Below are 288,358 nucleotides of genomic sequence, written 5' to 3'. Positions count from 1 at the left end.
ATGCTGGTCACTGTGCATTGGTGGGGGACATGCTGGTCACTGTGCATTGGTGGGGGACATGCTGGTCACTGTGCATTGGTGGGGGACATGCTGGACACTGTGCATTGATGGGGGACATGCTGGACACTGTGCATTGATGGGGGACATGCTGGACACTGTGCATTGATGGGGGACATGCTGGACACTGTGCATTGATGGGGGACATGCTGGACACTGTGCATTGATGGGGGACATGCTGGACACTGTGCATTGATGGGGGACATGCTGGACACTGTGCATTGATGGGGACATGCTGGACACTGTGCATTGAATGGGGACATGCTGGTCACTGTGCATTGATGGGCGACATGCTGGACACTGTGCATTGATGGGCGACATGCTGGACACTGTGCATTAATGGGGGACATGCTGGTCACTGTGCATTGGTGGGGGACATGCTGGTCACTGTGCATTGGTGGGGGACATGCTGGACACTGTGCATTGATGGGGGACATGCTGGTCACTGTGAATTGAATGGGGACATGCTGGACACTGTGCATTGATGGGGGACATGCTGGACACTGTGCATTGATGGGGGACATGCTGGACACTGTGCATTGATGGGGGACATGCTGGACACTGTGCATTGGTGGGGGACATGCTGGACACTGTGCATTGATGGGGGACATGCTGGTCACTGTGCATTGGTGGGGGACATGCTGGTCACTGTGCATTGGTGGGGGACATGCTGGACACTGTGCATTGATGGGGGACATGCTGGACACTGTGCATTGATGGGGGACATGCTGGACACTGTGCATTGATGGGGGACATGCTGGTCACTGTGCATTGGTGGGGGACATGCTGGTCACTGTGCATTGGTGGGGGACATGCTGGACACTGTGCATTGATGGGGGACATGCTGGTCAGGTCACTGTGCATTGATGGGGGACATGCTGGTCAGGTCACTGTGCATTGATGGGGGACATGCTGGTCACTGTGCATTGATGGGGGACATGCTGGTCAGGTCACGGTGCATTGAATGGGGACATGCTGGTCAGGTCACTGTGCATTGATGGGGGACATGCTGGACACTGTGCATTGATGGGGGACATGCTGGACACTGTGCATTGATGGGGGACGACATGATGGACACTGTGCATTGATGGGGGACATGCTGGACACTGTGCATTGATGGGGGACATGCTGGACACTGTGCATTGATGGGGACATGCTGGACACTGTGCATTGAATGGGGACATGCTGGTCACTGTGCATTGATGGGCGACATGCTGGACACTGTGCATTGATGGGCGACATGCTGGACACTGTGCATTAATGGGGGACATGCTGGACACTGTGCATTGATGGGGACATGCTGGACACTGTGCATTGAATGGGGACATGCTGGTCACTGTGCATTGATGGGCGACATGCTGGACACTGTGCATTGATGGGCGACATGCTGGACACTGTGCATTAATGGGGGACATGCTGGTCACTGTGCATTGGTGGGGGACATGCTGGTCACTGTGCATTGGTGGGGGACATGCTGGACACTGTGCATTGATGGGGGGCATGCTGGTCACTGTGAATTGAATGGGGACATGCTGGACACTGTGCATTGATGGGGGACATGCTGGACACTGTGCATTGATGGGGGACATGCTGGACACTGTGCATTGATGGGGGACATGCTGGACACTGTGCATTGATGGGGGACATGCTGGACACTGTGCATTGATGGGGGACATGCTGGACACTGTGCATTGATGGGAACATGCTGGACACTGTGCATTGAATGGGGACATGTTGGTCACTGTGCATTGATGGGCGACATGCTGGACACTGTGCATTGATGGGGGACATGCTGGACACTGTGCATTAATGGGGGACATGCTGGTCACTGTGCATTGGTGGGGGACATGCTGGTCACTGTGCATTGGTGGGGGACATGCTGGACACTGTGCATTGATGGGGGACATGCTGGTCACTGTGAATTGAATGGGGACATGCTGGACACTGTGCATTGATGGGGGACATGCTGGACACTGTGCATTGATGGGGGACATGCTGGACACTGTGCATTGATGGGGGACATGCTGGACACTGTGCATTGGTGGGGGACATGCTGGACACTGTGCATTGATGGGGGACATGCTGGTCACTGTGCATTGGTGGGGGACATGCTGGTCACTGTGCATTGGTGGGGGACATGCTGGACACTGTGCATTGATGGGGGACATGCTGGACACTGTGCATTGATGGGGGACATGCTGGACACTGTGCATTGGTGGGGGACATGCTGGTCACTGTGCATTGGTGGGGGACATGCTGGACACTGTGCATTGATGGGGGACATGCTGGACACTGTGCATTGATGGGGGACATGCTGGACACTGTGCATTGATGGGGGACATGCTGGTCACTGTGCATTGGTGGGGGACATGCTGGACACTGTGCATTGATGGGGACATGCTGGACACTGGGCATTGAATGGGGACATGCTGGTCACTGTGCATTGATGGGCGACATGCTGGTCACTGTGCATTGAATGGGGACATGCTGGACACTGTGCATTGATGGGGGACATGCTGGACACTGTGCATTGATGGGGGACATGCTGGACACTGTGCATTGATGGGGGACATGCTGGACACTGTGCATTGGTGGGGGACATGCTGGACACTGTGCATTGATGGGCGACATGCTGGACACTGTGCATTAATGGGGGACATGCTGGTCACTGTGCATTGGTGGGGGACATGCTGGTCACTGTGCATTGGTGGGGGACATGCTGGACACTGTGCATTGATGGGGGGCATGCTGGTCACTGTGAATTGAATGGGGACATGCTGGACACTGTGCATTGATGGGGGACATGCTGGACACTGTGCATTGATGGGGGACATGCTGGACACTGTGCATTGATGGGGGACATGCTGGACACTGTGCATTGATGGGGGACATGCTGGACACTGTGCATTGATGGGAACATGCTGGACACTGTGCATTGAATGGGGACATGTTGGTCACTGTGCATTGATGGGCGACATGCTGGACACTGTGCATTGATGGGCGACATGCTGGACACTGTGCATTAATGGGGGACATGCTGGTCACTGTGCATTGGTGGGGGACATGCTGGTCACTGTGCATTGGTGGGGGACATGTTGGACACTGTGCATTGATGGGGGACATGCTGGTCACTGTGAATTGAATGGGGACATGCTGGACACTGTGCATTGATGGGGGACATGCTGGACACTGTGCATTGATGGGGGACATGCTGGACACTGTGCATTGATGGGGGACATGCTGGACACTGTGCATTGGTGGGGGACATGCTGGACACTGTGCATTGATGGGGGACATGCTGGTCACTGTGCATTGGTGGGGGACATGCTGGTCACTGTGCATTGGTGGGGGACATGCTGGACACTGTGCATTGATGGGGGACATGCTGGACACTGTGCATTGATGGGGGACATGCTGGACACTGTGCATTGGTGGGGGACATGCTGGTCACTGTGCATTGGTGGGGGACATGCTGGACACTGTGCATTGATGGGGGACATGCTGGACACTGTGCATTGATGGGGGACATGCTGGACACTGTGCATTGATGGGGGACATGCTGGTCACTGTGCATTGGTGGGGGACATGCTGGACACTTTGCATTGATGGGGACATGCTGGACACTGTGCATTGAATGGGGACATGCTGGTCACTGTGCATTGATGGGCGACATGCTGGTCACTGTGCATTGAATGGGGACATGCTGGACACTGTGCATTGATGGGGGACATGCTGGACACTGTGCATTGATGGGGGACATGCTGGACACTGTGCATTGATGGGGGACATGCTGGACACTGTGCATTGGTGGGGGACATGCTGGACACTGTGCATTGATGGGGGACATGCTGGTCACTGTGCATTGGTGGGGGACATGCTGGTCACTGTGCATTGGTGGGGGACATGCTGGACACTGTGCATTGATGGGGGACATGCTGGACACTGTGCATTGATGGGGGACATGCTGGACACTGTGCATTGATGGGGGACATGCTGGTCACTGTGCATTGGTGGGGGACATGCTGGACACTGTGCATTGATGGGGAAATGCTGGACACTGTGCATTGAATGGGGACATGTTGGTCACTGTGCATTGATGGGCGACATGCTGGACACTGTGCATTGATGGGCGACATGCTGGACACTGTGCATTAATGGGGGACATGCTGGTCACTGTGCATTGGTGGGGGACATGCTGGTCACTGTGCATTGGTGGGGGACATGTTGGACACTGTGCATTGATGGGGGACATGCTGGTCACTGTGAATTGAATGGGGACATGCTGGACACTGTGCATTGATGGGGGACATGCTGGACACTGTGCATTGATGGGGGACATGCTGGACACTGTGCATTGGTGGGGGACATGCTGGACACTGTGCATTGGTGGGGGACATGCTGGACACTGTGCATTGATGGGGGACATGCTGGTCACTGTGCATTGGTGGGGGACATGCTGGTCACTGTGCATTGGTGGGGGACATGCTGGACACTGTGCATTGATGGGGGACATGCTGGACACTGTGCATTGATGGGGGACATGCTGGACACTGTGCATTGGTGGGGGACATGCTGGTCACTGTGCATTGGTGGGGGACATGCTGGACACTGTGCATTGATGGGGGACATGCTGGACACTGTGCATTGATGGGGGACATGCTGGACACTGTGCATTGATGGGGGACATGCTGGTCACTGTGCATTGGTGGGGGACATGCTGGACACTGTGCATTGATGGGGACATGCTGGACACTGTGCATTGAATGGGGACATGCTGGTCACTGTGCATTGATGGGCGACATGCTGGTCACTGTGCATTGAATGGGGACATGCTGGACACTGTGCATTGATGGGGGACATGCTGGACACTGTGCATTGATGGGGGACATGCTGGACACTGTGCATTGATGGGGGACATGCTGGACACTGTGCATTGGTGGGGGACATGCTGGACACTGTGCATTGATGGGGGACATGCTGGTCACTGTGCATTGGTGGGGGACATGCTGGTCACTGTGCATTGGTGGGGGACATGCTGGACACTGTGCATTGATGGGGGACATGCTGGACACTGTGCATTGATGGGGGACATGCTGGACACTGTGCATTGATGGGGGACATGCTGGTCACTGTGCATTGGTGGGGGACATGCTGGACACTGTGCATTGATGGGGAAATGCTGGACACTGTGCATTGAATGGGGACATGTTGGTCACTGTGCATTGATGGGCGACATGCTGGTAACTGTGCATTGAATGGGGACATGCTGGACACTGTGTATTGATGGGGGACATGCTGGACACTGTGCATTGATGGGGGACATGCTGGTCAGGTCACTGTGCATTGATGGGGGACACGCTGGACACTGTGCATTGAATGGGGACATGCTGGTCACTGTGCATTGAATGGGGACATGCTGGACACTGTGCATTGATGGGGGACATGCTGGACACTGTGCATTGATGGGGGACATGCTGGACACTGTGCATTGGTGGGGGACAAGCTGGTCACTGTGCATTGGTGGGGGACACGCTGGACACTGTGCATTGAATGGGGACATGCTGGTCACTGTGCATTGAATGGGGACATGCTGGACACTGTGCATTGATGGGGGACATGCTGGACACTGTGCATTGATGGGGGACATGCTGGACACTGTGCATTGAATGGGGACATGCTGGTCACTGTGCATTGAATGGGGACATGCTGGACACTGTGCATTGATGGGGGACATGCTGGTCACTGTGCATTGGTGGGGGACATGCTGGTCACTGTGCATTGGTGGGGGACATGCTGGTCACCTGTGCATTGGTGGGGGACATGCTGGACACTGTGCATTGATGGGGGACATGCTGGACACTGTGCATTGATGGGGGACATGCTGGACACTGTGCATTGATGGGGGACATGCTGGACACTGTGCATTGATGGGGGACATGCTGGACACTGTGCATTGATGGGGGACACGCTGGACACTGTGCATTGAATGGGGACATGCTGGTCACTGTGCATTGAATGGGGACATGCTGGACACTGTGCATTGATGGGGGACATGCTGGTCACTGTGCATTGGTGGGGGACATGCTGGTCACTGTGCATTGGTGGGGGACATGCTGGTCACTGTGCATTGGTGGGGGACATGCTGGACACTGTGCATTGATGGGGGACATGCTGGACACTGTGCATTGATGGGGGACATGCTGGACACTGTGCATTGATGGGGGACATGCTGGACACTGTGCATTGATGGGGGACATGCTGGACACTGTGCATTGATGGGGGACATGCTGGACACTGTGCATTGATGGGGGACATGCTGGACACTGTGCATTGATGGGGACATGCTGGACACTGTGCATTGAATGGGGACATGCTGGTCACTGTGCATTGATGGGCGACATGCTGGACACTGTGCATTGATGGGCGACATGCTGGACACTGTGCATTAATGGGGGACATGCTGGTCACTGTGCATTGGTGGGGGACATGCTGGTCACTGTGCATTGGTGGGGGACATGCTGGACACTGTGCATTGATGGGGGACATGCTGGTCACTGTGAATTAAATGGGGACATGCTGGACACTGTGCATTGATGGGGGACATGCTGGTCACTGTGAATTAAATGGGGACATGCTGGACACTGTGCATTGATGGGGGACATGCTGGACACTGTGCATTGATGGGGGACATGCTGGACACTGTGCATTGATGGGGGACATGCTGGACACTGTGCATTGGTGGGGGACATGCTGGACACTGTGCATTGATGGGGGACATGCTGGTCACTGTGCATTGGTGGGGGACATGCTGGTCACTGTGCATTGGTGGGGGACATGCTGGACACTGTGCATTGATGGGGGACATGCTGGACACTGTGCATTGATGGGGGACATGCTGGACACTGTGCATTGATGGGGGACATGCTGGTCACTGTGCATTGGTGGGGGACATGCTGGTCACTGTGCATTGGTGGGGGACATGCTGGACACTGTGCATTGATGGGGGACATGCTGGTCAGGTCACTGTGCATTGATGGGGGACATGCTGGTCAGGTCACTGTGCATTGATGGGGGACATGCTGGTCACTGTGCATTGATGGGGGACATGCTGGACACTGTGCATTGATGGGGGACATGCTGGACACTGTGCATTGATGGGGGACATGCTGGACACTGTGCATTGATGGGGGACATGCTGGACACTGTGCATTGATGGGGGACACGCTGGACACTGTGCATTGAATGGGGACATGCTGGTCACTGTGCATTGAATGGGGACATGCTGGACACTGTGCATTGATGGGGGACATGCTGGTCACTGTGCATTGGTGGGGGACATGCTGGTCACTGTGCATTGGTGGGGGACATGCTGGTCACTGTGCATTGGTGGGGGACATGCTGGACACTGTGCATTGATGGGGGACATGCTGGACACTGTGCATTGATGGGGGACATGCTGGACACTGTGCATTGATGGGGGACATGCTGGACACTGTGCATTGATGGGGGACATGCTGGACACTGTGCATTGATGGGGGACATGCTGGACACTGTGCATTGATGGGGACATGCTGGACACTGTGCATTGAATGGGGACATGCTGGTCACTGTGCATTGATGGGCGACATGCTGGACACTGTGCATTGATGGGCGACATGCTGGACACTGTGCATTAATGGGGGACATGCTGGTCACTGTGCATTGGTGGGGGACATGCTGGTCACTGTGCATTGGTGGGGGACATGCTGGACACTGTGCATTGATGGGGGACATGCTGGTCACTGTGAATTGAATGGGGACATGCTGGACACTGTGCATTGATGGGGGACATGCTGGACACTGTGCATTGATGGGGGACATGCTGGACACTTTGCATTGATGGGGGACATGCTGGACACTGTGCATTGGTGGGGGACATGCTGGACACTGTGCATTGATGGGGGACATGCTGGTCACTGTGCATTGGTGGGGGACATGCTGGTCACTATGCATTGGTGGGGGACATGCTGGACACTGTGCATTGATGGGGGACATGCTGGACACTGTGCATTGATGGGGGACATGCTGGACACTGTGCATTGATGGGGGACATGCTGGTCACTGTGCATTGGTGGGGGACATGCTGGTCACTGTGCATTGGTGGGGGACATGCTGGACACTGTGCATTGATGGGGGACATGCTGGTCAGGTCACTGTGCATTGATGGGGGACATGCTGGTCAGGTCACTGTGCATTGATGGGGGACATGCTGGTCACTGTGCATTGATGGGGGACATGCTGGTCAGGTCACGGTGCATTGAATGGGGACATGCTGGTCAGGTCACTGTGCATTGAATGGGGACATTCTGGACACTGTGCATTGATGGGGGACATGCTGGACACTGTGCATTGATGGGGGACATGCTGGACACTGTGCATTGGTGGGGGACATGCTGGACACTGTGCATTGATGGGGGACATGCTGGTCACTGTGCATTGGTGGGGGACATGCTGGTCACTGTGCATTGGTGGGGGACATGCTGGACACTGTGCATTGATGGGGGACATGCTGGACACTGTGCATTGATGGGGGACATGCTGGACACTGTGCATTGATGGGGGACATGCTGGTCACTGTGCATTGGTGGGGGACATGCTGGTCACTGTGCATTGGTGGGGGACATGCTGGACACTGTGCATTGATGGGGGACATGCTGGTCAGGTCACTGTGCATTGATGGGGGACATGCTGGTCAGGTCACTGTGCATTGATGGGGGACATGCTGGTCACTGTGCATTGATGGGGGACATGCTGGTCAGGTCACGGTGCATTGAATGGGGACATGCTGGTCAGGTCACTGTGCATTGAATGGGGACATTCTGGACACTGTGCATTGATGGGGGACATGCTGGACACTGTGCATTGATGGGGGACATGCTGGTCACTGTGCATTGGTGGGGGACATGCTGGTCACTGTGCATTGGTGGGGGACATGCTGGACACTGTGCATTGATGGGGGACATGCTGGTCAGGTCACTGTGCATTGATGGGGGACATGCTGGTCAGGTCACTGTGCATTGATGGGGGACATGCTGGTCACTGTGCATTGATGGGGGACATGCTGGACACTGTGCATTGATGGGGGACATGCTGGACACTGTGCATTGATGGGGGACATGCTGGACACTGTGCATTGATGGGGGACATGCTGGACACTGTGCATTGATGGGGGACACGCTGGACACTGTGCATTGAATGGGGACATGCTGGTCACTGTGCATTGAATGGGGACATGCTGGACACTGTGCATTGATGGGGGACATGCTGGTCACTGTGCATTGGTGGGGGACATGCTGGTCACTGTGCATTGGTGGGGGACATGCTGGACACTGTGCATTGATGGGGGACATGCTGGACACTGTGCATTGATGGGGGACATGCTGGACACTGTGCATTGATGGGGGACATGCTGGACACTGTGCATTGATGGGGGACATGCTGGACACTGTGCATTGATGGGGGACATGCTGGACACTGTGCATTGATGGGGGACATGCTGGACACTGTGCATTGATGGGGACATGCTGGACACTGTGCATTGAATGGGGACATGCTGGTCACTGTGCATTGATGGGCGACATGCTGGACACTGTGCATTGATGGGCGACATGCTGGACACTGTGCATTAATGGGGGACATGCTGGTCACTGTGCATTGGTGGGGGACATGCTGGTCACTGTGCATTGGTGGGGGACATGCTGGACACTGTGCATTGATGGGGGACATGCTGGTCACTGTGAATTGAATGGGGACATGCTGGACACTGTGCATTGATGGGGGACATGCTGGACACTGTGCATTGATGGGGGACATGCTGGACACTTTGCATTGATGGGGGACATGCTGGACACTGTGCATTGGTGGGGGACATGCTGGACACTGTGCATTGATGGGGGACATGCTGGTCACTGTGCATTGGTGGGGGACATGCTGGTCACTGTGCATTGGTGGGGGACATGCTGGACACTGTGCATTGATGGGGGACATGCTGGACACTGTGCATTGATGGGGGACATGCTGGACACTGTGCATTGATGGGGGACATGCTGGTCACTGTGCATTGGTGGGGGACATGCTGGTCACTGTGCATTGGTGGGGGACATGCTGGACACTGTGCATTGATGGGGGACATGCTGGTCAGGTCACTGTGCATTGATGGGGGACATGCTGGTCAGGTCACTGTGCATTGATGGGGGACATGCTGGTCACTGTGCATTGATGGGCGACATGCTGGTCACTGTGCATTGAATGGGGACATGCTGGACACTGTGCATTGATGGGGGACATGCTGGACACTGTGCATTGATGGGGGACATGCTGGACACTGTGCATTGATGGGGGACATGCTGGACACTGTGCATTGGTGGGGGACATGCTGGACACTGTGCATTGATGGGGGACATGCTGGTCACTGTGCATTGGTGGGGGACATGCTGGTCACTGTGCATTGGTGGGGGACATGCTGGACACTGTGCATTGATGGGGGACATGCTGGACACTGTGCATTGATGGGGGACATGCTGGACACTGTGCATTGATGGGGGACATGCTGGTCACTGTGCATTGGTGGGGGACATGCTGGACACTGTGCATTGATGGGGAAATGCTGGACACTGTGCATTGAATGGGGACATGTTGGTCACTGTGCATTGATGGGCGACATGCTGGTAACTGTGCATTGAATGGGGACATGCTGGACACTGTGTATTGATGGGGGACATGCTGGACACTGTGCATTGATGGGGGACATGCTGGTCAGGTCACTGTGCATTGATGGGGGACACGCTGGACACTGTGCATTGAATGGGGACATGCTGGTCACTGTGCATTGAATGGGGACATGCTGGACACTGTGCATTGATGGGGGACATGCTGGACACTGTGCATTGATGGGGGACATGCTGGACACTGTGCATTGGTGGGGGACAAGCTGGTCACTGTGCATTGGTGGGGGACACGCTGGACACTGTGCATTGAATGGGGACATGCTGGTCACTGTGCATTGAATGGGGACATGCTGGACACTGTGCATTGATGGGGGACATGCTGGACACTGTGCATTGATGGGGGACATGCTGGACACTGTGCATTGAATGGGGACATGCTGGTCACTGTGCATTGAATGGGGACATGCTGGACACTGTGCATTGATGGGGGACATGCTGGTCACTGTGCATTGGTGGGGGACATGCTGGTCACTGTGCATTGGTGGGGGACATGCTGGTCACCTGTGCATTGGTGGGGGACATGCTGGACACTGTGCATTGATGGGGGACATGCTGGACACTGTGCATTGATGGGGGACATGCTGGACACTGTGCATTGATGGGGGACATGCTGGACACTGTGCATTGATGGGGGACATGCTGGACACTGTGCATTGATGGGGGACACGCTGGACACTGTGCATTGAATGGGGACATGCTGGTCACTGTGCATTGAATGGGGACATGCTGGACACTGTGCATTGATGGGGGACATGCTGGTCACTGTGCATTGGTGGGGGACATGCTGGTCACTGTGCATTGGTGGGGGACATGCTGGACACTGTGCATTGATGGGGGACATGCTGGACACTGTGCATTGATGGGGGACATGCTGGACACTGTGCATTGATGGGGGACATGCTGGACACTGTGCATTGATGGGGGACATGCTGGACACTGTGCATTGATGGGGACATGCTGGACACTGTGCATTGAATGGGGACATGCTGGTCACTGTGCATTGATGGGCGACATGCTGGACACTGTGCATTGATGGGCGACATGCTGGACACTGTGCATTAATGGGGGACATGCTGGTCACTGTGCATTGGTGGGGGACATGCTGGTCACTGTGCATTGGTGGGGGACATGCTGGACACTGTGCATTGATGGGGGACATGCTGGTCACTGTGAATTAAATGGGGACATGCTGGACACTGTGCATTGATGGGGGACATGCTGGTCACTGTGAATTAAATGGGGACATGCTGGACACTGTGCATTGATGGGGGACATGCTGGACACTGTGCATTGATGGGGGACATGCTGGACACTGTGCATTGATGGGGGACATGCTGGACACTGTGCATTGGTGGGGGACATGCTGGACACTGTGCATTGATGGGGGACATGCTGGTCACTGTGCATTGAATGGGGACATGCTGGACACTGTGCATTGATGGGGGACATGCTGGTCACTGTGCATTGGTGGGGGACATGCTGGTCACTGTGCATTGGTGGGGGACATGCTGGTCACTGTGCATTGGTGGGGGACATGCTGGACACTGTGCATTGATGGGGGACATGCTGGACACTGTGCATTGATGGGGGACATGCTGGACACTGTGCATTGGTGGGGGACATGCTGGACACTGTGCATTGATGGGGGACATGCTGGTCACTGTGCATTGGTGGGGGACATGCTGGTCACTGTGCATTGGTGGGGGACATGCTGGACACTGTGCATTGATGGGGGACATGCTGGACACTGTGCATTGATGGGGGACATGCTGGACACTGTGCATTGATGGGGGACATGCTGGTCACTGTGCATTGGTGGGGGACATGCTGGTCACTGTGCATTGGGGGGGACATGCTGGACACTGTGCATTGATGGGGGACATGCTGGTCAGGTCACTGTGCATTGATGGGGGACATGCTGGTCAGGTCACTGTGCATTGATGGGGGACATGCTGGTCAGGTCACGGTGCATTGAATGGGGACATGCTGGTCAGGTCACTGTGCATTGAATGGGGACATTCTGGACACTGTGCATTGATGGGGGACATGCTGGACACTGTGCATTGATGGGGGACATGCTGATCACTGTGCATTGGTGGGGGACATGCTGGTCACTGTGCATTGGTGGGGGACATGCTGGACACTGTGCATTGATGGGGGACATGCTGGACACTGTGCATTGATGGGGGACATGCTGGACACTGTGCATTGATGGGGGACATGATGGACACTGTGCATTGATGGGGGACATGCTGGACACTGTGCATTGATGGGGGACATGCTGGACACTGTGCATTGATGGGGACATGCTGGACACTGTGCATTGAATGGGGACATGCTGGTCACTGTGCATTGATGGGCGACATGCTGGACACTGTGCATTGATGGGCGACATGCTGGACACTGTGCATTAATGGGGGACATGCTGGTCACTGTGCATTGGTGGGGGACATGCTGGTCACTGTGCATTGGTGGGGGACATGCTGGACACTGTGCATTGATGGGGGACATGCTGGTCACTGTGAATTGAATGGGGACATGCTGGACAGTGTGCATTGATGGGGGACATGCTGGACACTGTGCATTGATGGGGGACATGCTGGACACTGTGCATTGATGGGGGACATGCTGGACACTGTGCATTAATGGGGGACATGCTGGACACTGTGCATTGATGGGGGACATGCTGGACACTGTGCATTGATGGGGGACATGCTGGACACTGTGCATTGATGGGAACATGCTGGACACCGTGCATTGAATGGGGACATGCTGGTCACTGTGCATTGATGGGCGACATGCTGGACACTGTGCATTGATGGGCGACATGCTGGACACTGTGCATTAATGGGGGACATGCTGGTCACTGTGCATTGGTGGGGGACATGCTGGTCACTGTGCATTGGTGGGGGACATGCTGGACACTGTGCATTGATGGGGGACATGCTGGTCACTGTGAATTGAATGGGGACATGCTGGACACTGTGCATTGATGGGGGACATGCTGGACACTGTGCATTGATGGGGGACATGCTGGACACTGTGCATTGATGGGGGACATGCTGGACACTGTGCATTGGTGGGAGACATGCTGGACACTGTGCATTGATGGGGGACATGCTGGTCACTGTGCATTGGTGGGGGACATGCTGGTCACTGTGCATTGGTGGGGGACATGCTGGACACTGTGCATTGATGGGGGGACATGCTGGACACTGTGCATTGATGGGGGACATGCTGGACACTGTGCATTGGTGGGGGACATGCTGGTCACTGTGCATTGGTGGGGGACATGCTGGACACTGTGCATTGATGGGGGACATGCTGGACACTGTGCATTGATGGGGGACATGCTGGACACTGTGCATTGATGGGGGACATGCTGGTCACTGTGCATTGGTGGGGGACATGCTGGACACTGTGCATTGATGGGGACATGCTGGACACTGTGCATTGAATGGGGACATGCTGGTCACTGTGCATTGATGGGCGACATGCTGGTCACTGTGCATTGAATGGGGACATGCTGGACACTGTGCATTGATGGGGGACATGCTGGACACTGTGCATTGATGGGGGACATGCTGGACACTGTGCATTGATGGGGGACATGCTGGACACTGTGCATTGGTGGGGGACATGCTGGACACTGTGCATTGATGGGGGACATGCTGGTCACTGTGCATCGGTGGGGGACATGCTGGTCACTGTGCATTGGTGGGGGACATGCTGGACACTGTGCATTGATGGGGGACATGCTGGACACTGTGCATTGATGGGGGACATGCTGGACACTGTGCATTGATGGGGGACATGCTGGTCACTGTGCATTGGTGGGGGACATGCTGGACACTGTGCATTGATGGGGAAATGCTGGACACTGTGCATTGAATGGGGACATGTTGGTCACTGTGCATTGATGGGCGACATGCTGGTAACTGTGCATTGAATGGGGACATGCTGGACACTGTGTATTGATGGGGGACATGCTGGACACTGTGCATTGATGGGGGACATGCTGGTCAGGTCACTGTGCATTGATGGGGGACACGCTGGACACTGTGCATTGAATGGGGACATGCTGGTCACTGTGCATTGAATGGGGACATGCTGGACACTGTGCATTGATGGGGGACATGCTGGACACTGTGCATTGATGGGGGACATGCTGGACACTGTGCATTGATGGGGGACATGCTGGACACTGTGCATTGATGGGGGACATGCTGGTCACTGTGCATTGAATGGGGACATGCTGGACACTGTGCATTGATGGGGGACATGCTGGACACTGTGCATTGATGGGGGACATGCTGGACACTGTGCATTGATGGGGGACATGCTGGACACTGTGCATTGATGGGGGACACGCTGGACACTGTGCATTGATGGGGGACATGCTGGACACTGTGCATTGATGGGGACATGCTGGACACTGTGCATTGAATGGGGACATGCTGGTCACTGTGCATTGATGGGCGACATGCTGGACACTGTGCATTGATGGGCGACATGCTGGACACTGTGCATTAATGGGGGACATGCTGGTCACTGTGCATTGGTGGGGGACATGCTGGTCACTGTGCATTGGTGGGGGACATGCTGGACACTGTTCATTGATGGGGGACATGCTGGTCACTGTGAATTGAATGGGGACATGCTGGACACTGTGCATTGATGGGGGACATGCTGGACACTGTGCATTGATGGGGGACATGCTGGACACTTTGCATTGATGGGGGACATGCTGGTCACTGTGCATTGGTGGGGGACATGCTGGTCACTGTGCATTGGTGGGGGACATGCTGGACACTGTGCATTGATGGGGGACATGCTGGACACTGTGCATTGGTGGGGGACATGCTGGACACTGTGCATTGATGGGGGACATGCTGGACACTGTGCATTGATGGGGGACATGCTGGACACTGTGCATTGATGGGGGACATGCTGGACACTGTGCATTGATGGGGGACATGCTGGACACTGTGCATTGATGGGGGACACGCTGGACACTGTGCATTGAATGGGGACATGCTGGTCACTGTGCATTGAATGGGGACATGCTGGACACTGTGCATTGATGGGGGACATGCTGGTCACTGTGCATTGGTGGGGGACATGCTGGTCACTGTGCATTGGTGGGGGACATGCTGGACACTGTGCATTGATGGGGGACATGCTGGACACTGTGCATTGATGGGGGACATGCTGGACACTGTGCATTGATGGGGGACATGCTGGACACTGTGCATTGATGGGGGACATGCTGGACACTGTGCATTGATGGGGGACATGCTGGACACTGTGCATTGATGGGGGACATGCTGGACACTGTGCATTGATGGGGACATGCTGGACACTGTGCATTGAATGGGGACATGCTGGTCACTGTGCATTGATGGGCGACATGCTGGACACTGTGCATTGATGGGCGACATGCTGGACACTGTGCATTAATGGGGGACATGCTGGTCACTGTGCATTGGTGGGGGACATGCTGGTCACTGTGCATTGGTGGGGGACATGCTGGACACTGTGCATTGATGGGGGACATGCTGGTCACTGTGAATTGAATGGGGACATGCTGGACACTGTGCATTGATGGGGGACATGCTGGACACTGTGCATTGATGGGGGACATGCTGGACACTTTGCATTGATGGGGGACATGCTGGACACTGTGCATTGGTGGGGGACATGCTGGACACTGTGCATTGATGGGGGACATGCTGGTCACTGTGCATTGGTGGGGGACATGCTGGTCACTGTGCATTGGTGGGGGACATGCTGGACACTGTGCATTGATGGGGGACATGCTGGACACTGTGCATTGATGGGGGACATGCTGGACACTGTGCATTGATGGGGGACATGCTGGTCACTGTGCATTGGTGGGGGACATGCTGGTCACTGTGCATTGGTGGGGGACATGCTGGACACTGTGCATTGATGGGGGACATGCTGGTCAGGTCACTGTGCATTGATGGGGGACATGCTGGTCAGGTCACTGTGCATTGATGGGGGACATGCTGGTCACTGTGCATTGATGGGGGACATGCTGGTCAGGTCACGGTGCATTGAATGGGGACATGCTGGTCAGGTCACTGTGCATTGAATGGGGACATTCTGGACACTGTGCATTGATGGGGGACATGCTGGACACTGTGCATTGATGGGGGACATGCTGGACACTGTGCATTGGTGGGGGACATGCTGGACACTGTGCATTGATGGGGGACATGCTGGTCACTGTGCATTGGTGGGGGACATGCTGGTCACTGTGCATTGGTGGGGGACATGCTGGACACTGTGCATTGATGGGGGACATGCTGGACACTGTGCATTGATGGGGGACATGCTGGACACTGTGCATTGATGGGGGACATGCTGGTCACTGTGCATTGGTGGGGGACATGCTGGTCACTGTGCATTGGTGGGGGACATGCTGGACACTGTGCATTGATGGGGGACATGCTGGTCAGGTCACTGTGCATTGATGGGGGACATGCTGGTCAGGTCACTGTGCATTGATGGGGGACATGCTGGTCACTGTGCATTGATGGGGGACATGCTGGTCAGGTCACGGTGCATTGAATGGGGACATGCTGGTCAGGTCACTGTGCATTGAATGGGGACATTCTGGACACTGTGCATTGATGGGGGACATGCTGGACACTGTGCATTGATGGGGGACATGCTGGTCACTGTGCATTGGTGGGGGACATGCTGGTCACTGTGCATTGGTGGGGGACATGCTGGACACTGTGCATTGATGGGGGACATGCTGGACACTGTGCATTGATGGGGGACATGCTGGACACTGTGCATTGATGGGGGACATGATGGACACTGTGCATTGATGGGGGACATGCTGGACACTGTGCATTGATGGGGGACATGCTGGACACTGTGCATTGATGGGGACATGCTGGACACTGTGCATTGAATGGGGACATGCTGGTCACTGTGCATTGATGGGCGACATGCTGGACACTGTGCATTGATGGGCGACATGCTGGACACTGTGCATTAATGGGGGACATGCTGGTCACTGTGCATTGGTGGGGGACATGCTGGTCACTGTGCATTGGTGGGGGACATGCTGGACACTGTGCATTGATGGGGGACATGCTGGTCACTGTGAATTGAATGGGGACATGCTGGACAGTGTGCATTGATGGGGGACATGCTGGACACTGTGCATTGATGGGGGACATGCTGGACACTGTGCATTGATGGGGGACATGCTGGACACTGTGCATTGATGGGGGACATGCTGGACACTGTGCATTGATGGGGGACATGCTGGACACTGTGCATTGATGGGGGACATGCTGGACACTGTGCATTGATGGGAACATGCTGGACACTGTGCATTGAATGGGGACATGCTGGTCACTGTGCATTGATGGGCGACATGCTGGACACTGTGCATTGATGGGCGACATGCTGGACACTGTGCATTAATGGGGGACATGCTGGTCACTGTGCATTGGTGGGGGACATGCTGGTCACTGTGCATTGGTGGGGGACATGCTGGACACTGTGCATTGATGGGGGACATGCTGGTCACTGTGAATTGAATGGGGACATGCTGGACACTGTGCATTGATGGGGGACATGCTGGACACTGTGCATTGATGGGGGACATGCTGGACACTGTGCATTGATGGGGGACATGCTGGACACTGTGCATTGGTGGGAGACATGCTGGACACTGTGCATTGATGGGGGACATGCTGGTCACTGTGCATTGGTGGGGGACATGCTGGTCACTGTGCATTGGTGGGGGACATGCTGGACACTGTGCATTGATGGGGGGACATGCTGGACACTGTGCATTGATGGGGGACATGCTGGACACTGTGCATTGGTGGGGGACATGCTGGTCACTGTGCATTGGTGGGGGACATGCTGGACACTGTGCATTGATGGGGGACATGCTGGACACTGTGCATTGATGGGGGACATGCTGGACACTGTGCATTGATGGGGGACATGCTGGTCACTGTGCATTGGTGGGGGACATGCTGGACACTGTGCATTGATGGGGACATGCTGGACACTGTGCATTGAATGGGGACATGCTGGTCACTGTGCATTGATGGGCGACATGCTGGTCACTGTGCATTGAATGGGGACATGCTGGACACTGTGCATTGATGGGGGACATGCTGGACACTGTGCATTGATGGGGGACATGCTGGACACTGTGCATTGATGGGGGACATGCTGGACACTGTGCATTGGTGGGGGACATGCTGGACACTGTGCATTGATGGGGGACATGCTGGTCACTGTGCATCGGTGGGGGACATGCTGGTCACTGTGCATTGGTGGGGGACATGCTGGACACTGTGCATTGATGGGGGACATGCTGGACACTGTGCATTGATGGGGGACATGCTGGACACTGTGCATTGATGGGGGACATGCTGGTCACTGTGCATTGGTGGGGGACATGCTGGACACTGTGCATTGATGGGGAAATGCTGGACACTGTGCATTGAATGGGGACATGTTGGTCACTGTGCATTGATGGGCGACATGCTGGTAACTGTGCATTGAATGGGGACATGCTGGACACTGTGTATTGATGGGGGACATGCTGGACACTGTGCATTGATGGGGGACATGCTGGTCAGGTCACTGTGCATTGATGGGGGACACGCTGGACACTGTGCATTGAATGGGGACATGCTGGTCACTGTGCATTGAATGGGGACATGCTGGACACTGTGCATTGATGGGGGACATGCTGGACACTGTGCATTGATGGGGGACATGCTGGACACTGTGCATTGATGGGGGACATGCTGGACACTGTGCATTGATGGGGGACATGCTGGTCACTGTGCATTGAATGGGGACATGCTGGACACTGTGCATTGATGGGGGACATGCTGGACACTGTGCATTCATGGGGGACATGCTGGACACTGTGCATTGATGGGGGACATGCTGGACACTGTGCATTGATGGGGGACATGCTGGACACTGTACATTGAATGGGTACATGCGGGACACTGTGCATTGATGGAGGACATGCTGGACACTGTGCATTGAATGGGGACATGCTGGACACTGTGCATTGGTGGGGGACATGCTGGTCACTGTGCATTGATGGGGGACATGCTGGACACTGTGCATTGATGGGGGACATGCTGGACACTGTGCATTGATGGGGGACATGCTGGACACTGTGCATTGAATGGGGACATGCTGGACACTGTGCATTGATGGGGGACATGCTGGACACTGTGCATTGATGGGGGACATGCTGGACACTGTGCATTGGTGGGGGACATGCTGGACACTGTGCATTGAATGGGGACATGCTGGACACTGTGCATTGATGGGGGACATGCTGGACACTGTGCATTGAATGGGGACATGCTGGACACTGTGCATTGGTGGGGGACATGCTGGACACTGTGCATTGATGGGGGACATGCTGGACACTGTGCATTGAATGGGGACATGCTGGACACTGTGCATTGGTGGGGGACATGCTGGACACTGTGAATTTATGGGGGACATGCTGGACACTGTGCATTGATGGGGGACATGCTGGTCACTGTGCATTGATGGGGGACATGCTGGTCTTGAACCAACCTAATGATTGTTTGTTAAGTCACGCAATTTTTTACAGCGTTTTTTGCCGCAAAGCAATGCCTATTACATTTTTCTGTTTGCGCCCCCCCAAAAATTTTGAGCACCAGCCGCCACTGGTAATTCGTATGTGTCCTGGATTAAAGGGGTGAGGTAGTAACTCTACCCCACCTAGACCTGGCAATTTACTATTGTAATGCTCTGGTTTTGTCTATGTATGATTTTTGTAATGCACTGGTCTTGGTTTGTGAATTATTTATATTGCACTTGTTTATAAATTATTGCACTTTTGTTCCTTGTGTCTAAAGATTGTGTAGGGTGTCTGGAGGCGGGATGTGGGTGTGTCTGGAGGTGGGGCAAGGGTGTAACTGGAGGTGGGACATGGGTGGGGCCTGGAAGGGGGCCCTTGATTTATTTTGCCCGGGGGCCCTGAGGGTTCCCAGTCCGCCCCTGGCGGGCTCCATTTTACAAAGGGGCCACGTCACTGTCAGGAGCCCATAGCACCGATCTTACAGATTCCTAGCGCACCTGTGGAAGGACACGGCCCCTCTCTTCCCTTTCCCTTGCCGGTTGGTGCAATTGGGTGCCGCTCAGCATATCACCATATATGGGCCTATATTTTTGGTAGAATATAAAAAAATTTGGGGCCCCACTTTTAGGTTTGCCCAGGGCCACACTTTGTCTAAAACCGGCCCTGCCTAGGAATAATACTTCTTCTTTATGGAATAGGCATTTCTTAATTTCACGTATAGATTGTGTGTGAGTAGTCTGGATAACACAAGTCTTACATGTTTTATATGTTCAGACAAGGATCGTGAATAGATAAGTATATCGTCCAGATATACCACCACACAGACATCAAGTAAGTCTCTAAAGATATCGTTTATGAATCATTGGAAGGCTGCGGGAGCGTTACATAGCCCGAATGGCATTACAAGATATTCGAATAATCCGTATCTGGTTCTGAATGCTGTCTTCCACTCATCTCCATCACGGATTCGGATTAGATTGTATGCCCCTTTCAGGTCCAATTTTGAGAAGTAGGTAGCTCCACGCACTTGTTCAATGAGTTCAGGGATGAGCGGTAAAGGATAGCGATCCTTTACTGTGATGGCGTTCAATTGCCTATAGTCGATAATAGGCCTAAGACTTGAGTCCTTATTGCGGACAAAGAAAAGTCCTGCAGCTGTGGAAGAAGTAGAGGGTCTAATAAACCCTTTTGCCAAATTCTCATCCAAGTATTCCTTGAGATGAGAAAGTTCATCCTGGGAAAGAGGATAAACATGACCAAAAGGCAATTTGCTATTTGGGAGTAGATCGATAGTGCAATCGTAATCCCTATGGGGAGGCAATATTTGAGCGTTTTTCTCAAGAAAAACTTCGGACAGATCCTTCCTGATAGCATAGTGGTGCAATCTCATCTGACACCACAGACAGGATCTTTCCATAAGACGGGAGGTTACACGTAGTCTCGCAATAATAAGAAAGGAAGGTTAAGGTCCGTTTCTTCCAATCTATGGTTGGTTGATGTGTGTGTAACCAGGGAAGTCCCAAAACAATGGGAAAGTGGGGTGAAGATAATAGATCGAAGGTGGTGGTCTCCGTATGAGACTCGTTAGTGGTGACGAGAAGTGCTTGTGTCTGATTAGTGATTGGGCCAGAAGCTAACGGGATACCGTTAATAAGACTAATAGAGACAGGCTTAGGTTTTGAAATAATAGGTACTTTATTTAAAGTAGCAAAACGTATATCGATATAAATTCCGCAAGATCCTGTGTCGATCATGGCTTTAGTGGTAATCCTAGTCTGGTCCCACTGCAATGTCAAACGAACAAAAAGATAAGGGTTAGTAATTGAAGTTGTTAATCCCCCCAGGAGGACATGTGAACACTCACCCTCTTTTTTGCGGGCAAGGGGACAGACGCTTATCATATGATCCGGGGATGCGCAGTACATGCAGAGATTACTGGATCGTCTCCTGGCTCGTTCAGTAGTTGATAAAGGTGGGCGTATGGTTCCTACCTCCATAGGAGTAGGGTCAACAGCGGCAATCCGAGAAGGACTGGACAATGGTATTCCCATTTTTTCAGCCTTTCTTTCTCGCAGCCGCCTGTCTATGTTGATACTGAGTTGTATCAAGGCATCCAGAGTGCCAGGTAAATCCGCTCGGGCGAGCTCGTCTTTAACGGCTTCTAATAGGCCAAGTCTGAATTGAGTTCGCAGAGATGTGTCATTCCACCCTGAATCAAGGGTCCATCTTTTGAACTCTGCTACAAAGTCTTCTACAGGTCTCCTACCTTGTTTCAAGGACCTCAATTGAATATCAGCAGTACTCTGCCTATTGGGGTCATCATATAAACTAGCGAGTTCCGCTAGGAATAAAGCATAGGAGTTGAGATGCTGATCATCTTTCTCAAAGAGAGAGTCTGCCCAGGCCCGTGGATCACCCGTCAGATATGAAATAATAGTACAGACTTTAATATGATCAGTAGGGTAAGTACGAGGTTTTAGCAAAAAAAGTAACTGACATGCGTTTTTGAATTCACTAAATTTTTTGCGATCACCTGTAAACACTAAGGGAGGATTTATTTTGGGTTCAGGGGGCTGAGCAGTGGCAAGTTGTGATAGACGGGTTACCTGCTGCTTCAGAGCCTGATTGTCTTCTTTTAATTCAGTAAGAGCATGTATTAATGCATTTACTTGTTGTTTTAATTGTGTCACTTGAGTGGGTATTTCTGCTGAATCCATTTTATGGTTCTTTCAATCTGTAACGCTCCTGCGTTTTTGTAACAAGATGGATTTGCAGCTGCAGAAATCTCCACTCAGTAGTCATGTAGAGATGTGTTGAAATACCAATTCCAACTCCCAAGACTCATCACTGTGGCCTGCCTGATTCAGCATACAAATATGTATATAACAGTATAGTGGTGATGTGCTGAAGGGACAGGTATGAACAGTGATAGTAGATGGCAAGCACTCCAGAGAAATGTTCAGGAATGATGCAGCCTTACGGCATCAATTCCGTCTCGGCCTATGAGAGGGCCTTAACCACTTAAGCCCCGGAAGATTTTACCCCCATTCCGACCAGGGGGTATTTTGCGATTCGGCACTGCGTGACTTTAACGGAGAATTGCGCGGTCGTGCGACGCTGTACCTAAACGAATTTGGCGTCCTTTTTTTCCCACAAACAGAGCTTTCTTTTGGCGGTATTTGATCACCTGTGCGATTTTTTGATCACGCGCTATAAACAAAAAAAGAGCGTCCATTTTGCAAAAATAGCAATATTTTTCCCTTTTTTTTATATGAAATTCCCCCCAAAAAAAATGTAAAAATCAAAATTTTTTAAAATTTTCGGCCAATTTGTTTTATGCTACCTATGTTTGGTAAAAAAAATCGCAAAAAGCGTATTTTGATTGGTTTGCGCAAAAGTTATTGCGTTTACTAAGGGAAAGATTTTTGTCATTTTTGTTGTTTTTTTTTTTAACGCGTAATGGCGGCGATCTGCGATTTTTTTTGCGGTACTGCGACATTGCGGCGGACAGATCGGACCCTTGACTGACATTTTTGACACTTTTGGGGTTACCAGTGACATTTCTACAGTAATCAGTGCTATACATATGCACTGTTACTGTAAAAATACACTGGTAGTGAAGGGGTTAACTTTATTTGAGAGGGAGGGGCTGTGTGTGTCCCTAGGGGCGTGATTCTAACTGTGATTGGCTGGGGCTTCAGCTGTATGCAGAGTGATTAACGGATCTACAAGTAGATCCAGATGATCAGCTCTCATACAGCGAGGAGAATGACAGGCAGCTTGTTTACACAAGCTGCCTGACTTTCTCCCTCTCCCCCGCCGATCGCAGAGTGGCCGGCGGACATCGGGTCCGCCGGTCACACGCGCGGGGGGGGTCCGTGACCACTCGGGAGCGGGAGCGCGCCTCCGGGGGCGCGCGCTCACTCCCTAGACCCTCACAAGCTAGTGACGTAGCCCTACGTCACTTTGCCTGTGAGGGGCTGACCGCCGACGTAGATAGTCGTGCGGCGGTCGGCAAGTGGTTAAAGATGAACTTGCCAGAGTGGGTACGCCTGATTCCCTTGATGACCTTATTAGTCTTACTATCCAGCTTGACCGCAGGCTCAGGGAGCGGAGAGTGGAAAGAGCTGGAAGTTCCAGACCTACCTGGATGTTGCCTCAAGTGCCGTCACCTCCGGCTTTTCGTCCACCTGTCTCTTTCTCCACAACCTCCAGTGTGGAGCCCATGCAACTCGGACTTTTACGCTTTCCACTAACCACTGAGGAGAGATTGCGAAGACGCCAGAACAACCTATGCCTCTATTGTGGGAAAGCCGGACATTACCTTCAGACCTGCCCGGTGCGGCCTAGTAAGTCTCAGTTTGCTTTTCCTTCTTACCTTGCAAACAGTTCCAGGAGGGATCTGTCCACTCACATTACTCTACCTCTCTCGCTACAGATTCTCGGAAAGACCATCCAAGTCCTAGTCATTATTGACTCCGGAGCTTGCAGCTGCTTCATGGACATTGACTTTGCTCAGCGTCATCAAATCCCTCTGCAAGCAAAAACCCGCCAGCTGTAACGCTCCTGCGTTTTTGTAACAAGATGGATTTGCAGCTGCAGAAATCTCCACTCAGTAGTCATGTAGAGATTTGTTGAAATACCAATTCCAACTCCCAAGACTCATCACTGTGGCCTGCCTGATTCAGCATACAAATATACACACTCAATAAGATGTTCCTGGAGTGATAGCTGTATATAGCAGTATAGTGGTGATGTGCTGAAGGGACAGGTATGAACAGTGATAGTAGATGGCAAGCACTCGAGAGAAATGTTCAGGAGAGTATAGATGGTAACAGGTAGGATGCAGATAGGTTAGCAATCATGTATGGTAGTAGGTGGTAGGATAGCAGATGACATACAGGAGAGACTAACCCAGTGCAAATATTGATGTTAGTAGGCTCAAGAGCTAGCAATCTAAATAACAGTGCAGATGATAGGTTTAGTATTGCATAGAGAGTGACAGTCTTTAGTGAGCAATAGATATAGTGTGAGTAGGTTTTATGGAGGTTTCCCCTGCGGGGTACTTATCACTAGAGAGTAGGTTAGTAGCGGGGTCCGGTAATGAGGAGTGATCCGGTAGCGAGATACAGGGATCAGGAGCGAGGTTCCAGTCTGTTCAAGGCAAAGGAAAGCAACTGGAGGTTCCGACAGCGAGACACACTAGCAAGCATGTGGACAGCCAAGCAGGTTGAACGAACGATGTGAGTGAGACCGCCGGCGGTTGAAATAGCCGCTCTGCGGCGCTCAGCAGTGACCTCATCGCTCTTAAAGGTATATGCGTACCACCTAAAGGGAAAGGTGGGACGCATTGAAAAGAAAGTAGTAAATAAGGGTACTAGAGGTAGCAGAATCTTACACCAGCTATCTATCCATCTAGCTGACGGATCCCATCTCAAGTCCGGACCTATAACCCAAGAAACCTGCCCATTACTGGCTATCTCCAATAAAGGCCACCGAGAATACTTGTGCTTGGATATTATCCCATCTCCTCTGTTCCCTATCATTCTCGGTATTCCATGGCTACAAGCACACAATCCTCAGATAAACTGGAAGTCAGGAGAAGTGGCATTCCCATCCACCTATTGTCAGCAAAACTGCTTCCAGCCCAGTCCTGGGAAACCTGCATCACTTCTGGGCCTACAACTTGATCCCTCTGCATCCCAACTTGTGCCCGCAGCTTACCATGAGTTCTTGGAAGTCTTTGATATCCTGCCACCTCACCGGCCGTATGACTGCCCAATTGAACTTTTACCAGGTGCTGAGATACCATTTGGGCGTATTTTCCCCCTCTCTGAACTGGAACTTGAGGCATTACGCCTTAACATTGACGAAAACCTGAAAAAAGGCTTCATCCGGCCCTCTACGTCTCCTGCAGGGGCTGGTATTTTCTTCGTTGAAAAGAAGGATCATTCTCTACGCCCCTGTGTTGATTATCGGGAGTTGAACAAGGTTACTGTCAAAAACAGATATCCTCTGCCCTTGGTTCCTGAACTATTCCAACGTTTCAGGGCAGCCACGGTATTCACAAAACTTGACCTACGAGGAGCATACAATCTAGTACGGATCCGCGAGGGCGACGAGTGGAAGACCGCCTTTCGCACAAGATTTGGACACTTCGAGTATCTTGTCATGCCCTTTGGATTGTGCAATGCTCCAGCCACTTTTCAGCATTTTGTAAACAACATTTTCAGAGACTTTCTTGATCTATTTATGATTGTCTACCTTGATGACATTCTTATCTTTTCAGATTCCATTCAAGTACACCGTGAACATGTCAAGAAGGTTCTCGGCCACCTAAAAGACCATGGATTATACGCGAAGGCCGAGAAATGCGAGTTCGAAAAGGAATCAATCCAATTCTTGGGACTCGTCATTTCCACTTCTGGGATCTCCATGGACCCCCAAAAGGTCAAATCGATCCTCGAATGGCCCACTCCCACAGACAGGAAGAGCACACAGAGATTCATTGGATTCACTAATTTCTACCGCAAGTTTATCAAGAACTTCTCCGCTATTATCCTTCCGGTCACCCAGCTAACAAGGCAAGGTACCCGTTTCCAATGGACACCGGAAGCACAAGCTGCGTTTGACCAGTTAAAGGTCCTATTTACTACTGCACCTATCTTACAACACCCAAATCCCACATTACCCTATGTTCTTGAGGTGGATGCTTCAGAAAATGCTGTTGGTGCGATCCTGTCACAGCGTTCAGGTACGAAATCTCTTCTTCACCCTGTTGCCTTCTTTTCCAGGAAGCTCAGCCCAGCAGAAAGGAACTACGATGTTGGAGACCGGGAACTACTGGCCATCAAGGTAGCCTTGGAAGAATGGCGCTACCTGTTAGAAGGAGCATCTCACCCTATCCTGATCTTTACCGATCACAAAAATCTAGAATACCTCCGAACAGCTAAGAGACTGAAACCACGTCAAGCAAGGTGGGCACTGTTTTTTTCTCGTTTTATCTTCCATATCACCTACAGGCCAGGCTCCAAGAATGGCAAACCTGATGCGCTATCCCGCATGTACCCAGAGGACGAAGAGTGTAGTCAAGTAGACACAATCCTGCCGGCCCAAAGTTTTCTACTGTTGCAAACAGATCTGTTAACACAGATCCTCAGACCGGGAGACAAGGTATCACGTACCTGGTGCTAGAGGCCAATGGAGAGAGAGGGCTTCCCTTGCGGCTAAGTTCCAGACCCCCCTGAGGATGAGAACAGGAGAGGTCAGGCCCAAAGTAGCACGGGTCGCCTGCTGGATTGTGTGCAGGATGATCCAGAGTACAGCTGGAGTGCTGGAGTGGAATCAGCAGACAGGTGGCGCCCGTGAGGTGTTTGCAGGACTTGGATAATGCTGAGACTGGAACGTGGTCGGGTGGATAGCCAAAGTGCTGATAGCGCTGCTGGGTCCTAGAGCCCTTCTTCTGGTGTTTGTGCCCTGACAGTGCCCCCCCCCTGACGGGCAGCCTCCGGATGCCTATTTGAGAAATTTTCTCTGGGTATTTGTCCTTAAACTCTTGGAGGAGTCTGGGGGCATGTACATTGGCTTCGGGTTCCCATGAGCTTTCTTCGGGTGGATACCCTTTCCATTTAATTAAGAATTGGGTTTGTCTCCCTCTCTTCCTGCAGTCCAGGATTGCTTCCACCTCGAATTCTGTGTCCTCACCAATCGTCACTGGCGGTGGAGGTGGCTCCACTCTCCCCGGAAATGGATCTGGAACAGTTGGTTTAAGCAAGGAGGTGTGAAAAACCGGATGGATCCTATATGAGTTAGGCAAAGATAGTTCGTAAGCCACTGGGTTAATTTCTGAAAAGGCCCAATATACCTTGGCCCTAGCTTCCGTGAAGGGCAGGCCAATTTCAGGTTGGCAGTAGACAGCCACACTTTGTCCCCAACCTTGAAGGAAGGATTTCCCCTCCGTTTCCGATCAAAGTGTTTTTTGTAATCCACTTGGGCTTTCTGTATGGACTCCCGGAGGACCTGATAATTGTTTTGAATGAAAACAAGTCTGTCCTGCAAGGTGGGTACAGAAGTTTCAGGCATAATTTCAGGCAGGGCAGCAGGGTGGAATCCATAATTAGCCCAGAATGGGGACTGATTTGTAGCTGAATGGACAGAGTTATTATAGGCAAATTCCGCCAGCGGAAGCAGGGATGCCCAGTCATCTTGGGAAAAAGCTGAAAAGCAGCGGAGGTATTGCTCGAGGGTTTGGTTAGTACGCTCCGTTTGCCCATTACTTTGGGGATCGTAGGCAGATGATAAGCAGAGTTCCACTTCCAAGGCTTTACAAAGGGCTCTCCAAAACCTAGAGGTGAATTGCACCCCCCGATCCGAAACAATGTTCTTTGGTAGTCCATGAAGTCTTATGATCTCCTTGATAAACATGTGAGCGGTTTCCGCTGCAGAGGGAGTACCAATCATTGGTATGAAGTGGGCCATTTTTGATAATCGGTCTACCACAACAAGGATGGTCGTGAATCTTTCAGAGGGAGGAAGATCAACAATAAAATCCATAGAAATCATTTCCCAGGGGCGATTAGGGATAGGCAAGGGTCTTAATAACCCCCAGGCTTTGACTTTGTCACTTTTGCTACGTAAACATATGGTGCATGACTTGACGTAGGATCTACAGTCCCGACTGAGGTTAGGCCACCAAAAGGACCGCTGAATGAGCTCGTTAGTTTTACGGGCCCCAAAGTGCCCTGCAAGTCGGTGGTCGTGGAATGCCCTGAGAACCAGAGACCTAGCTTCTTGAGGTACAAAGATTTTGTCCTGGTGCCAAAGTAATCCACCCTGCCTCCTTAACGAGTCATGTTCGGATTCGGGGCACGATACAGAAGCTTGCTCAATGGATGCCTTAAGGTTAGGTTGAATCAGCAAAAAATTTTGGGCAGATAAGATAGTGCTTGGAGGAGCACATTCAGCAGATTCGGGGAACATCCTGGACAGGGCATCGGCTTTCCCATTTTTGGAACCTGGGCGGTATGTCAAGTGGAAATTAAATCTCGAAAAGAATAAGGCCCACCTGGCTTGTAGAGGTCTTAGGCGTTTTGCAGATCTTAAATATTCCAAATTTTTGTGATCTGTGAAGATCATAATTGTATGGTTAGCGCCCTCCAGGAGGTACCTCCATTCTTCGAGAGCGACTTTAATTGCCAGGAGTTCTCTGTCACCCACGTCATAGTTTATTTCGGCCTGATTCAGCTTCCTGGAGCAATAGGCTACTGGGTGGAGCAGGGCCTTTGGGCCCTGACGCTGCGAGAGCACGGCTCCCGTAGCTACTTCGGATGCGTCCACCTCAAGGACAAAGGGAAGAGCTGGGTCAGGGTGTTGCAACACTGGAGCAGAGGTGAAGAGAGCCTTCAGTTTTTCGAAAGCCGCTTGAGAATCTTGGTTCCAGGAGAAGCGTGAGTGCAGGCGAGTGAGCTGGGTGATCGGGGCAATAATAGTTGAGAAATTCCGAATAAATTTCCTATAAAAATTAGCGAAGCCCACAAACCTCTGGACCCCTTTCTTGTCAGAAGGTGCAGGCCACTCCAAGATTGCTGATACCTTCTGAGGATCCATGGAAATCCCTTTCGTGGAGATTATGAGTCCTAAGAACTGGATAGATTGTTTCTCGAACTCACACTTTTCTGCTTTAGCATATAAGCCATGGGTTCTTAAGGTCTTTAACACTTTTCTGACGTGCTCTCGATGGAGTTCAAGTGAGGCTGAGAAAATTAGTATGTCGTCCAGATAGACGATTAAGAACAGGTCAAGGTATTCTCTGAAAATATCATTCACAAAATGTTGGAATGTGGCAGGGGCATTACATAGCCCGAAGGGCATCACAAGGTACTCAAAGTGACCAAAGCGCGTTCGGAAGGCAGTCTTCCACTCATCACCTTCCCTAATACGAACCAGGTTATAGGCCCCCCGCAAGTCCAACTTCGTGAAAACCTGGGCTGTTCGGAATCTTTGGAATAACTCAGGGACGAGAGGGAGTGGGTATCTGTTCTTGATAGTAATTTTATTAAGGTCCCTATAGTCAATGCATGGTCTGAGAGAACGATCCTTCTTCTCGACGAAGAAAATGCCAGCTCCAGCAGGTGACGATGAAGGGCGGATGAATCCTTTGGCAAGGTTTTCATCTATATATTGTCGGAGGGCCTCCAGCTCCACTTTGGATAACGGAAAGATGCGCCCAAAGGGGACTTCTGCTCCAGGTAGCAACTCAATTGGGCAGTCGTAGGACCGATGTGGGGGCAAGGCATCGGCACCTTTTTTGTCAAACACATCAAGGAAGTCAAGGTAGGCTGAAGGAACAGCATGACAGGGATCCGGTGTAGGTTGAACGGAGAGACACACTGAAGAGTTGACAGGCGTGGGGACGCCACAGTGTTGCTGACAATAGGAAGATGAGAAGATGATTTCTCCCTTGGGCCAGTCAATTTGCGGGTTGTGGGCCCGTAGCCAGGGTATCCCTAGGATGGCTGGGAAAATAGGAGACCTGATGACATCAAAGCGGAGGAATTCCCGATGGCCTGCTTCTGTTGTGGCAGGGACAGGGATAGTCTCCTGAGTGACTGGTCCAGAGCTAGGAGCAGTGCCATCTGCTAAATGTACCTCAAGTCTTTGTTACTTCAGTTTCAGGGGTATGCGCAAGTTCTTGGCTAGGTTGATATCCAGGAAGCAACTACAGGCTCCAGAGTCAATGATCGCCTGCAGCTTTACTTCCTTTCCATCCACCTGCAGAGAGATGGGGAGAATTAAATGAGTGGATATAGTCCCAGACAACTGAAGGTAAGAGGGGCGTGGAAGGCTGGACTTCCTTGGACGAACAGGACAACTGCGAAGGAAGTGGCCCGAAGTCCCACAGTAGAGACACAAGTTATCCTGTCGTCTGCGTGCTCTCTCTTTAGGGGTTAAAGCAGGGCGGAGTAGGCCAGTTTGCATGGGTTCCCCATCGGACATATTCATGGACTGGGGAATAGAGGCTGGGAGTGTTGGTCCTGGGACCTTTGGCATTATCCATGTGGGTCGAAGGGTCTGAGTGCGTTCGGACCTTCGCTCCCGCAGCCATCGGTCTAGTTGGATAGAGACTTGGATGAGACTTTCTAGTGAGGCGGGAGCCTCAATCCTAGCCAACTCGTCCTTGAGAGACTCAGATAAGCCTTGCCGGAACTGGTATTTTAGGGCGGCATCATTCCACCCAGTATCAGCTGACCACTTGCGAAATTTCACAATGTAATACTCCACAGGTCGTCTGCCTTGTACAAGAGCATGAAGGGCCGACTCTGCGGTGGCCGTCCGTTGTGGATCATCATATAAGGTAGCCATAGCTTCAAAGAAGGTGAAAACTGAATCCAGGACTGAGTTCTTTTGCTCAATGAGATTATGAGCCCAGGACTGTGGCTCATCAGATAAGAGTGAAATGATGAAACCCACCTTGACAGTCTCAAGAGAAAAAGTCCTTGGTTGCAGGGCAAAGTAAAGGTCACAAGCATTTTTGAAAGCTCTGAATTTCCGTCGGTCACCTGAAAAGCGATCGGGAGTGGGAACTCTGGGCTCCGGAGGGGGTAAACCCATAGCAGGTGCGGCTGTAGCAGAACAACTGAGAGGGTGAAGGCGTCCTTCCAGCTGAAAGTAGCCATCTTGTAAGCTCTGGACTGCTTGTGTAAGAACTGTAATCTGCTGACATAGGGCCTCTAATGCGGAAGCACCTCTCTCGGCCTCAGACATCTTGGCTGGTTGATACTATCACGTACCTGGTGCTAGAGGCCAATGGAGAGAGAGGGCTTCCCTTGTGGCTAAGTTCCAGACCCCCCTGAGGATGAGAACAGGAGAGGTCAGGCCCAAAGTAGCACGGGTCGCCTGCTGGATTGTGTGCAGGAGGATCCAGAGTACAGCTGGAGTGCTGGAGTGGAATCAGCAGACAGGTGGCGCCCGTGAGGTGTTTGCAGGACTTGGATAATGCTGAGACTGGAACGTGGTCGGGTGGATAGCCAAGATCAGGAGCCAGGTGGATATCAGAGCAAGCGTGGTCAGGTGGATAGCCGAGATCAGGAGCCAGGTGGATATCAGAGCAAGCGTGGTCAGGTGGATAGCCGAGGTCAAACACAGGAAGCAATCAGGAGACAGGTCAAGGACAAGCCGGGTTGGTAACAGGAGACAGGAACTGGAATATCACAGGGATAACACACTGGAGGAGCTGAAGATCAACCAGCAACTAAAATCACTGGCAGGTTTCCTTAAATAGGCCCAGGTAAATTGCTTGTAGTGCTGCTGGGTCCTAAAGTCCTTCTCCTGCCAAAGTGCTGATAGCGCTGCTGGGTCCTAGAGCCCTTCTTCTGGTGTTTGTGCCCTGACACAAGGTTTGGTTATCCACCATTAATTTGAAACTGTCATGTCCATCTAAAAAATTGGGACCTAGATATATCGGTTCATTCTCTATTAAGAGACAGATCAATCCTGCTGCCTACGAACTTTCAATCCCGGAAACATACAAAATTCACCCTGTCTTCCATGTATCCTTACTGAAGCCTACCAGACCCAATCCGTGAGTCGGATCCACCCCCGCCTGAAATTATTGATGGCAACGAAGAATACGGGGTTGAAGCAATATTGGACTGTAGGAAAAGAGGAGGTACTGTCCAGTACCTGATTAAATGGAAGGGCTATGGCCCGGAAGAAAATTCATGGGAACCAGAAGCCAACCTCCATGCTACGGATCTAATACAAACCTTTTTTCAGTTTCATCCTGAGAAGATGTTGCAGATGGGCATCCGGAGGCCGCCCATTGGGGGGGGCAATGTAAAAGACACTCAGTGCGCATGCCCAGGCACACGGGAAGGAATGTGCGAATGCGCATGCGCCAATGCGCGAACGTGCGTACGCAACGTGCGCACGCAATTGGCGCCAAACGGCCTATTTATACCAAGCGGTGACAGGAGCACATTGCTCAGTGGTCTTTCAGCTTGTGTTCCTGTTTACCTGTGCCCTGACCTGCTCCTGGATTTCCCGTTATACCGACCCGGCTTGCCTTTGACTCTTCTTGGATTCCTGCCTGCCTACCTGTGACCTCAGCTTGTGTTTGACCCTGCCTTTGCCTTATGCCTTTGTACCTTGCTGCCAGACTGTGTACCGACTTCAACTTGTATCCTGACTCCGCTTCTGTCTCACGTTCCTGTACCCGTGCTGTCCGGCTGTTGACAACTCCTTGGCTTGTGTTCCGACTTCGCTCCTGCCTTCTCATCCAGCATCACCGAGTTCCAGTTCCAGGTGTTCATCCGGTGATCCACGGCCATCAGTCTTCTGCCAAGACATCACCTGCTATACCGGCCCTCGTGCCACTCTGTGTCCTACACCGCCTGTCATCTCTATCAGGGGTGTTGGACAGGAGGTGCAAGAGAAGCCCCCTCTACAGCTTGGTCTCCACCAGGTATGTGATACAGGCCGTTGTACTACATAGTTGAAGGTAAATTTAAAGAAAATTGTATAATGTATGGCCAGCCTAAATCATCAAAATTAAAATAAATGCTTGAAATACTGTATATCACTCTGTATGTAACGCATCTATATAATATATGAGTTTCACTTTTTGAATTGAATTACTAAAATAAATTAACTTTTTGATAAATAAATCTTTATTAGATGCACCTGCATTTGAGCCCTTATATTACCACCAGTCTGAACTATTGACACAAAGCAATATGGCTTCATGGTGTCCTCATTTTGGTAATACTGCTAGAAAATTGTTGTATATGTTGTCAGTAATTCAGCTGTATTTTAGCTGCCATTTTGTTTGTGAGGCCAAAAGTTTAAAGCATATGGCTTAGAATAATTACAGCTACAATGTGCTAAAACAGGTGAAGCCAAAAATATGCTGGGGAAGGGGTTGTTTTCACATGACCAGGGTGTATAAGTCCCCAGTTACGCTTTTGTAAGTCATTATATAAAGGAGTAGTGTAGGGTTTTGAAAAAATCAAACATTCTTACTCACTTCTATGGCTGCATCAGTGTGATGCTGCAGCTGTCCCCGGCTTGCCCAATTACCTAGGACTGAGCGATCACATGAACGCTGTTCGCTCAATTTTTGGTCCACTCTGAAAAGAGAGTAGTGACTGTCAGTAACTGTTCTCTGTTCTGCCCCTACGGTGCTCACTGAAGCGCCAGGAGCAAGAACGGCTGGCTCAGGCTCTCAGCAGAGCACTGAGAGGCTGAGTAAGCTGCCAATCAGTATCGTTGCGATCCTTCCTGAGCCTGGAGCAGCTCTGCAATGTCAGCTGACAGCGGGCTTTAGCCTATTGTTGGCTGATTCTGGGTCACAGGAGTGCAAAAAGTAAGTGCACTCCTGTTACTCAGAAGAGAAGTGTGGACTAAAAAGCTTTGGTCATGCTTCTTTTTTAGAATATGGTCAGTTTAGTTTTAGGAACTTTTCACAGGCAAGACATCCTAAATAATGCCTGTTATAGGAAATGTAGTGTAAATATTAAAGTGATAGGCTGGAACAGTTAATTGATTGTATTGCACACTCCGACAGCTCCTAGCCAAAAAGACCTGGGAAAATCTCTCAGGAACACAGCAGGGTGCAAAGTTAGTGTGGAGTAAAGAAGAATCCTGAGAACTGAGCTCTGAATGGATGATGCCAGCCTCTTGCGAGCTTCAAATTTTCTTCCCTTTACTTGGGCCAGTCAGCTTTATAAAGGAGAGGAGCCCTGGAAATGTGTCACGGCCCGCCCCTTCCCACTGTCAGTGATACTGCATAGTATCAGTGAGGGCTGTGAGATGCCACTGAACCTCTATCTTGCAGTGGGTCCCTGCCTGTGCCCTGCAGCCATCGCCGGTTCATCCAGACTGCTGATAGCTGTTCCTGCATGCAACTTCCACTACTTGAGCTGTTCACAGGATACTTCCATGTAAGTGTACTATTGAATAAAGTCTTGTTTTTTTCACTCCACACTAACCTGGTTCCCTGATTTGGCACGCATAATGCAAACAATCAGTGTAGGGACAGGTTCCCCATCTGTTAGGGAAAGTGTGCAGGGGAAGGGAAAGGTTCCGCAGCAGTAGGGACAGTGTAGGGACCACATCTACCTTTGCCTTAGGAAGCCTCCCCTTTCAAGTGTGTACCTACCAGGCTGCATTGCCATGCTGTCAACATTGCCCAAGACTACAGACTGCTGTTACTGTTCCTAAGGCTGTGCCTACCCTCCAGACCTTGTTGTAATTGGTTGGAACTCACTACAATATACTGCTCTCGTCTAGCTCTGTGTGTTTACTGCCTGCCACACCACGCTGCAGCTTACTCACATACTAGAAACAAACAAAGATAAAATTCCCAGTTCAATTTGCCAACCAGTCTGCTTACCAACCAAATTGGCCTGTCTAACAGTTTGCGTCAATACAGGGGTTTAGTTAGCACACATTTGCAAACGCATGTGAAAGCTGCAGGGCCACGTCAAGGCTCCCTGTTACCTGCAGTCCTAACTCTAATGAATTTTAAAGAGTCTCCACAGTGGGAGCACATGCAAGCTAATGGATAGATAGGGGGCAGGTGAGCCTGGAGGTGGCCCATCCCTCCTGAAAGGTAATTGGGGGCATAATGAAAGCCCAGCTGATAGTATTACAGCAAAGGCACCCAGTATGTCCACTCACCAGTACACATATACAACAAAGAAAATGGCCTCTGCCCCCACCTATAACTGGCCTTCATAGCAAAGAACACATGGAAGGGCAACGCACATGAAACAAACAAAGATAAAATTCCCAGTTCAACTTGCCAACCAGTCTGCTTACCAACCAAATTGGCCTGTCTAACAGTTTGCGTCAATACAGGGGTTTAGTTAGCACACATTTGCAAACGCATGTGAAAGCTGCAGGGTCACGTCAAGGCTCCCTGTTACCTGCAGTCCTAACTCTAATGAATTTTAAAGAGTCTCCACAGTGGGAGCACATGCAAGCTAATGGATAGATAGGGGGCAGGTGAGCCTGGAGGTGGCCCATCCCTCCTGAAAGGTAATTGGGGGCATAATGGAAGCCCAGCTGATAGTATTACAGCAAAGGCACCCAGTATGTCCACTCACCAGTACACATATACAACAAAGAAAATGGCCTCTGCCCCCACCTATAACTGGCCTTCATAGCAAAGAACACATGGAAGGGCAACGCACATGAAACAAACAAAGATAAAATTCCCAGTTCAATTTGCCAACCAGTCTGCTTACCAACCAAATTGGCCTGTCTAACAGTTTGCGTCAATACAGGGGTTTAGTTAGCACACATTTGCAAACGCATGTGAAAGCTGCAGGGCCACGTCAAGGCTCCCTGTTACCTGCAGTCCTAACTCTAATGAATTTTAAAGAGTCTCCACAGTGGGAGCACATGCAAGCTAATGGATAGATAGGGGGCAGGTGAGCCTGGAGGTGGCCCATCCCTCCTGAAAGGTAATTGGGGGCATAATGGAAGCCCAGCTGATAGTATTACAGCAAAGGCACCCAGTATGTCCACTCACCAGTACACATATACAACAAAGAAAATGGCCTCTGCCCCCACCTATAACTGGCCTTCATAGCAAAGAACACATGGAAGGGCAACGCACATGAAACAAACAAAGATAAAATTCCCAGTTCAATTTGCCAACCAGTCTGCTTACCAACCAAATTGGCCTGTCTAACAGTTTGCGTCAATACAGGGGTTTCGTTAGCACACATTTGCAAACGCATGTGAAAGCTGCAGGGCCACATCAAGGCTCCCTGTTACCTGCAGTCCTAACTCTAATGAATTTTAAAGAGTCTCCACAGTGGGAGCACATGCAAGCTAATGGATAGATATACTCACATACTAATCTAATGAGTTTTCACTGAAGTTAACTTCTGCCGTTGCATTCTTTTATTATATGTTCAGTCTAAATTGCCAAGGAAAATGACAAGTTTACTTCAGGGGTTCTCCAGCAGCCATTTTACTTGACTCATACTTGACTACCAAGACATCTTTGTATAAGCAGGTGTAGTTAGCTAGCCTGCCACTAGCTGGCTCTGTCCTAGAAAAGGGTGTGGTTACAGAGAATGGTGTAGTCAGGTGCAATGTCCCTTTAAGCTAAAACTTCCTGTAATGATGTAATAGGTGAGTCAGTGCCCATATATAAGCCAAGTTGTGATAAGCAATAGTGCAGCTGAAGCATGATAGTCAGAGACCCCACCATTCGGCAGTTGTAGTCAGCAAGTGGAGGCCCGGGACAGGGCTGAAGGGCAGGGAGAAATACTGTAGACCTGCACCCAGAAGCGCCGGCTGTAGAGGTGGAGGCTAGTGAAGGTTGCAAAAGACATTTTAGGCCAGGTCAAGCCTTCCATGGAGTGAGGCTTTTTCCCTGAAGTACCTGAGAGAATTGTAGCTAGAGGTGTCTGCAGTGATCCTAAATCAGAGGGACTGTCTGCAAGGAACAGTGAGTGGACATAGGCAGCCTAAGGTGAACCAAAACCTCTGAGTACTAATGACCCCAGGTAGAAAGAGACTGAACTAGAGAAGATGGCTTGTTATATGTGCTCCTGGATGCTTTCACATGTGTTTGCTGCAAATTGTCTATTATATGTGATTAATAATGTACTATCAGGTGACCCTAGATAGTGTTAATGTGATGTGACTGTATTTGCTATCTTTCAATTACTGTCATTAAAGAGTATGAATCCTACTTCTCTGTGGACATTCATTCCTTTAGAATATAAAGGTTTATGGCCGAGAATGTCATGAGGAGGCCTCTGACATGGTGTAGGTGGGTTGTTTTTCTGGAAGCTTTTCACAAGCTCCCTTCCAAAGGAGCATCTATGCAATATACTCCTTACTTTAAGACCTGATAAATTACCATACATGGTAAAGCAAGAGAGGGAGACTACACTGTTTCTTTCAGAGACCACCCAAAAAGACACACTTTCCACTATATATACAGTATCTTACAAAAGTGAGTACACCCCTGACATTTTTCTAAATATTTTAATATATATTTTCATGTGAAAACATTGTAGAAATTACACCTTGCTACAATGTAAAGTAGTGAATGTACAGCTTGTATAACTGTAAATTTGCGGTCCCCTCAAAATAACTCAACACACAACCATTAATGTCTAAACAGCTAGCAACAATAGTGATTACACCCTTAAGTCAAAATGTCCAAGTTGGGCCCAAAGTGTCAATATTTTGTGTGGCCACCATTATTTTCCAGCACTCCCTTAACCCTCTTGGGCATGAGTTCACCAGAGCTTCACAGGTTGTCACTGGAGTCTTCTTTCACTCCTCCATGACGACATCATTGAGCTGGTGGATATTAGAAACCCTGCACTCCTCCACCTTCCGTTTGAGGATGCCCCACAGATGCTCAGTAGGGTTTAGGTCTGGAGACATGCTTGGTCAGTCCATCACCTTTACCCTCAGCTTCTTTAGCAAGGCAGTGGTCATCTTGGAGGTGTGTTTGGGGTCGTTATCATGTTGGAATACTGCCCTGTGGCCCAGTCTCTGAAGGGAGGGGATCATGCTCTGCTTCAGTATGTCACAGTACATGTTGGCATTCATGGTTCCCGCAATGAACTGTAGTTCCCCAGTGCCAGCAGCACTCATGCAGCCCCGGACCATGACACTCCCACCACCATGCTTTACTGTAGGCAAGACACACTAGTCTTTGTACTCCTCACCTGGTTGTCACCACACACGCTTGACACCATCTAAACCAAATAAGTTTATCTTGGTCTCATTGGACCACAGGAAATGGTTCTAGTAATCTATGTCCTTAGTCTGCTTGTCTTCAGCAAACATATTTGTGGGTTTTCCTGTGCATCATCTTTAGAAGAGGCTTCCTTCTGGGATGACAGCCATGAAGACCAATCTGATGCAGTGTGCAGCGCATGGTCTAAGCACTGAAAGGCTGATGCCCCATCCCTTCAATCTCTGCCGCAATCCTGGCAGCACTTATATGTCTATTTCCCAAAGACATTCTCTGGATATGATGCTGAGCACGTGCACTCAAGTTCTTTGGTCCACCATGGTGAGGCCTGTTCTGAGTGTCCCGTGAACCTGTCCTGCTAAACCGCTGTATGGCTTGGCCACTGTGTTGCAGCTCAGTTTCAACGTCTTGGCAATCTTCTTATAGCCTAGGCCATCTTTATGTAGAGCAACAATTCTTTTTTTCAGATCCTCAGAGAGTTCTTTGCCATTAGGTGCCATGTTGAACTTCCAGTGACCTGTATAAGAGAGTGAGAGCGATAACACCAAATTTAACACACCTGCTCCCCATTCACGCCTGAGGCCTTGTAACACTAACGAGTCATATGACACCGGGGAGGGGAAATGGCTAATTGGGCACAATTAGGACATTTTCACTTAGAGGTGTACTCACTTTTGTTGCCAGCGGTTTCAACATAAATGGCTGTGTGTTGAGTTATTTTGAGAAGACAGCAAATTTAGTTATACAAGCTGTACACTAACTACTTTACATTGTAGCAAAGTGTCATTTCTTCAGTGTTGTCACATGAAAATATATAACATTTTTACAAAAGTGTGAGGGGTGTATTCCCTTTTGTGAGATACTGTAAACTCCTACAATCCTCCCAAAACTGCTCCTTACCCTCTTACACAAAAATGTGGGCTAAAGATCTTAGGATTGGAGTACGTTGTTCTTATTCACTCACACATCCTGTATCTCCTGCTATGCACAGGAGAAGAATTATAAAACACTGATTGTACAGAGATCCGGTCTCTCTTCATCGTCTTTTCCCTTTGGAGTTGGCATGCTGTAGGTTATGTGGCCATGTCTAGGTTACTTACCTTCCCATTTGATGTGATTGTCATGGGCTGCTCTATTTGCAGTATTCAACCGGCTCTATGATGGGGCTTTGTCTCCATCCCCTGAAATTGCCCTGCTTTCTATTTTGCTGGGTTCAGTGAAATTGCAAAAGCAAAGTTTGCTGCAACATTTTCTTTCCACAGCTGGACAGGTTATACCTGCTCATTGTCCTTCCTGTTCACTACAACTACTCTTTCGCAATGGGTTTCAACGGTCAATAATATCACGGCTATGGAAATGATTTTAGCCTTTGATTACGATTCTTTCGGTAAATTTAAAATGCTTTGGTATATTTCAATCAATTTTTCCTCATCTGATGCTTTGAGATCCTTGATCTTTGTTTTTGTTTCCCCCACCTGTTCACCTCAGCCATGATCATATGGGGTTAAGTGATGGACATAAGGACACCTATGGTTGGCTATTTATTTTTATATACTCTCCTAGAGTTACATTTGCCAGCTTGTCCAGTCTTTTGGCACTCTTTTTGCTTTCTTTTCTTTTTCTTGCGCTTTCCCCTCTATATTTGATTCTCTACCTTCCCCTTAGGGCCTACGGGCCCGCTCTTCTTCTCACTCCTATTACTACGGTATTTATTCCTATTAGACAACAGGTTGGAGAAGGCCTTTTTGTTTTCCTATGACCACATACTTTGTACTAGTATTAGATTTAGCTTGTTATGCCATCTCTTCATTTATATTCGAGTGGCGTAGCCTTATTTTTTTGTGACACTTTATGATATTTTGTTTATATTATTACATTGATTTGTGCCCTCCAACACCTTTTCTGATCAAATTTTGATGTTGATACCTGTTACATATTTACCTCTAAAGTAGGCGAGGGCACTGGACTAAATTTCTGGGAACATGAAAACAGCATTACACATCTGGAATCAATGTATTACTGCATTCATCCCTTAAGGTGTGCTCTTCATTTCTCATTATGTACCTTCCTAAAGCTATAGAATTGCCTCATGGAGCAGAAGTATTATTTATTGGTGGTGTGTAAAGCATGTTTTCTTGTAGTTATGAAGATGTTCATGAGAAGATTGGGTACAACTACATGTAAATCAGATGCTGTCAGTGCTGCTAAGATATTGGCTGAAAACATACAACTTGACCATTTTATTTTCTATGCAGTATATTTTCCACTACTTGAATGCTTTATAATCTCTGGGCTCCATAGGAAACCCAATAATTGTGCAGAAAAATCACAAGGGCCTAATGTTTATTGGCACTGTATATGTTTTTTTTTTTTTTTACTTTCAATAAATATATGAAAACCTCCCTTTGCTGGTACTTGTATAGAGAAGTGGGAATAACCTCCTTACATTTGCAATCATAAGGTCTACAATGCTGCTGGGAAGTATCATGCTGAAAGCGCTCAGCGGCTCTATTCTGATTCTGCCAAAGCTGGAAACTGCTCTTTAATGGCACTGAAGTAGCTGATTGCTGGCTTTCTGGACAACCCTACCACTAACTATTTTTGTCCACCACAAAGGTGTTATATATACTTTTAAAACCAACTATCTACATTACAATTAACGGTGTGTTACATTTTGTTAAATGTGCTTTCCATCTGCTTATTTCTTGCCTATATTGCACAGGACACTCTAGTATTGCGTTGAGAATAAATAATGACTGCTCCTACTGGGATAAATACATTTAATCTTGTAAAATTGTTGATGTTATTTTCTCTGATTGATTCCTAGGTAACTAATTCAGTAATTTTTTGTGGAAGAACATTGAATTCTTACCGCCAATGCAAATAGAAGGTTTAGAGCTGCATTGTTTTTCTTCCACTACCTCCTAAACTGCAGCTTTTAGTATAGCAATATCACAATAGTAGTGTACTGTATGTATGTATGTATGTAGTGCAAAAGTCACCATAAAGGAAGACACAAAACACAAAGAATATAAAAACGTATAAAACTGTTGAAGTCTGTACTGTATTGTGTTTATTGTGTACTGTATTGTTTAATCATCTGTGCTGCTTCTGGAGCGTGTTATCGCCATTATCTCATCTGCATGTGTGTACATTGTGGTCATTAATGATGCTGTATACATATAATTTGTATTTTTAATACATTTCTAAATACTTTTGAAATGCAGATAGCTTGTAGGCATGATTATGGCTTTTAAATATTATCTCAGAACAAAGCTAAATCCCATTCCTATTCAACAGCTTTAAAAAGTTATTTATTACTCATGTATTTTGGTTGTCTGCATCCCTCACTGGTGGTGATGGAGCACTGCATTCTGCGCTTGTGTCAACCAGTCACCTCTTTACAACATCACTGCAGTCCTCTAGAGGCTGAGAGAATTAGGGTGCTGGACAGCCAATAGGAAGTGTCCACAGCACCCAGACAAGGATGTGGACAAAAAAAAAAAGAGAACCCCCTTCTCCCGTGCAAAGCTGAGGATAGAAAATACAGGATCTAGCTCATCATGTGACCAGGTGACTAAAGGTGTCTTTTAACCCAGTATTTCTTTGGTAAGTAACATTGCAATAAGTTTGGTGGGTTGGGAATGTATTGCCCAGTTCAGCTTTAAAGCAAACCTGTACTAAGGAAGTATAAAAGGTGGCACTACAGACCACCCTTTTCTAAAAGTATCTCCCTGTATGCCATACTGATACAATAGATTCTGAATATTCATCGTTAATATGGTGTAATCTGATATAAACTTATAAACTGTGAATCTGTTCCCCCCCCCCTTTTTTTTTGGTTCAATAGGTTTTTATTGAAGTTTTGTAGATACATAAATCCAATACAGGATAATAAAGAAAGTATAAAAAGAACATACAAATGCCAATTTCTTTTTTTTGGAGAAATAAATCAGTCATTAAAGAAATAAGACAGTTGCTCACCCCTTGGAGAAAAATAAAATTTGTGTCGTTTTAGGGACACAGGAGGTCTTTGGATTATACTGTCACATACAAGAGAATTGGATACTGGCAAACAAAAAGACTTTCTTTGGTACAGTGCAAAGTTTGGATCAATGCTGGATGAAGTCAAATCTCCTATTGCAAGAGTCACTGGCCCTCATACTGTAGTTCCATTGGTAAAACAAGAGCCCCCCCCTCCAGCTGTCTGTTCAATATAATTTTCTTGTCTCTTGAGCAGGGTGGTGCAGAACGTCCCCACACAATCAAAAGATCTGAGGGGTGTGTTGTAGATGTGCTGGACAGGTGTTCAGATCTCTCTCTTTATTCTATCCAAAACTAAGAAAAAAAAAAAGTTGTACCTTTAGTTACACTAACTGCTTTAAGCCCGGCCAATGTATATAAAGGACCAGGTGGATACTCTCTAGTTTCCGTATGTCCTGACCGATAGCGGTACCAGGCTAAGGTGAGCGGCCCTGGTACCATGTTTTTGTTGTGACCAATCACACAGATCCCAATTACAGTAGTAAACAAGGCTGTCATTCATCATGCCTTGCTTACTACTGGTCACAGCAGTCACATGGTACCAGGGACAATCACAGCAGTCCTGTACCAAGTCATAGCTGTAACTAAATACAGCATCACAGTAGTAAACAAAGGTTTTTGAATTTTTGGAAAAATTAGAGTGCCCTTGTGTTTAGCACAACTTCTCCATTCTCCTCACACAGTTTGGAATTTGCCAGACCTCGCTATCATCACAGAGAGGGCAGAGGTTCCAGTCACACCCGAGAGAACCAAGAAGAAAAATATATTTAAAATATATTTTTTAAAAAAAAAAATTTTTTCCCCCAAATATATTGGAAATATATTTGAAATGCTACAATTTTGGCCATATTCAATATATTTCTAAATTTTTTTCCCTAAATATATTGGAAATATATTTGAAATTCTACAATTTTGGCCATATTCAATATATTTCTAAAAATGTTTCCCTAAATATATTGGAAATATATTTTTCTTTCATATGGGTCCCAAGGTGTAAGAGATTTTAACTGCACAGGACAACATGACTCAAGGCTGTAGGCATGCTACAAGCAGAGCCTGATGGGTTAGTAGAAAGTGTGCTGAGGGTACCAAGTAAAGTGGGACTGCTCCACCCGCCCCATTCCCCTCCCCCACATTTAGATTTATAAATTATAAAAGGTTACAGCCACAGTATGGTTAGGTAATGTATTAGCTTGGGGAAGAATTAACACCACAACTACTCACAAACCCAGATAGCTGCTAGCAAGTGAGTGTCTGCAACCAGATAGTCAGATGGTAAGAGGTGACCAAACTCACTAAAGGAGATTGAAGTGCCACGTGGCTCTTTTAAGCAGCAGCAGAAGAGAGATAGTTCCTCGACCCTACATAGCAGGAAAGAGAGCACTCAACCTATAGAAATTATGTCAACACTCTGTTCCACAGCATTAACTCCTAGGATAAAGCTGTGAGGAAGTGGGGAAAAAATAAAGCGCAACGACCAATAAGACCGACTTACTCGCTGAGTCGTCAGAGACAGGGCAAGTGCAAATGCTATACTAGCAGCTCTGGACCTGGAAAACACTTTGTAGCTAACTTAACTAGAAGGCAGTTGGAAAGTGCCCCACAAAAGGTCACTTTCAGGCTTACCATGCAACAGTGGTGTCCGAATACAGTATAGTGCGAAAGCCAGGCTGAGGATGACCATATTGGATAACTGCAATGGGGGGGGGGGGGGGATTCTGACAGTAAGGTAGAAAAGATGTGAAGAAAGAGAAACATGTTTTAGAAGAATTACAGGTTAGTCTTAAAAACAGCAGGGCTGGATAAAAGATGTCCATACTCATAGGACATCAGCAAAAAAACTGAATCATCCTGGTAGAAGGAGGTTATAGCTTGGGCTGGCCTACAATCCTTTTTGTTTGCCAGTGTCCAACCCTCTGATAGGCTGCAGTAGAGGCTGAAGGAAAGAAATCCTAATTGTCTTGCTGACCTTTTTGCTTGAATTCTGTCACAGATTACGGACACTGATTGGTCTAGCAAATCTGATACATCTTTTCATTACTATTGTCAGACAGGTTTGGCGCCTGTGGGTGTATCATGTGTGATGTCAATGGCATAGTTTAAAAGCACAAAGTAATGACAAAAAGAATGCTATGTCTGAACATCACAGTTCCGACAGCCACTGCTTTTTAAATCTGGTCCTATGCTGTCTAAATTGTGATGTTCAGGCATGTAATTCTCTGGTTGTAATTGTGCATTTAAACTATGCAACTGACATCACATATGACAGGCCCACTGGTGCCAAACCTGTCTCTAATAATAATAACAACGAAGAGCTGTATCAAGATTTGTTAGGCCAAATCACTGTTGGTACCATTTCCATGACAGAAAAACTTCAAGCAATAGAGCCTGCAAAAAAATGAAAACACTGCACATTTAAAAAGCACATTGAGGGGTTTTATCGATATGCTAGTACTCCACCAGTTTTGGGAATCTAATGTTGGCAGAGCGCTACTGAATAAATAGGAGAGAACAACCCCAAAAAAAGAAGGGCGGAAAGCCTGGTCATATAATCTGTCACAGTCATATGCCCACAGATCTCAGTGTTAAGCAGAAAGAACTCCGAGGGATTGCGGCCCACACTTTTATGGATGGGCCATAAATTGGAGGCCACAGTGTACATAGCACTATGGAGCATATCAAAGGCCAGACAGCAATATACACCCTCCATTATAAATAGGTTAAATAAGTCCCATAGTGTTGTTGAGGACCAGTGCATTAAAAGAAAAGTGTGGGTTTAAAAAAAAAAAAAAAAAAAAATCTTCCATTTTTACCTAGGTGGATGGTGCATCAATCTGATGATGCATCTGTCCCCTGTCGCTTTTACACTAAGAACTGAGTGATCAAAGACTGCTGATCGCTCAATTTTCTGGGTTAATGGAGCACTGGAGCCTGGTGACTGACTGTCTCTGCTCACTGGAGTGCTGAGCTATGGAGGGGGCGGGAACGGCTGGCTCAGGCTTTCAGTGGTGTGCTGAAAGGCTAAGCTAGCTACCAGCATCTGGGTAGATTCCAACATTAAAGTCAGAATCCCTCCCAAGTCTGAACTGGCTGATGAGTCACAGGAGTGTAGAATGAAGTGCACTCCTGTGACCTACAGGATAAGTAGGGCCAAAAAAGCTTAGGCCCTACTTTTCCTTTATTGGCTTAATATCTGATCTGTAATCTGCAAGTAGCCGGGTTGACCATTTTAGAAAATTGATGGATTTTACCAGCAGGAATACTAGCTTCTTCCATACAACACCAATCTAAGTCAAATGTGTTTACTTTATTAAACAATTATACGATATGACGTTTTGAGTAACAAGTTTGAAAAGGAGAAATAAAACAATGCAAATTATTTTCACAATGCAAACATAGGTGTTTGTAAAGGTTTGTCACTTCAGTTTTTTCTAATGGTATTGGCATAAATTTATGTTTAACCAAAAGTACTCCATACCTTTTACAAAAGCAGTCATAATAAGACATACTTTAGTTATCTCTTTACAGCCTCAACAGAAGCAGAATCTGATTTGACAAGTTCTTCTGTGTCCTAATTTAAATCTGTGTACTTACCTTTTTTTAATCTGCACCAGTCTGGTCACCTTGTCTTGCAACTCTGACTCCCTGGGTAAAGGAGAACTACACAACTACTGGAAATTCAGCAGCCTCTCCCTTACAGCGTAAGGAGCCAACGCTGCAGGATCACGTGACTGAAGCAGATTAAAAATAGGTAAGTACACAGATCTTATTTTACAGGGTCAGCAGGATAGGTAGGAGGAGAGACCATTTTGAAGAATAGATATAGTAGGCTTTTCTTCCACTCAAATAAAAAAAATGCCAACTTTATACCTTACCATTTTAATTGATCCTATACCACCCAAACCCACTCGCGCCAACCACTACATCCCCTAAAAGGGTAAGGCATAAAAAAGTGTATAGTCAACCAACTATTAGCAGCGCAATTCCTCAATAAATAGACAAGGTGCTTAGGAACGAATGTAATAGCATGTCCTCCTGGCAGACCAATTATATCGAATCGCTGACTGAAAATGCCAGTAAGTTCGTTGACTCGTTCCTCATTCCTCATGTGATAAGTTTGCCCTCCTATATACGGGATACCACTGACCTTCTGAAACATCTTGAGGAGATTCAAGTCCCTCCGGATGCCCTGCTCATTGCCATTGATATCGAGGCACTATACTCGAGTATCCCGCACGAGCAGGGCATCCGGATGGCTGAATCTTTCCTCAAAGAACAGGACCGCAACACCTGGCCTCTTATGGAATTTGTCCTAAAATTATTGCGATTTATCCTCACCCGCAATTATTTTACCTTTCTCGAACAAATTTACTTACAAACTCAGGGGGTTGCGATGGGCACTTGCTGCGCACCATCCTACGCCAACCTTTATCTTGGCGGTTGGGAGCGCTTGGTTTTTTCCAGTGAGAGCATGGAAAGATGGTCACCATATATCCTTATATGGTATAGATTTATCGATGATTTATTTGTTATCTGGACAGGCAGTGAGGATGAGCTCCAGGAATTTTTGTTAGCTCTCAATGATAACAACTTAAACTTGAGATTTACATACACAATTAGCTCATCCGAAATTTCATTCCTGGACCTCAGCATCTCCATACAGCCCGATGGCCATGTTTCCACTGACCTCTTTCGAAAGCCAAGCGCTGGCAATACCATCTTGTGCGCAGCGAGTGCCCATCCCACCCCCCTGATAAAGAGCATTCCATATGCCCAGTATTTAAGGCTTCGGAGAAATTGTTCTTCCGATGAAGCCTTTCATATTCGGGCCAACCAGTTGCAAAAGCGTCTGATTGCTAGGGGCTACTCTAGAAGCCTCCTCAGAAAAGCCTTTAACCGGGCTCAAGCACGCTCTAGCTCCGAATTACTATATACACACACTATCAAAAGAGATCAACAGAACGTTAGGTTCATTACGAGGTTCTCGGCGCATGAAGGGACACTTCGTAATGTGCTCCTCAAACATTGGCCTATTTTGACACAGGACTATACCCTCAATAAGTATTTGGGACCCAAGCCAAACTTGGTTTTCAGGAGGGCTGTCTCACTTAGGGACAGCCTTACAAAAAGCCACTATACCATTAAGGCTCCCCATTGTCACACCAAAAAGGGCACATACCCCTGTGGTTCGTGCAATAGATGTCCCTGGATCCACACTGGCAAGGGCATTCGTTTACCCAACGGCCGTTGGCTAAAATCCAAACAATACGCTGATTGTAATACACAAGGATTGGTTTACCTGATGACCTGCCAGTGTGGCTCGTATTACATCGGTAAAACAATACGCACATTGGGGCAAAGGATAGAGGACCACGTATACTATTCTGAGGGAGGCACATATCAGCCGACACATAAACCTCCATCACAAGTTTGATAATTCAGTCGTATCCTTTTTCGTCCTGGAGGTCGTTCCCCCAGACCCCCGGGGCGGGAATTGGGACAGACGCATACTCCAAAAGGAGTCCTATTGGATCGAAGCATTAGATGCTACCAGACCCCCAGGAATCAACGAAATGGTGACTTACAAACCCTTTTTGGGATAATTTAATCATCTATAGTTTATAACCAAATACTCGGTGTATACCACTGAGTGTTCTTCTTTTTGATCCTGTCACCATATATTTCAGTTGAGGTCCCGTAATTAATTCTTTTGTACGTGACCGATGGCCTTTATGGTCCAATTTTATGGACCCACTACTTCAGACGCACATATGCAGCCTTGTCAAAATATAAAAAAATATATAACTGATGGTTGCTTCTCGGACACGTCCTATTCTGCCAATGACCGTGCTGGTTCCCACATTGTGCAGAAAGATGGGATAGCAGGCCACTTTTATGCCTTGCGTTCCTATTGGTCTAGTCAGGAGAGGTGAAAGCCAAGTCTAATTACTTTGTTTGTTTCACTTTTGTTCCACTTTTTCTAATTCATTCATTTCTTTTGTGTATTCCCATGAATGCTAACTAACAGTTGTTTATTCTATACCAGTGACATTAATTTTCCATGCTTTAACTATGTTACCTGTGTGTCTTTTACACACAGGTGACTACTTAAATATTGCTAATATTTTTCTGACAACCATAGATGGACAATCTTTGTCCACATGGCTGTCAGTACGTATTTTGTATGTAAACACTAAAAAGGGTGCTTTGTATAATCTATGTATTGTTCATTGCTTGACTACCTGTATGATTGTTGGAATATTGACATAAATGTGTCTTTAAAACTGTTTCCCAGCCATTGCACATGCGCAATCCCATGCTATCTTCCTTTCCCCCTGCGGGGGTCGCCATGACCCAGCACCTCCAACGGATGTGTGGTCTCTGGGCCGGCCGAGATAGTGGGACTTGATTCCCATTCATATCCGGTCTGGTGGCTGTGCACTGCCGCTATCGCGGCTGTTTGGTGCACAGCACGGCGCATGCGCCGTCACCCGGACTACGCCGTTAGGGACCTGACTCGGCGTGCTGACGTCACTTCCGCCCGGAGGTGTGTCACCGCACCGAGTTGAGGGTTGGCTTAAAAACAGCACATCGGCATCATCATTTCAGATGCCGTTGTCCATGCAAACAGACGACCTAGAGGTAAGGAGTGTTGAGTTACTATGCGTGACTCTAACACGGACTTCATTCACAAATCCGTCCTTAATTTTGTTCCTCTGTATATCCATCTAGACCGTACGCTGCCGGTGACGCCAGGGAGACATCTCCCCCCCCTCCCTTTTTCCTCTCCCCTCCTCTCCTCTCCCCCCCCCCCATCTCCTTTCCCTCTCCCTGTTGGCTGAGAAAGTTACCCCAGTATTGCACTGTTGTAATCAGAATTAAGACTCCCGGCACCCCTACAACAGCGTCTCAGGTTATAAGTGTCTATTCAGTCCGGCCTGACAGATGATATACTGTCTAAGGCTTGGTAAGTCTAATTTTTATATTGCTCAAACCCTACCTCTAACCACAAAGGTCTGCCTGTTATTCATGAGCACTAATCTAGAACCTCTTGGTTTCTACAGAGGGTGATATAATCTACACTACTCTGTTGAGCGTCTTAGACAACTATATCCATTATTGTCTACATACAGGTACTTACGCCTATAGTAAGAAGGTCTTCCTTTCTTTTCTTTTTATATTTTTTTAAACACACTTTTCTTTTACAAACTTCTGCATGCCAATATCCCCTCCACATCCGTTGGTGAGGCGTTCACTGGGTGGTGGCCCGCATCTGCATGGGGTTGGATAGACATGGGACCCTGGTGTGCATGTGCATGTAGTGGCTCTGAGACGCATCAATCAATTTATATGTTGTATTCTAATATATATCTTCTATTACACAGGATCTTAAAGGCAAAAACAACATTATTTTGTATCAAACCCCTGAAGAAGCGGACCCATTTGTCCGCGAAACATGTTGGGTAGATGCCAGGTGCTCATCTGACCACCGGTTATTGTTTCATGTGTCTATATCTACTGCCTGTTCCTTTACTTGTATGTCAACATTGGATACAATAATGCTTTTACATTCCTATTGTATGTACCATTGTATGTCTTCTGCGCTTTTAACCTTGCTAAAATAAATAAACATGTATTTTTTATAAACAAGTTATATACTTTCTAGACTTACAGTACCGTCAAAATCCCATCAGCCCTCTTTTCTCATTTTTTCTAGCTATTCATATACCTCGCATTTCTCCCCTCCTTTTTCTCCCTATCCTTTTTCCCCTATTTCTTTCCCCTTTTTTTTTCTTTTGTTTCTTTTCTTCTTTTCCTTATCCCACTCTTTCTTTCCTTTCTTTTCTTTGTTCTTCTATTTTTTCCCCCCCTTTTTTCCCCTTTTTTCTCTCCCCTTTTTCTATATCCACTGGATTCTTTGCCTTGAATTTTTCCCTTTTCCTCTATTTTGAGAATTTAGTCTCAGTGCCAAGGATCCCTCACCCAGATCCTACACAGACTATCTTTTCTGGTTATGAATGTGATAAAAAAAAAAAAATATATATATATGAAAATCTGATATATATATATATATATATATATATATATATAATACCATAGAAGAAGTGCTCAGGTGCAATAAATAACTAGATCAGTGATAAATAACAATAGTGAATATCATTCCAAGCATATATAATGTCCAAAATAAAGTGCAAAGCAATAGTCCAAATGTGTTGAAAGTGTACCAACAAACACTGTTTGCTTGAATTACAAAACAGCATAAAATCTTCTCAAAAGTGCAATGTTCTTTTAACCAGGTTCAGTAGTGATGGTGACACCCTCTGTGTGCTAGGAAAATCAGGGAGAATTCAAACTCACCAGATGTTGTTGATCTTATTTACCTTATGGCAAAAAAGATCAAATAACGCTTAGGAGATCCCAGTGATCTCTGGTCCACCAGCCCAAACTTGCAGGTATTGGCAACCACCATACCCCCAACCACCTTCACCACCACTGCAAGGGTATGGTGGAGGGGGGGCAAGAGATACAGAGGGTGCATCAATAAAAAGAAAATGAGAGTACTAGGACAGGGAATCTTTAATTTAAATGGGGTCACATTTTCAGATGATGAGCTTAGGGTTTTAGATCAGTATCTGAAATATGCCCCGATAGACATTTTAACGAATTTAGCGTGTTTATGGATCTGCAGAAATGTGTACACAAATTAAATATCAAGAAATATTTTGCAGAGAAGGCTGTACCTAACAAGGAGGAGGAGGATTCAGAATATCAACATAGTGGTTTGAGGAACAAGTCAGTTTTTAAGTTAACCCTAAGTGGCATTAAGTAAATTCCTGGAAACATTTAAATCCATGGTGGCACAGGACATAAAAAACATTAAACATTGATGTAGTAGATCTAAGAAAGATATATGGACGAGCAAACAGCAATTAGAACAAAGGGAAGATGTGGTAATACGCCCAGCGGACAAAGCAGACAAAGAAGCTTATTTGAAAGAACTCAATAGGTTGGTGAACGACACATCCACATACGAGAGATTAAAGCAAAATCCCACAGTAAAATATAGAAATACATGTAAAACTTTACTGAAAAAAAGCACATAAACGAGGGATATTAAATAAAAAAGAATTTAGATATCTTATTCCAAAACTACCCATTATATATCAGATCCCCAAAATACATAAAAACCAGTCCTCCCCACCTGGCAGACCCATCATTAGTGGAATTAATTCGATCTTTTCTAGGATGGGTGAGTATGTGGACAACTACTTACAACCATTGGTCCAATCTTATCCAGCTTACTTACGAGATAGTAAGCAACTTCTCAACATACTAGAGGGGATAAAACTGGAAGGCAATGTCATCATGGCCACTAGAGATGTAGAATCTCTCTACACGAATATTGAGCAGGAAGATGCACTCTAAATGGACCCTTAAAGAAAAATCCACACTGAGAGGGGAACAACAGTCCCTTATATGCGACATGCTAGAGCTAGCAATGGGTAGTAACTATTTCTGGCATGATGGGATGTATTTCTGTCAACACAAGGGAGTAGCAATGGGAGTGAAGTACGCTCCCAGTGTGGCAAATATTTTTCTAAGTAAGTTGGAGCATGAAGAGATATTCGGAAGAACTATTGATGACTTGCTATTATACAAAAGATACATTGATGATGTATTCATTTTGTGGAAAGGAACTGAGGAGAATTTATTTTTTTTTTTTTTAGAAGATATTAACATCAACAAATATAAAATAGTTTTTTCAGAGACTCATGATCAAAATTCAGTAAACTTTTTAGATTTGACTATACATAAAAAAAAAAAAAAATCAATTATACACAAAAACCTTCAAACCTACTGACCGCGATAGGTATATTCCCCACACATAGTTGCCACCATCCTAGGTGGATAAAGGGAATCTCCATAAGCCAATTTATGAGGATCCCGCGCAATTGTAAAGATGAGGAATTCAACCTTCAGGCGGATGTGCTTTTAAATAGATTTAAAGATAGGGGGTACAAGGAAACTATGCTAGTGGATGAGAAACAGGCAATTGTCAACCTTGATGGAACTGTTTTGTTGAAAGATAGGGCGAGGGATGAGACAAACCAAATCATGGCCTTTTACCACAGAAACTACAAAGAATTGGAGCACGTAATTAATAGACATTGGCCTATCCCGTTACGGGATAAAACACTGGAAAAAATCCTACCCCCAAAACCTCACTTTGTGTACCGCAGGGCCCCAAACTTGAGGGATAGGTTGCCACATAACGTCCCTGACCCGCCAAGAGCACTGGGAACTTTTCTTGACCCTCATGGATTTTACACACGTGGCAGGTGTAAATCTCCTTGAACGGTTAAGGATAGAGTTAGAAAAAAATTAAAATTTAAATGTAATTCTTCCTTAAAGGGGTATCCCATAAAGAAGCTCATAACATGTCTAAAGTACACATGTCACTTATGTGCTCTCCTGTCTGTGTGCTCTACAGTACGTAGGCCACACTACCTGCAAGTTGACAGTGAGGGTTGGAGAACATCTCAACAATATAAAAAAGGGGTTCAGAGAGCACAGTGTTTCCAACCATTTTAGAATAAAGCACAATAGAAATCCAAGCCTCCTGGACTTTTTGTGGGATAGATAAAATAGACCAACATTGGAGAGGTAAGATGAGGGTGGCGGTCTGACAAAACGAGACTTGCTGGATATACGAATTAGGTACACTCCAACCTTAGGGTATGAACATACATTAAAATGTTAACTGCTTTATATCCAATTACTGATAATATGCCATTGTAACGGATAGATTTCTCTGTACATATCCTTATAATCTAAAGGGCACATGGCACCTTACTCATCAATCTGAAAATTAAATTTCATCCTGTCAGGGTGATGTAGTCATCTACTTATAGATATATTTATTTTTTAATGAAGTAGATTGGGAACCCCTTTGTTTGGGCTCATTTATTTCTACTTTTATACCATTTTTAATTAAGTTTTATCTGATGGTATGGTACCATGAAATGACATTTTCAGGATTTTTTATAGGTATGTTATTAATGTATTTTTAGTAGCCCACAATATGTTTATATATGGTTTGTATATGTGTTAATGAGGGATTCAGATTTCTTTTAGCAAATAGATATGAAGTTTTTCATCATGTCGATTTGTTCTGTCGGGCTTATAATAATGAATTTTTATTTGAGGTAAACTTTACTGTGGATCTATCTGTGTAACTTTTAGCATTCCAGTAGGGTTGAGGATTTTTTAGATGGATTTGTATCCCTTTGCACTGTATATGCAGGGGGAGACATTCTATGATATTTCTGAGCATCCTATAGTGTAGTACATGGAATATACATGGGGTTGCGCTGTAGGATATTACCGAGAGGTCTATCCGATTTAGGTTTGCTTGTAATATCGAGGGGGGGAGTGTTAAGAGGGCAGGCGCTTTACTGGGAATATATTTGCATGCGTGAGACAGCGTGTCTTCAGCTTCCTATGACGACACGCGTCAAGTTGACACGCACGCTGCCTCACTCTGAGTATAGCCTGGAACGCACGCCGCTGTTGTCCTGTCATCTACATCTAGGATCATCCTCCAAAAAGGGGCTGGTGGACCAGAGAGCGTTATTTGATCTTTTTTTGCCATAAGGTAAATAAGATCAACAACATCTGGTGAGTTTGATTTCTCCTTGATTTTCCTGAGACATGGAGGGTCTCACCATCACTACTGAACCTGGTTAAAAGCACATTGCACTTTTAAGATTTTATGCCGTTTTGGAATTCAAGAAAATAGTGTTTGTTGGTGCACTTTCAACATATTTGGACTATTGTTTTGCACTTTATTTTGGACATATATGCTTGGAATGATATTCACTATTGTTATTTATCACAAATATAGTTATTTATTGTACCTGAGCACTTCTTCCATGGTATGGTATATATTTTTTTTATTACATTAGTTCCTAAGCACCTTGTCTATTTATTGAGGAATTGCACTAGTGGCTATTTACCCTTTATGGCCATCTTCTTGGGCCCCAGTGAGCTGTGCAGATGCAGGTTCTCTGTAAGGCCCTTAGCGGAGAAGCAACCTCTTTACAAGGTAGAATAGGATGCAAAAGGTGAAGGAAGTCACAGGCTGATCTGTGGTCTGTAGTAAAAGATAGAAGAGGGATGGGAGAGAGCAGGTGGGAGGTTGGCAAAGAAAAAAAAAAAAAAGTTTAAAATGTAAAGTTACCCTTTAACCTCTTTATGGGGAAACAGAAACTGAAAGGGCTGAATGGTATAATCACACAAGATTCAACCATATGTATGGAAATGATTTATTTACCTGACTTATAAAGTATATCTGGCATTTTTATTTACTGCTGCCTTCACTCCTTTAATATAGGGTCATGGGATTCTGTAACATTTGCAATATTTTTAAAGTGGCCAGACCCAAACACATTTCACACCCTAAATTCCTATGTATATCTGCACAGATACTCCCAAGGTTCTCCCTTCCCCCACATTCACTGCACAGATGTGCCACACATTCAACTGACACCTTCATTTACACTCACCCATTACAGCACTGACCGTTAGCAAGGAGCAGGGGTGTTAGGTGGGAAAAGGACCAGGGGCTTCAGCTCGAAGGTAAATTTGATAACCCCTCCCACATTTTAAAGTAAGTCCAGCCCAAGCTCCACCCAATGCCCCGCCCTCAACCCTGCCCAATGTTCCAGTGCTGTCCGACGGGCCTCAGTGACAGCACACTAAATCTGGGCTGAGGGCTCCCTTGAGCCGACTGTGGAGTATGTCCTGCTGTGGCCTGTTGCTGTGCTGTCCCGCGGGCAGCGAACTGCAGCATAGCAGATGTAAAGGGGAGGAGAGGGCTTTAAAACAGACCCAGGGGCGGGAGCTGGATGGAGGCCACACTAAAGCCTGTGTAACCGGCCCCCCTCCCCCCCCAATAAATTTATTTATTTGGTTTGTGCCATTCTCATTCTGGGATCTGCCTGGTGAGTGAGCGGTGATGTGTGCAGGGCCAGATTGGAAAAAAAAAAAAAAGCAGCCCTGGAAATAATTTCATACTCTGCACTATGTATGCAGCGCACCCCTGAACTCTGCACTATGTACAAAAAACACCCCCCCAAATTCTACCACAATTTGAAGCAGTTTGAAGTGTGTGTGTGTGTGGGGGGGGGGGATGTTCGTGGTGGAGTTCCTGTACCTGTTTTCTGAGAAAAATAGCCCTGCGTGTATATATATATATATATATATATATATATATATATATATATATATATATATATATATATATATATATAAGCAAATTCCGGTGAAAGGTGGAGCAGACCCCAGGAACTCTGGTGACCAGAGACCACAATCTGCAGAAAGAATACACTAAGGTAAAGGGGAGGGTTACTGATATAAGGGGGGAAACCTTTCAGTGCCCGCTTACATTATTGTATTCACTCCCTCCTCAGACTGGCTTGGCAGCGCTGTCACTGACCTCCTCTCAGGTGCACTGTGCAGGGCTCAGTCAGACGGCTCCAGCTTGGTGGCTCTGGTTTTATCCTATAGTCTCCTCTCTGCAGTCCACATACATCTGACTTCGCCCATGACCCCCCATCCCGGCGGCACTCCCACTCTTGACTCCTCTCCAGACTCCCCCTCAGAGACTGCAGACATAATACAAGAGCAGGGCTTGACAAATTTGCCTGAAATCTAGGAGCCAGCTAAAAAAGTTAGGAGCCAGTTTTTTTGTTTGTTTTTTTTTTAAACTAACAACCAAGCTTTATTTAATAAAACGGATACTAAATTTACACATAAATAGGACTAGAACCCCACTCTCCTCTATAGCGCAATTGGATGGAAACAGACTGTCGGTCTCTTTCCATCCGATGCCATCTGATCCGATCCACGGGATGGATAGAAAATAGAACCACCATCCGTCTGTTTTTGGCGGGCAGGGTCAGATGGCGGCAGATTACTGCTCCATAGAGGAGACTGAACGGTCCGATCAGGTCTGCCTGAAAAACTGACAGGCGGACCTGATCAGACAGCCCGTGTGAAAGGGGCCTTCGGCTGTGGCACGGCGATGAGGAAAAAAAAGAATTGAAAGAAAAAAAAAAAAAAGAAAAAAAAACATTTTTTTATTTTTTTTTTAATTAAAAAAAAAAAAGAAAAAATTATTATTTATTTTTTTTACATTAAAAAAATAAATTAATAATAATAACCACACTCCCTGTCCACTTACCTTTAAGCAAAGGTAACTGGACAGAGAGATGAAGCCTTAAAAAAATTCCCTCTCTTCTCCTCTTTGGCATTGAGAACATGCATTACTCCCGGCCACCACAAGAGGGCGCCAGTTCCCATAGCTTCTCATCTCACAGAAGAAGGCCGAAAAGCCGGGGACTAAATTTTTGGACGCCGCGGAAGTCCGTGAACTCGAAGAGGAGGTGGGGGGTGCAAAAGGGACAGGACACATCCTGCAGGGCACCCCAGGCGCCAGGTCGCTAATTCTAGTCGCAAATGCGACCTGGCGCCCGGGATTTGTCGAGGCCTGTACAAGAGGATCAGTGCAGCCTCACCAGTGCCCATCAAATGCAGCCTACCAATAACCATCAAATCCAGCCTACCAATGACCTTCAATGCAACCTTCCAGTGCCCATCAATGCAGCCTACAAATGCCCACCAATGTAGCCTCATCAGTGTCCATCAAATGCAGCCTCATCAGTGCCCATCAATGCAGTCTCACCAGTACCCATCAAATACAGCCTACCAGTACCCATCAAATGTAGCCTCATAGTGCCCACCAAATAATGCAGCCTATCAGCGCATACCAATGCAGCCTACAAATGCCCATCAATGCAGCCTACCAGTGCCCACCACCAATGCAGCCTACCAGTGCCCACCACCAATGCAGGCTACCAGTGCCTGCATGGATCACACACAGATCGGCGATCTCCCACTGTATCATAGTCGGAGCTTGGATTTGAATATCCCGGCGGCCACTGTAACAAAGCCCCGCCTCCTAGACAGGCTCCAATGATACACGTCACACTCATTCAACAGGATCAGTGTTCCATCCATCACAGGAGCTGGTCTAGTGGGCGGGACTTTGGTACAGAGGCCGCCGAACATTTCAGACCTAAGCCCTGTGACACAGTGGGAGAATCCCGCTGTGTGTGTGATGTAAAACAAGGAAAGGAGGAGGGAGGGGAGGACTCTGGCACTTGAGCTTTGGCGCCTGAGCATCTAGGCTGCAGCCACAGCTCAAAGCGGTCAGAGATTCTGGCCAACCCCAGGCCTTGGGAATCAGGGCAAATAATTCTCAATGAGCAATACAAGACCCAGGGCTTTTTGGGGGCCCACTCGTGGCTATAGCCTGGGTCAGCCTTCCACTCCCGATGCCACTGGCAAGGAGGCTGAGTTGAAGACTGGCATACCTGGCATGACTAAAAATTCATTAAAACAATCTAAATAGTCTTCTTGTGTAAGAGGCATGTTCTATAACTGAGAATATGCCTGCAAATGCAGCACAAAGGTCATTTGTGTGACCAGAATGGGTTTTTGCTGAAGGTGAAAAACCTTTTTCAACAAACAAAATATAACCCAGATGGAGCCTGGTAAACAGCTATATTTTTCCAGAACACATTTATTGACTAAAGAAACAATGACATTTTATGTGCTTTTTCTTGCGACGCGTGTATAAAAAGAAGTGGCCTGCATTGCTCACAGTAACCAATCCAATTCAGCCAATTTTTAGTACAAGTTAAAAAAAAAAGATCAAAAGAAAAGCTCTTGCTTGCTCCCTTAGTTCTCTAATACTATGACAACCTATTCCATTTAGCTGGCTTCCTCTGTCTGAATGATTACCCCAGAATGAGACATGTCCACTACTGAAGGCATCCATTCTCTCAAAGTCTCCAAATCTGGTAAAGAAAGGACTGGTTGGCAAAGTTCATAAGCTACTGGGGAATAGTAATATAGAGTAACGGCAAATCCCTTGATCTCCTTGGAGAATTGTACTCTGTTTTTCTTCCCATTTTGAACTAAATGTCTAAACATATCTAATGTTAATCCTTTGAAGTACTTTGACAGGAGTTGTACAGGATCATTTCCCTGTATGTTGCTTCGCTGCTGCATAATCAGCTTCTTCAGGTTGATTATGTTGTTCCTCTGCCTTAAAACTTGTTTCTGCAATGTGTTCTTCTTCCTCCTTAAATTAACCAAAACAGGATCCACTTTTGGAGTTTGGACATCCGCCTTATAAGAAATAACAGAATAGGAGTGCTCACCAGCCGTGCCCACCTCTGAAACAGGTGTGCTACATGGTGGCTTATTAGGCAAGACTGAGGTAGATGGGCTATTCTCTATTGGTTTTGGAGGGTTCTTCACTGGTTCTTTTTTTATACAGACCCCATCAATAATGGAAGGCACAGCATCCAAGCGCAGATAAGGAAATGAGGCCCCGGGTCGCAACATGTAATCATTTTCTGTGAAGTGGTCGCTACATAGTCTGCTGTAGATCGATGGCTTCCACTTGTCACGGCGAAGGACTGCAAGCCATTTCGCAAGATACTCAGGATTTTTCATTGGAAATCTAAATAAGATGAGAATTTATTATAGTGTTAGTACCTGGATAAAAAAAAAAATTTGTGAAAAAGAAAATTATTTTTTTCCCGTTTACTTATTCCCTTATGCTATAGAGAGGATTTACCATGAATCAATACAACAATTTTAAGCCTACAGTTTTCTTTTGTCTGCATTGCGCCACCTGTGGGTTTCCTTAACAACCACAATCTGTTTCAGCCCCTGAAGCATGAAACTTTCAGAAATGCAGAGCATAAAACACTCAGAACATATTCAAATGTTAACTGTCATTTATTCCCTCTACCTGCTCTCTTTGTTAAGCACACAGTGTAGGTACGGACACTGTCAGCCTAATTACCAATTTCAAATCGTGTCTGGTGAAGGAAATGTATTAAAAAAGTACAGAAAAAACAAAATAGCAACCTACAGTTTTAGTGACTATTTCTTTTACATTTGTCTGGTCTGATAGACAATTAAGCTAGACAAAGTTGAGAAATTTTAAAAAGGAGAAGTACAGCCAAGGCTCGTTTGGTAGTAGCACTCCTGTGAATCACAGGAGTGCAGTCTGTTCTGTACTCCTGTGACCTGTTTCAGCAGACAGTGGGCTGAAGTCTGTCGGCTCATGTCACAGAGCAGGTCCAGGCTAGGGAAAGATTACGACAATATGGTCGGGATCCACCACAACCCTGAACACGCACCTGGCTCAGCTTCTCGGCAAGCTGCTGAGAGGCTGAGCCAGCCACTCCCGCCCCCTCATTAGCTCAGCGCTCCGGTGAAGCCTCAAACCTCCTCTTCTGGGATCCTCCCACTGGTGCTCTAGGCCCCTCCTATTCTGTGTGTGCCACTATAGGAAACCACATCGTATGGTGCCACACAAGCTGGGGTGTGAACATCCATTGACACACACAGTGCGGCTCTGCCCCACCACTGCTCGTTCCTTACTGGATTTGACTGACAGAAGCACTTGCCATTGTTAAGACCTACCACCAAACAACAACCCAAAATACATTTTCCTACTTATTGACATGAATGATGCCCATGACATACACAATGATTCCAAAAATGTGTGCATTATTTGTTGAATTTACCTATACTAGGGCCCAAAAACAATGTGTATTGCCTTTTTTTTCCAATTTATATCACACTGATACTGATGCTAAATATAAAACCTGTTTTTATCAAACCTAAAACACACTGACTCTAACACTAATCTAGATCAAGTGCTGATCTAACTATTTTATCTTCATTTCTCTGGATAACAAGCAATCATTGTGTTTGGATATTACAGTGATCAGCTGATTGGGAGCCAGTCCTCCCAGCTCCCCACTGTTAGGCAGGCCATAGATGATGCACTTTTTTTCAGCAGGTTAAATGAAAAAAAATTAACGGATGCCTCTACTGTTTTACTCTTGTGTTGCTATTACATTGTGTGCTGCTACTTTAATGGATTGTCATCAAAAGACCTTACAGTGATGAACTACCTTCACCATGTCGCAATCTAAAGGCACACAGGCGGACAGGGTTGGTTAAAAGTTGGCCACAGTTTTACTGGCCGCCCACCTAAGTTCTAACATTACAGCCAAACAGTATAACTGTATACATGCCCCAGCCATAATACTTTCCTTTACAGAAATTTTAACCTGACTTGCAGATTTTGACAGCTTTCACTGCCTCCTGAATACCAGCCACTGCTATACCGACCTCTGAAAAGCGATCCACCACTGCTGGAGGGGGGGAAATCCCTTTATCGGAATCTGAGCCAGTATGGTCACGTGATTGAGAAAGAGCGGCTCCCCGGTGTCAGGGAGAGCTTGACAATGAGTCTGAATTTTAGGAGCTGTGACATCACCCGCCAGCTTACATTGCCTGTCGGTTGTTCTCATCCCCTACCGCGCAGCAGTCATGCACTGACACAGGGGAATCAGGGCTTCTGTATAATGTGATTGGACTGTAGCAGATTAAAAAAATATATTTCCAATGATCTTAAGACCATGCAGCATAGGTAGGAGGAGGGGGACCAACATTTTGAACAACATTTGTACTTTTTACTTCCACTTAATGAAAATAATAAATTATGTATAACATAAAGCTAAGTTACTATCTGAGTTGCTTAAAAACAAAAACGATTGATTGGAAAACATTCATACACATTTGAAGTAAAGCTCATGTAAATATGTCAAGGGGGAGTTGAGATAACACAGTCCTTACTTGGTAAACACCGGCTTTTATTAAAGTTTAAAAAAAAAAAAAGTAATACAAGGTAAATAGTATGTGTATCAGAAACATTCAGGATTAATGTGCAGTGTCTCCAAAGAAAATCCTGCAGAGTCAATGTGGATTACAATGATTTGCTCATTTCTATTTGCCAGTTGCCGTAGATTTGTCAAATGAGAGGTCGCCATCTCCTGGCTGAATGCAGGTACAATACAATTGAAGGAGAAAAACAATATATTGGAAAATAATATAAATAGAACATAGAACTAAAGGTAATACTTTTTCCCCATTTTAGATAGAATCAGTCCCCCTGTCAGTTTTTTTTTTTTAACCATCTGTGTCCCATTGGGGAGATTTCCCTTCATTTCCTGTCCCATAGCCAAAATAGGAAGTGATAGGAAATTCCTCCAGTGTGAGGGGATCCCTGGGTGCCACCAGGGTCCACAGAAATAGGGTCCTTATTGGAAGATTTACCCTCTATTTTTGTTCTGGTATCCACCCAAACTTTGAGATTACCTTTCACTTTCAATGATAATGGGACAAATAGAGGTTGATTCTCCCTAACAGGAATGCAGACAGTAATAAAAATCGTCAGGCGTTCTAATCTCTCTCCACTCTATCTAATTTGGCATTAGTTACACTTTAAGGCAAACTGGTTATTGCAGACAGCTAAAGGCGGATTACACACCACTGGCTATGGTACTTAGTTTTGCAACCCTGTGACCAGTATTTAGCTGACAGCAGGCTAAAGTTTGTGTGGCTGACGTCACTCCAGTTCAGAGTCTGGATGGATCACGACTTTAATGTCAGGATCTACCCAGATACCTAACACACAGCTGGTTTAGCCTATCAGCACGCTGCTTAAAAGATCCGAGCCAGCTACTCCCATCCCCTCCACAGCCTGGCGCTCCAGTGAGCACTGGAGGGGCAGAACAGAGAGTGTTGACAGTCGCTGGCTCTCTGCTCACTGAAGACCGAGAACTGAACGATCGACAGTGTTTGATCACTCAGTTGTCAGTCTTAGGAGGAGGCGGGGGATCGATACTGCATCTACCTAGGTAAAAAATTGGATTTTTGACTTACCGTAAAATCCATTTCTCTGATGTTCATTTGACGGACACAGCCCCTCAGCTTCATGACTATATGTGTTATACTGCCCCCTACAAGCATAGGACACTAGCAGACAAAAACTTGACCATGTCTATAGGGCAGTCCCAGGAGGTATACTCCCACTCTCTGTTATAGGTATTCAGTTTTGTTGTCAGAAGAAAAAAAACCAACTCCATAGAGGGGCGGGTGCTGTGTCCGTCAATGAACATCAGAGAAATGGATTTTATGATAAGTCAAAAATCCCATTTTCTCTTTCGTTCATTGACGGACACAGCTCCTCATCTTCATAACTATATGGAACATCCCAAAGCAGTGTCAAACATGAGGGGTGGGAACAGTAAGAAAAAAACCTCGCCAAGGCTAAACATAGCCAACCAGGAAACATGGAGCTCAACTATCAACAACTGGAGCTCACCTGAAAAAAATATAAAAAAAACCCTCAAAGAGGGCAAGCCCTCTAAACAGCAGCCTGCAAAACCTTGTGGCCGAAGGAAGCATCTGCTGATCCACACATCCACCTTACAAAACGTAAAAGAACCCTTCTTTAAATTCTTTAAATCTATTAATAGCAAAAAAGCGAGGTCAGAGCACGTTGCACACATAATTAGCAATGATGGGAGGACGGTTACAGAGGACACAGAGAAGGCAACTGTGTTAAATGCTTTCTTCTCCTCAGTCTTTTTACACAGGAAAAGGAGGGATATACTGAAAATTACTGTATGGTTAGCAGCACATCACAGGACTTGCCGCTATGGCTAACAGAGGGTGAAATCATGGAAAGGCTTGATAACATTAACACAAATAAATCACCAGGACTGGATGGCGTGCAGCCAAGAGTACTCAAAGAACTCAGTAAGGTTATATCTAGATCACTGTTCCTGATCTTTGCAGATAGTATTTTGACAGGAACTGTACCAGGAGACTGGAGGAAAGCCAACGTGATACCAGTATTCAAAAAAGGGCAGAGGCATATCCCAGGTAATTATAGGCCGGTCAATCGTATGTAAATTACTGGAAGGGATAACAAGGGACTATATTCAAGAATTTGCTAAAGTCAACAGTATCATCAGTAGTAATCAGCACAGATTTACAAAAGGAAGCTCTTGTCAAACCAATGTTAACATTCTATGAGGAGGAGAGCCGTGAGCTAGATAGGGGGAGACCTGTGGATGTGGTGTATCTGGATTTTGCTAAGGCATTTGATAAAGTTCCCCACAAACGCTTAATCTACAAACTAAGGTCTGTCCCCCAAGGCTCAGTCCTGGGACCAATTTTGTTCAATTTATTCATAAATAGCATTGAGGACGGGATCAGTAGCTCAATCTCAGTTTTTGCGCATGACACAAAAATAAGCAGGGCAATAACTTCACATCAAGATCTAGAAATCTTACAGAATGATCTGAACAAAATAACAGAGTAGGCAACTACATGGCAAATGAGATTTAATGTGGAGAAATGTAAGGTATTGCACTTAGGGACTAAAAACAAAACACAAAATATGCTTTAGGAGGACAGAAAGGGCAAGAAGAGTGTAGAACTCTCTTCCACAAAAGGTGGTAACTGCGGTGGTAACTGCGGGGAGTATGCCGATGTACATCTCAAAGATCACAACATTCAGGGGTATGGGAAATGAATACGTCCACACACACCTACACAGGCTGAACTGGATGGGCTATTGTCTATTCCATCTCAACCACTATGTAAAAGTTTGTGAACGTGTGCACAGACGACCAGGTGGCCGCCTTTCAAACCTGCAGCACTGACGCCTAATGACGGAAGGCCAAGGAGACACTAAGCGCTCGAGTAGAGTGTGCCTTAACTGGGAAAGGAGGAACCTGACCCTTAATGGAATAAGCCTGAACCACAGTCTGTCTGATCCATCTGGAAATGGTCTCAGCAGAAGCAGCCAGCCCTTTGCGAGGTCCATCTGTGAGGACAAATAGTGAGCCTGACTTTCTAAAAAACTCCGTAGCTGCCAGGTACACCCTTATTAGCCGAACAACAACCAGGTAATGCAAAGCAATTTCCTTAGGATGCTTAGGCCTGGGACACAGGGAAGACAACACAATGTCTTCATTCAAATGAAAATCAGAGACGACCTTCGGAAGGTACGACGGACATGGACGAAGAACCACCTTATCCTTGTGAACCACCAGGTAAGGTGAACAACAAGACAGAGCCGCCAGCTCTGACACCCCGTGTGCAGAAGTGATAGCCACCAAAAAGGCCACCTTCTGGGATAACATAAGCAGGGGAACCTCCCAAATATTTTCAAAGGGAGGCTTCTGGAGAACTGACAACACCAAATTGAAGTCCCACGGCAGCAACGGAGACCGGACTGGAGGAACCAAGTGTCTCACTCCCTGGATAAAGGTACGCACCAAGGAATGTGTGGCCAACGGACATTGAAAGAAAACAGTCATGGCCAAGACCTGGCCCTTAATGGTACTCAAGGCCTGTCGCTGCTCAACCTCTCATTGGAGGAAAGCCAAGATCCGAGTCACCGAAAAGGAGTGAGGGTGAACCCTGAGGGATTCACACCATGCAATGTACGTCTTCAAAGTAGGATGGTAAATCTTCCTGCGCAGGAGTCTCGGCAGAAGCTTGAGAGGAGGAAAGGCGTAAATCAGATGATACTGACACCAAGGAGTCACTAATGCATCTGTGGCATCAGCCAGAGGATCCCGAGACTGTGCCACAAACCTCTTCACTTTCCTGTAGAGTCAAGAGGCCAACAGATCCACCTTGGGAGTACCCCACCGGAGACACAACTGATGAAACACCTCCGGATGAAGTGGCCATTTCCTCTGGTCCAATGCATGTCGACTGAGGTAATCCGCCTGCCAATTTTCCAACCCTGGAATGCGTACAGCAGAAAGGGCTGAAACCAATTGTTCTGCCCACTTTAGAATACCAGCTACTTCCCGAACTGCCAGGGCACTTCTTGTGCCCCCTTGGTGACTGACATAGGCCATGGCCATGGCATTGTCCGATTGAATGCGTACCAAATACCCTTGAAGACGACTTTGTCCAATGAGTCAGACAAGGCCTGATCGGTCGGAGCTCCAGTACATTGATCATTAGCCTGGACTCATCCAGAATCCAGACCCCCTGATCACACTCTGTGCAGAGGATGCCATGCGTCCATGGTGACGACCATCCAGTACAGGGGAAAGAAATTATTTTCCCTGACAAAGTGTCAGAGAACGAACCACCAAACTAAGAAATCCCTCGTACTCTGACTCAACAGGATCAGATTGTCTAGAGACTGAGGATCCTTGTTCCATTTCACCAGAATCTCCTTTTGCAGAGATCTCGTGTGCAAATGGAACCATCAGGCCCAGCACCCGCATGCAAGTCTGAAGAGATGACCTTCTGCTGGACAGCAGAAGCTGAATTGCCTCCTGCAATTTCTGAACCAGAGCAGATTTCTGAAGATTAAGAATCCAACCGAACACCCTCATAGTTTGCAGAGTAATCTCTAAGTTGGCCAATAGAGCAATCAAAGACTCTGCTCGCAAAAGCAGATCGCCCAGATACCCCAGTACCACTATCCCCCGGCTGACACCGCAATGCTAACACCAGGGGCCAATACCTTTGTGAATATCTGAGGAGCGGAGGAGAGACCAAAAGGTAACGCCACAAACTGATAATGCTCCTCGCCCAAAGAAAAGCAGAGGAAGCACTGGTGGGTGGCACATATTGGGATGTGAAGGTAGGTGTCCTTGATGTCGATGGAGGTAAGGAAATCCCCCTGATGTAGGGACGCCACTACCGTGCAAATGGATTACATTCGGAACTTCCGTACCCGCACAAAGCAGTTTAGCGCCCTGAGGTCCAGCATTGGACGCACCATGCCTTCCTTCCTGGGAACTGTAAACAGGTTTAAGTAAAAACCTTGAAAACGTTCCGATATCAGAACCTGAACAATCACCCCTTGAAGTAACAAGTCTTGCACTGCCCCATAGAGATCCCCTAAGCGATCTGGGGACAAGTGCAGGTTGGAAGGGATGAACCTTTCCGGAGGATATGCTCTTGTACCTGGAGCGAATGACTTCATGGACCCACTTGTCCTGGATCAGGGAGGCCCACGGATCCGGAAACCAGCGAAGACGCCCCCCCCACCCCAGATATGGTTGAGGGTGCCCCTTCACGCAGAGGAAGACTTGTCCACAGGTCTGGCAGAACCCACTCGTGGCTTGTTGGACCAAGACCTCTTTGAGCCCCCGGGGGAGGCCCTGAAGGGCTTAGATCACTTGTCTTAAAACCCTGAGGAACGAAAAGGCCGTTTGGGAGCGGAAAAGAAAGTCCCCCGTCTGCAACGGGACTCCTTACCCTTGAAAGCCCGAGGAAGAAGAGTACTCTTTCCCCCAGTGAGGCCTTTGATGATGTCATCCAAGGAAGCTCCAAACAGGTAATCCCCCACAAATGGATGATCGGATAAAGCCTTCTTAGAAGCCTGGCCCGCAGACCAGCATTTCAGCCAGATGATTTTCTGCAGGCCACCGCTGAGACTGACAGTCTAGAGATCAAGGGAGCGGCATCCAAAGAGGCATCAAAGACAAACTGTAGCCCTTGGACCAACTGATCTGAAAGCTCTGCAAAGGCAGAGGTGAGCTGTTCCCCCTCCAAGTCCCGACGTAGAAGTTTTGCCCACTCTGTGATAGCTTGAGACACCAGGGCAATAGTAAATACTGGTCCAAGTGCCAAACCAGGCACAGTGAAAATATGGCGGGTCAAGGCCTCTGACCTCCTATCAGTTGGATCTGTGAAGACAGGGGACTCTTCTATTCAACCTAGAAACCGGAGAGTCCACAACAGGAGAACTGACCATTTTTAAAAGAGGGAATCCTCACAGGGGAACTGCATTGCAAAACGCTTAGGGATTGCAAAGGTGCGTTTCGGGCACCTCCACTGTTTTGTGACAATATTGTCAAAGGCAGCGGGAAGGTTTTAGGGTTTCCCGCATTGATACAATCAGTGCATCCACTAGTGCAGTGATGGCGAACCTTGGCACCCCAGGTGTTTTGGAACTACATTTCCCATGATGCTTATGCACTCTGCAGTGTAGTTGAGCATCATGGGAAATGTAGTTCCAAAACATCTTGGGTGCTAAGGTTTGCCATCACTGCACTAGCACCTTTTCATGTGTGGCTAGAGGAGCAGAGGAATCATCCTCACTATCTGGGCACGCAGGGTGCGTGGACGCAGACCCCGAAGGGTAACTCACATCCGCGGCGGCTGAGGCTGAATCAAGATTCTGGATCTGATCAGACAGAGAAAACTGTCTCTGTGAAGGCGGGGGATGCTTCTTGCTAGCCTGTTTGCCCAGGACCAAATCTACCTTGGACACCTAGACTGCCATCAGTGCAGTCAGATGTTGGGACCCAGAGAGCCCGACAGCCACTGAGAGGGGATCAGGTGGTGAAATATGCTCCAGGGACTCCATTAATGGAGAGGGGAACCCACAAAAAAAGAAGTGTAGAACACTGTAAGGGACACCCCATCGCTCTGTCGGCACCACAAGGCCCAGCACAGAGCACTAATGTGCAATAGCAGAGAGAGGGAGAGAAAACCCCACAAAAGGACTCACCAATACTGGTCAGGTACTCACAGCCTGAACTAACTGCACACCAGCAGAAGTGGCAGTTGAGACAAATAAACTAACACTGACAGGGGTGAATACAATGGTCAGAATGTATCCATTTATGTAAAAGCCTTACCCCAAAAGTAAAAAAAAAAAAAATGTTGCTGCAACTGCTTAACATGGGAGTGAACTCCCTTTGTTGAATCTTACCTATAGGCAAGCCTATAATAAGACTTGCCTATAGGTATGGTAAATATCTTTTAAACGTGCACCGTTTAGGAGATATGTACTTTAGTAGTAGCCGGTAATGTCATCAGCGCATTTGCTCTGAAGGAATAGCATACCTGTGTCGTTCCCTCAGAGCCCTGTGCCATAAACCTGACATAGGAAGATCAGGGGAAGATGGAAGCGCCTTCAGAGAGCCACCGGAGGGCTTTGTTTTCAGGTAAATGTTATAATGTGCTAGTATGCACCCATCCCCCCCCCCCCCCCCCGCAGTTTACTACTGCTTTAGAGTGGAACTAAACCCATTGATTCAGCGGTTTCCGAAAACAGTTACATTAAAAACATGTCATAAATGGTAACTGTCCCATTTGCTTGTGCACTCAACCAGGCTGTCAAGACAACAAATGGCTGGTGTCATAACTGATCACGTGTGCAGCACCATGGTGACTGCAAATCAAACACAGCCCAAGATGGCAGCTTCCTTGGCTATAAAAGGATAGGAAGGTTTAGTTTTGCTTTGAAAAATGTTATCTCAAGTTTTGCTTTGTTCGTCAAAGCAGTTGTAAAGTGATTTTTTTCCCCTAAAATAAAAACATGTTACACTTACCTGATCTGTGCGTAGAGCAGCCTGGTTCCCTTGTCAGCAAGCTATACTCCTCTTCTTCCGTGTATGCCATCATAACAAGCTTCTTCCTATAGTGGCACATGTGTGGGCTTGATCCTGAGCCAGGCAGCATGTGTCCAGTGACACACACAGCGCAGCTCGGCCCCCACCCCCACTTCACGGATTTGACTGACAGCAAAAGGAGCCAAAGGCTGCTGCTGATCTCAGCCAAGCCTGTGAGAAAGCAGAGAGAGGAGAGAAAAACTGCAGACGAGCACAGCGCTGGATGGATACAAGCCTCAGGTAAGTATTTGGGGGGACAGAAACAGACACAAAGTTTTTTGTTTCCTTAAAGCGGAGTTCCGGCCACAAAATCGACAGTCGATTTTGGGCCATCCGCTTGCTATGAGTCACCTGAAACAGAAATGGGTAGTTAGGACTTTTTTTTTTACTTACCTTGTAATTGCAGGAAGAAAATACTCACCTCTCTTCCACTTCCTCCCTCGGCCGCACGGCCCGCGCCGTCACTTCCGCTTTGCAATGATTCCTGGGAGCTGAACGTCATCGCTCCCAGGAATCAATGCGCCTGCACCGGCCCCCGACATCAGTTCCGGTGCAGGCGCGTCATACCTTGCCCAGAAGCTGTGCAGGGATGACGCTGCAGACCCGGAAGTGGCGGTGGGGCCGGTGCAGTGTATCGTGGGACCGAAGAGGACGCGGAAGAGGATCGCGCTGGCTTCAAGCTGCTCACACCTGAGATGGCAGCGCTGGAGAAGAAATTTTAAAAGTAAGTATTTCTTCTAAAAGGTAAGTTCGAACCGGGACAGATCAGAGGCTAGCCATTGTGGAATGTAGTAGCCCTGACTGTCCCAGGGGTATGTTCATTGAAATTTTTTATTTGTGGCCGGAACTCCGCTTTAATGCATAGAATGCATTAAGATAAAAAACCTTATGACTTGAGAACCACTTCAAATTGACTGAAATTTACTAGTGCACCGACTACTTCCCTTCCCCCAGACTGACAATGCTGCTGCCCAAAGGTGTCTCCATTGCTGCTCTGGATCCAGGAATTGGAAGTGTTTTACTGGGCAGATTATTAAGTGAAATAAAAGAAAACAAAAATCTAAAAAGAAGAAAAGGATTAGTAAACTGCAATATATTAATTCTATGTTTTTAGGTGTAGGTACACATTACATCATTATCCAAGAAAATATCATTGACATACATGTTTACATAAACAAGCGCACTCATTCCATTCCACATATATCTTTTACCGTGTAGTACCATCATCCTCTTGACATACTACTGCACACCACTAATGCGCTCAATCATAATTAACTCATTTTCTGAACCATTATTTATTTGGTGCAGATTTTTTGTGACATTTTGCACATTAACATCACATGGTGTTGAGTACAGGTTCATCTTTATATAAAATACATACTAATTACCTAAAAAAATGCTTGCCGCATCCTTTGGACAGGCGATTCTTACAGCCGTTCGCAGCACAGACAGTCATTCTTTCTTAGAATGTTTTACAAAGCCTACATGGAATAAAACATAGAAGTTATGGATTAGACCAAACCTGTCAACCATAGACACCCCCCCTCCCCCCATCAAGCTGAACTCAGGGCAAAAATTATTTTTGGATATTTGCACTGTAAAAATAAAATTACCACTAATGAAGTGTGGGGAATGTGGATGCTAATGGGATCAGTGAAACCTACAGTAAGCACTGGACATCTGGCGCTGAGGGTTACAGTTGTGGCAGGAGTACAGTTCTCACAGCAGTTCGCTCACTCAACAACTCTTTCATTCAGAAAATGTCTTGTACTCTTTTCACTAAATACAAGCCATTCTGTGATTGGACGAGAGGAGATCAAGACGTTCACCTGCACCTCCTCCATTTACATCCATTTCGTATTTAGTGAAAAGATTAGAAGACGTTTTCTAAATGGAAGAGGTGGTAAATGAGCGACCCACTATAGGGACTGTGCTCCAGCCAGAATTATAAGGACCCGTTCACATGTAAAACCCTGCATTTTACTGAGCAGGGCAGCTGTCAGTTGAAGGTCAGGGACAGAGCGGTGCAATGCACATTCAAACGCATTGCACTAAGTACTTTTTTTTCTTTCATGTTGTTTCTATGCACCACAGCTTGGGCGCTGCACACAGACAGTGTATGGAACCTTCAGGGGAGCTCCAGTCTGTTGCAGAAAAATGCATATAGTATAGATTTTCCGCACTGCATTGTGCCCAGGGGCTCCGCTGCTGTATGAACAGGGCACATAGAAAACAACTGTTTTCTGTGTTCCATTGAGTTGAGCAGCGGATGCTGGAAAATGGCAGCCACCGCACCTAGTGTGAACAAGCCCTGACACTATGGATGTGCTGCATGTTTAGTGCTTACTGTAGTGTGTGCAGAGTGTTACAGATCCCATCAGCCTCCACGCATGTCACGCACTTCATTAGTAGTTATTTATTTTTACATTGCAATGTCCCAAAACATTTTTTCAGCTTTTTGAGCTCAAACCCAGTGGTTTAGCCGTGTTTTAAATCACCCCCAACTGCTCTCCATTTAGCTGCAGAGGCAGCAGCTGGGGGTGTATACATGGCTGGAATTATACCCCCTGTGGCTTTCAAGTGCATGGAACCACTTTACAATTGCCCCTCAATTACATGCAGTGCACACAGTTTCGGTGCACTAGTGGAAGGTTCAAGAAGTTGAATTAGGCAGTGAGGAGGCAATATAGTGCTTCCTCACTGTCTGTCAAATGATCTCTAAGGCTACGTTCACATGTTAGTGTAGCAGATTATTATTATTATACAGGATTTATATAGCGCCAACAGTTTGCGCAGCGCTTTACAATGTGAAGGAAGACAATACAGTTACAATACAGTTCAAAACAGGAGGAACTAGAGGGCCCTGCTCGTTAGAGCTTACAATCTAGAAGGGAGGGTCAAGTGAAACAAAAGGCAATAACCGTGGGGGATGGGTTGATGGAGAAAAAGGAGGTACATTTGTTAGGGGTTGGTAGGATAGGCTTCTCTGAAAAGAAGGGTTTTCAGAGATCGCCTAAAAGCTAATAGAGTGGGGGATAATCGGACAGATAAGGGTAAGGAGTTCCATAGGATTGGAGAGGCTCTGGAAAAGTCCTGGAGGCGAGCATGGGATGAGGTGATGAGTGAGCTAGAGAGCAGGAGGTTTTGAGAGGAACGAAGAGAGCGATTAGGTTGGTATTTTGAGATGAGGCTGGTGATGTAGCTGGGGGCTAGGCTGTGGATGGCTTTGTAAGATGTTGTAAGTATTTTGAATTTGATTCGTTGGGTGAGCGGAAGCCAGTGGAGGGCTTGACAGAGGAGCAGCGGACACTGAGCGATTGGTGAGGTGGATGAGTCTGGCGGCAGCATTCATGATGGATTGAAGGGGGGATAGCCTGTGTAAAGGTAAGCCAGAACACCGACGATTCTGCCCGCGGTCCAGAAATCATTGCAAATCGCGGGACGCCTATTCTTTGGGGCATCATACGACCCGCGATTTTGTTTGGGCGATGTTACCGCGATTCAGCAGGCGAAAATCGCTGCAACATCGCAAAGCGTTTGGAGTGCCATTGCAAATCAACGGCAATACACAGGCGTCCCGCGATTTGCAATGAATTCCGGATCGTGGGCAGAATCTGTGATTCTGCCCGTGGTCCGCTACGCTAACATGTGAACGTAGCCTAAAGAGTCAAACAAAAGTGGATTTAGGGGTCATTGCATAGCCTGGTTTACTTTTTTTTTGTTAACGCACAAAGTGATAATTCATTCATGTTTCAGCTGGTGCCAGTCTGCTGCAGAAAAATGCAGCGCTGAAAAGCACCCATCAATGCACATCATTTTTTTAAATGCCACCAGTGGATTGGACCTGGTATCAGCCTCTTGCATGCCCCTGTACTCCAAAGCTGGAAGAATAAAAGGCAACACAAGGAGCCAGATAGCTGTGCTGCATGCTCAGGTGCTAACAAGGGACATGCAGAGATGAGGAGAGAGCAGAGGGATATAGAGATGAACTCACCAATCTCCTTTTACTGTCTAGTCACAGCACTGCGGGGACAGAGAAAAATTATTTTTACTGTCCTGCCAGACAGGGCTGTTCTGTGGGGCACAGCTGTGCATATCCTTGGACTGGATGGAAAAAAATACAAATCCTCTGGCAGGTAAAACCTCTGACTCTGTTTGCCTGGAGTACAGCTTAAAAAATAGTAAGGTAGGTATCCCAGTGCCAAACAATACCAATAACATCCCTATGTGGGGATTGTGGTTCTAAAGGGTGCCCAGGGGATCCTATGTGCCCTTTTTTTTTATAAACACCTGGCACATCCCTTAGAGCCTGGCAAGGCACCTTTCAGCACAATTAAAGGGGTAGTTCAACTTTACAAAAAAATGTAAAACGTTAACACTGTACAGAAACCCCCAAATCCCACTGTACTTACCCCTGGCAATGCTGAGCTGTCAGTGTCCCTACAGCCGCTTCAGCGGTCCAAAGATATGAAATCCCTGCAGCATTTCTAGGATGGACCAGAGTGATTCTGATTGGTCAGTGCCATCACAGTGAATAGCTCTGGTCCGTAACGGAAGCCCTACAGAGAAGAGCGGGGGATTAAAATCTCCAGACTGCTGGACCGGCTGCATGGGCACTGACAGCTCAGCCTTGCCAGAGAGAAGTACATTAGGACTATACAAAACACACAGAGGGCGTGCATTATCCCGGAGCAAATAATTTATTGTATAAAAACACGGTATGTATTGTACTCACAAAAGTAACAGTAAAAAGCGCATCACAGATCTATCCAATGCATCAACCCATGGGGTCTTCAGTGTCTGTTATTTATACATGTTGATGCGTTGGTACTTGCTGAGATCTGTGATGCGCTTTTTACTGTTGCTTTTGTGAGTATAATACTTACCTTGTTTTTATACAATAAATGATTTGTCTCAGGATAATGCACTAGGTCTGGGCACCCTCTGTCTGTTTTGTATACAGTGGGGATCAAAAGTTTGGGCACCCCAGGTAAAAATTTGTATTAATGTGCATAAAGAAGCCAAGGAAAGATGAAAAAATCTCCAAAAGGCATCAAATTACAGATTAGACATTCTTATAATGTGTCAACAAAAGTTAGATTTTATTTCCATCATTTACACTTTCAAAATAACAGAAAACAAAAAAATGGCAGACATTTTGAAAGTGTAAATGATGGAAATAAAATGTAACTTTTGTTGACATATTATAAGAATGTCCAATCTGTAATTTGATGCCTTTTGGAGATTTTTCTATCTTTCCTTGGCTTCTTTATGCACATTAACAACTTGCCGACCGCCGCACGACTATATACTGCGGCGGTCAGCCCCTCACAGTCAAAGCGATGTAGTACTACGTCGCTAGCCTGTAAAGGGCCTAGGGAGCGAGCACACGCTGCCGGAGGTGCCCTCCCGCGCGGTCACGGACCCCCCCCCCCGCGCGTGTGACTGGCAGACCCGATGTCCACCGGTCACTCGCGATCGTCCTCCGTGAAGGGAGAAAGGCAGGCGGCTGATGTAAACAAGCCGCCTGTCATTCTCCCCTGTGTAGGAATAGTGATCATACGGTTCTACTATGTAGGACCGTTGATCACTGTTCCTACAGCTCAAGCCACAGCCAATCACAGTTAGAATCACGCCCCTAGGGACACACATAACCCCTCCCTCTCAAATAAAGTTAACCCCTTTACTGCCAGTGTAATTTTACAGTAACAGTGCATATTTATAGCACTGATTACTGTAGTAATGTCACTCGTAACCCCAAAAGTGTCAAAAATGTCAGTGTCCGCCGCAATGTCGCAGTCCCGCAAAAAAAAAAAAAAAAATCGCACAGGTGATCAAATACCACCAAAAGAAAGCTCTGTTTGTGGGGAAAAAAAGGACGTCAAATTCGTTTAGGTACAGCGTCGCACGACTGCGCAATTGTCCGTTAAAGTCACACAGTGCCGAATCGCAAAATAGGCCCTGGTCAGGAAGGGGGTAAAATCTTCTGGGGCTTAAGTGGTTAATACAAATTTTTACCTGGGGTGCCCAAACTTTCGATCCCCACTGTAGTTGCAGTGTGAAGACTTCCCCAAGTCTTTGAGAGCAGCAAGTTTGTGGTTACCCATTTTCAAGTGTAATGAAGATCTAAGCACATCCATCTGGAGGGGCCATTTTCCTAAGCGCAGGAGGCATTGTTTGTGTGACTGTCTCAAGAAGTAAAGTGGGCACTGGGGAGAGCGGAGAGTGCACAGCGTCAGTTCACCTTTTTTTTTTGCAAAGCTGAACTAACCCTTTAAATATATGTAAACCCTAACAATGAACTTCTCTTATTTGTTATCTTTTGGTCTGTTAAAGACACCATTGGGAGTGTTTTTTTGTTTTTTTTTAGATCGGTCTGATAATAGCAAAGAAATTTGGGTTGATCCTTCCAGAAATCTAGGGCTGCCCTGTTGTCCTCTGCAGTGATATCTTAAACAATGTTATCAGGAAGTGTGTTGGAACTGCAAAATACCTCCACCTATGATATAGAGAGGGAAGTGAGAGGGGCTCTGTAGTCCAGCCGGGACCCTTCGATTACACAGGACACTGGCAGAACGACAATCTGCCTCTGTAAACAAGGCAGATTGCCATTCTGTCAGAAGGGAAGGTTGTGATCCTGAGTTTCTTTGCCTTCCCCTAGTCAAAGCACCTCCCACACAGTGAGTAAGCACAACCTAGGCACACATTTAACCCTTGGATCGCCCCTGGTGTTAACCCCTTCCCTGCCAGTGCCATTAGTACAATGAATATTTTCTAGCACTAATTACTGCATTAGTGTCACTGGTCCCCAAAAAAATTGTCTAAAGTGTCAGTTAGGTGTCCGATTTGTCCACCGCAATATCGCAGTCCCGCTTTAAGCCCCGGTTCACACTTCTGCGAGTGCCGGGTTCGCATGTAATGTCGGAGCGCACTGCTCCGACATTACCTGCGATCAGCTGTGCGGTGCGAGTTTAGCCATACAGTTTGTATGGCTAAACTCGCATCGCACCCGGAGCAAACACGCACAGGAGGCATTTTTGCAGCCGCATCAGGATCGGATCGCACAGCGGTTCACATTTGTGCGATCCGATCCTGTGCGAACTGCACGATCGCACTGCGATATGCGATCAAACTGGGGGTGTCGTTAAGATTACATTGACACCCCCAGCGTATCGCATATGGCAGTGTGAACTCCCGGGGGTGCGTGTGCGATGCGGGAACAGGCTGCGAATTCGCAGCCTTCCCGCATCGCATATATGTGAACCGAGCCTAAGACACTGATCGCCGCCATTACTAGTAAAAATAAAAAAAACAAATAACAAAAATGATCCCATATTTTATAGAAGCTATAACTTTTTTTTTTTTTAAACAAAGATATGTAGCCGAATACATATTGGCCTAAATTAAGAAATTTGTTTATTTTTTTTTTATTGGGTGCGTTTTATAGCCGAAAGTGAAAAAAAAAAATACATATATATATATATTTTTTTTTTCCCTTTTTAACCACTTGCCGTCTGCTCACGTTGAGCCTACTGCAGCAAAGTGGTTCGTTATCGTCTGGCGACGTAGACCTACGTCGCCAGACACTCCCCTTTCTCGGCGGCGCACACGCACCGCCGGAGGCTCGCTCCCGCTGTACTCTGTCACAGCGGGAGTCGGGCCAGGGGAGGAGCAGCGGCGATCGCCGCCGCTCTTCCCCGATCGTCGGGGAATCGAGTGTGGAGCGGATCTCCCAAGTGACAGGCAGGGTCAGATTGCAGGGTTCAGCATAGCTGAACATGCGATCTGTCCCTGTGTCACTCAGTCCCCTCCCCCCACACACGTCAGTAAGCACCAGGCATACATTAACCCCTCCCTCTCCAATAAAATTAACCCCTTCATATTTATAGCACCGATTACTGCAGTAATGTCACTGGTACCCCCAAAAAGTGTCAAAAATGTCAGTCAAGGGTCCGATCTGTCTGCTGCAATGTCGCAGTCCTGCAAAAAAAAAAAAAAAAAAAACACCAAAAATGACAGAAATCTTTCCCTTAGTTAGTAAACGCAATAACTTTTGCGCAAACCAATCAAAATACGCTTATTGTGATTTTTTTTTTACCAAACATAGGTAGCAGAAAACAAATTGGCCAAAAATTTAAAGAAAATTTGATTTTTACATTTTTTGGGGGGGAATTTCATATAAAAAAAATGTTAAAAATATTGTTATTTTTTTCAAAATAAACGCTATTTTTTTGTTTATAGCGCAAAAAGTAAAAATCGCACAGGTGATCAAATACCACCAAAAGAAAGCTGTTTGTGGGAAAAAAAGGACGTAAACTTCGTTTGGGTACGGCGTCGCACGACCGCGCAATTGTCAGTTAAAGTCGCACAGCGCCGAATCGCAAAAAGTGGCCCAGGCATAACACAGCAAAATCCTCCGGTGGTTAAATTGTCAATCATTTTTTGTTTATATCGCAAAAAAATAAAATATGCAGAGGTGATCAAATACTGCTCCAATTGTGGACAGGGGGGGGGGGGGAGACAACAATTTTTATTTGGGTAGTGTCGAACAACCGTGCAGCTGACTGTTAAAGGAACACAGTGACGTATCGCAAAAAAATGGCCTGGTCATGAAGGGGGGTAATTCCTCTGGAGAGCAAGCGGTTAATGTGTCCTGTTTTGTACAGAAAAATCAGAAAGAGTGCGCACGATCAGAAACCAACAACAAAGATAAAGCCTTGGTCATAGGAGGATTTCCGTATTCTTCCTCGGCTCTGACTTGCAGGGATAGAATGAGGAGAATCAGACGATTTCCTCCTAGTGTGTATGGGACTGACATAGGTGGTAAGGAGTGACATGGCTCTCATAGTATTGCCTCTACAAAGAAACACACCATTCCCATTGATCGTGCTCCCCCCTCCCCTGTCATTGCCCCCACTGTACATCATTCCTGTATCTGCAAGTTCCCCCCTGTCAGTTCGGGAAGTAGTTTGAATTTTGCCTCACTAAAATCGGTAAGAGCTTACAGTGCGAACAGGATGAGTCTGCAGCGGCTCTGTCTTCTACAAAATGGCGGCTCACTTCCTGGAACTCCGAACACGTCACGACGCGCCTCACGTAACACCGAACGGGGCGGAGCAGGGAATATATCCGGGAAAGAAGAGCGAGGGTCTAGCCTTTACATCGTCATTAGCCACCGAATTAAACTCTTCCCTCCTCGAGCCCGTCATACAGGAGCCTGCCCCTTACTTTAAAGTTGCTGCAGGGTCTTGCCCATTACCACCATGGCTGCGCGGCTTCACGTGACGTCATCAGGCCGCGCCTGACGTCAGGAATTATTGGCTTCATAGAAGCAGTGGTGTCGGTTAGTGATGTGAATTGTGTGCGAGGTGTTATGGCCCAGTATGGAGAGGGGCCAAGTGTGGAAGAAGAGGCATGTCTGGAGGGCGGGGTCTCCGCCCAGGTAACTGAGGAGGAGGAGCGCGGAGCCCAATGTGCGGAGCCAGCGCTGTGCCGCAGAGTCCAGGCTCTGGAGGAGGAGCTGAGGAGTTGTCAGGAGGAGCTGTGCCAGATCCAGAGACAGCTGAGCCTCAGTCAGAGACTGCACCAGACTGCAGAGAGCACCAACCAGGAGCTCAGGAGGCAGGTCAGGCCCCACACAGACCACTTACCTACAGTACATTCACTGCAGTCCCCGCCCCTGAGGAGCTTGCAATTGAAGGTCCTTACCTCACATGCATACCGGTAATAATTAATCTATCACCAGGTCTATGCGTGTGAGAAGAAACCCGCACAGGGCCAACATGCAAACTCCATGCAGATGTGTCCTGTCTAGCATTTGATCCAAGGACCTGGTGCTGCAACACAGCCACAGGCATACACTGCCTTTCCTGATTGCCATCAATATAATACTGACCCTGGGGTTCCCTGAATGCTATTGGTCTGTTAAAGAGGCAGTAAAGTATATAAAAAAATAGATGTCATGTCGCCTCCTCTCCTCCTTGGCCAATCAGAGAACTGGGCTGGCTGCGGTACCATGTGTTTGCTGTGACCAATCACATGTCTGTAGTGCACAATGGCTTTCATTAGCAGCCATGCATTGTGTATTACTGTAATCTCTGTGATTGGTGGACCTGTACCATGTGATAGCTGTAGCCATGCACAGCTATCACAAAAGTACACAAGGCATATGAAAGGATTCCATTCACAAAAATGATTGCTGATAACTGTGATCATCACTGTAAAAGCTATCCTTGTGAAAAGAAATCCTGATCACCTCCCCAGAGCAGTACAGTGACCGATGGTCTGGTCACAGTATGTGAAAACATGTCTTCAATTTCCAAAAAATTACAACTTCAAAAAATTTGCCATCCCTCCTACTAAATAATTTGGGCGTTTTACTTTCCAAAAATGGGTCATATGTATGGGGTGATATTTGTACTGTCCTGGCATTTTCGAGCCTCAAGAAATGAGATGGGCCATCAGGATTGATGGATTTTCAAACAAATACCATTGTTTGTAGAATCTAAAACCTTTCTACAGACTAAATAATAAGCTCTGATTTGGATTGTTTTTACCAAAAAAAAATAGCAGAATACATTTTGGCTTAAATTTATGAAGATTGATGTACAAATTTTTATAACAGAAACAAAGAAATGTGTGTGTGTGTGTGGGGGGGGGGGGGGGGATTCACATTTTTGTTATTTTGTCATTTATCTAACAAAAAAAAAAAAACAGTGGTGATTTAGAGTCGGTTCACACTAGCGCGACATGTCAGCCTGACAAGTCGCAGTCCATTGACCGCTACAGGACCCGTTCTAATAGGAGCGACACAAGTTGCTCCGACTTAGAAAAAGGGTCCTGTACTACTTCGGGGCGACCTCGGAGCGACTTGCATAAACTTCCATTATGTGAAGTCCCTGCAAGTTGCTCCGAAGTCGTGGTGCATAGTAATGCACAAGTCGCCCCCGAAGTAGTAAGGAGTTGTGTCGCCTCAGTGTGAACCGACTCTAAATGCCTCCAACAGAAAGCTTGGTCTAAAAAAATAATAAAAAAATTTATTTGGATAGTGTTGCAGGCCTGAGGAATTTATCAATCAAAAGGTGACAGTGCTGAAAGCTGAGAATTGACCTAAGCAAGAAGGGGTAAAAGTGTCTGGTATTGAAGTGGTTAAAAGCTGAGTGCGTTTTTGGTGTATCAGCAGGGATTATTTTGTACTTGCAGGATCTTCGAAGTGATAAAACACGTGCAAATATTAGAGCTATATTGCAGTTTTAGTTTATGTCCTGACATACATTTCAAAGTGGATGTAAACCTGATTTATGAAATCTGACCTGGGCACATATATCTGTAGTGTTTACTTATCTCTCTCCAAAGCTCTAAGTCCTGTGATTGTTCCTCTGTTATCAGCTTGATAACTTCTGACAAGTTCTCAGACACTGGAGATAAAAGCAGCTGAAAATTGGTGTCAGGGATGGTGCTATAAATAGATTAGCAGATAGCTGGTCTTTTCACAGCACAGCTCTGCACACACATTCCTTCCTCTACCTATGTGGAGTGGGGGAGGGGGGGTGCCTTTCCTCCAGTCAGCTGTCACACAGTGTATGTCAGGACTCCACTCCTACAGCTGAAACAGGAAGAACAAATACTAACACGATGTGCACTTTGTAAAGAATATAGCAAGTTAAAGACAGCAGATATATACATGTAAAACATACGTAGTGAGATTTGTTTCATCTCTGTGTAACATCTGACATCGTTCACTTCACTGGGTATTAGTGATCGACCGATATCATTTTTTTTATTGCCGATACCGATATTTTGGTCACTGGATATCGGTATCGGCCGGTATTTTCAGACATTTTTTTTTTTTTTTTACAGGTACTGTTGTGGAGGGATCTGGGGGTCTAAAAGACCCCAAACCCCTCCTTGGCACCTAAAAGCATTCATGGCTGTTTTGAATGCTAACATTTTTTTGGATTTGCCGCTGAGTACCTGGAAGTGATGTCATGACATCACTTCCAGGTTTTTTACATGGAGACCCGATCAGAGCCGAATGTGGCTTTGGTCGGGTCTTCTGTAGGATGCCCGGGTATCTCAGTGGGACGGGAGACCCGGGCGAGCCACGGGGGGGGGGGGGGGGGTGGAACGTCCCGGGGGGGGGGGGGCGTCCCCTCCCACTCCTTGTAATGACAGCTGAGCAGCCTCTTTGCCGCATCAGTTGTCATTACAAGACAGCCGACCGTCGGCTATGGACGCCGGTACTGGGGTGATACCCTGTAGCTGCAGGCATTACTCCGGTACAAGCACTTTCCAAAATATCGGCAATATTGGTAACCTCAGGGGCCGATTCCGATATATCGGGGGAAGTGCAGATCGCCCCCGATATATCGGCATTGCAGATAATCTCTCAATCACTACTGGGTATATGCGAGGGCTTACATCCACTTTAAAGCGGAGCTCAAGGCTCCTTCAGAAAAAAATTGAAAGCCAGCCTGCTCCACCCCACCAAAAGGTGCCAAATGTGGAAGCGAAGGGGGGGGGGGGGGCAGCAAGCAGAGCTTCCCCTTTTTGGGTGGAGCTCCAATTAAAGTGGAAATATTGTTTTTTTTCTTTTTAGAGCCACAAATGGTATCTGTGCCCTAGTTAGGAAGAGCCACTTCTGTTTTGCCTGTTTGCCGTCATCATTGAGAGTGAAAGTAAGAAAATCCCAAGGTTGTGGTTGTCATGAATGGGACAGAGATGGAAAAACAAAAAACCCTACCTTACTTTATCCAAAATGGGGGGGGAAAAAATGTTTGCCTTGTTCTGCTTTTAGGAGTCCTGCAGAGAGCAGTTTTATCCTGGAAATGCCACATTAAATGGTTCAAAATTCAAACTCACATTCTCTCTTTTCAACTTAATGCTTCTGTTTGTACCACTTCAATACATTTAAAGTATTTTTTACTTTTTCAAAGTTTTCAGCACTTACATTTTTGTTTGGCAGGTGGAAGATTTATGTCAAGAAATCCATGAGCGTAATAAATCTGTACAGACTGACAAGGAAGTGCAAACAGATGATTACGCTGCCTGGTCAGGTAAGCAGAGACTTGCTTCCTATTTTTAAGAATGTGTAAGGCTCAATTCACACTAGTGTGATTTTTTTTTTTTTTTTTTTTTTTTTTTTTTTCCTGTTTCTGAGGTCATGCTGCCATGCACAGCAATGGAAATCACATGTTTCTCTATGGCGCCTCTTCACAACTTTGCAATATGGTGCAGTGAAATTTTTGAAAAGGTGTAAGCAGTTCTTTTGGTGCAGCATAGTGCGTTTTTGGCCTCATAGACTTTAGTGGGAGTGTATGAAAAGCTCATGTACATACCTTTTTGGAGTATTTTTGGCAAAGTTTTGTGCTGAACCAGGGATCTCCAAACTTTCAAAAGAAAGTGCCAGTTTACTGCCCTTCACTATTCGGGGGGGGAATTGTTTCCAGTGGGAGTAGAATCAGTGAAAGTATACCATGCCATAGGCTTGATGATTAGTGGGAGTAAAAACAATTACACCATTGGTGTCAGTGGGAGGAATTGTGCCCCACCATTAGTGTCAGTGGGAAAATTGTGCACCACCATTGGTGTCAGTGGGAGGATCAGTGCGCCGCCGTTGGTGTCAGTGGGAGGATCAATGTGCCGCCGTTGGTGTCAGTGGGAGGATCAGTGCACCGCCGTTGGTATCAGTAGGAGGATACGTGCCTCGTATCAGTGGAAGGAAAAGTGCCCCAAGGCCCAATAAAGGCATGCAAAGGTCCACATCCAGCCCAGTCTCTGCCTCCCTCAAAAAACTCAAATGTACCTAGGTGGATGCTGTATCTGTCCCCTGCTGGCTCTAAGGCTGAGAACCAAGCGATTGATCACCGCTAATCTCTGTGTTCTCAGGGCTCCCCGAGCAGAGAGCTGGTGACTTTAAGTCACCGCTGTCTGCACTGTGTCCAAACCCCCCAGTGAGCGCTGGGCTGTGGAGGGGATGGGAGTGGCTGGCTTGGGCTCTCGGTGGCTTGGTGAGAGGCTGAGCCGAGTGCCAGTCCAGACATGTGGGCAGATTCTGACCATATGATCACGATCTTTGCAGAGCCTGGACCAGATTTGTGACATCAGCCAAAACAGCGATCTGTGATCCACGGGAGAAGTACAGCCATAGGAGCTTTGGTTGTACTTATCCTTTTAAACCTTCAATTGTTTTTAAATTAAAATAATAAACATGCTTGTTTGAATAATTTGATTTCATGACTCAATAGGATCTGGCGTCCTTGGCACCTTTTTGGAACCACAGCCATATCCCTAATGCAGGGAGGGAAAGAAAAGCACCAAGCAGGCATAGTGTAGCACAATTATTATGATAAAATACAATATGACCTAAAATGGCACTTACAAACAGATGGGGGTGGAGATGATAGATGGCGGTGTAGGGGAAAGTCCTGAGTGAGGGCATGTAGCTGTAATCCGAATCCGAGGCGAGACAAACCGGTAAGTCGTGGGGAAGGAGCCTGGTGTCCCTAGAATCCGTCCTCAGGAAGCCAGTAGTGGGCAACCCATGGTTGCTGTGATTGTCGGTCTGATCGAATGTCAGCCCAGGATAAGTGATTTCAGCATGAGTATGAACTGAAGCTGTCAGCCTGTCTGTGGTGTGAGCCAATGGGACGTGTTTTCAAAGCAAGCCACGCCTACAACAGCCTCTTTTTAGTTCATATTGTATTTTTATCATAATAAATTGTGCTACACAATGCCTGCTTGGTGCTTTTCTTTCCCTCCCTTTGCATTTCAGAATGTGGATTCCCAGTCCACAGAAATAGGCAAAAATGTATATTCCGTGAGATCCCCCAGTGGGGGGTACTCCAGAAGAAAGAGTGTAACGGAGGACCATCAACGGTGTAAAATATGCAACAATTTTGAAGTATAAAATACAAAAATTGAATGTAATAATACCACCCAAACATCCAGTTCAAAACACAAAAATAATGTTGTCTAGACAAGCACATAAAACCGGCCCCATTCACATACTGACGCATTCCAAAACATCTCTCATGTGCACTATAGGGTTTAGATGGTGAGAGCTGTGGATGTTGGAAATATGCGGGGATAACTCCCATTTTGTTCAGACCTAAGTTTCAATAGTTGTACTTAAAATAAAGAAAAATTCAGCGCTGAACATATAAATATAGAAAGAATGGACTAGCAGCTGACACTCAAGGGCAACCTGAAAAACCTTTGACATACATAATAGTGCAGCGCAATCCTATATATAATAACCACCAATATGATGATAATCAATAATATAAATAGAATAGTAAAAAATAGTCCAAAGTGCAGAGCCAGATAACCGTGGAGGAGAAAATCCTTTGATGCAGATGATGGAAATGAGAGCCCAAACAGACTGGTGAACATTCAATACAGTGTGCCCTCTTAGCTTAAAAGTTCCCACCACCAGGCATTCTCTGCCTTCCCCATGACCATGACCTTCCCCCCGTACGCGTTAAGTCCTTACGATGGGCGGGGGGAAGGTCATGTGATCCGCAGCCATCTTTAATGAGGTACCAGCAAGCAACACAGCACGCTGCTCGCTCTGCAATTTGACCGCTTTTAAATCAGGTTACAATGTAAGTGCACATCTTTTACTGTAATATTAAAGCTTATAGTAAGCAGAGAGCACTAGATCCTGTCTGATTCTTTTTGCATATCGCGGGAGGTGTTCCAGAATTGATATATTGACCAGTTATCGCATCTTGCTGAGAAGATCTTGCATAGCTTGTAAGCTATGTCCTTTGGAAGCTGTGTCCCCTGAGAGTAGATGAGATAAGCTGTCTGACCCTGCAGGGTCTTTGTCATAAGGTTAGAGGCAGAGAATGCCTGGTGGTGGGAACTTTTGAGCTAAGAAGGCACACTGTATTGAATGTTTACCAGTCTGTTTGGGCTCTCATTTCCATCATCTGCATCAAAGGATTTTATCCTCCACGGTTATCTGGCTCTGCACTTTGGTCTATTTTTTACTATTCTATTTATATTTATTATTGATTATCATCATATTGGTGGTTGTTATATATAGGATTGCGCTGCACTATTATTTCCTAAGTTTCAATAGAACACAGATTCAGACTTTGTCAGGACACGTGGGACACTTACTTCTGTCTAAAGAGATGTGTCAAGACGTCCTGGAGTGACAGTAAGATTGGGGAGACAGCAAAGGTAGGAGAATGGTCGGGTCTGGAAGACAGGTGAGTTACCCCATGGTACTCTGGATTTACCATACCTATACTCTGATACTCTTTGCTGCCCCACATCAACCCACGGTGACTGTAGTGTAGCCAGCCTTTACAGTGTCTGACTGACCGGAATTACCTCTGTTAACTGGGACCTACCATCCACAATGTTAAGAACTTGGCCTCCCTGTATTGTGACTAGGGAGTGACTGGCCCAGGGATCAACAAGATCTGGTATCTTACACCAGAGGCCTACTTACATTGTCATCCTGTTTGCTTTTCATTAGTGGAACTAAGCTCTCCAAGATTAATGTTTGAACTGACACTTTAAAGACGCTTGTTCCTGTCATACAGCTTTAGACATAGCTGGACACCTCTCTGCACTTAGTCTGAATCTGTGTTCTATTGAAACTTTGGTCTGAACAAAATGGGAGTTATCCCCAGATATTTCCAACATCCAAAGCTCTGACCATCTAAACCCTATAGTGCACATGAGCGATATTTTGAGTGGAATGCCTGAGTATGTGAATGGGGCCCGTTTTATGTGCTTGTCTAGACGTTATTTTTGTGTTTTCCACTGGATGTTTGGGTGGTATTTTTACTTCAATTTTTGTCATTTATACTTCATGCCATTACTTTAAAAAATTGTTGCATATTTTACACTGTTGATGGTCCTCTGTTACAACTTTTCTGCTGGAGTACCCCCAACTGGGGGAATCTTACAGACTATACATTTTTGCATGTTCATGCAGTTGTTGAGGTGCCCGGTCCCATTTGGACGGAGCGGTGATTTATTACAGCAGTATTACCATTCCCCCAAATTCTGTAAGGGTCTGAATGGATTGAGGACTACATGTTCTTTTATCTTTTAGTATCACAGAAATAGGCAGTATCACAAGCACAATAGTGTCAGCCAAACATCACTTTTGACATTTATTTCCATACTTCCAGGAATAAGACCTTTTTGCAGTTGATTTATTATCTGCTATATAACATCTCCTAACCATGGGATTGGCAGTGTCAGCGCTGTAGTGTTTTGTATTTTTGTGTTTTCACAGCCATATCCCTAATACTGCTTTAGCCCATATGAGGGTTTACGAGGGTGCGTTGAACCTTACCCCTTTTTGCTTCTTTTCTCTTCCCTTCTCTTGTCGTGTTTTTTTCTCCCCTTTTCTTCTTTTTTCAAAAAAGTTTTAATAAGAAGGATAACAAATTAACAATTACAGAGGTAACATGAAAGTAAATTAGCAAATATGCCTTGGTTATACATCATTAATTTCCATAGTATTATAAAGTCAAAAACAGCGTTACGTGGACAACCAAAGAAATGTCTGTATAGCCGGATTTGGGATCCACTCGGGCGCTCCCATTGGGAGCATAGTGCGCCCGAAGATGGAAACCACCTCCATCGAATTAGTAGTCCCTGTAACTGTGATGAAAGCAAGACATCGGCATAAAATATAATGTTGGACATAGAAACAAAGGAGAACTTAATAAAAATAAAAAGGGGGGGGGCAAAGAAGGAGGGAATACAATGGGGGGGGGGGGCATAGCTATAGCTTGTTAGTGGCCTCGGTTGGAGAAAAGAGAAAGAGAAGTTTGTAGTTACGCATTCTCCCTAAAGTCACAATAAGAGACAATTCAGTGTGTAGTATTCTGCAGATGTGTAAAAGAATCGGTCTGGTGGTCCCAAGCGGCCCAAGTCAGGTTGTATTTGTCAACTTTCTCTTTGGCGATATGGATCAATTCCTCCCTCCATTTCTGCCACTTTATTAATTCTAGTGAACCATTCCTTCAGAGATGGAATAGAAGTTGAAGTCCAGTGCACCGGTATACATGATTTGGCAGCGTTAAGCGTTGCGAGGGATTTTTGGTATCTTTTAGGTAGGTCGGTGGAATAGTGGAGTAGGAATTGGGCCGGAGTGTACTCTAGAAGTGGTGACTTGATGAATAATGGAACGGACTTTTGTCCAAAAGGGTTGAATGGCACTACAATCCCACCAGATGTGAAATAGAGTGCCTATTTCACTTTGGCAACGCCAGCATCGATCAGAGATTGAAGGATCTAATTTGTGGAGTAATTCAGGCATTCTGTACCATTGCGATATTATCTTTTTTTCTTTTTTATAATGATGGTAGCTGTACCACTTTTTTTATACTATGGAATTTATTCATCTTCTACTGCAACAGACCATTGTGGGTTTTTTTTTTTTTTTTTTTTTTTTGTTTCTCTTTTGTTACTGCTGTCATGTTATTGATATTAATATTTAGCCTGACTAGCTTATCCTTTTTGGATTGCGCCCGGTCTTTTGAAAATGTATTTGGACAATGTTATCCACTTTGTATCGCTTTTCTGGTATTTATGCTACCTCAAGATCTCTTTTTGGAATGTTGCATCATATTTTATTTTGTCACTGTATTGGTTATTTCTTGCCTATTTTATGACAAAAAGTTTAAATAAGAAAGTTATAAAAATAAATAAGCATGCCATACTTACCTGCTCGGTGTAAAGGTTTTGTACAGAGCAGCTCCGATCCTCCTCTTAGTTCCCTCGCCTACACTTCTGTTTCCTCCTCTTCAGGGAATGCTCCCATAGAAAACCATTCTCTATGGGAGCACTTATGCAGGCTCGCTCATGACCCGTAGCACAAACCTATTTGTGCTGTATTTGCAGATGTGTGCATCTAAACCCCTGTTTTAAATGCATATTGTTAGACCGTTCAGTTTGGTTGGTCGCAGACTGGTTGGTAAGGAGAGCTTGGAATCTTTTTGTGTCTTGTCGCTCCTTACCCGCCTTGTCTGCATCTATTGGATGTCTAGGCCCTGCTTCCAGCTCCTGAGGGCTCCAGCTGCTATCTATCTGCCCAGGAGGGAGATTGCTGGAACTGCCTCTGCTCTGGTGTAAAGCGCTGTATCAAGATCGGACTTGGGTAAGTATTTGGGGGATGGGGGGCTGGGGGGTATTCTGCACACAGAAGGTTTTTTACCTTATTGCATAGAACACCGTACAATTAATAATTCTGTGTTGCACAGAAGAATACTCAAACGTGTATTTTTTTTATTAATGAGATTTGTTGATCTTGCAGAATATTACAGCTACTACTATTCCTCCTATGAAAATCAAAACACAACCAATGTGGATGCACACCAGGAAAGCTGGCCAACTGAGGTGACCCCAGAAGCAGCAACGGATAAACAAGAACCCCCCAGATCAGATAGCAGTCAATGTGCAGGAGAACAAGAAACAAACTATGCCCAACATGTTGCGGTAGGATACATTCTGTTGATCCTTACTGGTAGTATAACATTTTTATATTCTACAGATAAAAACATTAGGAAAATCTCAATCTTTTGCTGGAATACACACACACACACACACTCACAATGTACATAGCTAATTCACACTATGTGCGATGACAGACTGTATACGGTATGGTAAAATGTTTTTCACTGCAAGGGCACACAAGAAACAATTGTTTGTCCTATTCACACTACAACGCAGCCTAGGGCTGTGGTGCAGCATGCTGTGATGAAATGCAGACATGCTACATTTTATAGCAGCGCACTGTGCCAAATCCCATGTAACTGTACAGCAGCGCAGCTGAATTGTATGTTTTGTACACTTTACATAATGTTTGTACAAAACCAAAAAAAAATAAAGGGAGCTGTGTTATGCTACACCGTGCTACACATCTCGTGTCGGATAATGCCTCCCGTCGAAGAATGCATCCAGTTTACTGGCGTCACTCCAGCTGACTGCTCCGATCAGCTGTGCTGGCGGTGACGACACTGACATGCGCAGTTTATCGAATGCACTATCCGACGGTAGATGGAGAGTGGAGGGGAGAGAATCTATTGTCAGATTCTGCCTCGCTCTCTGCACTATCTATGGGGACGGATTGGATTACAGAGTATTCATTCTTATATGAGAAATGGTGGGAATATTGTCTGATTAGAGAACACAAACGCAGCTCTTATCGGGGCACATTAAAGGGGAGTGCCCCGATAAGAGCTGTGTTTGTGTTCTCTAATCAGACAATATTCCCGCCATTTCTCATATAAGAATAAATACTCTGTAATCCAATCCGTCCCCATAGATAGTGCAGAGAGCGAGGCAGAATCTGACAATAGAGTCTCTCCCCTCCGCTCTCTATCTACCGTCGAATAGTGCATCCGACAAACTGCGCGACCAGCCATAGCCCGCCCAATAGAATTTCGATCCTGCTATGACGCTGTGATCGTCAGGCAGAATCCAACGATTCTTCCCGCAGTCTCCCGTCGAAGAATGCATCTGACGGACTGCGCATGCGCAATAATGATGTCAACCCCTGCTGAGCGGAGCAGTCAGCTGGAGTGACGTCATTTACCGTGCATGCGCAGTCCGTCAGATGCATTCTTCGATGGGAGGCATTATCCGACGCTACACCCCCTACATCAGCCGGGCACAGACCGCTGCTAGAGTCGTAAAGCGCTCCAGCCGCTCTTTGTTGCTGTGTGAATGGAGCCCTACTGTGTTGCCAGTAGACACATTAGCCACACAAGTGCTATAAATAATAACCCCTTGGACTTGGTTCACATATGTCTGGCCGTGGTTTCAGTGCGCTTTTTCTTTGTGTTTTTTTTTTTGCTGATTCAAGTGCAAATTTTTACTTGAAATCGCACCTGAACTGGATTGAAAAAGGCACCATACTCTTTTTAAAAGCGCACTGCAGCCGGACCACAGATATGTGAACCAGCTCCATAGAGAAGGCTGCTGGTTTGCTGTGTCATGTGAATTGGATGCTGTTCAAATGCATTAAATTTGCATATATGTGACCCCAGTCTTAAACTGGTACTGATGATTGTCTCTGGCTGATAGAAACAATGTACAAACAGAAAAAGTATATATACGCTCACTGTTCTGACAGTCCGTACTGCCTACGCACTGTGCATTAGTAATACTTATGTTCTAGGAATTAACTAATATATATACAAGTGCTCATTTCATCTGCAAGTGAGAACGAGGGCCAGCTAATTCTTTATTATACTTTTAAAGTGGAATTTAAAGTGGAATTTCAGCTTACCCCTAACTACTCTTAAAACTGTCCCCTCCCTTCTCCTAACACCTATGCTAACTAATGTGTGTAAGCAAGATGCGTATACTTACCTATTTTCAGACCACCCATACATCTTTCTTACACAGGTTAGTTAACATAGGTGTTATGAAGTGGGAGGGGCCACTTTTAAGAGTAGTTAGGGGTAAGCTGGAATTCCACTTTAAAAACATTTTAAAGCGATTGTAAAGTTTATTTTTTTTAAATAACAAACATATTATCCTTACCCGCTCTATGCAGTTGGTTTTTCACAGAGCAGCCCACATCCTCCTCTTCTCGGATCCCTCTTCAGCTCTCCTGGCCCCTCCCTCCTGTTGCGTTCCCCCACAGCAAGCAGCTTGCTGTGGGGGCACCCAAGCCCAATCACAGCTCCCTGTGATCATTCAGACACAGAGCCTAAACTTGGCCCTGCCCCCTCTCTCCTGATTGGCTAAACTATTTTGATTGACAGCAGTGAGAGCCAATCGTGCCACGCTGCTGTCTCAGCCAATGAGGATGGGAATCACAGGCAGCTTAGACACTCCTGCAACACCACTGGATAAAGATGGGCTCAGGTAAATATTTGAGGGGGCTGAAGGGGGGCTGCTGCACACAGTTTTTTTTTTTTTTATCTTAATGCATTTGAGATAAAAAAAAAAAATACCTTCTGCCTTTTTATAATCCCTTTAACCAGAAGAGAAAATTCCCCCAAAAAAGTTTTATTTTCCCCTGTTCTCACAACAGCTGGTTAACTCGCACAGAACGAGATTATATTCCCATCACTTCCACCTCTCTCCTCCTTTTCCTAAGCCTCCTTCCCTTCCTACCTCACTTTCCCAAATCTCCGTCCGTGTATTTCCTCAGTTTCTTAAACTCTTCCCATCTTTTCCAGATAATAGAGAATCTCCTCATTTGGTCCTCTCTGCTACTACACAGATGTTCCATTTCCATTTTATATATGTACTCAATTCTATTAAACCAGTTCTTCTGCGTAGGGCTCTCGGGGGGGTCTAACCATTTTTTTGGGATTGTCCCTTTTGCTGCGTTTATCAAATATGGGCTATTTGTATTGTGAAATAGACAAATCCACGGGTTATCAGCAATCTGTTTCCTTAATCCCCTCTATATATTGCTGTACCTTCTGCCAATAGTCTCTTATTTTTGGACATTCCCACCATATATGTGCCATAGTGCCCTTCATGTTATATCCCTTCCAGCATAATATAGAGTTCTCCAAGTTATATTTCTGAACTTTAACTGGGGTTAAATACCACCTGGCCAAACTTTTGTAGTTCATTTCTACTGTATTAATATCTCTGGCCAGGCCGAATACGACTCTCAGGACTTTATCCCATTTGTTGCTCTTTCAGTCCTGTTCCCAGTTCCGTTTCTCATCCTAGAATGAAAGGTGGTATTCCCGGTTCCACATTCTCCGTAAGAATTTTATAAATCCAAGAGACATTATGTTTGTCGCCTTCTGGGAATTACATAGGCGTTTAAAAGGAGAGTAATCCTCCTCTGACCTAATGGGTTGGGGTAATGACATCACAAAATGTCTTAACTGCAAATACCGCCATTCATTCAGTATCATTAAATCCCTCTTGTTTCAGTTCCTGGTATGGGCATATTTTCCCTTTGTTTTGTTTTTTGCACTATTTCTGTGCATTATTATCCTTTATTCATTCCCCAAACGGTGTCTCATTTCCTGGTAAAAACAATTTTGTCCCCGTTAGTGCAGTTAACGGTGAATTATATTCACATTTTGCTTTTTCATAGGTTGCATCCCAAACCCTAAACATAATCTTAGTCAATTCGTGTGTAATTACATCTAACATTCTGTACTGCCATGGAACCCAAATATTGTTACTCAATCGACCCGAGTTTTACTTAGTATATTTGCCAGTGTTACCCATCCTTTATCACATTTTTGCTTTATCCACTCAACCATTCGTGCTAATACAATAGCTTTGTAATATCTTTTAAAATCTGGTGCATTGTTTTATCCCTAGTCAGTACTGAAAACCATATTCTCAGTTTCTTATTCTACTAAATAAACCTTGAATTTTTTTCTTCCAGTACCTTAAAATAACTTTGCGGAGTAATATATATTGGTAACATTTGAAATTTATAAAGGATTTTGGGCAGAACCACCAGTTTAATCATGTTTATCCATCCTACCCAGGAGATTGGCCTTTTTATCATCTTTCTAATTTCTGTTTTTAATCTCATTGAGTAGTGGGATATAATTTACATGGCATAGATTCTTTATTGGTAATGTTAATTTTATCCCAAGATCATTTATATATAAGTTTCCCCCAGGTAAATGGAAATTATTTTTGTATAGCTTGTTCGTCGTTCTTATTCATATTTGTATTCAAGATTTCAGACTTTACAGGGTTAATCTTAAAGTTTGAGCGTTTTCCATATCTTTTTATTTATTTTATTAGGTTTGGCAGTGTTATTTTGGGGTTGGATATATAAAACAGAATGTCATCGGCATAAGCTGCGACTTTATTCCTCTTTTCCAATCTTCACCCCCCTCTATATCTCTACTGTTTTGTATAGTTGCCAATAATGGCTTTAGTGACAGCACAAACAAGAGGGGGGAGAGCGGACAGCCCTGTTTTGTTCCGTTGTACATTTCGAACACTGGAGACAGGCTCCTATTTACTTTTACTGCAGTCGATGGTTGTTTATATAAGGATTTGATCCACTGGGTCATCTTATTTCCCATTCCCATTTTTTCTATCGTACTCCTCATAAATCGCCAGTTTACCCTGTCGAATGCCTTTTTTGGCATCTATCGACAGAAGTAGCACTGGGGATTGTTCCCTTACAGAATTTTGTATTAGATGCAGAGTCCTTATGCCATTATCTTTACCTTCTCTCTGGGATAAAACTGGTTTGGTCTGCATAAACCCAGTCAGGCATCAACTCTTTGAGTCTCATATAGGGCTGAAACAGCTAATCAATTAATCCACAACTAATCGATTATGAAAATAGTTGTCAACTATTTTCATAATCGATTAGTTGGTTAGCCGATTAGTTGGCCTGCATACAGAATGCATTATTTGTTTAGATATCAGAAAATACAGTGCAGCACACATACAGCTCAGTACACTGTTTATACTAGGGTTGCTACCTCATCCCTTTAAGCCAGGACACACATTAATTACACAGGTTCTCTGGCTGATTAAGGTGGTAATTAAACTCACTTAGTGCCTTATGTGCATTATATCAGCCCAGAACCTGTGTAATTAATGTGTCCTGGATTAAAGGGACGAGGTGGCAACCCTAGTCCATATATGTCGTCATTATATACAGTGCAGCACACATACAGCTCAGTACACCATCCATACATGTCAGTATACACAGTGCAGCACACATACAGACCAGTACACCCTCCATACGTGTCAGTATACATAGTGCAGCACACATACAGCTCAGTACACCCTCCATACGTGTCAGTATACATAGTGCAGCACACATACAGCTCAGTACACCGTCCATACATGTCAGTATACACCGTGCAGCACACATACAGCTCAGTACACCCTCCATACATGTCAGTATACACAGTGCAGCACACATACAGCTCAGTACACCGTCCATACATGTCAGTATACACCGTGCAGCACACATACAGCTCAGTACACCCTCCATACATGTCCGTATACACAGTGCAGCACACATACAGCTCAGTACACCCTCCATACATGTCAGTATACACCGTGCAGCACACATACAGCTCAGTACACCATCCATACATGTCAGTATACACAGTGCAGCACACATACAGACCAGTACACCCTCCATACGTGTCAGTATACATAGTGCAGCACACATACAGCTCAGTACACCGTCCATACATGTCAGTATACACCGTGCAGCACACATACAGCTCAGTACACCCTCCATACATGTCAGTATACACAGTGCAGCACACATACAGCTCAGTACACCGTCCATACATGTCAGTATACACCGTGCAGCACACATACAGCTCAGTACACCCTCCATACATGTCCGTATACACAGTGCAGCACACATACAGCTCAGTACACCCTCCATACATGTCAGTATACACCGTGCAGCACACATACAGCTCAGTACACCCTCCATACATGTCAGTATACACCGTGCAGCACACATACAGCTCAGTACACCTTCCATACAGGCACCCCAGAAGAGGAAGTAAGAGTACGGATACTTTTTCTCAAATACTTCCCAATATCAATTACCGATACCTATTTTTAATGTCCTGATCTTTTAGATTTTTTTTTTTTAGACCAATGAAAATTTTTACCGTTTCTTAACAATTATGAAGAACAGTTCTTCTGTGGCTTTGAAAATTGAAATTTCGCTACTTCAGTGTGATTTCAAAGCCGCAGATCAGTGCGATTTGGACGTCTGATTTCATTGCGGCTTGTTACTTCATTTAACAGAACTCAATGCAAGTCAATGGAATCGGAAAAAAGGTATCGGCTTACTATCGGCACCGATACCAGTATCGTCACCATATAGCTACAAATTCTGGATGGACCCTCTGCTCACTGCTAGACCCTTTCCAGTAAACTATGCAATGAAAAACAGGGATTATCAGTTCATATATAGTCTTATCCAGAATTTGTAGTGCTAATATGTGATCACACCCTTTTAGCGCCTGGTAGTCCAAATCCTTGTACAAGCTATGGGGATTTGAGCACAGGTATATGTTTTCTCTGTTGTAACACAGGTCAGTGATCAGACCTAAACCTAGTCGCTCTCCCCCACCTTGTGTCTTGATGCCCCAGGTTGGCATGGTGTCCTCCATAGCATTTGCAGTGGCAAGGCAGTGTAAGACTGGCCAGAAGATTACTTTGACGCAGTTGGTCAGCTTAAACATGTTTTGCAATATATGTGAACTAAATATCCCTTTTTGTTTTATTGCATAGTTTGCTGGAAAGGGTGAAACAGTGTGCAAAGGGTCCATATAGGATTTGTAGTTTTACTATGTGGTCACCACCACTTAGAGATATTCAAAAATAAACTGTCCTTTTTTAAACTTTACATAATAACTAATAGGCCACACTTTTTTTTTTTATCCGATTTATTTGATTAATCGGCCAACTAATCGATTATGTAATATAATTGTTCGTTGCAGCCCTAGTGTAGCCAACACCTTTGCATGGAATTTGGTGTCTGTATTTAATAGTGCTATAGGTCTATAGCTCGAGCATAAGATAGCATCTTTTCCTTCTTTAGGTATAACAGTGACATGAGCCTGCAGTGCTTGCTTGCTTCCTTCCTCATCTCTCCTCCTTCTTCCAGCCTGTCCATATATTTACATAGTTTATTTTTTTTATAATAAGAGGTTGTAAACCCATCTGGTCCTGGACTCTTCCCTGTTAATGTGTTCTTTTAGGCTCGGTTCACATTTATGCGATGCGGGAAGGCTGCGAATTCGCAGCCTGTTCCGCATTGCACACGCACCCCCGGCAGTTCACACTGCCATATGCGATACGCTGGGGGTGTCAATGTAATCTTAACGACACCCCCAGTTTGATCGCATATCGCAGTGCGATCGTGCAGTTCGCACAGGAGCGGATCGCACAAGTGTGAACCGCTGTGCGATCCGATCCTGATGCGGCTGCAAAAATGCCTCCTGTGCGTGTTTGCTCCGGGTGCGATGCGAATTTAGCCATACAAACTGTATGGCTAAACTCGCACCGCACAGCTGATCGCATGTAATGTCGGAGCAGTGCGCTCCGACATTACATGGGAACCCGGCACTCGCAGAAGTGTGAACCGGGGCTTAATGCCATTTTTTTTCCTCCTATTGGTTCCTCTAAGGCTTGAAGTTTTCAATATCTGCCATTTTTTTTAATTCAGTGTCTTGTGACCCTATCGGCCTTACTAAATACAAGAAACTATAACTATAAAATTTCAGCGATTTAGGGGGTTGAGTATACAATTTCTCCTTTATAATTTTTCATATAAAGTTTACCGCTATCTTCTTTTTAAATATTCTTGCTGAGTGTTTCCCAGGTTTGTTCCCCCATAGGTATCTGTCTTTGGCTACTCTAATATAGGTTTGTCTTTTTTCCTGATCCGGTAACTCTTTTAATTTATTCCTTTTTAATATTAATCTATGGTGTTTTTCTGGGTTTGCTGTTCTCTTGTGTTGTTCTAGCTCGTATATCTCTGTTGTTATTACCCTCGTTGTTTGTCCTCCCTTTTTGTTTTGTTTTGTTTTTTTTGTTCCAATAGAGCTCAAAATACCTCTAATATAGGCCTTGTCTGCTTCCCAGACCGTATCTTCCGACAGCTCTAGGGTTTCATTTAACAGAAAGTATTGCTGTAAGAGCCCATTCACACTGCGACAAGTCGCGGTCAGTCGCGGTCCATTGAGTAGTACAGGACCCGCTCTAATAGGAGCGACACAAGTCGCTCCGACTTAGAAAAAGGGTCTTGTACTACTTTGGGGCGACCTCGGAGCGACTTGCATAGACTTCCATTATGTGAAGTCCCTGCAAGTCGCCCCCCGAAGTCGTGTCGCCTCAGTGTGAACCGGCTCTAATTCCTTTTTTATTTTATCTTCAACTACTTTGTCCTGTAACAGTTCCTCGTTTAACTTCCAGTTACATATTTTATTCTGGGTATCTGCTGTCCTCATATTCTTTATTACTGGGGCATGATCTGATAAAGTTATTATTTCTATGGCTGTCTGAACCAGTTCATCTAGCCACCTATGGTTTACCGTTATGTAATCCAATATCTAGTTAGTATGTACCATGCACTGGTGAGTAAGATGTATATTCTTTCAACCCAGGGTGCTGGATTCTCCATATATCAACTAGCTGAGTCTGATACAATTTCTTCTCCACTAATCCGAGCTGTTTACTTTCATTCCCCTGTGCATGTGACTTACTATCCAACCTTGGTTCCATACAAAAATTTAAATTCCCCTCCTAGTATTAGTTTTCCTTTTTTTAAAATCCTCCATTTTCCCCAAAACTCTTTTCAGGAACGCCATCGGATTTGTATTCGGACTGTAGATATTAACTAAAGTACATTCTTTTTCCTGCAGCGTCTCCTTCAGGAACATGAACTGTCCCTCGGGATCTACCAACCTCTTATCTAGGGAGAACTTTATATTTCTTGCAAACCCCCTGGCTACTCCTTTGGCTCTCTTAGTTGTTGAATCTCCATAGTACCATATTGGGTGGGGTTTTGAATAGAGTTTCGTTTTCATGTCATGCGATATTATGTGTGTCTCCTGTAGAAAAACTACGCTAGCAGAATATTGTTTAATTTCTTTTAGTACCTTATGTCTCTTTGCTAGAGAGTTTAATCCTCGTACATTGTAAGTTAAAGCAGAGTTCCACCCAAAAGTGGAACTTCCGCTTTAGGTAGTCCTAACCCCCTGACATGCCACATTTGGCATGTCATTTTTTTGGCAGGGGAGCGGGTACCTAGTTTTGACAGGTACCCGCTCCCACTTACGCTTGGAGCGCCACGGCGCCCTGAGCGGAAGTTCTCCTCTCCCCCTCCCTCCCTGCAATCTTCTGGGACATGTCAGAGGTCCCAAAAGATTGCCGGCCAATCAAGATGCGCAGCGCAACTCGCGCATGCGAAGTGCGTACCCAGCTGTGAAGCCGCAAGCTGTCACAGCCGGGTGCCCACACCAGTGATGCTGGCGCCGCCAAGACCAGAGGGAGAGGATCGAGGCTTCGGGCAGCTGGACCGTGGGACAGGTGAGTGTGTGTTTATTAAAAGTCAGCAGCTACACTTTTTGTAGCTGCTGACTTTTGATAAACACAGAAAAGGCTGGAACTCCGCTTTAAGAAATTAATTATCATATTTTCTTTCCCTCTACCTGCCTACCTCCTCTACAGCAGGCCCAGAGGTTGGTACAGCTCAGTTACAAAGAGATTCCTGAACCTTGGGGTCTATTCTTCCCCTTACCCCCCTTCCTTCCCCCTCTCACTTCTCTCTCTCTTTCCTCCTCCCTTCCCCATTACTGTTGTTCTTGTAAGTTAGGGATTTTGACCTATTCCTGGCCTTTGAGTAGACAGTATCCTCCTTCCTTTGATCCCCCTCCAACTGTCTAATCTTTCTCATTAGGGTGGAACTTTATCTGGCACACCTGGTGGGCCTTAAACTGTAAGTGTCCAGAGCTTGCCCGGTGCCTATGTATCCCGTCCTTTATAGGGTAAAAATTCTTCTCCTGTTCCCCTCCCCATCTAAATAAACCTCTTATCTGCTTAATGTCTCTTTGCTGAAGTCCCTTATCTGAATTCCCCACTGTTTTTATTTATCTCTTTGGTGGCACATTCTTCTTTGGGACGAATTGCCTTTTGATCATCTTCCAATCTTGATCTTTCTTTCCCTGTATCAGATCATCCAGGAATGGCCGGTACAGGTAGATCTAGTTTTCTACAAAAGTCTTGCAGTTCTTCCAGAAATCTGAGTCTAATTGAGCAGCCCTCTTTCTGTCTTATCAGACAGGCAGGGAAACCCCATATTGAATATTCTGCATGCGCATCTGTTCCAGTAATGGCTTAAGATGTCTCCTTCTTGCTAATGTTTAAGATGCTAAGTCCGCTAAAATCTGCAGGGTTCATGGTTTAATGGGGGTATTTCCCTCAGTCTTTTCCATATTTGTGTTTTCTTTTTTTTAAACTTTTTTTTAATAAAGGAGATAAAGCTTTTGGTACAATAAACAAAGCACTCAACATGAGCGCCAAAATATAATACGGTGCAACATATTACAATAATGTCAAAACATGTAGTATGCAGCATTCCATCACATTATAAGGTCAGTAAGCATGCTAAGTAACAAAAAGATTTGGCATTACGATTATCAGGGCGTGTCAAAGCCAACAGGCCGAAAGACCGTCTGGTTCAAACACTCCACAGTAAGGTAGCCAGTACTCTCAACGATATCCTTAAGCATGTGATACTGTGAGGGCAGAAGAGCACAAAGCGCCCCAGACCTTATCAAATTTAGCGGGGCACCCTCTATGTTCAAATACAAGTTTTTCATATGGTAACACCTGATTTACCAACTGCAGCCAGATACGCAACGAGGAAGGATTGGGCTGAATTCATTTAAGAGCAACTGCCTTGCAGACCAAGAATACTGTCTCCATTAGCATAATTCTAGTATGCCTCGGCCACTGCTCCTCATCCAATACCCCCAACAAACAAATCAGTGTGGTGCATGGGACTGGGACAGACAGGACCGCAGACAATACATCGTCACCCATTTCCAATATCCGGCTATAACCGGACACAGTCACATGACATGGGCAAGTACATCTAGTACACCTAGGGCCTGGCAAGCCATGCATTGCGTGTAGCCTAACCGGTGTCAAAAAGGATTGATGCAACGTGTATAAATGAACCAATTTATTGACTGCTGGAGATACTGAGAGATGAGAGGAGCATGCCTCCTCCCAGTCCTCATCAGACAAATCCGGGATAATTTGCTGCCATTTAGTGTGGACTGACAATGGGGTTCTGTTAATTGTGACAGATATTAAATGTAGATAAATGGTGGAGATAAGCCCCCTGGGACCGCAAAACTCCTATCAGCGGGTAGTCAGAAAGACCAACGCCATTAGTCCCAAACTGGGAGTGAAGTACATGACGAAGTTGGAGGTATCCTATAAAAGGCGGTTCGGGGAAGATCACATTTACCCTGCAACGTTTGAAAAGAAATTTAGGACATTCCCCTCATATACATCCCCCAAAGTAATAACTCCTTTATTCTCCCAGAACCGAAAATCCAGAAACAATTGAAGACAGGGGAACATTGGGTTATGCCAAAGAGGCAGAGCTGAGTTAGTATCCCCAAAGTTCGCAAATCTTCTTGGCCTCTGGCCATGGTAAGCATCTGAATGAGGCGCCCACCCAGAGTCCTGGCTGGAGCCTCTAGAGCCACCAGCAAGTCCCTTAGCCCAAGCACAGTATGACTCAACCACTGGCGGGGTGGTTGGAACCAACCAGTCAGTCAAGTGGTGCAATTGTCCTGCTAAATAATAGTAGTACAAATTGGGCAATGCCATGCCCACCTGCGCCTTGGGGTAAGGTAGAGAATTTAAGTTAACGTCTATTATTGGCCCAGATAAAGGAGACAAAAAGCATCCAGGGTTTTAAAAAAGGATTTAGGCACTGATATAGGGACATGGGAGGTCACATATAGACATTTAGGTAATAAAATAATTTTAATAATATTGATCCTGCCCGCCACTGACAGATGGAGCCTAGTCCACACTCCAAGTTTGTAGTTGATCATCTGCAGCAACGGGTCTAAATTTGCTTTTAGAGCATCAGACGGGGACAATGTAATAATGATCCCCAGATAATTAAATGAGGACACTATACGGAGGGGGCATGAGGGGTCCCCCGAGAACGAGACCTGTGGACCAAAAGGCATCAGCGCTGACTTCTGACAATTAATTTTAAGACCAGAGTATCTGCCAAAACAATACATTTTTTGCATCGCTGCCCCCAGTGAGGTGGAGGTGTCCCGCAAATACAGAATAAGATCATCTGCATAAAGACCTATAATATCAGTTCTATCGCCCATGGTAATGCCTTTTAGGAGAGCAGACTGCTGAAATCTCAGTGCCAGGGTTTCAATAGCCACCGCAAATCATAATTGGGATAAAGGACACCCCTGCTTGGTACCCCTGTGGAGTTGTATAGATTGGGACAGTAAACCATTGACCAAAATGTAGGAGGTGGGGTCCTTTTATAAAGGATAGAAACCCATTTTTGAAATGTAATCCCAAAGCCAAAAGAACACAGCCATAAGAAACAGCCATTCTATCTCATCAAAGGCCTTGGCAGTATCCAAAGAAGCCAGGGCGCAGGATTCCGGGAGAAACTCTTTAAGTTGTAATATCATTTGTAATATAATTTGCGTATCTCCAGAGGCAAACCGTCTGGACCAGTTGCCTTCCCCTTACCTGTAGATGCTATCGCTTCCCTGACTTCCTCCTCCGTTATATCTGCCTCCAGCCCCTCTATCTGTTCCTAGGTCAGAGTGGGAAACAACAGATCTGATAGGTAGTTATCAATTTCTTGGCTGGTTGAAGTATACATATTTGTGTAAAAGTCATGAAAGCAGGTGAGTATGTCCCTGGCTACGAGGGCCTCAGAAACGTCTGAGCGCATGATCTTAGTTACAACTGTGCTGTTTACCTGTTGTCTTGCCATATGGGCCAATAGCTGACTAGATTGGTTCCCAAATTCAAAATATTTCTGCTGAGTATAGAAGGTTTTCCTCTTGGCACTGGCAGATGCATGGTCCGCATACATGCGGGATAAGCCCTCCCAATGAACCCGATTGGAAACGGAGGGGAATTCTAAATATTTTGCTTCAGCTTCTCGATATTTCTTTTGCAGCTCTTCCTCATCCTGTCGGGAAGCACTTTTAATATATGAAATGGTGGACTTAAGGGCCCCCTGCAGGTATGCCTTCAAAGCATCCACTGAACACTAAGCCCCGACCTGCACCATGTCCCTCCAAAAAAAGACAACTGGTCCAGGATCTGGTCATTAGGTCGAATTTGGTAAAGCCAGAAAGGCTGAACCCGCCATGGTCTGCGTATTCCCCTAGCACCAACATCTATTGACAATGACGAGGGAAAATGATCTGAAACCCCCTCACATTCCAGGACAGAAAATTACTAGTGTTAGCCATCATACATCAGAAAACACCCTATCAACAACAGAGGGGGCAAACCAGGCTTCAGTGTCAATGTGGGAAGCTGCATGTCCATGAGAACACGCATGTTCCGATAAGCAATTAGGCAGGTGACCTGGAATATCAGGCTGATCACCAAACTATGTAGAACAAAATTAACTGGCATTAACTGGTGTAACATATATTTACAAATTTTCAATGGGGCATTGCTCACACAATGCAGCCACATATGTGAGGGTAATACGTGGGGTCAGCTGTCTCAAGGCTCTCATATGAAAAATGATGCAACATTTCCAATAAAGGTTTAGGATACAGTTCCAGACGTATGTGTAGAAGGCAGAGATAGTGGCAATAACAAAGAACTAGGATCTCCATCAGAAATCTCAGATAGCACCCCCATGAGCTGGTCCAGGAGATGCAATACCAAAAGGAGAGTTCCAGAGTTGGCCAGTAGAGGGCAGCAAGTCGCAAGGATTGGAGATGAAAAGTCTGTATGTAACTCAGAAAGACATGAATGTTATGAAGGTAATGTGAAAGCAAAGACCAAGCTATTCTAGTTCCATGCTGTGTAATAGGTTACTATTTGAAACTGTGGGACAGCAAAAGGAAAAAAAATCAAAAGAAGAAAAAAAAAAACTAGGGTCTGTCCCCCCAACTTTTTCTGTTAATACAGCAAAGGCACATGCTTGTATGAAACATTTAAAAGGGAGAAAAAAACACAACTGAAGCAGATGGCACTCCTCCAGGCACACATGAAGAACCAAAGCAAGGACACCAAAGACAAGTGAGGATCCAATAGAGATGTCCTATTCTGAGGCCTATGGTGGGCGACCCTTCATGTTAAACCACTCCTGGGCAGCATCTGGGGTGTTGAAGAAAAGGACTCTCAGCCGAGCCGGGAAGAACAGTAAATGATCCCATTCTCTCTCTCAGCTTCCTCTTAATTTCTGTAAATGTGGTTCTCTGCTTCTCTAGCTCGATCGAAAAGTCAGGAAAGATGGAGAGCTGGGCATTTTCAAACTGCAGCTTGCCCTTCTGGCGGGCCTTGCCGTAGCATCAGGTCACGATCCTTAGGTCACTTTCACACAGATGGCCCGTTCAGATCCGCCTGTCCGTTTTTTTTTTTTGGCGGATCTGAATGGATGCCCCATGCATCTCTATAGGGCATCGGATGTCAGCGGAGACATGTCCGCTGACATCCGATCCATTAAATCTGGACGGATGGAAACCCTATTTTCCATCCGTAAAAATACTAGCTGATTTGTACAATACCATATGGGAGAGTGATCTCAGGAAGTCACCAGCCGTGTATGTATGTGTGTGTGTGTATATATATATATATATATATATATATATATATATATATATAATATAAATTTATGCCTTATGATGGTGTCTTGGCAATAAAAAAGGCTGCCTTGTCCAAGCTACCAAATTGTGAACATCGCTTTATCTGACCCCCTGTAATACGGGGTCCGATACTTCTGGTAAGCAGTTGTGCTCACTGGGTGGAATTTTAAGGTGAAGGTGAACCATATCTGTGATCAGCAGCAGTGTTTCCTAAAAGAATCTCCTTGAGATTGGGATACCCTCTGAAGTTTTTTTGCACAAAAGACTTTCTTCATATCAATTATATTCACTTACCTTGCACTAAATTGGTTGATTTTGCATATGTAATGATTGTTCATCTATGGTATGTCACTTGTTTGAGCATTGTATTTTTATTTAAAGTTTTAAATATTTTGTTCATTATCTCTGTTAAGACTTCTCCCTGTGTCTCTGGTAGACCTCTGATTCCTTTCTATGTCCTCTACTCATGTCAGAATCCGACTTAGATCTCCATAAAATGTTGCCATGTCTCTTTTAATAGAGAGTTCTAGCTTGGCGAACATATCCGCCATTTCTGCTTTTGTGTGCAGTTGTGCTTTTAAACGCTGATCCTCCATTTCTCTACTTTCCGGGTCACTCTCTTCTATGTCAATTTTCGATTGGTTAAGCATGTTTGCTCCCGCAGATGATCTTTACTGCCCACTTTTTGTTTCTTCTCACCACCTGTTTCCCTTGGGCTCCTAATTGTTTTTCCTCAGCCATTTTATCGGTGTTCCCTTCTTGGGACATATATTTTTTTAATTGGCCCTTGTCTGGTGCTTATTTTTGGCGATTTTACAGCTTCGCTTCCTTTCACTGGTTTACCCTTCATTACTGAATTCCTCTTCTTTTCTTCCCCTCCTTGAACTTTTGTTGTACTTTTGCTTTTAATTCCTCTCTTACAGCCACACGCTACCCTATTTTCCTTTTTATTTTAAACCTACCACTAAGCAGCCTGTCGGTAAATCACTTTAAGTCCCGGTTCACACTTGTGCGATGCGGGAACGCTGCGAATATACACAGCGTGTTCCCGCATCGCATCCGCACCCCTGGCAGTTCACACTGCCATATGCGACACGCAGGGGGTGTCAGTTAAAAGTTAACGACACCCCCAGTTGAGATCGCATATCGCAGTGTGATCTGCAAGTTCGCACAGAATCGGATCGCACTAGAGTGAACCACCATGCGATCCGATTCTGCTGCGGATTAAAAAAAGGGTCATGTGCGTGTTTAGTGCGATTGCGGTGCAAATTCAGCCATACAAACTGTATGGCTGAAATTTGCACCGCACAGAGATCGTATGTAATTTAGGAGCAGTGCGCTATACGCAAATTACATGCGATCTCTGTGATCGCACTAATGTGAACCGGCACTAAGGCTTTATTGTACCCCCTGTTCTTCCTTCCACTGCCTCTGTTAAATCCCTCTTCCTGCTGGACTTCTCTTATAGGCTATGTTTAAAATTTCATACAATTTTATGTGTATAAACAAATGTCCATAAACAGCAAAGGTAATAGAAAAAATAGAGGAGGAAGTGAAATAAATTTTGGCTGTGTAGACAGTCAGGCTCCTTGCTCTCGGCGGCGCTTGGTGGCTCATCCAAGCCCCGAGTCGTGGTCACACCTCCTCCCACTGCTTCGGCTCTGATTGGCAGTTTCCGCTCTACTCCTTCAGACTGCTCTACCGTCAATGCTGCACCGCCTCTAGCCTCTCACGAGCCCAACCTCCTCCTCCTTTCTCTTGCTATCACAGGGGGCACTGACGAAGCGTATAACGATTCAGCAGATGAGGTAGGGGTAGGGATAACTGCTTACTTGTATCCCATGGACCGTTCCCTTGGCATTCCTAGCAGGAGTGCCATGATCAGACTCCTCCCCCCTGACAAGAGTGTACAAATGTTTTATGATTAGATTTTTATGATTAGAGAGAAGCATGCCCAGATTTTTGGGCTAAATTTCACTTTTGGGTTACAGAAGTACATCTACTTACTGTATGTATTCCTGTGGCCCAGAGTCAGCTGATAGTGGTCTATTGCTTTTAATATTTTCAAGGTAGCAATCGGCAGAAAACTATCCAATGCCCTAAGAACTTCTGCAGACATAGAAAAAACAGAAACACCTCTAGCTAATAAGTACTTTAGAAACATAAATATATTTTGTCTTCCTCTACAGTTTATTATTGTTCAGAAGGTGGAGCTGGGCTCTAAAAAGGTTGTAGATGTTGGCATATTTTGTCTTCATGGCAATATTAAATCTTTGTCTAGTCATTAACTATAAGCATTTTTGTGACACAGTGATGGTTGTCTTGCTAAATTGCTAAACTTTGTTTATTTCACTTTAACTTTTTAGGGTGAGGAAGGAACATCACTTGCTGAAAGTCTAAGAGCCACTGCGGAAGCTGCATTGTCCCAAACCGGATTTGCCTATGATGAGAACACTGGCATGTACTACGATCACAGTACTGGATTCTACTATGACTCAGTATGTCTGTCCTTTTTATATTTCATTTGCATTCAAGCAGCAGTGTTTATGTAGTGCACCCTCTGCTGGACAGCTAATGTAATACCACAATTTTAAAGGATACGTTCACTTTAAAAAAATAAAACATTATTGCACATTTTTTTTGCAGGTAATAAAATGTGCATTTATTATTATTATAATAATAATTTTTTTTTACATTTTTTTGGAGCCCAGAAAGCATTGCACCAGTGATTGGCAGATCGCTGACGCCATGCAAGACTCCAGCAGACAGAGTGTAAGCTGTCTGCCTGCACATCGTACGGCCAGGCAGTTTTACACTGACAGTATGAACTACAAGCCAACATTTGCAAAGGATGTTGGTTCTTGTAGTTCATTCATTCACAGAACTGTTTGAATGAATGATGCGCCCATGTGGGCAGAGCCCTGCACAGCCGAACTGTTTTCAAACAGTGACAGCTAGTATGGGGAACTTCTCCCTGTACTGCTGTCACAGGGAGATAGAGCAGCGGGCAGCAGCAGGAACATATTACATGTTCCACCCTAAAAACAGATGGAACATGTAACCTAGTTACATAGTAGTTGAGGTTGAATAAAGACCATAGTCCATCCAGTTCAACCTGTGTAGGTGTGTGTGGCCGCAATCATCTCTCATACCCCTGAATGTTCTGATCCTTGAGATGTACGTCCAAGAGTCTTTTGAAAGCAACCATACTTCCTGCAGAAACCACCTCTTGTGGTAGAGAATTCCACAATCCTGTAGCCCAAACAGCAAAGAACCCCCTGCGTTGCCTGAGGTTAAAACGCTTCTCCTCTATTCGCATTGTATGCCCTCGAGTCCTCATGCAATCCTTTCGACTCAATAGTTTTTTTCTATGCTGAGATCACCATTGAGGTATTTATAAATTGCTATCATGTCCCCTCTCAAGCGTCTCTTCTCCAGGGAGAATAAATCAAGCGATTGCAGACGCTCTTCATAATTAAGGTCCTCCAATCCCCTAATGGTGAACTTATCCTTTAAAAGGCTGAAAGTTTTTACCTCCATGCATTCTATTATAGAATGCAGGAAGGTAAAAACCTTCCGGGTGCAGCCCCCCCCCCCCCCCCACAGCCCTCCCTAACACTTACCCGAGCTCCCTCTCGATCCAGCGATGTGCCAGTATTGGCTGTTCTGGGACTCCCTCTCCTCATTGGCTGAGACAGCAGCTGGAGCCATTGACTTCCACTGTTGTCAATTACAGTCAATGAACCAATGAGAAGAGAGCGGGGGACGAAGCCAAGCCGCAGCTTGCTATTGAGTGCACTGGTTAAGGAGGGGGAGCCAGGAGTGCCAGCGGGAGACCCAAAAAGAGGAGGTTCAGGGTTGCTCTGTGCAAAACCACTGCACAGAAGAGGTAAGTATAACATTTTTGTTATTTAAAAAAAAAACACAGCCAAACCTTAATACCACACTAATTTTGTGACAGCAATATAATATTTTACATTTAAATTTGCCAATTAGGAATCCCAACTATATTATGATCCTTCCACTGGAATATATTACTACTGTGATGTAGAGAGTGGGCGATACCAGTTTCATTCAAGAGTGGATCTACAATCCTATGTGGACAAGCCAAGCAAAGAAAAGAAAGTGAAGAAGAAAAAACGAGAGCCAGTGAGTGCTCAGGAAGAGGACAGGGTAAGGAACTAACTATATTTACCTAATTATAATTGCATGACATATGGCGGAGTGTGACCCTTTAGGTGGGTGATGATCTGTTTTATTTAAGCCCATATGACAAAGATTCAAGCGTCGCTTATGATAATCTTTAGGGAGTAGTTATGCATAAAACTGTAGCATTTTGCATCAGAGCAATATATTATAAGCTGTCACTGTAATTTGTTGTTTGGAGGTGAAAACTCCAGGCCTACCATCTTCCTTCACTACATTGGCAATTCACAGACTTGAAACTGTTTGTATAGAACATGTCACACCTTCTAATCCTGCTTGTTTTAGGTCAGTGACTTAACAAGAAGTAACACTAAAATGACATGCCTGTAGCTTACACCTCCAAAACATGTTGGCAGCCATGGCTCCAATATGTCCATTTTTATTGACCAGGTTCTTTCTAGCTATACTTCTCCTGTAGATCACAGGAATGCAGTTCGTTCTGCTCGCTTGTGACCGGTTTTCAGCTGACAGCAGGCTAATGTCCACTATCGGCTGGTGTCAGTCAGCCTGTCCAGGCTCAGGAAGGATCCCAACCATATAGCTGGGATCCATCCAGATGCCTGGACCAGCATGTGGCTCAGCCTCTCAGCAATCTGCCCTGTGGACTCGGCAAGAAATGAGGATACATTTCTTGTGAGGGAAATCTCCTCCTAGACATTTATAATAGGAACAAATGTTCTGGTGGCAGCTCACATTTTTGGATCAAGGCCTTGTTCGCAGGGCATGCTACAGCATACACCCATACAAGGGCTGTGCTTGCCGGCTTGGGGATGCACAGGTGTTCTGTTCTATGCTTCCCAATGCCGGCAGTCTCACTTGTATCAATTGGGATGCAGCAGCTGCACAGACATAGCTACTGCTCCCAATATGACATCCATGTGGGTGCACAGCCCTGAATGCAGACAGGTATTTTAAAGAGATAAAACCATGGGGAAAGTGCATGCATTTTAGAAATGTACTAAATATGTGGGGTTTTTGTTTATTTTTTTAAAGACTTTGTAAGGGTTCAGTTTTTTTTAAATAACAAACATGTCATACTTGCCTGCTCTGTGCAGAGGTTTTGCACAGAGCACCCCCGATCTTCCTCTTCTCGGGTCCCCTGCTGAGTGCCCCCAGAGCAAGCAGCTTGCTCTGGGGGCACTTGTGTGCTCTCTCCCGAGCCCCATCTGTGTGTGTGGGTTAAACCTCAGCCGCTAGAACCACTTCAAATTTGCCCAGATATACATTTTAACATTATTTAATTACCGGTAGTCGTTCATGGACATCCGCAGAACTTTTTTCAGGGGGGGCATCATTTTAAGGTCACCCATACTCCCCCCCCCCCCCCCCCCTTTTTAACAATGCCATGAAGGGGAGGGGCTTAGTCATTATACTTATTTTGAGTATTTATTTTTAAAAGGCAAATGGCAGCATTTTTTTTTTTTTTAAAGCATTTGTTAACCTAAAAAAAAAAAAAAAAAAAAGTATCCTGTTCCCTTAAAGCATCTAATACAGCACAGTGCTTGTGCTGTGTAATTTGGCCTCCCCGTATCACCTAAAATGCCTGGCTGATCCTACCTGGCTATGTCCTCCCCTCTGTAAACTGACCACGGTATACCATGGCTGCAGAGCCCTGACTTCGTGGTCAGTTTACGTGTCTCCATCATCTGCAGCTCACCTGTCCTCTCTCCCCCCTCCCTCCCTGCCTGTCTGCACCTGTGTCAGTGCCCCTCCTGCTGCTGTAGTTTCATTTAAAGTTTCATATCCTGTCTACAGTCTGTTTAATAATCATGTGTGCCCCTGTGCCTGTGTTTTATAAAAATAAGCCATTCTTTACAAGTTTTCAGAGCGCCAATCGCCGCACACATGACCCGCCTCCTCTCCCCCTTTCCTCCTCTCCCCCTTTCCTCCTCTCCCCCTTTCCTCCTCTCCCCCTTTCCTCCTCTCCCCCTTTCCTCCTCTCCCCCTTTCCTCCTCTCCCCCTTTCCTCCTCTCCCCCTTTCCTCCTCTCCCCCTTTCCTCCTCTCCCCCTTTCCTCCTCTCCCCCTTTCCTCCTCTCCCCCTTTCCTCCTCTCCCCCTTTCCTCCTCTCCCCCTTTCCTCCTCTCCCCCTTTCCTTCTCTCCCCCTTTCCTTCTCTCCCCCTTTCCTTCTCTCCCCCTTTCCTTCTCTCCCCCTTTCCTCCTCTCCCCCTTTCCTCCTCTCCCCCTTTCCTCCTCTCCCCCTTCCCTCCTCTCCCCCTTCCCTCCTCTCCCCCTTCCCTCCTCTCCCCCTTCCCTCCTCCTCCCCGACTGACGACAGCAAGGAATCCTCGGCCCCACGCGCTGAAGGCAGCTGTCAGATGGGAAGAGGAGAGAGCCGACGGGTCACGTGAGCGGTGCTCGGCGCTCTGAAAACTGGTAAAGAACGCCTTATTTTTTTTAAACCGACACAGGGGCACGCAGGATTATTAAACAGACCAGAAAGGTTGGTATGAAGTGGCTTAACAACCACTTTAACCGATTGCTAACCGCCGCAAGACGATATACATCGGCAGTCAGCCCCGGCCAGGCAAAGTGACGTGTATATATACGTCACTAGCCTGTCACTTGCTTGGGAGCCAATAGCGTGCGAGCGTGCGCCCACGGAGGCGCGCTCCCGCCCTGGCTCGTTCCCCAGCAAGTCCGTGCGTGTGATCGGCGGACCCGATGTCCGCCGGTCACTCGCCGATCGTCGGTGCAGAGGGAGAATGGCAGGCGGCTGATGTAAACATACAGTTCTACTATGTAGGACCCTTGATCACTGTTCCTACACTTCAAGCCACAGCCAATCACAGTAAGAATCACGCCCCTAGGGACACACACCACCCCTCCCTCTCAAATAAAGTTAACCCCTTCACTACCAGTGTCATTTTGCAGTAACAGTGCATATGTATAGCACTGATTACTGTAGTAATGTCACTGGTAGCCCCAAAAGTGTCAAAAATGTCAGTCAAGGGTCCAATCTGTCCGCCGCAATGTCGCAGTACCGCAAAAAATATCGCAGATTGCCGCCATTACGCGTTAAAAAAAAACCACCAAAAATGACAGAAATCTTTCCCTTAGTTAGTAAACGCAATAACTTTTGCGCAAACCAATGAAAATACGCTTTTTGCGATTTTTTTTTTTTTTTTTTTTTTTTTTTTTTTTTTTTCCAAACATATGTAGCAGAAAACAAATTGGCCAAAAATGTTAAAAATTTAGATTTTTTACATTTTTTTGGGGGGGAATTTCGTATAAAACAATGTGAAAAATATTGTTGTTTTTTGCAAAATTTATACTTTTTTTTTTTTTTTTTTTTTTTTTTTTTTGTTTATAGCGCAAAAAGTAAACATCGCACAGGTGATCAAATACCACCAAAAGAAAGCTCTGTTTGTGGGAAAAAAAGTACGTCAAATTTGTTTAGGTACAGCGTCGCACGACCACGCAATTGTCCGTTAAAGTCACGCAGTAAAAAAATCGCAAAAAAAACCCTGGTCAGGAAGGGGGTAAAATCTTCCGGGGCTTAAGTGGTTAAAGGGGAAGTTTAGATTCCAGGGGGGGAGCATTTGACCACCCTTGCCCCTACCTGCGGACGCCCATGCTATCGTTCGTTGACAGACGCAGCTCCATATAATTCTTGACCGTTGGGTTATGCTGCCCCCTACAGGAGTAGAACACTAGGCAGGGAAAAGCTTCACCACGCCTATGGGGCCTTCTCTGCAGGCACACCCACACACTCTGCTATAGCTTTCAGTTTCTCTGCCTAGTTTAGTTCCCTGCTGGGACTTCGGTCTTGGCTGTTTTTTTTTTTTGTGTTTTTTAGGAATCTTTCTGTAAGACTTTATTTTTTAGTTTGTTTTGTTCCTGAGAGAACTACAAGCAACAGCCGGCTGAGTTTTGGACTGGATATGCTAGATCCTTAAGGTCTCCCAGCCTGGCCAGCGAGCGTGCGCAGGTTATAGTCCAGCACTAGGCCTCATCATGACAGAGGCCTGTTGGAAGAGGACTGGCCTGTGAGCGAAACACCTCGCCAGGATGCATAAGAACTGTCGACCTGAGTCGCAGCTTACCCCCTGGCCATCAGCACCCGGACCCCGGGTGGAGAGGTAGTCTGTTCTGAGTGGTGCCCGCCTGATGGTGAGTAAGTTTCCCCCCATTTGGCGGTCTTGGGGTGGACGTGGGCCCCTCCCCGGGAAAGTTGGACCCTTGGGTATCCCTCGTTTCCCCTGGCCTCTCAGTGATACCAGGCCCCCCTTAGGCTTTTCCCCCCCACAAGCATGTTCCTACCTCAGGGGGGGCGGATGTATTGCGGCCGCTGCGGCGGTTCTGCAGCAGAAAGTTTATCCTGGTGGGGGCCCTTCCTCGGGACCCCCCGATGCCACTGTCTGATGACCCCCCTAGGGAGGTCCTAGCGACAGCATTGCGCGCCTTTGGAGCCGCCATTTTGCTGTCGTTTTTCGTTCTGCAAACAACTAATTTTACCATTGAAATGCATGAGTGGCCATGTTTTGGTAGTTCCCCAATAGGAATGCATGGGGTGGCCATTTTTCTGGAGTCCGCGATCACTGGCCAGCAGGGAGAAGTTAGGGTGACTCTAGCACAGTGGCTCTCAACTCCGGGCCTCAGGAACCACTAACAGGCCAGGTTTGGAAGATAACTGAAAACATCACAGGTGATATATTTTGCTGCTCAGTGATTGCAGTATTCTAGTCTGCATCTCCCCAAGGTGATACTTAAAATCTGGCCTGTTATTGCGTCCTGAGGACCGGAGTTGAGAACCACTGCTCTAGCACATTACCCAGGTATTTCCTGTTTTTTCTCTCTGCACAGAACATTCCTACATCCCTCCCAGATCGTTTTGGTGGTATGTTACTGTGGTGCCTGTAGGTATTTCTCATTCACCCTGCTGCAGGCTGTGCTAGGCTGGGACTTGTGGTTCCACTGGTGCAACGGTGCGGATCGCGTGGTGTTTTTTTATTATTTTTATTTTTTTGCAGTTTCTCTTAAAGTGACACTGCCTTTTTTTTATATTAAGTAAATGTGGAGTCCCAGGACCAAATTTCACCCACAGACCCCCTCAATGTGGTTACGGGACCCTCTGGGTCACAGCCCCTGTCTGCATTTACAGCAGTTTTGGAAAATCTGGTGTCAAAGGTGAATTTAGTTTTAAAAAAATGCCACTAGTAGAAAGCACCCTAGGCCTTCCCCTGGCCTCTCTAGTATCCTCCGATTCTGATGTAGATATGGCTGCCGCGGACGCATACCACCCTGGTAGTTCTGTGTCTTTGCATTCTGATGGTGAGGAAGATGTATCCTCATCAGCAGCCACGCGGGAAAGCGCGCTGGTGGGGGCACTTATAGTGTCAGTGCGGGAAACCTTAAAAATGGCGGATGATTCTACAGCGTCAGGGAAGCGGGTATCTTTTGGCACCCACAAATCCTAAAAGTTGGGCAAGGTTTTTCCCTGCCCCGAAATTTTTGGCAACATTGTCAATGAACAGTGGGGGCACATTAAACAAATGTTAGTGGTGCCTAAGCATTTTAAAAGGCGCTACCTCTTCGCAGACACAGTATCCGCTAGATCAGGGCTGTCAGACTCAATTGCATTGAGGACCGCATTAGCTATATAGTTGCCCTCAAAGGGCCAGTTGTATCTGTAAGACTATATACATTTATTCATTTTTTTTTCTCAAATAACAGATGCAGGAACTCAACCTCCCCTGATGAACCGCATCAAGCGGTGGGTGTGGCCAAGTTTCAGTGGGAGGATCTTAAAGGGGCAATAAATACCAGGAGTGCATTATGTGCAGGGTTCAGGGGTGCCCTATGTACAGAGTGCAGGGTTCAGAGGTGCCCTATGTACAGAGTGCAGGGTTCAGGGGTGCCCTATGTGCACTAAATGGAACAAAGATCCAAAGTCCTTGGACTCTATGATTCGGTTGAGTCACAACACAAAGACTGCTCTACTATGGTGACTTCGCTTGTTGGCATTGTGCCGGATCAAGTCTTTCCTTCCTTTTTGTATTGGACCGTGTTCACCACTAACACCAGCCTGTCCGGCTGTGGAGAAGTGCTGGAGAAACTGTGTGCTCAGGGGTCTTGGACAGTGGAAGAGTCCAGACTGCTGACCGGGTTCAATCGGACAATGCCACGGCAGTGGCTTAAATCAATCATCAAGGGGGCACCAAGAGTGTCCTAGCGGCCTGGGAGGTGGCCGAGATCTTGAAATGGGCAGAGATTTTTGTTCCAGCTCACTCTGCGGTACATATTCCAGGTGTGGAAAACTGGTAGGCGCACTACCTGAGTCGTCAGGTGGTGGATCAGGGGGAATGGTCTCTACACCCGGAGGTGTTCCATCTCCTGTTTGCTCAGTGGGGGACACCTGATGTCGACCTGTTGGCCTCTTTGCTCAACAAAAAGCTTCAAAAGTTTGTAGCTAGGTCACGGGATCCCCTAGCCGACGCCGTAGATGCGCTGGTAGCTTCTTGGGGTCATTATCGGCTGATCTATGCGTTTTTTTTCACTGAAACTCCTGCCGAGACTTCTGCACAGAATAGAGGCGGGAGGATTCCAGTCATTCTGGTGGCTCCAGACTGGCCTCGCCGGTCTTGGTACGCAGATCTGGTAAGATTTGTCACCGATGCTCCTTGGAGAATTCCCCTCAGGGAAGATCTGCTGTCTCAAGGGCCGATCTTCCATCCTGCTATACAGTCCCTGGCTTTAACGGCGTGGCTGTTGAAAATCAGCTGTTTAAGGATATGGGTCTTTCCGATTCAGTGATTCCTACACTGTTGAAGGCCAGGAAGTCTACTTCCAGGAAGATTTATCATCGTACGTGGAAATCTTACATTTCATGGTGTGAATTCATGACGGTGCATTCCTCACCTTTTTTAGTTAGCTAGCATCTTTGCTTTCCTTCAAAGAGGTGTTGACAGAAATTGGCCTTGGCTACTATTAAAGTCGAGGTGTCAGCCTTGGCTGTGTTTTTCCAACGTCCTTTAGCCTTGCATGTGTTAATTTACACTTTTATCCAAGGGGTCCGTCATGTGGCCCCTCCGAGGCGATCCCTGTTACCTCCGTGGGATCTGAATTTGGTATTGTCTGTTCTTCAAAAACCTCCTTTTAACAACATTAGGGAGATTCCTCTGCTTACCTTGTCTCAGAAGGTTCCCTTTTTGGTGGCTATTACTTCTGCTCGCAGAGTATCGGAATTGGCGGCGCTGTCCCGCCGTGCGCCTTATTTGGTGGTCCACAGAGCTAAAGTAGTTCTTCGACCTAGTCAGTCATTTCCTCCTAAGATGGTTTCTGATTTTCATCTAAATGAAGACATTATTCTGCCTTCTTTATGTTCTAAGCCCAAGCATCCTAAGGAAATTGCTTTGCATTTTTCGGATGTGGTTCGGGCAATTAGTGTGTACCTGACGGCTACTGAATCTTTCAGGAAATCCGATTCTTTTTTTTTGTCCTTACGGAAGAACCTAGAAAGGGATTGACTGTATCTGCTGCAATAATTTCTAGGGGGATCAGGCAGACGGTGGTTCAGGCTTATTCACTGAAGGGTCAGGTTCCACCTTTCCCTGTGAAGGCACATTCTACTAGAGCGCTTCTTGGGCTTTTTGCCATCAGTCGTCAGTGATACAAGTTTGCAAGGCGGCAATTTGGTCGTCTGTGCACACGTTCACAAATTTTTATAAAGTAGATGTCCTCGGATACTTCTTTTGGCCACAAGGTTTTGCAGACTACTGTTTGAAAGAGACTTAGTCTCTTTGAGGGTTTATGTCCAGGTGAGCTCCTGTTCCTGGTTGAGCTCTATATTCTCTGGTTGGCTTAAGTTATAGCCTTGTTAATAATTACGTTCTTATTCTGCGTTGTTTTCCCACCCCATATGCAAATACTGCTCTGGGACATCCCAATGGTCACAAATTATATTGAGCTGCGTTTGTTAATGAAAGATAAAGAAAACTGGATTTTTGTCTTACCGTAAAATCCTTTTCTCTGAAGTTCATAGACAGACACAGCACCCGCCCCTCTATCTTGAGTGGGTTGGGGTTTTTCCTCTAAACACTACTTGCTACGAAACTGAAGGCTATAGCAGAGTGTGTGGGTGTATGCCTGCAAGGACGGCCCATAGGCGTGGTAAAACTTTTTCCTGCCTAGTGTTCTACGACTGTAGGGGGCAGCATAACCCAATGGTCAAGAATTTTATGGAGCTGCGTCTGTCAATGAACTTCAGAGAAAAGAATTTTACGTTAAGACAAAAATCCACTTTTTTCTTTTGGTCCTCTACAGACAGGTTTACTATAAAAAATTAGCACCTTGACATGCAGCTGTTTATTATGTAAACTGACCTTTGTTCAGCTTGTTAAAGTGTAATGCAAAGTTCACTCTGGACGTCCAGATTTTTAAGTAGGCTCAAAATCAAATTTGAATTAAAAAAGGAAAAACCGTGTCTACAATGTACCCAACTCCTAATCCCTTTTTTTTTTTTTTTTTCTCCCTTTTTAATTTACATTTGCCAGATTTGCGTTGACATAAAATTCCAGTGGGATTTTCCCTTACATAGATGAAATTTTACTTTCCATTGTGCCTCCAGGACAGGATGTTAGGGTAAATAGCCCCATTGAACAGACTCAGCAATACATGCCTTTTTTATAGAGGATATAATGCTTTTCAACTGTGAAACTTGGAAAAAAAAGCTTTGGCTGGAATTTAAACTAGTGATCGACCAATTATCGGCAAAGCCGATATATCGAGAGCCGATATGCGCTTTCCCCGATATATCGGAATCGTCCCCGGAGGTTACCGATATTGCTGATATTTTGGAAAGTGCTTGTACAGGAGTGATGCCTGCAGCTAGAGGCATCACCCCGGTACCGCGTCCATAGCCGACGGTCGGCTGTCTTTTAATGACAACCGATGCGGCTGAGAAGCTGCTCCGCTCTCATTACAAGGAGCGAGAGGGGACATTGTCCCCCCATCCCGCCGCCTTCCGCAGCTCGTCCGAGTCTCCCGTCCCACCGGGACACCCGGACAACCAGCCTGCACGGCCGCCGAAGGATCGATCAAAGCCGCATTGGGCTCTGATCAGGTCTCCATGTAAAAACCCAGAAGTGATGTCATGACATCACTTCCGGGTACTGGCGCCAGATTAAAAAAAATTCCATCATTCAAAACAGCCAAACTTGGCGTTTTTGAATGCTTTTAAGGGCAGAGGAGGGGTTTGGGGTCTTTTAGACCCCCAGATCCCTCCACAAGAGTACCCGTCAAGTAAAAAAAAAAAAAAAAAAAAACGTTTTTTTTTTTTTTAAATGTACGAAAATATCGGCCGATACCGATACGCGATGACCAAAATATCGATATCGGCAATGAAAAAACGATATCGGTCGATCACGAGTTTAAACTTTTTACATTTTTTTTTTTTTTTTTCCCCTGTCATTAGCCACTAGTGCTTGTCATTTGTTGGCATAATATTAGGATCTGAAATAATTTCTATTATGTACACAGACACTTCTAATAACATTAATGGTCCCATCCAGTGTTTGCTGGCCATAGCGGCCATTAGAAATATTTTATATGTGTGAGTGGTTCCTGCGCTATCTGAGGTAGTATAGGTTCCCTTCTTATTGCTGCACCATGGTACTGGTACCAGGATCCAGTTAATACAGGATTAAAAAGTGGGGGTGTGTGGCGCGCTTCAGAAGTGAAATAGGATAAAAACTAATAAATTGTGATTAAGAGTATAATACATGTGCTGGGTGATAATAAAAATAAAGTGCTATTTATTTGATTGATGTCGTATTCTTTTAGCTGGGGGTGTGTTCAAGCTTCAAACTGATCATGCTGAAGTACATGAATAAATAAATACTGTATTGAACTCTATAACGTGCTAAACAGGTATTCCAACTAAAAGTGCTGAGTGCTTTCAATATGTAAACCAACAGATAAATAAATACGTATTTCAGTTGATATAATGTAAAAACAATTATTCCAAACTATAGGTGCTATGTGCTTTCACTCTTCGTTAAATATATCAAAACAATAAAATGTATAAATTTTATAAATTCTTAAAGTGCAGTGTCCGTGAATGTCCGTTTAATTCAATCCACAAAAAGGAGAAATTCAACCAAGTGTCTTGGGAAGTCCCTGAGGAAGTCACGTGACGTGACGTAACGCGTAGGAGGAGCCGCCAGACACCGGAAGTGACGTTAAGGATCGGCGCGAAGTTCTCCCAACGCTAATCAAACATTTTCAAGGCGTATAAGAAACTTTCTAAATGTAAGTGCAACTGCTTTTTTATGAATAAACTGTTTTTATATACTGCACCATGATGGTACTCTGTGTTTAATGAGCCCGAGGTCGAGACAGGAGTTAAGGACCCCATAAATAAAAGCACCCGAGAACGCACCCAGCAAGTGTACCCGGGAGCAAGAATAGGAGATTGGAGATAGCGCAAGCCGTTGTTCACCACTCCGGAGACCAATCTATATATACAGGCGTATGTTATACCTTACTAAGGTGAGAGTTTAGAGCACCTAGAGGTGACACCTGGTGGAGGAGCAAGTCATAGCACGTTTGTTTGCACGGAAGCACCTTGTTGTTTAAGTTGAAGACACTTGGTTGAATTTCTCCTTTTTGTGGATTAAATTAAACGGACATTCACGGACACTGCACTTTAAGAATTTATAAAATTTATATATTTTATTGTTTTGATATATTTAACGAAGAGTGAAAGCACATAGCACCTATAGTTTGGAATAATTGTTTTTACATTATATCAACTGAAATGCGTATTTATTTATCTGTTGGTTTACATATTGAAAGCACTCAGCACTTTTAGTTGGAATACCTGTTTAGCACGTTATAGAGTTCAATACAGTATTTATTTATTCATGTACTTCAGCATGACCAGTTTGAAGCTTGAACACACCCCCAGCTAAAAGAATACGACATCAATCAAATAAATAGCACTTTATTTTTATTATCACCCAGGCCATTAGAAATAATTCAATAAATCATTGTAGTGTTTGACCAACAAATGTGAAACAAGGCTCCCCAAATCCAACATATGGTCAACACTGGTCTGTCTCATGGGGAATGATTGTTTTGAGAATGAAAAAAATGTTCGCTTTTTAAGAATATGTATATATGACCGCATGATGATAGGTTTTTGTTGCTATAAATGCCAGTATTATTGTAATTGTTAACTGTGTGATAATATCTGATATTGATGAAGTCTGTTTCTCACATGGAAAGTTGAGCTCTCCCAGCGCTAAATAAAAAGGAAATATATTTTAAAGGGGTGACTTAAAAAGAAAAGGCAGCTTGTGGTGGCCCTCATGAAATTGTTCATGCTTCATGTCATTCATTTTCCTTTGCTGTTCTGCTTTCTATAATCTTGAGACTTTTGATGCCACAGTATATTATATCATGTCTGTGTTTGGCACTTGGGATTAGGGTAGCTTGCAGATTTATGAACCAACAGGGATCTAAAAAATGCTTTAAAAGGTAGTAATCTTGTTTTTTGGACTTGTACCTACAGGTAAGCCTATAATAAGGTTTACCTGTAGGTACAGTGAATATCTCCTAAACTTGCGGTGTCTGGGAGATATTCCCACTGGATGCAGCCGGTGATGTCATTAGTGCATGCGCTCTGAAGGTCCAGCATACTACATCGGACCTTCAGTTCTAGAGGGCTTTGTTCTAAGGTAAGCATTCCATAATTAACAAGCCACGGTTTACTACCGCTTTAACAAGTGCGTTTGTCACGTACCTGTCGGATCAGCTCCGGTTCAGGATTTGAACCAGAGTCTCTGGCGCGGAAGTGCACAGACCTAGCCATTCAGCCTTTGGATGGACTTGGTTTCTGCTGCAGGTTTTTTGTACCGTACTGTGCAACTCTCCTTATGGACACTTTAGCGCCACCTGCCAACCAGCTGTAGAAGATCTGCAATTTTCTCAGGCTTTAAAGAGGTTGTAAACCCACTTTGTTTACATTTACCTATAGGTAAGCCTACATTAAGGCTTACCTATAGGTGCTTTAAATATCTCCCAAACTTGCACCGTTAAGGAGATATTTAAATTGCATGCAGCCAATGACATCGGCGCACGCACTCTCAAGGAACGGCCACCCGTGCCGTTCCTTCAGATCCCAGTGCCATGAACGGCGGCTCCCGCGCACATGCGAGATCCAGGAAGCAGGATGGCCTAACATGTCGGCTGTCCTGTCGGCACTGAGGGGGCTTCGTTTTTAGGTAAGTACTTCATAATGAGCTAGTATGCGATGCATACTAGCTCATTATACCTTTTGTCTTTACAGGTTTGTTTTTTTTCTTCACATTTTTTTTTTTTTTTAAGCGGGTTTACTTCCTCTTTAAATACCGGACACTTCCTGTGCTCTGGGCCTGTTGATTGGGTTAGTTCCTGTGTGAGCTACCTCTGTGCTAAATGCTGGATTTACACTGTGACTTTTGCCTGTTTCTTGACCATTCTTCTGCCTGCTGATTTTGTACCTTGCTGCCCATTTGTGTCTTGACCTCTGCCTGCCTCCTGACTACTCTCCCAGATTCCGACTTTGTACCTCATGTCTAGATCTCAGCCGGCCTGCCTGACCATGTCTCTGCCTTCGCCTTCTCCTCAGCCTAAGATCTAGTTCAAATTCAGCCTTTTCAGGTGCATCACAGCTTTTCACTTCCCATATACCATATAAGTTTATTGCACAAAAGAACCTTTATCAGGTAATACAGTTTAGAATTTAATTTTCTATGAAACGTGCATGAACTGAAAATTCAAAAATAACTTTTAATTCAAACATGTGGCAAGCAGGCATTGTGTAAAGCCCCGTTCACACAGGGGCGATCCGACTTGGGGGGGGGCGACCTCCGAAGTCGCGGTGCGAGCAGCGCGCCGCGACCTCGGAGCGGCCGCCACGGACTTCATAACATTGAAGTCTATGACGGTTGCGCCTGGTCACCCCAAAGAAGCTCCGGACCCTTTTTCTAAGTCGGAGCGACTTATGTCGCTCCTATTAGAACGGGTCCGCAGCTTCCCTATGGAAGGCGACCTACGGCGACCTGTGAGGCGACAAGGTCGCCTCACAGGTCGCCTTAGTGTGAACGGGGACTAAATGTAGTTCCACATCTTGTGGTTGAAAACTGGCTCATTTTGACGTGCAGCAGCCCTTGTGAACCCCCACCCTGAAAAGTGGTACACGGTGGGGTGTTTTTTAGAGGGTCTTTGACAGGTGAGGTGGAGGGGATGTGTTGCCCCTCGCTGCTTGTTTTAACCCCCAAAAAGGCTGAAACACCTTGTTGCAACAGCATGCATTGCACACGGTTGCAGGGCAGTTACTGTGCAGCCCCATACATTTTAATGAGTCACATTTAGCGATGAGTACTGCCCTTTCAGCACCCAGCATGCCGCAACATGTGCACAGCCAAGAGCGTCTGCATAAAAAGATGTTATACTTACCTGCTCTATACAGTGGTTTTTCACATAGTGGTCCCTTACTTTCTCTTCTGGAGTTACCCCTCAGCACTGTTTGCTCCTCCTTTTCTCTGGTTGCCCCCTCAGCAAGCTGTGTGCTGAGGGCACATGTGTGGGTGTACTTCCGAGCCTGGCTGTGTGGATCTATAGACACACACACAGCATGGCTTTGCCTATGGCTTCTGCTGCAGCCTGTGTCTCCTGTGAAACCAGAAAGAGGGGACTGAGCTGGATTGATTACTCAGTCAGGTAAGTGTATAGAGATGGAGGGGAAATGGGTAGGTTGGTGTTTCTTTTCTTTAAAGTGGTTGTAAACCCCTACATGGAGCCAGTTGAAGTGACTGGACTCGGGTGATACACAGAGATAAAACAAATCCTCCTACATAAGTTGTACCAATCTATCTGCAGGCTTCTCTTCTCTACATCCATTCAAAGTGCAGAATTTGCACACGATCTCTCCACTCTGAAAAGCAGGGGGAAGAGAGCTGAAACTAGTTGCAAAGGCAGAAGGTTTTTTTTATATACTGTGCATTAAGATGAAAAGCCTTCTGTGTGCAGCAGCAGCCCCCCCCCAAATACTTACCTGAGGTCCATCAAGATCCAGCTATGTTGCATAAGAGACTCGGCTGTCTGTGCACTAATTGACTGAGACAGCAGCAAGGCACCTTTGGCTCCCGTTGCTGTCAATCAATGTCGGTGAGCAAATGAGAAAAAAGGGGTGGGGCCGGGCCGTGGCTGCGTGTCTGAATGGACACCGGGAGCTTTGGCTCGGGTGCACCCATAGCAAGCTGCTATGGGTGCACTCAATTGGAGGGAGGGGCCCGGAGCACCAAAGAGGGACTCGAGAAGAGGAGGATCTGGGCTGTTCTGTGCAAAACTGCACAGAGCAGATGAATATAACATGTTTGTTATTTTTACTGGGAAAAAAAACAAGACTTTAGTATCACTTGAAGTTAAATCAGTGAGGAGCGCTGATTGGAGGGAAGAGACACACCCCCTTCACATAGAACAGAAATTGAGCTGAGGCTGTCAATCAGCTGGAGGTCCCTCCTCTGTCACCATTTTTCTCAGTTGTCTTGTCAAAACTTGTCAAAAATTATTCATACTGATAGCGAAGGAACGAAGCAGCAAACAGAAATGACACTAAGGCTCCATATACACCTTAGCGTAGCACAGCGACAGCTTTTACCTTTTTTTTTTTTTTTTGTTTTTTAGTGGAGCGTTTTTGGAGCAGTTCCAAAGAAGCTCATGTACCAAAATCTTGGCACAGAGCCAGGAGCGTTTGCGATTTTTGCTGCGATTGTAGCATGTTTTGTCGCTCGACAGTCGCAGCAAAATCGTAGAGAATTTGGGTACCATTAAGAAATAATGGCATCTCAAACAAGTTCTGGGTTTTGCCACAATTTTTGAATTTCGGCGATTCCGCCCACAATCCAAAATGCCCAGGTGTGAATGGAGCCTTAGTGCTCTGGATTGAGGCAAGTACAAAATATATAGAGGGATATGCCGTGTTCATATTTTATGTCAGGTTTAAAAACACTTTAATGCATAGAATGTGTTAAAGCGAAGTTCCGGCCTCGGAAACGATTTTTCACTAAAAATACCCCCGGGACAGTCGGGGCTAGTACATTCCACAATGGATAGCCTCTGAACTGTCCCAGGTCGCACTTACCTTTTAGAAGAAATACTTGCCTTGAAAATTACTTCTCCAGCGCTGCCATCTCAGGTGTGGGCAGCTGAAGCCAGCGCGTTCTCTTCTGCATCCTCTTCTGTCCCACAATGCACTGCACCGGCCACGCTCGTCACTTCCGGGGCAGGCACGTCATCCCTGCACAGCTTCTGGGCATGCCCAGAAGCTGTTTAGCAGGGAATGACGCGCCTGCACTGGAACTAAGGAGCGGGGCCGGTGCGGGCGCATTGACCCCTGGGAGCGATGACGTTCAGCTCCCAGGAATCAATGCAAGAAGAAAGTGACGGCGCTGGCCGCGGCCGCAGAGGGAGGAAGTGGAAGAAAGGTAAGTATATTTTCTTCAATAACAAGGTAAGTAAACAAAATGAAAAATCGGGACTATCCATTTCTTTTACAGGTGACACAGAGCAAGCGGATGGCCCAAAGGCGCTTTTTGAGGCCGGAATTCCGCTTTAAGCTAAAAATGTATAGACTTTAGAAACGCTTTAATTACTACACTAATTGATTATCTTTAGCAATGCTTGAATCTGTCTTCCACAGGCAGAACAAAGTAAAGTATCTCAAGGCCAGTAATCACTATTATAAAAGAAAATAAAGTTATGAAACCTACAGCATTTTGCAGATTTGTTTTTTGCTGCTTATCCCATATGCAGTCTAGAAAATATATTGTCCAAGTGCATTATCCTGCAATTCATTTTCTCATACTTTCACCCGCCAAAATACTTTATTGTATATGCTAGATTTCATTTTTTGATTATTGCTGCTGGAGTGCTTTTTTAAAATACACTGCTCAAAAATAGGATAATAAAAGGAACACTTTGAAAACACATCAGATCTCAATGGGAAAAAATATGATGCTGGATATCTATACTAATGTGTTAGGAATGAAAGGATGCCACAACGTTTGATGGAAATTAAAATTATCAACCTACAGAGGGCTGATTTCAAAGACACCTCAAAAATAAAAGTGAGAAAATTATGCAGCAGGCTAGTCCATTTTGCTCCATTTTGCTCAAATTTCCTCGCAGATCTGAACCAGGGCATCACTGAGCTCCTGCACAGACTGAGGTACAATCTGGCGACCTAGGATGGACCGAAACCTAATGTCCCAGAGGTGTTCTATTGGATTTAGGTCAGGCGAGCGTGTGGGCCATTTAATGGCATCAATTCCTTCATCCTCCAGGAACTGGCTGCATACTCTTGCCACATTAGACCGGGACCACTGCACCAGCGTGTGGGGTCTGACAATGTGTCCAAGGATTTCATCCCGATACCTAATGTCAGTCAGGGTGCCATATTTAGCCTGTAGAGGTCTGTGCGTCCCCCCTTGGATATGCCCCCCCAAACCATCACTGACACAACACCAAACCGGTCATGCTGAACGATTTCACAGGCAGCATAACGTTCTCCACTGTTTCTCCAGACCATTTTACATCTGTCACATGTACTCAGGGTGAAACTGCTCTCATCTGTGAAAAGCTCAGGGCGCCAGTGGCGGAGCTGCCAATTCTGGTGTTCAGTGGTAAATGCCAGTTGAGCCACATAGCGAAGGGCAGTAAGCACAGGGCCCACTAGTGGACGCCGGGCCCTCAGGCCACCCTCATGAAGTCTGTTTCTGATTGTTTTGTCAGAGACATTCACACCAGTGGCCTGCTGGAGGTAGTTTTGTAGGGCTCTGGCAGTGCTCATCCTATTTCTCCTTGCGCAAAGGAGCAGATACTGGTTCTGCTGATGGATTAAGGACCTTCTACAGCCCTGTCCAGCTCTCCTAGAGTAACTGCCTGTCCCTTGGAATCTCCTCAATGCTCTTGAGACTGTGCTGGGAGACACAGGAATCCTTCTGGCAATGGCACAAATTGATGTGGCATCCTGGGGGAGTTGGACTGCCTGTGCAACTTCTATAGGGTCCAGTTATCGCCTCATGCTACCAGTAGTGACACTGACCCTAGCCAAATGCAAAACTAGTGAAAAACTGTCAGAAAAGATGAGTAAGGAAAAAATATCCATGGCCCCCACCTGTAAAACCATTCCTTTTTTGGAGGTCGTCTCATTGTTGCCCATCTAGCTCCCCTGTTAATTTCATTAACCCCCAAAGCAGCTGAAACCGATTAACAAACCCCTCCGCTACTAAACTGACCAGATCAATATCCCAGGAGTTTTATTGACTTGGTGCTATACTTTAATTAAAAAGCGTTCCTTTTATTTTATTTTAAACAGTGTATATAAAATGTTTGAAAAAAACAAAACATAGATCAAATTGATTACAGATAAATGTGATCTATGCATGTACATGAAAATACACACTAATTCTCCAGGCCCTGATCTAAAAAAGTTGCAGACTTCATTTTAAACAACTTGAGCTATGCTGACTATTGTCCTGTATTTAGGTATACAACTTGACAGAAAACATGGCTAGCTTAAGGATTTCCCCTTATGGATACACCTCGTCTTATAAAGGTAGAGCTCTTCATTTTTTTCCTCAACAAATAATTTTTTTATTGAGATTTTATAACAGTGATACAGAATAGCACACACACAAAGAGGATAACAAGGATTCAGCAGTGATCTGGTGTAAACATAACAAGTGAATGTTCAGAATGGAATACCCTAAATCAGAGAGGATATCCGAAATCTAAAGTCAGTCAAGGCCTCCAGCTCTTTGGAGAGCAGTGACTTGATATGGTAAACCATGGAGAGATAGGATTGCCTTATTGTGGGTACACAAACTCCTGGGTGAGATACAACCTTTATATACCAATAGGGGGTCACAATGGCTCTTGGACTGACTTTGCTCGAAGGAGGCTGAAATGCATTGACGACAGAATCCTATGGGTTTGCTGTGATTGTGAGTTGAACATTGCATTCGGGATAGGGTAACTAATTTGCCTTTTATGGCTTTTCAGTCTTCTGACTTCAACTTTTATTTTATGTTGTTGTGGTGTGTGTGTGTTTTTATTTATATATATATATATATATGTGGAGAACTGTTTTTGTTTTACAGTGAGGTTGATATACCAAAACTGGTGCACACAGAATCTGGTGCAGATGTGCATGGTAGCCAGCCAGCTTCTAACTTCAGTTTGTTAAGCTTTGACAAACAAACCTGGAAGTTAATTGGTTTCTTTGCAGAGCTGCACCAGATTTTGTTCTCTCCAGTTTTAATAAATAAATCAACCCCAATGTTCTGGGTACAACTGTCTAAGACTGGGTTCACACGTGTGTGGCGCGAATTGAAGCTCCATTTTCACAGCTAATTGACAAAGTAGTTATTCAGCGGTTCAGGTCTGTTTTTGATCAGTATCAGGCCAAGATTTTATCCTCTTCACAAATGAATGACCTGTGCGATTCAGAAGTGTTCCCATAGAAGTCAATGGGTCTGAATTTGCATCTGAACCGGAACACACTGCTCAGAAAACTGACTTGTCTGTTTTTCAATTTGCGCTGAATCCGCACTCTGACTGCACCGGCCATACACTGTTAAAAGTATTGGGACGCCTGCCTTTACATGCACATGAACTTTAATGGCATCCTAGTCTGTAGGGTTTAATATTGAGTGGGACCACCTTTGCAACTATAACAGTTTCAACTCTTCTGGGAAGGCTTTACACAAGGTTTAGGAGTGTGTCTATGGGAATGTTTGACCATTCTTCCAGAAGCGCATTTGTGAGGTCAGGCATGGCTGTGGATGAGAAGGCTTGACACGCAGTCTCCTCTCTAATTCATCCCAAAGTTGTTCTTTCGGGTTGAGGTCAGGACTCTGTGCAGGCCAGTCATGTTCCTCCACCCCAAACTCTCTAATCCATGTCTTTATGGACCTTGCTTTGTGCACTGTGTCTAAATAATTTGGTGGAGGGGGGTATTATGGTGTGGGGTTGTTTTTCAGGGGTTGGGCTTGGCCCCTTAGTTCCAGTGAAGGGAACTCCTAAGACGCCAGCATACCAAGACATTTTGGGCAATTTCATGCTCCCAACTTTGTGGGAACAGTTTGGGGATGGCCACCTTCCTGTTCCAACATGACTGCTCACCAGTGCACAAAGCACAAAGGGGTTTTAACCTTCCCTACTTTATCCCCAAAATTTTTTTTCATTTCTCCCTTTCTTTTTAGAGCCAAGTCCTCTGTCAGTATCTTTAAATCTGACATATTTCCAGGTATGACAGATGCCCATGTCTCCCACTGTGTGCTTTCACTTCACCTTGCCATTCCTATGTTGCTGCAGGACACAGTAGTGACCTAGGGGCCAGTCGCAGGAACAATTGAGCGTAGCAGGGTCCATGGGCATCTGACACACCTGGAAGCATTGAAAAAGATAAAGATTCTGCTGGAAGCTGTAACTATTGAGAGATTAAAGCTTTAGAGTTTAAGGTCTCTCAGAGCAATATTAAACCATGATTTTTTTTTTTAAACTACATGGGCCCCTAGGTGGTACTACTACTGTCCTAAGAGATTAATAATTTGTTGCATTTTTTTTTTAATCTACATGGGCCCCTAGGTGGTACTACTACTGTCCTAAGAGATTAATAATTTGTTGCATATTTCATTAAGTTTGTTTAGAAATTAAAATGATATAAGTCTTGTTGTTTTATTTTTCTAAAATAACAGTTTATACTTCCCTTCTCTGTGCAGTGGTTTTGCTCAGAGCAGCCCGGATCCTCCTCTTCTCAGGTCACACACCAGCGCTTCTGGCCCCTCCCTTCTGCCGGGTGCCCCCACAGCAAGCAGCTTGCCTGGGGGCACCAAAGCAGGTGTGCTACCGAGCCACGGCTTTTGTGTGTCCATTCACACACAGAGCCATGGCTCAGCTCCACCCCCTCCATCTCCTGATTAGTTCACTGGCTGTGATTGACAAAAAAGGCAATCGGGAATGCAAGTCCTCGAAGAGCCAAGGCTCTCATTGACAAAGCTGGATCAAGAGGGGGCTTGGGTAAATATTGGGGGGGGGGGGGGCGGACTGCTGCACGTAGAAGGTTTTTTACCTTCATGCATAGAATGCATAAACGTATAAAAACCTTGTGCCTTTACAACCACTTTAATAAAGTCGGCCCTAAACCACAAGCTGTCTAGCAACGCACATGTGTATTTCAAGTAGTTATACCAGGATGATGCCTGCAGCTGCCGCCATCATCCTGGTACAGTTGTTTTTTTTTTAGAACCGACGGTCGGCTGTCTTGTAAAAGCAATCCTAAAAGCTAACTAGCCACTGGATTGCTTTGCACAAACAAATGGTTACTGCCCACACCTGTAACTGGTCTCTGCAGCAAGGAGCATTGGAAGGGCAACGCATATAACAAGACAAAAAGTATTCCAAGCTCTCCTTACCGACCAGTCTGTGACCAACCGGATGGACCTGTCCAACAGTATGCGTTAAAAACAGGGATTTAGTTGCACACATTTGCAAATACATGCGTAAGCCAAAGAGCCCCGACAAGGCACCCCATTATCTGTGGTCCTAACTCTAAATTCTGTGAGTCTCCAACAATGGAAGCACATGCATTTAATGGACAGGTGTAGGACAGATATACCTGAAGGGAGCCCACCCCTTCTTAAAGGCACAGGGGCACACTGAACATCCAGCCTATAGCACTATGGCAGCAAAGGTGTCAGTGCGTTGCCTGGTCAATATAATCTATAGCACAAACAAATGGTTACTGCCCACACCTGTAACTGGTCTCTGCAGCAAGGAGCATTGGAAGGGCCACACATATAACAAGACAAAAAGTATTCCAAGCTCTCCTTACAGACCAGTCTGCGACCAACCGAAACCTTCAGGTTTTTCCCGTCCAATCTTCGCCTATCTCCGGATCGGTTAAAAGATCTACGAGAGGGGGTGCAAGATCTGCTGTCGCAGGGCACGATTGTGCCAGTTCCCCCTCAGGAAAGGTTTCAGGGGTTTTATTTAAACCTGTTCACGATACCCAAGAAGGGCGGCAAAGTTCGTCCTATCCTGGATCTAAAAGCTCTGAACCACTTTGTGTGGGTACAGAAATTTCGAATGGAGTCCATTCGCGCGGTGGTGGTGTCCCTACTTCAGGGAGACCTGTTGGCCTCTATCGATCTCAAGGACGCATATCTACATATTCCTATTTACACTTTCTTTGCTTCGCTGGGGGAGAAGAGCATTTTCAGTTTGTGGCGTTACCCTTTGGTCTCGCCTCGGATGTTCACCAAAGTGTTGGCTCCGATTTTGGCACTTTTACCTCAGAGGGATTCTTTCCCACCAATTCCTCTCTCACCTCCCACACCTCCTGGGGATGGTGCATCTGGCTGTGAACCCATGCAGCTGGGGTTCACTCGCCTTTCCGACGCTGAGTGGGCCTTTAGGAGGAGGGAGGGCCGGTGCCTGTATTGCGGCCTTGGTGGGCATTTCCTAAAAACTTGTCCTACCCATCCGGGGAAACGCTCCCACCTAAGGTCCTTCAGCATATCTTAGGTGGAATTTCCTCGTCCCCAGTTTCCCGTAAAGATAAACCGTTAATCACAGTTGTCTTCTCCTGGGCAGCAGGCTCGGTGGTTACTCAGACATTGGTAGACTCCGGTGCTGGCGGTTACTTTATTGACAGTACGTTTGCTGCTGCAAATTCTGTACCCTTGCAGCCCTGTAATTCACCACTAATTATCAAGGCGATTGATGGCAGACCCCTGCAACCGGCACAGGTTACCCACGAGACTGTTCCGGTTGACATTATATTGTCCCCACACTACTCTGTTGTTTTGGGGTACCCTTGGCTTCAGAAATACAATCCGACCTTTGATTGGCAGTCGGTTGTGATCCTCTCTTGATCTCCACAGTGCGGCGCTGTTTTTATCCAGGGGCCTGTTAACCTCCTTGGCGGTATTTCCGAGTGTGGCTCGGGGTTAACTTTCAGTACCAAAAGCAGTAACCCCGAGCCACACTCTGGATTACCCCAGAATCTTACTCACCTTCCCTGCGATCCCCCGCCGTCCTCCCCGGTGTCCTTACACTCTCTCCCCGCTCTGTGCACGGCCGATTGCTGGCACTTGCTTTCCGGTTCCCTTCCCTGCGAGATTGTGACGCATGGGGGTGGAAACAACAGTAAATTCAGAAGTGTAAATACACTAAATGACATCATACAAAGCTGTGATCCTAATGGATTACACTGTATCATGCCATTTCAGCACAGGATTGCACCTGGTAACTTTTCCAGTGCCCTGCCTGTGCTTTTCCAGTGCTTTGTGCCTGGAATAATTTGAACGACCATGGCGTCCAAAAAGCGTTCTATTTGCGCAAAAGCGCTTTTAGACGAACTGGAAAACAGCGACAGCGAAACGGATTTACTTGGAGAACTGAGAGATAGCGATTCGTGGGAAAATTCGTCATCCGGTACGGAAAGTGACGACAGTGACGATTCTGATGTCTCTTTCTGGCACATAGCTTGTGGAATTTGGGAAGTATATCAAATGATTCTTCAGAATATCCAACTGAGCTATGTGCCAGAAAGAGACATCAGAATCGTCGCTGTCGTCACTTTCCGTACCTGATGACAAATTTTCCCACGAATCGCTATCGCTCAGTTATTCAAGTAACTCAGTTTCGCTGTCGCTGTTTTCCAGTTTGTCTAAAAGCGCTTTTGCCCAAAAAGAACGCTTTTTGGACGCCATGGTCATTCTCAATTTTCCAGGCACAAAGAACTGGAAAAGCACAGGCAGGGCACTTTAAAAGTCACCAGGTGCAATCCTGTGGTGAAATGGCATGACACAGTGTAATCCATTAGGATCACAACTTTATATCATGTAATTTAGTGTATTTACTTTTTTTAAATTGCCGCCGGTTTCACCCCCCTGCATTGCAACGCTCGCAGGGAAGGGAATCGGAAGACAGGTGCCGGCATCGGCTGGGAGGACAGCGGGGGATCGCAGGGGAAGGTGCGTTTTTAAATATAAAACAACAGATTTCCATGCAAAAGAATGTACCGCTTTTAGCACAGAAATTTGGACAGAATCAGACCGCCAGGGAGGTTAAGGTAACTTTGTACCTCCTTGGATTCAGTGTTGCCTACTGAATATCATGAGTATCAAGATGTATTTGGCAAGGTGTGTGCTGGTACTCTTCCTCCTCCTCGTCCGTACGATTGTGCCATCGACTTGCAATCTGGTGTTCTTCCCCCTCGTGGCAGGGTTTTTCCACTCTCGGTTGCAGAAAAAAAGGCTATGGAGGAGTACGTTGCAGATGCGCTTGCCCGGGGGCACATTCGCAAGTCCACTTCTCCAGCGGGTGCCAGTTTTTTCTTCCTAAAGAAGGGGGGGGGGGGTGAGTTGAGACCTTGCATTGTTTATAGGGGCCTCAATCGCATCACGGTCAAGAATGCATACCCGATTCCGTTTAATACTGACTTATTCGACCGCCTCAAGGAAGCAATGGTCTTTCGTGATATGTTGCAGCAATGCTTGGTAGTCTATTTGGGCAACATCTTGATTTGCTTGGACTCCATTGAATCACTTTACCTGGATGTCAGACGAGTGCTGCAACGGTTGCGTGAGAATGAGCTTTTCTGTAAGCTTGAGAAATGTGAATTCCACCTGTCTCAGGTTGCCTTCTTGGGCTACATCATTTCTGCTGAAGGGTTCTCCATGGACCCTCAGAAGGTTTCCACTGTTCTACAATTGCCTTTCCCTAGTGGTCTCCGTTCCATTCAGCATTTTCTTTGGGTTTGCCAACTACTATCAGAAATGTATCAGTAACTTTTACCTCTTTGGCAAAACCTATCTCAGATCTGACTAAGAAGGGCAGCGACCCCTGCAATTGGACGCCTGCTGTCTTCCAAGCTTTCGAGGCCCTCAACTGTGCTTTCGCTTTGGCTCCCATTCTGTCTTATCCCAATCCTAGTTTGTCCTTTGTCCTAGAAGTGGATGCGTCTGAGACGGGAGAAGACGCCCTCCTGTCTCAGCGTCGGACACCTGATGGACCCTTACTTCCTTGTGGGATTCTACTTCAAGAAGCTGTCTCCAGCTGAATTCAATTACGAGATTGGAAGCCGAGAGCTCTTTGCCATTACCCTGGCTCTCAAGGAGTGGAGACACTTGCTTGAAGGTTCTGTGGTTCCAGTTCTCATACATCAGATTCTTATGATCGGTATCTCGGAGGCCAAGAGGCTCACACCCTGTCAGGCCAGATGGGTCTTTTTCTTGTCCCGTTTTATCTATGTGGCCAGCTATTTGCCCAGCTCCAAGATTGTTAACCACTTCCATACAGAGCAGTTAGACACCCTTCCTGCCCAGACCAATTTTCAGCTTTCAGCACTCTCACACTTTGAATGACAATTGCTCAGTCATGCTACACTGTAACTAAACAAAATTTTTATCATTTTTTTCACACAAATAGAGCTTTCTTTTGGTGGTATTTGATCACAACTGGGGGGTTTTTTTTTCGTGATATATGCAAAAAAAGAGCTAAAATTTTGAAAAAAAAAACACTTTTTTTTTAGTTTATTATAAAATTTTGCAAAAAATTAATTTTTCTTCATACATTTGGGCCAAAATGTATACTGCTACGTCTCTGGTAAAATTAACCCAAATTAGTGTATATTATTTAGTCTGTGTGAATGTTATTGAGTCTAGAAGCTATGGTACCAATTACTGAAAATTGATCACACCAGATGTACTGACGGCCTATCTCCTTTCTTGAGGCCCTGAAATGTCAGGACAGTACAAATACCGCCCAAATAACCCCTTTTTGTAAAGTAGACAGTCCAAGGTATTTAGTAAGAGGCATGGTGGGTTTTTTGAAGTTGTAATTTTTTCCCACAATTCTTGGGAAAATGAAGAAAAAAAATGTTTTTTCTTTTTTTTCCCACAAAGTTGTCAATTTATAAGCTATTTCTAACACATGGCATGTACACAGCAAAAATTACACCCAAAAATACATTCTGCTACTCCTTCCGAGTATGGCGATACCACATGTGTGAGACTTTTACACAGCCTGGCCACAAAAAGAGACTCCACGTCCAAGAAGCACCTTCAGGCGTTCTAGGAGCATAAATACACATAAAACTTTCTTACTACCTATCACACTTTTCAAGGCCCTAGAGCACCAATACAATGGAAAAGTCCACAAAATGACCCCATTTTGGAAAGCAAACACTCCATCGTATATTCTATGAGGCATTATGGGTCGTTTGAACACATCATTTTTTTCCACAGGTTTTTGGAAAATGTGGGAAAAAAATGAAAACTTCTTTTTTTTTTTTTTTACACAAAGTTGTCAATTTATAGGATATTCCTAACACACAGCATGTACACAGCAAAAATGACACCCCAAAATACATTCTGCCACTCCTCCTGAGTATGGCAATACCACATGTGTGAGACTTTTTCACAGTCTAGCCATATAGAGGGGCCCAACATCCAAGGCGCACCATCATGCATCCTAGCCACTTGCCTAGGCCTATTTTTGACATTTGGTGTTTACAAGCTGAAATCGGTTGTTTTGCTAGAAAACTGCTTAGAACCCCCAAACATTATATATTTTTTTTTTAGCAGAGACCCTAGAGAATAAAATGGAGATTATTGCAATATTTTTTATCACACCGTATTTGCGCAGCGGTCTTCCAAACGCAATTTTTTTGGAAAAAATTCACTTTTTTTAATTAAAAAATAAGAAACCAGTAAAGTTAGCCCAATTTTTTTCCATAATGTGAAAGAATGTTACGCCGAGTAAATAGATACCCAACATGTCATGTTTCAAAATTGCGCACGCTCACGGAATGGCGACAAACTTTGGTACTTAAAAATCCCCATAGGCGACAATTTAAAAATTTCTACAGGTTGCCATCTTTGAGTTACAGAGGAGGTCTAGGGCTCAAATTATTCCCCTTGCTCTAACGATCGCGGCGATACCTCACATGTGTGGTTTTGAACACCGTTTACATATGTGGGCGGGGTTTCTGTATGCGTTCGCTTCTGCGCGCGAGCTCACGGGGACAGGGCGCTTTAATTTTTTTTTTTTTTTTTTTTTACTATTTATTTTATTTATTATTTTTTATTTTTACACCGTTTATAAAAAAAAAAAAAAAAAATTGATCATTTTTATTTCTATTAAAAGGAATGTAAACATTCCTCGTAATAGAAATAGGCACGACAGGACCTCTTTTTTGTGAGATCTGGGGTCAAAAAGTCCTCAGATCTCACAAGTACACTAAAAGATAGAAAAAAAAAAAATTATTATATAAAATGAAAAAAAAAAAAAAAAAAAAAGGACCTTTAAACCGGTTGCTAGGCAACAACATTTTCCGTAGCTCCGGTCCTCCAAGACCATAGAGTCAAGTGAGGGCAAGCTTGCCCTCACTCGACATCCTGTCTGTGAGGATCTGGGACCGGATCGTTTTCCCCGCTGCCGGCGGGTCCGGTAAGCGGGGAAAAGGACCGGAACGTGGCGGGAGGGGGGGGGCGCCTCTTCCGCCATCCCGGAAGGGTGATCCCACGGCGAATCCGCCGCTGGGACCACCCTTATCGGAAAGCCAACCGTCCACCGTTTAAAAAAATACCAGGGTTATGGCAGCTATCTGCTGCCATAACACCGGTATTTAGGTTTAAACGGAGGACGTATATAAACCTTTTTGGACTTGGACATGGTGGCTATATGAAGGGTGATAGGTACTCGGGTACTTTGTTGGGCAGGTGACAGGTACTCTGGTACTGATGAGCAAGTGGCAGGTACTCGAGTACTCCGATAGGCAGGTGACAGGTACTCGGATACTCTTATGGGCAGGTGACAGGCAGGTGATAAGTACTGATGAGTAGTACTGATACTGATAGGTGATACTGTACTGATGGGTACTGATGATCAGTACTGATACGTGATAGGTACTGATAAGTACTGATGAGTAGTGATGGGTACTGATGAGCAGGCGGCAAGTACTCGGGTACTTCAGGCGTCAGGTACTCTGATGAGCAGGTGGAAGGTACTCTGACGGGTACTCCGTTGACAGGTACTCAGAGTACCCGAGTACCTGTCATCAGAGTACCCGAGTACCCGTCATCAGAGTACCCGAGTACCCGTCATCAGAGTACCCGACTACCCGTCATCAGAGTACCCGAGTACCCGTCATCAGAGTACCCGATGGGCTGGTGACAGGTACTCGGGTACTTTGATGGGCTAGTGACAGGTGCTCTTTATTGGGGGGGGGGGGGGGCAATCAGTGTGTTTGGGGTGCACTATGATTGGTAACTAGCTGTTACCACACTCTCTTCCTCACACAGGATCAGTGTGTGAGGAGGAGAACACGGTGACAGCTAGTTACCGTGTTCTCTGTTGACATTTGTGACCGGCTGTGATTGGACACAGCGGTCACGTGGTAAAGAGCCAATTTCATTGGCTCTTTACCTAGATCGGGGATCGACTCTGTCCGAGGGACGAGCCTTGTCCCCGATCGCTGCTCTGCGCGCATTGCAGAGAGAACGAGCGGCTCGTGCTGGAGCCGCTCATGTGATCGGCTGTGATTGACACAGCCGATCACGTGGTAAACAGCCAATTTCTATTGGCTGTTTACCTTGATCAGGGATGGGCTATGTCCGAGGGACGAGCCTCACCCCTGATCACCGCGCTGCGCGCCCCCGGGGGCGCGCAGTAGAGGGGAGATCCGGGCGACGTCATATGACGGCGGCCCGGATCCTCACAACCACTTTGCCGACGTCATTTTACATGACGCGGTATGGAAGTGGTTAAAGCTGATGCCTTGTCCCACCAGTATTATGAGTTGTCCATGTAGGACTCCGTGCCAACACCAGTCATACCTTCGGATCATATCCTGGCTACCATCCGCACCAACTTAACCTTTCCTCTTGGAGAACAGATCTTGGCTGCCCAACCTGATGCTCCCACAGAGAGACCTTCTGGCAAATGTTTTGTACCTGAGGGGTTGCGCATCAGACTGTTGCGCACGTACCACAATTCCAAGACTGCCAGTCATCCTGGTAAGAACCATTTGACCTGGGTTATTTTCTGTCAGTTCTGGTGGCCATGTCTCCGCACTGATGTTGCTGCGTTTGTGGCTGCTTGTTCAGTCTGTGCCCAGAACAAATCTCCGCCGCACCTTCCCTTGGGTCTACTGCATCCCATTCCCAATGGGAAACTTCCCGCGTCTCAAGGTTACACAGTTATCCTCATGGTTGTCGACCGGTTCTCCAAAATGTGCCACTGTGTTCCGTTTAAGCCGCTGCCTTCCACTCAGGAGCTTGCCTCGGTGTTTACCAGGGAGGTTTTCCACTTACACGCGTTGCCTAAGGAGATTGTCTCGGACCGTGGGAGCAAGTTTGTCTCCAGGTTCTGGTGCGCCTTTTGCTCCGAGTTGGGTATTCGACTCTCCTTCTCCTCGGCCTACCATCTTCAGTCCAATGGTGCCACTGAGCGTTCCAACCAAGCTCTGGAGCAATTTCCCCGCTGCTATATCAATGACCATCAGGACAATTGGGTTGATCTGCTACCCTGGGCATAGTTTGCCAGGAACTCTGCCATCACCTCGTCTTCCTGAATGTCTCCATTCATGGCCAATAACTGGTTCCAACCCGTTTGTGTTGCCTGAGTCGTTCTCGTCACAGGACATCCCGGCTGTGGAGGATCATCTTCGTGCCCCCTGTTCCTCTTGGGTGCAGATTCAAGATTCTTTATGGGTCTCTGCACAGCGTCAGAAGCTCCAGGCAGACCAGAGACATTTATCTGCTCCTTCGTACCAGATCAGCGAGAGGTTGTGGTTGTCGACCCATAATCTCAACCTCAGGGTGCCCACTCCTAAACTGGCACCCCATTTTGTTGGGCTTTTCACATCCTCCGTAAGGTGGACCCGGTGGCCTATGCCCTTAAACTTCCTCCTGGCATGCATATCTCCAATGTCTTTCACGTGTCACTTTTGAAGCCACTGGTTTGCAATTGTTATACTTCTCTTCCTTGCCCTCGTCCCATTCCTATGGGCAATCAAGAGGAGTATGAGGTTAGCAGCATCTTTGATTCTCGTCTGTTCCAAGATCAGGTTCAATACCTGGTGCACTCGTAGGGTTATAGTCCTGAGGAGCGCTTCTGGGTTCCATCCACTGATGTTCATGCTCCCACCCTTCTCCGCGCTTTCCACGCTCGCTTTCCTCAGAAACCGTTTTTTGCTCCGCAGAAGAGGGGCCGTTGAGGGGAGGGTAATGTCAAGGTCTTACCTTGCCTTCCTGTTGGCAGCCATCTTGCACATGTGCAGACTGTTGTCTCTTATAGACTCTGTTTGCATCATCAGTTGCCTGCTGCCTGGGCGTCGCTCAGTGATGATGTTGCACATCCGACTATATATATATCACCTGATAGCTTGCAGTCCTTGCCTTTGTGTTTGTGCTCCAGTGTGCATTACTGCTAGCAGTCTTCTGTTCTCTGTGTTCCTCCATGCATGACCTGGCTTGGCTGATGACTTTCCTGGCTGATGGCCCTGCATCGGCAGACGATCCGGCATCGGCAGACTACCCGCTACTGGACTCGACCCCGGTTGTTCCTGATTTTGCTCCTCACACTTGCTGTGCATTTATTGTTTGTTGTTGCCTTAATTAACTGGTTTATTTTACTTGCATCTTCGTGTGGTCTGGTTTCCTGGCACCCTGACAAAGCCTTGGACATGAAATATGAACAGAGTATATCCTTCTATACTGTGTATTTGTCTCTATCCAAAGTGCTAAGTGCGATTTTCTCTCTGCTGCATCCTTCCTCTGTTATCTGTATGAGCCACTTCTGACAGATTTTCCCAGCACAAGAGATAAGGTGTAATGGGAGGGAGCTATGCTGCGTGGAGGGAGCTGTGCTGCGTGAAGGGGAGTATGTCCCTTCCTTGCAATCAGTTCTCCTCATTGAGCTCTGCAGAGTGTAAAGAAGTGATGTTCTTTTCTCCCACCACGAGTAATAGGGAAGAAAATGACTGTGTTGATGGGGGAATCCCTGATAGGACCTGATCCTCTGAGGGTGTATTGTTGTTTTTTTCAGGTGGGCTACAGTTGTTTTGGCTGAGCCCCTGTCTCCTGGTGGGCTAATGTTTAGCTTTGGGGATTTTTTGCTGTTTCCCACCCCTCCATGTTTAACACTGCTTTGGCAAAATCCATTTCTCTGATGTTCATTGACTGACACAGCACCCACCCCTCTGTGGAGTTATAATTCTCCTGACACTGCTTGTAACAAAACTGAGTGACTAAAGCAGGAAAAGGGAGTATACCCCCTGGGACTGCCCATGGGTGTAGCCAGAAGTTTTTTCTGCCTAGTGTTCTACTCATGTAAGGGGCAGCATAACCCAATGATCAAGAATGACAGGAGCTGTGTCCATCAATGAACATCAGAGAAATGGATTTTACAGTAAGTCAGAAATCCAATTTTTTCCTTCCACTTCACAATTACGTGCCACTTTCTGTTGGTCTGTCACATAAAATCCCAATAACATACATTTTATGTTTTTGGTTGTAACGTGACAAAATGGAGTAATGTTTCAAGCTTCTGTAAACACAGCAGATGCTTGGAAGCCGTTAGAAACTGACTAAAACTAGACTTCGGAATCTTTGTAGTTGCTGTATCTTTGACAATTATTTACTTTAGAGTACAAGCAGCTAAAGAGGTCAGTGAAGGCTTGTTTTAAAGCCTGTTTACTGCTTATTAAGACTGTTAATGCTTTAGACCCCATTCAGACTGGGGCGACACGACTTGGTGGGGTGACCTCAGCGCGACTTGCACAGACTACATATAATTGAAGTCAATGCAAGTCACCTCCAGGTCGCCCCAAAGTAGTACAGGACCCCTTTTCTAAGTCGGAGCAACTTGTGTCGCTCCTATTAGAACGGGTCCTGTACTATTCAATGGCGAGCGACCCACCGCCTGACAAGTCGCGCTAGTGTGAATGGACCCTTACTGTCCATAGTTTTGGCACAGGTGCAATTTAAAGTGGGGAAAAAAACACAAGCAAAGTAAATCTAATTAGGTGCAGGGTGTGTTGATAGAACTAAGCTGATACTAAACACAAACTAAATAATTTACATTAAGACAGAGACTAGATGCCCACGGGACTTTAAGGAGACACATAACAGACATTAAAATTACATACATTTATTACATGAAAAAATACATATAAAAATAGATCATGAAAGAATCTTAACAGTATAAATGATATTCATCAATGAAAAATGGAATATAGGTACATACAAAATATAACTTCATCTATTTCTGACATTCTAATACTATGTCATTATCAATCTGTGCCGCGTCTAACTCAGCGCGTTTCGCGAAATCAGTAGTTCGCTTCATCTGGAGAAACACAGATATGAGTAGTTGATACCATAATCAGAATCTTCTCATATAACCATTGAATATTTCCCTACGTCCATTCGACTGTTCCAATGGATAACATACCATAGTATGAAAGAAAAAAAGAAAAATCCTTCCTCCTCTTGGCAGTGCAACACTTCCCACCGGGAGTTGGGGAGAGAAGGGGAGTCAGACCATGTATAAACAGACAGTGCCTCCAGATGTATAAGCCAGAAAACGGAATCCTAGGACTGAAATTCCCTGGAATGTTAAGTAGTCTGGCAAGGATGACCTCACTGATAGAGATAATTTACATTCTCTCTTCTCTTTCTGTATGTGGATGATGCCACTGTAATTATTTTAATAAAAAAAAAAAAAAAAAAACAGAAGTACCTTTTTTCCTAAATGATATACAGCTGTCATGTGACCCAGATCTTTCCCAGCCTGTCTGCAAGGAAACCTAAGCAGATTCTAGTCCTCTGCTGCTTGTGACATGTTAAAAAAAAAAAAAAAAAAAAAAACAACCTTTGGGATACAGCATAAAAATAATGAATAGCATAAAACTGTTATAAATCGTCATACAAATAAATATATTTTTGACATTCAATTTTTATTATTTTGTGGTAATAAAATGGTGTGGGTGGATTTCTGCCAATCACAGGCTATATCCCGTCCCTCCAGCCTGTGTCTTAGAATAACAGGGAAGTGATGCCTCCATCAATCTACATGTATTATCCCGCCCTAATTGTGTTTAGCTGGTTAGTGGGCATGGAGGAGAGAGGAAGCCGGCTGTCATTTACCACTGTACAGCCGTGGCAAAAAAAATTGAGTGACACAAATATTAATTTTCACAAAGTCTGCTGCTTGTGTTTTTATTTCTTTTTGTCAGACGTTACTATGGTATACTAAAGTATAATTACAAGCATTTCATAAGCGTCAAAGACTTTTATTGACAATTACATTAAGTTTATGCAAAGAGTCAATATTTGCAGTTTTGAACCTTCTTTTTCTGCAATTCACCCTGGCATGCTGTCAATCAACTTCTGGGCCACATCACTGCTTGAAGTTTTTCAGAATTTTGGGGGGGTTTTTTCCACTTAGTTATCACTTTTGCTTTATGGCAAGGTGCTCCATCATGCTGGAAAAGGCATTGGTCGTCACCAAACTGTTCTTTGGTGGTTGGGAGAAGTTACTCTCGGAGGATGGTTTTTGTACCATTCTTTATTTATGGCTGTGTTCTTAGGCAAAATTGTAAGTTACATAGTTACATAGTTAGTGAGGCTGAAAAAAGACACAAGTCCATCCAGTTCAACCTATGATGTGTGTGTGTGTGTGTGTGTTTGCTTTTAACCGTACATTGTATACCCCTGTGTGTTGTGGTCTTTAAGGTGTCCATCCAATAGTTTTTTGAAACTATCAATGCTCCCCGCTGATACGACTGCTTGTGGAAGAGAATTCCACATCCTTACCGCTCTTACAGTGAAGAACCCCTTACGCACTTTAAGGTTAAACCGCCTTTCCTCAAGTTTTAGTGAGTGGCCACGTGTCTTATTGTATCTCCTTTCTCTGAATAGTTTGTTCCTTATGCTAGGGTCGCCAGTACAGTATTTGTACATTGATATCATATCCCCCCTCAATCGTCTCTTCTCCAGAGAGAATAGGTTCAGTACTTGTAGTCTTTCTTCATAGCTGATGTCCTCCATTCCCCTAATTATTTTTGTTGCCCTTCTCTGGACTTTCTCCAGTTCCAGCACATCCTTCCTGAGGACCGGTGCCCAGAACTGGACAGCATACTCCAGATGTGGCCGGACCAGAGTCTTGTAGAGTGGAAGAATAATCTCTTTATTTCTGGAGTGAATCCCCTTTTTTATACAACCCAGTATTCTGTTGGCTTTGCTTGCGGCGGCTTGGCATTGCATGCCACTGCCAAGCCTGTTGTCTACCAGTACCCCCAGGTCCCTTTCCATCCTAGACTCACCCAGAGGTTCCCCCCCTAGTGAGTAGCTTGCTTTCTGGTTTCTGGCCCCCAAGTGCATTACTTTACATTTTTCTACATTAAATCTCATCTGCCATGTAGTTGCCCACCCCGTTATTTTGTTCAGGTCTGCTTGCAAGATTTCCACATCCTGCATAGAAGATATTGGCATGCCTAATTTAGTATCATCTGCAAATACTGAGATTGTACTAGATATCCCCTCCTCTAGATATCCCCTCCTCCACTCCCTTGGCTGAGAAGCAACCCCACACATGAATGGCTCCAGGATGCTTTACTGTTTTTCTCATAACACAGGACTAATGGTAGCACTCACCTTTTTTTCTCTGGACATGTTTTTTTCCGGATGCCCAAACAATCGGAAAGGGGATTCATCAGAGAAAAGGACTTTACCCCAGTCCTCAGTGGTCCGATCCCTGTACCTTTTGCAGAATATCAGTCTGTCCCTAATGTTTTTCCTGGAAAGACGTAGCATTTTTGCTGCCTTTGACACCAGGCCATCCTCCAAAAGTCTTCGCCTCACTGTGCATGCAGATGCACTCCCACCTGCCTTCTGCCATTCCTGAACAAGCTCTGCAGTGGTGGTGCCACGATCCCGCAGCTGATTTAACTGTAGGAGACGGTCCTGGCGCTAGCTGGACTTTCTTGGGCACCCTGAAGCTTTCTTCACAAATGCAGTGGGAAGGTTTTTTATGGGATTAAGTTCATTATTAATTGCAATTCATCTGATTTACTCTTCATATAACATTCTGGAGTATATGCAAATTGCTATCAAAAAACCGTGGCAGCAGACTTTGTGAAAATAAATTAATATTTCTGTTTTGTTCATTGACAGACAGTTTCATATCTTCATTTGAAAGATGGGTTATGCTGCTCTTCCCTAGAAGTAGAATACTAGGCGGAAAATGGTTAACAAAGCTTAACTATGCCTATAGGGCAGTCCCAGGTGGTATACTCCCACTTCCTGCTTTAGTATCTCAGTTTTTTTCTACCTAGTCAGGAGTAAGGACCTAGCTCCTTGCTGGAATCTCTGGTCCTGGCATTTTTTTTCCTTTTTTAAAACAAAACTTTTTTCCTTTTTGTTTTCTTCTTTCTGTTCCTGTGAGAACTCCAATCAACTGCCGGACTGGGTGACTCACTGGATATCATAGATCCTTATGGTCGTCCCAGTCTGGCCAGCGAGCGCGTGCAGACCTCAGTTCCGCGCTAGGTTGGCCGTGACATGGTCCCACTGGAGGCATGGGCTTGCGAGTGGGGCATCTCGCAAGGACGCACACCACCTGGTCGCGGCCGAAGTCGCAGCATTCCTCTGGCCCGCAGCACCCCTCGTTCCCAGGTGGGGAGGTGACCTGCCTGGAGTGACCCCTGCCAAGTTCCAATGGTATGGTGAGTTTTGCCCCCCTCTCCCTCAGGAAGTGTGGGGTGAAAGCGGGGCCCTGCCAGGGTCGCTAGGTCTCCCAGGTACCCTTCCCACTTACCTTCCCTCCCCCCTCACTAGCGGGATTCCCCCTGCATGGGCTCTCCCTCCCCTACTCCCTTGTGGGTGTACTGGTCATTTTAACTTTTGTTAATGGACAATGTCACCTCGGTGAGGTGATCGATGTCCGTTAGGTGGGATGAAACAATCGAGTTGCTGTGCGTCCGGATGTCGGTCTTGGGGGTGTTGTGTACTGTGGGGGGTCCCTATCAGGCCCCCTGGCTGTGTATCTTGCTTCAGGCACTTTGCGCGCCCTCAGACGGCACTGCCATTTTGTTGTGGTTACATGTGCGGCCACTCGGCGGCCATTTTCCCGAAGACTGGTGGCCATGTTTTGGTGGATTCTATCTGCAGATGCTGAATGCGGATTCTGTAGATGCAGTGACCAGTTTCTTGTTGCCGCATAGAGCGGTGTTTAGCGGGTGACCTCTAGTGACAGCACGGCCAATCGTCTTCCTTTTGGATTGATGTGCTGCAGGCTGTTGGCGCTCATTCCCCTCTCTCCTGGCTTCTGCTGAGACACGTTTGGCGAGTCTTGGGGTGGTATCTCCCTGCCTGGATTTCTGTTGCAGTGTCTTGGGACCTGTAGTTCCACAGGAACCAGCGCTGCTGGGGTTATTTTCATAGCTTATTGTAAAACTTTATACTGTGTTCCCATTGCGGCACCAGGGTGTCACAGAGCCTGCTGAACATGTCTCACCACCAGACCCACTCTCGGGGGGGATCCTCGGGGGTCCCCCCTCTGCTATGGTGGCCATGACAGCAGTCTTATGCCCCATACACACGTGCAGATTATCTGCAGACTTACCTTTTCTATGTAGTGCAAGGGCCTGCCGGATTGCATACAAATTGAAAGTGTTTAGGTTTGACCTCATATTATATGGTTTTGGTAAGTCTGCAGACAAAAGTCTGCAGATAATCTGCACGTGTGTATGGGGCATTACAATCTTTAGTGTCTAAAGTAAACATGGTCTTACAGAAGAGACCTGGCAAAAAGCGCCCTCCGCCTTCTCCTGTTTCTGCTGCCTCCTTAGATTCTGAGGCTGATTTGGCAGCCGCAGACGCAATTTGAAAGATTGAGATTTGAAAGAGGGTCGGCACCCTCACAAAATGGCAGAGCTGGTGGACCACTTAATATAGGGGTTGCGATATATCTGCGATGCCTCACTGGATGCAGCCTCGTTAGGTCGGTGCGTCGGTGACAGTAATGACCTTGCGCCGCATGATCTGGTTGAAATGCTGGCCTGCGGACCAGGCCTCCAAAATGGTTCTGACGGATCTTCCCTTTATAGGAGACGTCTGTTTGGAGCCTTCATGGAAGAGATCATTAAGGGTCTCACGGGAGGCAAGAGCACTTTGCTCCCGCAGGTCACTAAGAACAGAGAGCCTCGCCGCAAACGCGGTCCTGTCTTTTTTTTTTTTTTTTGCTCACAAGTGGCCCTTTCATCCCACAGGGTCGCAGAACAAGGGTTTTAGCCCTCTCGTCCCTTCACAGGGGGTTCCAAGAGACCCTGGGGTGGTAAGTCCAAGGCGCGATCCTCTGGCATTGCGGATAAGCCCTCCTCCGCCTTAAGGGACGCCCTCAACCGTACTAGGGGTGGGGGGATGTCCCTTTTTTCTTTCTGGATCCATGGACCTCATTCATCCAAGACAAATGGGTACTCGAGTTGATTCGGTCCAGTTACAAGATCGAGTTTCGATCCTTGCCCGCTGCAAGGTTCTTACCTTCCAATTTGCATCTGTCCGCGGATCGGCTGCAGGGCCTTCTAGGAGCGGTACAGGATTTGTTGTCACAAGGTTTTATTGTCCCAGTTCCAGCGTCGGAACGTTTTCAGGGGTTTTATTTAAACCTCTTTTTACGGTCCCCAGGAAGGAGGGGAAGGTTCATCCCATCCTGGGTCTCGGGGCCCTGAACCACTTTGTGCGGGTTCAGAATAGAATCCATTTTCACAGTTATGGCTTCCCTTTATCAAGGGGACTTTCTAGCCTCCATTGATTGTAAGGACGCTTGCCTTCATATCCCGATCTACATCGGGCATCAACGTTTTCTTCGTTTTGCCATAGGCAAGGAGCACTATCAATTCGTGGCCTTACCCTTTGGTCTCGCCTCAGCCCCTTGGGTGCTCACAAAGGCGTTGGCCCTGGTGTTAGCCTTGCTCAGACAGCGGGGGATTTTGGTACTGGGGTACCTGGACGATCTTCTTCTGCGGGAGGGATCGTCCTCTGTCCTAAAGGAGAATTTACACATTGATGAGAACTCTGCAGGAGTTCGGCCTGACTCTGAATTTTCTAAAGTCAGCCTTGACCCTGTCCACCAAGTTGGACTTCCTGCAGCTAAATCTGGATTCAGCGTCAGCCCTGGGTGTTTCTCCCAGAATAAAAACTTGAAATTGCAGCTGTCCCAGTGGACGGATCGTCTGCCGAGGTGTCCGGTAAGGATTAAATCGGACAACACCACAGCTGTGGCATATATCAATCACCAAGGGGGCACCAGAAGTGCCCTAGCGGCCAAAGAAGTGGCCGGTATTCTAAGGTGGGCAGAACGCCTCGTTCCATCGCTATCTGCTGTGCACATTCCAGGGGTGGAAAATTGGCAGACGAACTACCTCAGTCATCAGGCACTGTGTCCGGGTGAACGGTCCCTTTACCCGGAAGTTTTTCATCAACTGTGTCTTCTGTTGGGGACCCCTGATGTGGACCTTTGGGCCTCTCAGCTCAACCGGAAGGTCCCGTGATTTGTTGCGAGGTCTTGGGCCTTGGGGCCTGTATTGACCAATTTTATGCTTTTCCTCCAATACAACTTCTGCCGAGACTTCTGCCCAGAATCGAGGCAGAAGGGATTCCAGTGATTCTGGTGGCCCCCAGACTGGACTGGGTCGGTCCTGGTACGCGGTCTGGTAAGACTGGTAGTCGATGCCCCTTGGCGACTTCCTCTCAGAGGATCTTCTGTCTCAAGGACCGATCTTTCATCCTGCTTTACAGTCGCTGGCTTTAACGCCCTGGTTATTGAAAGGCAGGTACTGAAGCATAGGGGGTTGTCTGATTCGGCGATTCCTACTCTGTTGAAAGCTAGGAAATCTACTTCTCGGAAGATTTACCATTGAGTGTGTAAATTGTATATTACTTGGTGTGAGTCTTGGGGGGGTTGTCCCTCTCTCCTTTTAAGTATCACCTCTGCTGGAGTTTCTCCAACAAGGTGTAGATCAGCGTTAGGCTTTGGGCACCATTAAGGGCCAGATTTCAGCTTTGGTAATTTTCTTTCAAAGGCCATTGGCAACTAGTTTCTTGGTTCACACCTTCGTGCAGGGGTTTCGCCATTTTGCCCCTCTGGTGAGATCACTAGTGCCTTTTTGGGATCTTAACCTGCTATTGTCGGTTCTTCAAAGACCGCTCTTTGAGAATATTCGTGAAATTCCTCTACTTACATTGTCACAGAAAGGGGTTTTCTTGGTGGCTGTCGCTTCTGGCCGCGTTGCCCTGTAGGTCGCCCCAACTGGTGGTTCACAGAAACAAAGTGGTGCTTCACCCCTGTCAGTTGTTCTTTCCTAAGGTCGTTTTCGGGTTCCACTTGAATGAGGACATTGTGTAGAGTTTCCTAAGCCAAAGCACCCAAAAGAGGTTGCTTTGCATTCCTTGGATGTGGTCCAGGCCATCAAGGTGATGGTGACTGAGCCTATTCGGAAATCGGATTCCTTGTTCATTCTTACGGATGGTCCTCGTAAGGGGCAGGCTGCGTTTGCTGCAACCAATTCTAGATGGATCAGCCAAAGGTAGTGAAGGCCTATTCAATTAAGGGTCAGGTTCCTCCTTTTTCTTTTTAAAAGCGAATTCCACAAGGGCGCTTAGTGCCTCCTGGGCCTTTCTATCATCAGGTATCAATGGTCCAAGTTTGCAAAGCGGCCATCTGGGCGTCTGTACACACGTTCACCAAGTTCTACAAGGTGGATATTTCTGCATCTGCAGATGCTGCCTTTGGCCGCAAGGCTTTACAGACCGCTGTGGCAGAGACTTCTGCTTCTTGAGGGTTTTTTCTGGTAGGTGAGCTCCAGTTGTTCCTGGTTGAGCTCATGGTTTACCTAGTTGTGTAAGTTTTAGCCATGTTGGGAATTGTTTACTGCTGTGTTTGTTTCCCACCCCTCATGCTGATACTGCTTTGGAACGTCCCATCTGTCAAATGAAGATATTAAGTGTCCGTAAAATCCTTTTCTCTTGTGTTCATTGATGGTCACAGCATTTATTGCTTGGAATCCATCTGCCTTTTGCACAGGCACGTTGGAGGGTGTGCTTAGCCTAAAAAACGCCTCCTCCAGATGAAAGTAAAAAACACCCATGTAGACTCCTGGGGTGTATGACAAAATTTTGGGTTAGGGTAGAAGCCAGAAAGCATCTAAAGAAATGTAAAAATAAAATAATAAAAAAGTTTAAAACAAGAAAATCGAATATACCTTCCTATTTATTTATTACTTGTAGCAGCATAAGAATTAAAATTTAGTGACACGAAAGTTTATTATTTACTAAAGGGGGCTTCCATGATATTGTTTACCAAGTACTCGGTCTCTGTAGTGCTTACCGTCTCTTATTCCTAACCCAATCACACGCTGAGGCTAAAGTTACTCTGTACACTATGATTTAAAACATCTCTCTGTGAAATGATTGGAAGAGTGCTAGGGAAGCTCAACTTTCTTATAATAAGTTAGCTTTATATGATTGTTTCTTTTTCTATGCTTGGCATTATTTTTTTCCTGAGTGTTGCCCCAATTTTTCCCAAGGCTTCAAATGAGGTGAGAGAGTCCTTCTGTTGGTCAGAAAATGACAGAGTCTGTCCATATGAAAGGGAAGAGCCTGCTAGTGGAAACAAGAAGCTCAAGCTGAGCAGTCAGGTGGCAGAATCCAGTACCAGGGACAGCTCCTCTTCTGTAGATGACAGTGAACCAGAAGAGGGCGAGCTCTCTGACTCTGAGAAGACCTCCAGTGATGAAGAAATGTCCAGTGCAGAGAGTGCCTCTACTCACAACTCTGACACCGAAGGTGATCATGATAGCAGTGCTGACACTGTGACAGTTTTCTTAGCTAAGTGATAACTGTTTTTTCTATTGTATGTTCTCAACCAATTCCGACTAGAGAGAGCCTGTCCTTTCACTGTGGCTAGCAAATGTGAGCCCATTTCAATTTAAAAAGGTGCTGTTATTTCTTATGAATTTGAAGTTTTTGTACCTTTTCATTTTCTTGAATGTGTTTTTATTGAAGTTTACAATACAAAATTGGGAAATGTAAACCATCATGTGGAATCATTGAATACAATACCCAAGCTCTACTGCAGGTGATGCTATCCAAGGCTGAAAACCCTTGCTTGAGGCTGGGATGTGCAGTTCCTCAGTACTTTTAATATTGATGGATATAAGCTGGCAACTTGGTGGACTCAAATGTTGAGAATCTTTATTGGTTACACAAGTACATTCAGTAAAACTCGTTTCAGCCACTGTGCACTTATTCCTATAAAAAGGTGTTAGCATTATTTTTACTGGATGTTCTTGTGTAACAAATAAAGATTTTCAACATTTGAGTTCACCGAGTTGCTGGCTTATATCTATAAATCATCACATGCACACATGTTTACTAAGCATTACATAGTTGAAAGGGCTGTAACTTGGAAGATGGAATCTGAAAAATTAATTGCCTAAATATACAGTTAAGTGCCAACATGTGTATATCTCTAAGTGTTCACCAAATAGACTCTTCATGAAGCAGTCAAGATATTGTGAGTTATCCAGGAAATGTTTTTAATGTATCAACCAATAAAAAAAGGTGAATAAAACACAGTCACTGCAGGCTATACATAAAGTCAGTGTAAAACAAACCATAGATAATGCAGTTTTCATTCCCGCAACCATGGGTTGCAGAAAAGAAAATCCCACATCGACACTGACTATGAATCCCTTCTGCAGCGCTAATGTGTTCTGCTGGTGGGGAGCCTTCCCCGCTTGTAGGACACAATGATTACTGCTCGCAGCTATAGGCTGTTTATACAGTAGTCGATCGATGGATCCGACTTCAGTACACCCAGCTTGCCCATAGATGGATCGAATCCTGACCGGTCTCTGTTGAACTAGGTTAGACTTGATCCGTCTACATTCGGCTTTAAAGTATGTCATGTTTCCTGAACTTTCCTAAAAAAAAATAGAGCTAAGAGAAGGCAAGAGTCCTTGAAAGGAAGGGAAGGCAAAGGAGGGAAGGAAGACAAGAAGTAGAAAGCAGGAAGTGAGCAGGGGACACTATCAAGGGGGGGGGATGCAGCTTTTCAACAGTATTGTTACCTTAGAAACATTTTGGGGGCAGCTCAGACTTGCTTTTACAACTGTTTTCAGTAGAATCAAACAGTCTCAAGATCCTTAAATTGCCCTTTTGGCTCCAATTTGAGACTAAATGGCTTCTGAATAGCATTAGTCCGTTTTGTTAATTTTATCTGTGGATGTTATGTAGGGCTTTTTAGTGCTGCCTTGTGTTTAAGGTTATTAGATACTGTAAAAAAAACTCCCAGATTCAGCCAAAAAAGCGGTATATTTTTCCATAGCCGTGTTGTAAAATGTAACAATATATTTTAGTATGTATTTTTGGACCTAATAGAATCTGGCCAAAGCATTCGGCAGCCTCAGCATTTGGAGTATGTGACAATTTCTTATTGGTGCTACAGATGATGTACTTTCTATAGGCACAGGATCATTTAGTGGTGGAAGTAGGGAGTGATGCAGGGGCTTATCTATTTTTTTTTTTTTCAAACCCAAATTAGCTTGAAATGGCACGCAGAGGGTAAAAAAGAACCACTTAGTAAAAGGATGTTTTAATTCTCCTTTAGACTTACCAAAGCTATATAAAGTGAGCATCTACGTAAACAATCTACTCAATTTAAAATCATTCATTCAGGCCTTTGTAGTGGTTGGTAGATCTAAAGGATACTGTAGCATAATGCTAGGTAGACACGGGCAGTTTTTTTCTTTTTCATTCAACCCAGAGGGCTGAGCGAAAAATGGAGAGGTCACCGCACTAATTTAGCAAAGTTATTACAGCGATCCCCGCTGAGCTATTGTGTCCTGATAGGGGGATATTGCAGCCCCCCGCTAGAATACACTGATCAGCACTCACAGCCACTGGCTGCAGGTATTAATCGGATGTTGGATTTCCAGCATGGTCGTTCAATAAAAGCCAATCGTTAGACCGGCTTCTGTCAGACATGCTGCTGTACACACTGGCCAAATGTCGTCCGGTTTCTGTTAAGACTGCAGCTTGTAAGAGGTGATTCAGCACACATGCTCTTTTTTTTTTCTTTTATTTCAAGATAAAAAGTGTGCTAACAGGCAAAACATATTTCATTACATTTAGCAACCAGTCCTATTTATATTTTATTTCCAAGTCTGCACTTAATCAATTATATTTCAAACCTGAGTGGTTGCAATGGACAGCGAGAAGTGTTATTTTTGGCACAGTTTTACATACATAAGGGTCCTGATGTTTTCACATGGAGAGGGTTGCCATTTCATTTTGGCAATGGCAAAGCCAGTATTTCTTTCATTCTAGTTTCTATTAACCTTTGAAACCTCCGAAGAGAACTGATATCCCCTGTTCTTGTGCAGACACAGAGCAGATCTGGCCTCCGTGCATTCGGGTAATAGTGGTGCGCTCACCGGTGCTTCAAAAAGGATCACTGTTCATAATTACAGCTGTAAAAAGTGCCACCATTGGGAGGTAGGTAGAGCTTGGGGGATGGAAGGGACAGTGTGTGTGATTAGGGTGAAATAAAATGTTTTATTTTGTTATTTAGAGAGAAGGACATGGGGCATACAATTCGCATCCCAGAAGTTGGTGTCAGTAAGGTGAGTATTGTTCTCATCACTACTGTCTAAATTGGAGTAAGTTGAATGGTTAATTCTCTCAATAAATATACTCTAACCCATTCTAGAAAGATGACCGTTACAGTCTGGTAACCAAGGGCAGCACCAGACACTCTCCTTGGTTTTTTTTTTATTATATATTTTTTCCAGACCAGACCCTTTATTTTGGATGTGCACAGTTGCAGCCATATCAAATACTACCACAATATGATTATCCTATAGATAGACTTATAGATATATAAATTCATGTGCTTTAGTTTCTGTAGTAAATAACTGATTTTTTTTTTTTTTTTATTTCCCATCAGTTTCATGCAGAAGTGTACTTTGACCACAATTTACAGAATTATGTACTTGTTGATCAAGGCAGTCAAAATGGCACAGTCATTAATGGTAACCAGATACTGCAAGTAAGTGTGTCCTCTATTTAATGGGAATTTGTTTTTGTAAAGCAAAGATTGTACATATTTAAAATAATGTTAAAGCAGCTAAAATTAAATTGACCCATAACGATTATAGTTTAACTTTAAATCAATGATTTCTAAATGGGTATATTGAACAGAAATGTACAGCATTGTAAACATGGGAGTTAATCATGCTCAAGGAGCATATACTAGATGCTTGGCTGTGTATACCATAGCTATATTACAGTACACACCTCTGATTTTGGCACTGAGTTTAGGTGATACTTTCACTGCCACATACTACACGTATATACATTTTCTGTATATTTCAGTATATTTCGGGGCTAAATACAGTGCCTTGAAAAAGTATTCATAACCCTTGATATTTTCCACATTTTGTCATGTTACAACCAAAAACGTGAATGTATTTTATTGGGATTTTATGTGATAGACCCACACAAAGTGGCACATAATTGTGAAGTGGAAGGAAAATGATAAATGGTTTTCACTTTTTTTTTTTTTTACAAATATCTTAAAAGTGTGGCATGCATTTGTATTCAGTCCCCTTTACTCTAATACCCCTTAACTAAAATCTAGTGGAACCAATTGCCTTCAGAAGTCACCTAATTAGTAAATGGAGTCCCCCTGTGTGTAATTTAATCTCAGTAAAAATACAGCTGTTCTGTGAAGCCCTCAGTGGTTTGTTAGAAAACCTTAGTGAACAAACAGCATCACGAAGACAGGTCAGGAATAAAGTTGTTGAGAGGTTTAACCGCTTGCCGACCGCCGCAAGTAGATTTACTGCGGCGGTCAGCCCCTGCCAGGCAGAGTGACGTTAATTAACGTCACTAGCCTGGGAAGCGAGCGCGCGCCCGCGGAGGCGCGCTCCCGCGCGGTCACGGACCCCCCCCCCCCCGCGCGTGTGACCAGCGGACCCGATGTCCGCCGGTCACTCGGCGATCGTCGGGGGAGAGGGAGAATGTCAGGCAGCTTGTGTAAACAAGCTGCCTGTCATTCTCCTCGGTGTAAAGACACTGATCACACGGATCTAGTATGTAGATCCGTTGATCAGTGTCCTTACAGCTCAAGCCACAGCCAATCACAGTAGAAAGCACGCCCCTAGGGACACACACAGCCCCTCCCTCCCAAATAAAGTTAACCCCTTCACTACCAGTGTATTTTTACAGTAACAGTGCATATATATAGCACTGATTACTGTAGAAATGTCACTGGTAACCCCAAAAATGTCAGTCAAGGGTCCGATCTGTCCGCCACAATGTCGCAGTACCGCAAAATAAAATCGCAGATCGCCGCCATTACGCGTTAAAAAAAAAAAAACAACAAAAATGACAAAAATCTTTCCCTTTGTTAGTGAACGCGATAACTTTTGCGCAAACCAATAAAAATACGCTTTTTGCGATTTTTTTTTTTTTTTTTTTTTTTTTTTTTTTTTTTTACCAAACATAGGTAGGATAAAACAAATTGGCCGAAAATGTTAAAAAATTTTGATTTTTACATTTTTTTTTTGGGGAATTTCATATAAAAAAATTTGAAAAATATTGCTATTTTTGCAAAATTGTCGCTCTTTTTTTGTTTATAGCGCGTGATCAAAAAATCGCACAGGTGATCAGATACCACCAAAAGAAAGCTCTGTTTGTGGGAAAAAAAGGACGTCAAATTTGTTTAGGTACAGCGTCGCACGACCGCGCAATTGTCCGTTAAAGTCACGCAGTGCCGAATCGCAAAATACCCCCTGGTCTTTTAGCAGGAAAATCCTCCGGGGCTTAAGTGGTTAAAGCAGTGTTGGGTTATAAAAAAATACCCCAAGCTTTGAGCATCTCACAGAGCACTGTTCAATCCATCATCCGAAAAGGGAAAGAGAATGGCACAACTGCAAACCTACCAAGACATGGCCGTCCACTTAAACTGACAGGCCGGGCAAGGAGAGCATTAATCAGAGAAGCAGCCAAGAGACCCATGGTAACTTTGGAGGAGCTGCAGGGATCCAGAGCTCGGGTGGGAGAATCTGTCCACAAGACAACTATTTGCCATTGTTGAAAGAAAGCCATAAGAATTCCCATTTACAGTTGGGGTACATAGCAATCATGTGGAAGAAGATGCTCTGGTCAGATGAGACTTAAATTAAACATTTAAGCCTAAAAGAAAAACTGTGTGTGGCAGAAAACTAACATTGAACATCACCCTGAACATGCCATGGTGGCAGCATCATATTGTGGGGATGCTTTTCTTCAGCAGGGACTTGGAAGATGGATGGAGCCAAATACAGGGCAATCTTAGAAGAAAACCTGTTAGAGTCTGCAAAAGACTTGAGACTGGGGTGGAGGTTCACCTTCCAATAGGACAACGACCCTAAACATACAGGCAGAGCTATATATGTAACGCTCCTGCGTTTCATGTATGGTGTGGATTTTCAGCTGCAGAAATATTCCACTTCAGTAGTCATGTAAGAGAGATGCTGAGATACCATTCCCAACCTCAATGACTCATCATGTGTGGAAGGTCTTAATTCAGCTAGTAAATACACACACTCAACAAGTTGATTCCTAGAGTGACTTTATGTATGTAGTAACACAGTGATGAAGATTTAAGAGACAGGTTGAGTGGAGGTGGTAGGTGACAGACACTTGAAGGTAAGACAGTAGCAGATGGATGCAGGTAGGTTTAGCAATCATGTATGGTAGCAGATGACAGAGTAGCAGGTGGACATACAAGAGAGATCAACCCAGTGCAGGAATAAGTAGCAGTAGTCTTAAGAGCTAGCAATCTAGATATGCAGATGTGATAAATAGTCTTTACTATGCAGAGCTAGATAGTGTAAGCTTAGTATAAGTTTATAGAGGGTTCCCCTGAGGGGTACTTAGCACTAATAGCAATACAGCCGAAGGTTGGTTCAGGAGGAGCGGATGATCCGGAAGCGGGATGCAGGGATCAGCGCAGCGAGGTTCCGTCAGCGAGGTATGCTTGCAAGCACGAAAGCTTCAAGCCAAGTTAGCATCCAGGTAAGGGTGTTTGAACGAACACATGTGAGTGAGAACCGGCGATTTAAATAGCCATCTAGTCCGGCGCTGAGTGATGACAGCTTCAGTCTTAAAGGTGTATGCGCACCTTTCCAAAAGAGAATGGTGGGGCGCATACACTTGTGAAAAGAGTAATTTAGGGTACCAAAGGTACCGGAACATTACAATATAATGGTTTAGATCAAAGCATGCACATGTGTTAGAATGGCCCAGTTAAAGTCCGGACCTAAATCCAATTAAGAATCTGAGGCAAGACTTGAAATTGCTGTTTCCAGGTGCTATCCATCCAATCTGACAGAGCTTCAGCTATTTTGCAAAGAAGAATGGGCAAAAATGTCACTCTGTAGATGTGCAAAAGCTGGTAGAGACCTACAAAAAGACTTGCAGCTATTGCAGCGAGAGGTGGTTCTACAAAGTATTGTAGCTGAATATAAATGCACGCAACACTTTTCAGATATTTATTTGTAAACATTTTTGAAAACCATTTATCATTTTCCTTCTACTTCACAATTATGTGCCACTTTGTGTTGGTCTATCACAAAAAAATCACATTAAATACATTTATGTTTTTGGACGTAACCTGACTAGGGCTGCAACTAACTATTATTTTCATAATCGATTAATTGGCCGATTATTGTTTTGATTTTTCGCATTATAACCTTAAAAAAAAAAGTGTGGTGTATAATTTAGTTAATATGTAAAGTATAAAAAAAAAAAAAAAAAAAAAAAAGGCGATTTATTCCTAAATATCTATATTTAGGTAAATCTAAATAACCAACTATATGGTTGGAGAGCAACATCTCTAATCCACTCTGGGAATAAGAGACAGAAAAGATATACTGTATATACTATTAGAGGTTGAATCTGGTAAATATCATCATCAGACTACGAGATCAAATTTTTTATTTAACCACTTCCCGCCCACCATATAGCAGAATGACGGCCGGGAAGTGGTTGCTCTATCCTGACTACCCATAATACGATGTCCAGCAGGATAGGCCTCTCTGCGTGCCCCTGGGGGCGGCGTCCAGAGCGGTGATCGGTGGTGCAGTGTGTCACTCTTACACACTGCATCTCCGATCCCAGTAAAGAGCCTAATGACGTAGACGACTGTCCAATCACAGCTGGTCACATAGTAAATAGGAAGTGCCGTTTATCGGCTTTCCTCAGTTCGTGCCTGACAGGCAGGAGTAGAGAGCCGATCAGCAGCTCTCCTGATGGGGGGGGGGGGGTCTGTGCTGGTAATCAGAGCATTGATTACCAGTGCAGACCCTTGGGGGATGCCACTAGAGCCACCAAGGTTTGCCCACCCACGGCCACCAGAGATCCCCACCCATGGCCACCAGGGATGCCAATCAGGACTCGGGGACCCTTTCAGTGCCCTCCTCATCAGAGCTGCCCATGATTGCCATCTATCAGTGCCGCCCACCAATGCCCATCATTGCCATCTATCAGTGCCGCCCACCAGTGCCCTTCATTGCCATCTATCAGTGCCGCCCACCAATGCCCTTCATTGCCATCTATCAGTGCTGCCCACCAGTGCCCATTATTGCCCATCAGTGCCGCCTATCAGTGTCCACCAATGCTGCATATCAGTGCCACATATCAGTGCCCGTCAGTGCTGCATATTAGTGCCACCCCATCAGTGCCTCCTCATCAGTGCCTGTCAGTGCAGCCTCATCAGTACAGGAAAAAACGTATCTATTTACAAAATTTTATAACCTAAACAAAAAATCTTTTTTCTCTTACGTCCTCCGACAGTCGCTGCCTCTTCATATTCGTCACATATGGGGTATTAGACTTTGCTCCGAAGGAGTAGCTAGGCAACAGAATATGTTAACATTAAAGCTTTTAACATATCCCACCCTCAAGGGGTGGTCCCCTCAGTCAATACCCTCCTACTTCCTGCAACCATATCTCAGTTTTAATGTCTAGCTTGTCAGGAGTGGCTGGCTTTTCCTGTGCTGGGGCTTTCTGCCCCAGACTCTTTCTTCTTTTTGATATTTTGTTTGAGTTTTCTCTCTACCTTTACTTAGCTGTTCTTTTTGTCAGCGTTAGTTAGTTCTTCTGATGAAGAGGATCATGCGGGCTGGGTCTCGGGCTGATCCCCCTGGTCGCAGGTCGTGGGTCAGTGGCTTCCCAGCCTGCCATCGAGCGTTCAGCCAGGTAACGCTCCTGGCACAGTGAACGACCCATCCCTGTTCGGTGCAGGGATGATTGGTGAGGTGGCTACCTCACTGGACGCCGTGCGGTTTCTTAACCCCCATTTTGTGCGTCTTGAATTGCGACTCTCCCTGCCTCATGTGCAGCGGCTTGTTCGCCTGTGCGGGTCCCCCACGCCATTGAGAGGTAAGTGTATCTATGTGGGGACCTGTCTGTCTGGGGGGGTGTCAGTCTGGGACTGTGTAACCTGCCTCTATTCACACTGCTTGTCTCCCTATCTCTCGGCTGCATGCTGTGGGCTGCAGGGGGGGGGGGGGAGCTGTGTGACACTCTGTGTGTCAGCCTGGTCAGTGTGAAAAGCTGTGTGCTGTGGGGCATGTTTTTTTTTGGCATGTTTGGGCATATACAGCGATCGCTGCGGCGATCTGACATGTGTTCTTATACATGGATGACATGTGTGCATTACTGCACTGTGGAGCGGCGGTTTCGGCGCCATTTTGCCTACACTCGCTCCGGCCGCATGTTTTACATGCATGGCGGCCATTTTCTTGTAGCCTCCATAGGCTTTCATAGAGCGCCCTGGCAGCATCACTTCCTCTTTCCAGGAACACCGATCGAGGCAGCGGCGAGGGTCTCCTCAGGTTTTATCCTTCTGTTCTTGCTATCCATTGCCTGTGTTCAGTTTGCATATTCCCTGTGGGGGTCTCATTGTGCTTGAGTGTGGTGCGGTGGGCTGCGCTTGCCGCGCTTGCTTAAAGGGGCAGTTCACCCTTTATTGTCTGGTATTACAGGGGCAATGGATTCTCAGGAGGGCAAATTTCCTACCGCCTTGGTGGAAAGAGAGGGGACCGCTGTTTCCCCCCCGGGGGGGATTTAGCCACTATTGTGGCTGGCCTTGCTGCTCAGGTGCAGATGCTGGTGGCTGCTCAATCTACTAAAAGACCCAGAATTGCTCCTTCCTCTGATTCTGAGGGTGAAGGTGATGGGGTTGTTATGGCGGGGGCCTCCTTATCGGGGTCCCGCTCCTCCCTAGATCTAGTGGGGTCCGAAGTGGAGGCTGAAGTTGAGGGGGTTGATAATTCTCCCCCTGACTCGCCTGAAGAGCTTGCAATCATGGATGAATTGATTGCTTCCATAAAGCAAACATTGCGTTTGCAGGATGAAGTGTGTCCCCCCGCTGCCTTGGCGGCCTATGGGACGCAGAGAAAACGCAGGACACCGCAGGTTTTTCCCTGCAATGATGATTTTCAGCGCGCTGTTAAGGAACAATGGCGCAATCTGCGCAAACCTTTTGCTGTACCAAGTAGGTTCAAGCTGCGTTATCCTTTCTCGCCTTCCACTGATGAAAGGTGGTGTGTGCCTCCCCCAGTGGATCACGCAATTGCGGTTTTAAACAAGGCCACTGCGATTCCTGCAGAGGATTCCCCTGTGTTCCGTGATGCCACGGATAGGAGATTGGAGTCTCTTGCCCGTCATACTTATTCTGTTACGGGTTCTATGCTTAAAGCTCTGTTTGCTTCTCTCATGGCGGCCCAGGCGATCGCAAGTTGGACGCAGATGCTTAGGCGCGTCCTAGTGGCCGACTCGGCCTCGCCGGCGACCCTGGATATGGTGGATCAAATCCACCAGGGTGTCATGTATCTGTGTGATGCGGACCTGGTTCCATTGGCTGCACGTGGGCACAGCGTGGCGGTGTTGTCTCGCCGCCTGGTTTGGTTAAAATGTTGGTCGGTGGACCAATCTTCGCGTAAGACCTTAGCCAATCTACCTTATGATGGGTCTCGCCTTTTTGGGGAGTCCTTGGATGTGTTGATTAAGGGGATCACCGGGGGTAAGAGCACTCTCTTGCCCCATTTCCCCAAGGCTAAGGGGGCTTCTGGGAAGAAGCATGCTAATTTTCGGCCCCCTCAGGGGTCCTTTCGTGCCTTTCGGCCGCACTACAAGGGCAAGCCGTTCAAAGGTCAAGGCTCTCAGAAGAAGCCCTGGTCTGGGAAGCAGAAGTCCGGCCAATCCGGATCTGCAGCCCATAACAGTTCGGCCTGAAGGGGCGCCCTCACCCAGTTTTAGGGTGGGGGGACGCTTGCTCGGTTTTCTTCAACCCTGGTTGGCCCGTGTGCGGGACAGATGGGTTCAGGAGATCGTTCGATCTGGTTACAAGATCGAGTTTCTCTCTCGGCTGGAGAGCAGATTTTTTCCCTCAAATCTTCAACTGTCTCCAGAGCGTTTGCGGGACCTGCACCTGGCGGTGCGGGACCTGAGGGCTCAGGGAGTGGTGGTTCCGGCGCCTCATCGGGACAGATTTCGGGGGTTTTATTCCAATCTCTTCACCGTGCCCAGAAAGGAGGGCAAGGTTCGTCCAATTCTGGACTTGAAGGCTCTGAACCGCTCTGTGCGGGTTCGCAAGTTCCGCATGGAATCCCTGCGGTCGGTGGTGACTGCCCTGGTTCCGGGGGAATTCATGGCCTCCATCGATTTGAAGGATGCGTATCTTCACATCCCCATTTGAGGTTTACCAGAGGTTCCTTCGATTTGCCATTGCGGAGGATCACTACCAGTTCGTGGCGTTGCCTTTTGGTCTCGCCTCGGCTCCGCGGGTCTTCACCAAGGTGCTTGCACCGGTTCTGGCATTATTGAGGGCCCAGGGCATTTCTGTCCTGGGGTATCTGGACGACATTCTGGTTCGATCTGCGACCAGCCAGGGTCTGGAGAAGGACCTGTCTGTCACGATGCAAACTCTGCAGGAGTTTGGTTGGACGATAAATTTTCCAAAGTCGACACTGAGTCCGTCGGTTTGTCTTCCCTACCTGGGAATGATTCTGGACTCGGTGCAGGCGAAGGTCTTCCTGCCGGAAGACAAACTCAGAACTCTTCAGGAGGAAGTCAGGTCCCTCAGGGACGTTCCGCACTCGTCTCTGCGGACGTGCATGAGATGTCTGGGATTGATGGTCTCGGCCTTCGAGGCGATTCCCTTCGCCCAGTTTCACACGCGGGGTCTCCAAGCGGAGATCCTGTCCAGGTGGGACGGGCGACCTCAATCTCTGGATCTTCAAATCTCGTTGAGTCATCGCACCAGAAGAAACCTTCTGTGGTGGCTCCAGTCCCCGATGGTGTCCGGGGGCAAGTCGTTTCGTCCTGTCTCGTGGACGGTGATCACCACGGATGCCAGCCTGTCGGGCTGGGGTGGTGTTCTGGGCGTTCTATCCGCCCAGGGAACTTGGTCGGAGGGGGAGTCTTCCCTTCCGATCAACATTCTGGAATTGCGTGCGATTAAGGTCTGTCTTCATCGCTGGACGGACCGGCTGCAGGGCTGCCCGGTTCGGGTGCAGACGGACAATGCCACGACGGTGGCCTACATCAACCACCAAGGGGGCACCAGGAGTGCCCGAGCGGCTCGAGAAGTGGCCGACATTCTGTCTTGGGCCGAGACTCATGTCCCGGCGATAACGGCGGTTCACATTCCGGGAGTGGAGAATTGGCAGGCGGACTATCTGAGTCGCCAGACCCTGGATCAGGGGGAATGGTCTCTCCACCCGGCTGTCTTCCAGATGTTGTGCGCGAAGTGGGGTCTTCCAGATGTGGACCTGTTCGCTTCTCATCTCAACAACAAGGTGAAAAGGTTCGTGGCAAGGACGCGCGACCCTCGGGCAGACGCGTCGGATGCGTTAGTGGCCCCGTGGCATCAGTACAGGCTGATGTACGCGTTTCCACCGATTTCAGTTGCTGTCCAGGTTCCTTCGCAGGTTACACTCGGAACGCAGCGTGGTGATTCTTGTGGCACCGGACTGGCCTCGCCGGTCCTGGTACGCAGACCTCGTGAATCTGGCGGTCGACGCTCCGTGGCGTCTGCCTCTTCGAGACTATCTACTGTCTCAAGGACCGATATACCATCCTGCTTTACAGTCGCTGGCTTTGACGGCCTGGCTGTTGAGACCGAGGTCCTGAAGGAGAGGGGTCTCTCTCCAGAGGTCGTTCATACTTTGATCAACGCGAGGAAGTCTTCCTCGGGGAAGGTTTATTACCGTACTTGGAAGGCCTATTTTGCCTGGTGTGAGTCCAGGGGGTTTTCACCCCGCACGTACTCGGTGTCCCGTGTGCTGTCTTTCCTTCAAACGGGTGTTGATCAGCGTTTGGCGCTGGCTACGATTAAGGGTCAGGTGTCTGCACTGGCCGTTCTGTTTCAACGTCCCGTGGCTTCCAACTCCTTGGTTGGCACTTTTGTTCAGGGTGTGCGGCATCTGGTTCCTCCTAGGAGGGATCCTTTGCCCCCTTGGGACTTGAATCTCGTTCTGTCTGTGTTGCAACGTGCTCCTTTTGAACAGATCAGGGAGATCTCGTTGTCTATGTTGTCCAAAAAGGTCGCCTTTTTGGTGGCGATCACTTCGGCTCGCAGAGTGTCGGAGATGGCAGCTTTGTCCTGCAAGTCTCCGTACCTGGTTGTCCATTTGGATAAGGTGGTCTTGCGACCTAATCCTTCTTTTCTTCCGAAACGAGTTTCGGAATTCCATCTTAATGAGGATATTGTCTTACCTTCGCTGTGCGCGAAGCCTAAACATCCAAAGGAGGTGAGATTGCATTCTCTGGATGTTGTTCGGGCGATAAGGGTTTACCTTAAATCGACTGAGTCTTTTCGAAAGACGGACTCCTTGTTTGTTCTTCCAGAGGGTCCTCGGAAGGGCATGGCGGCTTCGGCCTCTACCATCGCAAAATGGATCAGACAGACCATTGAACAGGCCTATGCTTTGCAGGGGAAGGTTCCCCCTGTGCCTGTGAAGGCGCACTCGACTAGATCTCTGAGTACGTCTTGGGCCTGTCGTCATGGGGCTTCTGTAGCCCAGGTGTGTAAGGCGGCGACCTGGTCGACCGTACACACGTTCACAAGATTCTACAAAGTAGATGTTCAGGCATCGGCGGATGCTTCCTTTGGCCGCAAGGTTCTTAGTGCGGCAGTTCCCTAGGGTCCCTTGTTGGGGACCTCTGGCTGTTGGGATAAGTTTTGTATCCCCTGGTTTTTTTGTCTTTTCCTGGGTTGTTGCTTCTGTTGAGCACTTGTTTCTTTCTGTTGCCCAGCTGGTTTCCTTCCTTTGGTAAGGTTCCTTTCTTTGATGCGGAGACTGCGTTGCCTTTCGGCGCGGATGCGTTTCCCACCCCTCATGTTTGCACTGCTTTGGGACGTCCCCATATGTGACGAATATGAAGAGGCGGCGACTGTCGGAGGACGTAAGAGAAAACGGAATTTTTGTAAAATCTTACCTGTAAAATTCCTTTCTCTGAGTCCTCCGACAGTCGCCGCCCCCGCCCCTCTTTTGGGGTTTGGTTGTATACTCTACTGCTATTCCACTAAAACTGAGATATGGTTGCAGGAAGTAGGAGGGTATTGACTGAGGGGACCACCCCTTGAGGGTGGGATATGTTAAAAGCTTTAATGTTAACATATTCTGTTGCCTAGCTACTCCTTCGGAGCAAAGTCTAATACCCCATATGTGACGAATATGAAGAGGCGGCGACTGTCGGAGGACTCAGAGAAAGGAATTTTACAGGTAAGATTTTACAAAAATTCAGTTTTTTTTTTTTCAAACTTTTAGGTCTTTTTTTATTTGTGTAGCAAAAAGAAAAAACCTTGCGGTGATCAAAAAGCTTTATTTGTGGGAAAAAAATTACATAAATTTTGGTTTAGGTACAGTGTTGCATGACTCCGCAATTGTCATTCAAAATGCAACAGCGCTAAAAGCTGAAAATTGGCCTGGGCAGGAAGGGGGTGAGAGTGCCCTGTATTGAAGTGGTTAAAGAAAAAAAAAAAGGCTGTTTTTCTGATTTTCAGACAACTGTAATATATTATGTATGACAAACTCCCTTGTCATAGGCGGGTGGCTTGATAAAAGCTACCTGCGCCTGCTGTCACTTTTGCTGGCCAAACAAAACATTTCCTTTTTTTAAAAAAAAAATCATTTTAAGAACATATGTTCGATTTTTAAATAGTGGGGTCAAATCAATGTCCATTTTCGACCACAGTGATGGGAAGATTCAAAAGAGAAGAATATAAAACCTTTTGGTCAAAGAAATTTTGCGGACAGTGTATGTGGTTTTCGTTCAGAAATTACATTCATTTTAAAACTGAATGTTTAAAAGCAAGTGGAATTTTCAAACGTCATTCTTTCAATCAGCGAATGTAGCGAAAGGATTTTTCGTATAAATATCCTCATCCAAAAATCGATGTGCATGGCCAGCATTTTCATGCTTTTTGATGTGCGTTTTGCGCATGCAATTTTGCTGCGATATGCGTTTTGCATTTTTTTATGCTTTTTTTGACAATTTGTTGTTGGGCAGTTTCAAAAACTCAAAAAACAACAAACCTGTTATGCTTACCTGCTCTGTGTAGTGGTTTTGCACAGAGCAGTCCTGATTCTCCACTTGTGGGGTCCCCCTGATGCTTCTGGCTCCTCCTGCCTTCAAAATGCCCCAATAGAAAGCTGCAAAGTATAGTATAGAGCAAGGTAAAAAAACTTCTGCCTTTTAAAATGACTCCCTTCCTGCCCAGGGCTACATGTCCCATGATGCATTGCTCCTCATACATTCACACGTTCTAAGGCACTTACTGACATCTATGGACGGTGTACTGAGCTATATGTGCACTTCACTGTGTCTTCTGATATGTAAACAAATAATGCATTCTGTATGCAGGCCAACTAATCGGCTGACCAACTAATCGATTATAAAAATAGTTAACAACTATTTTCATAATCGATTAGTTGTTTCGGCCCTAAATATGACACTGGGGAAAATTTCAAGGGACACTGGGGAAATCGACCGATTATCGGCAAGGCCAATATATTGAGGGCCAATATGCACTTTCCCCGATGTATCGGAATCGGCCCCGGAAGTTGCCAATATTGTGCGCAGCGCACACGTGACGTCATTGCGTGTGTTGCTTCGTGTGTCTCCGCACGCTGGGCTTATAAAATGACACGTTATGCCTTCTAAGACCGCCTCCCACGCCTCGGACAACCTGTGTGTGCAGCTGCAGTCCTGTCACGGGGCCAGCCAGCCACCCACAGGCCCTGGCCTCAGCCACCCACCACAGGGTGCCAGCCAGTCACCCATCACAGGGTGCCAGCCAGCCACCAGCGTTCGACCCACAACAGTCAGTGTGCCAGGCCAGCAGCCAGCCACCCACCCCACAACAGTGTTCCAGCAGCCAGCCACCCACCCCACAACAGTGTTCCAGCAGCCAGCCACCCACCCCACAACAGTGTTCCAGCAGCCAGCCACCCACCCCACAACAGGGTTCCAGCAAGCCAGCCACCCACAGGGTGACATCAAGCCAGCCACCCCCCAACAGTGTTCCAGCAAGCCAGCCACCCACAACAGGCTTGTGTGAGTGACACCAAGCCAGCCACCCTCAACAGGCTGACACCAAGCCAGCCACCCACAACAGGGTGGTACCAAGCCAGCCACCCACCACAGTGTTCCAGCAATCCAGCCACCCCCAACAGGGTGACACCAAGCCAGCCACCCCCAACAGGGGGACACCAAGCCAGCCACCCACCACAGTGTTCCAGCAAGCCAAGCCACCCACACTGCCAGGCGTCAACCACCGACCCACAACAGGATGCCAACAAGCCACCCACACTGCCAGGCGTCAGCCACCAACCCACAACAGGGTGCCAGCCAGACACCCTCACTGCCAGGCGTCAGCCACCGACCCACAACAGGGTGCCAGCAAGCCACCCACATTGCCAGGCTTTAGCCACCGACCCACAACAGGGTGACAGCAGCCAGCCACCCCACAACAGGGTGCCAGCAAGCCACCCACACTGCCAGGCATCAGCCACCGTTGCAATGGAGATGGATGAAGACAGAAAAAGTAAAAGTGTGGTCTGGGACTATTATTCGTCTCAACCATCTCCAGGAAAACAGCAGTGTGCAACACATGCACAAACAATATAAGCATGGGATCAGTAACTGCAAAAAAAAAACAATATATGTTAAATCTTTGGGCCCATCTAAGAGTTCATCATATCATGCAGCACAGAAAAAAACAAAATGAATATCAATGTGATTTTGAAATACCTCCTCCACTATTCCAGGCAACAATAACAGATATGTTTCAGAAAAAACAGGTGTCAGTCTAGATTCAGATGGAAGATCCCAACTGCTGGACAGAGTAATCATAGAGATAATGGTCACTGATGACCAGCCATTTACAATAGTATCTGACTCAGGATTTAAGGGTTTGATGTCCATACTTGAGCCAAGGTACACACTGAAGAGTGAGAAGTATTGTTGAAGCGAAATGCTGGGAAAGATTCACCAAAAGGTCGTTGAGAAAGTAAAGGCTATGCTGCAACCAGAGAATGCTGGCAACTCACTCTCATTCACGACTGTCTGCTGGTCAGGAGGAGAACAAACAAGTCACTAATGCCACTTCATGGACAGAAAGGCAATTGGTCTTGAATACAAAAGTGATGCAAGGATCCCACACTGGGGAATACAGTAGAGAAATGTTTCTAGGCATGCTTGAAGAATGGGGAATCCCCAAAGACCAAGCGATGCTTGTGCTCCTTCGAAACAGAGGAGCAAACATGCGGAAAGGAATGAGGCTTGCTGATATGTCAGACCTCAGTGTCATGGCACACAACACCCTCCAACTTTCAAATGATGGTCTGTCAAGCCAGAGAGCTTTGATTGATATACAGTGCCTTGCGAAAGTATTCGGCCCCCTTCGAACTTTGCGACCTTTTGCCACATTTCAGGCTTCAAACATAAAGATATAAAACTGTAATTTTTTTGTGAAGAATCAACAAGTGGGACACAATCATGAAGTGGAACGAAATTTATTGGATATTTCAAACTTTAACAAATTAAAAACTGAAAAATTGGGCGTGCAAAATTATTCAGCCCCTTTACTTTCAGTGCAGCAAACTCTCCAGAAGTTCAGTGAGGATCTCTGAATGATCCAATGTTGACCTAAATGACTAATGATGATAAATAGAATTCACCTGTGTGTAATCAAGTCTCCGTATAAATGCACCTGCACTGTGATAGTCTCAGAGGTCCGTTTAAAGCGCAGAGAACATCATGAAGAACAAGGAACACACCAGGCAGGTCCGAGATACTGTTGTGGAGAAGTTTATAGCCGGATTTGGATACAAAAAGATTTCCCAAGCTTTAAACATCCCAAGGAGCACTGTGCAAGCGATAATATTGAAATGGAAGGAGTATCAGACCACTGCAAATCTACGAACACCTGGCCGTCCCTCTAAACTTTCAGCTCATACAAGGAGAAGACTGATCAGAGATGCAGCCAAGAGGCCCATGATCACTCTGGATGAACTGCAGAGATCTACAGCTGAGGTGGGAGACTCTGTCCATAGGACAACAATCAGTCGTATACTGCACAAATCTGGCCTTTATGGAAGAGTGGCAAGAAGAAAGCCATTTCTTAAAGATATCCATAAAAAGCGTTGTTTAAAGTTTGCCACAAGCCACCTGGGAGAGACACCAAACATGTGGAAGAAGGTGCTCTGGTCAGATGAAACCAAAAATCGAACTTTTTGGCAACAATGCAAAACGTTATGTTTGGCGTAAAAGCAACACAGCTCATCACCCTGAACACACCATCCTCACTGTCAAACATGGTGGTGGCAGCATCATGGTTTGGGCCTGCTTTTCTTCAGCAGGGACAGGGAAGATGGTTAAAATTGATGGGAAGATGGATGGAGCCAAATACAGGACCATTCTAGAAGAAAACCTGATGGAGTCTGCAAAAGACCTGAGACTGGGACGGAGATTTGTCTTCCAACAAGCCAATGATCCAAAACATAAAGCAAAATCTACAATGGAATGGTTCACAAATAAACATATCCAGGTGTTCGAATGGCCAAGTCAAAGTCCAGACCTGAATCCAATCTGTGGAAAGAACTGAAAACTGCTGTTCACAAACGCTCTCCATCCAACCTCACTGAGCTCGAGCTGTTTTGCAAGGAGGAATGGGCAAAAATTTCAGTCTCTCGATGTGCAAAACTGATAAGAGACATACCCCAAGCGACTTACAGCTGTAATCGCAGCAAAAGGTGGCGCTACAAAGTATTAACTTAAGGGGGCTGAATAATTTTGCACACCCAATTTTTCAGTTTTTTATTTGTTAAAACAGTTTGAAATATCCAATAAATTTCGTTCCACTTCATAATTGTGTCCCACTTGTTGTTTCTTCACAAAAAATTACAGCTTTGTATCTGTTTTGAAGCCTGAAATGTGGCAAAAGGTCGCAAAGTTCAAGGGGGCCGAATACTTTCGCAAGGCACGGTATGTTTTGAGAAGCATGAAGAGATTAAAAATGTTGTGCTGGCAAGTCTTTTGAATCCTCGATACAAGAACAATGCTTTCTCTTCTGATGATGTATTGGCAAAGGCAAAACAGTGGCTGACAGAAGATATTTAACAGGAGGTGCAGGAGGTTCCTGCCGAAAAGACAAGTCCAGAACAGCATTTTTATAATCTGAAAGAGCAGTATGCTGCAAAAACAGAAAAATGTCCAAAAAGATGACCACGAACAGAAGATAATCTTCTTAATCGTGGTCGAATTGATCGTGACATTTTCAGTGTTTTTATTGGGGCCTCATGCTGCGGATTCTTCTGAATCTGCAATAATTAGCCTGGATGATGAACTTCATCTCTATTTGAAGGAACCAGTAATTGACAGATGAAGTGGTGATCCTCTTCAGTGGTGGAAAGAAAATGAGGCATGCTACAGAAGACTTGCTTACCATGCTAGAATATCTCTCTCCAGTATAATATTGTTCTACTTAACTGGGAGTATTGAAAAGTGTAGTAGTACTAGTGTCCACTCCAATCCACTGTCTAGCTCTTTTTTTTTTTTAGCAGTTTTGCACTGACTGCAGTAGTGATTAAAATGATGGCAGTGAGTGCACTACTGCAGCAGTAGTCCACTGACTCCAGTCCAATCCACTGTCTAGCTTTTTTTCTAGCAGTTTTACACTGACTGCAGTAGTGATTTAAAATCATTGTAGTGAGTGCACTATTGCAGCAGTAGTCCACTGACTCCAATCCGCTGTCTATCTGTTGTCTAGCTTGTTTCTAGCAGTTTTACTGCCACTGACTGCACTGCTGCAGTAGTGATTTAAAATTATTGCAGTGAGTGAGTGCACTACTGCAGCAGTTTATGCTTCATTCACAATCAGATGATGTGAAACTGATGTCCCTGCAAGTGCAGTTTTCCTATCAGTTGTCATGTAGTTAAGGTGTGAAGAACAAGCCCTTAATGTTAAAAAACGTTAATAAACATTAACATGTTCAATAACAGATTTGTGTTGAAATTTGTGTTTATTTTGCAAAACTTTAAATGTACAAAATATCGGCCAATACTGATATGCGATGGCCAAAATATCGGTATCGGCAATGAAAAACTGATATCGGTAGATCCCGAATAACTTAAATACAAAGTGGTAAGATGTGCTTCCAGGTGAAAAATAGAGTCCACAGAAATCGGTGATAAAATCTTCAGTGCTTGAAGACCCCTACCGAGGAAGTCACTGCTTATGGGTTGACGTAACGCGTATAGGGGGCGGAGCCTGCATGCCTGACATCATATCCTCTCAAGACTAGCATCCTGGATTGTTTGATACCGAATCTTTTATGCTGATTTTATCATTCACTCATGTAAGTGCAAGTTTAATAAATACCTGGATTTATTTATCATACGGAGAGCACTAGATTTGTTCCTTTTATCTCTCTATGCATGTATTGGACCGATTTTGGATCTGAGCAATCTTCCATATATCCATTGATGTTACCATCTCGTGCATACCCCATTAGAGGGAACAAGCTGTTTTAGACCCTTGGTGAGAGGCCACATTTACTGGTGAAGGGTTGGTGAGCACAGTCACAGTGGTGTCAAGTACTGAAGATTTTTTTCACTGATTTCTGTGGACTCTTTATTTTTTACCTGGAAGCACATCTTACCACTTTGTATTGAAGTGTTATTATAGATTTTGCGCAACATTGTTTTGTTTTTATTATATTTGCATTGTGTAGTGTGAACACAGTTAGTGGATGCTGCCAATCATTCATTTTAATATTAACACAATAACACATTTTTATATATATATATATATATATATATATATATATATATATATATATATATATATATATATATATATATATATATATATATATATTTATTTATTTATTTTTGCATATATATTTTTGCATTTATATATTTGAGGGCACTATTTGTTTATCACTTCTCATATTTTTTGCACATTTTATATGCTGCACCATTGTTTTGCGCTGATATTTTCACTTTGTTTTTGATCCCGAATAACTACCACAAATCTGCATAGTTACAGTTGTTGTCATTACTACCTCAATCTTTTAATTTATTACCTTTTATTTAGACTTTTTTTTTTTTTTTTTACATTTCTTTACTTCATTTATCCTTCAGAATTTAATGCTTTTTTTTAAATCCGTTGTCCTAAAAAGTGATTCCTCCTTATGCCTTGCATACTTGCTGTGCAATAAGTTAATTCACACATTATGCATTTTGTGTTGCAGCCTAAAACCGTGTGTGAGCCATACGTGCTACATCATGGTGATGAGGTTAAATTTGGGGAGACTGTCCTTTCCTTCCATGTGCACCCTGGTAGTGATACCTGTGATGGATGTGAGCCTGGGCAAGTCAGGGCACATCTCCGTCTAAATCAGAAGGAGGAGGGCTCAGGTAAGTCTGTTTGCTTCGTGCTAAAGCGTGTTTTTTTTTTCTTGGTGAAGAAGCGGCAATGAATTTTTTGATGGGGCAACACACAAGACTTAATCATGGGAATTCCATTGGTCGCAGCACTAAGTTTCAGTGCTTGCTCCCAATTCATGTACCTGTGCCCAATAGTGAGCAAATCTACAGCTGCTATTCAATCCAATAGTGGCTTTTGAATCTGCCCACTACTATGTACTGTCAATCAAAGTGAAGCGAATCTGATGGTCAGCAAGTCTCTTGTATCCCCATCAGGCTCCTCCCACTCTAAATGACGAGTCATTTCTCCAATTGGAGCATGTGTCTACAGCCCATTTAGCTTTCGGCCAGGGAATCTCCCAGCCAATAGTTAAATGTGGAAGGGTTTGCAGCGCTATTCTGGAAGCTGCCTGATTATGATAGCTTCCCAAGACAGGCACGGCCCACTCTGTGTACTGCATACCTCTGTACACTAGCTCAGAGTTGATCTTACTGCCAGTTTCCTAAATTGAGAACTGGCGTTTAATTCTTTATTAAACTGTTCATATGGCAGTGACAAATTCTTGAAGTGGCAGTAGTAAGAACTACCTGAACTTAGTGCACGTGTCTGTAATGTTACCGACGCAATGCAAAGGTACAAATGCTTGTCTGAATAAGGCACAAGTACTTCTTAAAGGAATTACCACCAGAAATGTATTAAGGCAATGTTGATTGCCCCTGAATGTCAGCTAACTGAATTTGACTCTGGATACCCAAAGCACTCAGAGATAACAGGTGCTTATCTACTGAAAAGAAGGCCAGCATAGTTCTAGCCTTGGAATCCTATTCTTTTTTGTTCAATTAGTAATTTTTTTTTTCTAGTTTCCTTTTTAAGGTCAAGTAAAACTTATACTAAATCAAATTTGCAGCTTTACTGTCACTTAACCTAGTTTTTTTGGGCCAAGCTGGCCCAGCTGCCCCACACTATCAACGAATACAAAGTGTCCTCTTATTGACCGAGATGGAGTTAATGACGTCATCGGCGTGCCTCGCCACCTTAATTAATAGAATACAAAGCTACCTATGAATGGCTGAGCAGTGCTCAGACTAATCTTATTTTGTTTCAGGCGTGAGAAGGGAAGGTCATTCGTCACACAAAAAACACAAGGCTGCATGCTGCAAGTAGCTCGGTCTACATACAGTTTTATACAATGCACCCAGTGGGAGCACAAGTTTCGTGTAGGAAATAGTTGAAGGGGTCAGCACTTCTGTGTTTAATATGGAAAATACTTTGCATTTTCTTTTATGTACAGTTGGCGCTGTCTTGAGTAAAAAAGATAAGGAAACACTAAGACGACATGGACTTAAAAAAATCAGAGAAAAGTACGGCTTACAGGTAAGAGGCGGTCATAGTATTTTGGCCTTTTGAAGTTTTATATATTTTTAATTTGTTTAGTGTACAATTGGTAAACTCCTGCCAGGATTTTATTGCTGTCTTTCCTACCTGGGGAGAGTCACGATCTCTGTTTTGTCCTGGTGACCATTGTTCCTGGACTGAAAGTGATAAGAAATCCAAAATTTTGTAGTTTCCACCATAACAGAAATAAAGGAGAAATCTTTCAATGGGGTTGACACCTGTTCCAGTGCCTGTATGAGGTGATTTCCCCTCACTTTGGAGAGATTTTCTCTCACACTCTGTTGGGTCTAGGTAACAGGAAGCGAAACCAAACTTCCAACGTGACACCATTCCTTTTTTTTGGTCTTTTTTTTCTGCTTTAGGTGCAGTTTATTTAAAGGTCTCAGCAATATTATTTGTATTTCTGCTTAGCAAAACATGTAGAAGAAAATAAAATTTCTCTTTCGTTCATTGACGTACACTGCTCCTGATACTCTTAACCATTGGGTCATACTGCCCCCTACAGGAGTAAGATACTAGGCAGAAAAACAAAAGTCTGGATACTCTTATGGGCAGTCCCAGGGGATATACTCCTCCCCTCTATTCTATAGGTACTCTGTGTTTTTTTTTTTCTCTGCCTAGTCAGGAGTAAGAACCTAGTTCCTTGGTGGGATCTCTGGTCCTGGCAAAAATTTTTCTTTTTAGATAGATTTTTTTTTCACCTGATTTTGCCTGTGAGATCTACAATCAACTGCCGGACTGAACGACGGGCTGGATAATCTAGATCCAGTGGTCACCCCAGTCTGGCCAATGAGCGCACGCAGACCTCAGCTCGCGCTAGGTCGGCCGCAACTTAGCCCCACCAGACAGGGGCTGGCCTATGAGTTCAATGCCTCGCGAGGTAGCATACGACCGGGTCTCGGCCCCAATCGCAGCGTTCCTCCTGGCTGACAGCCCCCTCGTTTCTATGGAGAGGGGTTCTGTCTGGATCGGTGCCCACCTGGTTCTTAGAATGGCGAGTAGCTGAGCCCCCCTCTACCCCTGGAGGGTTTTGGGGTGCACACGGGCCCCCTAATGCTGGGGCTGCATGGTGGGTGGTCTGGTATACCTCCCGGGGTGGGGGCAGGGCGCCATGCTCGCGATGGGGGTACTCTGCCAGCAAACAGGCATCGGCTGTGCGGAAGGGGGGTTGTACCTGGTGGGGGCTCCTGCCTCTGCCTGTCCTGAGGCCTAAGGATCCCTCCTGGGTCCCTGGGAGCCTTGCGGTGCTGTGCGGGGCCACCATTTTTTTGTAGCCTTTGTGCTGCAATGCACGTCGGACATGTTTGTGTAGTCCAGCAACCATTTTGTGGTGATTTTCCATGATTTCGGCAGTGGGAGCCCCTCCTCATCCCCTGGTGCTGACTCCTGGATCTTTTCCTTTCCTGATCGCCGTACGTACAGTGCAGATTTTTCTGGTGGCTGCGGTGCCTGGTTTCTGCGGGCTGGTGACTCTGGTGGACTCCTCTCCTTCTCTGCTGAGGATTGATTGGGGCTCTGTGACTGGCAACCGTGTGTGCTGCCAGAGCGGCGGGGGTTTCTCTTAATAGGGTTTTAAACTTGGACTTTAGACCCTGGTGACTCATGGAGTCTTTTAGATCGCATCTTTCCACCTGATCCCCTCTCGGAGGCCGCGGGGCCCACCAGGACTCAACCATCCATCGACGCAGTGACTGCGGTCCTGGAGTCCTTTGAGTCCCTGGTGGAGTTGGCTTTTGGACGACGGGCTGGCAAAAAAAGCACTCCCTGCCTTCCCCCTGCCTCATCTGTCCCTACAGATACTGAATCTGATTCGGCCTCCGCGGACGTGGGTCACCCTGCATGGGTCTGCAACCACGTGCCCTGAATCCTCAGATAGTGAGGAGGATTCTTCCACTTCGGCAACTGCACATGAAAAGGCGCTGGGGAACGCACTGATTGTATCTGTGCGTGAGACCTTAAAGATGGAGGACGGAGGTGCAGGTTCACTTTGGCACTCACAAGCCATCCAGAGCTTCAAGGTGTAACCTTTCCCTTCCTATTTTGACAAAATTGTCACTAGAGATTGGGGGACAACCAAAGAGTCACCTTGGGGTCCCTAAGCGCTTTGCTAGGCGATACCCCTATAAGGAATACCTTCTTAAGAAGTAGACTGTTCCACCAGTGGTGGACCATCCTGTTTCCAGATTAAACAAGGCAACCATGATTCAGATTGAAGAGTCCCCGGCCTTTAAGGATCCGGCTGACAGGAAGGTGGAGGCTGTGGCCTGCAATATGTACACCCTGGCTGGTTCGGCACTGAGGCCCATGTTCACCATTTCCCTGGTGTCGCAGACTCTGACCGAGTTGGCTAAGCTTTTACGCCGTGACCTGGAGGGAGAACCACTCCCCCCTGCCTTTGCTGAGCTGGTGGGCCAGTTGGTCCAGGGACTGCAGTTTATCTGTGATGCCTCTTTGGATATGGCTCCCTTCGTGGCCCTTCAGCATGTCTTTTGGCTCAAATGCTGGTCAGCGGACCAGACTTCTAAAAAGGCCTTGACTGATCTTCCCATTTTAAGGAGATCGCCTGTTTGGTGCTACCCTGGATGACATCATTAAAGGTCTCACAGGGGGGGGGGAAGAGTACCCTTCTTCCACAGGCTACTAAGGGCAAGGACCCTCCTAGTAGACGTGGGCCCTCCTTCTCTGCTCTAAGAAGTTTTTTTTTGTCCCTCAGGGTCGACTGACAAGGGATCGAAGCCCTTCAGGGCCTCTTCTGAAGGATCCAAGCGAACTTGGTCTAGCAAGTCAAGAGCAGGCTTCTCCAACACTGAGAACATGGCCCCTTAAGCTTGAAGGTGCACCCGTATCTGGGGTGAGATGGTCCGGGAACCATCTTCGCTGGTTTCCCGGACCCGTGGACTTCCCTGGTACAAGAAAAGTGGGTCCACAAAATCATACAGTCCAGCTACAAGATCGAGTTTCGTTCCTACCCTCCGGAGAGGTTCTTTCCTTCCAACGTGCAACTGTCCCCGGTTTGCTTACAGGCTCTCTTTGGGGCGGTGCAAGACCTTTTACTTCAAGGGGTGATTGTCCCAGTTCTGACTTCGGAACGTTTTGAGGGGTTTACTCAAACCTGTTTACAATCCCCAGAAAGAAAGGAAGGGGGTGCAAAACTGGACCTCAAGGTGCTGAACTGCTGGTACAAAAGTTCAGAATGGAGTCTGTTTGCATAGTGGTGGCTACCCTGATTCAGAGGGATTTTCTTGCCTCCATCGACATCCAGGACACTTACCTTCACATTCCAATATGTGTCGGTCACCAGCGCTTCCTCCGCTTTGCCGTGGGAGAGGAGCATTATCAGTTTTTGGCGTTACCCTTTGGTCTTGCTTCCGCTCTACGGGTCTTCACGAAAGTGTTGGCCCCGGTGCTAGCATTGTTACCTCAGCAGGGGATCGCGGTCCTGGGCTACTTGGACGACCTTCTTCTGCGAGCAAAGTCTCCTGCTGTGCTGGTGGAAAACCTGGAGATCTCCATACGGACCCTGAGGAAGTTTGGCTGGATTCTGAATCTTCAGAAGTCTGCATTAGTCTAGTTTCATGGAAGGAACCATCTTAATCTGACTTTGGACACTCTCTCCAGAAACTTCAGGCTGCAATTTGCCTGCTACTGTCCAGCAGATAGTCATTCCTCCGGACTTGCATGCGAGGTGGTCCCGTTTGCATGGTTCCATATGAGGTCCCTGCGAGGGAAATTCTGATCAAATGGGACAAGACTCTGCAGTCTCTCTGGACAACCAAATCCAGCTGAGCCGGTGTGCAGAAAGGTCCCTGATCTGGTGGCTTCGTTCTTCGGCACTCCGGAGCAGAGTATTTGGGTGACGAGGGAACGAGTCAAGGAGGCCAGTCCTGGGCTGGAGCATCCCAATAAATACTCCCTCTTGCGTGATGTTGGGGAAACCAGTCAAGGACCAGCATTTCTGGAGCAGAGCGACGCCCCCTAGCTGCCAGGGGCTGAACTCCTCCAGTGAGGGCGGGAACAAGGCTAAAGGTAAGGAAAGGCAGGTTCTGGTGGTAGGGGACTCCATTATTAGAAGGACAGAGAGGGCAATCTGTCAAAGACCGTAAGTGCCGAACTGTCTGTTTACCGGGCGCTCGGGTTTGACACATCACGGATCTGGTGGACAGCTTTTTGGGTGGGGCGGGGGAAGACCCAGATGTCATGGTACACATGGGTACCAATGACAAAGTCGGAGTGAGATGGAGAGTCCTAAAAAACTATTTCAGGGACTTAGGAGCTAAATTGAGGAGTAGGGCCTCTAAGGTAGTATTTTCAGAAATACTATCTGTACCTCGAGCCATGACGGAGAGGCAGCGGGAAATTAGGGAAGTAAACAAGTGGCTGAAGAGCTGGTGTAGTAATGAGGGTTTCTGGTTCCTGGAGAACTGGGCCGACTTCTCAGTCAGCTACCGGCTCTTTAGTAGGGACGGATTGCACCTTAATGGGGAGGGTGCCGCTGTACTGGAAGAGAAGATGGCCAACAAGTTAGAGGGGCTTTTAAACTAGATGATGGGGGAGGGTACAGATGTAGCATTAGCCAGTGGGGAGCATGGTTCAGCGGGCACAAATGGGGACATTAGCGATAGGGTGTTCAGAGTTCCTAAACCCAAGGTGGGTAGGGGGGAAAAAATCGCAAGAGCAGCCTAAAATCAGCAAACGAGGATATGGTACGCAACCGGACAAAATTACGAGGTTTGTATGCCAATGCTTTAAGCCTGGCCTACAAGATGGGAGAGCTGGAGCTGCTAATGTATGAGGAGAATTTAAATTTTGGGGGAATTTCAGAGACTTGGTTTGACAGCTCTCATGATTGGCTGGTGACCATTCAGGGGTATTCCCTATATCGCAGAGATGGAAAATGTAAAATAGGGGGGAGAGGTATGTCTGTATATTAATAACAGTGTGCAGGTAAGTGTAACGCTCCTGCGTTTTATGTATGATGTGGATTTTCAGCTGCAGAAATATACCACTTCAGTAGTCATGTAGAGAAACGCTGAGACACCAATCCCAACTCCCAATGACTCATCATGTGTGGATGATCTCAATTCAGCAAGTAAATACACACACTCAATAAGATGTTTCCTAGAGTGACTTATATATATAGTAACACAGTGATGATAGGCTGAAGAGACAGGTTGGGTAGAGATGGTAGATGACAGACACTTGAAAGGAAATGTTCTTGAAAGTAAGATAGTAGCAGATGGGATGCAGATAGGTTTAGCAATCATGTATGGTAGCAGATGACAGAGTAGCAGGTGGACATACAAGAGAGATCAACCCAGTGCAAGAACAGGTGGTAGTAGGCTCAAGAGCTAGCAATCTTAGATAATGCAGATGTAGTAATAGTCCTTAGTATGCAGAGCTAGATAGTGTAAGCTTTAGTATGAAGGTTATAGAGGTTTCCCCTGTGGGGTACTTATCACTAATAGCAATGTAGCAGAGGAGAGGTTCGGCAAGAGCGGATGATCCGGTAGCGGGATACAGGGATCAGCGCAGCGTGGTTCCGACAGCGAGGTATGCTTGCAAGCATGAGAGCTTCAAGACAGGTTAGCATCAAGGCACAAAGCAGTTTGAACGAACACATGTGAGTGAGAGCCGGCGATCTAAATAGCCATCCAGTCCGGCGCTCAGTGATGACAGCATCAGTCTTAAAGGTGTATGCGCACCTTACCAAAAGAGAATGGTGGGGCGCATACACTTATGAAAGAGTAATTGGGGTACCCAAAGGTACCAGAACATTACAGTACCCCCCCCTTAAGGCCGGCTCCTGAAGGCCTCTGGAGCTGGTTTGTCTGGGTACTTCGCATGAAAATTGCGGATTAATCTAGAGGCATGTATGTCAGAGGTGTTTAGCCAGGTGTCGTCTTGGGGCCCATAGTTCTTCCATCGAACCAAGTACTGAAGTCTTCCTCTGTGGATACGAGAATCCAGAATCTCATATTCTTCTCCACCTTCAACTTGTACAGGAGGAGGAGGTGGGATAGTAGGCCTTATTCCTTGGTCAGGAGCATGGGGCTTCAGTAGCGACACATGGAAAATGGGATGTATTTTGAGGTCTATTGGCAATGTAAGCTGTACTGCAGCTTTTCCAATAAGTTTCTTGATTGGGAAAGGTCCCAAGAACAGAGGTCCAAGCTTTTTGCTAGGGATTTTCAGCCTTAAATTTTTTGTTGAGAGCCAAACGAGGTCCCCGATAACGTACTGAGGAGAAGGTCTTCTGCGAAGATCATAGTACTTCTTTTGTTGACTATGAGCGTGTGCAATGGTAGTATTAAGCAAACCCAGAGAGTCCTTTATTTGGGTAAGATAGTCTGAGGCTACTGGGTTATTTGAAGGAAGGATGCGTGGTGGAAGAATAGAGGGATGAAACCCATAGTTCAAGTAGAACGGACTCTGCTTGGTCGTACAGTGGGTTGCGTTGTTGTAGGCAAATTCTGCCAGAGGGAGAAGATCCACCCAATCATCCTGTTGGTAAGAAGTGTAACAACGTAAATATTGCTCGATGCATTGGTTGACTCTTTCAGTCTGTCCGTTGGTCTGCGGATGGTAAGGAGAAGCGAGCTTCCGCTCGATCCGTAGTATGTGACATAGTTCTTGCCAGAACTTGGAAATAAATTGTGATCCACGGTCAGACAGAAGAGTTTTTGGGATACCATGTAACTTAAAGACATGTTTCATCAGGAGTTCTGCCGTTTGTTTGGACGAAGGTAGTCTGCGAATAGCAATGAAATGTGCCATTTTTGTCAGATGGTCCACTGACACTAAGATGGTATTAAATCCTTTGGAAGGAGGCAATTCCACTATAAAGTCCAAGGACACAACTTCCCATGGAGTTTGGGGTATTGGTAGACTGCATAGTAGACCGGATGGTCTCGTAGTGTCAATTTTGAACCTGGCACAGACATTGCATGAAGAGACGAATTTTTGTATAGATGTTTTCATGTCAGGCCACCAGAATTGCCGGGAAATCAAATTAAGAGTCTTTGTCATACCCATATGTCCTGCCATAGGCACATCATGCGATAATTCCAAGATCTTGGTGCGTATGGTAGGTGGTATGTAAAGTTTGTCGTTGTAGTAGAGGAAGCCTTCTGCATCAGTATTTAGTTGTGGTGGGGGTGAATCCAAACTTATACCATGCAAAACCTCTTCCTTCAAGGAACGGACAACTCCAATAATGCGTTTGTGAGGTATTATAGGAACGGAAGGGATTTCGAAGTAGTTTTCTTCAGTTAGTCGTGATAATGCATCCGCCTTTTTGTTCTTATCTGCAGGTGTGTAGGTCACTAGGAAGTTAAACCTTAGAAAGAATAGTGACCATCGTACCTGTCGGTGAGAGAGAGTTTTGTTAGTCTGAAGATATTGGAGATTTTTATGGTCCGTGTATATAAGTATTGGTAATTGGGTGCCTTCGAGTAGATGTCGCCAATTCTCCAGAGCCAATTTTATAGCAAGCAGTTCCTTTTCACCCACGGGATAATTTATCTCTGGACTGCTTAGGGATTTAGAAAAAAAGGCGACTGGATGAAGTGGTGAAGTGTGAGTTGGTCGTTGGGAGAGTATTGCTCCTACTGCCATGTTTGACGCATCTACTTCCAGAATGTATTGGAGGGATGGGTCTGGATGGCGTAATATGGGAGCAGAAGTAAACCTTGTCTTTTAACATGTGAAAAGCTTTATTTGCTTCATCTGACCATTTGAATGTTTTTTTAATGCTAGTGAGCTGTGTGAGGGGTCTCACAATGGCAGAGAAGTTTCTGATGAACTTCCTGTAGAAATTCGAAAATCCAAGGAACCGCTGTAGCGCCTTGCGTGTGGTTGGTGTAGGCCAATCCTGAATGCAGGATATCTTACTCATGTCCATCTCGATTCCTGTTTTGGATATGATGTAGCCTAGAAACAGTACCTCTTCTTTATGAAACAAGCATTTTTTCAGTTTCACATAAAGGTTGTGTGCAAGCAATCTCGATAATACTAGTCTTACATGTCTTATGTGTTCAGACAGGGATCGTGAATATATAAGTATATCGTCCAGATATACCACAACACAGACATCTAGTAAGTCTCTGAAAATATCGTTTATAAATCGTTGAAAAACTGCAGGGGCGTTGCATAGCCCGAATGGCATTACAAGATATTCGAACAATCCGTATCTGGTTCTGAATGCAGTCTTCCACTCGTGTCCATCACGGATTCGAATGAGATTGTATGCTCCTTTCAGGTCCAATTTTGAAAAATAGGTAGCTCCACGCACCTGCTCAATGAGCTCAGGGATAAGCGGTAGAGGATAGCGATCTTTTATTGTAATAGCATTCAATTGCCTATAGTCGATGATAGGCCTGAGACTTGAGTCCTTATTGCGGACAAAAAAGAGTCCTGCTGCTGTGGAAGAAGTGGAAGGTCTAATAAAACCTTTCTTCAAATTCTCATCCAAATAGTCTTTGAGATGGGAAAGTTCATCCTGTGAAAGAGGATAAACATGACCGAACGGCAATTTGCTATTTGGGAGTAGATCAATGCTACAATCATAGTCTCGATGGGGAGGTAGTGCTTGAGCATTTTTCTCAAGAAAAACCTCAGAGAGATCCTGATAACATAGTGGTGCAATCTCATCTGTCACCACAGACAGGATCTTCCCGAAAGACGGGAGGTTACACGTACCCTCGCAATAGCAAGAGAGGAAGGCCAGGGTCCGTTCCTTCCAATCTATGGTTGGTTGATGTGTGTGCAACCAGGGAAGTCCCAACACAATGGGAAAGTGGGGTGAAGGTATTAGATCGAAGGTAGTGGTCTCCATATGAGACCCGTTAGTAGTGACTAGGAGTGCCTGTGTCTGATCAGTGATCGGACCAGAGGATAAAGGAACACCGTTAATAAGACTCACTGAGACAGGTTTAAGTTTAGAAATAATAGGAACTTTATTTAAAGCAGCAAAACGTATGTCAATATAATTTCCACAAGATCCTGTGTCAATCATGGCCTTAGTAGTAATCCTGTTCTGGTCCCACTGTAATGTTAAGCAAACAGAAAGGTAAGGGTTAGTGATTAAAGTTGTCAATCCCCCTAGGAGGACATGTGAACACTCACCCTTCTTTTTGTAGACTAGGGGACAGACATTTATCTTGTGATCCGGGGATGCACAGTACAAGCAGAGATTACCAGATCGTCTTTTGGCTCTTTCCATAGTTGATAGAGGTGGGCGTATGGTTCCTACCTCCATAGGAACGGGGTCAACGGCCGAAATCCGAGAAGAACTGGATAATGACATTCCCATTTTCTCAGCCTTTCTTTCTCGTAGTCTTCTATCTATGGTGATACTGAGTTGTATCAATGCATCCAGGGTTTTTGGCAGATCCGCTCGGGCGAGCTCGTCTTTAACCACTTTACCACCGGAGGATTTTGCTGTCTTCCGTCCAGGCCACTTTTTGCGATTCGGCGCTGTGCGACTTCAACTGACAATTGCGCGGTCGTGCGACGCCGTACCCAAACGAAATTTACGTCCTTTTTTTCCCACAAACAGAGCTTTCTTTTGGTGGTATTTGATCACCTGTGCGATTTTTACTTTTTGCGCTATAAACAAAAAAATGAGCGTTTATTTTGAAAAAATAACAATATTTTTAACATTTTTTTATATGAAATTCCCCCCAAAAAAGATGTAAAAACCAATTTTCTCTTACGTCCTCCGACAGTCGCCGCCTCTTCATATTCGTCACATATGGGGTATTAGACTTTGCTCCGAAGGAGTAGCTAGGCAACAGAATATGTTAACAATAAAGCTTTAACATATCCCACCCTCAAGGGGTGGTCCCCTCAGTCAATACCCTCCTACTTCCTGCAACCATATCTCAGTTTTAATGTCTAGCTTGTCAGGAGTGGCTGGCTCTCTCTGTGCTGGGACTTTCTGTCCCAGACTCTTTCTTCTTTTTAATATTTTGTTTGAGTTTTTCTCTCTACCTTTATTTAGCTGTTATTTTGTCAGCGTTAGTTAGTTCTTCGGACGAAGAGGATCATGCGGACTGGGTCTCGGGCTGATCCCCCTGGTCGCAGGTCGTGGGTCAGTGGCTTCCCAGTCTGCCATCGAGCGTTCAGCCAGGTAACGCTCCTGGCACAGTGAACGACCCATCCCTGTTCGGTGCAGGGATGATTGGTGAGGTGGCTACCTCACTGGACGCTGTGCGGTTTCTTAACCCCCATTTTGTGCGTCTTGAATTGCGACTCTCCCTGCCTCATGTGCAGCGGCTTGTTCGCCTGTGCGGGTCCCCCACGCCATGTGAGGTAAGTGTATCTATGTGGGGACCTGTCTGTCTGGGGGGGTGTCAGTCTGGGACTGTGTAACCTGCCTCTATTCACACTGCTTGTCTCCCTATCTCTCGGCTGCATGCTGTGGGCTGCAAGGGGGGGGGGGGAGCTGTATGACACTGTGTGTGTCAGACTGGTCAGTGTGAGAAGCTGTGTGCTGTGGGGCATGTTTTTTTGGCATGTTTGGGCACTATACGGCGATCGCTGCGGCGATCTGACATGTATTCTGATATTGGAATGTAATGTGTGTTTTAATGCACTGTGGAGCGGCGGTTTCGGCGCCAAACGATGCCATTTTGCCTACACCCGCTCCGGCCGCATGGTTTACATGCATGGCGGCCATTTTCTTGTAGCCTCCATAGGCTTACATAGAAGCGCCCTGGCAGCATCACTTCCTCTTTCCTGGAACACCGATCGAGGCAGCAGCAGCGGCGAGGGTCTCCTCAGGTTTTATCCTTCTGTTCTTGCTATCCATTGCCTGTGTTCAGTTTGCATATTCCCTGTGGGGGTCTCATTGTGCTTGAGTGTGGTGCGGTGGGCTGCGCTTGCCGCGCTTGCTTAAAAGGGGCAGTTAACCCTTGGTTGTCTGGCATTACAGGGGCAATGGATTCTCAGGAGGGCAAATTTCCTACAGTATTGGTGGAAAGCCAGGGGACCGCTGTTTCCCCCCCAGGGGGGGATTTAGCCACTATTGTGGCTGGCCTTGCTGCTCAGGTGCAAATGCTGGTGGCTGCTCAATCTACTAAAAGGCCCAGAGTTGCTCTTTCCTCTGATTCTGAGGGTGAAGGTGATGGGGCTGTTCTGGCAGGGGCCTCCTTATCGGGGTCCCGCTCCTCTCTTGATCTAGTGGGGTCTGAGGTGGAGGCTGAAGTTGAGGGGGTTGATAATTCTCCCCCTGGCTCGCCTGAAGAGCTTGCAATCATGGATGAGTTGATTGCTTCCATTAAGCAAACGCTGCGTTTGCAGGACGAAGTGTGTCCCCCCGCTGCCTTGGCGGCTTATGGGACGCAGAGGAAACGCAGGACGCCGCAGGTTTTTCCCTGCAATGCTGCTTTCAGCGCGCTGTTAAGGATCAATGGCGCGATCTGCGCAAGCCTTTTGCGGTACCGAGTAAATTCAAGCTGCGTTATCCTTTTTCGCCTGCCACTGATGAAAGGTGGTGTGTGCCTCCACCAGTGGATCATGCAATTGCGGTTTTGAACAAAGCCACTGCGATTCCTGCAGAGGGTTCCCCTGTTTTCCGTGATGCCACGGATAGGAGATTGGAGTCTCTTGCCCGTCATACTTATTCTGTTATGGGTTCTATGCTTAAGGCTCTGTTTGCTTCTCTCATGGCGGCCCAGGCGATCGCAAGTTGGACGCAGATGCTTAGGCGCGTCCTAGTGGCCGACTCGGCCTCGCCGGCGACCCTGGATATGGTGGATCAGATCCACCAGGGTGTCATGTATCTGTGTGATGCGGACCTGGACCTGATTCCGTTGGCTGCACGTGTGCACAGCGTGGCGGTGTTGTCTCGCCGCCTGGTCTGGTTGAAATGTTGGTCGGTGGACCAATCTTCACGTAAGACCTTAGCCAATCTGCCTTATGATGGGTCTCGCCTTTTTGGGGAGTCCTTGGATGTGTTGATTAAGGGGATCACCGGGGGTAAGAGCACTCTCTTGCCCCATTTCCCCAAGGCTAAGGGGGCTTCTGGGAAGAAGCATGCTAATTTTCGGCCCCCTCAGGGGTCCTTTCGTGCCTTTCGGCCGCACTACAAGGGCAAACCGTTCAAAGGTCAAGGCTCTCAGAAGAAGCCCTGGTCTGGTAAACAGAAGTCCGGCCAATCCGGACCTGCAGCCCATAACAGTTCGGCCTGAAGGGGCGCCCTCACCCAGTTTTGGGGTGGGGGGACGCTTGCTCGGTTTTCTTCAGCCCTGGTTGGCCCGTGTGCGGGACAGATGGGTTCTGGAAATCGTTCGATCTGGTTACAAGATCGAGTTTCTCTCTTGGCCGGAGAGCAGATTTTTTCCCTCAAATCTTCAACTGTCTCCAGAGCGCTTGCGGGACCTGCACCTGGCGGTGCGGGACCCGAGGGCTCAGGGAGTGGTGGTTCCGGTGCCTCATCGGGACAGGTTTCGGGGGTTTTATTCCAATCTGTTCACCGTGCCCAGAAAGGAGGGCAAAGTTCGTCCGATTCTGGACTTGAAGGCTCTGAACCGCTCTGTGCGGGTTCGCAAGTTCCGCATGGAATCCCTGCGGTCGGTGGTGGCTGCCCTGGCTCCGGGGGAATTCATGGCCTCCATCGATTTGAAGGATGCGTACCTTCACATCCCCATATTCGAGGGTCATCAGAGGTACCTTCGATTTGCCATTGCGGAGGATCACTACCAGTTCGTGGCGTTGCCCTTTGGTCTCGCCTCGGCTCCGCGGGTCTTCACCAAGGTGCTTGCACCGGTTCTGGCATTATTGAGGGCCCAGGGCGTTTCTGTCCTGGGGTATCTGGACGACATTCTGGTTCGGTCTGCGACCAGCCAGGGTCTGGAGGAGGACCTGTCTGTCACGATGCAAACTCTACAGGAGTTTGGTTGGACGATAAATTTTCCAAAGTCGACACTGAGTCCGTCGGTTCGTCTCCCCTATCTGGGAATGATACTGGACTCGGTGCAGGCGAAGGTCTCCCTGCCGGAAGACAAACTCAGGACTCTCCGGGAGGAAGTCAGGTCCCTCAGGGACGTTCCGAACTCGTCTCTGCGGACGTGTATGAGATGTCTGGGATAGATGGTCTCGGCCTTCGAGGCGATTCCTTTCGCACAGTTTCACACGCGGGGTCTCCAAGCGGAGATCCTGTCCAGGTGGGACGGGCGACCTCAATCTCTGGATCTTCAGATCTCGTTGAGTCTTCGCACCAGGGAAAACCTTCTGTGGTGGCTCCAGTCCCCGTTGGTGTCCGGGGGCAAGTCGTTTCGTCCGATCTCGTGGACGGTAATCACCATGGATGCCAGCCTGTCGGGCTGGGGTGGAGTTCTGGGCGTTCTGTCCACTCAGGGGACTTGGTCGGAGGGGGAGTCTTCCCTTCCGATCAACATTCTGGAATTGCGTGCGATAAGTCTCTGTCTTCATCGCTGGACGGACTGGCTGCAGGGTTGCCCGGTTCGGGTGCAGACGGACAATGCCACGGCGGTGGCCTACATCAACCACCAAGGGGGCACCAAGAGTGCCCGAGCGGCTCGAGAAGTGGCCGACATTCTGTCTTGGGCCGAGACTCATGTCCCGGCGTTAACGGCGGTTCACATTCCGGGAGTGGAGAACTGGCAGGCGGACTATCTGAGTCGCCAGACCCTGGATCAGGGGGAATGGTCTCTCCATCCGGCTGTCTTCCAGACGTTGTGCGCGAAGTGGGGTCTTCCAGATGTGGACCTGTTCGCGTCTCGCCTCAACAACAAGGTGAAGAGGTTCATGGCAAGGACGCGCGACCCTCGGGCAGACGCGTCGGACGCGTTAGTGGCCCCGTGGCATCAGTACAGGCTGATGTACGCGTTTCCACCGATTCAGTTGCTGTCCAGGTTCCTTCGCAGGTTACACTCGGAACGCAGCACGGTGATTCTTGTGGCACCGGACTGGCCTCGCCGGTCCTGGTACGCAGACCTCGTGAATCTGGCGGTCGACGCCCCGTGGCGTCTGCCTCTTCGAGACGATCTACTGTCTCAAGGACCGATATACCATCCTGCTTTACAGTCGCTGGCTTTGACGGCCTGGCTGTTGAGACCGAGGTCCTGAAGGAGAGGGGTCTCTCTCCGGAGGTCGTCCATACCTTAATCAATGCGAGGAAATCTTCCTCGGGGAAGGTTTATTACCGTACTTGGAAGGCCTATTTTGCCTGGTGTGAGTCCAGGGGGTTTTCACCCCGCACGTACTCGGTGTCCCGTGTGCTGTGTTTCCTTCAAACGGGTGTTGATCAGCGTTTGGCGCTGGCTACGATAAAGGGTCAGGTGTCTGCTCTGGCCGTTCTGTTTCAACGTCCCGTGGCTTCCAACCCATTGGTTGGCATCTTTATTCAGGGTGTGCGGCATCTGGTTCCCCCGAGGCGGGATCCTCTGCCCCCTTGGGACTTGAATCTCGTTCTATCTGTGTTACAACGTGCTCCTTTTGAACAGATCAGGGAGATCTCGTTGTCTATGTTGTCCAAAAAGGTCGCCTTTTTGGTGGCGATCACTTCGGCTCGCAGAGTGTCGGAGCTGGCGGCTTTGTCCTGCAAGTCTCCGTACCTGGTTATTCATTTGGATAAGGTGGTCTTGCGACCTAATCCTTCTTTTCTTCCGAAACGAGTTTCGGACTTCCATCTTAATGAGGATATTGTCTTGCCTTTGTTGTGCACGAAGCCTAAACATCCGAAGGAGGTGAGATTGCACTCTCTGGATGTTGTTCGGGCGATAAGGGTTTACCTTAAGTCGACTGAGTCTTTTCGAAAGACGGACTCCTTGTTTGTTCTTCCAGAGGGTCCTCGGAAGGGCATGGCGGCTTCGGCCTCTACCATCGCCAAATGGATCAGGCAGACCATTGAACAGGCCTATGCCTTGCAGGGGAAGGTTCCCCCTGTGCCTGTGAAGGCGCACTCGACTAGATCTCTGAGTACGTCTTGGGCCTGTCGTCATGGGGCTTCTGTAGCCCAGGTGTGTAAGGCGGCGACTTGGTCGACCGTGCACACTTTCACAAAATTCTACAAAGTAGATGTTCAGGCATCGGCGGATGCTTCCTTTGGCCGCAAGGTTCTTAGTGCGGCTGTTCCCTAGGGTCCCTTGTTGGGGACTCCTGGCTGTTGGGATAAGTTTTGTATCCCCTGGTTTTTTGTCTTTTCCTGGGTTGTTGCTCCTGTTGAGCACTTGTTTTTTTGCTGTTGCCCAGCTGGTTCCTTCCTTTGGTAAGGTTCCTTCTTTGATGCGGAGACTGCGTTGCCTTTCGGCGCGAATGCGTTTCCCACCCCTCATGTTTGCACTGCTTTGGGACGTCCCCATATGTGACGAATATGAAGAGGCGGCGACTGTCGGAGGACGTAAGAGAAAACGGAATTTTTGTAAAATCTTACCTGTAAAATTCCTTTCTCTGAGTCCTCCGACAGTCGCCGCCCCCGCCCCTCTTTTGGGGTTTGATTGTGTACTCTACTGCTATTCCACTAAAACTGAGATATGGTTGCAGGAAGTAGGAGGGTATTGACTGAGGGGACCACCCCTTGAGGGTGGGATATGTTAAAGCTTTATTGTTAACATATTCTGTTGCCTAGCTACTCCTTCGGAGCAAAGTCTAATACCCCATATGTGACGAATATGAAGAGGCGGCGACTGTCGGAGGACTCAGAGAAAGGAATTTTACAGGTAAGATTTTACAAAAATTCAGTTTTTTAAAAAATTTTTGGCCAATTTGTTTTAAGCTAACTATGTTTGGTAAAAAAAATCACAATAAGCGTATTTTGATTGGTTTGCGCAAAAGTTATTGCGTTTACTAACAAAGGGAAAGATTTCTGTCATTTTTGGTGTTTTTTTTTAACGCGTAATGGCGGCGATCTGCGATTTTTTTTGTGGGACTGCGACATTGCGGCGGACAGATCGGACCCTTGACTGACATTTTTGACACTTTTGGGGTTACCAGTGACATTACTGCAGTAATCAGTGCTATATATATGCACTGTTACTGTAAAAATGACACTGGCAGGGAAGGGGTTAATTTTATTGGAGAGGGAGGGGTTAATGTATGCCTGGTGCTTACTGACGTGTGGGGGGGGAGGTGACTGTGTGAGTCAGGGACAGATCGGATGTCCAGCTATGCTGAACAGTCCGATCTGTCACTCCCTGTCACTATGGAGATCCGCCCGCTGTGTTTACACACAGCGGGCGGATCTCCACACTAGATCCCCGGCGATCGGGGCAGAGCAGCGGCGATCGCCGCTGCTCCTCCCCTGGCCCGACTCCCGCTGTGAATGAAAACAGCGGGAGCGAGCCTCCGGCGGCGCGCAAGCGCCGCCCAGAAGGGGGAGTGTCTGACGACGTAGTACTACGTCGTCAGACGATAACGAGCCACTTTGCCGCAGTACTATTACCGTGCTCGGTCGGCAAGTGGTTAACGGCCTCTGATAGGCCAAGCCTAAATTGGGTTTTCAGAGATGCATAATTCCATTCTGAATCAAGGGTCCATCTCTTGAATTCTGCGACAAAGTCTTCTACAGGTCTCCCACCTTGTTTCAAGGATCTTAATTGAAGATCGGCAGTGCTCTGCCTATTGGGATCATCATATAGGCTAGTGAGTTCTGCTAGGAACAAGGCATAGGAGTTGAGAAGCTAGTCGCTTTTCTCAAAAGGAGAGTCTGCCCAGGCCCGAGGATCGCCTGTTAGGTAAGAAATAATAGTACAAACCTTAATGTGATCAGTAAGGTAGGTACGGGGTTTTAGCAAGAAAAGTAACTCACATGCATTTTTAAATTCGCGAAATTTTTTGCGATCGCCTGTAAATACCAAAGGAGGATTTATTTTGGGTTCAGGGGACTGAGCAGTGGTAAGTTGTGTCAGTCTAATTACCTGCTGCGACAGAGCCTGATTGTCTTCTTTTAATTCAGCAAGTGCGTGTATTAACGCAGTTACTTGCTGTTTTAATTGTGTCATCTGAGTGGTTATTTCTGCTGAATCCATTTGTGTTTCGTTCAATCTGTAACGCTCCTGCGTTTTATGTATGATGTGGATTTTCAGCTGCAGAAATATACCACTTCAGTAGTCATGTAGAGAAACGCTGAGACACCAATCGCAACTCCCAATGACTCATCATGTGTGGATGATCTCAATTCAGCAAGTAAATACACACACTCAATAAGATGTTTCCTAGAGTGACTTATGTATATAGTAACACAGTGATGATAGGCTGAAGAGACAGGTTGGGTAGAGATGGTAGATGACAGACACTTGAAAGGAAATGTTCTTGAAAGTAAGATAGTAGCAGATGGGATGCAGATAGGTTTAGCAATCATGTATGGTAGCAGATGACAGAGTAGCAGGTGGACATACAAGAGAGATCAACCCAGTGCAAGAACAGGTGGTAGTAGGCTCAAGAGCTAGCAATCTTAGATAATGCAGATGTAGTAATAGTCCTTAGTATGCAGAGCTAGATAGTGTAAGCTTTAGTATGAAGGTTATAGAGGTTTCCCCTGTGGGGTACTTATCACTAATAGCAATGTAGCAGAGGAGAGGTTCGGCAAGAGCGGATGATCCGGTAGCGGGATACAGGGATCAGCGCAGCGTGGTTCCGACAGCGAGGTATGCTTGCAAGCATGAGAGCTTCAAGACAGGTTAGCATCAAGGCACAAAGCAGTTTGAACGAACACATGTGAGTGAGAGCCAGCGATCTAAATAGCCATCCAGTCCGGCGCTCAGTGATGACAGCATCAGTCTTAAAGGTGTATGCGCACCTTACCAAAAGAGAATGGTGGGGCGCATACACTTATGAAAGAGTAATTGGGGTACCCAAAGGTACCAGAACATTACAGTAAGTAGGAGGAACTACATCACAAATGGAGCCAAGGAGGAGGTGGAATCCCTATGGGTAGACCTTCAAAGGAAGGCACTATGGGGAAAGTAATATTGGCCGTATGCTATAGGCCCCAAAACCAAAGGGAGGAGGGGGAGGCAGACCTCCTATCACAGCTTGGAATGGCAACAAGGATGGGAAATGTAATTATAATGGGGGACTTTAATTATCCAGTGTAATGTTTGGGGAATCAGCTGGATCGCAGGACACAGGCGTTGCAACCAAAGAAATGTTTATCAACTTAAACAGGCTTCATAGCAGCAACAAAACACAACAAGGAAAAAACAGTCTCACCGACTTGAAGAGTTCAGAGCTGCTTTTGCAGTCAAACAGTCCCAACTTTTGAAGAGGGTAGCTTCCCCTGGCAACAGGTTCCCAGTCAGCACACTGACATGCACATGCACCTTCTCGGCTGTACAAAAGTCCACCATTCACCATCCACAGTCTCCTCTATGCTCCACCACACCCAATCTACAACTTCCTGTCCTTCTTAAACCCACTTCCTCTGATCAATGAGTTAACCCCTTTTGCTCCCTTAAAGGGACCAGAGCCCAAACAGAGGGGAAATATAGCGTCCTTCAAGGACCCACCCTCTACGACCTGTACATATCTCCCCCCCCCCCCCCCCCTCTGCCCCAACGCCAAGGAGGTGGAGGCAACAGTGGAGCTAAGACAATGGGCTCGAGAGAGGGCATCTGCATTTTGATGCTGTCTCCCGGGCCTGTGCTCCACTACAAATTTAAATTCCTGGAGTGCCAGGAACCAACGGGTAATCCTGGCATTAGTCCCTTTACTTTGTCTCATCCACGTTAAAGGAGCATGGTCCGAAATCAGCCTAAATTTCCTCCCCGAGAGATAATACCTGAGGGATTCTAAGGCCCACTTAATGGCTAAACACTCTCGCTCAACTATCGCATAGTTTTTCTCCGCTGGTGTCAGCTTCCTACTGAGGAAGACTACCGGGTGCTCCTCACCATGAACAGCCTGTGACAGGACTGCTCCTAACCCCGTATCTGAAGCGTCAGTCTGGACAATGAATTCTCTTGAAAAGTTTGGCGCTATCAGGACAGGGTGTTGGCACAGTGCTGACTTAAGCTCCAAAAAAGCCCTTTCAGCGTCTGCATTACACTCAACCATGACCGACTTCCGACCCTTAGTCAGATCGGTCAGTGGAGCCGCCAATGTGGCAAAGTTGGGTACAAACCTCCTGTAGTATCCCACTATTCCCAGGAATGCACGTACCTTCTTCTTTGTTAGGGGGCGGGGCCAGTCCTGTATCGCCTCTACCTTGTTGACCTGAGGTTTTACCAGCCCTCTACCTATGATATACCCCAGGTATTTCACCTCCTCCATTCCCAACGCACATTTTTCTGGATTCACTGTGAACCCCTCCTTCAAAAGGGAGTCCAGCACTGCCTGGACTTTAGGCAAGTGTGATTCCCAGTCTCTGCTAAAAATGACTATGTCATCCAAATATACGGAGGCATACTCTCGGTGAGGTCGTAAAATCCTATCCATTGCTCGCTGGAAGGTGGCTGGATCAGTTTGTAGTCCAAAAGGCATTCTTTTGTACTGAAAACTCCCCTCTGGGGTAGAAAAAGCAGTTTTCTCTCTGGCAACCTTAGTCAGGGGGATTTGCCAATACCCCTTAGTAAGGTCTAAGGTGGTGATATACCTGGCTGGGCCTAGTCTCTCAATAAGCTTATCCACCCGGGGCATAGGGTAGGCATCAAACTTTGAAACATCATTAAGTTTACGGAAATCATTGCAGAACCGCAGAGTCCCATTGGGCTTTGGTACCAACGCGATTGGGCTTGACCACTCACTCTGCGATTCTTCAATAACATCCAGGTCTAACATCTTCTTTACTTCCTCTGAAACGGCCTTTCTCTGAGCTTCCGGGATACGGTACGGCCGGACACAAACTTTGACCCCTGGTTCTGTGATAACATTATGCTCGATAACCGTAGTAAGACCTGGCAAGTCTGAAATTTTTTCTTTATTTCTCTGCAAGAACGCCTTTGCTTGCTGACTTTGGACTTTAGACAGTGTATTTGCTACTTGGACACTCTCCACACCAACCTGAGGTTCAAGTCTTACACCAGCCAGGGAGGTCACCGGTTCCCTGTCCATCCAGGGCTTTAACAAGTTTACGTGATATATTTGATACGGCTTCCTCTTGCCTGGTTGGTGGACTCTATAATTTACCTCCCCTATTTTTTTCCACAATTTCAAAGGGACCTTGCCATCTGGCCAAGAACTTACTTTCCACAGTGGGAATCAGTAATAGTAATGAGCATGGATTCATGAAAACTCATTCTTGCCAGACCAGTCTATTAACCTTCTATGATGAAGTGAGTTGCCATGTAGATAAAGGAAGACCTGTGGATGTGGTGTATCTGGACTTTGCAAAGGCATTTGACACCGTTCCCCACAAACGCCTACTGTACAAACTAAGGTACATAGGTATGGACCATAGGGGGAGTACCTGGATAGAGAACTGGTTCCAGGGGCGAGTCCAGAGGGTGGTGATAAATGGGGAGTACCCTGATTGGGTGGATGTGGAAAGTGGGGTCCCCCAAGAATATGTCTTGGGACCAAGCCTGTTTAATTTATTCATAAATGACCTAGAGACTGGGATATCCAGCACAATCTCGGTGTTTGTGTACGATGTGAAGCTAAGCAGGCCAATATCTTCTATACATGATGTGGTAACCTTACAAGCAGACCTGAACAAAATAATGGAGGTGGGCAACTACATGGCAGATGAGGTTTAATGTTGAAAAATGTAACGTAATGCACTTGGGTGTCAGAAATACGAACGCAAGTTACTCGCTGGGGGGGGGGGGGGGGAACCTCTGGGTGAATCTAAGATGGAAAAGGACCTGGGGGTCCTAGTGGACAACAGGCTTGGCAGTGGCATGCATTGCCAAGCCACTGCACGCAAAGCCAACCAAATACTGGCAGCTATATTCACTCCAGAAATAAAGAGAAATATTCTCCCACTTTACAAGACTCTGGTCCGGCCACATCTTGAATATGCCATCCAGTTATGGGCACCGGTCCTCAGAAAGGATGTGCTGGAACTGGAGGAGATAAGTTAAGATAATTAGAGGAATGGAGGACATCAGCTATGAGGAAAGACTGCAAGCATTGAACTTTTTCTCTCTGGAGAAGAGACCTTTGAGAGGGGATATGATATCAATGTACAAATACTGTACTGGTGACCATAGCATAAGGAACAAGCTTTTCAGAGAAAGGGAATACAATAAGACACAGGGCCACTCACTAAAACGAGAAAAAAAGCGGTTTAGCCTTAAACTACGTAAGGGGTTCTTTACTGTCAGAGCGGTAAGGATGTGGAATTCTCTTCCACAAGCAGTCGTATCAGCAGGAAGCATCGTTAGTTTAAAAAAAACTATTAGATGGGCACCTTAAAGACGACAACATAAAGGGGTATACAATGTACGGTTAACAGCATACACACACACACATTATGGGTTGAACTGGATGGACTGATGTCTTTTTTTTCCACCCTCGCTAACTATATAACTATGAGAACTTCCTCTGCTCACTCTGTCGCAGAAGGTGGTTTTCTTAGTAGCTATTACTTCCGCACATTTGGTGTCTGAGTTGGCTGCGTTGTCCTGTCGGTTGCCTTACCTAGTGATTCATAGGGACAAAGTGGTGTTGCGACCCTGTCAGGCTTTCCTTCGAATGAGGATATTGTGTTACCGTCTGCATGTCCTAAGCCAAAATCTGGCGGTGACTGATCCGATTCAAAAATCTGATTCTTTGTTTGTTCTTACAGATAGACTTCATAAGGGGCAGGCCGCGTCTGCTGCGGCCATTTCCAAGTGGATCAGGCAGATGGTGGTGCAGGCCTATTCCATTAAGGGTCAGGTTCCTCCTTTTCCTGTTAAAGCGGATTTTACGAGGGTGCTCAGTAAGGCTGAACGATAGTCGATGTGATATCGACTATCGTTCTGCAGGCACGGGCGATATTCATATCGCCGAAGCCACGATATTCAGGCATTAGGCAGAGGACTTACAGTGACTGCGTCCGTCCCACACTTCCCTCCCAGCTCTGCCTCTAGTATCCAGCCGACCATTACTCCGCCCATTGTCTCTCCTGGCTGCATCGGGGGCGGGATCAGGCTGTAATGTTTTTCAATGGAGAGACAATGGGCGGAGAAGGGCGGAGTAATGGTCGGCTGTTGACTAAGAGGGAGGGCTGGAGTACGGGGCGGATTGCATGGCGGCAGAACAGTGTTTGCAGCAGGAGAGGGGGGAGACGTCCGGAGCATGGCGGCGGAACAGTGTTTGCAGCAGGAGAGGGGGGAGACGTCCGGAGCATGGCGGCGGAACAGTGTTTGCAGCAGGAGAGGGGGGAGAGGTCCGGAGCATGGCGGCGGAACAGTGTTTGCAGCAGGAGAGGGGGGGGGACGTCCGGAGCATGGCGGCGGAACAGTGTTTGCAGCAGGAGAGGGGGGAGACATCCGGAGCATGGCGGCGGAACAGTGTTTGCAGCAGGAGAGGGGGGAGACGTCCGGAGCATGGCGGAGGAGCACTGCGGGACAAAGGCTGCTACCGACAGCCCGCTTCCTCTACACTCTGGCTCCGACAGAAGGCTCGGGCAGGAGAAGTTCTAGGAGTGTGGTGGATCCCCTGGCAGAAAGCTGAGCTCTGCTAACTGATCCCTCCTCCGGAGACTGTCTGGAGAAATATCGCGATATATATAGTTAAAAACGAAATATCGCAATATACTTTTTTTCCCCAATATCGTGCAGCCCTAGTGCTCAGTGCCTCCTGGGCCTTCCGTCATCAGGCGTCAGTGGTTTAGGTGTTCAAGGTGACTGGCGTGGTCGTCTGTATACACATTCACAAAGTTTTATAAGGTGGATGTACTTGCATCTTCGTATGCAGCGTTTTGCCGCAAAGTCTTGCAGGCTGCAGTTGCAGAGGCTTTCGCTTCTTGAGGATGTAATTTTTTCCTAGTGGTGAGCTCCTGTTATTAGTTGAGCTCCTGTTTTTACCTGGTTGGCTATGTTTAGCCTTGATGGGAATTCTGCGTATTGCTGTGTTTTTTTCCCCACCCCTCATATTGACACTGCTTTGGGACATCTCAATGATCTGAAGACAAGGAGCTGTGTCCGTCAGTGAACGAAAGAGAAAACTGGATTTTTGTCTTACTGTAAAATCCTTTTCTCTGAGGATCGCTGGCGGACACAGCACCTGCCCCTCTGTTGGGTTGTGTTTATATGTTCTTCTGACACTGCTTGTTACAAACTGGAGTCTTATAGCAGGAAGTGATGGTATACCCTCTGGGACTGCCCTAGGTGCGTAACCAAAAAGGTTTCCGTTTAGTCCTACTCCTGAAGAGAGAGCAGCATAAAGCCCAATGGTCTGAAGACATGGAGCTGTGTCCGTCAGTGATCCTCAGAGAAAAGGATTTTATGCTAAGACAAAAATCCAGTTTTATACTAATCGGATGTGTGGTTGCACTTGTAGTCCCACCAACTTAGGGGGTTTTCTTTCTCTGGTCCCCTTTGAGGGTGTATTGTTTTGGTTGAGCCCCTGTTGCCTGGTTGGCTACTGTTTTTAGCCTTGGGAATTTTTTGCTGTTACCATCCCTCATTTTTAACACTGCTTTAGGACGTCCAATGGTTAAGAATATCAGGAGCTGTGTCTGTCAATGAACGAAAGAGAAAATGGGATTTTTGACTTACCATAAAATCAATTTCTCTTATGTTCATTGATGGACACAGCACCCACCCCTCTATGGAGTTGTATTTTCTCTGATACTGCTTGTAACAAAACTGTGTACCTATAGCAGAGAGAGAGTATACCCCCTGGGACTGCCCATAGGCGTAGCCAGACTTTTTTTTTTTTTCTACTTCGTATCGTACTCCTGTAGGGTGCAGTATAACCCAATGGTTAAGAATATCAGGAGCTGTGTCCGTCAATGAACATAAGAGAAATTGATTTTATGGTATGTCAAAAATCCCATTTTCTTAGTGAAACTGCCTGTTCTTAGGATGATATACTGGTAAATGTCCCTCCTATTGCTTTTTTTGTATACCTTGATGGAAGGTACCCCCTCGCTTTCCTTTTAGGGTGTAGACCAAGAAGACAACAAAGTGCTGAGAAATCCCAAGTACAAAGACAGAGCGAGCAGACGGCGAGAGGTGGTGGGAAGTGAAGGCACCTTCCACAGAGAGGAAGCTCCAGCATCTGTACATGTGTAAGCTTCATCTTGATATATCATAGCTATGGTGACTTAACGTTTATTTGTGATTTGTTGTTTTGTCTGCATGTATTGCTAGCACAAGGCTGTACAAGAAATCTAATAGAGGTTCAGGCACATTGGACACCCCTTCAAATTAATGTGTTCATAGGTTTCCAGTGAAGGGTACTGTTAATACTTCAGCACTTAGTCATTTTAGACAGTTGTGCGATTCCAACCTTGGAGCCACAGTTTGGTGAAGGCTTTTGTGTTTGCAGCATGACTGTTCCCCTGTGCACAAAGCCAACTTTATAAAGATTTGATAAGTCTGTGAAAGAACTAGGGTTGCACCGATACCGGCATCTGTGCCTATACTGAGCATTCGCATAAGTACTCGTGCAAATGCTCCCAATACCTAAAACCGATACCGTTTGCAGTACAGTTTGAGCCCATACAAAATTAATGGGCTCAAATTCCACTGCAAAGAATTGCATGCGATTTGAACAAGATAGGCGGAGCAATTCCTGTCCGAATCGCATTTGGTTTCTCCCACCACTCCTACGTAAATCCAGGTTATTCATTCTGACTTCAGACAGGGTTCACATAGGAGCAGCGTGGGTATCGCACTGCATTCCTGCTCAAATCGCATGCAATTTTGAGCTCATTCATTTTGTATGGGCTCAAATCGTACCACAAAGGTATCAGTACTCGGTATCAGTGAGTACTTGATCGAAGGTATCGGTACTTTATACTCTCTGGTAAAAAAAAACGGTATTGGTGCAACCTTAGAACACAGAAGTGGCCTACTTAGAGCCCTGCCCCTCAACCCTGTTGAGCACCTGGGATGAACTACATTTGTGAACGGAGTCTTCTCGTTCAACATAAGAACCTGCCCTGAAAAATGGGCAGAGTGGGCACAAATTCCCAAAAAACACATTCCACAGTCAGTAGAAAAACTTCACTGAAGTGCAAAGGCTGTGATAACTGCAACTTCATATGAATGGCTATAGTTTTGGAATGGTACATTCAACAAGTTCACATAGGTGTCCCCAAACTTTTGACAATGGAGTTTATAAGTACATTGGGGACAAAAAAAGCAGTGAGAAATCAATTTTAATTTTATAACTTAACTTACAGTAGGGCCTGCCGAAAACTGGGCAGTGCATTCCTACTGTTCTCTTAACTATAGTAAATATTCCAGTTATACATGAATTGAGGCCTGGAAACATTTGGAAGTAAAAGTTCAGTGCTATAAAGTAACAGCAAAGTGTCATGTGGTTTTCTTTTATGCAGTGAAATCAGTGACCGCAACAAAGGAAGGAAAATGCTTGAGAAGATGGGATGGAAAAAAGGTGAAGGCCTGGGCAAGACTGGCGATGGCATGAGAGATCCTGTAAGCTGTTATGTTTCACTTGTGTATGGTTGATTTATTTTATTGCTGCAATTAATCAAACTGGCACTACAATGTTATTACAGATAAGTAGTAGAGTTTAGATGCAGATTCAGAGATTTTACTAAAGGACGGTAAGAGGCAATTGTATCTCTGTATAGATAGATCAGACCCATATTCAAGTTATATGAAAGCTTTACTTGTAATAGATAACCCACTTTCTCTTACGTCCTCCGACAGTCGCCGCCCCTTCATATTCGTCACCAATGGGTTATTGACCTTTGCTCTGTAGGAGTGGCTAGACAACAGAATATGTTAATATCAAAGCTTTTAGCATACCCCACCCCCAGGGGGTGGTCCCCTCAGTCAATACCCTCCTGCTTCCTGCATTCCAACCTCAGTTTCATTTGTCTAGCTCAGGAGTAGGTTAGACGTTTCCTGTGCTGGGGCTTTTCAGCCTCAGCTTCTTCTCTCTTTTTGATTTTATTTGGAGTTTTTTTCTCTTTCTTTACTTAGCTGTTTATTTTCAGCTCTAGTCAGGTCTTCTGATGAAGATGATCGTGCGGTGCTGGGTCTCAGGCTGGACTCCCTGGTTATCCGGGGTTCAGGGCCAGTGGCTTCCCAGCCTGCCATCGAGCGTTCAGCTAGGTTTCCCTGGCAAATATGAACGACCCATCCCTGTCCGCTGCGGGGATGCTGCGGTGAGGTGGCTACCTCACTGGACGCCATGCGGTTTCGCACCGCAATTCCACTGCATCCTGGCTGCGACTCTCCCTGTCCTTGGTGCAGCGGTTTGATCGCTTGTGCAGGCTCCCCACACCATCCGGATGGTAAGTGTATTTCTGTGTGGGGACCTGTCTGTCTTGGGTGTCAGTCTGGGACTGTGGGACCCTGAATGTCTGTGCATAATGTTGAGCTCCCTGTCAGTATAGCTGCTCTCTGTGGGCTGCAAGGGGGGGGGGGGGGGCTCTCCTGCTCTGCTCTGTGTAACAGGCTGTGTGACATGCTGTGTGCTGTGAAGGACATGCTTGTGTAAGACATGTTGTGGGCATACTGTGCGGCGGCCGCTACTGCAGTCCGCCATTTTTTTGTGACTATTTTGTGGTGACCGACCCTGTGTGGGAGAGCGCCGTTTTGGCGGCGATCGCGCGGGCCACATGTCAGTGTTTCTGCCTCTATAGCCTCGGCCGGCGGCCATGTTTGTGTAGCCTTACATAGGCTTTATGTGGGCGGTCAGTCTCGCATCACTTCCTTTTGCTCTGAGGACAGCGATCGATGAAGCAGCAGCCTGTGTGACCTCTCCAGGTTTTACCTTCCATTCCTGTATTCCTTGCCTTTGTATTCCTAGCCCGGTGGGTCAGTGTGTTTCTGTGAGTGCGGTGAGCGATCGCCGCGGCCTTAAAGGGGCAGTACTTTTTTTCCTAAGTTACTGGGGCATGGATTCTCAGGAAAGCAAGTTTCCTCCCTCCTTGGTAGGGGGCCAGGGGGTTGCTGCTGCTTACCCTGAGGGGGCTGATCTGGGTGCTATTGTGGCTAACCTTGCTGCTCAGGTGCAGATGCTGGTGGCTGATCGTTCCACGAAAAGGCCCAGGGTGTCCATTTCCTCTGATTCAGAGGGCGATGGGGATGCTATGGCTGGTGTGCCCTTCTCAGGGTCTCGTTCTTCTTTAGACCTTGCGGGGTCTGAAGGGGAGGCTGAGGTGGAAGGGGTTGATAATTCTCCCCCTGGCTCGTCCGAAGAGCTTGCAATCATGGATGAGTTGGTTGCTTCTATCAAGCAAACGCTGCATTTGGAGGATGAACCATGTCCTCCTGCTTTGATGTCCTCTTATGGGACACAGAGAAAACGCAAAATGTCGCAGGTTTTTCCTTGCTCTACGGAATTTCAGCGCGCTGTTGAGGAGCAATGGCGCAACATAAAGAAACCTTTTGCTGTGCCGAGTAGGTTCAAGCTGCGTTATCCTTTTACACCGGCTACTGATGAGCGTTGGCGTGTGCCGCCTCAGGTGGATCACGCGGTGGCGATTTTGAATAAATCCACTGCGATTCCTGCTGATGATACCCCGGTGTTCCGGGACCCTACGGACAGGAGATTGGAGTCTCTGGCCCGTCACTCTTATACGGTTGCGGGCTCTATGCTGAAGCCTATTTTTGCTTCCATTATGGCGGCCCAGGCTATTGCCGATTGGACGCAGGTGCTCAGGCGCGCTCTGGTGGCTGACTCTGCTTCGCCGTCGACATTGGCTATGGTGGATCAGATTCATCAGGGTGTCATGTATTTGTGTGATGCGGACCTAGATATGGTCCCTTTGGCTGCGCGTCTGCAGAGTGTGGCGGTGTTGAACCGCCGCCTGATCTGGCTGAAATGTTGGTCTGTTAACCAATCTTCTCGCAAGACTTTGGCTAATTTACCTTACGCGGGCTCTCGCCTTTTTGGCGAATCCTTGGATACTCTGATCAAGGGTGTTTCTGGGGGTACTCTTTTGCCCCAGTCTCACAAGTCTAAGTTTGTTCGCGGTAAGAAGAATGCTTCGTTTAGGCCCTCTCAGGGGTCCTTTCGTGCCTTTCGGTCGCACTATAAGGGTAAGCCCTTCAAGGGACAAGGCTCCCAGAAGAAGCCGTGGACAGGTAAGCAGAAGTCCGGCCAGTCCGGGTCCGCTGCCCATAACAATGCGGCCTGAAGGGGCGCCCTCACCCAGTTCTGGGGTGGGGGGACGTTTGCTCGGTTTTCTTCAACCCTGGCTGGCCCGCGTTCGGGACAGGTGGGTTCAGGAAATCGCTCGATCTGGTTACAAGATCGAGTTTCTCTCTTGGCCGGCGGGCAGATTTTTTCCCTCAAATCTTCAGCTGTTTTCGGAGCGCTTGCGGGATCTGCACCTGGCGGTGCGGGACCTGCGGGCTCAGGGAGTGGTGATTCCGGTGCCTCATCGGGACAGATTTCGGGGGTTCTATTCAAATCTGTTCACTGTGCCCAGAAAGGAGGGCAAGGTACGTCCGATTCTGGACTTGAAAGCTCTGAACCGCTTTGTGCGGGTTCGCAAGTTCCGCATGGAATCCCTGCGCTCGGTGGTGGCTGCCCTGGTTCCGGGGGAATTCATGGCCTCCATCGACTTGAAGGATGCATACCTTCACATTCCCATTTTCGAGGGTCACTAGCAGTACCTTCGATTCGCCATTGCGGAGGATCACTTCCAGTTCGTGGCGTTGCCCTTTGGTCTCTCCTCGGCTCCGCGGGTTTTCACCAAGGTGCTTGCGCCGGTTCTGGCTTTGTTGAGAGCCCAGGGCATCTCGATCCTGGGGTATCTGGACGACATTCTGGTTCGGTCTGCGACCAGTCAGGGCCTGGTGAACGACCTGTACGTCACGATGCAGACTCTGCAAGAGTTCGGTTGGACGATAAATTTTTCAAAGTCGACGCTGTGTCAGTCGGTTCGTCTCCCTTACCTGGGAATGATCCTGGACTCTGTTCAGGCGAGGGTCTTCCTGCCGGAAGACAAGCTCCGGAAGCTTCAAGAAGAAGTCGGGTTCCTCAGGGACGTTCAGTGTTCGTCCCTCCGGACGTGCATGAGGTGTCTGGGACTGATGGTCTCGGCTTTCGAGGCGATATCCTTTGCCCAGTTTCACACGCGGGGTCTCCAAAGGGAGATTTTGGCCAGGTGGGACGGACGACCGCAATCTCTGGATCTCCAGATTTCGTTGAGTCATCGCACCAGAAGGGACCTTCTGTGGTGGCTCCAGTCCCCGGTGGTGTCGGGGGGCAAGTCCTTTCGCCCTTGCTCGTGGACTGTGATCACCACGGATACCAGCCTGTCGGGCTGGGGTGGTGTTCTGGGCGTTCTGTCTGCCCAGGGAACTTGGTCGGAGGAGGAATCCTCCCTTCCGAATCAACATTCTGGAATTGCGAGCGATAAATCTCTGCCTTCGGCGTTGGTCGGACAGGCTGCAGGGCCGTCCGGTTCGGGTGCAGACGGACAATGCCACAGCGGTGGCCTACATCAACCACCAAGGGGGCAGCAGGAGTGCCCGAGCGGCTCGGGAAGTAGCCGACATTCTGTCTTGGGCCGAGACGCACGTCCCGGCGATATCTGCTGTTCACATTCCGGGGGTGGAAAACTGGCAGGCGGATTATCTGAGCCGCCAGACCCTGGACCAGGGAGAATGGTCCCTTCACCCGGATGTCTTTCGGATGTTGTGCGAGAAGTGGGAGTCCCCAGTTGTGTACCTGTTCGCGTCTCGTCTGAACAACAAGGTGGAAAGGTTCGTGGCAAGAACGCGCGATCCTCGGGCAGACGCCTCAGACGCGTTGGTGGCGCCCTGGCATCAGTATCGTCTGATGTATGCCTTTCCCCCGATTCAGCTGCTGTCCAGGTTCCTTCGGAGGTTGGCCTCGGAACCGAAAACGGTGATTCTGGTGTCACCAGACTGGTCTCGCCGGTCTTGGTACGCAGACCTCGTGAATCTGGCGGTCGACGCTCCGTGGCGTCTGCCTCTTCGAGACGATCTCCTGTCTCAAGGGCCGATATTTCATCCTGCTTTACAGTCGCTGGCTTTGACGGCCTGGCTGTTGAAACCCAGATCCTGAAGGATAGGGGTCTATCCCCTGAGGTCATTCACACCTTGATTAAGGCTAGAAAGTCCTCTTCGGGGAAGGTTTACTACCGTACTTGGAAGGCCTATTTTGCCTGGTGTGAGTCCAGGGGGTATTCCCCTCGTTCATACTCGGTATCAAGGGTGTTGGCTTTTCTTCAAACGGGCGTGGACCAGCGTTTGGCGTTGGCCACGATTAAGGGTCAGATTTCTGCTCTGGCCGTTCTCTTTCAGCACCCTGTGGCGTCTAATTCTCTAGTTGGCACCTTTGTTTAAGGGGTGCGGCATCTGGTCCCTCCTAGGAGGGGGCCTTTGCCTCCATGGGACTTGAATCTTGTTCTGTCCGTTTTGCAACATGCTCCCTTTGAAAAAATCAGGGAGATCTCGTTGTCTATGTTGTCCAAGAAGGTTGCCTTTTTGGTAGCGGTCACTTCGGCTCGCAGGGTGTCGGAGCTGGCTGCCTTGTCCTGCAGATCTCCGTATTTGGTGGTTCATTTGGATAAGGTGGTCTTGCGTCCTAACCCTTCTTTCCTTCCGAAGAGGATCTCGGAATTTCACCTCAATGAGGACATTGTTCTGCCTTCGCTTTGTGCAAAGCCTAAACATCCAAAGGAAGTGGCTTTGCATTCCTTGGATGTTGTTCGGGCGATCAGGGTTTACCTGTCATCGACTGAATCCTTTCGCAAGACGGATTCTCTATTTGTCCTTCCAGAGGGACCTCGGAAGGGCATGGCGGCCTCGGCTTTTACCATCGCCAAATGGATCAGACTGACCATTGAGCAGGCCTATGATTTGAAGGGGAAAGTTCTCCCCATGCCTGTGAAGGCGCACTCTACAAGATCTGAGTGCGTCTTGGGCCTGTCATCATCGGGCTTCTGTGGCCCAGGTGTGTAAGGCGGCGACTTGGTCGTCCGTTCACACCTTTTCAAAATTTTACAAGGTGGATGTTCAGGCATCGGCAGATGCTTCCTTTGGCCGCAAAGTTCTTAGTGCGGCAGTGCCTTAGGGTCCCTGGTTTGGGTCCTTGACTGTTGGGGTATTTTTACCCCTGGGTTACTTGTTCTTTCCTGGGTTGTTGCTCCTGTTGAGCAAGTTTTTTTTATGTTGCCCAGTTGGTTTCCTTCCTTTGGTAAGGTTCCTTTCTCTGATGTGGGTATTGCGTTGCCTTAGGCGCGGCTGCTTTTTTTCCCCACCCCTCATGTCTACACTGCTTTGGGACGTCCCATTGGTGACGAATATGAAGGGGCGGCGACTGTCGGAGGACGTAAGAGAAAACTGAATTTTTGTAAAATCTTACCTGTAAAATTCCTTTCTCTGAGTCCTCCGACAGTCGCCGCCCCCGCCCCTCTTTTGGGGTTTTGTTTATGTACTCTACTGCTATGCTACTGAAACTGAGGTTGGAATGCAGGAAGCAGGAGGGTATTGACTGAGGGGACCACCCCCTGGGGGTGGGGTATGCTAAAAGCTTTGATATTAACATATTCTGTTGTCTAGCCACTCCTACGGAGCAAAGGTCAATAACCCATTAGTGACGAATATGAAGGGGCGGCGACTGTCGGAGGACTCAGAGAAAGGAATTTTACAGGTAAGATTTTACAAAAATTCCGTTTTTTGCCTGTAAGTAGTCATATGAACTTTTAGTGCCTGGCAAAATCCCAGTTTCTCTTACGTCCTCCGATAGTCGCCGCCTCTTCATATTCGTCACTATGGGTTATGATCTTTGCTCCGTAGGAGTAGCTAGGCAACAGAATATGTCAATATTAAGGCTTTTAACATATCCCACCCCAAGGGGGTGGTCCCCTCAGTCAATAACCTCCTACTTCCTGTATCCATACCTCAGTTTCAATATCTAGCTTGTCAGGAGTAGCTGGATGTCTCTATGCTGGGGCATTTTGTCTCAGCCTTTTCTCTTTTTTTGATTTTATTTGAGTTTTTTTCTCTCTCTTTACTTAGCTGTTACTTTTGTCAGCATTAGTTAGTCCTTCTGATGAAGAGGATCGTGCGGGCTGGGTCTCGGGCTGACTCCCCTGGTTGCAGGTTGTGAGTCAGTGGCTTCCCAGCCTGCCATCGAGCGTTCAGTCAGGTATTTTTCCTGGCACGATGAACGACCCATCCCTGTTCGCTGCAGGGATGCTATGGTGAGGTGGCTACCTCACTGGACGCTTTGCGGTATCGCTCCACAGTTCTCCTGCGTCCTGGCTGCGACTCTCCCTGTCCCATGTGCAGTGGCTTGATCGCTTGTGCGGGTTCCCCACGCCATTTAGGAGGTAAGTGTATCTGTGCGGGGACCTGTCTGTTTGGGGGGTGTCAGTCTGGGACTGTGTAACCCTGCCCCTGTTCACACTATTGGACTCCCTATCTGTCTTAGCTGCACTCTGTGGAATGCAAGGAGGGGGGCTATACTGCACTGTCTCTGTGTCAGAATGTGTGCTGTCTTTTACTGTGTGACAGGCTGTGTGCTGCGGGGCATGATGTGGATCATGTTGTGCATACTTGCGGCGACCGCTGCTGCGGTCCGCCATTGTTTTTTACTGTACTGCATGTGTGCTGGTGTTTCACTGTGGGCGGGAGCGGCGTTTTCGGCGCCAAGCGCCGCCATTTTGGCGGCGATCGCTCCGGCCTCATGCTGGCACTGCAGGCGGCCATTTTCTTGTAGCCCTCCATAGGCTTTGATAGAGCGCCCTGTATTACATCACTTCCTCTTCTCCTGGGCGCACCGATCGAGGCAGCAGCAGCAGCGGTGGTCTCTGCAGGTTTTATCCTCTCTGTCCTGAATCCTTGCCTGAGTTTATGCTTTTCCCTGTGGGGGTCGGCTTGTGCTGGTGTGTGAGTGCGGTGGGCTGCGCTGACCGCGTTTTTAAAGGGGCAGTTACCCTTTATTCTCCTGCAAAATTTTTTTGGGGGCATGGATTCTCAGGAAAGCAAATTTCCTCTCACTTTGGTGGGAAGCCAAGGGGCTGCTGTTTCCCCCCCAGGGGGTGATTTGGCTGCTGTGGTGGCTAACCTTGCTGCTCAGGTGCAAATGCTGGTGGCTGCTCGATCCACTAAACGGCCCAGAGTTTCAATTTCCTCTGATTCCGAGGGTGAGGGTGATGGGGCTGCTATGGCTGGGGTCTCCTTATCGGGGTCCCGTTCCTCCCTGGATCTTGTGGGATCAGAAGTGGAGGCTGAGGTGGAAGGGGTTGATAATTCTCCCCCTGGCTCGTCTGAGGAGCTTGCACTCATACATGTATTGGTTGTTTCTATCAAACGAACACTGTGTTTGCAGGATGAGCCATGTCCTCCTGTTGTTTTAGCCTCCTATGGGACGCAGCGGAAACGCAGATCTTCACAGGTTTTTCCCTGCACTGATGATTTTCAGCGCGCTGTTAGTGAACAGTGGCGCAATCTGCGGAAGCCTTTTGCTGTGCCAAGTAGATTCAAGCTGCGTTATCCTTTCACGCCCGCTACTGATGAACGTTGGTGTGTGCCACCTCCGGTGGATCACGCGGTAGCGGTTTTGAATAAGTCTACTGCGATTCCTGCTGAGGATACGCCGGTGTTCTGGGATGCCACGGACAGGAGGCTGGAGTCTCTTACCCGTCATACTTATTCAGTTACCGGTTCTATGCTCAAAGCTATTTTTGCTTCACTTATGGCAGCTCAGGCTGTCGCAATTTGGACGCAGGTGCTTAGGCACGTCCTGGTGGCTGACTCTGCCCCGCCAGAGACATTGGCTATGGTGGATCAAATCCATCAGGGTGTCGTGTATTTGTGTGATGCGGACTTGGATATAGTCCCGTTGGCTGCACGTGTGCACAGTGTGGCGGTGTTGTCACGCCGCCTGATTTGGCTGAAGTGTTGGTCTGTGGACCAGTCTTCGCGCAAGACCTTGGCTAATCTACCCTATAACGGATCTCGCCTTTTTGGCGATTCCTTGGATACACTGATTAAAGGGATCACGGGTGGTAAGAGCACGCTCTTGCCCCAATTCCACAAGGCTAAGGCGGCTCCTGGTAAGATGACCGCTTCTTTTCGGCCCTCTCAGGGCTCCTTTCATGCCTTTCGGTCGCACTATAAGGGCAAGCCGTTCATAGGCCAAGGCTCCCAGAAGAAGCCGTGGACAGGTGAGCAGAAGTCCGGCCAGTCCAGATCCGCTGCCCACAACAGTGCGGCCTGAAGGGGCGCCCTCACCCGGTTCTGGGGTGGGGGGACGCTTGCTCGGTTTTCTTCAACCCTGGCTGGCCCGTGTTCGGGACAGGTGGGTTCAGGAAATCGTTCGATCTGGCTACAAGATCGAGTTTCTCTCTCGGCCGGAGAGCAGATTTTTTCCCTCAAATCTTCAACTGTCTCCGGAGCATTTGCGGGATCTGCACCTGGCGGTGCGGGACCTGCGGGCTCAGGGAGTAGTGGTTCCGGTGCCTCATCGGGACAGATTTCAGGGGTTCTATTCCAATTTGTTCGCCGTGTTTAGGAAGGAGGGCAAGGTGCGTCCGATTCTGGACTTGAAGGCTCTGAACCGCTTTGTGCGGGTTCGCAATTTCCGCATGGAATCCCTGCGGTCGGTGGTGGCTGCCCTGGTTCCGGGGGAATTCATGGCCTCCATCGACTTGAAGGATGCGTACCTTCACATCCCCATTTTCGAGGGTCACCAGAGGTACCTTCGATTCGCCATTGCGGAGGATCATTACCAATTCGTGGCGCTGCCTTTTGGGCTCGCTTCGGCTCCACGGGTGTTCACCAGGGTGCTTGCACCGGTTCTGGCTTTGTTGAGAGCCCAGGGCATCTCTGTCCTGGGGTATCTGGACGACATTCTGGTTCGGTCGGCGACCAACCAGGGTCTGGTGTCAGACCTGTCCATCACAATGCAGACTCTGCAGGAGTTTGGTTGGACGATAAACTTTCCAAAATCGGCGCTGTGCCCGTCGGTTCGTCTTCCCTACCTGGGGATGATTCTGGACTCAGTCCAGGCGAAGGTCTTCCTGCCGGAAGACAAACTCAGGTCTCTTCAGGAAGAGGTCAGGTCCCTCAGGGACGTTCCGTGCTCGTCCATCCGGACGTGCATGCGCTGTTTGGGATTGATGGTCTCAGCTTTCGAGGCGATTCCCTTCGCCCAGTTTCACACGCGGGGTCTCCAGGCGGAGATCCTGTCCAGGTGGGACGGGCGACCGCAATCTCTGGAACTCCAGATTTCATTGAGTCATCGCACCAGAAGGGATCTTCTGTGGTGGCTCCAGTCCCCGATGGTGTCGGGGGGCAAGTCTTTTCGCCCTCTATCATGGACGGTGGTCACCACGGATGCCAGCCTGTCGGGCTGGGGTGGTGTTCTGGGCGTTCTGTCCGCCCAGGGAACTTGGTGGAGGAATCCTCTCTTCCGATCAACATTCTGGAACTACGAGCGATAACGGCAGTTCACATTCCAGGGGTGGAGAACTGGCAGGCGGATTATCTGAGTCGCCAGACCCTGGACCAGGGGGAATGGTCACTTCACCCGGATGTCTTCCTGATGTTGTGCACGAAGTGGGGTCTTCCAGATGTGGACCTGTTCGCGTCTCGTCTGAACAACAAGGTGAAAAGGTTCGTGGCACGGACACGCTATCCTCGGGCAGACGCGTCAGGCGCGTTGGTAGCTCCGTGGCTTCAATACCGACTGCTGTACGCATTCCCACCGGTTCAACTGCTGTCCAGATTCCTTTGCAGGTTGAACTCGGAACCGCACACGGTGATTCTTGTGACACCGGACTGGCCTCGCCGGTCCTGGTACGCAGACCTCGTGAATCTGGCGGTCGACGCCCCGTGGCGTCTGCCTCTTCGAGAAGATTTCCTGTCTCAAGGACCGATATTCCATCCTGCTTTACAGTCGCTGGCTTTGACGGCCTGGCTGTTGAAACCGAGGACCTGAAGGATTGGGGTCTCTCCCCTGAGGTCATTCACACTTTGATCAACGCGAGGAAGTCTTCCTCGGGGAAGGTCTATTACCGTACTTGGAAGGCCTATTTTGCCTGGTGTGAGTCCAGGGGGCATTCCCCTCGCACGTACTCGGTGTCTAGGGTGTTGCCCTTCCTTCAAACGGGTGTTGACCAGCGTTTGGCGCTGGCTACGATCAAGGGTCAGATGTCTGCGTTGGCCGTTCTTTTTCAACGTCCTGTGGCATCTAACTCCTTGGTTAGCACTTTTGTCCAAGGGGTGCGACTTCTGGTCCCTCCTAGGAGGGAACCCCTGCCTCCTTGGGACTTGAATCTTGTTCTGTCCGTGTTACAACATGCTCCCTTTGAACAGATCAGAAAGATCTCATTGTCCATGTTGTCCAAGAAGGTTGCCTTTTTGGTGGCGATCACTTCGGCTCGCCGGGTGTCGGAGCTGGCAGCTTTGTCCTGCAGGTCTCCGTATCTGGTCGTTCACTTGGTTAAGGTGGTCTTGCGACCTAACCCTTCTTTTCTTCCGAAGAGGATTTCGGATTTTCACCTCAATGAGGATATTGTCCTACCTTCGCTCTGCGCGAAGCCCAAGTATCCGAAGGAGGTGGATTTGCACTCCCTGGATGTTGTTCGGGCGATCAGGGTTTACCTGAAATCGACTGACTCTTTTCGCAAGTCGAATTCCTTATTTGTCCTTCCAGAGGGTCCTCGGAAGGGCATGGCGGCGTCGGCTTCTGCCATCGCCAAATGGCTCAGACAGACCATTGAACAGGCATATGCTTTGAAGGGAAAAGTTCCTCCTATGCCTGTGAAGGCGCACTCTACCAGATCTCGGAGTACGTCTTGGGCCTGTCATCATCGGGCTTCTGTGGCCCAGGTGTGTAAGGCGGCGACTTGGTCGTCCGTTCACACCTTCACGAAGTTCTACAAGGTGGATGTTCAGGCATCGGCTGATGCTTCCTTTGGCCGCAAGGTTCTTAGTGCGGCAGTTCCTTAGGGTCCCTTGTCTTGGGCCCTTGGCTGTTTGGGATATTATTTTATCCCTAGGTTATTTGTTTTTTCCTGGGTTGTTGCTCCTGTTGAGCACCTTTTTTTCTCATGCTACCCAGCTGGTTTCCTTCCCTTGGGAAGGTTCCTTTCTCTGATGTGGTGACGCCGTTGCCTTAGGCGCGACTGCGTTTCCCACCGCTCATGTTTGCACTGCTTTGGGACGTCCCCATAGTGACGAATATGAAGAGGCGGCGAGTGTCGGAGGACGTAAGAGAAAACGGAATTTTTGTAAAATCTTACCTGTAAAATTCCTTTCTCTGAGTCCTCCCGACAGTCGCCGCCCCCGCCGCTCTTTTGGGATTTGGTTGTATACTCTACTGCTATTCCACTGAAACTGAGGTATGGATACAGGAAGTAGGAGGTTATTGACTGAGGGGACCACCCCCTGGGGGTGGGATATGTTAAAAGCCTTAATATTGACATATTCTGTTGCCTAGCTACTCCTACGGAGCAAAGGTCATAACCCATAGTGATGAATATGAAGAGGCGGCGACTGTCGGAGGACTCAGAGAAAGGAATTTTACAGGTAAGATTTTACAAAAATTCCGTTATATTTTTTTTTTTTTTTTTTTTTCAGCTGGAGATGCTTTTTTATGTAAAAGCGGTCCTAGTGGCTAAATAGGCGCTCGATCACTTTTACATGCGGCGGGAGGTCATGAGACACCCTGCCCCTTCCCCCGCTGACTTCTGGTGCCATTCTGGGCTCGAGCTCAGGACTAAAGCCTGCGGCCGGCTTACTATAGAGATGACTGGAACGTCCCCTATCATCTCTATGGTATAATAAAATGGACGTGACAAGTATTTTGTCACTTCTGGTTTCACCATGATGTAAACATCTGATCAAGCCAATCTCGGTTTTATCAGATGCTTTGAAGGGCAGAGTAGAGATCTGGGGGTCTAATAGAGATATCGCCACAGAGGAAGAGCAATAATTCTATCACCCGTCCGCCTGTGTAATTCTAAACTGGTAACCTACTAAATATCAATAAACCATGCCACAGAGGATGTAACCAGTGCAGCAGCTCTCAGTATACAGAGTAAAAACAAGAACTCCTGCAATTAATAACAACAAATGATGCAGCATTTGTTATTAAATTGGTAACCTAAAAAAAGCTTTTAACCGCTTGCCGACTGTGCACAGTATATTTACTGCGGCAGTCAGTAAAGTCAGGCGGCTTATGTAAACAAGCCACCTGTCATTCTCCCCTGTGTAAAAATGGAGATCAGACGGTTCTACTATGTAGAACCGTTGATCTCTGTTTTTACAATAGTAGACCTGTCCCATCACAGTTAGAAACACGCCCCTAGGACACACTTAACCCCTCCCTCTCCAATACAGTTAACCCCTTCCCTGCCAGTGTCATTTTTACAGTAACAGTGCATATGTATAGCACTGATTACTGTAGTAATGTCACTGGTAACCCCAAAAGTGTCAAAAATGTCAGTCAAGGGTCCGATCTGTCCGCCGCAATGTCGCAGTCCCGCAAAAAAAAAATCGCAGATCACCGCCATTACTCGTTAAAAAAAAAACCCCCAAAAATGACAAAAATCTTTCCCTTTGTTAGTAAACGCGATAACTTTTGCGCAAACCAATCAAAATACGCTTTTTGCGATTTTTTTTTTTTTTTTTTTTTTTTTTTGGGGAATTTCATATAAAAAAAAGTGAAAAATATTGTTATTTTTGCAAAATTTACGCTCTTTTTTTGTTTTTAGCGCATGATCAAAAAATCGCACAGGTGATCAAATACCACCAAAAGAAAGCTCTGTTTGTGGGAAAAAAAGGACGTGAAATTCGTTTAGGTACAGCGTCGCACGACCGCGTGAAATTCGTTTAGGTACAGCGTCGCACGACCGCGCAATTGTCCGTTAAAGTCACGCAGTAAAAAATCGCAAAAAACCCCCTGGTCAGGAAGGGGGTAAAATCTTCCGGGGCTTAAGTGGTTAAAGCATCACCTGTGGAGATTTGGTACCTTAGTTCGGCGCCGTTCCATGGGCGTACACAATTTTTAAAGTGTGACATGTTGGGTTACTCAGCGTGTGTGTGTGTGTGTGTGTATATATATATGTATGTGTATATGTGTATATATATATATATATATATATATATATATATATATATATATATATATATATATAGTGATCGACCGATTATTGGTTTTCCGTTACCGATGCTTTGGTCAATGCAAATCGGTATCGGCCGATATGAGCCAATATTTTCGTGCATTTAAAAAAAAAATGTATTTTCTTTTTTTTTTTTCTTTGACAGGTACTCTTGTGGGGGATCTGGGGGTCTAAAAGACCCCAAACCCCTCCTCTTCACTTAAACGCATAAAAAAGCCAAGTTTGGCTGTTTTGAATGCTGTCATTTTTTTTAAATCTGGCGCCAGTATCCGAAAGTGTTGTCATGACATCACTTCCGGGTTTTTGCATGGAGACCCCATCAGAGCTGAATGCGACTTTGATCGGGTCTTCCGCGGCTGTGCAGGCTAGTTGCCCGGGTCTCCCGTCCAGAAGGCGGCGGGAAGGGGGGGGATGTCCCCTCCTGCTCGGCTTCTCAGCCGCATCGGTTGTCATTACAAGACAGCCGACCATCGGCAATTGGACGCCGGTATCGGGGTGATACCTCTAGCTGCAGGCATTACTCCGGTACAACACTTTCCAGAAATATCTGCAATATCGGTCACCTTGGTGGCCGATTCCGATATAATGGGGAAAGTGCATATCGGCCCTCGATATATCAGCTTTGCCGATAATGGGTCGATCCCTAATAAATAAATAAATATATATATATATATATATATATATATATATATATATATATATATTAGGGATGCACCGAAATGAAATTCTTGGCCGAAGCCGAAGCCGAATAATAATAAAATGTTTGGCCGAAGGCCGAATACCGAACGCGGTGTTTTGCATTTTTTCCATTTATTTTGCCAATTTTTTGTCCTCTCTCTTGTCCTCTCGTGTCTCTCTCTCTCTTGTCCTCTCACTCTCTCTCTCTCGTCCTCTCATGTCTCTCTCTCTCTCTTGTCCTCTCATGTCTCTCTCTCTCTCTTGTCCTCTCATGTCTCTCTCTCTCCCTAAATGTTACTGTAGGGAATGGGATTCAGTGCACACTGCAGCCTTGTACCATAGGGTTAATGTTAGTGACATTGTAGGGATTGGGAAGGATGCTGGGAATGGAAATCAGGAAGCATGCAGGCAGCCTTGTAAATTTTAATTGCAGATACAGGGCACTGGGCAGGTCAGGGTTAATGTGGTAACATCAATTACTCAGTGACAGTCAGTCAGTGTGGACTCGATCAGATTATACCGTGACAGACAGTCTCTCATAGTGGTGGTAGTAGGAGGCTGGAGGTGGACTAGTAGGAGCCTGGAAAGGAGCACAGCCGCATACATACATTCCTCACTCGTGCACTGCAGCCCGCCCCACACATTCAGTGAGTCTTACTCTCCTCCCTAGTTTTTTCAATGGCACATTCAGGAAGCCAATCACGCCGTGAGTAGCGGCACAGCGGAACCAATCAGGTGTGCTGGCACGCGTGATTGGTTCGCTGTGCAGCTAATCACGGCGTGATTGGCTTCCTGAATGTGCCATTGAAAAAACTAGGGAGGAGAGTAATGCCCCATAGACACGTGCAGATTATCTGCAGACTTTTGTCTGCAGACTTACCAAAACCATATAATATGAGGTCAAACCTAAACACTTTCAATTTGTATGCAATCCGGCAGGCCCTTGCACTACATAGAAAAGGTAAGTCTGCAGACAAAAGTCTGCAGATAATCTGCACGTGTGTATGGGGCATAAGACTCACTGAATGTGTGGGGCGGGCTGCAGTGCACGAGTGAGTAATGTATGTATGCTCACCGCTGAAGTGTCCCGGCTTCCCCTGCCTAACACGGAAGTCTGTGAGTCCTCCTGTCCTCCTCCGAGTCCCTTCCCCCTGTAAATATCGCCTACGGCCACAGAACGATAGTCAATATCATATCGACTATCGTTCAGCCCTATTATTCGGCACAAAATTATTCGGCCTTTTGACTTATTCGGCCGAACACCGAAAGTGCTATTTTTTCTATTTTCGGCCGAATAATGTTCGGCCGCCGATTATTCGGTGCATCCCTAATATATATATATATATATATATATATATATATATATATATATATATATATATATATATATATATGCGCATGTATGTATGTGGGTGTGTGTGATGTTAAGGGGTTCTAAGTTTTCTAGCAAAATAAAATGCTTTTTTTTTTTTTTTTATTTAAAATTTTGCAATATAACACTGGAAAATCGGCAATATAAACAAAACATTTACAGTTACACAGAAATGTTATGCAACATAGGCCCCTCAGGAGGAGGGGAACAGGGACTGGGGAGGGACAAGAACGGGGGGGGGAGGAGGAGCTGGGTCCGGGGTCAAAAGAGCATCAAATCGGATATGACCTGAGGGATCAAGTGGAGTCTTTGGGCAAGGCCTGGAACGTAAACATAAATTTAACCATGGAGGGGTCCGTCTGGGGGAGAGTAAACTTGATGTAGGCGTCCCATTTCTGAGAGAATAGTTTCCGTGAGGAGCGAGCTGAAAGATCCGTATTAATTCAGTCAATGGAAAGAAGTGTGGCAAGCTCTGATCGGACCCGGGCAAGTGATGGGGGGGTCGTGGAGATCCAGTTGGCCAGGATCGTTCTTCTAGCCACCAATAAACAGGATAGGATCCACAGGTGATGTGTTGCAGCGGAGGTGCTAGACCATTTTTGCAGGCGTTTGTCCCAATAACCAAACAAGAGCAATAGAGGGTCTTTAGGCATGACGGTCTTGGTCACTTCCTTGATAAAGGACAGAACCTGGTCCCAGAAAGAGGAGATAGAGGGACAGGACCAGAACTTGTGGCATAAGGAGGGTCTTTCCGCAGCACATAACGGACATTTGTGAGCATCCGGAATCGATTTGTCCGACAGAAAGGTGGGTCTCTTTCCATATCGAATTGGGTGTGAGTCCGAGGGTGGTGTTGAGACCTTGGATTATGTGAGGCAGTGTATCTTCTCCAGGGAAATCCTTGAGCCAGTTAGAAGCCGTTGAGGTGTAAAGCGCAGGCGGACACTGTTTCAGAAGTGGTTTGTAAATCGCTGATATATTGAATGTGGCAGAGTCCAACAAGGTGTCGATGAGGGAAGGTTTAAAGCGAGTTTCTGGTTTCCCCGCGGTATTAGTGAGGAAGTGTAGGCATTGTGCCACAAAAAAGGTGTCCTTGTCCTGAAGTTCAAACTTAGCCTTGATGGTTTGGAGGGGATATGGAACGCCAGAGCCCAAATCACATAATTGTGCAAAAGTTACCAGTCCCTTCCTTTCCCATTGTTGATATACAGAATGGTCCAGGCCCGGAGGGAACCCGGGATTTCCCCGGAACGGGAGAAACTTGGAGAAATGTAAAGGTAGTTTCAGGAGTTTCCGCACCTCCCTCCACGCTATGGCAGTGTCTCTCAAAAGTATATTATGGCGGAGTGCAGGGCATAGCTGCGCCCACTTAACGTGCATAAGAGCTGTCAGAGAGATTGGACTGGACATCTGAGATTCGAGCTCATAATTGGAATAATGCGATGTCTGGGATATCCAGTCCAAGGCCACCCCGAGTAAACATGACAGATTATACAATCTCAGATTAGGAAGATTGATACCCGCGTCACTCCTGGGGAGATGGAGCTTTTTATAGGAGATCCGTGGCCTCTTCCCCCGCCAGAGAAAGCGAGGAAAAGCCCTCTGGAGGGTTTGAGCATCTTTATGTTTGATCAGCAGGGGAAGAGTCTGGAGGAGATAAAGCAGGCGAGCAAAACTGACCATCTTAATGAGATGACATCTCCCCAGAAGCGACAGCGGTAGTTCCATCCAATTATCCAGTTCCCTCGTTATTTTGGAGAATAATGGGGGTAGTTCAGTGTGTAGATAGAGGCAGGGGTGCGCCCTATCTTAATACCCAAATAGGTGATATGTTTAGACGCTATCATGAACGGGGAGTTCCCCTCCCAGGGGCGAGAAGCACCGGTTCCTAAAGGGAGTATTTCACTTTTAGAGTAGTTTATTTTTTGACCGGAGCAGAGCCTGAAACTGTCAAAAGTGGAAACCACCACCAGGATGTCAACTGCAGGGTCCGAGGTAAATAGAAGCACATCATCCGCAAACAGGGATAGGCGGAGTTCGTGAGAGCCCACACCGATCCCATGCAGGGGGGCTTTAGTCAGCAGGTAGCGAGAAAGGGGTTTGAGTGCAAGATTAAACAATAGCGGCAAGAGGGGGCAGCCTTGTCTGGTACCTTTAAACAGGCGGAAATCATCGGTGAGAGCACCCCCTACACATAGTCTGGCCGAAGGTGACAGGTACATTGAGGTAATGAGGTTGACAAAGGGTCCGCTGAAACCCATAGCATCTAGGACTCGGCGCAGCCACGTAAAGTTCACATTGTCAAATGCCTTTTCGGCATCGAGTGTTACTATGGCCATGTCTTGGTCCGGATGCAATCTGGCCTGTTCCAGTGCTACCAGCACTTTCCTGATATTTGCCGTAGCCGAGCGACCCTTGGTGAACCCCGATTGCGCTGGATGTATAAGATAGGGCATAATATTGGCTAAGCGAGACGCCGTGATTTTCAAGAGGATTTTGACATCGAGGTTTAACAAGGAGATAGGGCGGCACGAGCCCGGCTCCAAGGGATCTTTTCCCTTTTTCGCCAGCAACTTAATGATGGCCTGATTACCCGTCGGGAGATAGGGGCCGCCGTTCAATATCGAGGAGTATACTTGGACGAGTGTGGGGATTATACTGGGCGCAATGACTTTATAGAACTCCCCGGAAAGACCATCGGGGCCGGGCGCCTTGTTCGCCGCTAGATGTTTAATCGTTGTCGAAATCTCCTCAGCCGTAATCGGGGCATTAGGTGTGTCAAGATGTTCTCTGGTAATTTTAGGCAGCCCAGTACCAAACAAAAAGAGATCGGCCACAGATCCGTCCACCTCATCGGGAGCATATAGCGAGGCGTAAAAGTCCCGCATAATCTGCTGAACCCCCTGAGGGGTTGAGTCGACCACTCCCGCTTTGTTTCGTAGTGAGCCAATGTGCGTGGTGGACATCGAGCCTTTACACAGCCTAGCCAACAATTTCCCAGCTTTGTTGCCGAAGCGGTGCAAAGTCGCCGATAGATGCGCTTTGTGAATAGATTCTACCTTGTCGGCCCATGTATCAAACTCGTGTTTAGCTTCCAGCCAGGACGTTCGAGCCGTGGGAGTGTCCGCTTGTATATGTGCACGCTGAGCTTTTTGCAGTTTGTCGCTAGCCGATTTGTACCCGCTGTTCGCATGTCTTTTAAAAGCCGCCGCATAAGAGATAATACGGCCTCTCAAGAAGGCTTTGCCCGCCTCCCAAAATAGGAGAGGGGAACCAGAGTGTAGTGAATTGGCCGCCGAGTATTCTTCCCATTCACGACGTAGAAATAATTCGAAGTCGGTGTTATTTTTGAGATAGGAGGGGAATCTCCAAATACGGGGGGCAGGAGGGGAGTCCGAGAGCGTCAGGGATACGGAGACTGGGGAATGGTCTGAAATCGCTATGTCGTGTATGGTGGCCTCGCGCAGAAGAGGGAGGAGGGAGTCTGTGCAGAACAAATAATCGATTCTCGTGAACAATTTATGGGGGTGTGAATAAAAAGAATATTCCCGATCCGTTGGGTGGGAGTGTCGCCAAACGTCCGTCATGGAAAGCGAATCGATCACCGACGCTAGCGGAGTAGGACATTCAGGGGGGGTGGGGAAGCGACGATAATTTAGAGGAGGACCTGTCCAGGACAGGGTCCATAACGGCATTGAAATCCCCGCCAACAAGGCGAGGGACATTCGGAAGGGTGAGAAGTCTGGCAGAGATCGCAGCGTGAAAGGATTGGTCAAACACATTGGGGGCATATACATTGGAGATGATCATTTCAGTGTCGTACAGACGCGAATGAACCGAGACATAACGCCCCTCAGAATCCGCGTCCGTGGAGAGAATTTCCACCGGGAGTCTTTTATGAAACAGTATCATTACTCCAGCTTTACGGCCGGAGGAAGCTGAGCCTACAATTTTGCCCACCCATAGTTTTTCCATGCGTTTCATGTCCTCTGCGGGGAGATGCGATTCCTGGATAAGAGCAATGTCCGCCTTAAGCCTTTTAAGGTGACGTAAAACTTTCATCCTCTTAGCCGGGGATCGGAGACCCTTAACGTTCCACGTCACAATAGGCATGAGACGTGAGAAGGGGATCTAGGAAAAAGGGAGATCATACGTAAACTATCGGTACCCGGGGGTAGGAAAAATGGGCACCCGATTCTGGACACAGTGACCCACAAGAGATCACGGACCCAGGAGACCAAAGGAAAAGGGGACCCATGTTTGATCCTCAGGGACAGGGAGGGGGCAAATAGGAGAATGGGATGGAACCAAAATGAAACGGAACAAGTAATACAGCAGGATAACAGTAAACTCAGTAAGAACTTCGCTTTTTTCCGCATGTGTACAACACGGAGCACAGCTCGCCAAGCAGGACCCCATAGCTGAAACGGGGATACAAAGGCCCATTCGTCAGCCCAGTATCGCAGAGACGCATGAGTCTCGGTCCAGGACAAGGAGGAAGCAGGCCACCGAGGTGTACACAAACGGAGCAGGAGAGGAGCACATAACAATGAAAGTGCAGCAACAAATACAACGAAGCATCACCCCATAATGTACCAATAAAGAAAAATAAAATTACACATAAACTTTAGCCTGAGAAGGTGCCAGGGAGAGCACCAAGTGACCCCGGGCAGGCAGCCCTGGGTTAGACAGCCAGGACGGTTCCAAGAAAAAGGCACAAAAACTCACGTGAAAGGACAGTTCGGTGCGGCGCGCCCGGGCGACCAGAGCTAACCACGTCAGAGTACCTTTGACGCTTGGGGGATTCCTTCCTGGGGCTCCTTTGATCCATAGGTCTGGAAAACGGAAGGGCTTTAGCAGAAGAAGAGGGTCCCTGATCGCCATGATGGAGTGTGCGGACAAAGGCCTCTGCTTCCTCAGGGTCCTGGAAGGAAAGTTGGTTGCCATTAGGTGCACGAAGGCGTAGTGTCGCCGGATAGGCCAAGGTGAATTTCAGGTGTTCCTGGTGCAGTTTGGTGCAAATGGTCTGGAAGGCTTTGCGTCTTTTTGCGACATCGACAGAGTAGTCCGCGAAAATCAATATTTTCATGCCTTCAATTTGGAAATTAGTAGTTTGGCGGAATTTTTGCAGGATAGCAGACTTGTCTGCATAGTTCAAATATTTGGCAATGATAGGGCGCGGAGTCTTGCGTTCTTCCGAGTACAAACCCATCCTGTGAGCCCGCTCTACCACGCACGTGCCGTGCAGGCCCAGAGCTGCGGGGATTCTTTTTGCACAGAGTTCAGGGATAGCTGATGGGGCGACATTTTCAGGAACCCCAATAAATCGCAGGTTGCTCCGTCGCGATCTGTTCTCCAAGTCCTCTAGTTTATCCATTATAATGCGATTGAGCTTGTCTTGCGACTGCTCGGTTCCCTGGGCTTGATACAGTTCATCCTCGACATTAGATAGCCGGGACTCCACCTCGTTGAGCCTTTGGGAATGTGCTGCCAGCTTCTTCTTTATGCTGGCCATGCCAGCAGCCACAGCCTTTTCCACAGAGGCTGCAATGGTAGGGGTTAAAAGAGCCACTACTGCCTGAGCAATCTGTTCTGTGGAGGTGCCAGGCATGGGAGAGACAGGAGCAGGTGGCTGCTGGAGGGTACCTGGTGTCCCAGTAGTGGTGTCCATAGCTGCTGAGTCCGCAGCAGCGCCGGAGTAGGCCGAGACCGGGGCCTCGATTTGGGATGCCGCCGGCGGAGGGTGCGGGGCGGCCTTCTCCAAGAAGCGATCCATCGGGCGGGCAGTGACTGGCCTCCGCCGGGTCCCTGGGGCTCGATGGGCACAGGTGAGGAGCGGGGGGCCGGTGGGGTATGTTGGGCCGGAGTTATATGCAGATTTCGGGGTCTGCCGCGGGAGCTGCGGATCGCTCACTCACTCCATGCGGCGCCCGGAACCGGAAGTGAAAATGCTTTTTATATATAGGAGAGGAATGTCAAAATTGGCTCGGTAGGAAAAGTAATGTATAACTAAAGGCAACGTTGTTTTTTTTTTTTTTTTTGGTTTGGATAGAATGGTGAGGGGATAAAATCATTGTCAAGTTTATACAGTCTTTCTCCCAGTTACGGATATTTGTACTCTCTAATTGCCGTAGTCACCAGGAATGAAAGTGAGGGTAAATCCAAAAATTTGAGTTGCCACCAGAGCAGGTGTAGAGTGGAATTATCCGATGACGACACTTGTTCCCATGACAACTGTCTGAGAGGGGAATTTCCTGACATTGGAAAGATATCCTCTCTCTCCTTTTTGGGTCTACAGAACAGGAAGTGAAGGTAAATCTCTCTAGTGAGACACAGATGGCAAAAAAATGGACCATAAAGAAAAACATCTTATGTATTTATAATGCTCACTTTCCTCCACTCTACCTGAAAATTTGAATTTGGAAATTATGCCCTATGCCCTTTAACAACCACAATGCTGCAATCACCATGGATGATCTCCCTGCTCAGGAAATTGCTGAAAAACAAAATCCATGTGTGTTTGAACTATACCAGCTTAGAATAGTAAGTTCTTACAGCGAATTCTTTTTAATTCTAGAATAATTTCATAGGCATTCATGAATCATTATTAAATTAGGAATTGGTGTTGAAAATCATAGTTTACAGATTTTTTTGGATTGTCTGGTCATACTTCCGGTATTTATTGACTTGATGAAACTTTCTTTACTGTACCAGATTCAGCTCCAGCTGCATAAGAAGCAGGCTGGTCTGGGGACAAAGAACCCTACCTCCATTGAAGACATGCAGAACCCGTCACACAACAAAAAGAACTGGGAAAAAGCACGAGAGAGATACGCCGAGAATTTCCAGAATGATAAAAATCCAGAAGTAAAGAAAGCCCCCTCCTGGGTCAAGGGCACACAATAGCCCCGGTGGATTCTTTCGAATTTTATTTGAATGTTTATATAACTGCAGCATAAAGCTTTGCAATGGGTTGCTAGAGCTGGGTCAGCATTGGGCAGGAAGGCGTAAATTTGAACAATGAACTTTTCATATTTTTTCCCTTTTTGCTGCGTTTTGTTCTATAAGCGCAAAATAAAAACCATCCTGCCAGAAATCCAGTGAGCTGGTAACTTTCTGTGCTCTCTGCCTCTGCTGCATTGTTCTCAGCATTGTTACTGCTGCTCGTGGTGGACTACAGATCACATCTCCCCTATTTTATGGAAAAGAGGGGATGTTTATGAACGAAGACCCTTTTTTGTCCTAGGGCAGTGATGGCGAACCTTGGCACCCCAGATGTTTCGGAACTATGTTTCCCATGATGCTCATGACTCTGCAGTGTAGTTGAGGATTATGGGAAATGTAGTTCCAAAACATCTGGGGTGCCAAGGTTCACCATCACTGTGCTAGGGTGACAATGCTGTTCCTCCATGCAGAGTATGTTGAGTGAACGTTGTCACTCTAGGACAGGAAGTGTTACTGGCAGGATCCGTGGCCTCTGGAGTCTGATTTCTGAGTCAAGTCATCTTTAATTTAGGTTTAATGGCAAAACCACTGTCCCTAGTAATTTTTTATTTTTTTTATTTTTAGGCTGTGTCTGGATCATGTAAAATACTTCTATGTTTGCAATTGTGCTCTAATATGCCTGAGCTAGTTCCTATAATATCATTATTAACTAGTGGTAATATGTGGCTTAGCCACTGTCAATATCTCCTGCTATTTTTCCAGTGTCAGAGCAGGAATAAGGGGCAGTCCTAGAGCTCTGAGATATGGGGCCTGAATCGCCTCTCTGCCTTCCTTACAGATTCATAATGTAGATGGTGGAATTTCTTTCTGAAACTCAAGAAGCTATTTTATGCCTGCTGAAAAGGTTTCCCCGCAATGTTTTATCATTGCTCCATCTAGATATGGTGAATAGACATATTTACCCTTACATTCTCGTTAGCTATAGTGTGCAAAGCTTCAGATGCCACATCTGTTCCCCTTTATATCAAGCGGAACTCCAGGCAAAGATCTTTTTTCTTTTTTTAATTAAGTGTAAAAAAAATAAAAATAATTCCCTCTGGAGGGGTGTGTTCAGATTACTTCTCTTTACTTTGCAATTCATACATTTGTATATGCTGCTGCAGCTTTCAAAAACAGAATAACAATCATGTTATTTATCTGGCATATACAAATGTACGAATCACAAAGTAAATAGAAGCGAATTGAACAGGTAAAACACCTGCACAGAGGTAACTTTTTTTTATTTTTTTTACAGATATTGATTTTTTTTACAGATATTGTTGCTTTCTGTGGCTTCATTGGGTGGTATTCCTCTCATTGTGTGGCTGTGACACCAAGGAAGGAAATTAGGGGAATTAAAACTTGATCAAGGTTCCAAGCTGTACCCAAAATGTGTTTTCACTGCTATGTTTGGAGAGATTTCACGTTAGTCCCTGCCCCCCGTGCTTCCCTATCACTGGGGCAAATAATGAGAGCAAATATGTCCAACAGAAACACAGACTGCAATCAAAAAAGGGTCTAACCCTTCCACACTATCCAAAATGAAATGTTTCAAATGAAGTTGGGCTTGATTTGTCTTTTATATTAGCTACCGGTTGCTGCATTGGACTAACCATTTAATGCTGAACTTCAGGCAAGCATAAATTACAGATTATTGCAGTTCTGTTTTCATTATTGCATCTATAAACGCAGGCAGTGCAAGTGCCCCAATGTAACCTGGTATCAGACTATCGCAGCCCCTGTACAGCAGAGTTCAGTTTAGAAGGCGTTACAGCACAAGGAATCATCCAGGTCATGTGCTGACTTACAGCATGTTGGTAGGTGGAGAGCAGATAACAGAGCCACTTCTGTCTACTGTCCAGCCACAGGCTGGGGGTTGGTAGACCTGTAAATGGAAGTGGAACTGCAACAAAAAACGATTAGGTCCCTTCCCCGCTGTTTAAATCTCAGGAATGATTGGATAGTACAAATCCTTTACAGGGTAAAACAGCTCCCTTATTTGAATTGTGTATTTAAAAGTGGTTGTAAACCTCAAACATGAAATTTGAACAAAGCATATGCCTCTCTATAGTGTGTTCTTGTCTCAATTAAGAACACTAAGTGTTATTTCTGTCTGCTGCATCATTCCTCTTCTATCGTCATGAATCACTTCTGACAAATGTTCCTGACATCAAGAGAAAAATGGTGACAAGGGAAGGAGCTCCAGCTGATTTACAGCCTCAACTCTGTTTCTGTGAGCTGTGTGGAGGGGGTGTGTCCCTTCCTTCCAATCAGCTCTCAGAGCTCTCTTTAATGAGATCTGCAGAGTGTAACTTCAGCTCTCTGCCCCCTTTTTCTGAACTCAGACAAGATTTAAAATTCAGCACTTTGAATGGCTGTAGAGGAGAGGAGACTGCAGATAAACAAGTACAAGTTATGTAGGATGATTTATTTCTTCTGTGTATCATTTGAGGCCAGTCCCTTCACTGGCTATGTGTAAGGGTTTACAACCACTTTAACTCTTTGCCTGGAGCTCAGCTTTAAAGCTAAACACCAACTTTAATTTAACGTAACTAATTTGGATAAAGCTAGTCCAAACAATTTCCTTCACTAACACATATGCCAACTGAGAGTGCTGTATAAACTGTATGTGCATCAGCTTAATACACAGTATACAGCGCTGGGTTCCGGCAAGACTTCCCATCCCATTCCTTGAGAAAAATCAAGTTGGGCTAAGGGCTGCTCATAAAATTCACAGAAAACCTTTTTTTTTTTTTTTTTTTTAATTAATGCTACGCTTCCTCTGACTGGCTGAAGTGGAGAGAAGGGTGGATAATGTCACAATCTCCATCTCTGTCAATCAGAGGAAGCCTTGTAGTTATTCATAAAATACAAATCTTCCTGTAAATAGCTGATCACGCTCAGCCCAGCCTGATTTTATTCTGGGAACAGGAAAGGAAGTCCCCGCACTGCTGCTGGAACACAGCACTGTACGTAGCTGATGCTGAATATGCAAACTGTGGCCCTCCAGCTGTTGCAAAACTAAAAGTCGCATCATGCCTCTGGGTGTCATGCTTGTGGCTGTCAGAGTCTTGCTATGCCTCATGGGATTTGTAGTTCTGCAACATCTGCAGGGCCACAGTTTGCATATCCCTGCTGTATACAGTTTACACAGCACTTCCTGCAGGCACATGTGTTAGTGAAGAAAATAGTTTGGAACAGCTTGGTCCAGGCTAACTATTTATTTAAAATAAATGAAAGCTGAAGTTGGGCTTTAGCATTACGCTAGCAATAAATAATGAATTGTTACATTGTTTTCTCCCTTCACTCACATAATGAAAATGCTGCTTAAGATAACCGAATTGTATTTTTTTTTTTTTTTTTTCGTATGTTACATACAGGTAGCAGAATTTTTAAACAGCGTCCTAAGTTGTGTATAATTGCAAAGTCCAATGCCTCATATTGCCTTAGCAAATGCCATGCCTAATTTTCTTCTGTGAAGAATTGTACACAATTTTAATGAACTAAAGCTGCATATGTAAATTTAATAAACCACAAACTTTTATTAAATAAAGTATTCTGTTTTCATTAAATATTTTTGCAATTTGACTGTCAAACCATAATTTACTGCTGATTGCAGAAGCAAGGCAAAGGTTGGAGTTTTCTATGGGGTAGGGGGTTACTGGTGATTTGTTTTATTGCTATACCCAGCCTCTTTTCTCCATTCTGCAGAGTCCAATGATTGACATTGGTGCCCCTATAGCAGACCACATCTGTGCATACCCACAAGACGGCTTCAGCACTGAACAGACCAAGGTTTGGATTCCTTAATCACTCATATAACATGCTTGTGGAAAAAAGCTTAAATTAAGCAAATTCACATTTCCACTGTTCATTTCTAAGCCTAGGTTCACACTAATGCTCATTCAAATAGCACTCGCCTTGTGATCCACTGCGGATGTCAATACAAAGTTAACGACACCCCAAATGCAGTGCGTTTGCCTGAATGGGATCTTATAGTACAAAACAACCATGCAATCTGGTTGTGGTGCAACTCCTAAGAAAGCGAATGCACATCTTTCGTGCAAAGCAGTGCAATTTGAGCCTATTTAAAATGAATGTACACTGGCTGTGCTCCTACCCTCGAGTCGACCTCAGGAAATCTCTCAGTTGATGCACATCTGCCTCCTAGGTGCCAGGAGAATCATCCCCAAACACTGGATCTCCCAGGTGGCCCCTAACATTTTGGAGGTTAGAAGGGACTTAAAGCTCTGGCTTTATAGGTAAGAAAAGAGCACCAAAAAATCCTCAACGGGATTTACATGATGCATACACCAAAGGGTAAAAGAGTAACTAGAGTATAAAGATAAAAACTATAATTTATTTAGAAAACTGATGGGTATATTCAAATTGAAGGGAAGTGTTGGTGACACAGCACCTCCAATAAAAATAATAAACATGACCATGGCAAATAAAGAACTGCAGTGCTGGCAACATATGACAGAGGGTATACATTTCTTAAAAGTAAGAGAGCATGTTAGATACTATACATATAGACATCCCCCTGTTCACATGAGCATACTAACATGTTTCGGAATTGCGGGTAGTTCCTTCTTCAGGACTTGATGGAAAAAGTCTCCAAATCTCGTTAGGACAGAAGGAAGCCGTTGCGGTATATAGAGGGTAATATATACCTCCAAAAAGAAGGGAGTCATAGGCATCCAAAATTTGCCAAAATAATAAAATTTAGAAAGACGGAGTTGAGTTGAATTCACAATGCCATCACATAGTAGCTTGAGTGGACGTGTTAGAGCGTCCAATAGTGCTTTCTGACTCGCTCACAAGAACCGCCATGTAAAAGAAGGAGCCATTCTAAATCTAAAAAAAAAGAAAGAGAAATAGGGGTCAAAGATGTATGTATAATTGTAAAATACAAGTGATATGTGTCAATATAACTCAATATCGGGATCCGTCCTCTTACCTCAAATGGAATGCCCATGGATAAGGTCAAAATGGTCTCTCCTCTGCCCAGTAGTAGTTAGCATAGTGGAGAGGCTCAAAGACACATCCTTATAAAGTACTTTCATTATGGGGGGCATGGCCTGGAGCTCAATGTGATCAGATGTGCGTGAGCAGCTCTCTCCTGGCATTTACCCTTTCTGATCATCCTGACTCCCGCTACCGACTCCCCTTCACCCGCGATCACTTCCGGACCTCCCGCTGAGCCCTGGCGACATGTCTCCTCCACGCAAGACCTCCAAGGCGGCCGCTAAACTGGACCAATTCTGCCTCCAGGAGGTGGACATGCAGGCCCAAGTTGGCGGCACCTCGTCCTCCCTACCTGCTCAGGCCGCGCAATCAGCAGAGCAGTGCAAGATCCTGGATGCTATTTCTATCTGCCAGGCCAACCTCACCACTAAGCTGGAGGACAAGGTGGACATATCCCTGCTGCGGCAGGACATGCAGAAGCTCCGTGGGAGGGTGACAAAGGTGGAAGACCGCTTGGGTCACATGGAGGACGAGCTCCCCCCGCTTCACAATGTCGTGGAGCAGGCATCCAGGGACATTGCCCAACTTCAAGCAGGATGACCTGGAGAACCGTGCCCGCCGCAATAATCTCCATTTTATTGGGCTACCTGAGAGGGTCGAGGGCACTGATCCAGCCACTTTTTTGGAGGACCTCCTAGTTGCCACCTATGGTCGTGCCTCTTTTTCCCAGGCCTTTGTTGTTGACTTTTATCTTTTCAAGTACTGTGCCCCGAACAACGCTTGGATGTATAGGGAGAGGTATAAGCAGTAGAAAGAGAGAAGTGCTTATGCCGCTGTACAGAACACTGGTGAGACCTCACTTGGAGTATTGTGCGCAGTACTGGAGGCCATATCTCCAGAAGGATATAGATACTCTAGAGAGAGTTCAGAGAAGAGCTACTAAACTAGTACATGGATTGCAGGAAAAAACTTACCAGGAAAGGTTAAAGGACCTTAACATGTATAGCTTGGAAGAAAGAAGAGACAGAGGGGATATGATAGAAACTTTTAAATACATAAAGGGAATCAACTCGGTAAAGGAGGAGAGCATATTTAAAAGAAGAAAAACTACCACAAAAGGACACAGTTTTAAATTAGAGGGGCAAAGGTTTAAAAGTAATATGAGGAAGTATTACTTTACTGAGAGAGTAGTGGATGCATGGAATAACCTTCCTGCAGAAGTGGTAGCTGCAAATACAGTGAAGAAGTTTAAGCATGCATGGGATAGGCATAAGGCTATCCTTCATATAAGATAGGGCCAGGGACTATTCATAGAATTCAGACATATTGGGCAGACTAGATGGGCCAAATGGTTCTTATCTGCCGACACATTCTATGTTTCTATGTTACCACTGCTGGTCTTTAGCACCTTGCCGGAGATCACCTACTGTGCCTAACTTTTCTTCTTCTTGTTATTTTGATGCTGCTATGTCTCCTTTAACGGTGCTGGAATGTGCGGGGCTTAAATGATAAGATCAAGCGCTCTGTTGTCTTTTCTTACTTGAAAGACCAGTGCACGGATATCCTAGCGTTGGTTGAAACCCAAGTTATGGGTCGCATACAGGGGGCCTTAAGCCGCCCTTGGATTGGCTGGTCTTTTCACGCCTTATACTCCACATATTCCAGGGGTGTATACTTACTTATTTCCAAATCCGTCCCCTTTGAGACGTGGGAGGTATTGTCAGATCCCCAGGGCAGGCATGCCTTTGTCCACGGTGCAATCGGTGGCCGTGTCATATTACTTCTAGTCTGGTATGTGCCTCCCCCGTATGCAGCTGCGGTCCTCAGCGAGGGCCTGGATTTCATGACCAAATTCCCCTCTGTCCCTGCTCTGTGGTTGGGTGACTTTAATATGGTATCCAATCCTAGTTTAGACAGATTGGGCCCCTCGTCCCTGACGGCTGCACCAAACCTGGAAACGAGATTTTGCCGTCTACTCTCTGACTTTGACCTGTTGGATATCTGGAGACATTTATATCCTCCTGTTTCTCCTCTACCCATTCCACTATGTCCAGGATAGATTCCATCTGGGTGTCCCGCTCCCTGTCCCCAAACTTATTGGTGTCTGGCTTCGGCCCCCCGCTTACTGTCCGACCATGCTCCATTTTGGGTCACGATTGCCCGTTTGCAGATCCATCTCAAAGACATTGGCGTTTAAACCCTTTTTGGTTGATGGTGATCCCCGACCTGGACCAGTTAGGGGTGAGTGGGCAAATATTTTTTTTTACTATCAATGACTGTACGGCCTCCCCCCTGATGGTGTGGGAAGCCTTCAAAGCGCATGCCCGACTGATCCTAACTGAGCGCATCTCCCAATTCATAAAATCTTCTGGGTTGGCTTACTCCCTAACTGAGGGTTGCCTGGGCGACAATATGCTCAGTTCCAGAGAGGCAATACCACCAGGAACACCAATACAGGATGGTGTCTCGGCAGACTTCCGGGGCGATTCTCTGATCCTGCGGTGTCCGGTGGCACCGCGCATGCACTGTGACGTCAGACATCATGGGACCGCCGACACAGCAAAAGAAAAGCCAAGCCTTAATGTGAAAAGCATGTAGGAGGTGGCGCTGGTGTTACCCAGCATTTCCTCCCAGTCAGCGAGGTAGGGGCAAGGACGGACAGAGCGATACACTATTGTCTAGGTGAGGCTGTCAGCTACCGGCTCACACTGTGGAGACCAGCGGCGCTGTGCAGTCTCTCCCACTATACCACCACAATTTCCACCATTTACTTGATGCTATTTTCCAAGTGCATGTGTTGCACCTACAAATGTGAGTGAGATTTATCCACCTTTACTTAATAAAAGCTGATTGTTTAAGGATTTCATACACTATTGCAAGTCTTTTTGTTTGCATATATACTGCATTGATTGACGCTGCAACTCCTGTGAATAAGAGGAGCCCTGAAGGATATGGATGGATGATCTCTTTGGGATAACAATCTATGTGCTCTTTTTAAGGATTTGAGGTGAGCACCCATTCACAAGGGGGTGCACGGCTGGCTGTCCCCTGTGACACTCTGGTCACTTCTCTCTGGGAGCACAGATCACTTTAGCATTACATTTTGGACTTTGTTTATTGGCTTTTTGCACTTTGCACACTGGACTTTTATATCTATATATTTTCTCTTTTCTATGAGTATTATATATTTTACTACTTTATTAACACTATTGGCACTTTAATATTATGTCACATATAAATATTTTGGGTTTTTAATAATTTAAGCAAAAATTAATTAATTTAATCATTTTTTTATTTGCGCAACACTATATATTTATTTTGGCGAGGTAGAATGCATCTCCATAGAAACAGGCCCAGCTGCATCAAAGCGCAGAGGGCCTTTGTGTGCCGGGGAGCGAGGGTAAAGCACATCAATTGTAAATATAAAGGGACAGATAATATTATGTGAAGAAAAGGAGGACAGGAAAACCAAATGGAATGGACAAGAAAGAAATCAACAATGATAAATATCTGGCAATATGGATATGTGAATAGAAGAGAATATATATTAAATGAAAATTGGCAATCTCTGTCCCAAGTGCAGAATCATTCCCAATTTATATAAATAGAGGAAAAAAATGTATAATAGGGAAATTTAATTAAAGTGTAAACTACGTTGTTTGTTCCAACATGAACAACAATATAATCAAAGAAATAGTAGTTAAGAATGGAATTATAGGCCATATATGTGTTCCCTCACACATGGATGTACAGACAGCAGAAAAACATCAGGGTATACCTGGATATATTATAGTAAGTAGACCAAATAAAAAAGGTAAGAGGGGAGAAAAAAAAAAAAAAAAACACCCTTAGATAGATAATATAGGTAAATTGGATTGTATAAGGAGTAAAGGAAATGTTGAAACAAAAAATAAAGTTGGTATTGTGGTTTAAGGTCCCTATCAAAACCCCCTGAGCTAAAGCCTTGAAGAAAAGGCTTGAAATTGCAAGCTACATTAGGACCAGGAGGTGAGGTGGCATCTAAGTTGGAAATCCATCGCAGCTCACATTTGAGGAGAGTTTTGTTGAAATCACCGCCACGTGGGCTGAGATGGATATGATCCAACACACAAAATGAGATCTGAGGAAAAGATCCTCCATGCACCTGTAAAAAATGTCATCCCAGTGGGAGTTCTGGATTTTTTTGTCTCATACTTAGTATGTGTCAATAGATACGTTGCCATAATTTCTGTATGGTAAAAGCAGCCACATTCACATTGCATCAAGTATATAACCATTTGAGTTTGGCAATTGGAAAAGTGTTTAGGAATGTGGGTGCGTCCATTGGGGCAAGCGTATTTGATGTCTCCGATCAATATATTTGCAGTGTGAACATGAGCCACATGGGAAAAATCCTTGGATTTTACAGGGGTCACTGCGTAGTTCTCTATGGTATTCACTTTGTGTTAGTTATTTTTTTTCGCCAATTGAGGGAGCTTTTCTAAATGTAATAGCAGGTGCTTTCGGGAACAAAGGGACCCACCTTTGGGTCCGATGTCAATAAGTGCCAATATTTCTTAAGAACTGATTTGAGTTTTTTTTAAGTTCACTAGAATAAGTGGTTAATATTCTAGTCATCTAAATATTTATATCAGCGCTGCTACAACCTGTGCTCAAAAATAAAATATATATATCTACATAAATATATACCGTATATTAAGTGCTTAGTGCCATCAATCTCAATAATATAAATGTGCCAAATAAAATTATATATAAACATATGCAATCTCCCAAAAATATATAGTGTAAAATATAAGATGGTATAATTATAAAATATATATATATATATATATATGTGAACAGTGTCTTTCAATAATAAAGTGTCCAGTGCTATTAATTCCAAATACTCTTCACACAAAGTGCTCTGTGCTAACGGATGACATATATTGCTGACAGTTCCCAAAACAGTGCTCAGTGCTTCGTGTGGCCGCTGCGTGCTCCCCTCTCAGTCCCCTACTCACCGGACAGATAGGGAAAGCAAGCTTTAGATATCCAATCCCTCCTTGCAATGGATAGGTAGCCAGCAGGCAAACAATGGTCACACACCAACACTTGGTCACCGTAACTTCCAGGGCTCCTAAATCAACCGGGTCACGATCTCCCCATAGGTCAAACCATTAAAAAGAGAGAATCCTCATCGTGTAGTATCTCAAAACATTTTATTACTAAGAAGTAAGAAGCTAGCAGCTTCCATCCCCAACTATTAGTGGCGTCTATCCCCTATAGCCAATACCTACGGGCGAAACGCATATGCAGTACACAGGAATCTTTTCTTCAGGAAGCGGATACCCTGAGGAAGAGATTTTTGGAAGGAAGATATAGCCATAAATGCCTCAAAAAAAGCCTTTGGATGAGTTAAAAATCAAGATATTATCTTTTTTTCCAAACCCAAATCCAAAAATGATGATATGACTAGAATAACCACCACTTATTCTAGTGAACATAAAAAACTCAAGTCAGTTCTTAAGAAATATTGGCACTTATTGACATCGGACCCAAAGCTGGGTCCCTTTGTTCCGAAAAGCACCTGCTATTACATTTAGAAAAGCTCCCTCAATTGGCGATAACCTAACACAAAGTGAAGAACTACGCAGTGACCCCTGTAAAATCCGAGCAACTTTCCCTTGTGGCTTATGTTCACACTGCAAATATATTGATCAGAGACACCAAATACGCTTGTCCGATAGACGCACCTACATTCCTAAACACTTTGACAATTGCCAAACTCAAATGGTTATATACTTGATGCAATGTGAATGTGGTTGCTTTTATGTGGGCAAGACCATACAGAATTTATGGCAACATATCTATCGACACATACTACAGTGCCTTGCAAAAGTATTCACCCCCTTGACTTTTCAGTGTTTTGTTAATCTGAAGTTTATGTGATGGATCAGAACATAATAGTCAAAGTTTTTGAAGTGAAATGAGAAAAATATATACATAAAACTATTTTTTAGAAATAGAAAACAGAAAATTGGCATGTGCGTATGTATTCACCCCCTTTGGTATGAAGCCCATAAAAAAAAAAGCTCTGGTGCAACCAATTACCTTCAGAAGTCACATAATTAGTGAAATGATGTCCACCTGTGTGCAATCTAAGTGTCACATGATCTGTCATTACATATACACACCTTTTTTGAAAGGCCCCAGAGACTGCAACACCTAAGCAAGAGGCACCACTAACTAAAAACTGCCATGAAGACCAAGGAACTCTCCAAACAAGTAAAGTCCCGTACAGACGTACCGATTGTCGGCCGAATGATCGGCCGTCTTTTGTCCGTGCTGTTTTGCTGGTTGAAAAGTGCTCAAGACTGCACACGAATTTTGTCGGCCAACAACAACCAACTGCAGAAGTGATGTCATGTTCTGGTCTACTTTTCATGTGTTTTTTCTTCACTGAGCATGCCCAGTCTTGATCATCACATTTCTGTCGGCCGAAATCTGTACTGACTGACGAACAATCGGCCGTTCTTTGTTGGCCAACAAAATTTTAAAGCCTGCACACCAGATTTTGTTGGGCCGAAAAGTCGCAGTCGGTTGTCGGAAGCATCATACTAACAAGCCGACAATCGGACGTTGGCCGAATATTTACGGCCGACAATCGGTACGTATGTACGGGCCTTTAGGGACAATGTTGTTGAGAAGTACAAGTCAGGGTTAGGTTATCAAAAAATATCCAAATCTTTGATGATCCCCAGGAGCACCATCAAATCTATCATAACCAAATGGAAAGAACCTGGCACAACAGCAAACCTGCCAAGAGACGGCCGCCCACAAAACTCATGGATCGGGCAAGGAGGGCATTAATCAAAGAGGCAGCATAGAGACCTAAGGTAACCCTGGGGGAGCTGCAGAGTTCCACAGCAGAGACTGGAGTATCTGTACATAGGAGGACAATAAGCCGTACGCTCCATATAGTTGGGCTTTATGGCAGAGTGGCCAGAAGAGACCCATTACTTTCAGCAAAAAACAAAATGGCATGTTTTGAGTTTGCGAAAAGGCATGTGGGAGACTCCCAAAATGTATGGAGGAAGGTGCTCTGGTCTGATGAGACTAAAATGTAACTTTACGGCCAAAGAAAACACCATGTCTGGCGCAAACCCAACACATCACATCACCCAAAGAACACCATCCCCACAGTGAAACATGGTGGTGGCTGCATCATGCTGTGGGGATGTTTTTCAGCAGCCGGGACTGGGAAACTGGTCAGAGTTGAGGGAAAGATGGATGGTGCTAAATACAGGGATATTCTTGAGCAAAACCTGTACCACTCTGTTTATGATTTGAGGCTAGGACGGAGGTTCACCTTGCAGCAGGACAATGACCCCAAACACACTGCTAAACAACACTTGAGTGGTTTAAGGGGAAACCTGTAAATGTGTTGGAATGGCCTAGTCAAAGCCCAGACCTCAATCCTATATAAAATCTGTGGTCAGACCTAAAGATTGCTGTTCACAAGCGCAAACCATCCAACTTGAAGGAGCAAAATCCCAGTGGTAAGATGTGGTAAGCTCATAGAGACTTATCCAAAGTGACTTGGAGCTGTGATTGCTGCAAAAGGTGGCTCTACAAAGTATTGACGTTAGGGGGGTGAATAGTTATGCACATTAACATTTTCTGTTATTTTGTCCCATTTGTTGTTTGCTTCACAATAAAAAAAAAAAAAAAAAAATCTTCAAAGTTGTGGGCATGTTCTGTAAATTAAATGATGCAAATCCTCAAACAATCCATGGTAATTCCAGGTTGTGAGGCAACAAAACACAAAAAATGCCAAGGGGGTGAATACTTTTGCAAGGCACTGTGTATATTATATATATATATATATATATATATATATATATATATATATACATATACACACATACATACATACACACACACACACACACACACACACTTACCTATTTACTTATATACATACACTCCTTTATTCCAAGCTGTTAAAAACTTACAGTTAGTTAACCGGTAACGGTCTTTCTACGAGCCTTCCAGGACGGCCCAACATGAGAGATGATGGGCTCCTCCGCACAGGAAACACAAACCAAATCCAAATTGTTAAAAGGCCCCACCCTTCCCCCTATATATCCTATAATCCTATAGGTACTTACTTACCACTAGTGTTGAGCGAACACGGACTGTATTATTCGGGTCCGTACCGGATAATTGGATTTTTGCTACCCGGACACGGACCCGAAAACTTTACTGTATGTTCGGGTTTAAAATCCGTGTTCGGTAATTTTATTTCCTGTTTTGTATGTAATGGCGCGCTTTTAATGGCGGGCTTTCAACAGCCAATCAACAAGCGTTTAACTGGTGTGCCTAAAGCCATCCCAGCCATGCCTACAAATGTATTAGTAGCTGTGATTGGCCATCTGAAGCATGTGACCCATGTCTTTATAAGTTCGAGAGACACAGCGCGGTGCGTCATTCTGCTGTAGTGTAGGGAGAGAGCACACATCATACGTGCTGGTTGCTGCTGATTAGGGACAGACAGTGAAAAATTGTGCCTGAAAAGAATGCAGGGACAGGTCGGAGTGTAGGCAGGGAAAGATATTTGAGCATTTTAGGGACAGGCTGGAGAGATTAGGCAGGGACAGAACAATTGTTCGTTAGCGATCTACATCGATTTTGCTGTGTGGGGGGTGGTGCAGTGAACGATCTTTTTGCTCTCACTTGAGCCCACGGAGGAGGAGGAGGAGGGAGAAAAAAATATATTTTTATCAGTCTGTTGTGTGCAGCGTTCAGCTATATTTTACTACAGATTGCTGTTCTAATCTGCTATTTAAAAATTACAAAGTTAAAGGGGAATTTTTTTTTTTCCCTTCATAGCCTGCTGCTGAGCTGACCGTGACATAAAACATAAGACACTGCTGTGTTCACATGTGCTATTGAAAAATCACCAATTTTATATACTTTTTTCTATTCCGCTATTCAATCTACACCCTTTTGGGGTAAAAAAAAATTAAATTGCGGCAATGTCTGTATCGGTACGTGTGAGATACACCTTTCAAATTTTTGGGGCGCATCTTCCACCGCCGAGGATTGCAGGGTGCTTCAGTTTGCCTCCTGTTCCGAACTCCTCCTACTCCTCATCCTGCCTTTAGGGTACAAAAAATTGTAATCGGGGCCTAGTCTGGGTTTGTACGTGTGAGATACACTTTTTTATATCATATTTTCTATTCCGCTATTCAATCTATACCCTTTGGGGTAAAAAGAATTAAATTGCGGCATAGTCTGTATCGGTACGTGTGAGATACACCTTCCAAATTTTTGGGGCGCATCTTCCACCGCCGAGGATTGCAGGGTGCTTCAGTTTGCCTCCTGTTCCGAACTCCTCCTACTCCTCATCCTGCCTTTAGGGTACAAAAAATTGTAATCGGGGCCTAGTCTGGGTTTGTACGTGTGAGATACACTTTTTTATATCATATTTTCTACTCCGCTATTCAATCTACACCCTTTTGGGGTAAAAAAAATTAAATTGCGGCATAGTCTGTATCGGTACGTGTGAGATACACCTTCCAAATTTTTGGGGCGCATCTTCCACCGCCGAGGATTGCAGGGTGCTTCAGTTTGCCTCCTGTTCCGAACTCCTCCTACTCCTCATCCTGCCTTTAGGGTACAAAAAATTGTAATCAAGGCCTAGTCTGGGTTTGTACGTGTGAGATACACTTTTTTATATCATATTTTCTATTCTGCTATTCAATATACACCCTTTTGGGGTAAAAAAAATTAAATTGCGGCATAGTCTGTATCGGTACGTGTGAGATACACCTTCCAAATTTTTGGGGCGCATCTTCCACCGCCGAGGATTGCAGGGTGCTTCAGTTTGCCTCCTGTTCCAAACTCCTCCTACTCCTCATCCTGCCTTTAGGGTACAAAAAATTGTAATCGGGGCCTAGTCTGGGTTTGTACGTGTGAGATACACCTTTTTATATCATATTTTCTATTCCGCTATTAAATCTACACCCTTTGGGGTTAAAAGAATTAAATTGCGGCATAGTCTGTATCGGTACGTGTGAGATACACCTTCCAAATTTTTGGGGTGCATCTTCCACCTCCGAGGATTGCAGGTTGCTTCAGTTTGCCTCCTATTCCGAACTCCTCCTACTCCTCATCCTGCCTTTAGGGTACAAAAAATTGTAATCGGGGCCTAGTCTGGGTTTGTACGTGTGAGTTGCACCTTTTTATATCATATTTTCTATTCCGCTATTCATACTACACCCTTTTGGGGTAAAAAAAATTTAATTGCGGCATAGTCTGTATCGGTACGTGTGAGATACACCTTCCAAATTTTTGGGACGCATCTTCCACCACAGAGGATTGCAGGGTGCTTCAGTTTGCCTCCTGTTCCGAACTCCTCCTACTCCTCATCCTGCCTTTAGGGTACAAAAAATTGTAATCGGGGCCTAGTCTGGGTTTGTACGGTTGAGATGCACCTTTTTATATCATATTTTCTATTCCGCTATTCAATCTACACCCTTTTGGGGTAAAAATAATTAAATTGTGGCATAGTCTGTATCGGTACGTGTGAGATACACCTTTCCAATTTTTTGGGCGCATCTTACACCGCCGAGGATTGCAGGGTGCTTCAGTTTGCCTCCTGCCTGTTCCGAACTCCTCCTACTCCTCATCCTGCCTTTAGGGTACAGAAAATTGTAATCGGGGCCTAGTCTGGGTTTGTACGTGTGAGATACACCTTTTTATATCATATTTTCTATTCCGCTATTCAATCTACACCCTTTTGGGGTAAAAAAAATTAAATTGCGACATAGTCTGTATCGGTACGTGTGAGATACACCTTCCAAATTTTTGGGACGCATCTTCCACCGCCGAGGATTGCAGGGTGCTTCAGTTTGCCTCCTGTTCCGAAATCCTCCTACTCCTCATCCTGCCTTTAGGGTACAAAAAATTGCAATCAGGGCCTAGTCTGGGTTTGTACGTGTGAGATACACCTTTTTATATCATATTTTCTATTCCGCTATTCAATCTACACCCTGTGGGGTAAAAAGAATTAAATTGCGGCATAGTCTGTATCGGTACGTGTGAGATACACCTCCCAAATTTTTGGGGCGCATCTTCCACCGCCGAGGATTGCAGGGTGCTTCAGTTTGCCTCCTGTTCCGAACTCCTCCTACTCCTCATCCTGCCTTTAGGGTACAAAAAATTGTAATCGGGGCCTAGTCTGGGTTTGTACGTGTGAGATACACCTTTTTATATCATATTTTCTATTCCGCTATTCAATCTACACCCTTTGGGGTAAAAAGAATTAAATTGCGGCATAGTCTGTATCGGTACGTGTGAGATACACCTTTCAAATTTTTGGGCGCATCTTCCACCGCCGAGGATTGCAGGGTGCTTCAGTTTGCCTCCTGTTGCGAACTCCTCCTACTCCTCATTCTGCCTTTAGGATACAAAAAATTGTAATCGGGGCCTAGTCTGTGTTTGTACATGTGAGATACACCGTTTTATAAAATTTTTCCTATTCCGCTATTCAATATACACCCTTTTGGAGTGTAAAAAATTAAATTACGTCATAGTCTGAATCGGTACGTGTGAGATACACCTTTTAAATTTGTTTGGCGCATCTCCTTCCACCGCCGAGGATTGCAGGACGCTTCAGTATGCCTCCTGTTCCGAACTCCTCCTACTCCTCTTCCTCATCTCATCCTCACTTTAGGGTCAAAAAAATTGTAATCTGGGCCTAGTCTGTGTTTGTGCGTGTGAGATACACCGTTTTATAAAATTTTTTTCTATTCCGCTATTCAATATACACCCTTTTGGGGTGAAAAAAAGTAAATTGCGGCATACTTTGCATATTTGACTGTGAGATACACCCGTTGTATTTGTATACTGTTTTTCTATTCCGCTATTTAATAAACACCCTTTTGGGGTAAAAAAAATGAAATTGCGGCATAGTTTGCATATTTGACTGTGAGATACACCCGTGCGATACTGTTGTTGTTTTGTTCCGCTATTCAATAAACACCTTTCTAGGGCAAGATCATAAATTACAGAAATATGAGGAGACCGTCAAATAGGGGCCGTGGCCTGGGTCGTGGTGCTGCTGGTAGAGTTCCTGTTGCAAGGAGAGGACGTGGTCGATCTGTGCCAGCTACACGCACAAGTGAAACACCTTCCTCAAGTGTGAGTAGGCGACAGAACCTGCAGCAGTATTTGATAGGGCATCATGCGCCTCTACAAGTGTTGAGGCCAGAACAAGTAGAGGCGATAGTAGATTGGTTTGCTGCTGACAGTGCCTCCAGTTCCTTCACATTGTCTCCCACCCAGTCTACTGCAGAAACGTCAGAGTTGGCACCTGCAGCCGATGTCCAACAGTCTTTCACCTCACCCCCTTGCAAATCAGGCAAGCAGTCTGAGCCCCAAGTCATGCAGCAGTCTCTTCTTCTTTTTGATGACTCTGTCAGCAGGGTTTCCCAGGGCCATCCACCTAGCCCTGCCCCAGAAGTGGAAGAGATTGAGTGCAGCGATGCCCAACCACTTATTTCTCAAGATGAGTACATGGAAGGACCATCGCAGCATGTCTCCGATGAGGACGACACGCAGGTGCCAACTGCTGCGGCACTCAGAATTGTGGAGACCGACAAGGAGGGCAGGGGTGAAGACTGGGTGGAAGATGATGTGGAGGACGATGAGGTCCTCGACCCCACATGGAATGAAGGTCATGCAGGTGACCTGAGTAGTTTGGAGGAAGAGGCGGTGGTCGCCCAGAGCCACCAGCACAGCAGAAGAGGGAGCAGGGTGCAGAAGCCTGCGGAGCGGCCGTGCCCTAGACACTACGCCTGCTACTGCCCAACGCAGCAAGGGACCGAGCGCACCAAAGCCAGCTCAAAGGAGTTCTCTAGTGTGGAAGTTCTTCAGAAAATGTGCTGATGACAGGACACGAGTGGTTTGCACCCTGTGCAATCAGAGCCTGAAGCGAGGCATAAACCTTCTCAACCTGAGCACAACCTGCATGATCAGGCATCTAAGTGCAAAGCACGAGCTGCAGTGGAGTAGACACCTTCAAAACCAAGAAAGGTCTCTGGCTCCTCCTGCTTCCTCTTCTGCTGCAGTCTCGGCCTCTTCATCCACCTCTGTAGTGATATCGGCACCTGCCACCCCGCAAACAGACGATCTGTCAGCAACACCACCACCTGGGTCACCAACCATCTTCACAATGTCCCGTGGAAGCGTTCAGCTTTCCATCTCCCAAACACTTCAGAGGAAGAGGAAGTACCCTCCTACCCACATGCGATCCCTGGCCCTGAATGCCAAAATTCTTGGCCTTTGAAATGCTGTCATTCCGTCTGGTGGAGACGCACAGTTTTAAAAGGCTTATGTCGGTGGCTGTCCCACAGTATGTCGTGCCCAGCCGCCACTACTTTTCCAGGCAAGCCATCCCTTCCCTACACAACCAAGTGGGGGAAAAAATCAGTTGTGCACTGCGCAACGCCATCTGTGGCAAGGTCCACCTAACTACCGATACATGGACCAGTAAGCACGGTCAGGGGCATTATATCTCCCTAACGGCACACTGGGTAAATGCAGTGGCGGATGGGCCTGAGGCGGATAGCAATTTGGCACATGTCCTTCCACCACCGAGGATTGCAGGGCGCTTCAGTTTGCCTCCTGTTCCTAACTCCTCCTACTCCACTTTTTCATCCTCTACCACCTCCTCATCCGGTCAGCGTAACACCTTCACCACCAACTTCAGCACAGCCAGGGGTAAACGACAGCAGGCAGTTTTAAAACTTGCCTGTTTGGGGGAAAAATCACACACCGCGTAGGAGTTGTGGAGGAGCATGGAACAGCAGACCGATGAGTGGTTGCTGCCAGCGAGCCTCAAGCCCGGCCTGGTGGTGTGCCATAATGGGCGAAATCTCATAGCGGCTCTGGGCCTAGCCGGTTTGACGCACATCCCTTGCCTGGTGCATGTGCTGAATTTGGTGGAGCAGAGGTTCCTTAAAAATTACCCCGATATGTCAGAGCTGCTGCAGAAAGTGCGAGCCGTTTGTGCGCACTTTCGGCGTTCTCACCCTGCTGCTGCTCGCCTGTCAGCGCTGCAGCGTAACTTCGGCCTACCCGCTCACCGCCTCATATGTGACGTGCCCACAAGGTGGAACTCCACCTTGCACATGCTGGAAAGACTGTGCGAGCAGCAGCAGGCCATAGTGGAGTTTCAGCTGCAGCAGGCACGCGTGAGTCGCTCTGCGGAACAGCACCACTTCACCACCAATAACTGGGCCTCCATGCGAGACCTGTGTGCCTTGTTGTGCTGTTTTGAGTACTCCACCAACATGGCCAGTGCCGATGACGCCATTGTCAGCTTAACTATCCCACTTCTATGCCTCCTTGAAAAAACTATTCGGGCGATGATGGAAGAGGATGTGGCACAGGAGGAGGAGGAAGAGGGATAATTTACAAGGCTTTCAGGGCAGTCATTCACAAGTGGCTCCGAGGGTGGGTTCCTGCACCCACAAACGCCAGGTACACAATTGTCCAGCAGGGGCACAGTTCTGGAGGATGAGGAGGAGGAGATGGAACCATGTTCACAGCAGGGTGGCACCCAGGCCAGCTCATGGCCATCACTGGTGCGTGGCTGGGGGGATACAGAGGACACAGACGATACACCTCACAGAGGACAGCCTTTCATTGCCTCTGGGCAGCCTGGCACACATGAGCGATTACATGCTGCAGTGTCTCCACAACGACTGCCGAGTTGCCCACATTCTAACTTGTGCTGATTACTGGGTGGCCACCCTGCTGGATCCCCGTTACAAGGACAACGTACCATCCTTAATTCACTCACTGGAGCGTGATCGCAAGATGCGCGAATACAAGCGCACGCTGGTAGACGCGATGCTGCTGGCATTCCCACCTGACAGCGGGGCCACAGTGGAAGCACAAGGCCAAGGCAGAGGAGGAGGAGGAGGAAGAGGTCGCCAACGCAACCAGGGCACCGCCAGCACCTCAGAAGGCAGGGTTAGCATGGCCGAAATGTGGAAAAGCTTTGTCAGCACGCCACAACAAACAGCAGCACCAGCAGCTCATATGGAACGCCTTAGCAGGAGGCAGCATTTCACCAACATGGTGTAGCAGTATGTGTGCACACGCCTACATGTAGTGAATGACGGGTCTGCCCCCTTCAACTTCTGGGTCTCCAAATAAGGCACATGGCCTGAGCTTGCCCTTTATGCCTTGGAGGTGCTGGCGTGCCCTGCAGCCAGTGTATTATCTGAATGTGTATTTAGCACGGCTGGTGGTGTTATCACAGACAAGCGCAGCCGCCTGTCCAGAGACAATATGGACAAGCTCACATTCATTAAAATGAACCAGGCATGGATCCCACAGGACTTTTCCGTACCTTGTGCAGAATAGAGATGGATACCGACCTTACCGCGCCATTGTTATATTTTTGATCTTTCTCACTCTTTTGGGGTGTACCCTAATTTAAAATGACTGAAAAAAGCAGTGTTGGCTACCTCGTCCCCCTCCACCGCTGCTTTCACCTATACCGCCACATCCACCGCCACCTCAACCTCCCTCCTACTTCATATGGGCTCGTCCTTCACAGATGAAGAAAATTGTTTTATTTTTGTTTGTTTTTTGTTGTTTTAAGTTATTTTCCTATCCACATTTGTTTTCAGAGCACTTGCCATGCTCTTAACTACATTTTGCTGCCATTTGTAGCACTCTAGCCCTTTCCATTGGTGTTTTAGAGCCATTTTAGTGCCTGAAAGTTCGGGTCCCCATTGACTTCAATGGGGTTCGGTGTCCGGGTAAAGTTCGGAAAAAGTCTGGGACACAGACCTGGACTTTTTTTTAAAGTTCGGCCGAACACGGACATCTAGGTGTCCGCTCAACCCTACTTACCACCTATGTTATATATATTGTTACCACACCCTTTTAACAGGGCGGGAATAGGTCGGCCGTCCTGGAAGGCTCGTAGAAAGTCTGAGTTATTACCTGATAACTTCCTTTCCAGGAATCCTCCAGGACGGTCACATGAGATAGGCTCCTCCTCCTACAGGAAACACAAGCACAGATATGTTTAAAATGGCCACCCACCGGCTGCCCCTCAGTTATATAAAGATGAACTGGACAGCGTAGGCTTTTAGCCTCCAATAATCTATATCACAGTTATCCAATAGGGTGGGGGTCCACCGTCCTGCAGGATTCCTGGAAAGGAAGTTATCAGGTAATAACTCAGACTTTCCCAAGTCATCCTCCAGGACGGTCACATGAGACCCCAACGATGTATACCTAGGGTGGGACTACCGCTTGCAGGACCTTTCAACCAAATCTTTAGACCTTGGTTGGAGACCAGAACAACCCTGTGGTAACCTACAACCGTAGAGTCCCTGGACCAGGAGGCTGTTCTGCCGATTTGACAGATAGAAACCCCAGTCTTTACTGCCCAAGCAGTAAGAAGTGCCTTGACATATGAATGAAAGGTGTGACATAGGGCCGATAAGGCCGCTCCTATGGCCAATTCGATCCACGTGGCTACAGAGTTCTACAAGGCTGCTTTGCCTTTGTGAGTGGTAGAAACCCAAAACATGTTGGATGCACTACCGAATGGTCCAGATAATGAGGGGCATCCTTCCAGACTCCTAGTATGGCAGCAAATCCTACCTCCTGGTTTGAGGTATTTTCCGGACGGGAGCACTACTAATAGACCGGTGAGAGTCAATGTGACCTTTGTAGCCAGCAAATGGTCTGTTTTGCGTACCGATATATCGGGACCGGACTTCCCCCTTATATTCTAAGCTCCTGGCTCATTTCTACCACAATTTTGGTGAAAACTGTGTGGGGCTGCATAAATTCCAAAGGGGAGAGGCTGATGTAGGAATCGGCAGCTCTGCCTTTCTGCGCGTATAGTAAATCTGGGGTCTGCCAAATGGCTGGGACGAACCAGATCAGGAAAATAGGCCTACTTCAGGCCTAGGGTAGGCAGTAAAGCTGTCTCAGGAAACAGGTGTCTCACTGGCAAGATGTAACGTTCATGCGTTTTTGTTTGTGGATGGATTTACAGCTGCAGAATTATTACACTCAGTAGCCTTGTAGAGAATCTGTTGAACAACATATCCAACTCTCAGGACTTGACTTCATCACCGTGTACAGCCTGTTATGTACTATATATATATTAATAGATGTATAAATGGAAGGACAGAGTATACGAGGATATATAGATGAGAGACAGGCTATTGTATGGTGAGCACTAGAAGTAGTATAGGAGAGTTGCAGGTGATGGTAAGCAGATAGGTTCTGATGTCAAGTATAGTGCAGATGGTAAGAGGACACAGATGGAATATACTTTAGACAGAGTAACCTAGTGCAAGGATAGTTCAAGGTAGTCCCAAGAGCTAACAGTCTTCTGCAGATGAATGAATAGATAGATACAGATAGTCTTGGTAATTGCAGTAGATGACAGTAGGAGATTGGTTAGTAAGAATCCCCTGCGGGGTACTTATCACTTAGATAGGTTAGGAATAACAGTGTCCATTGGAGAGGGGTGATCCCGTAGCGGGATACGGATCACCAGCGAGGTTTCTGGCTTTAGTTCAGCAAGGAAGGTATGTCAGCAGCTCCGACTTCTCAGGCGTAGGTGCGATGAACATGTGGGTTTGAACGAGCGATGAGTGAGAGCAAACCGGCGATTGAAATAGCCGCTCATAGCGGCGCTCGGCAGTGATGTCATCCGGTCTTAAAGGTGTATGCGTCCTTTGTTATACAAGATGGGACGCAAAGAGAGGAGAAATATAGGAACAAGGGTACCATAGGTACCGGAACATTACACAAGATGTACTACGTCTACATTTTCTGTACTGAATCCAGTAATTGAGGCTTTTTAGGTTCCTGCTTGGGCAGAGTTTGCCCAAGGGTTTTTTCTCTTAGAGGAACCAGGGAGTAAAAAACCCCCAATACGCCTAGAAAGAAGGCGCTCTTTGATCCCCCTACCAACCAGTAAAGTCATGACTACTACCTGCATGGCTTTCCTTAGGCAAGGAGGTTCGAGAAGGGGTGAGACAGAGGTTGGATGGCGAATTTGCCATAAGTTCAATTCTGTCCATAGCTGGAGAAAATGTCAGTCTGCCCTGCCCTTCTGGAGAACTGGCCTCCGCTGGGATATGTTCCTGAAAGTTCCAGGATTGGGGAAGAGGAGGTCTACCCCCGAGATCCGATGAGATAAGGAGCGTTCAGGGTGATGTGGCATAAACTACGATATCCCCTGTTAAAATAGAGAAACATCATGGTAGTTTGTTAATCTTATCTCCTTTTCAAGTGAGTTTCTCCCCTGGTGCCTCCAAAGCCCTTTCGGCTTCTCTATTTTTTGGACTGGAAGCCCCTGGCCTTGACCGTTGTTCTTGCCAGCACTGTGGTTGAGTACTGGACCAAACAGGTTTCTCTCAAAGGAGATGTTGCACCACTCGCCCATGTCGAGTCTGGAGCCCGAAGGCCCCGGGGAGACTTCTTACATCGAGTACATGATAACATGATGACCCTGTGAAGCTCTTGCTAAGTCACCTTATGTTGCATAGCAAACCACTACACCCACTACGCCCCTCAGGTCCACCCCGGAAGAGGGGGGGGGGTGGGGGTGGAAGTCGACAGTATGTATACATACACGCACATGTATATTACATACATGTGTCCCCACTTCTACCTACAGCAACTGGTGTTCCCGGGTGGATTCCCATCCAGGTATTAACCCTGCCTGATCCTGCTCAGCTCGTGAGCAGATGTGGTCGTAGGTGAGTAGTGTTTCTAAATTTCGCACTGCCACACGCCCAACGTGGGGCTTTCCACTGAAGAAACTGCTCTGGGTGGAAAAGATCCTAAGGGTGAGCCTGTGCCGAGGACAGGTGCCCTTAAACGATGGTCCAGCTCCCGCTAGTACATGCCCTCCCAGTGTCTCCTGTGGTCAGGAGAAAAGGGAAATATAGCTGCTAGCGGATATGTGGCTTAAGCCTACCGCACCTGGTGTTCCCAGCAAAAGAAAGATCTACTTTTCTACCTACCTTGTGACCTAGCTGGTGCTTGATCACTCAGGTAGGGGTCTAAATACACGAGGATGGGGGGAAAGACAACAGATCTATGCAATCTCCCTGCATCAGGATGCTGCTCTACACTTCCAGCTGAGTGGCTCAATAGTGTAGCTGTCCCATGAGCCCGAGGAACCTGGCTTTACTCACGCCGCTAGCCATGCCCAACTAAAAATAACGCCCTTATTGATTTGTACGCTATCCGTCTGCACCATACTGGCTTGGGCAAGTAGAAAAAAACCAAAATCCAAAACAACGTGAAAAATGGCAGGAAAGCAAGGGTCAGTGCCTCCCCATTTTTCCCTTAGGAAAACCCCCCCCCCCCTCATCTCCAACTTACCGTACCAGGCTGGCCTGCTCCAACAGCCTCTGGTAGGTGGCTAGGTCCTCCGCCACAGGGACCGTCTGGAGGGGAGGTAGCACGCCATTGCTGACAAGGGAACCAGCGCTTTTCTGTCCCATGATGGGAAGTAAGCCCAGGGGACAGCCGGTGGTGGTCGCAGGGGGTGGCGAACCGGAGCTGCTGTGTCTGTTCCGGGCCTGTGCCGCCAAGATCGGAAGCCCACTGAGGGTGGGCGGGAGGCGCCATGGCCCAACTGGTTTTGTGTATTGGCGGGGATAGACAGGGAGCAACGCTAGCTGCTATCTCCCGCACCTTCCCCAGCTCAAGATGGCCGCCGCCCTACTTCCGGTCACGGCGCCATTTTGAGAGCGTCACTTCCGCCGCGCCAATGGCGCGGCTGGTTGGCGTGCTGCACACGGAGGTCCCCAGTCCTCTGGGGCCCGGTGTGCGAGCCTTAACTGGAGGGGTGGCGGGCAGCCTCACCAGGACCTCCGGCTGGCTGAAAAGTAGAAACCGCTCCTCTTAGGCTCTTCACTTACCTAGTCTGGCCTCAGCAGAGGTAAGTGAAAATTGTTTGATGAGGTACAAGCCCTCCCCCTACCGCCATCAAAAACACCCCCTGGTGCAAGATAGGGTAACCGGGGATCAAGCTGAGGGGGGAGTCCTGAAGTACAGGTCTCACCCCAGGAAATCCCACCTTCCTTACCCCAAAAAAAACCTGGAGCTGGTGGCCTCACCAGCAGTATCCAGGTGTAGGAAGGGGGTGCCCAGGGATGCCTGCCTTGGACAGGGAAGAAAAATAACAAACAGGGGATGAATGTCATCTTCAGCTCATGCCTGTAGGACAGGAAACACAAGAACTGAGGGGCAGCCGGTGGGCGGCCATTTTAAACATTTCTGTGCTTGTGTTTCCTGTAGGAGGAGGAGCCTATCTCATGTGACCGTCCTGGAGGATGACTTGGGAAAGACCGTTACCGGTTAACGAACGGTAAGTTTTCTCTCTTCGCCTTCCAGGATGGCCCAACATGAGAGGATAATAGATTACCCATAGGCCTACTTTAGGGTGGGACCACTGCCTGTAGGACCTTTCGGCCAAAGGCTAGGTCTTGTTGAGACAGTACTTCTACACAGTAATTTTTCAGGACCGTGCTATTTCTGGACCAGGTGGCCGTATTGCGGATCCGTTCTCCAGATGCTCCAGCTTTTTCGGCCCAGGATGTTTCCAGGGCTTCTTGTTGAGTGTGCCTTTAGCTTGCTGGTGCCAGAGCACCTGAAACTTCATAAGACATGTTAATGACTTATCCAAACCACCTAGGGACTGAAGGCTTTGAGGCCCGCAGTCCTATTGGTCCAGAGTAGAGGATCAGTGGATGATTAGATCTCCCAAATTCCCTGGTCCTCTGTTATTAAGTGAGGAGGCGGCTCCTCACATCTAATCAGTGAAGTTTAATTTCTTTTTACATTTTTAGGGTTACCACCCAAGGATGGTAACATTATTTCTTGCTTCCTGTTAAAGGAAGAGGTTACTTCGGGCAGATCTAAGGGATCTGGTCTGCGAATAATCCTATCTGGGAAGATTAACTTTTCCTTAGAAAGATCTTGTAAATCCCCTACACTTCTGGCTGAAGTGATAATTAACAGGAAAGCTAGTTTTGAGGACCAAAACTTAAAAAGGAACCTCTTCTAAAGGTTCAAAAGGGTTGGACTAGTATATACCCAAGGTACAGCAACCTATGACTTCCGCCACAACTGAAGGTTAGTTTGTGAAAAAAAGTTCTATATACCCGACCAAGCTCCTTATACACCTGCCCTCAATGCGGGAAAAAAAGGAGTTTGTTAAAGGATGCTTTTAACCATATCTTAGTGATCAGGTATCCTACCTGATATCTGAACCATAAACCCTTCCTTATAGCTCTGTCTGCAATTAAGCAGAGAGGAGCTAGGTAAATTAATATTTTGACCCTACTGTAGAGATCAGGTATTCTAACTGGTGTCTGGCCCTATAAACTAACTCCTTATAGATCTGTCCGCAATTAAGCGGAAAGGAGCTGAGCCCTTTCAATACCGTAGGGTACCCAGGAGGGATACAACCCAAAATGTAAACCTATTGTGTAAGGTATACGGGTCAGACAGGTTCTGATACCGTCTCTTTAAACTACCATGCGCCTATGCATAAAGTTCTAAAGGGAAGAGGAGGATATTTTGTCCCCCTCTTCTAGGGTCCTACGACCTTACCAGGTTTTTAAGCAGAGGAAGACCTCTGGTATGACCTAACAAAAGGGACTGTGTCTTCTGGCATCTGATGCTTCTGCAGTCGGAGCTTCTGGCCCTTCCATTTCCCTGGGGATATAAGGTCTGTAACAAAGGTGATATATGTATAAATAATATCACGCGCATAGAAAACTCTTGATTGTGCGTTACTAACGCACCACCCCAGAAAAAAAGACGTAGACAGACATGTGTATTTCTGAAGTGCCGCTAGATAAACTAGACCCGGCAAGACCCAACATAAACTTTTTTAGTTGTGTATTTTTTTGAAGTGTAATAAACACGGGTTATAAAATAGAAGGACCCGAGCGTCTGCCTTATTGAGCAGATGCGCAGCCAAATGTAAAGACCGAAAAAACAGAAAGACACAAGAACATGCCTGCTGTGTATTTCTAAAAATGTAGCATGATCAGCAATAAGTTCATATAAGGACAGAAGAGACGCAAACTCTCATGTTGTGTATTGCTGATAACTGGCAAAGTCCAAACAGGGTAGACCGCTCCAGGTGAGGCTAGGATCAGGTGCCGGTCGGATCCGCAATCCAGGATAGCTTCAGACAAAAAAGAATGACCGCACTTCTGATGAATTTTCAAGGAAAGGAGTATCTTTATTCCACATCAATCAAATGGCAGGTACAGGTACACACTGTGATTGCAGGACAATCGGTGGACGCGTTTCACGACTGGATATGTCGCTTATTCATCACCAATGAATAAGCGACATATCCAGTCGTGAAACGCGTCCACCGATTGTCCTGCAATCACAGTGTGTACCTGTACCTGCCATTTGATTGATGTGGAATAAAGATACTCCTTTCCTTGAAAATTCATCAGAAGTGCGGTCATTCTTTTTTGTCTATTGCTGATAACTGACCATGTACCTTCATATAACAAACATACCAGAAAGGATACAACCTTTCAAGTTTTCTTGTTTCTGATGAGCAACAAGGTATAGTTATATGTCAGAAAACCACTAGACTTCCATGTCGTGGATTTTGGATAGTCAACAGGGTACCAAAGACACTAGCCATGTCAATGTTGTGCGTTTATAATTGGCCACCAGGTAAAGCCATATAGTGCCAAGGCACTGCTAACATCAATGTTGCATATATCTGATTAGAAACAGGGTACAGCTTGACTATTTATATTTGCTGGTGCGCGTTTTGCATGGTAACATGGTATAGGCATGCACTAGGCATGCAACAAAAGTTACAACAAAATTCACAATTTTGTGTTATTTGATAAGTAATTGGGTAGCCCTAACGAGGAAGTCACTTAGCTATTAATGCTGTGCATTTATGCCGTGCATTTCTGAATGGTCACATGGTATAGCCATGTAACTGAGATGTTACCCATAAATTTTCAGAGTTTGCGAACAGCAATAAGTCCATATGTACTTTGAAAAGGTTGTAGACTTGACCGAAAAGATACTTAGAAATTCCACTAGCAAACCTAAGGTTGCGTATTTCTGAATAGTAGCCTGGTACAGCTGTGTAACAGATGTTACTAACAATCACTTTAGAGTTGCTCCTTTTGTTAGCACCAGTGTAGTTATAATAGAACTGACTCTAGGGTCCCTTTGCATTTCTGACTTAGCAGTCAGGTTACCGCCAGTAACCAACAGAAATGCTGCTACCAACAATGTAGTGCATTTCTAATATACTGAAGAAAAAGGTGTAATAGGTTAACCGCAGACACCCCCAATTTTCCACGTGGAGCATTTTTAGTAAGAAAAGGTACCATGTAGCCGAACTAGACAGACAAAAAGACAGATAACAAAAGTTGCGTGTTTTTGATAGTCGACCACAAAACACTCCAAAGAGCTTCCGCATTGTGTATTTGTAGTACGCCGCCAACCCAGGCAAAAAGTCAGAGTCTTGGTGATTTCCACTAAAAAATAACCAGCAGACAACTCTAGATATTAAACCTTCTTCCCCCGGAGGAGAAACCGGGTAGTTCCAAATAATGGAAGTCTAATGTGTGTGTATACATCACCCTTAGTAGCAGCTGTTACCTTACCACCCAGGTGGGAATCCAAGTTTTCCAGCATGTGAGATCTTAACGAGCACAGGTCTGGAGATCAATTACTTCAGCCTCTTCCTAGGAAGGGCTGGACATAATCTTTGCTTGAAGGCAATCAGACCTCTGAAGGACTCGACAAATGACCATTAAATACAGATATATATATGTAGCTGTTGTACAGAGATTTTTGTACTTAAAAAATCATCAACTAGAGTTGCAGACAGTAATGCATCTAGTTCATCCCGGGATGGGTAATAGCCCAAACACTAGGGGTCCCACCCTTTAGGTTTTGTTTCTACTGGTGCGACTTGTCATGCGACCTTCCCTGGTCCTGTGCGACTTAAGGCTGTAGCGACTAACAAAAAAAGGTGCCGGCACCACTCTGACACGCCTTCTAGTCAGAGACTTCAATATCAGATCAAAAAATTGCATTAATAGGTGTATCCAAGTCACACTGCAAGTCGCACTACAGATCGCATGACTTTATCATTGTACCGGTGTAAATGTAACCTTACACACCAGGCAATGGCTGTATTTAAGCCCTTAGGTGTGTAGTTTGCTCAGTGGCAGTAGTAGCCTGTAAGAGATTCTGTGTCTAAGGCTGAATACACACCATACAACTCTTGTTGTCAGATTTTCCTTCCGATTTACCTTTTGTATGCAGTGCCAGGGCCTGCCTGATTGCATACCAATTAAAAGTGTCCAGCTTGGACCTCATATTATCTGATTTTGGTAAGTCCGAAGAAAAAAAAACTAAAGAAAATTGCATAGTGTGTATGGCCCATTACAGGTGCCACTGTAGGGGTATATATACACACACACATATATGTATATATACACATACACACATATAGGTGTGATAGGAGCGAAGCCCTATGCCTGCAAATAATTTCATTAGCGCAGGCATAGGGTTCTGCTACTTTCACACTTATATGTGTGTATGTGTATATATATATATATATACCCCTACACAGAAGTTCAGATGTCATGCCTGCCTCCAAAGACGTCCACAAAAAAGCCCAATAAACGCCTGCAACAAAAAACGGCCAGGTGTAAAAGTAGCAAAGCCACTACCCTGCTCTACTGCAATTCTAATACAAACAATCTTTTTTCTATTGCGGTCACCCTGACATGGAAGGGTTTGGTCACCCTGGCATAGCAGTCAGAGTCAGTTCACCCTACACTACACTACGGTAACCCTGGCATTTAACACTTTCCCTACAGAAACTAGATTTTTGAATCTAACTATAGTGGAAAATAGTACCCTAACTACACTAGATATCCCTTTCCTCACACTAATAATTGCTAAATGACACTTTTGAAGCAGGAGTAACAGAACTGCTTCAACTCTCTTTCACATCCTTGTATTACAATGCTAGCGATTTGGCGGGGCAATCTTATATACCGGGGGGGGGCGTATTCACTACTGATTGGCCTCTGGACCCCCTAGTCACTCCAATCACATTCCTAGCATCCTCCTGCCCCTCAATTGGCTTTTACTGATGGTTCTGGTCCAATCACGGGCTTTTAAAGCCCAGTTCCTGTCCCATTGCATTTTGGTCGGTTCTGGTTGCCGAATTCCGAACTTTTTCAGTAAAAAGTCCGGAATTCGGCCGAATTTCAAACAGTCAATGATCGGGTCGAACCGATGGTCGACCCGAACCGTTCGATCATCCCTACTGGAGACCACCTGTCTCCCTTGGGTGGAGCAATCTCTCTAACTGGGAGCCCTGATGTCTTCCTAAACCTTGGTTAAAGTAAATAGTGCGCTTATTCAATGTGTGCAAAGGGATCACCTAAAAGTGACGTGATGAATTCAACTTTAACAAATTAAATATATTAAGACCACATACAAATTTGCCAAGGCTTCAAACTCAAAAGAATAGAATCCAAAAACAACTTATAGTGGAAAACAAATATTCATACAAATGGTGAACTAAATTAAAAATCAATAAATTCCATTCGTGAGGAAAACTCCTCCGACGGAGGTGTGGGTAAATTTGTAAATAAAAACAGGTGATGTAAAAAAGTCCAAAGATTAAAATTCAAATAAAGTGAACGTGACTGGAATATCCCTCCACCTGGTGAAATTCCTCCTTACCCGGCGGAAAAAGGCAAGTGCAGTGAGTATAATCCAGCTGTTACAACGTATATATATATCCTGATCTTGGTCACCTCCAAACGTGCACAGACCACCAGTGCAACACAAACAATCTTGGACTCTTACCAAATATCGAAGGAAAATTGGCTCAACAATCGCTGATATGAAGCTGAAGCGTTACTCCCTCCTCCCTCAATAGGAGTGGATGGCTTTCGGCTCCCACGGTTTAACTCCGATGTGCATAAAAAATATGTAGGAGGGTAATAGTGCATTACCTTCGGTGATGTTTATTAATAAATAAAGATTGCACTTTTATATACAGGATAAATACGGATGATACAGATGACTCGAGCAGAGAGAATTTCTGATGAGACTCACGTCCGGCTGCAGCACGGACCGCGACTGACGTAATGACGGCATGCCTCCCCTGCTGACGCATTTCCTCCAATAGGACTTCAACTGAGAATGGGAGACTTGCCTTTTTACGCCGGGTAAGGAGGAATTTCACCAGGTGGAGGGATATTCCAGTCACGTTCACTTTATTTGAATTTTAATCTTTGGACTTTTTCACATCACCTGTTTTTATTTACAAATTTACCCACACCTCCGTCTGAGTTTTCCTCACAAATGGAATTTATTGATTTTTAATTTAGTTCACCATTTGTACGAATATTTGTTTTCCACTATAAGTTGTTTTTGGATTCTATTTTTTTGAGTTTGAAGCCTTGGCAAATTTGTATGTGGTCTTAATATATTTAATTTGTTAAAGTTGAATTCATCACATCACTTTTAGGTGATCCCTTTGCACACATTGAATAAGCGCACTATTTACTTTAACCAATACTTTCAAAACACTACAGTTGCAGCTATTCACATATCAGCGCACCCTTCTTCCTTAACTTACTCTTCCTAAACCTTCATTATAAGGGCTGCGTGCACCTGAGCACACACCCTGCTGGTCTTCCACAAAACCTCGACACAGGGTTGGAGATTCCATCCCACCCAAGACACTGTGGAATCTCCCAATTACAGAGCCCCATTCAGGTGTACCAAAACCTGGAGAAAGCTGAAAAAGCAGTATTCTCCACTCCACAGCTACACTCTGTAGTTCTGCACGGAGCCATTGTGCACACTCTGTGTCCTTTAAGTTACAGATTTTACAGTGACAGCGTCTCATCCTGTCACATATCCCCCCCCCCCCGCCTTGTTTTGACCCAGTAGGGGGCGGAACACCAGCCTGAATTCCTGATCGGGACACCTGTGCGCCAGTTATCAGCTGCGTGGGCCCAATCTTTTTTCCGGGTGCATTTCCAGGCACGCCCTATCCTGAATTGCAACAGGGTTCTACACTTCTGGATACCCAGTTTTCTTTTATCCATTTCTACCCGAACTATAGACAGGATTTCTGCTGTTTGCTGGTCCACGCTCAGCCCTTCCATCTCAAGAGGTTTGTCCAGCGGTACTATACATGAGCCTTTCATGGACACCGAAAACTGACAAGGACAACCCCAGACCGCAGCAGCAGAAATGCTTTCTATCCGACTGTTACGCAAAGGGATTTCTGACATTTTTAACTTTTTTTTCCCCAATAAACTTGGTAACACACTATTTGTTCATGCCATATTCCCCACTGGTTTGCACCTTTCAATGTTATAGTCACCAGTGCCAATCAATTGGTCATACTTTACCATGTTACAATTTTTTATACCCTCTGTACTATATTTTAGTGCATCTCTGGGTACCTCAATTTGTACCTCTTTGCAGGTGACAGACAAAATCTCTGCCCCTACCGCGTCCATATCAGGCCCTTCCTTCTCATGAGGTCTAGCGGGTGAGACAGTATCCATGCCATTTACTAATCCCTGCTCAGCCACACCTCGGACCGCACTAGCAGAAGTGTTCTTGGTCACCGCATCAGGCGGAGAGACCTCTGATATCTCCATGAGATCTCCAGAGTGCCTTCCATTCCAAACAGTACCTAGAAGCTCTTTAAAAGGGAACTGTAAGATCACTTGCCACAGTAAAAAGCAATGTACCAACCAGTTCCACTGGTGATTTAGGTTAGCCAGCACAGCTTGTACTACCTGGCTCCACCCATGGGTACTCCACGATACCAACATATCCGACTGGAATGGAGGCACCCAGGTATACAAGGAATGTGCTTTTATCAGTTCAAGCAGTTCCGATAACACACTTGTCATTTCAATGCACTCTGCATCGATATGCAACACCTTTTTAGGGACTTTTCCCTCACCATAGATGTGGAGGGGCTCATCAACTGCAACCTGAGAGATGGAAACATTTAAATGGGCCTCCACCTCACAGGAGTTAGCCATCATTACAACCTGGTGCTCCCCTGGAACATTGTTAGATGTATGTCTCACACTCATCCCCTCCAACTCAACAACAATGATCCTCTGCAAGTCAACATGTTACATGGTCACCTTGACACTTGACATTAAGAGGTTGGGCTGTGGACACCACATATGCCATGCATGCGCCCTTAATCGGTCCTTCTGACTGGAAGGGAACAACCTTCGCAGAGACCAACGATCCCTCAGCCATCGGCCGCTCTGCGATCCCTCCTTCTGGCATAGCAGTTGTTGTGTCCACACCCTTTTCACATGCCAGGGACTTGTCTAGCAATTGTTTGGCCCAACTATCCCAATCCATTGTGCTTCTGCAGCATCGCATCACCTGCTCTAGGAGGCACCTGGGATTCTGCAGCACAAACAGTATCTTTGTCAGTTTTATACACATTACATTTTGCCAACATGCTGGTACTCTGCAATAATGCATCACTAATCAAGGCTGGCTGCAATACACCACTTTGGCTAGCTTGCTCTGGGGGCGCTAACACACTCAGCTGTGTACTTTCAGCTTTGGCCAGCTGACTTAACCCCTTACCAACTGGGTTACACATAGGGTGAGTGGACTGCTCCCACACACTCTTACAGCATGGTGAAGACACAGTCTGTTCCACCAGAGCAAAATCAGTGCTGTCCTGGACAACCTCTGGCTCCAACACAGGAAGACCGCCTGAGATTTCCATGTTCAACCCTGTGGCTCTGTCTTTGGTTGTTACAGGAGATATCCTACTCCCACCATGGCTAGTGAACACATCACCAACATAAGTACATTTATCAATGGTAATACCTTTATCATCAGCATTCAAAGACATGTCAACAGGATTATAATCTTTAGCAGGCTGTTTTTGGTTATTACCACTCAGCACACCACCCTTCCTCTCCAAAGAGATACTTTTGCCCACTAGGGTGGCTCCACAGTTGTCCTGGGAAACCACGTGCCTCACCACTGCCGACTCATGGGAGGTTTCCCTAGGCATCTCTGCAGCACCTGTCACTAGGGAACCTGGCATACAGATGGCTTTGGTCACCCCTAGGCTAACATTTCTCCTAGCACTCTGCTGGATTACACCAGGCACATACAGAGTCCTCAAGTCTTTTTGAGTCCTAAACCTTGCTGCAGGTTGAGCTTCAACCTGTGTCTCCCCACTACTTGGGGTAGCACACTGTAGCAAGTCCATTCGCACTCCTTCTGCGGATCTCCCAGCAGGACGGACTCCCACTTCACTGGGATCAGTCCCACAAACTGCAACAGTCTTACCATATCCTATATCAAGTAACTTTGGCTTCATTTGAGTATGTGGTCTCTCAGCTGCATCCTCACAAGCTACTGCCTCTTTGTGGCCATAATGTGGCACTGCAGTCTTTTCAGACTCTCCAGCGGTGTTCCAGAACCTAGGGCAAGTAAAGATCCCATGCCCTACTTGACCACACTCCAAGCACGGTACTGGACGCTGAACTTTAACTCCTTGGCATCTCCTTAACGACTGACTCTCACTCGTTGTCGCAGGAAACCACTGGTCACGATTATCAGCAGACAGACTCCTTGGTTCCCAGACATCCCTGCTGGGCTGGACGTTGCTGCCACGGACGACCATACTCCTCCTTTCCACATGCTGTTGTCCACCTGGTTTCCTGTTGCCAGGGAAAACCTCTTTCACTTCTCGTTTAACTGGGGGTGAGGTGATTAATTTACACCAGTTCACAGCATATTCACACTCGGATGAATTTTCTGGCATGGCTGGGTCATGTGGTGAATAACCCTCTAGACATAGCAGCCTTTCTCTTGCCTTAGCAAGGATTGCATCCTTTTTTGCTTTGACCGCCCCATCCTTTGCAGTCATGCAACAGTTCACACCAGGGAAAAAAAATAAGTTTTTACTTTCCTTTCACAGGTACACCACCTGCAACACGCAATGCCTTTTGCCTGGCTGCACTTCTACACACAGCCAACAGTTCCTGACCTGAATTCACTGTGGAGCAAGGAGCCGGATTCCACCGTCCTGTGCCCCATCCAACAACCACTTGTAACATGGGGGATCATTAGCTCAGTGGCAGATGCGTTTTCTTCAGTGATTCACTGCAGGCAGGTATTATATTTTAAGGGCCTGGTAGCTCATTTTTATTAAAAGGCAAAATAAGAAGCCCAAAACACAGGATTCCCACGCAGGGGGGTTCTTCTCCAGTCAATGTATATCAAACTGAAAATGCTAGCCCACCTGGCTCTCTTACTGTAGCACTACCTCTGCTCTTGGTGCTGGTCACACAGACCACAGATTCCTTTAGTGTGGACGACTCCACACTGAGGTACACCACTCTTCTGGCCCCCAGGCTGTTTACTGTCTCCTACAGACACTCAGGCTTTGGCTGCCACATGCAGCCTCTCCGACTACTGGAGACCACCTGTCTTCTTTGGGTGGAGCAGTCTCTAACTGGGAGCCCTGATGTCTTCCTAAACCTTCATTATAAGGGCTGCGTGCACTTGAGCACACACCCTGCTGGTCTTCCACAAAACCTCGACACACGGTTGGAGATTCCATCCCACCCAAGACACGGTGGAATCTCCCAACTACAGAGCCCCATCCAGGTGTACCAAAACCTGGAGAAAGCTGCAAAAGCAGTCTTCTCCACTCCACAGCTACACTCTGTAGTCCTGCACGGATCCATTGTGCATACTCTGTGTCCTTTAAGTTACCGATTTTACAGTGATATCGTCTCATCCTGTCACAGTAGATAGGCACATTTAACTCCCGATCGCCCCCCCCCCCCCAGTTAAACCCTACCCCCCTGTCACAACACACACTGTATACAGTATATAGCATTTTCCTATATACCCATATAAGTGTGACTTGTGACCAGGTTTAGCGCTTGCGGCCCTTCCTTTTATACTTAGGATACCCGCCACCCCCCATAAAGATTTAACCCCCTGAGCCTCCCCGGATCACCCCCAGTCACATTGCACACTAATATACAGGCAATATAGTGTTTTACTGTATTTTGTATTAGTATGATTGTGACTTGAGTTAGCAATAGCGAGTTAGTTTCTGTCCCAAGGAGGTTTAGGGTCCCCGCCACCCCCCCCCCCAATAAAGATTTAACTCCCTGATCACCCCCACTTAACCCCTACACCCCTTGTCACAACACTGCATACAGTATATAGCAGTTTCCTATATACCTGTATCAGTGTGACTTGTGACCAGGTTTAGCGATTGCGGCCGTTCCTTTTAGGGTTAGAATACCCGCCACCCCCCCCAATAAAGATTTACCCCCTGATCCCCCCAGTTAACCCCTTCCTCCCTGTCACATTGCACACTATACACAGGTAATATAGTGTTTTTTTGTATATCTGTGATAGTGTGATTGTGACTTCAGTTAGCGCTAGCGAGTAAATTTCTGTCCCAAGTAGGTTTAGGGTCCCCCCCCAATAAAGATAAACCCCCTGATGCCCCCCTGATCACCCCCAGTTAACCCCTTCATTGCCCTGTCACAATGTCACTTTTATAGTGTACAGTTTTTTTTCTGATCACTATTATTAGTGTCACAGGTAACATTAGTTAGTGTTAGCGTCAGTCTAAGATAGTGCAGATCCCCCGCGCATAGTTAGAAATAACCCCTTGATTACCACAAACACTTCTATTACTAGTATAGTGTTTGAAAAGATCAATATCAGATCTGATCAGAACTATACTAGCGTCCCCATAGTTTAGGGTTCCCACAACGCAGTGTTTGCACGATCAGCACTGATTCCTGCCAGCACCTGCGTTTAACCCCACCGTCCAGCGCACCCCACCCCACCCCACCCAGGCAAGTGTAGTAATCAATAGATAGTCCTTGACAACCAGGTGCTTTTTTTACCTGTGAGTCACACTACTGTACAGGTAAATTTAGTTGCTAAAATGACCAAACGGTGGTACAGTAGTGCAGAGGCTTACAGTATACTGACCATGTCAGATGAGAGTGATGTGGGAGCCTCACTGGCAGAATCAAGGTCAGTATACGAACCTGAAGAGAGCAGCGACTCCCTGACAGATAGCTCCGACGACGGATGGGTCCCTGTTAGAACCAGGCGTACCCGACCCCATTCTGGAGTTGCTGAGGTGCAGAGATTGCAGCGTGCTCGTATGGAGCAGAGTGTCGGTACTAGTGCCGCTCAGCCTTCTGGTGACCTGGCAAGCACCAGCGGCCTAGTACACCCTGGACCTAGTACAACCAGCACTGCAGTAACACTTGGTGACGTGGCGAGTCCCATAAGTGCAGTTGAAGCTGGTGCGGTGGCTAGCACAAGTAGTGGCCCGCAGCCACCGCGTATTCGAAGACAGGCCCGTAGAGTCCATAGTGCCCTCCCTGATGCGCTGGCATATCCTGATTGGAAACCCACTGATACTACAGCGCCCATACTTCCCCCATTCTCTAGCCAACCTGGAATCCACGTGGAAACAGACAATTTTACTACCCTGAATTTTTATCAGCTGTTTTTCACGGAAGATCTTTTCAGATCTATTGTGGACCAAACAAATTTATACGCTGGTCAATTCATCGCCGCCAACCCAAATTCGCTCCTTGCCAGACAATTTGGCTGGAAAACTGTAACGGTTTCCGAGTTTAAGACGTGTCTGGGCCTTTCCCTCAACATGGGCATAACCAAAAAGAGTGAATTGCGGCTATATTGGTCCACTAGCCCAATTCACCATATGCGCGTGTACTCTGCCTCCATGTCCAGGGCGAGATACGAGCAAGTTCTGCGATTTATGCATTTCAACGACAATGAAATCTGTCGTCCTCGGGGAGACTCCACAAAATTCGGCCCCTCATAGACCACTTCAATGAGTGGTTTGCAGCCTTGTTTACCCCCCAACAAGTTGTTTGCATTGACGAGTCCCAGATTAAGTTTACTGGACGCCTTGCTATGAAACCGTATCTCCCCAGCAAGCGGGTCAGATACGGGGTCAAACTGTATAAGCTGTGTGACAGGGCCACAGGCTATACAGTTAGTTTCCAGGTCTATGAGGGAAAAGATAGCACTGTGGAGCCCCCCAACTGCCCAGACTATATAGGGAGCAGCAGCAAGATAGTTTGGGACTTGGTGTCACCCTTATCCGGAAAGGAGTACCATTTGTACGTGGACAATTTTTACACAAGCGTGCCACTATTTAGTCACCTGCTCGAATTACAAATTGGTGCATGTGGCACCGTGCAACCTAATCGCCGGGGCTTCCCCCAATGGCTTGTAAATTCCAGTCTTAGTCGGGGGGAGAGAGCCTGCTTGAAAACGGACAAATTGCTTGCAGTGAAGTGGAGGGATACATGGAATGTTTTTATTCTGTCCTCCCTTCACGCAGACACGACGGTCTAAATTACTATGGCAACTGGTGTTATGGCAAAAGCCCTCTGTGTCCAAGACTATAACCTTAATATGGGAGGGGTGGACCTTAACGACCAGCTTTTGGCGCCGTATTTAGTTGCCCGTAAAGCCAGACTCTGGTACAAAAAAGTGTCTGTTTATTTATTTCAATTGGCTATGCTGAACGCCTTTGTACTATACAGAGCGTCAGGATGAACCGGATCCTTCGGAGAATTCCAGGAAGAGATCATCAATACTTACCTGTATCCAGGAGGTGTTCCTGCCCAACTTCCCCTTCCACCCCTTCCAGATGCAGTGAGCTGGTTGCATGAGAGGCACTTTTCACAAGTCCTCCCGAGTACCCCTACCCAAAGATACCCCCAAAGAAGATGTCGTGTCTGTAGCAGGCGCGGATTTAGGCGTGACACCCCCTATTATTGTCCCGACTGTCCTGACCAACCTGGTCTCTGCATCGGGGACTGTTTCCGTCGCTACCACACACTACTGGAGTTTTAGTGTAGGGTACAGCACAACACAGTGTAGGGCACACTTAAGCCTAGTACACACGCAACGAATTTCTGCCGACCGGTCGTCCGTCTTTTGTCCAGAGTTGTGTTTTGTTGGTTGGAATGTGCCTAGACTTCACACGAATTTTCCCGCACGACAAAATTCTACTTCAGAAGTGATGTCATGTGTTGGTTTGCTTTCTTTGTGTTTTTTCTTCTCTGAGCATGCCCAGTCTTGCTCATAAGATTTTTCCCTGTCGAAATCTGTACTGACTGCACGAAAATCGGACGTGTTTTGACGGAGGACAAAAATTTTATAGCCTGCACACCAGACTTTTTTTGGCCGAAAAGTCGGAGTCGGCTGTTGGAAGCATCATACTAAGAAGCCAAAAATCGGCAGATCGGTCGTCGGACGAAAATTCCCAGCCAAATTTCGACTCGTGTGTACGGAGCTTAACACAGGGTCTCGAAGGATGTTCGATGGCTATCGACATTTTAAGAGACCCGAACCTGGAAAGTTGCAGCTCACAAAAAAAAAGTGTAAAAAAAAAAAAAAATACAAAACAAATATGAAATATAAAAAGCCAAAAACAGTTGTCGTCTCAATTATTTTTATGTTCTTCTACTCTTCCTACTGTACTTTTACTGTACTTTGTTATTCAATCTTTTGTTAACCTGTTTCCCTTGCAGTTACTCATCGGCTGCCACACTGATTTTATATATTCTGACACAAACAGCGTTTGCGCTCAGCATATATGGATACCTCTGATGGCAGCGCTGTGGTAGGTTGATTTCACCACTGCAGTTAAAATACTTTTAGGTATACGTTGAATATTGTCATGTATACCCGCCATTAAGAAGTGGGTTTGGATGTTTTGGGCGGTTAATGGTGTGTATACTACACAATTTTCCTGTGGAGATTTCTGTTAGGTACTCTTTTTTTCGTTCAGCCCACAGGCTGCATGAAAAAAAAAAAACCTACACTGTATGCCAAACAAGGACCAGCAATGTACTGGTACGTTGCTGGACTTTGAGTGGTTATACCAGGATGATGCCTGCAGATTTAGGCATCATCTTGGTATTGTTTTTTACAGCCAGCGGTCAGATTACATGTAAAAGCAATCCTAGCGGATAATGTTGCAGAGTGCGATCACTGGGTACAGCGGAATCTATTCAGATCAGACATTGTGGAGTAACAGGAACTGGCTTCTTTATTGGAACATAACCACAGAAAGCAAATCACCTTCTCATTGTAATAAGAAACACACAGACAGGAAGAGATAACCAACAAGTACAGTGCAGGAAATTACAACACATCATAGAAAAATGCATATCACTGAACATTAGCGACATCTAGTGTCCTATTTGTGAACTGCATTTAATCGACTAAGCTGAAAGCTGTTGTATCTCCAACAGATAATTGGCCGCAAGACTGCTTTTACAAGCAGTGGGAGGGGACCCCCCTCCTGCCACCTTCCGCGGTTTTTCTCGGGCTCTCCTATCCCACCGGTTAACCCGAGAGTGCAGCCGGTGGTTCAGTTATCTAACCATAGAGCTGATTGGAGACGAGAATGGCTCCAATCATCTCTATGGCCTAAGATACCGGAAGCTGCTAACATTTCATGAGTTCTGTTTCGCCAGAAATAAACAGCACCATTGGGAAATTGGGAAAGCATTTTATCACACCAATTTTTGTATGGTCAGATGCGTTAAGGTCAGAGGAGAGATCTAGTGTCTAAAAGACCCCATTTTTTTTAAAAAAAAAAGAGTACCTGTCACTACAGATTGCTATCATAGGGGATATTTAAATTCACTGTGATAACAATAAAAATGATAAAAAAAAAAAAATGAAAGGAAAGGTGTCAAATTAACATAAAAAAGCAAAATAAATTAAAAAAAAAAATCAAGCCCCCCTGTCCCCCGGTGCTTGCGTGCAAAGGCGCACGCAAGCGTTGGTCTAGTGTCATATGTAAACCGCAATTACAGCATGCATGTGAGGTATCGTCACGAATGCCATGTCGAGGGCAGCAATTCTTGCAGTAGACCTCCTCTGTAAGTCTAAAGTGGTAACCTGTAAAGACTTTTAAAGGCTTTTAAAAATGTACATAGTTTGTTGCCGCTGCACAGGCGTGCGCAATTTTTAAAGCATGTCATGCTTGGTATCTATGTACTCGGCATAAGATCATCTTTTAAATTTTACCAAACAATTTGGAATTATATAGTGTATTTGTGCATTCAATTTAAAAAAAAAATGTATTTTTTTTCGCAGAAATTGAGTTTGGAAAATCTGTGCGCAAATACCGTGTGACAAAAAAATTTGCAACATCCACCATTTTGTTCTGTAGGGCCTCTGCTTTAAAGAAATATATAATGTTTGGGGGTTCAAAGTAATTTTCTAGTAAAAAAAAAATATATTTTTTTGTAAACAAAAAGTCACAGAAAAGGCTTGGTTTTCAAGTGATTAAAAGAGTGGGTGATGTGTGGCTAAGATTGAGCATAAAATGCCAGGACAGTTCAAACACCCCCTAAATGACCCCTTTTTGAAAAGTAGACACCCAAAGCTATTTGCTGAGAGGCATATTGAGTCCATGGAGTATTTTATATTTTGAGCTAACAAAAATATCCTCAACAAATTAGTGCCATAATTATGTACTCATAAATGAAATACCAATTCATAAAATATTCTGATTGTGTAAAAACACATAAGTGATAAAAATAAATATAGTCCATAAAAAAGAATACAAGTGAATATATAATCAAATAGTGTCCAACGAAAGTGTATAAAACACAGTATTTGGAGTGCCAAAGGGTTTTCAAGGAACCACAAGTCCCAGCAGGTAGGTCCCAGAACCCGAGGTAAGATGAAAGGAAAGAAACCACACCAGGAGAAAGGGGGTCACCAAGTAAGCAATATGGCAGCTTACCAGAATGAGTGGGTCACCCAAATTAATGGATAGACCACTGGAGGCTTGATGTTATTACAATGGAAATCCACCAGATGTCACTCCTCCTATATTAGGCGACTTACAATCGGCAATCGATCAGCAATCAATGGTATATAAAAAATGGTAAGAGGGACATAGTGTAACTCCGTAAAAAGCAATATATTTTTATTAAAATCACAAGTAGGTACACTCACATTTTTGAAGGCATCATACAGTATGTATATAATATCAATCCCAATGCAGCGGCGTCTCCCAGCACACTATCATCAGAAAATCCGGCTAGTGGGGGCATGGTCTCGTCACGTTCGATGTCGCCCGACCGGTTTCGTGATACATTTGACGTCGTCAGGGGCGTGGTCATCGGACGTGACTCCAAGCCTCTATATATCCCCCTAATAGACCCATAGACGGGTCCGCATTAGCTCTGCATTGGTGAGTGGATAAGGGCGGAAGTGCTGCACCATATACATATACCCATGTCATGTGTGAGAAATTTATCTTTTAGTGACAACTTTGTGTTAAAAATAAAAATAAAAAAAAATTGTAATTTTCCCAAAACTTGTGGCAAAATATAAAATATTCCATGGACTCACCATGCCTCTCAGCAAACAGCTTGGGGTGTCTACTTTCCAAAATGGGGTCATTTGGGGGGGGGGGGGTTGTGGTATCTTGACATTTCAGGGCCTTCTAAACCATGATAGGTAGTGAGAAAATGCAATGAAAAATGTACGCCCTTTGAAATTCGGAAGATGGTGATTGGTTTTCGGGGTGTACACAGCTAGGCTCCCAAAAAGTCTCACATGTGTGGTATCCCTGTACTTAGGAGAAGCACCAGAATATATTTTGGGGTGTAATCACACATATACTCATGGCATGCGTGAGCAATATATCATTTCAATGACAACTTTGTGTATAAAAAAATACATTTCTTTTTTAGTCCTTTTAAACACCTGTGACAAAAAATGAAATATTCAATGAGCTCAACATGCCTCTCAGGATGTTCCTTAGGATGTCTAATTTTCAAAAAGTGGTAATTTGGGGGGGGGGGGTTTGTACTGCCCTGCCATCTTAGCACTTCATGAAATGAGATGGGCAGTCAAAAAATTTAAAGCTGCATAAATTCTAGTATTTACACCATAGTTTGTAGATGCTATAACTTTTGTGCAAACCAATAAAAATACACTCATTGAGATTTTCTTTGTCAAAGACATGTAGCTAAATACATTTTGGCCAAAATATATAACATAAATTGAGTATATTGGATATTTTTTGAAAGACAAATTTGAAAATTTCATTTTTTCTTAAAATGTTCGCTGTTTTTTTATTAATAATCGCAAAAAATAAAAAGCGCAGAGGTGATCAAATACCACCAAAAGAAATCTCTGTTTGTGGGGAAAAAAAAGGACATAAATTTCATTTGGGTACAGCATTGCATGACCACACAATTGTCAGATAAAGTCACGCAGTGCCAAGTTGAAAAAAGGGGCCATGTCTTTGAGCAGCCAAATCCTCCGGGGCTTAAGCGGTTAATAGCCTGCCAAGCACACTTTTTTATTACCAATGTAAAAAAAAAGCCTCCAACCTCCCCTCATAGCCAGCCAAGCACACGCCATTATTACAAGCTGTTAAAAAAAATAATGTATAAATCTGGCCTTCACCCTCCCCTTATAGCTAGGTACTCTTCTTTATTTCAAGCTGTTAAAAAAAATCCAACCTCCAACCTCCCTTAATAGCCTGCCAAGCACACTTCTTTTTTACCAATGTTAAAAAAATCTGACCTCCAACCTCCCCTTATAGCCAGCCAAGCACACTCCTTTATTAACAATGTTAAAAAAAACCTGACCTCCAACCTCCCATATAGCCTGCCAAGCATGCTTCTTTATTAACAATGTTAAAATATATATATATATATATATATATATATATATATATATATATATATATATATATATATATATATATATATCTGGCCTCCAACCTCCCCTTATAGCCAGCCAAGCACACGGCTTTATTTCAAGCTGTTAAAAAAATGTATAAATCTGGCCTTCACCCTCCCCTTATAGCCGGAAAAGCACACTTCTTTATTTCAAGCTGTTAAAAAAAAAAATCCAGCCTACATCCTACCTTAATAGGCTGCCAAGCACACATCTTTATTACCAATGTTAAAAAAATCTGGCCTCCCAACCTCCCCTTGTAGCCAGCCAAGCACACTCCTTTATTTCCAAATGTTTAAAAGAAATCTGGCCTCCAACCTCCCCTTATAGCCAGCCAAGCACGCTCCTTTATTTCCAAATGTTTAAAAAACTCTGGCCTCCAACCTCCCCTTATAGCCAGCCAAGCACGCTCCTTTATTTCCAAATGTTTAAAAAACTCTGGCCTCCAACCTCCCCTTATAGCCAGCCAAGCACACTCCTTTATTTCCAGATGTTAAAAAAAATATCTGGCCTCCAACCTCCCCTTATAGCCAGCCAAGCACACTCCTTTATTTCCAAATGTTTAAAAGAAATCTGGCCTCCAACCTACCCTTATAGCCAGCCAAGCACGCTCCTTTATTTCCAAATGTTTAAAAAACTCTGGCCTCCAACCTCCCCTTATAGCCAGCCAAGCACGCTCCTTTATTTCCAAATGTTTAAAAAACTCTGGCCTCCAACCCCCCCTTGTAGCCAGCCAAGCACACTCCTTTATTTCCAGATGTTAAAAAAAATATCTGGCCTCCAACCTCCCCTTATAGCCAGCCAAGCACACTCCTTGCACTTACCTTACTTACCTTTGTTATCGTCTTATCTATCTGCTGGATCTGGGCTGTCTCTACTGGATCTGGGCTGGCTCTTACCTGGACTGGACCGTCTTTGTTGGATTTGGGCTGTCTTTTTTTCTGGATATTGGTCTGTGTCTTTGCATGCTAGTGGCTGTCTCTTTGCCCTCTTTCTCTCCTTACCCCCCCCTCTCTCTCTTTAACCCCCTCTCTCCCTCTCCTTACCCCCCCCTCTCTCTCTCTCCCTCTCCTTGCCCCCCTCTCTCCCTCTCCTTGCCCCCCTCTCTCTCTCTCCCTGCCCCTCTCTCTCCTTGCCCCCCTCTCTCTCTCCCTCTCCTTGCCCCTCTCTCTCTCTCCTTGCCCCCCCTCTCTCTCTCCCTCTCTCCTTGCCCCCCTCTCTCTCCTTGCCCCCCTCTCTCTCTCCCTCTCTCCCTTTCCTTGCCCCTCTCTCTCCTTGCCCCTCCCTCTCTCTCCCCTTGCCCCCCTCTCTCTCTCCTTGCCCCCCTCTCTCCCTCTCCTTGCCCCTCTCTCTCCTTGCCCCCCTCTCTCTCTCCATGCCCCCCCTCTCTCCTTTCCCCCCTCTCTCTCTCCTTGCCCCCTCTCTCTCTCTTTCCCCCCCCCTCTCTCTCTCTCTCCCTCTCCTTGCCCTCTCTCCTTGCCCCCCTCGCTCTCTCCCTCCTTGCCCCCCCCCTCTCTCTCTCTCTCCTTGCCCCCCCTTCTCTCTCTCTCCTTGCCCCCCATTCTCTCTCCTTGCCCCCTCTCTCTCTGCCCCCCTGCACTCTCTGTCGCCCTTTCCCCCGTCCCCCTTCTCTCTCCCCCCTTCCTGCTCTCTCCTTGCCCTCTCTATCTCTCTTTCTGCCTCCCCCTCTCTCCCTGCCCCTCCTCTCTCTCTATCCTTGCCTCCTCTCTCCCCTCCCTTCCCCCCTCTCTCCCCTCCCTCACTGGTGACATGATCCCTTATGCGGGCGAAGGTCAAGACAGGCGCCAAACAGTGCCATGGCCTCTGATCCGGACATAGATCTGGTCGGGTGGCATTTCTTCTCTCTGCCAAGAAGGGGCATTGGCATGGTCCAAACTTTGGTCCAGGTTGGGCGGCATTTCTTCTCTCTGCCAGGAATGAGCATTGGCATGGTCTGAACTTTGGTCTGGACCAAGCCCAGGAAAATACATTTGAAGCCTGACATTTATACATCCTCTGTCAGAATACTCGATATGCCAGTATACGCTAGAACTGGGCTGGCTTGTAAATTGCAAATCCTGTAAGAGAAAATACAATATGGTAAAACATGCTGTAATATTTTACATTTACTGATGCGACTGTGCTAAATATTAGGGGTTTAAAAAAAGCACCTGTAACACAATGAACAAATTAGTATTGAAAATACTAACCTTAAGATCTGCACAGTAGCTGAGATTATTTATCAGGAGGGTGCTGGCTGCAATCCACTCTGCGATGACATCAATGTCATGAAAAATCTAAAAACAATACATAAAAAGTTAGATAAATGCTCTTCCTTTTTGCAGTGGAATCATATCAAATTATAGTGTATGGGGATTGCAAAAAAAGATGGAACGGGGTTCATTATTTGCAGAAAGGGAGTATGTGCATGAGTTTTTTTTAACCAAACTGACAATATAATAAACACAGAAAGGCGAGAGACTCCTGGGCAGTAGAGGATATGGAGGTCTTCAGGTTAATGCATTTCCTTTACCCATGGTAAACAGTCGGCGGACTCCATACCAATGATGCCTAAAGCACTGCTACTGTTTTACCTACAAAGCCAGTTTTGTCATTCAGACACACCTGTTAAACTAAACAGCCAATTTCTCAGCCCCTTCTGCAGCATAATTTGGTCAAAAATCCTGCTCAAATCCCACCTACAGTGGCCTTCATTGTATGAAGTCCCGGAAACTGAGAGCTTATCATTCACTCTACTATAGGCCCCCAGCCTAATAAAAGCCACTGAAATAGATGTTAGAAAAAGAAAACTAGTGAAGAGTGAAAGTTGTTAGATTTCACCTTCGCCCTTCCATTAGAAAAAGTCACCTGAAACCTGATTGGGACAACCAGTCCACTTTCCTGAAGTTTCATCACAACTCACTGCAGGGCAATACTGGTAGCTGAATGCATGCTAAAATGGAACATGTTAGTGTATGGGCAGTGTGAATGAGCCCTCTTTCTGCTTTTGCAATCCCATTGACTTGTATAGGTAGAATACCTTTCTGAAGTATACACCAGACTTTACATACCTGCTGACATCGAGCGGTGGTACAGAAATCACGGTTAACAAACAAACAAACTGTAATTATGAGTTAAGGCAATAACTAGTTCTAGTTTAGTACATGTCACATAAGATCTTATATATCTATACTACGCATTACACATTTATCTTCTCCTCATTGGATAAAATGTACTAAATGTTTTGCAAACAGCAATGATACATAGCAAGGGATAGGAAATGGACTTCAGCTGTTAACTGTTCACAGCATACAGACCAATTTAAAGTGTATGTAAACCCTAAGGCTGGGTTCACATGGCCACATGGAGCTGCTCACAGCAGGGGTCTGGTGCGTCCCTGTTCACCATTTCAGGTCCTATTTCGGTGAGAATTTTTTGGCTGAATTCGGACCTGAAATGGACCAGAAGACGTACAGGACTCCTGTGCAATTCACACCGGTGCAACTCTGGAGATATGTGAACCGGCTCCATAGAGAGCTGGTCACAATCTCCTGACATGCAAATTGGATGTGGGTTTGCAAATTGGATGCGGGAAAACCCACATCCAATTTGCAATAGTGTAAACCCTCTAATTTTTGCCCCGATCCTCCTCTCCTGGGGTCCCCCGCTGGCGCTCAAAGCCCCTCCACTTCATTGGGTCCCCCCACGGAAAGCCGCTATCCATGGGGGCTCCAGTGCAGGTTCGCTCCTGAGTCCCGCTGCTGTCTCTATTGACACAGACAGCGAACTCGGCCCCCCCCACCCCTCTTTCTGTGTCACAGCTTTTGATTGACAGCAGAGAGAGCCAATGGCTCATGCTGCTTTCAATCTGCCCAATGGGGAGAGTGACAGCAGCTAGAGCTGCTCGTGCACATCACTGGATTGGATCATGCTCAGGTAAGAAGTCTGGGGGGCAGCTGCAGCACAGAAGGTTTAAAATCAGTATTTTTTGCTAGAAAATTACTTAGAACCCCCAAACATTATATATTTTTTTAGCAGAGATCCTGGAGAATAAAATGGAGATCATTGCAATTCTTTATATCACACCGTATTTGTGCAGCAGTCTTACAAACACAATTGTTTTGGAAAAAATAAAAAAATTTTAATGAAAAAATAAGAAAACAGTAAAGTTAGCCCAATTTTTTTCTATAATGTGAAAGGTAATGTTACGCCAAGTAAATAGATACCCAACATGTCATGCTTCAAAATTGCGCACACTCGTGGAATGGCGACAAACATTGGTACCTAAAAATCTCGAACGGCGACTCTTTAAAAATTTCTACAGTTACCTGTTTAGAATGACAGAGGAGGTCTTGTGCTAGAATTATTGCTCTCGCTCTACCAATCGCGGTGACTCTTACAAGCTCTACTCTATCCATATGTGTGGTTTGAACACTGTTTACATATGTGGGCGCGACTTGAGTAGGCGTTCGCTTCTGCGCGCGAGCTAGGGACGGGGCGCTTTAAATTTTTTTTTTTCCTTACTTATTTTACCTTTTATTTTTACTTTTACATTGTCCCTTTGAAAAAAAAATGTTTTGATCACTTTTAATCCTAATACAAGGAATGTAAACATTCCTTATAATAGAAAAAAGTAGGACAGGTCCTCTTTAATGTGAGATCTGGGGTCAAAAAGATCTCCGATCTCACATCTACACTGAAAAGCAAAAAAAAAAAATGGGAGGAAGCGATGTATGACATCGCTCCTGTCTTACAAGGCCATAGAGTCGAGTGGGGGGCCAGCTTGCCCTCATTCGACTTCCTGGCTAGGAGGGGAAAGGACCGGATAGTCTTCCCTGGTACCGATGGCTCCAGCAAGCGGGGAAATCGACCAGGAAGCGGCGAGGGAGGGGGTCATATCTCCTGCCGCCCATAAAAGTGATCCCGCTGCGAATCTGCCACTGGGACCACTTTTATGTGAAAGAGAACCGCCCGCGCTGTAAAAAAAAATACCGGGGTTATGGCAGCTATCTGCTGCCATAACTCTGGTATTTACCGTCAAAGTAGTGATGTAAAACTGCGGTGGGCAGTCCGGAAGTGGTTAATGCATTAAGGTGAAAAACCTTGAGGCTCTACAACCACTTGAAATTCCCATCTTCTCCCATTTGGTCTGTTTAATAGACCATTGGAATATAAACCTGACTACGGTGATACTGGCATGCCATGTGCTGGCACCTCATCCTGTAAACCCAAAGGGGGAAGCACTGGAACGCAGCCAGGACCATGTCAGCATGGATTTGCTTCCATGCTTAGTGTGCGCAGTTTGCAACCGCAAGGATGGGGGACTGGTAGGATCACCAGGTATTTCTAAAAAGGATTAAAACAGTCTTCTGTTACACCCATCTAATTTAAGACGGACATCATTTATATTTTTAAAATATAGAGGTAACATACACTTAAAGGCATAAAATATGGAAATATGTTTTTTTTTTTTTTAATATGCTTATATACAGTGAGCACATAAAATACACTAAAGCTAACCACAGATGTAGTGAAATTCAGCCACTTCAGCAGGGACCGGCCGAATTCTGATCAGTGTTTGGCTGTTCCTGTTCAGGAGGGGCCAATCTAATGATCAACTCCTCCCAAAATGTACTCTTAGTATAATTCTGCAGTGCTGATCATTGTATTCTGACAGTTGAGGAGTCCCTGCTGTCAGAATACAATAGCACAGTGATGAGGATTCCCTCATCCATCTAACTTGTGTAAATGGGGGAATCTTCAGCTTTTTTTCAATCAGCCCACTAGCTGATTGAACAAGATTGACCCCATATATGGCCAGCTTTAGTAAAAAAACACTATAATGCTATATTACATATTACATTACATATTATTATAGTACAGTAGACGTGTCATCAGGAGCCAGCTTCCTCCTACTGGATTTGGAAATCTGCACACTGATGACGCTTAGTGAATACCAAAGGTTTGTGGTGGTTTATCATTTTTTTGGGATAGAGCAGAGCTTGTAAGAGTTGGAGTAAAATCCCTTTGTCATTTATTCTGCACCAACTAATGGGACCTTTGAAATTGACTAGGCTCTCTGTATTTTGATGACTAAGATAAAGTAAACTTTAAACATCAGTTGTTTGTAACCAAAAGGATACAGATGATGACGAAAAGAATTGTTATGATGGCGTTAACAATTCTCGTGTAGAACATGGGGCGGCTGCTGATATTGAGCTTAAACAGCAATATAGCCAGCCAGATGTTGTGTATCGTCGCTCCTACGAAGGACAGGACTGTTCCGATCCTATGTGGTCCAGGACTGGTATTCACCTAAAATACAAACAAATACATGTTAACGCATTTTATTCCAGCTCATAAAATCATCATAAATATTACAAAATGAAGAAACAGTTGAAATTTCAATAACTGTTCAAACAGCTGAAGTTGCAGATTGGGGTGAACTATGCCTTTTTGGAACTTTTCTTGTAGTGTGGATTGGGGATGGATGTGTTACAACCTCTGTAGTGTTTATACTGCTGCCTATGTCCCACGTTGGCAAATATTTACTTACTTCCTGCCCCCATGTTAGCACAGGAAGTATTGATCTACCAAATAGGCAGCCCCACAACAATGAAAACATCACAAATTCCATCTTAACTACAGAGAATTATTCTAAACATGACTGGAGACTTTTCACTGGAGTTGCACTGTGCAAGTGTGATATAGAAAGTGCAATAACCCGGAACCACCACTCAAATGTCTTATAATTTGATCAGATTTTATCATTTATAAGTTGGCAGCTATCTAAGCTAATGTAAATTGAAATCTGATTGGCTATTGGAGAATGGTGCACTCTGCACATAATCATTTCTCTCTCAAGTCTCCTAAATCGGTAGTAAAGGAAAAAAAAAAAGCTGTCCCCTGCAAGTGAATTCCATAATGTCTAGTATGCAGCGCATACTAGCACAATATGGCAGATTTACCTTTGAAACAAAGCCCATCAGCACTGTGCTGTCAGTGCTGCCAGGACTTCCATATTCACCCAGTCTTCCTTCCTGGTACAGTACTGTGCATGCACACGGGAGTCACAATTATGGCCCAGTGCTCTGAATTGGCGGCACGCTCATTGTGACCTCAATGCAGAGCACAGTGCGCACACTCCGCTGACTACACTGACTGCTGAAATTGTGAATATATTCCAAACTGTGCACGTTTAGGAGATATTCATTGTACCTAGAGCAGTGCTGTATCTTGGCCTAGGCCAACAAGGCCCAGGCCTAGGGCAGCACTTTGCAGGGGGGCAGCAATAAATGCAGCCCGCATGAAAAAAAAACAGCCTCCTCCTGGCTCCTGCACGAGAAGGGTCCCACGCCGGGTTGCACTACACTTTTAGTATAGTGCCAGTCTTATGGGGCAAATTGGGCCAGGGGGCAGGGTCCAGGAGGCAAATCAGTCCGGCACCCCCATAAAGTGGTAACATTGCTACCTGCTGGTATAAAAGTACCAGCCGATCAGGACATTCGGGCAGACCGCAGGCTGCCAACCACACTTAATACAACTGTCCCGATGGCCGCCAATGCTAATAATTGTGGCACTGCAGCCTAATGCTCCACCTATCCTTCTCCGCCCCCAGGTATGGCTGGCATCATGTCAATAATTTCATCTCTTTAAACATTCTTGTCCTTGAGCGAGCATATTGAATTGCATCATATACAATAAAGACTTTTAATTGTATATGATGGCAATAATATTTTGGACCTGCTCACCTCCATATGTTCTATCGCAATATGTCACTGGGTTAGTAAGATTACTCCTATCTGATAAGATATTTTGACTTGTGTTTGCTGTCACTAATTATTCCATGCATCTGAATAATGACTATGGACTTCCTAGTCATTATACAAATAAGTGAAATAATCCTATGATTACAATCAGTGGCAGCAAGCACAAGTCCAAATATCTTAAAAGAAAGGAGTAATCTTACTTATCCAGTGACATAAGGCTGTACTAATGGGCACTGATAGCCTTTGATGAGGCTGGACTGATGGCCACTTATGAGGCAGCACTGATAAGATGCACTGATGGGGCTGCACTGATAAGGCAGCACTGACGTGCACTGATGTGTTTTACTGATAGGCTGCACTAATGCACACTGATAGACTGCACTGGTAGCCACTGATATGCTACACTGATGAGGCTGCACTGATGGGCAGTAAATGAGGCCACACTGATGGGCACTGATAAGGCTGCACTGATGGGCACTGATGAGGCTGTGGTTGTGGTCTGTGGTTTACAGATGAAAGGGCGGGTCATAAACAGGAAGGGATGTGACCTTTACAGGAAGGGGTGGGTCATATTTAAATTAGGGGGTGCACAAGTTTAGTCAGGCCTAGGGCAGCACAAAACCTAAATACAACACTGACCTAGAGGTAAGTCTTGTAAACTTACTGGTAGGTAGAAGTTTTAAATGAGCGTTTCTACTGCTTTAATAAATGAGTGGTTTTGTTTCACAAACTAGGTTATTTCACAGTTTTTATCAAAATGATGCCCTTCAGCCAAAAATACCCTGCATGTTGATATTTTAAAGGGAACCTGTCACAAGGCAAAATACCTATATATATGAAGCCTCTGATGGAAGCAACTGTTTTCTGACTATTGGGCTGCATGATAGTTTCAAAGCAGTAACCTTACTCACTCTGTTGCTGAATTTGTCCACTGAATCTCTACTTTTCTGGTAATGTGGAGCAGTAATCCAAGCATGGTAGCTTCCATCAGAGGCTTGTCACAAGTATTTTACAGCATATTCACTCCAATACTGTACATCAGACGTCTTATGATTTAAATGTTATGTTTACTTACTGGATTTGCGCCAACTAATAACGTTCCAATGCAGCTGATCCATCCGATCGCTAAGATGGTGTTCTGCACCCAGGGGTGGCGATTCCCTGAGCGTATGGAGAGGTGTTGGTACATATAGTACTTGATGATGGCATCTAAAAGAGAATACAAAAAAAATTATTGGGAATTGAAGGCACAAGTGAGGCTAATCAGCTTAATAATTCTAAATATTTTTGATAATTGTGTGATATTATAGCAGAATGAAAAAATAAATCTAAACGTAGTTGGGCTTTAACCACTTACCGGCTGACCGCCTGCCGTACTATTACTGCGGCAGGGCGGCTCGGCTGTGCAAAATCAGGTAGTACTGTTTAGACACAGCGGGAGGCGGGCTGCGGGAGGAGTGGCGGTGATTGCCGCTGCCCTCCCACGATCGTCAGGGAAACTGACCAAAGACCCACCAGCTTATGTAAACGAAGCAGGCGGATCTTCTGTCAGACAGGCAGGGAGAGATCAGCAATTTCAGCTAACCTGAAACTGCAATCTCTCTGTCCCCCCCCCCCCCACAGTGAGAAAGCACATTAGGCATACATTTAACCCCTTTGATCACCCCCAGTATTAACCCCTTCCCTGCCAGTGTCATTTATACAGTAACAGTGCATAGTATTTAGTACTGATTACTGTGTTAATGTCACTTGTCCCGAAAAAGTGTCAGAAATGTCAGTTAGGGGTCCGATCTGTCTGCCGCAATGTCGCAGTCCTGCAAAAAATCGCTGATCGCCGCCATTACTAATAAAAAAAAAAATACAATAAATAAAAAGTCCAAAAATCTATCCCGTAGTTTGAACACGCTATAACTTTTGCACAAACAAATTAAAATACGCTTTTTGGGATTTTTTTTCACTAAAAATATGTAGCAGAATACAAATTGGGACTAAACGGATAAAAAAATTAAATTTTTAAAAATTTATTGGGAATGTTTTATAGCAGAAAAATATGGTGTTTTTTTCAAAATTGTCGCTCTATTTTTGTTTATAGCGCAAAATCTAAAAACCGCAGAGGTGATCAAATACCACCAAAATAAAGCTCTTTTTGTGGGGAAAAAAGGACATCAATCGTATCTGTGTACAGCTTCGCAAGACCGTGCAATTTTCCGTTAAAATAACGCAGTGCCGAATTGCAAAAAATGGCCTGGTCATTAGGGGGGTAAAACCTTCCGGGGCTGAAGTGGTTAAAAGAAGAGTGCTGGATCCACAGTGCATGGCAACACCTCTTCTTAGGTTAGTAGGCACACAGGATGGAACAAGCCAACACTCGACTATCTTCTCCAATGTAAGATCAATACAAAAGTGGGTAACAATTTTCAGCAATCAAGCTCACTCCATGGCTGGAACTAAAGCTCCTGGTAAATTATACCTATAATAGGATATTCCTAAAGCCTGGTACACACAGAACTGGGCGACATTCAGCCCATGTATACATTGGCCTCTCTGACAGAAGCCAGAAAAAACGGGCATGCCGGAAAACTAACAACCGATCCGCCTGCTCTGCGAGCGCTGATTGGCGTGTCTGATGGGGGATATCCCCCTGTCAGAACACAATAGCTCAGCAGGGAGATCGCTGTACTAACAGTGCATAGTTAGTACAGCGAGCTCCTCTTGAGCTCCTCAGTATTTTTTTTGTTCAGTTCATTGGGTTAAACAAAAAAAAAAGATAGAGTGTACCAGGCCTAACAGAAATCATTGGGCCAGTGTCAGTGGGCTTTTTTTTAGCATCAGAACTGCATCTCTCACTATATAGGTCTAGGGCCCTAAATGTGGCCTCTGACGTCACCATAGGACCACATATAATGTTCAATATATGTAATGCTTGAGAGGACTGTCAGCAACCATAGGTGTGCGCAGCCTATTGCATTAGGGTGTGCACCCCAAAGTTTAAATACACATGCATGTGTTTGCCTACATGTACATGGCCCCGATACATTACTCTCCCTGCTGGCAAAGTGAAATAGAAGTGAGTGGCACTTCTCTTATGGCAGAGCAGGTTCGAGGGAAATCTTTCCCATCTCCTCACTGGCAAACAGAGCGATAATGCTAATGTGCCCTAGGTGATTAGGGTGTGCCCAGGCACACCCGGCACACCCTGTGCGCACGCCTATGTCAGCAACTGCAGACCTAATAGAGGAAATGAGGGTCAGAGAGTGTGGACATGCTACATTTTTGACTGGGAGTGGCTGCAGAAGACCATATGAAACTGGGAGCATGTTACATGAGGCTGGTAGAGATCAATGTTATTACCCTAATCCATGTTCCCACTACAGACTGCTGAGGCCCGAGGGCCGCACGCCATATCCTAGAGGGGGCCGCAGGGTTTAGGGGAGTGCTAAAACAGCTTGAAGCAGGTCAAATGCAGGTTATTAGGAGAATAACTGCAGCTCAAATGCACCTATAAAGATTTCTAATGCTAGGTTCACATGTGCGCATTGCAGGAATATGCGATAAATTGTGCACCTACATGCTACGTACAAAATGTGCATCCTTTTTCCAGGCTTGCAGTGGGTGCCATTAATTCTTAATGCAAGCCCGACCCACATTGCTAGCACACATGATTTTGTATGCTAGAATGCAGGGTAACAAAGTACTGTGTGTTTAACGGTACAGCACCATTTCATTTAATAGCAGATGCTTTGTTTTGCCTTGTTTCCAGTGTTTCAGGACACCGGTTACCCCAGTAGTGAGCAAAGGCCTTCAAATTCCTTAGCACCAGTTTGTTTTTTGCTTGCAGTTATATGCGATATGATATTCAATTCCCTTGCTGAAACAACCTGCATTATCTATGCCACTGGTTGCATCTCCTTTCCTAAAAAGGGATCATGCAGCTACTTTGTGCAATTTTTCGCACACAGGGCAACCCAAATAAAATAAATGGGCTGCCCTAAACATAACATGGTACGATACACTTGCACCTGCACAGTCTAAATGATCTTAGAACTGATGTAAAATGCATGCTACACTTGCCCCCAAAGCCCATGGATACAGGTACTTATACTCAGGAAAAATACATAAACATTCATAGAGATCACAAGAAGGTTAGTCTCTATATGATTACTTACCTAGCGCAGCGGAAAGTGCTAGAATACTGAAGAAAATGGACTTTTCCGGTTCGAAGCATCCAGTATTGCTGTAAAGAAAAAAAAGAGAAACACTTGTGAGATAATGTCATACAAAATCAAGTATCAAAGCACAGTATAATATTGTTTTCTCTGGTAGTAGCTCTCTATTCTTTGTTACCTAATAATCCTTTTTCCTCTTTCTACTTTTACACACACACCAGGGGCGGACTGACAACTCATGGGGCCCCCAGGTTTAAAGATGGCCACCACACGGCAGCCATCTTAATGACGCAACAATAATGTGGCACGGCCGTGTGGAGGGGCACCAAGCTCCGTGACATGCAGAGTGGCAAGAGACTTAAAGCTGGCGACCCAATAAAAGGCACCAGGAGCCTTTTATGGGAAGTGCCACCTTAACAGCATCATGGGCCCCTGGGCAAAGTAATGCTCTGGGGCTCCTACCAAGGAGATGGTGATCTGCGGTGTGCATAGTGTGCCGTGGCACACAGTGGGTGTGGCTAATTTATGCTGCATATTGGGTGTGTTTTTTTTTAATCTAATTAGAAATTTTCGTTTCATTTTTTATAAGTTTTTTTTTAATTATTTATTTTTTATTTTTAATGTTCAATTTGTTTTAATATAAGATTTTTGATGAAGTATCACGGGTCACATAGACCCCTGAAGTCTCATTTTTGAGACAGAGAAAGGGACAAAGGACACATCCCCAGTCCCTATTCTCTGTGGCCTTAGCTGCACTGCAGATGAATAAACAGGAGACAGAGGCTCCTGCCCATACATGAACTGAAGCATAGGAAACACAAATATCTGTAGCTGCTGCCGACGGGGAAAGGAAAGGATGGGGCACTCTGGAGGTTATAACCTCCAGAATCCCCCTTACATGCTCTGGAGTGCCTTCTCACATCCTCCAAAGTGTCCCATTAGTAATACTGTACTAAGGGGGTACTCTGGAGGAAATAGGAGGGCACTCTAGAAGCACTAAGGGGCACTCTGGAGGAGTTAGTACCTTCAGAGTGCCCCCTTACATCCTCCTGTAGAGTGCCCCTTATGTTCTGCTCCTCCAGGGTGCCTCTATTTAACCACTTGCCTACTGTGCACGTACCCCTGTCTTGCCGAGCCCAATTTTCAGCTTTCAGTGCTGTTGCACTTTAAATGACAATTTCCTGGTTATGCAACACTGTACCCAAACAAAGTTTTTATAATTTTTTTCACACAAATAGAGTTTTCTTTTGGTAGTATTTAAATTACCAATAGGGTTTTTATTTCCTGCTAAATAAATGAAAAAAAGACCGGAACGTAAAAGAAAAAAAAAACGTTTTCATAGTTTGTTATAAAATTTAGCAAACACGTAATTTTTCTCCTTCACTGATGTGCGCTGATGAGGCTACACTGATAGGCTGCATTGATGGGCACTGAAGAGGAGGCCATGATGAGCACTGGTAGGTGGCACAGATTGCAAGCATTGGTGGCCACTGTTTGGGCTTCACTGATCAGTGCCCTGGTTATCAGTGTAGATGTCCCTTTTACAGAAGCCAGTTATCAGTTCTCTTCTCCCTTCTCTTACTCTGTCAGCATGAGAAAAGAAAAGCTGATAACCGGCTTCTGTTTACATCGTGATCAGCTGTGATTGGACACAGCTCACCATGTGATAAAAGTTGCTGATTGGCTCTTTATCTCAATCTGTGATCAGTAGTATCTGGAGGACACTGCGATCACAGAGTATGGTGCAATCATGGGAGGACGTCATATGACGGCCTCCCAGAACTGCTTATCCGTGCTGTGGCCGTCATACAGCTATAGTGCGGTTGACAAGTGGTTTAGTACCTCCTGGCCTGGTCACAACCCATAAGCAGCTGCTGATAAAACACTCCTTGTCTGTGATTCTAAACAATACATGCGTAGTCTGGAGCCAGCCAATTTGTGAACTGCTGAGCCTGGTCTCTACTTGTGTGGCAGGAATGTGTGTGTGAATTCAAGCCACATCCCACTGCCTGATCTGAGGCTGAGCACAGCAGTTCTCTAATTGGCTGGTTCTAGACTGCGCATGCACAGTGCATAGTCACCAAAAAGGATCTTTTTTTTCTAAAGTGTTTCACTGCCAGCTACTTGTGAGTTGTGGGCCCAGGGCGGCCAGGCCAGCAAGGGGACCAGATGCATTTGCGCTTGCTTCCCCTTTGTCTTGCCCACAGAAATCGCAGGTGCAGCAAGGGCCAGAATTTGTAATGACAGGCCAGGCTACTGCTGAGCAAGACAGATGCTCTTAAAGCGGAGTTCCACCCAAAAATGGAACTTCCGCTTTATGTATTCTAACCCCCTGACGTGCCACATTTGGCATGTCATTTTTTTGAGGGGGGAGCGGGTACCTAGTTTTGACAGGTACCCGCTCCTACTTCCGCTCGGAACGCCGCGGCGCCCTGAACGGAAGTTCTCCTCTCCCCCTCCCTCCCTGCAATCTTCTGGGACATGTCAGAGGTCCCAGAAGATTGCCGGCCAATCAAGACGCGCAGCGCGACTCACGCATGCGCAGTGGGTACCCGGCTGTGAAGCCGCAAACTGTCACAGCCGGGTGCCCACAGCAGTGATGCCGGCGCCGAGGGAGAGGATCGAGGCTTCGGGCGGCCGCATCGCTGGACCATTGGACAGGTGAGTGAAATGGCTGGAACTCCGCTTTAATGTGCCCCCTCTCCTATTGTGGTGTTTGAGGGAGCTCAGGGAGATTCACAGCACCAGACATACAAAGAATGCAGGGACAGGAGGTGTGCTGGCTGTAAGGCTGAAAAGGAGCCAGTGCAGTGACCTCTTATCAAGCCTGAGAAGAGGGGGGGGGGAGCATTGGAAGGATCACAGAGGCACTGTGCAGTGGCCGGGAGACCAGAAAAGACAGTATCTGGCTGGAGTGTACAGGCTGGATCGGTGTGAGAGCGGGTGTACTCACGGCTCTTCTGGTAGTAGTACTGGAGGGAGAGCAGAGTCAGCAATGTGCAGATGCCCGGGAAACCTGCAGATCGGGTGGCATATGCTGACAGGCAGCAGAGCTCTCTCACCATCTGTCTGCTCCAGATGTTTGGTAACAGTCAGGGACGGGCCCCCCACTGGCCCTGGGCCCTCAGGCAGCGCCCAATATGCCTGAATAGTCAGTCCGCCCTTAGCATATACACATATAAGGCCTCATGCACACCGGACGTTTTTAGAGCAGCTGTTTTTGTCGTGAGGCGTTTTTTTCTGCAGCCAGTAAGCTCCCCAGCATGTTATCCTATGTGTCCATGCACACATAGGCTGTTATCAGCAGTTTTAGGCAGGGGCGCTTTCTTGCTGGAAAAATACCCAGAACTAGCGGGTCTTGAGAGGAGTTTTTCAGCTGTAAAAACGCTGCAACTCTGATAAAAGCTTAAATTGCTGAAAAACTTGGCTATTTAGCGTTTAGCTACGTTTTTGAGCCATAAGCTTTTGTGGGAGTATAGTTTGCTAAAAAACGCTGCAGCTGAAAACAGCTAAAAAACGCTGAAAAATGCTACAGCTCCTTCTACAGCTACAGCTTTCCACTGGCATTTTGAGAACGTCCAGTGTGCATGAGGCCTTATACTCTATATATTTAAAGTAACAATTAAAAGGAACATACTGAGAGAATTAGGACGTCTACCACTGCTGACCTGATGAAAATGTTAGTTGCCTGGCTGCTATACTAATCCAATGGCTTGCATGATACAGTATCAGAGCCTCTGATAAGAATTATTCAGATTGTGAGTTCTGACTTCAATTTGAGTTGGCTGACTACATGTTTGTTCGGGATCACTGACTCAGAGTAATAAAGTATCTAATCCCAAATACTGAATTTATTTTATAAAAATTACCTTTTTGCCTTGTAAATGTAGTAGTGGAAAGTTTTTATATTGGTGAGTAAATGTTTTAATAAATGTCAGTTGGTCCTGCCAGTTTCTGCTCTTTTACCCAGTTGCCGACCACCCCACGCAGATTTACTGCGGCAGGGTGGCTCGGCAGCGCATAATCGCGTAGCTCTATGTGGTTATGTGCATGTGGTCTCGGTGGCACCGGAGCCGTGCTCCCACTGTGATTAGAGACGGCGGGAGCCAGACCGTGAGAGGAGCGGGCGAGATCGCCTCCCGCCTATACAAACAAGGCATGCGGCTCTCCTGTCAGACAGGCACAATGAAATTGTGCGTCTCAGCTAAGCTGAAAAACCGACCTCAGTGTGCCTGTCACAGAGCCTCCCCCCCACAGTTAGTTAGTAAAATTTAGGAGCACACTTAATCCCTTGATCAGCCTCAGTATTAACCCCTTCTCTGCCAGTGTCATTTATACAGTAACCGTGCATATTATTTAGCACTGATCACTGTATTGGTGTCACTGATCCCCAAAAAGTGTCACTTAGATTCAGATTTGCCCGCCGCAATGTCGCAGTCCCGCTAAAAATCGCTGATCGCCACCACTACTAATAAAAACAACAAAAAAAAAAACAAGTCCAAAAATCTATCCCATAGTTTGTAAACGCTATAACGTTTGCGCAAACCAATATACGCTTTTTGGGATTTTTTTTTTTACCAAAAATATGTAGCAGAATACAAATTGGCCTAAACTGATAAAAAAAATAGATTTTTAATTTTTTTTATTGTGAATGTTTTATAAAAGAAAGTAAAAATATTGTTGTTTTTTTTTTTTTTTTTTTCAAAATTGTTACTCTTTTTTGTTTATAGCGCAAAATCTTAAAAAACGCAGAGATGATCAAATACCACCAAAAGAAAGCTCTATTTGTGGGAAAAAAAGGACATCAATTGTATTTCGGTACAGCGTTGTACGACTGTGCAATTGTTAGTTAAAGCAACGCAGTGCTGAATGGCAAAATATGACCTGATCATTAAGAGGGTAAAACCTTCCGGGGCTGAAGTGGTTAATAGTATGATCCCCAGATCCCAATGTCATGGTATTGTAACCCTCCTCTGTAATCTAAAATATCATCCAATCTGCTCTGAACATTTAGCGGCAGAGACGGAGGCTTCCTGTAACGGTCATTTTTGGCAGGATGAATAGGTAATAAAAGTGTGGCAGAGGCCGCTCAGACAAACAAATACTGCTATGTAAATGTGTTTGACAAATTGTCTCATATATGTCATTTTTTTCTTACCCATAATCCTACAGCCATAGGCAGCCAGGCATCTATTATCATTACCTTTACCATATTGATATGATTTAAGTGTTATATTGGTGCCATAACTGATCGCATGTGCAGCACCATGACAGATAGAGATCAATCTATAAAGGATAGGAGGGTTTAATTCTGCTTTAAGGCTGTCAGCAGATCGGCCTCTACAAATTTGGTAGTGTCTAAAAATAGAGTGCAACAACTGAGCATGAGCAGAGCAGGGGGAGACAGTTTATTACTGGATTTTACACCGCATAGGCAGTTATATTTCATGTTTTACATAGCTATACCTACAAAAGGGGCCAGCCTGAAGTCATCTAGCAAGATTTAAGTTTTTCACTAGAGTTCCACTTAATGAAACTTAAACAGTTTGTCTTCAAAATAATGTGAATGAAATTCAACAAAATATTAATTACAGATCTGTATCTTTTGGGCCACTATATGACTACAGAGTTTAATCAGAATTTGTTTAAATAGGGCTTTGAGTATGGAAGGGAAACCCATTTCTAGCCTAAAACACACACAGTATACCAATGGATGTTTATGACTCTGATGGGAGAGATTTGTCTGTATTGTCTGTGTGTGGAGCTAAGACATTACCATCATCTGTTCCTAAACCCCCCAACTCCCTAACGCAAATAGAAATGGACACTTACCTTATGTACAATATATAGGTATTATAATGATGATTTTCAACAGTGAGGACATATGTTGTTGTTAGTCCTCCAATGACCAAAATGGCCCAAACAATTGGTAAAAACGCCAAGCTGTTCATTTTCATATAAAGATAAAGCAGTTCAATCAATAACAATATTGAGCTGATTTAGCTGTGTGCTGTCACTCACTCTACAACTGCAGAATGTGGCTTCCAACTGCCAGTGCTCTGATATTTATAGCACCTGGAGCATGATGTCCTTGTGGGCGGGGCTTATGTAACGGCTTTTTTTCAAGCTTGTTTACCACATACATTGTGAACAACAAACAAATATCTGGGCTGATGTATTTGTGATTACGTATAGAGTTTTAAATAGCAGAATCCCATCATTTCTATGTTTGTTACAGCAATATTACACTTTAATGTTTTTAACATAGAATTAGAGCTACATCTTTTTAACCATTTGACCTTCAGGCATTTTTTAGCACTATTTGTTTATGTGTGAAAAAATATTTTTTTTTTTTTTGCTAGAAAATGACTTAGAACACCCAAACATTAATATATTTTTTTATTTTTTTAAGCAGAGGCCCTAGAGAATAAATTGGCGGGTTTTGCAATTTTTTTTCTGTCACACAGTATTTGCACAGCATTTTTTCAAACGCAATTTTTCGGGAAAAATACACTTTTTAAAATTTTAATGCAAAAAAAAAAAAATACTTAACCCAATTTTTTCTAAAACGATAAAGATGATGTCATGCTGAGTAAATAGATACCAAACATGTCACGCTTTAAAAGTGTGCAGGCCTGCACAAAGGCGTCAAAAAACAAAAATCTTGCTATCCATAGGCGACATTTTAAAAGCCTTTACAGATTACAACTTTAGATTTACAGAGGAGTTCTAGTGCTAGAATTACTGCTCATGATCCGACATTCGCGGGGATACCTCACATGTGTAGGACAAGCACTGTTTGCATGCGAGGGCTTGACGCACATGTTCGGCTTTGCGCGCTAGCACGGGGGGATGGGAGCATTTCATTTTTTAGATAACTTTTATTGCTGTAAACATCCTTGTGACAGCAATAGCCATATGACTGGTATTTTTTATGGAGGGATCTGGGATCAATACGATCCCAAATCCCTCCTTTGCACTTCAAAGCATTCAAAATGCCAAGATTAGCGTTTTTAAATACTTCCAACTTTCCGAAAATGGTGCTGTTGACATCATGATAAAGCGGAAGTGATGTCATGTCATTGTTTCTGGACTACTATTGCGGAGACCCGATCATAGCCGATTCCAGCTCTGTATGGGTCTTTGACTAGCCAGCGGACGTGTTGGCTAGTAGCTCTGGTCTGCTGGTGGGAGAGGAGAGCCCGAGAGAGCAAGGAAAGGCAGCGGGGGGGGGGGGGGGGATGGGGGGGGGCGTCCTCTTCTGCTGCTTGTAATAGCAATCAAGTGGCTAGTTAGCCACTCCGGTTGCTATTACAAGAGAGCTGACCATCACCTCTAAAAAACGGCATCGGGAGCTGCAGGCATCTCCCCGTTATAACTCTTGAAGTCAAATGATGTACAAGTTACATGATTTGGTGGCAAGTAGTTAATGGTATTGACATAGAATTATGGCTACATCTTTTTAAATATTGAATTCTCAATGTAGGAATGTAAATAAGACATTGAACTAAACAACATTATTTAGTTTATCTTAATTAAAAGGTCCTGACTTTCCAATACCTCAATGCTAAGCCATTCTAACTGCCTTGCCACTGTCCCAGAAGATTGTCTCCTGACCAGTATGTGAACTGCCATTAATTGATAATTGAGCATAGTATGAAGCCAGGTCCCAGTAACAAATTCATTCTAAGGGCATGTATGTCAATGGGAGGAGTTTTCCTGCATTTGAGGTGCAATAAAGTGGTTATAAATCCTAAATATTTTTACCTTAACCGATTGACCGCCAGGCCTTTTCTGGCACTTTTTTTTAACAATCAATATTTTTTGCTAGAAACTTTCTTAGAATCCTAAACATTATATATATATATATATATATATATATATATATATAGTGTATCTCACAAAAGTGAGTACACCCTTCACATTTAACCCTCTTGGGCATGGAGTTCACCAGAACTTCACAGTTTGCCACTGGAGTCCTCTTCCACTCCTCCATGACAACATCACGGAAGCTGGTGGATTTTAGAGACCTTGCGTTCCTCCGCCTTCTGTTTGAGGATGCCCCACAGATGCTTAATAGAGTGTAGGTCTGGAGACATGCTTGGCCAGTCCATCACCTTTACCCTCAGCTTCTTTAGCAAAGCAGTGGTTGTCTTGGAGATGTGTTTGGGGTCGTTATCATGTTGGAATACTGCCCTGCGGCCCAGTCTCCGAAGGGAGGGGATCATGCTCTGCTTCAGTATGTCACAGTACAGTGGCATAACTAGAACCTTCAGGGCCCTGATGCAAGAAACCATAAAGGGCCCCCCGGACGGGTCCCTTCCCTCCCAGCCTGGTGGCGGAACGTCAGGGCCGATTGCAAGTGCGATGTTTGTGTGGTAGTTCTGCCACTGGTGTCAGTAGTTTATATTTTAATTAAATTTTTCTACCATTTGCTTTATTCCTTTTTTTTTTTTACAATATTTTTTTAAAATATTTTTTAAACAATTTTTTAGGAGCCCAGTTGGGGGGCTTTGGTGAAAAATCAGGAGTCTAAACAGACCTCTGATGTTCCACCTTTGAGACACAGCTTTCCAGCTCCTTCTCTTAAGCCTTAGCTGCACAGAATAAATGGATAGGAATTGCTCTGTACAGAGCTTCCCATTCATTCACATACTGAAGCATTGTAACACAGTCTACTATGTTTCAGTTATGAATAGACAGAGTCAGTGATCGGTTTTTAATCACTGACTGTCCATTCAGAAAAAGCTTCACCCTGACAGATACCCCGCTGCAGCCGGTGGGAGAGGGGAGGGTGCAACCTTGCAGAGCTGTAGAGACGAGGGGGGGGGGGGCAGGAAAAAGCACATGGGGGGAAGGCAGCAGCAGAAAGAAGCTGCATAGGAGGAGCTGTGGTGCCCCACAGTATGTTCACTGTATGTGAATCAAGGGCCTATTCGCATATGAGGTTGAGGGGTGATAAAATCCCATGCTTTAACTGTGTTTTTACCACCCCCAACTGTACACTTAAACCCTTGATCACCCCCAGTATTAACCCCTTCCCTGCCAGTTTTCATTTATACAGTAACAGTGCATATTATTTAGCACTGATCACTGTATTGGTGTCACTGGTCCACAAAAAGTGTCAGATTTGAATGGCGCAATGTCGCAGTCCCGCTAAAAATCGCTGATCACCACCATTACTAATAAAAACAACAAAAAAATAAAAAAGTCCAAAAATCTATCCCATAGTTTGTAAACGCTATAACTTTTGCTAACTTTACGCTATAAACGCTTGCCAATAAAAATACGCTTTTTGAGATTTTTTTATGAAAAATATGTAGCAGAATAAAAATTTACCTAAACTGATAAAAATTATTTTTTTTATTGGGAATGTTTTATAGCAGAAAGTAAAAAATATTGTTTTTTTTTTTCAAAATTGTCACTCTTTTTTTGTTTATAGCGCAAAATCTAAAAACTGCAGAGGTGATCAAATACTACCAAAATAAAGCTCTATTTGTGGGGGAAAAAAGGTATTTGGATATAGCGTCGCATTTCTTAGTTAAAGCAACGCAGTGCCAAATCGCAAAAAATGGCCTGGTCATTAAGGGGGTAAAACCTTCCAGGGCTGAAGTGGTTAATTGTATGACCCCCCCCCCAGATCCCAATGTCATGGTATAACCCTCCTCTGTAATCTAAAATATCATCCAATCTGCTTGTTGATTAACCACTTCCCGACCACTCGCCTTTTTACTGCGGCAGGGTTGCTCTCCAGCGCAAACTGACGTAGATCTACGTCGGTCGCACACGGAAAGTTAGGGGTTGAGCACGCACCGCCGGCAGCGCACTCCTGCCCCCACTCGGCAGCAGGGAAGTCAATGCGCGGTCAGGTGGCTTTGATTGCCGACTGACACCCGCGATCGCTCCCTGCTGAGAGAGAAGGATGGTCGGCTGTTGTAAACATAGCTGACTGTCCTTCTCCCTGGGATGATCACAGTGCTCATGTGATCCTGCTATATAGGATCACATGTCTCTATGGTCATCTCAGAAGCCACGCCCCCCACAGTTAGAAAACACTCTCCTAGGGTCACATTTAACCCCTTAATCACCTATACTGTTAACCCCTTCCCTGCCAGTGTCATTATTACAGTAACAGTGCATATTTATAGCACTGATTACTATAGTATTGTCACTGGTACCCCCAAACGTGTCAAAAATGTCAGTTAGGGGTCCGATCTGTGTGCCGCAATGTCGCAGTCCCGCAAAAAAAAAAATCGCAGATCGCTGCCATTACTAGTAAAAAAATAAAAAAATAAATAAAAATGACATAAATCTAATCTCTAGTTAATAGACGCGATAACTTTTACGCAAACCAATCAAATTACTCTTAATGCAATTTTTTCTACCTAACATATGTAGCAGAAAACAAATTGGCCTAGAATGTTAAAAAATTCAGATTTTTAATTTTTTTTTGAGAATGTTATATAGCAGAATATAAAAAATATATATATTTTTTTTTCAAAATTGTTGCTCTTTTTTTGTTTATAGCGCAAAAAATAAAAATTGCACAGATGATCAAATACCACAAAAAGAAAGCTCTATTTGTGGGAAAAAAAGGACATTAATTATTTTGGGTACAGTGTCGCACGACCGCGCAATTGTCCGTTAAAGTAACGCAATGCCGAATCGCAAAATAGTGCCTGGTCATTAAGAGGGTAAAACCTTCAGGGGCTGAAGTGGTTAATAGTATGATCCCCAGATCCCAATGCCATGTTATTGTAACCCTCCTCTGTAATCTAAAATATCATCCAATCTGCTTGTTGATTAAACACTAACTGCTCTGAACATTTAGCAGCAGATACAGAGGCTTCCTGTAACGGTCATTTTTGGCAGGATGAATAGGTAATAAAAGTGTGGCAGAGGCCGCTCAGACAAACAAATACTGCTATGTAAATGTGTTTGACAAATTGTCTCATATATGTCATTTTTTTCTTACCCATAATCCTACAGCCATAGGCAGCCAGGCATCTATTATCATTACCTTTACCATATTGATATGATTTAAGTGTTATATTGGTGCCATAACTGATCACATGTGCAGCACCATGACAGATAGAGATCAATCTATAAAGGATAGGAGGGTTTAATTCTGCTTTAAGGCTGTCAGCAGATCGGCCTCTACAAATTTGGTAGTGTCTAAAAATAGAGTGCAACAACTGAGCATGAGCAGAGCAGGGGGAGACAGTTTATTACTGGATTTTACACCGCATAGGCAGTTATATTTCATGTTTTACATAGCTATACCTACAAAAGGGGCCAGCCTGAAGTCATCTAGCAAGATTTAAGTTTTTCACTAGAGTTCCACTTAATGAAACTTAAACAGTTTGTCTTCAAAATAATGTGAATGAAATTCAACAAAATATTAATTACAGATCTGTATCTTTTGGGCCACTATATGACTACAGAGTTTAATCAGAATTTGTTTAAATAGGGCTTTGAGTATGGAAGGGAAACCCATTTCTAGCCTAAAACACACAGTATACCAATGGATGTTTATGACTCTGATGGGAGAGATTTGTCTGTATTGTCTGTGTGTGGAGCTAAGACATTACCATCATCTGTTCCTAAACCCCCCGACTCCCTAACGCAAATAGAAATGGACACTTACCTTATGTACAATATATAGGTATCATAATGATGATTTTCAACAGTGAGGACATATGTTGTTGTTAGTCCTCCAATGACCAAAATGGCCCAAACAATTGGTAAAAACACCAAGCTGTTCATTTTCATATGAAGATAAAGCAGTTCAATCAATAACAATATTGAGCTGATTTAGCTGTGTGCTGTCACTCACTCTACAACTGCAGAATGTGGCTTCCAACTGCCAGTGCTCTGATATTTATAGCACCTGGAGCATGATGTCCTTGTGGGCGGGGCTTATGTAACGGCTTTTTTTCAAGCTTGTTTACCACATACATTGTGAACAACAAACAAATATCTGGGCTGATGTATTTGTGATTACGTATAGAGTTTTAAATAGCAAAATCCCATCATTTCTATGTTTGTTACAGCAATATTACACTTTAATGTTTTTAACATAGAATTAGAGCTACATCTTTTTAACCATTTGACCTTCAGGCATTTTTTAGCACTATTTGTTTATGTGTGAAAAAATATATTTTTTTTTTTTGCTAGAAAATGACTTAGAACACCCAAAAATTAATATATTTTTTATTTTTTTAAGCAGAGGCCCTAGAGAATAAATTGGCAGGTTTTGCAATTTTTTTTCTGTCACACAGTATTTGCACAGCAGTTTTTCAAACGCAATTTTTGGGAAAAATACACTTTTTAAAATTTTAATGCAAAAAAAAAAAAAAAATACTTAACCCAATTTTTTCTAAAAGGATAAAGATGATGTCATGCTGAGTAAATAGATACCAAACATGTCACGCTTTAAAAGTGTGCAGGCCTGCACAAAGGCGGCAAAAAACAAAAATCTTGCTATCCATAGGCGACATTTTAAAAGCCTTTACAGATTACAACTTTAGATTTACAGAGGAGTTCTAGGGCTAGAATTACTGCTCATGATCCGACATTCGCGGGGATACCTCACATGTGTAGGACAAGCACTGTTTGCGTGCGAGGGCTTGACGCACATGTTCGGCTTTGCGCGCTAGCACGGGGGGATGGGAGCATTTCATTTTTTAGATAACTTTTATTGCTGTAAACATCCTTGTGACAGCAATAGCCATATGAATGGTATTTTTTATGGAGGGATCTGGGATCAATACGATCCCAAATCCCTCCTTTGCACTTCAAAGCATTCAAAATGCCAAGATTAGTGTTTTTAAATACTTCAAACTTTCCAAAAATGGTGCTGTTGACATCATGATAAAGCGGAAGTGATGTCATGTGACTGTCATTGTTTCTGGGCTACTATTGCGGAGACCCGATCATAGCCGATTCCAGCTCTGTATGGGTCTTTGACTAGCCAGCGGACGTGTTGGCTAGTAGCTCTGGTCTGCTGGTGGGAGAGGAGAGCCCGAGAGAGCAAGGAAAGGCAGCGGGGGGGGGGGGGGGGCGTCCTCTTCTGCTGCTTGTAATAGCAATCAAGTGGTTAGTTAGCCACTTTGGTTGCTATTACAAGAGAGCTGACCATCACCTCTAAAAAACGGCATCGGGAGCTGCAGGCATCTCCCCGTTATAACTCTTGAAGTCAAATGATGTACCAGTTACATGATTTGGTGGCAAGTAGTTAATGGTATTGACATAGAATTATGGCTACATCTTTTTAAATATTGAATTCTCAATGTAGGAATGTAAATAAGACATTGAACTAAACAACATTATTTAGTTTATCTTAATTAGAAGGTCCTGACTTTCCAATACCTCAATGCTAAGCCATTCTAACTGCCTTGCCACTGTCCCAGAAGATTGTCTCCTGACCAGTATGTGAACGGCCATTAATTGATAATTGAGCATAGTATGAAGCCAGGTCCCAGTAACAAATTCATTCTAAGGGCATGTATGTCAATGGGAGGAGTTTTCCTGCATTTGAGGTGCAATAAAGTGGTTATAAATCCTAAATATTTTTACCTTAACCGATTGACCGCCAGGCCTTTTCTGGCACTTTTTTTTAACAGTCAATATTTTTTGCTAGAAAATTTCTTAGAATCCTAAACATTATATATATATATATA

At 46.0% G+C, this 288,358-nt stretch overlaps 2 protein-coding genes across 2 annotated transcripts; one reads left to right on the top strand and one right to left on the bottom strand.

Annotated features, from left to right (window-relative positions):
* Nucleotides 1-59,017: 59,017 nt before the first annotated feature.
* On the bottom strand, nucleotides 59,018-78,715 carry LOC309565158 (THAP domain-containing protein 1-like). The gene is made up of 3 exons (XM_082269949.1): nucleotides 78,639-78,715; nucleotides 71,022-71,114; nucleotides 59,018-59,840 (listed from the first exon to the last, which is right to left on the bottom strand). The coding sequence occupies exons 2-3, from the start codon at nucleotides 71,087-71,089 to the stop codon at nucleotides 59,084-59,086; spliced, it is 825 nt and encodes a 274-aa protein (XP_082126075.1). The 5' UTR covers nucleotides 71,090-71,114; nucleotides 78,639-78,715; the 3' UTR covers nucleotides 59,018-59,083.
* A 259-nt stretch (nucleotides 78,716-78,974) lies between these two features.
* AGGF1 (angiogenic factor with G-patch and FHA domains 1) lies at nucleotides 78,975-218,927 on the top strand. Its single transcript, XM_082275665.1, has 14 exons — nucleotides 78,975-79,258; nucleotides 82,598-82,688; nucleotides 88,925-89,106; nucleotides 106,325-106,456; nucleotides 107,955-108,131; nucleotides 147,814-148,072; nucleotides 150,673-150,784; nucleotides 150,861-150,912; nucleotides 151,236-151,337; nucleotides 169,105-169,270; nucleotides 170,572-170,654; nucleotides 194,672-194,799; nucleotides 196,075-196,174; nucleotides 218,591-218,927. Exons 1-14 carry the CDS (start codon nucleotides 79,007-79,009, stop codon nucleotides 218,780-218,782), a joined length of 2,028 nt encoding a protein of 675 aa, XP_082131791.1. The 5' UTR covers nucleotides 78,975-79,006; the 3' UTR covers nucleotides 218,783-218,927.
* Nucleotides 218,928-288,358: the final 69,431 nt, after the last annotated feature.

Source organism: Pelophylax lessonae, assembly GCF_965119305.1.
Source record: "Pelophylax lessonae genome assembly, chromosome: 1".
In the NCBI taxonomy this organism is placed as follows: Eukaryota; Metazoa; Chordata; class Amphibia; order Anura; family Ranidae; genus Pelophylax; species Pelophylax lessonae.
Note: the sequence above shows the minus strand (reverse complement) of the source record. Positions and strands in the feature narration are given on the sequence as shown.

What these genes read in the sequence shown, in the direction of transcription:
- LOC309565158 (XM_082269949.1), bottom strand. Translation starts at nt 71,089, where the DNA reads ATGACTGTCTGTGCTGCGAACGGCTGTAAGAATCGCCTGTCCAAAGGA. An exon ending in TGCGGCAAGCATTTTTTTAG is followed by an intron (nt 59,841 to 71,021) that starts GTAATTAGTATG and finishes CATCTTATTTAG; the next exon opens with ATTTCCAATGAAAAATCCTG.
- AGGF1 (XM_082275665.1), top strand. Translation starts at nt 79,007, where the DNA reads ATGGCCCAGTATGGAGAGGGGCCAAGTGTGGAAGAAGAGGCATGTCTG. An exon ending in TCAGAAGGAGGAGGGCTCAG is followed by an intron (nt 169,271 to 170,571) that starts GTAAGTCTGTTT and finishes TTTTATGTACAG; the next exon opens with TTGGCGCTGTCTTGAGTAAA. An exon ending in GCGATGGCATGAGAGATCCT is followed by an intron (nt 196,175 to 218,590) that starts GTAAGCTGTTAT and finishes TTACTGTACCAG; the next exon opens with ATTCAGCTCCAGCTGCATAA.